The sequence below is a fragment of the Saimiri boliviensis genome, chromosome 1 (assembly GCF_048565385.1).
Source record: "Saimiri boliviensis isolate mSaiBol1 chromosome 1, mSaiBol1.pri, whole genome shotgun sequence".
Classification (NCBI taxonomy): Eukaryota; Metazoa; Chordata; class Mammalia; order Primates; family Cebidae; genus Saimiri; species Saimiri boliviensis.
The window spans coordinates 144545473-144800303 of NC_133449.1; the positions used below are offsets into that span (position 1 = coordinate 144545473).

At 44.8% G+C, this 254831-nt stretch overlaps 5 protein-coding genes and 1 pseudogene across 25 annotated transcripts; 3 read left to right on the forward strand and 3 right to left on the reverse strand.

Annotated features, from left to right (window-relative positions):
• Positions 1 to 3827: 3827 nt before the first annotated feature.
• DHODH (dihydroorotate dehydrogenase (quinone)) lies at positions 3828 to 31527 on the reverse strand. 4 transcript variants are annotated; one of them, XM_074405693.1, is made up of 9 exons: positions 31170 to 31527; positions 27549 to 27761; positions 25351 to 25550; positions 22619 to 22701; positions 18764 to 18951; positions 17770 to 17883; positions 16947 to 17100; positions 16626 to 16785; positions 3828 to 14268 (listed from the first exon to the last, which is right to left on the reverse strand). In XM_074405693.1, the coding sequence occupies exons 1-9, from the start codon at positions 31188 to 31190 to the stop codon at positions 14028 to 14030; spliced, it is 1374 nt and encodes a 457-aa protein (XP_074261794.1). In that variant the 5' UTR covers positions 31191 to 31527; the 3' UTR covers positions 3828 to 14027. The 4 variants fall into 4 exon arrangements, with proteins under 4 accessions (XP_074261794.1, XP_074261799.1, XP_074261813.1 ...); XM_074405698.1 differs by lacking the exon at positions 31170 to 31527 and adding an exon at positions 29020 to 29700; XM_003939955.4 differs by lacking the exon at positions 3828 to 14268 and adding an exon at positions 14275 to 16154 and having other exon boundaries at positions 31170 to 31519.
• A 3779-nt stretch (positions 31528 to 35306) lies between these two features.
• On the forward strand, positions 35307 to 131179 carry PKD1L3 (polycystin 1 like 3, transient receptor potential channel interacting). Its single transcript, XM_039476673.2, is given in 33 exon segments — positions 35307 to 35601; positions 36878 to 37000; positions 42452 to 42568; positions 49357 to 49406; positions 51811 to 52059; positions 54141 to 54272; positions 55683 to 55859; positions 57907 to 58034; positions 58131 to 58257; positions 59575 to 59703; positions 60473 to 60704; positions 65252 to 65433; positions 68273 to 68503; positions 70668 to 70769; positions 77420 to 77598; positions 83269 to 83415; positions 93626 to 93822; positions 94780 to 94979; positions 95785 to 95962; positions 97210 to 97402; positions 97503 to 97737; positions 100513 to 100612; positions 103762 to 103902; positions 105220 to 105492; positions 105495 to 105518; positions 105521 to 105643; positions 105646 to 105687; positions 122116 to 122261; positions 123069 to 123229; positions 124759 to 124969; positions 126405 to 126506; positions 130196 to 130327; positions 130678 to 131179. Coding segments are annotated over 33 exon segments (5202 nt in total). The 3' UTR covers positions 130822 to 131179.
• A 1256-nt stretch (positions 131180 to 132435) lies between these two features.
• On the reverse strand, positions 132436 to 163839 carry IST1 (IST1 factor associated with ESCRT-III). 4 transcript variants are annotated; one of them, XM_074405755.1, is made up of 11 exons: positions 163728 to 163839; positions 156437 to 156554; positions 144061 to 144163; positions 143152 to 143332; positions 142627 to 142714; positions 139090 to 139173; positions 138477 to 138587; positions 137583 to 137789; positions 136557 to 136649; positions 135126 to 135174; positions 132436 to 132727 (listed from the first exon to the last, which is right to left on the reverse strand). In XM_074405755.1, the coding sequence occupies exons 3-11, from the start codon at positions 144146 to 144148 to the stop codon at positions 132528 to 132530; spliced, it is 1101 nt and encodes a 366-aa protein (XP_074261856.1). In that variant the 5' UTR covers positions 144149 to 144163; positions 156437 to 156554; positions 163728 to 163839; the 3' UTR covers positions 132436 to 132527. The 4 variants fall into 4 exon arrangements, with proteins under 4 accessions (XP_074261856.1, XP_003939998.1, XP_074261844.1 ...); XM_003939949.3 differs by lacking the exon at positions 156437 to 156554 and having other exon boundaries at positions 163728 to 163838; XM_074405743.1 differs by lacking the exons at positions 156437 to 156554; positions 163728 to 163839 and adding an exon at positions 147156 to 148071.
• LOC120366876 (10 kDa heat shock protein, mitochondrial pseudogene) lies at positions 153524 to 154065 on the forward strand (annotated as a pseudogene).
• Positions 163840 to 170827: 6988 nt separating the features above from the next.
• Positions 170828 to 199817, forward strand: ZNF821 (zinc finger protein 821). Of its 14 annotated transcripts, none has more exons than XM_074405810.1 (10): positions 171684 to 171734; positions 173013 to 173075; positions 173643 to 174120; positions 174396 to 174511; positions 175804 to 175920; positions 189763 to 189888; positions 193075 to 193220; positions 193885 to 193989; positions 197905 to 198071; positions 198862 to 199817. In XM_074405810.1, the coding sequence occupies exons 5-10, from the start codon at positions 175881 to 175883 to the stop codon at positions 199514 to 199516; spliced, it is 1239 nt and encodes a 412-aa protein (XP_074261911.1). In that variant the 5' UTR covers positions 171684 to 171734; positions 173013 to 173075; positions 173643 to 174120; positions 174396 to 174511; positions 175804 to 175880; the 3' UTR covers positions 199517 to 199817. The 14 variants fall into 14 exon arrangements, with proteins under 14 accessions (XP_074261905.1, XP_010348976.1, XP_039332593.1 ...); XM_074405816.1 differs by lacking the exon at positions 171684 to 171734 and adding an exon at positions 172747 to 172861; XM_074405804.1 differs by lacking the exon at positions 171684 to 171734 and adding an exon at positions 170828 to 171053 and having other exon boundaries at positions 173013 to 174120.
• A 3092-nt stretch (positions 199818 to 202909) lies between these two features.
• Positions 202910 to 214220, reverse strand: ATXN1L (ataxin 1 like). 2 transcript variants are annotated; one of them, XM_039476602.2, is made up of 3 exons: positions 214101 to 214220; positions 212130 to 212191; positions 202910 to 210581 (listed from the first exon to the last, which is right to left on the reverse strand). In XM_039476602.2, exon 3 carries the CDS (start codon positions 210462 to 210464, stop codon positions 208395 to 208397), a length of 2070 nt encoding a protein of 689 aa, XP_039332536.1. In that variant the 5' UTR covers positions 210465 to 210581; positions 212130 to 212191; positions 214101 to 214220; the 3' UTR covers positions 202910 to 208394. The 2 variants fall into 2 exon arrangements, with proteins under 2 accessions (XP_039332536.1, XP_074261883.1); XM_074405782.1 differs by having other exon boundaries at positions 202910 to 210584.
• Between the last annotated feature and the right edge of the window lie 40611 nt (positions 214221 to 254831).

Here is a 254831-nt window from a genome sequence, read left to right on the forward strand (position 1 = left end):
ACAGCTTGCATCAGGAGGAGATGCTCATACCCTGGGGGGGCTCCAGTTCTATGGAATCCTAGCCTCATGGTTTAGGGAAGTTATTTAATCTCTCGAAGCCCTTGGTTGATCTGTAACCATGGGAATACTAATATCTGTTTTCAGGACCTGTTAGTGATCATCAGAAATAGCAAAAATAATAGCTAACATTTATTAGAAATTTAGAATATGCTAAGCACTTCACATTTAATCCTCACAGTAACCCTCTGAGATCAGTGCTGTCCTTATTCCCATTTTATACATTGGGAAACTGAGGCACACAAAATTTACATGATCGCTCATAGCTAATAAGTACATAATGTGCCCAGCACATTATACGCATCCTTTTTTTTTTGAGACAAAGTCTCATTCTATCACCCAGGCTGGAGTGCAGTGGCCTGATCTCGGCTCACTGACTGCAATCTCTGCCTCCGCGGTTCAGCGATTCTCCTGTCTCAGCCTCCTGAGTAGCTGGAATTACAAGCACGTGCCACCACGTGCAGATAATTTTTGTATATTTTGTAAAGACGGTGTTTCGCCATGTTGCACAGCCTGGTCTTGAACTCCTGAGCTCAAGCAGTCCTCCCACCTCGGCCTCCCAAAGTGCTGAGATTACAGGCTTGCATCACTGCACCCAAACTGCATCTTTTTATTTTATTTTATTCTATTTATTTTTGAGACAGAGTCTTGCTGTGTCACCTAGGCTGGAGTGCAGTGGCGCCATCTTGGCTCACTGCAACCTCCTCTTCCCCAGTTCAAATGATTCTCCTGCCTCCGCCTCCCAAGTAGCTGGGACTACTTGGTGGTATGCACCACCATGCCCAGCTAATTTTTGTATTATTAGTAGAGACGGGTTTCTCCATGTTGCCCCAGCTAGTCTCGAAATCCTGGCCTCAAGTGCTCTGCCCACCTCAGTCTCTCAAAATCCTGGGACTACAGGTGTGAGCCACCACACCTGGCCAATATTCATCTTCTTAGAAGTTGCTGTTAGCATATCATCAATAAAACCACTGTTTTTATAGCTGAGAAAATAGGGCCTCAAGGAGGTTAGGTAATGTGCCTTACAAGGCTGACTCCATGTCTGTACTTGCACCCTACACCTGGTGAGTCTTGGGTCAACAGCACATCCCCAGGTGCCCTCCTGCCCCACCCCTGGCTGGAATGGGCCATTTTCCTGAAGCACCCCTAAGTCCTCTGCTGGTGCTCCTGGCTCATGGACTTAGCTAATCACTACCAAGGATTGCTCTTGTCAGTTTATGCCCCCAGACAAGATCGGCCTGGGAGACACATCTAAATTAAACGATGCACACAATTAGAACAAAGAGGAATCTGGAATCTCAAAGATTTAGTATCGGCATTTTTGAAATTTCCAAACTCAATTGGCAGTCTCTGTAAATTTTTAAAGGAGACTAACCGGAACAATTAACAAATGTCTCTGAAAGCTTGAAAGGCTCTCAGACCCTAAAACAGGGAGCCCAGTATCTCCCTGCTCCCCGACTTGGATTCCACCTCCATCTTTTCCATCTTGCCACCACACTCTTTGTGCCTGGAACATTGCAAGGACCCTGAGGGTACCACCAAAAGCGCTTTGAGCCCCTTCCGCTCCTCCAAGGTTGCAGACAACTGGGTGCCTTTCTCCTGAGCCTCAGACTTCCCACACAATTCCGGCCCTGAGTTCTGTTCTGCTAGATATTCTCACTTCTCAACGAAGTGGTGGGTTTTTCCCTGAGACGATTTGTTTCTCAAGAAGAATCACTCTGGGGCACATGGATAACTCTGTATGCCATTTCTTCTGCTCATCTCCTTTGTGAGGTGATTTTTCAGTGAACTTTCAGAAGGCAAAGGGGAAGCTTTCCCTTGGACCCTGCAGTTTTGGTGCTGTTAGCAGGCTCACCAAAGCCACTCAGCTCTTCTAGAAGGCACAGTGAATGGAACCCGGGCCTGACAAGCAGGCAAAAGGGTAAGAATTCCTCAGCAGTCAGGCTCCCAGTTTGTCTTGCTGTGAAACGCGGTTGCGCAGACAGGAAAAAATAACTGTTTATCTCCTCTACATAATCTTGATTAATGGGAGTGATATGGTTTGGCTGTGTCCCCACCAAAATCTCACCTTGAATTATAATCATCCCATGTGTTACGGGAGGGACCCGGTGGGAGGTAACTGAGTCATGGGGGCAGGTTTTTCCTGTGCTGTTCTCCTGACAGCAAGTCTCACAAGATCTGATGGTTTTATAAAGGGGAGTTCCCCTGCACATGCTTTCTTGCCTGCTGCCATGTAAGACGTCCCTTTGCGCTTCCTTCATCTTCCACCATGACCGTGAGGCCTCCCCAGCCATGTGGAACTGTCAGTCCATTAAACCTCTTTCCTTTATAAATTACCCAGTCTTGGGTATGTCTGTATTAGCAGCATGAGAACTGACTAACACATGGAGAAAATGATTTGTGCGACTGGTTTTGGGTGTAGAGCGCTGGTGTACTTTTTGGTAGTTTTTGATACGAATCTTCTTATTGTTTGATCCCTTTTTTCACTGAAATAGTCTTTTCTTTGTCACCATCTTTCTGTGTCATTCTGTCACAAAAAGAGGTAGAACATGAGTCTAAGCCCCTAGAAGACCTCTTGTTCAAGCCAGCTCTGCAGACTGCTCAGTTTGTGGTTCTGATCAACATTACTTTGAGACAGGGTCTTGCTCTGCTGCCCAGGCTGGAGGGCAGTGGCACAATCATGGCTCACTGTAGCCTCATCCTCCAGGACTCAAGCAATCCTTTCACCTCAGCCTCTTGAGTAATTGGGACTACAGGTGGTTGCCACCACTCCTGGCCAATTTTGAATTTTTTTATAGAGACAAGGTCTCTTTTCTGTCCCAATAAAAACACTTTAAAAAAGGTGACAGGGTCTCACTGTGTTGCCCAGGTTGGTCTCGAACTCCCGGTGTTACCAGTTGAAGGTGTCCAGGTTCTTGGAGTCTTCAACAAAGAACTGGACAAAATGCACAAACAAAGCAAGGAAAGAAGGAAGCAACAAAAGCAGAAATTTGTTAGAAACAAAAATACGCTCCCTAGGATAGGAGTGGGCCTGAACACAGGGGCTCAAGAGCTTCATTACAGAATTTTCTGGGGTTTCAATACCCTCTCGAGGTTTCCATTTGTTACTTGGTATACGCCCTATGTAAATGAAGAGGATGAAGTAGAGTTACAAAGTCATTTACTCAGTGTATGCCCTATGTAAATGGAGAGGATATTTCCTGTCATAGCTGAAGTGTTTCCATTTGATTTAGTTCTAGGATGTCAGCGTGAATTGGCCTTAAGTTCCCTGCCTCCAGACCCTATTATCCTGCCCCCCAGGGCTCAAGCAGTCCTCCTGCCTTGGCCTCCCAAAATGCTGCGATTACAGGTATGAACCACAGTGCACAGTGCCCGGCTTCAACACAGTTTTTGTTCTGAACATGTCAAGCTCTTGGAGGAGTTTGTCTTAAGACGTTGCTGTGGGGACCGGGAGTGGTGGCTCACACCTGTAATCCCAGCACTTTGGGAGGCCAAGGCAAGTGGATCAGGAGGTCAGGAGTTTGAGACCAGCCTGGCCAACATAGTGAAACCCTATCTCTACTAAAATAACAAAAAATTAGCTGGGCATGGTGGCATGTGCCTGTGGTCCCAGCTACTCAGGAGGCTGAGGCAGAAGAACTACTGGAACCTGGGAGGCAGAGGTTGCAGTGAGCTGAGATTGTGCCACTGCACTCCAGCTTGGGTGACAGAGTGAGACTCCATCTCAAAAAAAAAAAAAAAAAAAAAAAAAAAAAAAAAAAAAAGTGGCTATGGGGCTTTTGTTGTCTCAGCCCTTGTTGCTAGGTTACTCCTGGGAAAGTTCAATTCAGGAGAGTCTTCCTGGTGTCATAGATTAACAGATCTGTGACTAGTGACCCCCCCACAAACTTGTAGGTTGCTGGAGGCAGTGTATGCACAAACACCATCATCCTTAACTATCTGTGGCAGCTAGAGTCTTTTGTCAACTTAGCCTATTCCTGGGAGTGAACTTTTTTGCATGGGGAGATATTTGGCATTGCCTCTTCTACACCCTTTCCAGGAAACACCTGTTTCTTAACTCGGAAAAAAAAAAACAACTTTCTATCTGGAAAATTACATCCTGGACTTACCATAAAGAGGCAATTGGAGTGTGCTATTATTGAAATGCATACACCACTGAAAATTCTAAATGTCAATGGCCAGCTGACAGATCCTTTAAATTAGCCTCCTAAATTTTAAAAGTATCTTAGAGATCTCGCATTCAAAACAAATGCCTTCATTTTATTTATGAAAAGATTAAGTTAAACTGTAAAGACACTTAATCGTTTCATGGCTAGCCTTAGAAATTCTCTTGACGAAATTAAAGAGTAAAAACATGACCTAAAACAAAGTTAATGCTATATGTAAATTTTCAGTGCTGTAAAAGTAATAGCTCTCAAATATAATTTTTCTCAGCAAGGCAATTTACTTCTATAGAAGTGTGTGTCTCATGGATGGAGCAATCACGAGCACACACACAAGAACAGGGGAGGGGAAGGGGTTCTTATCCCTGACGCAGGAAGTCCCTACTGCTGTGTCATTCCCCTGTTGGCTAGGGTTGGACTGCACCATCTAAGCTAATTCCAATTGGCTATTTAAAGGGAGCAGGCCTATGAGCCAGAGTGGCGGGGTGAGCAGTTTGGTGGGAAAGACGGTTACAGAACAGTTAACTAAAGGTGACCCAGGTCAGAGCAGGTGACCAGGGGAACAGATGTGAACTACTGATTAGAACTGGTGGGAAAGTTGTTTACTGAAACTAGAGGCAAGGGGGTGAAGAGAGCCAGGAATTTAAACTTTAAAATGGAAAACAAAGAATAAGAGAGCTGAATATACGGACACACTGATTCTTTGAAGAGAAACTTGGAGCTCACTTTATTTAACAGTTAAAATAATTTTTATACTCAAACTGCCTGCTTTTGATCCCCTGTAGATTTTACAAAAAGCACTCCACCCTATGGTCTAGTGCAGGCGTCCCCAAACTACGGCCCGCAGGCTGCATGCGGACCCCCCCAAGGCCATTTATCCGGCCCCCCGCCGCACTTCAGGAAGGGGCATCTCTTTCACAGGTGGTCAGTGAGAGGAGCACCGTATGTGGCGGCCCTCCAACGGTCTGAGGGACAGTGAACTGGCCCCCTGTGTAAAAAGTTTGGGGACACCTGGTCTAGTGGCTGAGATTCTGTGCTTTTGTTGCCGTAGCCCAGGTTCAATTCCAAGTCAGGGAAACAATCCCATTTGTTTTAAATTATTTGTTTGACTCTTGACCTTTTTTGGGTACCCATTTGTTATTGATCCTTTTTCCTTCCATGGACACTGATAGTGACATGGCTAGCTTTAGAAATTCTCTTGACAAAATTAAAGCAAAAACATGATTTGATTTCCCGTCTTCTTCCTTCTATGGGGCATATGGGGCCTTTGGGCCTTTATGCATAGGTGCTCAGCTGAGAAGCTGAGAGCCTAGAAAATATGGCTAGTTAGAATTGTAGGTTGTGTTCCATTTGTGGCTAAAAAGACTTTTTATCTTTGAGCTGACTCGCAGTATTTCTAGATCTTGTGAGGACTGTTTTGCACCTCTTGGAGATGCCTGGTTCATCTTTGACTAGCCAAGTCATAACCTTGGTTAAGGACTATTGCTTTTGGTGAACTACTTGAAGAGGTACCTTTGGTTCAAAAGAAAAACAAGCTAGCTAAGGTGTTTAAAAAGATAGGCCCTCAGGTAAAAAATTGACTTGCTAAGTCCAAGCATGGAAAAGGCTGCCTTTACCCTGTTAAAGGGCTCTGCCCTAAAGTCAATAATCTGATCAAGAAACAACCTAATTTAAAAAGACCAGTCTAACTAGATTGGTTTCCAAAAGACTTTCTGGTATTTCGCTGGCTATTTTGAAATTATTTGTAAAAGAAATTTACATCTATGAAAGAAATCTCCATTTGTAAGGACCCTCTGTATCCCCACACTTAAACCACTAGAAACTTTAGTTTACATAACAAACCTTACATTTGTTTAAGATACTTTTCCTGGAAAGCTTGTCTTGACTGGGCCTTTACCTAACCCTTTTGTGTCGTGGCAGGTAATGGTGTTTAGATCCAAGTTCTGTGTCTTTGAAACGTAAATTTTTACCAAATTAGTCATGTCTTTCAAAGTACAAATTTCAGGTTGCCTAGCTAACAATTGCTTACAGCTTGATAGTCCGTCTGCAGGGAGGAGAAAAACTATTTGAAAACTGACAGCCAGGCACAGTGGCTCAAGCCTGTAATCCCAGCACTTTGGGAGGCTGAGGCGGGTAGATCACAAGGTCAAGAAATCGAGACCATCCTGGTTAACATGGTGAAACCCTGTCTCTACTAAAAATACAAAACATTAGCTGGGCATGGTGGCGTGTGCCTGTAATCCCAGCTACTCAGGAGGCTGAGGCAGGAGAATCGCCTGAACCCAGGAGGCGGAGGTTGCAGTGAGCCGAGATCGCGCCATTGCACTCCAGCCTGGGTAACAAGAGTGAAACTCCGTCTCAAAAAAAAAAAAAAAAAGAAAGAAAGAAAGGAAACTGACAAATGAAGAATCTTGTAAAGCTTAAAATTTCTTCTGGCTGAATGTCTAGATGTGTCATGTGTATGTGATAGTTCACTACCAAAATATATGAAAGAGCCCTAATTAGTTGGCTTAATAAAAAATTAAGCACTTAAATCAAAATATGCTATCAGAAAAATAGAAACTAACTCGAATGCCTTTTAGCTTATGTGACTCTAGTAAGCTCTGTAAATAAAACTAGTTTAAATTGTTGGCAAAATAAAATTAAATGTCTTCAGAATTATCAGTATTAAATTTGACTGAGACTTCTTGCCTGAATGTATTGATTAGACGGGTTTAGATGGTTTCTGTCAATGTTTTAAGGTCAGAAACCTGTTGCTTATTTAAAGCTGTGAAGGCTGGCTGTTGGGCTCCCCAAAGCCTTGCACATATCTTACTGTCAGCCTCTTTTCAGTTTTGAGCATCTGGATTCTAGAGTCTGGACAGGCTGGCCATGGTGGGATCTGGGGACATGTCCTCAGTTCCTTGACCACCAACTGTAAGTCAAAACCAAGCCCAATATGGCCCCATCCTCCCTGGCCCAGCTTTGCCTCCTTGCTGTTAGAAACAAATGCTTGGTGCTGCAAAGAAGAACTCTCACTTAGGCAAAAAGTTTTCTCAGCAAGGTAATTTACTTCTGCAGAAGGGTGCTGCCTACATCAGTCACGCTCACAAGAGCACAACAAAGAAGAGATGGGGTTTTTATCCCTAACGCACGCAGCTCCTGACCCTGTGTCCTTCCCCTCTTGGCTAGGGTGGACCACACAAACTAAGCCAGTCTCAGTTGGCTAAGACTTAAACTTTTCTAAATATGGTTAGCACGCAATTTGTAAGAGAAGGAGGGGGTGGGACTGGTGTGTCTGTTATAGTACGAGACATGTCTAGACATGTCTGGGCGTGTCAGCATAACTAGAGTAGGAGGGTGGTTTGCAGGCTGGAAATAAGAGAGTACAAGGAGGTTGGGCTTTTGAACAAAGGTTAAGAACATTACACAATTAAACCTTTTGAAGAGGAACTTTTTATTCCTAACATTTCTATGCTGGGATGGGTTGGATTCTCCAGGCATTATCTTCACAACTCTGTCCTGTCCTGAGCTCTATATCTGGTATGTAAATTTGGGACGCCAACAGGGTCTGCCCTTCATAGCTGTCCTTGGGTACCACGTGGGCACTTGAGACCCAAGACAACTGAAAAAAACATTAGGAAGAGTACCTGTGTCATCATTTCAAATTATTAATTTAAAATCTTAAAATCATGCTATGTTAAATCATAGGTAATCATAGAATGTCTAAGTCGTATGTTTAGAAAACAATAGATCTGTTAATAAATTGAGGAAACATATCTTTCTAAAAACTTACGAAGTGGTTTTCATCTACAAATATTGATATAAAGTAATTCAGAAGCACTTACTTCCTAAGTTTTCCACTAGAAATTAGGGCTACTAAGAATTAAAATTATAGTTAATATATATAATTAAAACTACTAGATGTGCCTGTAATCCCAGGACTTTGGGAGGCCAAGGTGGGTGGATCAAGAGGTCAAGAGTTCAAGACTAGCCTGGCCAACATGGTTAAACCCCGTCCCTACTGTAAATGAGCCAGGCATGGTGGCACGTGCTTGTAGTCCCAGCTACTCGGGAGTCTGAGGCAGGAGAATTGCTTGACCCTGGGAGGCGGAGGTTGCAGTGAGCAAAGATGGCGCCACTGCACTCCAGCCTGGATGACAGAGCGAGACTCTAAATAAAATAAAATAAAATAGATATAAGAGAAACAATTCTATATAGAGAGTGTATAAAGAAAGTAAAATGTTTTTTATTTTTTAAAAAGCATAATTTTGTTCTTTTACATGAAAAAGGACTAATGACGAGAGAAAGAAAAGTAAATTTTTTTTTTTGAGATGGAGTTTCGCTCTTGTTGCCCAGGCTGGAGTGCAATGACACGATCTTGGCTCATTGCAACCTCCGCCTCCTGGGTTCAAGTGATTCTCCTGCCTCAGCCTCCCAAGTAGCTGGGATTACAGGCATGCACCACCACACTCAGATTTTTTAGTAGAGACAGGGTTTCTCCATGTTGGTCAGACTGGTCTTGAATTCCTGACCTCAGGTGGTCTGCCCACCTCAGCCTTCCCAAGTGCTGGGATTACAGGCGTGAGCCACCACACCCGGCAGAAAAGTGAATTTTTGACCTAAGGTCGAATGCCAAAAAAAAAGGAAAAGTATAGAACAAAACTGAAGATTTAAACAAGTTATAGATGGTTTGTAGAAGATTAAGCTGTGAAAGAAACTTCATGTATGATCAAATTGGCTAAAATTAAAAGAAATTTATATATTTTTCCAAAAATTGAACACTAATATCAAAAGAACACTGATACAAGGACAGAGTCTGGGCCCCTGTGTTGGACCAGTGGTTTTCTCAGAGCACTGATTTGCTCTTTAATGAAAAAAAAAATCATAAAAGAATTTTCTATACCTCTTAGGGAATTGGCCTAGGAAACAGAGTCCATTCCATGTTTCCTCAGGAAAATTTCTTATGCTTTATGACTCTGAAATCTTTTGTCATTTTTATTTTATTTCATCATGACCTGTGATCCTATTTTGATCAAATGTTTTAAACCTTCACTATTTGACAGACTTCCCAAAATTAAATTTCAAATTATAAAATCAAGTCTTTTTTGACCTGAACTAAGTTAGACATAAGAGGAACTCCTGTAGGCTGGGCACAGTGGCTCACACCTGTAATCCCAGGGCTTTGGGAGGCCGAGGCAGGTGGATCACGAGGTCAGGTGCTCAAGACCAGCCTGGCCAACATAGTGAAACCCCATCTCTACTAAAATACAAAAGCTTAGCTGGGTGTAGGCCGGACATGGTGGCTCACACCTGTAATCCCAGCACTTTGGGAGGCTGAGGCAGGTGAATCATGAGGTCAGGATATCAAGACCATCCTGGCTAACAAGGTGAAACCATGTTTCTACTAAAAATTAAAAATTTTTAAAAATTAGCCAGGCGTAGTGGCATGTGCCTGTAGTCCCAGCTACTCGGGAGGCTGAGGCAGGAGAATCACTTGCACCTGGGAGGTGGAGGTTGCGGCAAGCTGAGATCACGCCACTGCACTCCAGCCTGGGCAACAAAGCAAGACTCTGTCTCAAAAAAAAGGGGAACTCCTGGAAGTCCAAGAGAGACATATTGGGCTTGTTTTGTTTAGTATGTTTAAAAACCATATAGGAAGCATCGTCAAATAAAAAAAATAATAATGTTTAACTTGCTTTGAGTTATATTTGTAAAAATTATTGACATGTTCCAAAATAGTATGATATTCCTAAATTTTGGTACATCTTGGTATATGTTATCAGTCATCATTATAGTTATGTTAAATTGTTGTATGCCACAGAAATAACCAAATTTCCTTGTCAACTGCATCTTTAACCATGACTATGTTTTTTTTTGTTGTCCAGAGGTATTATCTTGTGTCTTTTGCATAATAGGACTAAACACCTAGCTCTTCTTGAAAATTGTTCTTGTCTGCTTTAGCATGTCTTACCAGTTTTCCAACCCAGATTTTGATCATATCCCACTTCTGGGTCTTATCCATAGCCTTAACCAATATAACTGAACATCAGTAAGAGGCACTGATAAAGATTTAATAGGTGGCTAGGCGTGGTGGCTCACCTAAGGTCAGGAGTCGGAGCCCAGCCTGGCCAACATGTTGAAACCCTATCTCTACTAAAAATAAAATAATTAGCCTGGCATGGTGGCAGGTGTCTGTCGTCCCAGCTACTCTGGAGGCTGAGGCAGGAGAATAGCTTGAACCTGGGAGGCAGAGGTTGTAGTGAGCCGAGATCACGCCATTGTGCTCCAGCCTGTGCAACAAGAGTGACACTCAGTCTCAAAAAATAATAATAATAAAGATCTAACAGGGGTCTCCCCGCCCGCTTTAGACTCTGCATGGCCGAAGTTGTTCAGCTGTCATAAGCTTCTTAGCCACATGAGTCCCACCACCACGGGACTAGATGGACCCAGGGCAGGTAGCCACACCACACGGGCAGCAATATGTGATAGAGCGTATACTGGTCATCAGTGCTGCCTACAGCAAGTTTCTACCAAAGAGAAATGACGAATTATACCCCCAGTGGACAGACAAGATGGACTCCCTGAGACCCAAGAGTTAAAAGCAGAACCAAGAGGTCATGGCAGGATGAGGGTAGTGGTAACACTGTGTCCTTGGAAAGTGTTGCAAAGTCTGTTTTTTGTGACCAAGTCAAAGAACAGTGCCTGAAAACAACTGTACCTGGAAATTCCCCACCTGACCACCAGGTACCAACTGACCGACAACCTGGAACCAGCCAATTAAGAGACTGGTGATTTGGGGCTTAAAAGTCATCCAGTCAAGACTGCTCCTGGCCAGGCACAATGGCTCACACCTGTAATCACAGCACTTTTGGAGGCTGAAGCGGGAGGACCACTCGAGCTCAGGAGTTTGAGACCGGTCTGGACAACATAGTGAGAATCCATGTCTACAAAAAAATTTTTTTAATAGCCAAGTATGTGCACACTTGAGAGGCTGAGGTGGGAGGACTCTGAGCTCAAGAGGTCAAGGCTGCAGTGAGCTGTGATTATGCCATTGCACTCTAGAGTAGGTGACAAAGACACTGTAAGACTGTTCCTTACTCCTTTTCTGTGGGTTTTTGCCTTTATAATGTCCTACTCTCTGACATGTTCTCAGAGCACACTTTCATTTTACACCAAAGGCTGTGTCTCCCCGATCTCTCGCTTTTGCCTCCATAAATCTCATAGTCTTTTGTTAACAGTATGGACCTAAATTAGAAGCCCTAATTCACATATGGCAGACAAACCAGGTTTAATGGACTGGCACGATATCAGGTCATGTCTTAAAAACTGAAGATGGCCGGGCGCGGTGGCTCAAGCCTGTAATCCCAGCACTTTGGGAGGCCGAGGCGGGTGGATCACGAGGTCGAGAGATCGAGACCATCCTGGTCAACATGGTGAAACCCCATCTCTACTAAAAGTGCAAAAAATTAGCTGGGCATGGTGGCACGTGCCTGTAATCCCAGCTACTCAGGAGGCTGAGGCAGGAGAATTGCCTGACCCCAGGAGGCGGAGGTTGCAGTGAGCCGAGATCGGGCCATTGCCCTCCAGCCTGGGTAACAAGGGCGAAACTCCGTCTCAAAAAAAAAAAAAAAAAACACTGAAGATGATTCACAAAACATGCAGATTTCTGCCTTCTCTTATTTTTGTTTATTTATGTTTTATTTATTTTTTGTTGTTATTGTTGCTGTTGTTGTTGTTTTTTGAGACTGAGTCTCACTTTGTCACCAGGCTAGAGTGCAGTGGCACAATCTCGGCTCACTGAAGCCTCTGCCTCCCAGGTTCAAGCAATTATCCTGCCTTAGCCTCCCAAATAGGTGGAACTATAGGCACGCACCACCACACCCAGCTAATTTCTGTATTTTTAGTAGAAACGGGGTTTCACAATGTTGGCCAGGATGGTCTTGATCTCTTGACCTCATGACGTGCCCGCCACAGCCTCCCAAAGTGCTGAGATTACAGGCATAAGCCACCACGCCCGGCTGGCTTTCTCTTATTAAAGGCTGGCCAACATTGGCCAGCTGGAGTGCAAGAGCAGGGTCCTCTTCCAGATGGAGCCTGTGACTCCCATCTGCTGCTGAGAGCAGAGCCGAGTCAACCCTCCGTGTCCTGCAAACCTGATTTTCCTACCCAGGGACACTGAGTAAGCACCACCAAGAAGCTACTGAGCTAGCCAAGCTACACCCTCGGCCTCCAAGATGGAAGTGAGCAAATTGTTCCCCACTTGTCCTGGAGACTGCCATTCTGACTGGATCTTTTCCAAGTGGGGTCTTCATGGATAACCAGATTAAAAAGTATTGGCTACAGAACTTGACCCAGAAGCAGCCTATCAGAAAGTCAGTGGGGAAATGAATTCTTTCAAAACACAGAGTATATATGACCCGACGTACCTGCCCCCTTGAAGAAAGCTGCTGCATGTAGGAACCTCAGCCATTTCTGATACAGAGCTGAGCCCATTGTAGGAGACAGAGGAGAGAAAAAGAGAGATGCACGTGGCAGTCACTCTGGCTGCAGCCCAAAGTAACTTGCTAAACCCTCCATTTCTTTATTTTTTTTCTTTTTCTTTTTTTAAACCAAGGGAGAGCCATCATGCAAGCTATTCCTAGTTGAAAAGTTGAGAAGAAAGAACAGCTTATTCCAGACCGGTGAAGTTGAAATTCCCATGTGGAACAACATAAGGGGAAAGGGGCCTCCCTTACAAAGTTGGACAGCCCTCTTTCATGGCAATTTGGCAATAACTATCAACATGTTCAGTGTGTATAACCTTTGCCCAAGCAATACCACTTCTGGGAATCTATTCTACCACGAAGATATGTAAGACTACAAAGATACATAAACCCTGAGCACTGAAGCACTGTCTGATGTGAAAAACTGAAAATATCCTTTGTGTTTACCCATAAGCAAATGCTGAATGAAGCATTTATGCTGTGGAAAGGGCTGTTAGAGCAGGGCCAATCTGAGGGATGAATATTGAAGTATATCATTATGATGACATGTGAAAAGAGTAAGTCACAGAATAGGATTAACCTAGGGCTTTTATTTAACTGATATGAAATTGGCAACCAAAGACAATTATGCACTCCACAGAAAACACAAACGTGAGTAACGTAAATAGCATTTGGAATTCTGCGCACTCTTCTACCATCCTCGGTCCCAAAAGAAGACGCAGGCCTCACCAATCTCCCAGGTCCCCCAGCACTGACAGCTGCTCTGGGTCGGAATGTGGCTTCCAGCATTAAGAAAAATAGGTATCCTCGGGCCGGGCGTGTTGGCTCACACCTGTAATCCTATCTCTTTGGGAGGCCAAGGCAGGCAGATTGCCTGAGGTCAGGAGTTCGAGACCAGCCTGGCCAACATGATGAAACCCCGTCTCTGCTAAAAATATAAAAATTAGCCAGGCATGGTGGCGGGCACCAGTAATCCCAGCTACTCAGGAGGCTGAGGCAGGAGAATTGTTTGAACCCAGGACATGGAGTTTGCAGTGAGCCGAGATTGCACCACTATCCTCCAGCCTGGGTGACAGTGAGACTCTGTCAAAGGAAGAGAAGGGGGAGGGGAGGGGAAAGAAGGGGAGGGATGGAGGGGAGGGGAGGGAAGAAAAATAGGTATCCTTACACCATATGGCCCCTGAATGCAAGACAGCTCCTTACTCTGGTGGTCAAGCAGCCTGTTCCAGCCGTGCTGAGACAGAATGTCAGTCTCCCATGGAGAACCTACCAAGGGCCTACTCCTCCCCCTTCTCCTCCACCCCTTCCCTCCCCTTTCCGAAATCGTTCAGTCCTGAAGCTATTAAGTGGGACAGAGTAGGTAGATGCCTGTAACATGGGGAAGGGAGAGCAGGTGGCTCAAAGAGAGCATCGAAGCCCAGACAGAACAAGAAGGGTGTCCAGAGTATGTGGACAAGTACCCCATGTGGCATGTTGGAGCCCAAGCAGGTGAGGAAAGCGACCCACAGGGGACTGGCCAGCACGCAGCTCCTTTTTCTTCTCCTTCTGCGCATTCCTTTCTCTCCTTCAGGGCACTGCTCTTCCTGGAGTAAGGAACAAATATGGAGAAGCAGAAGGCAATGAGCTGGCTTTGACAGCAGCCCAGGCTTGGCCCATTCGGCACAACATGCGCTGTGACCACCCCACCAGGCTCGAGCCCAGCCAAGCAGCCTCCACACACGGGGACTGGACTATCAGCCGCCTCTCTGCCCCCATCTCCTCATCTGTAAAGCAGACATGTCAAGCCCTTGGCGCAGCATCCGGCCCACAGTCAGTGTTCAGTGGACGGGAGACACCTTCCCAGCAGCTCCTTTCTTCAGGCCTCAGAGGGTAGCTTTGAACAGGCAAAGCCGGAGGAGCTAGGATGTCCCCTCTGTTGCTGTCTCCACAATGGTAAAGGGGCAGCTTGAAAACCTGATGGGGGCAGCTTGACTCTATCTATCAGAATGTGAAACACACCAACCCCTCAGCTCAGCTGTGACACCTCTTGGACTCTGCTCTGCACTGTTGCCCGAATGAAGGCACATTCACATGGTGTTCACTGAGGCACCAACAGTGATAGGACAATGCCAGAAGTCAGCAATGTGATCACCAACAGGGGACTGAGGCCCAGTGTGAACTGGCGCACATGTGAAGATGAAGAAAGTTGACGCAGAATCGTATTTGAGGGATGAAGCCATTTGTGTGAAAACGTAAAATAACTATACAGAAAACAGTGTGCATTCCATCCATAAATAGGTATTCCAAAAATACACACAGCCACATGATATCTGAGTGTGTATGTAGAAAATGAACATTTTTGTGCAGGGGAAAAAGTCCGGAAGATAAATACCAAGCAGAAGGCATGTCTGCAGAGTGGCGTGAGGAGGGACAGGAAGGTTTACACTTCAAGAGTGCGGTACTGTTTGAATTGCTGGTGAAGAATTCAGGCCAGTTTTCTCATCAAAAACCTAATGTCAGGAATGCTTAGGAGAAACAGACTGAAGCACTTCAGGGTAAGGCACAATGACTCAGCAATAATAAATACATAATACACATGAATATTTTATCCAGGTTATAGAGAGTGGGAGGGGGAGAAATGGGAAAACATTTTTTGTTTTGGTTTTGTGTGTGTGTGTGACGGAGTCTCGCTCTGTCACCCAAGCGGGAGTGCAGTGGTGCGATCTCAGCTCACTGCAACCTCCGCCTCATGGGTTCAAGGGATTCTCCTGCTTCAGCCTCCTGAGTAGTTGGGATTAAAAGTGACTGCCACCATGCCTGGCTAATTTTTGTATTTTTGGTACAGACAGGGCTTTGCCATGTTGGCCAGGCTGGTCTCAAACTCCTGACCTCAGGTGATATGCCTGCCTTGGCCCTTCAAAGTGCTGGGATTACAGGCATGAGCCACCCCACCCCACCCTTATGTTTGAATTTTTTTTTTTTTTTAAGTTTAAAATATTAAATAAATAAAGATCAAATGAAACACAGGTTCCTGGGAAGCCCACTGCAGATGCAGGTGGAAGATCCTGGAAGGCCCTACAGCATCTGGGCAAGGCCTGTACAGGCAAAGCAGAAAGGGCTAGGGTTTAAATCCAGGTTCTAAATGGCTTTATTTTTTCCATGACTTTTTTCCCCTAATATTCAATGTCCTTGCAATACTGACGGATCCTAGGGTTTGACTCCACAAAGAATCACAAATGCAGTTGATGGTCTGACCACAGGACTGAAGAAAGCCCGCAGTTGAGCCCGGTGACCCCGATTGGCTTTTACGGTGCAGCCATGCCACGGCTTGGGGACATGGCTCAAGACAGAGTCCCTCCTCTCACGATCCAGCCACAGAGGCTTGCCTGAGTCCTTGGGAAGATTCCAGATCAGGTTTCCCGACAGATGCCATCCTCACCTCCGATGATCTGCTCCAATGGCATCTGTGACTCTGCCAAAGCCCTGCTCTCTGGAAAGAGCAAACAGTGAAGGATGGGCCCTGCTCTTACAGGAAGCCCATGTTCACCCATAAACGCATCATCCCACCCAGGCACGTCTTCATTCGTTTTCTCTATACTCTTCACCCAGGGACCTAGGGATAGTTCCACCAAGGTAGGAACAGAGCAGGAAGGAAATTGCTTTTAAGCATTGACAGCTCCCAGCATTGAGCCAGTGTTGCTTAATTAATGGGAATGCTGCTAGGATTCCTCAGGCTCCTCTGCCTCGAGCAAATGGACAACTCCGCTTTAGAAACACCATTGCCTTGGAGGTTAATCCTCAGTTCTGCTTGGAACTGTTTGTCCTTCATCAAAAGAGTAACCAGAATAATTTCTCCCCACTTCAGAGTGTACCCCTCAACTCCTTTTTGAATGAACAAGAAAGTGAATCTGAATTAACCGCTGCCTAACTTCTGTTTCAAGCCACACATGGCTTCACTCACTTCAGAAGGGCCTCCAGTTCCCGCTTGATTCTTCCCACCACGGGTGGCCCCCAGAAGGTGAGGGCCGTGTACAGCTGCACCAGGGAGGCCCCTGCCCGGATCTTCTCCAGCGCGTCCTGCCCGCTGCTCACACCACCAACCCCAATTATGGGAACTCGGCCTATAGAAAAGCACACGGCAACACCATAAAGAAGAATGTGGCTTCAGCCCCCCAGTCCCCCAGGCCCCCACAATCACAGCAGATTAGGGAATTATGATTCCCATCACAACCCAAGAGCCCAAACCACATGCAGATCTGAAGACAGACACCGGAAGCCTTGCCTTGGGTGAGTGCGTACATCTCCCGAATGGTCTGAGTTGATAAATCCCGGAGGGGCTTCCCACTCAGCCCTCCTGTTTCAGAGCGCAGGGCACCCTGGAGGCCAGCAGGGCGACTCACAGTGGTGTTTGTGACAATTAGCCCATCGATGCCCAACTGCAGTGCAAGACAGAGAAAAAGCCGAGTCATGGCACTGCAGGACTCAGAGGCGCTTCTCTGGAGGTCAAAAGCAGCAGCTGGGCTACACTTACAGCCCCCAAAGCAAGAGCTACACCAGACCCCACTACTCATCTTTTCCTCAACAAGTAAAATGAGCCATAACGTGACCACGCTGACCACCCGTAACATTCCGCTAGGACAGGGTCCAGTTCTTACAACAACCTAATTACAGTGTCTTGTCTGAGGCCCCCAGGTAGTAAGTGGTGGAACCAGGATTTGAACCCATGACGACCGGGCTCAATCAGTTTCCACTACTCACCTATGCCACAGAGACCTGCTGTTCAGACAGGCTGGCAAGAGGAGTGAGATAAGGAATTTCCAGTCCCATCTGAGACTGGCCAAGGACCCAACCAAGCTCAAGCCTTAACCTTGCTGGATGGAGATGAGGAGAGACAGGAAAAGGCATGAGAAGAAGACTCCTTCAAGCATTTATTCCAGTGTTCGCTTTTGACTACAGGGTGAGTTACGCCATGACAGGCACCAACCCAGCCTTCAATATCAAGGAGAGGAAATCACAAAGGCTGCTGTTCTGGGCTAGCCCAGCTGGCCAAATGGCCTCTGCAGACCACTGTGGGGTACACCCTGGCCCCAGACCCCCACTCGAACCTCTTTGACCACACTGGCAATGTCCTCCTTGTCCTGGGTGGTGAGGTCAGGAGCAATCTTCACCAGCACTGCCGGCCTGTGCACTCCCTGCAAGGCATCCCTCTCCTGCAGCACCTAGGGTGACACACAGCCAGAGCTAGGGACCCTGCAGACCCACAGCACAGCCGTGACCTACAACGCAGGTCAGGGTTTCCACAAAAGTGATCAGACTAAAGCAGGAACAAATCTCCTTTTCAGGAAACCTAGCCCTCAGACATGTGAGCTGCACCATCAAGATGGATTTGATTCCATTTTTTTAGGCCAAGGGATCCCCATGGGCATTGGCTAATAGCTTAAGGGTTTTTCAGACGTTTTTTGAGACAAGGTCTCACTCTGCCACCCATGCTGGAGTGTAGTAGCATTATCACGGCTCACTGTAGCCTGCACCTCCCTGAGCTCAGGCAATCCTTCCACTTCAGCCTCCAGAGTGTCCTGGGACTACAGGTGTGTGCCACCATGCCCAGCTAATTTCTGTATTTTTTGTAAGATAGGGTTTTGCCAGGTTGCCCAGACTGGTCTCAAACTTCTGGGCTGTAAGTAATCCACCTGCCTCGGCCTCCCATGGGGCTGGGATTACAGGCATGAGCCCCTGTGCCCAGCCTCTTTTAGACTTTTATTCCTAAAACATAACCAGGAAATATTACCACAAGTACTAGGTGATGAAGTCCTTCGGTTCAGTCAGAGCTCTGGGTGCTAGGGTCAGAGAGACAAATGAGAGAGACATGGTCTCTGCTCTCAGCAGCAGCAGGGACACATAATTTGTCACCATCGTGTATAATCATTTGTCATGACAGGGGATCAGAGGGAGCTCCGGGAAGGCATAGCCAGGGGTCTTACTGGTCCAGGTGCTAAGGATAGCTTCTGAGGGCGATGCTGAAACTGCCCTAGAGAATGAAGGGTAGCAGGTGGGACAGGCTGGTGGGACCGGGCCTGGAGAAGAGGTGCAGTTGCCCACCTTGGTCAGCAGGCGGCGCAGCTGGGCCTTTCCCTGAAGGCTCCGCAGCCCGGTAGTGTTGGGGCTGGACACATTCACCACCAGGTAGTCGGCCAGTGGACCCAGCACGCGCACCCCTTCTGCGTAGTCTGCCGCGGCGTCCGCTGAGGTCTTGTTCTTCCCCAGGTTGACCCCCAGCGGCAGTCCATCTGCAAACACCGCTGGTCAGGTCTGCGCCCCGCACGTCATTTCCTGTGCCACCTTCTGAGGCTGTCCTTGACCAAACCACCCGTGGACAGCTGTGTGGGAATTGCCCCCAAACCTGACCTGCCCCACACCGGCTGACAGGTGCTCCACTGGCCTGGGCCTGCCTACCAAAAACCACTTGCTGGCTGTCTGGCAAAGTCTGGGCAGCTACCACGATGTCTTGCTACATTAAATTAATTAATTAATTAATTAATAAAAATTTAAAAATTTATTTTTAAAATTTTCATGGAAAATGGACAAATAAATGCAAATACTTATGGTACAGAAGATAGGCCTCATAAATTGAATAAAACTGAGAACAGACAGAACTCAGTAGGACGTCAGGCCGGAGACGCTCACCTCAAGGGATGCTTGTTGGTCTTGGCTTAGCTGACTGGATGTGCAGTTGCGAAGAAAAAAAAATGAAAGAGTATGTATACAATACTGAAAACCAGGCCGGGCATGGTGGCTCACGCCTGTAATCACAGCACTTTGGGTGGCCAAGGTAGGAGGATTGCTCGAGCCCAGGAATTCAAGACCAGTCTGGGCAACATGGCGAAACCCCGTCTACAATTAAAAAATCAGCCGGTGCAGTGATGCACTCCTGTAGTCCCAGCTACTCCGGATGCTGAAGTAGGATTGAGGCTGCAGTGAACTGTGATCACTCCACTGCACTCCAGCCTGAGCAGCAGAGCCAGGCGCTGTCTCAAAAATATATATATACTGGAATTTTTTTTTTTTTTTTTTTTTTTTTTGAAATGGAGCCTCCTCACTCTATTGCCCAGATTGGAATGCTGTGGCATGATCCTGGGTCACTGCAACCTCCGCCTCCCGAGTTCAAGCAATTCTCCTGCCTCAGCCTCCCAAGTAGCTGGGATCACAGGTGTGCGCCACCACACCCAGCTAATTTTTTTATTTTTAGTAGAGACAGGGCTTCACCATGTTGGCCAGGATGGTCTCGATCTGACATCATGATCCACCTGCTTCGCCTCCCAAAGTGCTGGGATTACAGGCATGAGCCCCGGCACCCGGCCTTATTTTTGTATTTTTAGTAGAGATGGAGTTTCACCATGTTGGCCAGGCTGGTCTCAAACCCCTGACCTCAAGTGATGTGCCTGTCTCAGCCTCCCAGAGTGTTGGAATTACTGGTGTGAGCCACCGCACCCGGCCAAATATTTTCAATTATCATGTCTAAAATGTGGAGGTGTAATTGTTTCTAACTTCTTTTACTTCTCTGAGAAAAGGGATTCTCCCTCATGTGACAACTGAGGGAACTCCGTATCTTCTGTGCTCCCAGGACAGCCTGATCACTCCCCTAGCCTGGGCATCATTTTTAACATCTGCCCCTTTTTACTCTCAGGAGGGTCTCAGTTTGCATGTAAGCCACAAGGTCAGCTCACTGAAAAGTCCACAGGACTCACTATCAATGGACTTGCATTTTGGACTTCCAGAAAAACACATTTTGAGAAACACATTATGTGTAAAAGCAAAGGGTTGTCTGTACTTGATTTCTCCTAAGATACTCTCATATCTGCACAGGGAGTGGTACGTCAATGGTACAGGCTGTTTTTTTCCATCTGAAGGTTGGGGAAAGACCTAGAACAAGTAGCTCACAGGAACACAAATGTGTTCCCAGGCCAGAGAGGATCAAACATCTGCTGTACTGCTAACCACCTTCTCACGCCCCAGCACACCCTCTCATCTCAGCTAGAAAGTAAATGAGATTAGTGTAGCTACCTTCCAGGGTGGGGACTGGAGGAAGGGATCAGAGCCCAGAAGCCAGGCACAGTGGCTCATGCCTGTAATCCCAGCACTTTGGGAGGCTGAGGCAGGCGATCACTTGAGGTCACGAGTTCAAGACCAGACTGGCCAACAAGGTGAAATCCTGTCTCTACTAAAAATATGAAAATTAGTTGGGTATGGTGGCAGGCCCCTATAATCCCAGCTACTCCAGAGGCTGAGAAAGGAGAATTGCTTGAACCTGGGAGGCGGAGGTTGCAGTGAGCTGAAATCACGTCACTGCACTCCAGCCTGTGCAACAGAGCCAGACTCTGTCTCAAGAAAAAAAAAAAAAAAATTCAATTAGAGAAAATGGTTATCATAAGGTCTCCAAGCTTCCCATCAAGCCAAGACCATTTGTAAGCTTGAATTCTTTTCCACGAAAGTAAACTGGCTTGAAGGAGACTATCACTTCCATGTAGCTAATGGATTAGAAGTCATCTGCCCAAACTGACAAGGTTTGGGAGTTAGACAGAAATTGCAGGATTACTCTGTCCCCAAAGGGCACCAAAGCTTTTATCAACGCATGTTCCTTGGCATGGTGCTAACAAGAAGCTGTCATCAAGGCCCCTACGCTGCTGGCAGACACATCCACGCAGAGCACTGCTGCAGCTGTGCTTCATCTGCTGACCGGGAGGACTGGGTGGGAAAGAACAGGGGATGAAGCCAGGACACAGCACTGCAGACACCGCGAAAAAAAAGCAAGCACGAAGGCAGGTGAGCATCACAAACCATGCAGGTCCTGTGGTGACCTCCAAAGCTCCCCACGTGGGCGGCTCTGCAGTGTAGCAGGGTTCCACCCGAGCCAGGGGTTCCCAAAAGATCACTTCCTGTTCCCCAAATCCGACACTGCTCAGTGCCCTTGCCACCTCACTTCCTGAAATGAATCCCGTGCGGTTTCTTCATCCTGCTACCAGCACTATCTGGGACCAAGACACCCTGGAAGGAGTTTCAGAGGGACCCAAGTAAGAAAACAGTCACTACTGAGCCACAGCCCCACACAGTTCCAGAGCATACCAGGGGCATTAGGGTCGGGGCAACACAGGGCTACGACCACTAAGTACATCCGGAGAGAGAGGAGGCAGAGGCCACAGAGAACACCCGTGTGGCTGAAGGCACCTTCCAGAATGTATGCTGTTTTTGTTTTTGTTTTTCTTAGCGAAATGGGATCTCACCATGTTGCCCAGGCTGGTTTTAAACTCCTGAGCTCAAGTGATCCTCCCACCTTGGCCACCCAAAGTATTGAGATCACAGGTGTGAGCCACCACACTGAGCCAAAGATGAGCACTGTTTCCAAAACAAGTCATGAAGAATATTTTCCCAAAGGCTAATATTAGTTATCCTTGAGTAGGGAGGAGTATCTGTTTCTTGGAACTTTCTGTCTTTACATTTCTCTGTATTTACTAAGTCTTCTATAATTAATGAACAATATTTACACAACAGACAAAAAAAAAAGGGGGAAGCCAGAGGGGACCAGAGGAAGATGACGCTCAAGTCCTGCTCATGCCGTCACTGCCAGTGAGATCGCAGCCCAGCCGCTTTGCTTCGTTTGCTTTCAGGCCTCCCTAGTTAGGGTAACAGGTTACATAAGGAGGCGGAAGCAAAGCGAGTATTTGCTAAATTGTGAAATCCAGTTAAACTCTTGGAGGCTGTGTCGGACCAGGAAGATCCCTCTAGAAGGCATTTTGGTGGTTCCCTAGTGGTTTTTGGTATTGAGCTCAGGTAACCACCGAGTTCCTTAGTGGTTTTTGCTATATTGCTCAATCATGTTTATTTCACTAGAAATGTTCCCAGTGTTTCTCCCATGTTTCCTCCTAATCAATAAGGCCCGCTGACGCAGCCCCACTTTACCTTCTGTGAGCTTGGCCTGCTTCTGCTGTCTGGCCCGTAACCTGTGTTCTACCACTGAAAGCCCGTGACTGTTAAATCCATACCTGCGGAGAACAAGCCGTTGGGAGGGGCACAGTGAAAGGGCAGAGGATTTAGAGAGACCGCTCCATGGCCACTTCCTGCATACTTAAGACTTTTAAACACAAGAGAAAAAAATCACAGTCAGTTCTACACTTCCAGGGTCTAAACACCCCTGGGGCTCCTAGAGAACTTGCCAGAACACAATCCAATACCCAAGGAAAGATTAAAATTTGCAAACGCTCAGCCAACTGGCATTGGAAACAGCCCAGGCTCAGCAGCAGCTGCCCCAGACCTGCTGGATTGCCACTCCTTACCCAGCCACTGAGAACTGCACATGCACTTGCCACCTGCTGCGGGGCTCCCCAACAGCCTCCTGAGAAGGCCCCTGCAGCCACCTCCATCTCCCTATGCTTTCTGCCTGTGAAAATCACATCTCTTCCTAGCTAAGAGCAAACGCTCCCTCTCCTCCTGCACAGAGCTCCCAGCTACAAAGGACCCCTCATCCCCCGGCCTTCCTACCTCTCTCCTGGCTCAGGATAGATGCATACATATATGCTCAAGGTCTCGTATTAGGTTACGATCTTCTTGAGGGTGAGCAACATCTCATATCCCTCTCATTCCTCTGTCACTGTCACTAGACACTCCCCGAAGGCAGGGGCCTCATCTCTCATCCCTGTGTCCCCAGCCCCACCATGCGTGTTGACCCAGTAGCCAGTCCCCTTCCTCTTCCTTCTAGTCAGTAAAGCCCACCTTCACTGATACAGGGTAAAAATGCTAATGACTCCTTTCCCAGCCTTGCTGGCAAGTGAAGCACAACTGTGTGCCCAGATGTGGACACGGAGACACTAGTGAGGCCTACTGGGAGCCTCTGAGAGCAGCCCTCTGCTCTTCCCTTCTGCTCTTGGGCGTCTGTATAAGAACATACTTGGCTGGGCATGGTGGCTCACACCTGTAATCCCAGCACTTTGGGAGGCCAAGGCAGGCAGATCATGAGGTCAGGAGACCGAGACCATCCTGACCATGGTGAAACCCCATCTCTACTAAAAAAAAATTAGCCAGGTGTGGTGGCACGCACCTGTAGTCCCAGCTACTCAGCAGGCTGAGGCAGGGGAATTGCTCGAATCTGGGAGACAGATGAGTGAGCTGAGATCCTGCCAATGCACTCCAGCCTGGCAAAAGAACGAGACTCCATCTCAAAAAAAGAAAAAAAAAAAAAAAAAAAAAAAACTTGCAGCTGAGGTCACTCTCTGACAAGCTAAAAGGGAAGGCCCAGAGAAGTTGGACCAGAGTCTTAGCGTTGCCCTGGGGCTCAACCAACCCAGGATCTGCCCATCACACCTGTTATGAGAAGAAAATAATATCAAATGCCTGTTATTTAAGCCACTTTGTTAACGCCAAAAGCATCTATAATAACAGATACAGTGGCACACATATTTGATGACTTCATAAATTCACCCATTCATTCAGCAACTGTTTACTGCACACCCGCCATGTGCCGCACAGCCAGCAGGCTGCACACACAGTGCTCGGAACATGATCTCACACTCCTGGCTCACCTACAGGATTCACCAAGTACCATCATCCCAGCACCTGCAGTAGCAGCTGAATGATATGCAAATACATTTTGCCTGGCCAATTCTGAAGATACTGATCTCCACCTGCAATGCAGCAGAAAGATCAATAACTTGATCTCTAATGCTAGAGAATTTCCCTGAAACAAGCACAATAAAGCAGGAAGCACAGCCAAGTAAACATCCTACAGGTCTGTCTCCCAGGAGGCTACCAGCGGCCCCAAAGATGCCCTTCAAAATCTCCCCAAGGAAGCTCTTCAAAATCCTCTTCCAAAAAGTAGGTACTCCTTCACTTTTTGGGTTTGCTGTAGTAAAAATTGCCCAGGGATGACAAAGGGAGGGGCTTTCTACAGTCTAGAAGGATCTCTCCTACTAAGAGCAGCTGTGCATGTTGAATATCACTTTCTCCTGTTTGCTCAAGGCTGGGGCCACGCTGTCCAATACAAGCCTGCTGGCCACGTGCGGCTACTGGCAGCTGGGAATGCAGCTGGTCCAAAGGGAGAAGTGCTGACAGGAAAGTACACACTGGCTCTTGCAGACTTGGGACAAGCAAAAGAAGGTAAAAATAGCCCATTAATAACTTTGATGTTGTTTTAAATGTATGTTTTTTAAATACTTGTAACATACTAAATATAACTAAATTGTAATTTTAAGTAATTAAGTATTAATTTCACTTATTTCTGTTTACTGTTTTAATGTGGTCACTAGAATACTTTAAATCACATACAGGCTCATATTACATTTCTCTTGCACAGTGTGGAGTAAGAGCATTGGAGAAACAACATGGGCAGAGCAGAGACTCTAAAGTCCACTAAGCCCAGGCCATGCCCAAGCTCTCTGCTTACAGTCTCCGTGACTGAAGCTGAGTTATTTGGCTCCATGAGCCTCCACATACACAACTGTTAAATGGACATAACAAAGCCCGCTTTTCAAGACAGATGCCCGGGGCACATAGTAGACGCTCAGCAGGGTTCCTGAACATTCCAAATGACAGAAGAACGTCCACATTCTATGACAGAAAACAACAGACGCAGATCTTACATCTCTGAAAGCCCGGCTGGAAAGAGGGCATCCTCCGTGAACTCTGGGCCACTCACCTACCTGTTAATGACAGCTTGGTCCTCAGGGAGGCGGAAGACTCTGGGTCTGGGGTTTCCTTCCTGAGGTTTTGGAGTCACACTTCCTATCTCAACAAAACCAAAGCCCATCTTATAAAGTCCGTCCACGGCTTCTCCATGCTTGTCAAATCCTGCAGCAATTCCTACTGGATTTCGGAATTTATGGCCCAGAACTCTCACTTCCTGGGAAGATGGAGACAAAGTGAGAGGCACACAAGGCTACCCCGGCGTGTCTCAAAGTGTGCTTCCTGGCATGGCTACATCAGAACAACCTGGGAAGCTTGTGAAACCTCAGATCTCAGGGTCCACCCCCAAGGTCAAAATCCTTAGCAGGGGAATGGAGCACTGGGGGAGCCCATTTTTAACAGTGCCAGCTCTCCAGGGGACTGTGACGCCTGACAGAGTTTGAAAGCCAAGAGGATTTATTATTAGCAAGCCTGGGGGAAGAAAGGTGTTTCTACTGTGTGTTGAATGAACAGAAGACAAGCACTGTCTTTTCCAGTTGTGGTTCAGGTTCATACCTTGTTGTCAACTAGCCTTGATGGGAGAGAGTAGCTCGCTGGTGTCAGGCCCTAGGTAGTGCTTCCCCGAAACCACGGCATGTCAAGCAGCAAAACCCTTTCATCAGCTTAATAAACATCCGCTCCAGCTGTGTCCCTCTTCATCCAGGCCGGTAAGAAGCCCCAGCCACATGCCTCAGCCTCCCATGGGGAACCACAGGAAGGAAGGTGAGGTGTTCAGCTGGGCAGAGCTGACGGACGGGTTTCGTGACCTTTCAGGAGACTAGCCAGGGCCTCCCAGGGTGAGCACCAAAGGATCCTGGAAGCAAGGGGTTAAGAGAGACGCTCCAAGAAGGAAGAATAACAACAAATGAAGGTGAGAATGTTCGTGGCACCTCGAGACTGGGAGGAGACTGGGGGCTGGACTAGACCAGGCCCCGCTCTCAGATGTGGCGGTGAAACTGGCCTGGCACCGGGCCAGGGCATCTGACTATTCCAAATGTACCCCCAGGGGATTCTAACACGCCTGACAGAGGCAAAGCATGGAGAGCTAAACCAGGAAAGTTGGGGTGAAATCATCAAGAGTCCTGGCTACCAGTTAAAAAGTCTGAGTCACATTCTAAATGAGCTGCTGTAAGAGTGGGCCCACACCCCGGTGTTTAGGGCAATAGTTCAGGCATCTGTGTTCACACAGACACAGCTTTCGCCCTCAAGCACACTGCACTTCCTTCTAAATTCACCCCATCTCTGTATCCCACTCATTATTCACTCACATTTTCACTGGTTCCAGGGCTCTCAAACTAGCAGTCTGGGGTGAGGATGGCTTAAAGGAGTGCTCTTTCTGAGCCTACAGTGCCTGTTAGTGTGTGAGCACGGCGAGTCAGGGAAAATGACATATCTGCTCAACACCATACAATCAGAAAATGAAAAGGAGTTTAAGGTAGGAAGGCGAAACGCGGTGAAGGCCCCTCTAGTTTGTAACAGTGACCCTCCCCACCAGAGTTCTGAGTGCTCCTTGTTTGCGTTTTCACACACAGATCTTTCTGATGTCCTTCCATTTGGTAAGAAGCCTCTCAAAAGGAAACTGCGGAGGCTTCCATGAGGATGTAGCTTCCACAAGGACAGAGATTCTTCAATTCTGTGTGCCGCACTAAGCCGAGAACACGGCCCACATCAGCATGTGGAGAGCGCCCGTATGCTGGACATGCAGCTGGGTGAGGGAGAGGCTGAGACTAGACCCTCCTGCCTCGCACCTGCGCTTATTGATTCTGGCAGCTTCCCCATGTAGCCGAGGGGAGGACTGAACTACCTGAACTTCAGCAAGGCAGGACAGCGGCCAAGAGGCAGGAAGCCCGCAGGGGTTTGAATCCTGGTTCTGCTACCTGCTAGCTATGTGACTTGGGTTACCTTTTGTTACGACTGTGTTCCTCCGTTTCCTGATCCCTGTCGGGGCACGGTAACGGGACCCAGCTCACGGAGCAGTTGGGAGGATCACACAGGAATACCACCTAACACCATCCCATGTACGCAACATGACATAAAATAATAATGCTCAGACTGAATTCCAAATCTCCACTGCCCACTTGGGGTTCTCGTTTTCAAAAAGATCAGTCCCAGCTAAGTTTAGGAGACTTCAGCCTTCACCTTTGCATTTAATGCACAGAGGTCCCGGAACACCTACCAGCATGTCAGAGTCTTGAAACTTGGCCCGTGGAAGGAGCCCCAGGGAGGTGAAGCGAATGGCCAGTCTGTGGGCTGACTCTGGGTCCAGCAGGCCCTGCAGAGCCGGCATCAGGTGTTCAGCATAGAAACGCTCATCCCCCGTGGCCATCAGGTAGGAGGCGAAGAGAAACCCTCCACCCCCTAGGATGACCACAGCATCCTGGGCCCGCTTCTGCAAAAAAAAAAAGAGCCTATTAGGGGGGCCCCCAGGCCAGGCTGCAACACCCTCCCTGAGCCCTATTACACCCAGGCACACAGAGGGCATATGGCAGGCCACATGAAACAGACGCCCTTAGCCTTCTGCTGACACTAGTCTCTACAGTCAGAGGCTCTATCTGCACTTCTGCATGCATACCCTTTTCCGGCCCTAAAGGCTTTCCTGGGACTCAAGGCCAGAGGTTTCAGGAGGGACAGTACCATCCCCTAGGGGGATTGTGGTGGATACCGTTACTGGTTACAGTGACAGGGAAATGCTAATAGACGTGGTGGGCAGGAATCCATAAAGTCAGACATCCTTCTGAGCCTGAGACTATCTGACATGAACTGCGCCACTTCCTGTGTGACTTCTGAACGTCCTACTGACATTTGTGTGAGGAAAAGTTATCTGTTCATATTATCTGAACCAAACTACATTTTACCACATCAACACAAACTGTCTTCCTTGACCTCCTGGTTTCAAGCAATCCTCCCACCTCAGCATCCCCAAATAACTGGGACCACAGGTACATGCCACCAAGCCCAGCCAATTTTTTGAAGTCTTGCTATGTTGCCCAGGCTGGTCTTGGACTCTAGGGCTCAAGCAGTACTGCCTTGGCCTCCCAAAGTGCTGAGATTACAGGCGTGGGCCACCATGCCCGGCCCCCACATGGTTTTCACATACAGTACAAGTATCTTATAAATTGAGGGGCAACTGTCCAGTTTTGCACAGAACATTCCCAAGAATTGTTCACCATTTCAGAAAATCTCATTGGGAATGGTACAGTGCTTTGCTGGGGTGTTTGATGATGTCAGGCCCCTCTGCACTCACATTTCTAAATAGAGGCTTAAACAGAAATATCTCACTAGGGGAATCATATAGAATATTTACATACTGAAGTACATGTGATTTTATTATTAATATAAACTACTTTTAAAATTTCTCCTTTATATTCCAGTTGGGGTATTAATTATGCGGGCTTTTTTAAACTGTACATAGCTGGACTTGGTGGCTCATGCTTGTAATCCCAGCACTTTGGGAGGCTGAAGTGGGAGGACTGCTTGAACTCAGGAGTCTGAGACCAGCCTGGGCAACATGAAGAGACCCCGTCTCTACAAAATATAAAAAATTAGCCAGGCATGGTGGTGCACCTGTGATCTCAGCGACTTGGGAGGCTGAAGTGGGTGGATCCCTTGAGCCCAGGAGGTCCAGGATGCAGTGAGTCAGGACTCACTTTCAGGTGTCTCCACGCTATGCTCCTTCTGTCAAAAGTGGTTCACAATGCTTTTCTTTAATTATCACTGCCAGATGCTGAATGAAAATTCACGAGTCCAGACATTCATCAAATACTGATGAGCAAAAATGGCAAAATAGATGTTGCCCCTGCCCTAGTGGAGAATGTGATCTTATGAAGAGATGGACAGAAATCAATGATCATGCAAATATGTAGTTATGGTAACTGTGATGAAGGATAAAAAGTATAAGGTAAGGAAAGAATTCAACCCAATCTTAGAGGTAAGGAAAGCCTTCCTTAAGGAAATAACTTAAAGCTAATGTTCAAGGGATAAACGAGTTGATGGGAGTCTCTCTGAACTTACTCTGGTTCAATTATTTTAAAAAATAGTTAACTAGAAGGCAGTAGGGAGAGGAAAAAACATAAAGGCTCTCACAGTAGCAGAAGAGAATGAGAAAGGGCAAAAGTGTGGAACAGCGAGTGAGGGAAAGTAAGGCTTAAGACAAGGCGGGAGAAACGAGCAGCAGTCTGGATCAAAATAAAGATTTGGGTTTTGTTCCCTAAGCCAGGAAACGACACGATCAGCTTTGTTTTTTAAGGATCTTTCCAAACTGCTAAAGAGATGTAGATTCATTGGCTGGGTGCAGTGGCCCACGCCTGTAATCCCACCACTTTGGGGAGGCTGAGGCGGGAAAATCCCTTGAGGCCAACACTTCTAGATCAGCCTGGGCAACACGGTGAGACCCCATCTCTCTCCCTATATTTATTTGTTTTTAATTTTCTATTTTTGAGACGGTGTCTTGCTCTGTCGCCAGGCTGGAGTGCAGTGGCACGATATCGGCTCACTGCAACCTCTGCCTCCCAGGTTGAAATGATTCACCCTCCCTCCCGAATAGCTGGGACTACAGGCGCCTGCCGCCACGCCCAGCTAATTTTTTTTTTTTTTTTTTTTTTTTTTTGTATTTTTAGTGGAGACGGGGTTTCATCAAGTTGGCCAGGATGGTCTCGATCTCTTGATCTCATGGTCCGCCTGCCTCGGCTGGCTGCCCAAAGTGCTGGGGTTTCAGGGGTGAGCCACTGTGCCCGGCCTCATATATTTATTTTAAAAAGACTCAGGCCTGGCGACCAACATGGTGAAACCCCGTCTCTACTGAAAATACAAAAATTGGCCGGGCGCGGTGGCTCAAGCCTATAATCCCAGCACTTTGGGAGGCCGAGGCGGGTGGATCACGAGGGCGAGAGATCGAAACCATCCTGGTCAACATGGTGAAACCCCGTCTCTACTAAAAATACAAAGAAATTAGCTGGGCATGGTGGTGCGTGCCTGTAATCCCAGCTACTCAGGAGGCTGAGGCAGGAGAATTGCCTGAACCCAGGAGGCGGAGGTTGCAGTGAGCCGAGATCGCGCCATTGCACTCCAGCCTGAGTAACAAGAGCGAAACTCCGTCTCAAAAAAAAAAAAAAAAAAAATTAACAGGGCGTGGTAGCGCGCACCTGTAATCCCAGCTACTTGGGAGGCTGAGGCAGGAGAATCGCTTGAACCCGGGAGGCGGAGGTTGCAGTGGGCCGGGATCACGCCATCACACTTCAGCCCGAGCGACAGAGCGAGACTCCGTCTGATAAATAAGTAAAAGAGAGACTCAAGGTATTCTTTGTCTCCCTTGGAGACTCTACGACCCCCTCATGCCAATCAACAAACATTTGGATACCTACTACATACGGGGATACAACTAAGAACGCTTCACATAGAGCCTCCCCACAACAAAACTTAACCTAAAAGGGTTTGGGAGCCATGTCCTATTCTAGATTCATTCCGAATTGGATCCTGCATACAACGCTAGGTCATGTGTTCACTAAGCAGCCCTGTGCCAGGCTCAAAAACACGGCCCAGGCGCAGTCACTCAGCTCAGCACCCTCCCAGACCTGCAGGCGCTGTCTGCACACGCCCGACCGAGTCCACGTGCAAATGCACACGTACGAGTATTTGCAGGCGCCCCCGGAAACACGCACACGTCCCGGGGGGGTGGGCACACTCCCATAGCCGCCTTCGGTCCAAGCCTCACCCGGCCTGGCTCCCCGTTCCCCCCTCGCCCGCCCTGGTCCCGTCCGGAAGCACCCTCGCGGCCCCAGGCATCGCTCGCGGGACTCACTTTCAGGTGTCTCCACGCCATGCTTTTTCCGTCATTAAGCCCGCCCCTGTCTCCCTTCCATTGAAGGATATGGCGGCGGCCCCTCCTATTTCCAGCCAGAACACCAATCCCCGGGCAGTAGGGTTGAGCTTTTGAGCGGGCGCCACCGCCGCTGGGAAGGCCGGGTTCTGGTTGGGTGCGCTTGCGCAGTAGCGGCGGTCAAGCGTCTTATACCCGCCCTCCTGCTGGTGGTCCTGCGTGGTCGCCGGCGGTTGGCCGAGGATCGGCAGCGCGGGCTTCGTCGCTAGTCCCGTAGTCCCGCAGTCTCGAATCCGAGAGTCCGCGAGGAGTCGGGGTTCTGTTAGGAAGACAGGTGTTGAGGTCGTGCCACACACCGCTGTCTTTCTGCCGGGGTCGCGTTGCGAGTTTCGTGAGCCCCCTGCTGGTTATTTTAGTGTGGCCGTCAGAACACTGTGTTTCACACCAGAAGTATCTGTGCAGTTTTTATTACTTTAAAAAATAAATTGGCCGGGCATGGTGGCTCACGCCTGTAATCCAAACACTCTGGAGGCCAAGGCGGGAGGATCACCTGAGGTCGGGACTTCAAGACCAGCCTGACCAATGTGGTGAAACCCCGTCTTTATTTAAAAATAAATAAAATAATAAATTTTACTCCTGTGTTGATATAAAATGAATGTTAACATATAAATGTTTTTCTACGTAAAAGTTGATTTTTCTTCAGGTTTTTAAAGAAATTAAAACATTTTCTTGAGGCCGGGCACGGTGGCTCACGCTTGTAATCCCAGCACTTTGGGAGGTCCCGGCAGATGGATCACTTGGGGTCAAGAGTTCAAGACCAGCCTGGCTAAGATGGAGGAACCCCCCTCCCCCACGTCCCTCCTGAAAAAAAAAAAAAAAGAAAGAAAGATAAAATAACCGGATGTAGTAGCGGGCACGACTTGGGAGACTGAGGCAGGAGAATCGCTTGAACCCCTTAGGCAGAAGTTATAGTGAACCAAGACTGTGCTACTGCACTCCAGCCTGGGCAACAGAGCCAGACTCCATCTCAAAAAAAAAAAAAAAAAAAAAGGTACTTTACCCTTTCTGAAAAGGACTGAAATGAAATTACCTGACTTGACTTTCAGAGATTTCATCAACATCAGGTTTTATTTTAAAGTGCTTGAAACATATGTGTGGATGTGTGGTGTATTTATTTGTGTATGTATATGAAGATGTTTAGAAGTTGAGGCTCTGTGAACTTTGAAAACAAAAAAGCATCCTGTATCCAGATGAGTCCATTGCCACACTCTTGTAAGGATGGACTACTCTGCTCAGAAACCTTCCAAATAAACTGCAAACCTTTTATCCTGGCACTTGAAACACTCCCATTTTCTGGTTACGGTTCCCACTGCAGTCCCACCGAGTACCCCCTATGTGCGCACACACACAAGTATTTCTTTCTTTTTATCAGTACCTTCCACTTTCCCACCTCTGTGTATTTATTCACATCGACTTCTCTGCCAAGATGTCCGTTTCATCTGTCTAAATATTGCCAGCTTTATATGTTTGTTTCAAAGGCCGAAAGTAATTTCTTCCTTATCTGAACCTTCACAGCAGCACTTAAGCTGTCCCTGTAGGCTGGTACTTTTCATTGTCTTTGTTAGTTATAATTATTATGCCTTTTCTTCCCTTACTGGACTTTTTGAAAGTGGTGATTGTGCTGTATTTATCTTTCATTTGATTACTGCAGTGTTTTTGGTATTTTTGTTTGGGCGGGGGGCTTTTCGAGACAGAGTCTCACTCTGTTGCCCAGGCTAGAGTGCAGTGACACAATCTCAGCTCACTGCAACCTCCACCAACTGATTCAAGTGATCCTCCTGCCTCACCCTCCCAAGTAGCTGGGATTACAGGCACGCGCCACCGTGTCTGGCTGATTTTTGTATTTTTAGTAGAGACAGGGTTTCACCATGTTGGCCAGGCTAATCTTGAGCTCCTCAACTCAAGTGATCCACCCACCTCAGCTTCCCAAAGTGCTAGGAGTAGAGGCCTGAGCCACCACAACCACCTGATTACTGCAGTGTTTTTCAAACAGGGTGTATTCTTGGAGTCTGTGTTTTAGAGAATCCCATAATTTTGGTGGCCACTTCTGTACTGATTTTTAGAGTAATTTAAGCATCATTTGGACTATCTGAATAACCATCTTAACCCTGAAACCTGTCAGCTGGTCCAGTGCCCACATCTGTTTGCGTTTATCATCACTTTTTGGCACCAAGACAGAACCAGCTGTTAATACATGTGATGGGTACGCAACAGTTGGAGACCAAAGGACTTGCTGTGTTTGAACAAAGGTTTTTTTTTCTTTTAGTTAGTCAAATAAAGAAATGTGGTAACAGAATTGAATCTTCCCCATATCATAAAATAGTAGGCATGCCAGATTCAAAGGAACCCGTGCAGTCATAGGCCAGAGAACCCTGTTTATCTGCTATTTCGCTTGGCAAAATTTGGATCTCATTCGTTTTCAGTTTTGTTTGTATTTAATTTGTATTCATTTTTCCATTTAATAATGTTTGGTTTTTATGACTGTGTAAGAGTTTTAAGATAAAGTTAATGGACCTGGGATGGTGGCTCACACCTGGACTTTGGGAGACCAAGGTGAGAGGATCATTTGAGTCCAGGAGTTCAAGACTGCACTGAGCTGTGATCATGCTACTGCCCTCCAGCCTGGGCAGCATAGCGAGACCCCATGTCAAAAAACATAGAGTTTATGCTTAGTTCTGTTTGCATGTACTTAAAAGACAGAATACAGTAATTTAAATCAGTCCTGGGGGTAGCAGAGATGTAAGATGAACAAGTCGAGAGATTTAATGTACAACCTGAGGACTACAGGTAACAAAACTGGATAGTAGACAGGATTCATGCTAGATGAGATTTTAGCTACTTTTGCCACAAAACCAAAAAAAAAAAGTGGGTAACTAATGTTAGATGATGGGTATGTTTGTTTTACTATAATAGCCTTTTAAATATCTATATGCATCCCATAACATCATGCTATGTACCTTAAATATTCACAATAAAATTCCTTCTTTAAAAAATTAGGCCAGGTGCAGTGGCTCACACCTGTAATCCCAAAACTTTGGGAGGCCAAGGTGGGTGGATCACCGAAGGTTAAGAGTTTGAGAACAGTCTGGCAAACAGGGCAAAACTCCGTCTCTATTAAAAATACAAAATTAGCCAGGTGTGGTGGCACATGCCTGTAATTCAAGCTACTCGGGAGGCTGAGGCAGGAGAACCGCTTGAACCCAGGAGGTGGAGGTTGCAATGAGACGAGATCACACCATTGCACTCCAGCCTGGGCAGCAAGAGCAAAACTACATCTCAAAGAAAAAAAAAAAAAAATCAGTCCTAGGGATCTGCAAGAATGACTTTCTTTAAAAAAAAAAAAAAAACGTGGCTGAGTCTAGTGACTCACACCTGTAATCCCAGGACTTTGAGAGGCCAAGGCAAACAGATGGCTTGAGTGCAGCAATTTGAGACCACCCCAAGAAACACGGCAAGACTCTACCTACCTACCTACCTACACACACACACGCAAACACACACACACAAACACACACACACACACACACAAAATTAGCTGGGCATGGTGGTGCGCTCCTGTAGTCCCATTTGCTTGGGAGGCTGAGCGGGGAGGATTGATCACTTGAGCCTCAGAGGTCAAGGCTGCAGTGAGCTGATATCATGCCACTGTACTCCAGCCTGGGCAACAGAATAAGACCCTGTCTCAAAAAAGGAAAAGCTACACTTATTAATTTTTAGCAACACTAACTTAGATGTTAGATATTCATCATCCTCTGCCCCACACAGCTTAGACTCAGCTTTATAATCCATCTGTATTTGCTATAGGCATATATGGTAGGTAGACACAGATGGTGGGGCCACAGATACAAAGGCTCATTGCTTTATTGATCTCTGCTATTTGTTTTCAGCTTGTAGGATAGGAACTGCACCTGGGTCCTCAAAATAAAACCTTTTGTATCCTTGGTAAATTGTTCCCAATTCATGAAAGAATAATACTAAGACAAGGCCACTAATATATATATTTAAAGGACCAGGCAGCTACTGAACCTACACACTTTTTCTTGCTACAATTCAGAGAAAATGTTCTTCAAAGGAAGAAGCTGGCTTTGGTTATATGTGAGAACAAGTATCATTCTAGGAAGTGAGCTAAACAGCCCAGAGCGAGGTGGGCAAAATAATTGTTATCAGCTTAACAGCTTTCACTGCAGCTTTGAGGAAGCAGAGCACTACTGCCATGCCCAGGGAGGATTCCTAGCTCATATTAGGAACCAGGAAGTTCCAGATCGCATCCGGGACTTTCTGGAAGAAGGAAAGAAGTGGTGGATTGGGCGAAATGTAATGCCACTGAAAAAACATCAAGACGAAAAATACCCAGGTAAGACTGCGGGCTTTAGTGCTGATGAAGGAAACTTCCTTATATTTTATTGCGGGGCAGAAAAAAAGGAAAATCTTAATCTTTCTGCTTTCGTATACAGAAAAACCAGTCACTTTACTTCATTGCCATCTTTCCTCTGAAATGTTTCCGTTTTCTGCTACAGCCTTTGATTCATCTGTGTAGCAAGGTGATGCGATCTTTCCTAGAACCCATCTAAAGTTAACTTACCTAACCTTTCACTAGAAGAATTGTGCTAGATTTGAAAGACAGCAACCTTTGACGGTCATTTTTTCCCCTAATAAACATCTCTTCATTATTCTGAGCTCCAAATTTCCTAACACAGAAACAAAGAGGAAATTATCTATTGTACTTCTTACAAAGTGTTTTCAAAGTTACGCACCATCATCTTGAAGTTTTAGAGACAAATCCAAGGCATTATTATATCATTCTCGTCATCTTCATTAATGCATAAGTAAAGCAATACTAAGCCTTGTGATAAGGAATACATATGAAAAAATAAACTATGATGTATGGGAGGAAATTCTAAATTGCTATCTATTGGAAGCCAGCCAAATTTGGCTTTCGTATTTACTTTTAAAAAATGTCTGGCAGCCGGCCGGGCGCGGTGGCTCACACCTGTAATCCCAGCACTTTGGGAGGCCGAGGCGGGTGGATCACGAGGTCAAGAGATCGAGACCATCCTGGTCAACATGGTGAAACCCCATCTCTACTAAAAATACAAAAAATCAGCTGGGCATAGTGGTGTGTGCCTGTAATTCCAGCTACTCAGGAGGCTGAGGCAGGAGAATTGCCTGAACCCAGGAGGCGGAGGTTGCGGTGAGCCGAGATGGTGCCATTGCACTCCAGCCTGGGTAACAAGAGCGAAACTCCGTCTCAAAAATAAATAAATAAATAAAAAATGTTTGGGCACAGTGGCTCATGCCTGTAATCCCAGCACTTTGGGAGGCAAAGGCGGGTGGATCAGCTGATTTCAGGAGTTCAAGACCAGCCTGGCCAATAATAAAACCCCATCTCTACTAAAAATACAAAAATTAGCCGGGCACGGTGGTGGGCACCTGTAATTCCAGCTACTTGGGAGGCTGAGGCAAAAGAATTGCTTGAACCCAGGAGGCGGAGGTTGTAGTGAGCTGAGATCATGCCACTGCACTCCAGCCTGGGCAACAGTGTGAGACTCTGTCTCAAAAACAATAATAAAAAGTAAATTAAAAGCCTGGCTTTCGAGTATGAGGCTCATCTGGGTCTGATCTCCCCTCAGCAGACACTGCTGCCTATGGGGACACAAAGCCCTCCAGCTGCACCTACCTGTCCAGAAACTTCAGTCAGATCTCATTCAAAGGGGACAAGTGCTCACTGGGACACTATTTCATTTGCCAGACTGGTAAGTGATAAAGCTACATACTGCCAAACACCCAAATTTTGAAAACTGACTAAATAAGGAGTGCATGTGAGAGTATTGGTTAAATAGTCTGTGAATGATAGACCATGGGATGATACAGGGCTTTTGATTTTCATGAAATGATTAGCATGAGAAACTGTTATCTGGAATGACTTCCTCTGGGAGTTGGAAGAGTTGTGCCTCTATGTTCCCTCATGTTTTGACTTGGGTCGAGTGTCAGAGAAACTGTATTGCTGACATCGTTTTCCACATGCACACTTGTAATTCAGTCAGCATTCAGGCTTCAGAGGGAAGGTTGGGAAAGAGGAGAAGAAGAGAATATGGCAGAGGAAGATGAGAAGACTAAGGGTGAGGGTGCTGTTATCCAAGGTTCACTTCCATAGAAGTAGATCAGGATTAAGCTATGTATGTATGCATTTGTGTGTGTGTAGTTGTTGTTGTTGTTGTTGTTGTTATTTATTTATTTATTTCCAAGCAGGAGTTTCGCTCTTGTTGCCCAGGATGGAGTGCAACAGTGTGATCTTGGCTCACTGCAACCTCTGCCTCCTGGATTCTAGTGATTCTCCTGCCTCGGCCTCCCAATTAGCTAGGATTACAGGCATCTGCCACCATGCCCAGCTAATTTTGTATTTTTAGTAGAGGTGGGGTTTCTCCATGTTAGTCAGGCTGGTCTCGAACTCCTAACCTCAAGTGATCTGCCTGCCTTGGCCTCCCAAAGTGCTGGGATTATAGGCGTGAGCCACTGCTCCTGGCTTATTTATTTGTTTATTTTTGTGGAGATGTGTTCTTGTTATGTTACCCAGGCTGATCTCGAACTCCCGGCTTCAAGCAATCCTCCCACCTCCCAAAGTGCTGGGATTACAGGAATGAGCCACCGTGCCTGGCCTTGGTGATTTCTTTAAAAAAAAAAAAAAAAAGGCTGGGCGCGGTGGCTCAAGCCTGTAATCCCAGCACTTTGGGAGGCCGAGGCGGGTGGATCACGAGGTTGAGAGATCGAGACCATCCTGGTCAACATGGTGAAACCCCGTCTCTACTAAAGGTGCAAAAAATTAGCTGGGCATGGTGGCGTGTGCCTGTAATCCCAGCTACTTAGGAGGCTGAGACAGGAGAATTGCCTGAGCCCAGGAGGTGGAGGTTGCGGTGAGCCGAGATCGCGCCATTGCACTCCAGCCTGGGTAACAAGAGCGAAACTCCGTCTCAAAAAAAAAAAAAAAAACTACTATACAACCCAGAAATTGCTTGGCATTTATTGCAGAAAGAGAAAACCTGTGGTCACGTAAAAATATGTATATGGATGCTTATAGCAGCTTTATTCACAATAGAGCAAAATTAGAAACAATTCAGACATCTGTCAGTAGGTGAATGGTTAAACCACTGTGGTCCAGCCATGACAGTCATACCGTTTCTACTCTCCCGGGTGACTTTCCCACTTCCCGCTCTCTACTCAATCTCCAGCACCTGAGGGCCCCCCTCCATCTCATTCTCAGGTCAGGTGATCACTTTGCTTTCTAACTTAAGGAGAAAATCAAAGCAATGTAGAGTCCTTCCACGACTCTGACCGTCAAACCTAGCCATCTACCATCACCTGTACCTGCAGAGACAATGCCTTCTCTCATGCTCTACACATTGTCATACTCCTACCCAAATTTAATCACTCTAGTTGTTGAATTGGACTCTACGGAGTCCAATTCAGTTAAAAAGAAACAAACTATTGATACAGCAATTTCGAGAGAACTCTGCTGAGCAAACAAAGCCAATCTCAAATGTGACATACTCTATGGTGCCATTTACTGAGCATCCTTGAAATGACAACGTGATAGGAATGGAGAACAGATTAGTGGTTGTCAGGGTCTAAGAAGGGCATGGGGGCAGGATGGAAGCAGGCATGGCTATAAAAGGGCGATGTGAGGGATTCTTGTAGCAATTGAAGAAAATTTTTGACATGACTGTATCAGTGTCAATATCCTGTTGTTGCTCTTGCAAGATGTGTTACCCTTGGAAACTGAATACAGGCATCTCTCTGCATTTTCTCTTTCATCTGCATGTGAATACATAATTATCTCAAAATAATAAGTTACATTTTAAAAAAAAGAAAAAGAAAATGTGGCCAGGCGCAGTGGCTCATGCCTGTAATCGCAGCACTTTGGGAGGCTCAGACAGGATCACAAGGTCAGGAAATCTAGACCATCTGGCTAACACGGTGAAACCCCATCTCTACTAAAAATACAAAAAATTAGCCAGGCATTGTGGCACGCACCTGTAGTCCCAGCTAATCTGGAGGGAGGCTGAGGCAGGAAAATCATTTGAACCTGGAAGGCAGAGGTTGCAGTTAGCCAAGATCACGCCACTGCACTCCAGCCTGGGCGACAGAGCGAGACTCGGACTCAAAAAGAAAGAAAAATGCCTTGATGTAAGTATACACATGACTTATACAGTATTCTTGCCAAAAAAAAAAAAAAAAAAAATAGAATAACGCAAATTAAAAATAAACGGAAATATCCTTTTACACCTATAAGATTGGCATAAATTCACAAACTTAACAACATATGCTGTTGGCAAGGCTGTAAGAAAATATGTACTCTCGTAAGTCGCTAGTGAGAATGCAGGGAGATATAATCTCTATATATCTTGTAAATAAAGGGGAATTCAACAATATCTAGCAAAATAACATATACATCTACCCTTGACCCCGCCTCCACTGCTAGGACTCTATCCCAAAGTCAAAACAGCAAAAATATAAAAAGATGAACGCACAAGGCTATTCATGTTGCTCTCCGTAAGAGCAAAAAGTAGGAATAATCCCATCAAAAGGGAACTGGTTGTAAAAAGCAAATAGCAACAATCTCCATGTACTGCAATGGGGTTAGCTCTGTGATTTTTTTTAGTGGAAAATAAAGGTACAGAACATATATATATTTGCTTATATACATACACATATGCATAAATGTAATGGAGAAAAAAACTAATGAAAATGGTTATGTCTGGGGGAGAGAGAAAATGGGGCAGAAAGGATGAAGATGGAAATAAGACCTTTCGAAAAGTACCAGTTTGTTTTGGCATGGAAACTCTTTAAATGTTTTCCATAATTATTGCTATGGTTTGAACCTGACCCCTTCCAAAACAGGTGTCGCCAATGTGATCTTATTAAGAGGTGGGGCTTTAACAGGTGGGCTGGACCACAGGGCTCCTCCCCTGTGACGAGGACGCGGCGTCCTTATAAAAGGGTTCGGCAGAGGGAGATATGCTCTCGCCCTTTCTCCTTACGAGGGTGCGGGTCTCGTCCGACTCGAGATGGCAGTGCTTTGATCTTGGGCTTGCAGCCTCGGAACTGTAAGAATTAGATTTCTGTTCTTTATAGATTACCCTGTTAGTGGTATTCTGTTATAGCGCACAAAACAGTCTAAAGCAATTATAAAGTAAATTTATGTCAACATTTTTTTTGAGACAGTTTCACTCCTGTTGTTCAGGGTGGAATGCAATGGCGCCGACTCGGCTCACAGCAACTTCCGCCTCCCAGGTTCAAGTGATTCTCCTGCCTCAGCCTCACGAGTAGCTGGGATTACAGGCATTCGCCACTATGTCTGGCTAATTTTTATGTTTTCAGTAGAGACAGAGGTTTCACCATGTTGGCCAGGCTGGTCTTGAACTCCTGACCTCAGGCGATATACCCTCTTCAGCCTCCCAAAGTGTTGGGATTACTGGTGTGAGCCACCATGCCCAGCCTGTCAACATTTTTAAAAACAATCTGTAAAAGTAGGGAAATGGAGGAGAAGAATTGGAGCTGACAAGTTAGGACTATTTTTAAGGTAATTTTGCTCAAGAGCAGGAAACAACTGGGGCAGTAGTTCATGAGGGCAATATAAGTTGCTGGGGTTTTTTGAGACAGGAAAAATAGCATTTGGGGATGATGCACTGGATTTGAACTACTGAACAACTAGAGGGATTCACTTTGGGTAGGAGTATGACGATATGTAGAGCATGAGAGAAGGCATTGTCTCTCTGCAGATACAGGGGCTGGTAAGTGGCTAGGTTTGACGGTCGGAGTCATGAAAGGACTCTACATTGCTTTTTCTCCTTGAGTTAGAAAGCAAGGTGATCACCTGACCTGGAAATGAGACGCAGGGAGGCTCCCAGGTGTTGGTAGTTGAGTAGAGGGAAGTGGGGGTCACCTGGGAGAGTGGAAACAGTGAGGCTGCCAGGCAGCGTGAAGGCAGGCCACTCAAGCTTCATGACCACAAATTTAAGCTGAGCCACAGTCAAGTGGTTATATGATTTTTCTCTCGCCATGTCCAACAGCATGTGTGAAAAACTCCTTTTTCATGTGTACAAGGAGGCATGTCCAAGAATGTTATTGCTGGCTGGGTGCGGTGGCTCACACCTGTAATCCCAACACTTTGGGAGGCCAAGGCAGGCAGATCACTTGAGTTCGGGGGGTCAAGACCAGCCTGGACATGGTGAAATCTTATCTCTACTAAAAATATAAAACTTACCTGGGTGTGGTGGCATGCACCTATAATCCCAGCTACTCAGGAGGCTGAGGCAGAAGAATTGCTTGAACCCAGGAGATTCAAGCAATAAGGTTGCATTGCTTGCAGTGAACCAAGTTCACACCATTCCACGCCAGCTTAGGCAACAGAGCAAAAACTACCTCTAGAAAAAATAATGTTATCACCCACCTTCGGAAGTCTTTTATCTCTACCAATGAGAGTTATAGAACACAGAGGAGAATATTACACTTAGTAGAATATTTCCCATTTATGCTGGAGGTTGCAAACATTTTTAATGAAGTCAGACCCTGACGATGACCTTAAGCAGCAGGATATAATTCCAAGCTTAGCGTTCCAATAATGGAACACTAGGCATATAGGGTTGATAAACTTCTCAGTGTTGATCCAATTAGTGTACTTAATTTGAAATGTAGAACACCATAATTTGATGTGACCAGGCTGCAGAGCAAAAGGGCTACTGCAGAATTCTTATTGTCTTTTAAAAAAACTGGATAGCCGGGCGCGGCGGCTCACGCCTATAATCCCAGCACTTTGGGAGGCCAAGGCGGGTGGATCACGAGGTCAAGAGATCGAGACCATTCTGGTCAACATGGTGAAACCCCGTCTCTACTAAAAATACAAAAATTAGCTGGGCATGGTGGCGCACGCCTGTAGTCCCGGCTACTCGGGAGGCTGAGGCAGGAGAATTGCTTGAACCCAGGAGGAGGAGGTTGCAGTCAGCCGAGATCGCGCCATTGCACTCCAGCCTGGGTAACAAGAGCAAAACTCCGTCTCAAAAAACAAACAAACAAACAAAAAAAAAACTGGATAGTAATTTTTAATTTGTGTTTTCCTGATTATCACATATGCGCATGTAATGATGATTTTATAGACTTGTAGCTATAGCTATAACCTATAAATTAATCGTGTACTGCCCTCCAAGTAGATGCCTTTTTGGATGGAGATGCCCGTTATGAAAGAAATGGAAATAATTCTCATTTGCCGTGGAGACCCAAGAAGACAAAAAGAGAAGTTGAAATACCAAGAAACAAAATGCCCCCAGGTAATATGTTACTACCTCAAGTAACCTTAAAAATCAGTGAAATCAATTGCTGTTCAAAGGCTGCACAAGACTGAATTAATGCTGAAATGTGGTATACATGCCCAATATTCATTGTGTTCTATTCTGTCTGATCTTAATAGGACAGTGTTTGCCTTAGTTTTATATTTGTGTTTGCTTGCCATCTTCTTTTCAGATATTCCCAAGTACAAGGCAAGGTTTTATTCCCACAGAATTTTTCATCAACAAAGAGAAAGTTGTCTTAAAGTTCTTACAAAGTCTTTGAAATCATGGTGTTATCTCTTGTTTATTTTTTAATTTTGAAAAACAAGTACTGTTTGGGAAGGATGCATTAGCCTGAAATGACGTCAGTGTTGGTGGATGTGGTTATAGAGGTCAGCTGAAAGAAAGGAGCACAGCAGAGATCAATTTAAAGTAGATCTTGTGATTACTCGTCAGGGTATGACCTCACTGCTGCAAGTGTTAGGTGTCCTAATCAACAAACCATTTAAATATCCCTTGAAAAAAAACAATTTAAGGCCGGGCGCGGTGGCTCAAGCCTGTAATCCCAGCACTTTGGGAGGCCGAGGCGGGTGGATCACGAGGTCAAGAGATCGAGACCATCCTAGTCAACATGGTGAAACCCCGTCTCTACTAAAAATACAAAAATGAGCTGGGCATGGTGGCGCGTGCCTGTAGTCCCAGCTACTAGGGAGGCTGAGGCAGGAGAATTGCTTGAACCCAGGAGGCAGAGGTTGCGGTGAGCCGAGATCGCACCATTGCACTCCAGCTTGGGTAACAAGAGCGAAACCCCGTCTCAAAAAAAAAAAAAAAAAAAAAAAATTTAGTATTATTTAGAGACATGAATATGTATTTAAAGAACAAATGGGAAAACCAGCTTTTCTCAAGGCTTTGTAAATGGGGACTTGTGAGTTGTAGGAACATGTTTAGTGATCGCATTAGGTGGAAGTAAAGACATATTTTGGAGAACTGCTAAATCCAGAAGTTCTGATGATAAAGCCGTGATGTTAAAGATGCATTTGAAGTGTTTGAATTAAACTGTCATGAAATGGGAGTTTCATGAGCGTAATGCTTCTAATATTACTTCACATGACATGTGACTTTAAATATGTAGTAGTAGAACTAAATTACTGAATTAAATAGACATTTGACTGTTTCACCTATATCCTTTAAGTTTATATTGTCAAGCTTGCCCCAGAAATACTTTATAAAAACTCCTCATTGGGAAAAATGTAGATCACGTTATTGTGAGGCAATTTACCTAACAGGGAATATGCCTAGTATTTATGTATGAGGGTCCTTTAAAATGCTTGCAGGCTGGATCTCCCCTCAGCAGACTTTGGCTCACACCTGTAATCCCAGGTGTGACTTGGGTGTAATATAGTGACTCACCTATAATCCCAGCACTTTGGGAGGCTGAGATGGAAGGATTGCTTGAGGCCAGGAGTACAAGTCCAACCTGGGCAACCTACTGGGACTCTGTACAGAAACTTTAAAAATTTAAAAAATTAGGTAGGTGTGGTGGTGCATACCTTTGTAGTCTCAGCTACTCAGGAAGCTGAGGCAGGATAATAGTTTAAACCCAGGAGTTACAGGGTGTAATAAACCATGATCAAGCTACTGTATTCCAGACAGCCTTTTTTTCCTTTATCAGACTGCTTGTAAAATTTTTTTGTAATTCAGAAATATTCTTAGTGTGTATCTAGGTTATTTTTCACTAATTGTGCCTAGAACATGATGCTACATATACACATCTTTCTTGAATCAAAAATATCCTATGTTTGTATCACTTCTATTTCATTTATTCTGGTTTTGTCCTTAAGAAATACCAGGTATCTATGTGCTATATTGTTGCTTCCTATCTTCTGCCTTTCCTGCACTCCCTTAAAATAATGGTTTTGTATTTATCACCCTTTCTGTTAGAGGAGAGCACCTTACATTTATCTTCCATATCAGGGACTAATTTTTCCACATTGCTCAGTATTCCCTACCATGTGTATTTTAATTTTTCTGCAGTATTTTTTTCATCATCTGGAAATCCTCTTATAGAATTTTTCTTTTTCTTTTTTCTTTTTTTTTTTTTTTTTTGACAGAGTCTCAGTCTTTCTCCCAAGCTGGAGTGCAGTGGTGCGATCTTGGCTCACTGCAACCTGTGCCTCCCAGGTTCAAGCGATTCTGCTGTCTTGGCCTCCCAAGTAGCTAGGATTGAAGGCACCTGCCACCATGACGGGCTAATTTTTGTATTTTTAGTAGAGATGGAGTTTCACCATCTTGGCCAGGCTGGTCTTGAACTCCTGACCTCGTGATCCACCTGCCTTGGCCTCCCATAGTGCTAGGATTATAGACATGAGCCACCGTGCCTGGCCTATTTGTGTGTCTGTGTGTGTGTGTGTGCGTGTGTGTGTGTGTGTGTGTGTGTCTGTGTGTGTGTGTGAGAGAGAGAGATCTCACTCTGTCTCCCAAGCAACAGAATTATAAGCACCTAGCAACCACGCCCAGCTAATTTTGTATTTTTAGTACAGACGGGGTTTTACCATGTTGGCCAGACTGGTCTCAAACTCCTGACCTCAAGTGATCCTCCCGCCTTGACCTCCCAAGGTGCTGACATTACAGGCATGAGCCACTGCGTCCAGACTTCCTTCTCCTTTAAGGCGAGATCTATCTACACAAAATATGTGTCAGTTAACCAAGAAATTGAATGGCCATAATGCAGCAGCCTGTCAGCTCATCCAGTGGCCGTAACCCCTCCCAGATCTACAACTGATGTGCAGGGTCCTTCCCCGTTCCCAGCACACCACCTACCTCATGACCCTACTCTGAGGCGATGATTTCTCTCATTTCTGCAGCCTGGTTTTCTGGTGCTCTGAACCAGCGCATGTGAAGAACTTCAGCACCCCGCGTTTGCATTACTGTTCTTTCTGTCTCCCCATGACTCCTCTCAATCCCATTCCCTGGTGCTGTCTTTGGGGGCAATGCTGGCAGGGTCTACACATCACAGAACCCACCATGCCCACCCTGGTTCCTTCCTCCTTGCCTGCCTCATTGAGGTCTATCATGACCTGGGGCTTCCCAGATTGAGGAAAATGGCATGAGCTGGAAAAGCCGCTGAGAACCACGACAGTGGCACTGTGCTCATCTCAAAGGGTAAGTGTAGGGCAGAAGGGAAGGTACTGACCATGTTTGTTTCTCTTTTTCTTTTTTTTTTTTTTTGAAACAGGATCTTCCTCTGTCACCCGGGCTGGAGTATAGTGGCATGCTCCTGTCTCATTTCACCCTTGACCTCCTGGGATCAAGTGATCTTCCTGCCTCAGCCTCCTGAGTAGCTGGGACTACAGGCATGTACCACCATGCCTGGCTAATTTTTATATTTTTGGTAGAGAGAGGGTTTCATGATGTTGCCCAGGCTGGTCTCGAACTCCTGGGCTCCAGGGATCTGCCTGCCTGGGCCTCCCAGAGTGCTGGGATTACAGGCATGAGCCCCCACGCCTGGCCTTTCACTTTTCTAACCAGCAAAGGCCTTGGGTGTCTCAGTCAAGGTACAGTGTAAAGGGGATGCAAAGTTCCTTACCCCCCAAAATGGTCAGGCTATCTTTGACAAAATGAAACTGACATACTCCTTGAGGACAGTGATCTCTATAGAGGCTTACAGCCCATTTCATCTGCATTTTAATTTGTATCCATTCTTCCTATTAAAGGAAAAAATTATTCTGATACTTATTAAAACAGTAAGGAAGACCTGTTTCAGGACTGTCACAATAGTGGAGAAGGATCAAACTCAACTCCATAGAGAACAAGTGGGGATTTATAGCCAAGGAGAAGGAGTAGGAGTTGGGAGTAGATGGAAAATTACTAAGAGGAGACATCAAGCATAGAGAATTCTTGCTGAGGGCAGGCCAGGGTGATCAGATAGCAAGGGCAAAAGAAGGGATTCTTTCTAAATTGACTTAGCAGGATTCTTGTTAAAACTAGGCTAGGCATGGTGGCTCATACCTGTAATCCCAGCACTTTGGGAAGCCAAGGCAAGCAGATCATGAGGTCAGGAGTTCAAGACCAGCCTGGCCAACATGGGGAAACCCTGTCTCTACTGAAAAATAAAATAATCAGCTAGGCATGGTAACACGTGCCTGTGATCTAATCCACTCAGGAGACTGAGGCAGGAGAATTGCCTGAACCTGGGAGGCAGAGGTTGCAGTGAGCTAAGATTGTGCCACTGCACACCAGCCTGGGTGGCAGAGGAAGACTCCATTTGGAAAAAAAAAAAATAGATTATGCAGATCTGGCAAGGATGGGGCCTAGTTGGGAAGTAGGTTTAGAGGAACTTAGCTAAAGTTTGCTTAGAGTCTATAATCACTTTGGGAGTCTGAGGTAGGCAGATCACTTGAGGTCAGGACTTCTAGACCAGCCTGGACAACATGGTGAAACCCCATCTCTGCTAAAAATACAAAAAAATGGCCAGGCACAGTGGCTCATGGCTGTAATCCCAACACTTCGGGAGGCCGGGGCGGGTTAATGACAAGGTCAAGAGACCAACACCATCCTGACCAACATGATGAAACCCCATCTCTACTTAAAATACAAACATTAGCTGGATGTGTGGCACACGCCTGTAGTTCCAGCTACTCGGGAGGCAGAAGCAGGAGAATTGCTTGAACCCAGGAGGCAGAAGTTGCAGTGAGCCAAGATCATGCCACTGCACTCCAGCCTGGTGACGGAGCAAGACTCCATCTCAAAAAAAAAAAAAGCAAACACACACACACACACACACACACACACACACACACACAAGCTGGGCATGGTAGCACACACCTGTAATCCCAGATACTTGGGAGGCTGAGGCAGGAGAATCGCTTGAACTCGGGGGGTGGAGGTTGCAGTGAGCCGAGATCGTGCCACTATACTCCAGCCTGGCGACAGAGACTCTGTCTCAAAAAAAAAAAAAAAAAAGTTGGGCATGGTGGTGCATGCCTGTAATCCCAGCTACTCGGAAGGCTGAGGCAGAACAATCACTTGAATCCGGGAGGTGAAGTTTGCAGTGAGCCAAGATTGCACCATTGCATTCCAGCCTGGGTGACAGAGTTAAGACTCTGTCAAATAAATGAATGAATGATTGAATGTATTACTCCCAAGTTCTAGAATTCGCCGATTAGTCATGTTTATAGTAAAGTGACTTTTCATTTTTATAAATATTTTAGAAAAAAGCAGGGAGATGGTTTACAGAAGCTGTTGTCATAAGTTATTTGGAGCTAACAGTTACAATTGGAAATCCTGCTCTCAGTGCATTGCTTTAAAGTTCACATTTTTAGGTATCATTACAGCCATTTGCCAGACAAGAAAACTAAAGGGTCATGTTCTCAAGGCTTCGTAGTTGCAGTAAAAGGCCAAAGTGGCTCTGAAACCCAGGTCTTTGGACACAGAATGCATTTTTTCTTCTACCCTCTGTCATCTTTGCCTTGATGGAAAGACATGACATCTGATCGGAAGAGCATCTCAGAATTCTGCCCTCCTCCAGCAGGAGTAACTGCATGTATCAGCCCTGTGAACACCAGAGGAAATGTTCCAAGAGGGCAGAGAAGGCTTGCCACAGCCAGGTACTTGTTAGTAGGTCTAGAAGCTCGTGTTTTGAAAGAGGTCAGCCTAAGCTAATAGTAAGTAGACATATTAATGCACTGATAGTATCTTCAGGTCATAGTTTCCTACTGGAAAATGGGGTTGAGGGGAAGCAGTAACGGCCATCTGGCATAATTTTATAAATGATCATTTTCCAATGATTGTTTGGGGGGCTGGGGGTGGGGGAGAGAAGACAGTTCTTACTTTCTTGCCCAGACTGGAGTGCATGGTTTCATCTCAGTTCACTGTAACCTCTGCCCCCCAGGTTGAAGCAATTCTCCTGCCTCAGCCTCCCGAGTAGCTGGGATTATAGGCATACACCACCATGCCTGGCTAATTATTGTGTTTTTAGTAGAGATGGGGGTTTCACCACGTTGGCCAAGCTGGTCTCAAACTCCTGACCTCAAGTGATCCACCTGGCTGGGCCTCCCAGAGTACTGGGATTACAGATAGGAGCCACCGTGCCTAGCTCCAAATTATTTCAATTAGTTAATAAGCTCCTCTTTCTGGTAAAATGATGAAGCAAATATTTCTATAGTAATATTTATATACTGGGTACTTTATGATTAATGTGATTTTTTTGTGTTTTTTTTTTTTTTTTGAGACAGAGTCTGGCTCTGTTATTCAGGCCGGAATGCAGTGGTATGATCATTGGCTCCCTGCAACCTCTGCCTCCCAGGTTCAAGCAATTCTCCTTCCTCAGCCTCCCAAGTAGCTGGGTTACAGGCATGTGCCACCACACCCAGCTAATTTTTGTATTTTTAGTGGAGACAGGGTTTCGCCATGTTGGCCAGGTTGCTCTTGAACTCCTGACCTCAGGTGATCCACCTCCCTCAGTCTCCCAAAGTGCTAGGATTATAGGCGTGAGCCAGTGTACCCAGCCTAATTTGATTTAAAATTTATTTTTTGTACAGAGTGTTTCAACGGCAAACAAAGAAATTAGACATTTAGAGCAGAATTCCAGTTTGTCTACAGACTTACCTATAATGGCAAATCATCACTTGGTTTTCCTTTTTTTTTTTTTTTTTTTTTTTGAGATGGAGTCTCACTGTGTCTCCCAGGTGGAGTGCAAGGACGAAATCTCAGCTCTGCAACCTCTGCCTCCTGGGTTCCAGTGATTCTCCTGCCTCAGTGTCTCAAGTATTGGTTTCTTTTTTCTATAGGAGCTGCTCATCTTTCAACCACATGTCACCATCCTCCTCATGCTCATCTTGTAAGTACTCCCCTTGACATCTTGGAACGTTTATCCCTTTGTCATACCTAGTAGATCCGGTCAGAGCTCTGTCTTACAGTGTTCTGAATACAGTTTTCTAATAAGGAAAAGAAAGTATTTACATGCAGGAGAAAATGGTCTTTAATAGGTGCTTCGTTAAAGGAATTTTTTTTTTTTTTTTTTTTTTTGAGACAGCGTCTCGCTCTGTCACCCAGGCTGGACTGTGGTCCCTCAGTCTTGGCTCACTGCAACCTCTGCCTCCCGGGTTCAAGCAATTCTCCTGCTTCAGCCTCCCAAGTAGTTGGGATTACAGGCCTGCACCACCACACCTGGCTAATTTTTGTATTTTTAATAGAGATAGGGTTTCACTATGTTGGCCAGGCTGGTCTCTAACTCTTGACCTCAGGCAATCCTCCTGCCTCAGGCTCCCAAAGTGCTGGGATTACAGGTGTGAGCCAGCATGCCCAGACTTGTTACAAGAATTTTTAAAGCCTATCTTTCTGACTTTCTTGCTGATGTAATTATCATTTATTTGTTGGTTGCGTGTGTTCCCTTCTTCATTGCAAAAGGGACTTGTGGCATCTTACAAAAATACAATGCAATAAAACGTAAACCTCAAATAGAAAGGAAAAGGAAAATAAAAGTAGAAACTGTCCACATAGTCTGTAAAATGTCACCTTCAAAAAAATCTGTCAGCATTCTTGTCTTTGTGTCCTATGTAGAAACCCTTTAGTTGATGCCTAAACACGGATGTGTATTTCTTGGACTCGATGCTCCGTGCAAAAATAAATGTTTCTAACAGTATAAAAGAATGGGGGGCTGGGATTGGTGGCGGGCGCCTGAATCTCAGCTACCCAGGGGGCTGAGACAGGAGAATTGCTTGACCCTGGGAGGTGGAGGTTGCAGTGAGCCCAGACCACACCATTGCACTCCAGCCTGGGTGACAGAGGGAGACCCATCTCAAAAAACAAAATGAATGAAACAATGAACTTTCATACTTGCCTCATGCTGATCTGCTTCTACTCTTGCCGCTTTTCCTCTCTTCTCAACGGAGTGGTTGATTGTTTAAAACACAGAGTGATGCTTTAAAACAGAAGTCAGCTCATGCCACTGTTCTGCAAAGCCCTTTAATTTATCCAAAATAATATCTGCATTCCTTTCAACTGCCTGACAGATGACACTCTGCCAGCCCTGGGATCTTATTGATCCCCCTCCTGCCACCAGTGCTCCTCTAGCTTCCTTGGCCTCCCAGACAGAGCCAGCTGGCTGTGAGCTTGGGGGCCTTTGCACTCCTGACATGCCTTCGCTAACACATGGGCAGAGTGTGCTCTCTCTCCCTTTATTCAACTCTCAGCAAAAATGTCCTTTTCATCGGTCATAGTGCTTCATGCCTCATGCCTTGTGCCTCGTGCCTGTAATCCCGGCACTCTGGGACACCAAGGCAGGAGGATCACTTAAGCTAGGAGTTCTAGATCAGCTTGGGCAACATAGCAAAATCCTGTCTCTATAAAAAAGTGAAAAAAGGCTGGGTGCAGTGACTCATACCTGTAATCCCACCATTTTGGGAGGCTGAGGTGGCAGATCACTTGAGGTCAGGAGTTTGAGACCAGAATGGGGCAACGTGGTGAAGTCCCATCTCTACTAAAAAATACAAAAATGAGCTGGGTGTAGTGGTGTGCTCCTGTAGTCCCAGCTACTCAGGAGGCTGAGCCAGGAGAATTGCTTGAACCCAGGAGGAGGATACAGTGAGCCAAGGTGGCACCACTGCACTGGAGCCAGGGTGACAGAGTGAGACTCCATCTCAAAAAAAAGAAAAAGCAGCCAGGCATGGTGGTATGCGCCTGTAGTCCCAGCTACTTGGGAGGCTGAAGCAGGAGGATCACTTGAACCCAGGAGGTCAAGGCTGCAGGGAGCTATGATTATGCCACTGTACTGCAGCCCAGGTGACAGAGTGACTCCTCATCTCAAAAAATCCTCCCCTTACCACTGAATACCATCCATGATAGGCACTTTCTATCTGCTTAGCCTCATTTTTTCTTCATAGCACTTATTTAATGCATGACATAATTTATCCACCTCCACCAACACAGAGGCTCGACAAGGCCCGGAACTTGGCTTCTTTTGCTCCTTGCTGTATTCGGTTCTCCAGAGCATTCTTAGCACCTTATAGATGTTTAACAATTTATTGAATCACGGATATCAATACACTAATGTAAATCCTGAATCTCAGTAATATAATATGCAGCTTTCATGAAGCTGTTTGAGCACAGAATTTTTGAACAGAAATGCCTGTTATCTCATAGGACATGAGAGTTTCAGAGCAATTTTGGAAACACTGCCTTAATTATTCCTTAAATGGTAAAATGAGATTGTGCCTTTTCCTTTACGTATTTTTATCTTTTAGTCCAAGACGCTGTGTCATCCCATCAGCCCATTCTCTTCAGTACTACCAAAAATCACAGCACAGGCCACGCCAGTCACATCTGAACCCAGCAGCCAGCCTCTCCCTGCGAGAACAGAGCCCACCAGTCCTGCGTCCGTCACATATGCTGGTCAGTCTCGGACAGAAACGGCTTCAAGCTCAGAGGAAGACGCTCATCCAAATAGCTTCACCTCTCATCACCCAGCATCACTGCAGAATGCATCTGGTCAGGTAAACATGGGAAATGCAAGTACAACTAGGTAGCTCTGTGACCGTGAAAAAGCAGTTGGTTTCCCATCTTCCTCCCTGCAGAACTGCTCCTAAGAGAGCCCGACAGACCAGCATGTACGCCAGTCCAAAGCCAAAACTAAACAAGGCCGTGGAAACAGCCTACAATTTCGTGGCACACGTACAGCCCAGCATTTCATTAAATACTGAAATATTCTCATTTCACTGTTTAATATTATTTAATGCTATTGTATTTAATGCTTCAGATGGACAAGAAGTTTTGTTCACCTGCCCTGCTTTTTCAGCCGCAGCAAACTTCTAGAGAATTCCTCCTACTCACCATCCTCACTCTCTCTTCACCTTGTTTCCTTCCTCCCAAAAACACGGACAACAAGGTAGCCCGACGCAGTGAGTCACACCTGTCGTCCCAGCATTTGGGAGGCCAAGGTGCAGGGATCACTTGAGCCCAGGAGTTTTGAGACCAGCCTGGGCAACATAGCGAGACCTTGTCTCTACTAAAGTTAAAAAAAATTAGCTGGGCACAGTGGCTTATGCCTATAATTCCGCACTTTGGGAGGTCGAGGTAGAGGATCACTTGAGCCCAGAAGTTTGAGACCAGTCTGGGCAATGTAGTAAGACCTTATCTCTACTAAAATTCAAAAAAAAATTATCCAGGCGTGGTGGCATGCACCTGTAGTCCCAGCTACTTGGGAGGTGGAGGTGGGAGGGTCACTTGAGCCTGGGAGATCCAGGCTGCAGCAAGCTGTGATTGTACCACTGTACTCTAGGCTGGGCGTCGAAGCAAAACTGTCTCAAAAAAAAAAAAAAAAATCCCCTTTGACAGTATTGACTGAAGGAAAGAATCCTGCTTCACCTACCCTTTTTTCCTCCGCAAACTCGAAAGAGCCCTGTTTACATGCAGGCAAACATTTCCCTGCTGAAACATAATCCTGTTGACCCTGGATCTGCCTGCAATGGTGATGGAAATTAGGGGTTCTGCTGGGGGGAGAAACTGACCTACAGGAGTTTAAACAGAGAGGGATTTTTTTTTTCCTAAATAGAAATCTGAAGTATAGGGTAGCCAAAGGAATCTATGACTATTAGAAATATTAAGAGAATTTAGCAGTATTCAGCATTTAATCAGGTTTGATTGACGATGTGATTGATTTAAGCTGGGAGTGACCTGTTCTCCAGAACTGGAACACGTAGTTGGCATTAACGGTGATGGTCTCAGGGCCAGGCTTCCAGCTCAAATGCAGTGGCCACTTAGCTTTGGGATAGCGGCTAGTTTGCTCAGTTTGTTTTTTCAGGAGGTTTTCTGCTTCCCCCACCTCCTGCTATGAGGCATTGTAGGTCATTCCCTCTTGGATATGAACTCTTGTTTTCTGGGACAGATTCTTGCTCTGTTACTCAGGCTGAAGTGCAGTGTCACAGTCTCGGCTCACTGCAACCTCCGCTTCCCAGGTTCAAGTGGTTCTCCTGCCTCAGCCTCCCGAGTAGCTGAGACTACAGGCATACACCACCATGCCCGGTTAATTTCTGTATTTTTAGCAGAAATAGGGTTTCATCATGTTGGCCGGGCTGGTGTTGAACTCTTAACCTTAAGTGATCTACCTGCCTTGGCCTCCCAGAGCGCTGGCATTACAGGTGTGAGCCACTGTGCCTGCCTTAAATAGGAACACTTGAATGGAGGGGAAACACGCACAGAGGGAAGCCTGAGAGGAAAACATATTTCTGAATAGAAAAGTTTGGTTTTAGCTTTTTGATGTCCATGTTTCCCTCATCTTTGCTCACGGCCTTAAAACTTAAAGTTACTGCTATAAATCTCATTTCCAGACTCATTCGCCCTTGGAGCAACGATTGTATAACCTCATTTTTCATTTTCTCTGTCATATGGAAAATGTAGAAATAAACTGTGTCCACTTGCAGAAAAGCTTCTGAAAGTAATCACTGTTTTAGAGAGCTGTGATTCGTAGAGTTTATAATGTTATTGACTGTCAACTTTGGTTAAAACAATCTTACTGACTACTACAGTACAGTAATTTTATATAAGGAATTTTGGCAAAATTCTTTGTTCTCTATAGGTCATAGATGAGATAGTAGGAAACTTCAGCAGAGCAGTGGATGGTTTGCAAGCTCATAACAAACTGCAGGAAGCTTGTGAGTTACTCCAGAAACTAACAGCCTTGACCCTGAGATTTTCTAAGCCGGCTCAGGTAAGCAGAGGGTGACTGGGAGGGGAGAAGATAGGAAAGAGAGAAACGTGAAAAACAGAAAAAGAGAATCTAAAGCTGCATGTGGTGGCTCACGCCTATAATCCCAGCACTTTGGGAGGCCAAGGCAGGAGGATCACATGAGGCCAGGAGTTAGAGAACTGACTGGGCAACATGGCAAAACTCATCTCTACTGAAAAAGAAAAATTCAAAAATTAGCTGGGCTTGGTGGCGGGCACCTGTAATCCCAGCTACTCAGGAGGCTGAGGCACAAGAATTGCTTGGACCCAGGAGGCGGAGGCAGTGAGCCATTATCACACCACTGCACTCCAGCCTGGGTGGCAGTCAGAGACTCTGTCTCAAAAAAGAAAAAGAGAATCTGGAGATTGTACCCTGTGCCAAGCTTAACATTATAAAGACTGTTTAAATTTTAGCAAGGAAATTTTTACCTTTAAATCTGGAAAGTTAAGAATTAAATTGGTCAGTAGTGACATTCTTGGATATACTGTGTTTATGTTCATTTGTTCATTAATCAGGTTACTGCCTTGCTGTTGCCTTTGTTAGAAGTGTGCCGGCATTCAGCCAGGCACGGTGGCTCATGCCTGTAATCCCAACATTTTGGGAGGCCAAAGCAGGCAGATAGCTTTAGCCCAGGAATTCAAGACCAGCCTGGGCAACATGGTGAAACCCCATCACTATCAAAAATTCAACAATTAACTGAGCGTGGTGGCATGCGCCTGTGGTTGCAGCTGTTCAGGAGGCTGAGATGGGAGGGTGGCTGGAACTCGGAAGGTGGAGGTTGCAGTGGGCCAAGACTGCACCACTGCACTGCAGCCTGGGCAGCAGAGCCACACCCTGTCTGAAAAAGACAAACTCAGCATTGCTCTTTTCTTCAGCATTTCTTTTTTCAGTCAGGTGTTGTCAATTGGATATTTGGTCTACTTACCACTCAAAAAGAATTGTCAGTTCATCAGAATAATATGAAATATGAATCCTCCCTTATAGGTCATATGAAGTAATATATTCTCCTTCCGTGTCAAATTGTAACATTGTTTTTTATAAAATGCAAATTTAAAATAGTCAGGTGCTAGGTGTGTGGCTCGTGCCTGTAATCTAAACACTTTGGGAGACCAAGACAGGGAGATGTCTTGAGGCCATTGTGGGCAACATAGCCCCCGCCTCTACAATTTTTTTTTAATTAGGTGTGATGGTGTACACCTGAAGTCCTAGCTACTGGGGAGGCTGAGGCAGGAGGATTGCTTGAATCCAGGAGTTTGAGACTGCAGTGAGTCGTGATTGTTCCACTGCACTCTAGCCTGGGCAACAGAGCAAGACCCCATCTCTTAAAAGTAAAATTTTCAAAAGCAATCATAAACAGTTCAGGGATGTATGTTTGCTTTCTGATACTCCCAGGTTCATCTCATCAATTCCCTTATTTACCTGAGTGAACAGTTCCTGAGGATCCCATTTCAGAACAATAGCAGTCTGGGCTTCAAAGTTCCTGTGACTGTCTGCCTCTTTGATTCTTTCAACAATGTCATCAAAGCTGAAGAAGGAAGTTGGCAGGGATCCAAGCATGACCCTCAGCAGGTAGGTGCCAGGTATGCAGGTGGCCAAATCTGCTTAGAAGCATTTTAATATTGGCAGTTCCAGGTATCACAGCCTCTCCCCAGACCCTTAAAGAGAACCTTGCAGAAGAAACCACCTGCCACGCCTTCTCTGGGGTCTCCCTCCCCACCCCACCAGTAAGCCAAGACTCCCTAGTGCTACAATCAAGTGAAAAGGAGTTAGGGGCTGGGACCCCGTGGCTCATGCCTGTAATTCCAGCACTTTGGGAGGCCAAGGAAGGTAGATCACCTGAGGTCAGGAGTTCAAGACCAGCCTGGCCAACATGGCAAAACCGCATCTCTACTAAAAAAAAAAAGTTAGCCAGGTGTGGTGGCAGGTGCCTGTAATCCCAGCTACTCAGGAGACTGAGGCAAGAGAATCAATTGAATAAGGGAGGCAGAGGTTGCAGAGAACTAAGATCATGCATTCTAGCCCAGGCGACAGAGTGAGACGTCACTGGGGGGGAAATGACTTTGGAAAGGGTTGGCATACAGCAAACACTCAATAACTCACGTTTGCTATTCACATGAAAAGACATTCAACATCATTGGTCATTAGGGAAATGCAAATCAAAACCAAAGTGAGAGACTACTTCACACTCAAAAAGACAGAAAATAACAAGTACTTGCAAGGACGCTGAGAACTTGCAACCCCATCCATTGTTAGATTGTAAAATGATGCAGCCACTTTGGAAAACAGTTTGGCAGTTACTTAAAACGTAAAAAATAGGCCGAGCATAGTGGCTCATGCATGGTGGCGTGCACCTGTAGTCCCAGCTACTCAGGAGGCTGAGGCAGGAGAATCGCTTGAACCCAGGAGGCGGGGGTTGCAGTGAGCCTAGACCTTGCCAGACCACTCTAGTCTGGGCAACAGAACGAGACTTCCTCTCAAAAAAAAAGTAAAAAATAAAATCTCCATGTAATCTAGCAATTCTCCTAGTGTCTACCCCAGAGAATTGAAAACATGTCCATACAAAAACTTGTACACTCATGTTTGTAGCAGCATGGTTTAATAGCTAAGTAGCCAAAAAGTGGTAACTACTCATATCTGTGATCTGATGGATGGCTAAATGGAACCTGGTCTATTCATACAATGGAATATTATTCAGCAACAAAAGGGAATGAAGTCTTGGTACATGCTCCAACATGAGCCTTGAAAACATGATGCCAAGTAAGAGAAGCCAAAACAAAAGACTGTTGTGAGGCGTTTATGTGAAATGTCCCAAAGAGGCAAATCTATAGACACAAAGTAGATTCTTGGATGCCTAGAGATAGAGGGACTAGGGATGTGGGAATGAAGAGTTACTGCTAATGGGTACCAGGTTTATTTTATTTTATGAGACAGAGTCTCATTCTGTCTCCCAGGCTAGAGTGCAGTGGCACAATCTTGGCTCAATGCAACCTCCATCTCCCAGGTTAAAGCTATTCTTCCGCCTCAGCCTCTCAAGTAGCTGAAACTACAGGTATGTGTCACCATGCCCAGCTAATTTTTTGTATTTTCAGTAGAGACAGGGTTTCACCATGTCAATCAGGTTGGTCTCAAACTTCTGACCTCAAGTGATCGAACGGCCTCGGCCTCCCAAAGTCCTGGGACTACCGGTATGAGCCACCACACCCAGTTACCAAGTTTCTTTTAGGGAGGTTGAATCCTAAAATTAGATTGTGGTGATGGTTGCATAACCCTGTGAATATACTAAAAAACATTGTTATATACTCTCAGCGGATGAATTGTATATAGGAAAGTCATCTCAATAAAGCTGTCATTTAAAAAAACTATCATGAGCCGGTCTAGGCTGATTATCTGACGGGGCAAAGGCATATTTCTTTGGTTAGCCCTCTTAGTTGTGTTCAAAGGATGGTAAGTCTTTAGCCAGGTTGCAGGTACTTTCTGCTGGGTTCCAAGGCCTTCTCTAAGGAATACCAGCCTTATTACACCACTGAAAATTCCCCTTCCAGTCCTCTCCAAAACATTTTACTGATACAAGACACTAAGGTTTTACAAGTCACATGCCGTTTTCCTCTCCATGCAGGTAGAAGACATGCTGGAAATGTCCTTGGTGGTGCTTGGGAATATTGGGGAAGCGTTTCTAGAGCAGAAGCAGCCTCCTGAGTCTTCCGTGACTTTGACCTCTTCCATTGCTTCTCTGCTACTGAGCAGGTTAACAGGGGAGGAGGGAAAGGGATGAGTTTCACTGTTTTTCACTCTCAGAGGCCATAGAAAAATTGACTTCCCTTTTAATTTGTTTCTCATTAGACAAAACCTATCAACTTTACCTCTGAGCTCTTACATGCTGGGTCACCCGGCCCCTGTGAGACTAGGCTTTCCATCGGCTTCAGCTTTGAAGGAGCTCTTGAATAAACACCCCGGAGTTAATGTCCAAGTGAGTGTGAAATTGATTGTGATCAGAATGAAAATGGGATCTTATGGCCACGTAGGCATTGGGGTGAAAGTAATGTACCATGAAATGTAAGCTGAACAGGGCAGATCAGATGAGAGAGTTTATGTGGCATTTGTTTTTATTTCATACTGGCAGGGATAGAGACCTCTTAAAAAATGATCCACTGTAGAAGTTGGGAGCATTAAGCAGATTTCTGGATTTAATTACATTTCTAGGTTCCGATTTGAATTGATCTCAACTCTGCAGTTTGTTTTTTGTTGTTGTTGTTTTGAGTCTCAATCTGTCACCCAGGCTGGCGTGCAGTGGCATGATCTCAGCTCACTGCAGTCTGCCTTCTGAGTTTAAGTGCTTCTCCTGCCCTAGCCTCCTGAGTAGCTGGGATTACAGGCGTGGCCTACCATACCCAGCTAATTTTTGTATTTTTAGTAGAGATGTGGTTTCACCATGTTGGCCAGGCTGGTCTCAAACTCCTGACCTCGGATGATCCACCTGCCTCAGCCTCCCATAGTGCTGGGATTACAGGTGTGAGCCACTGTACCCAGCCTCTGCACTATTTAAAAAAAAAAAATCTGGGACTATCTAAGTAATTATTGACTAAGTATACCAACCTACTCACAACAACGTATTTCTTTCAGCAATTATCTGACAAATACAGGTAGCATCGTTTCCTTATCCTGAAGAGCAAAATAGCTACTTCCTAGTAAAATAGAATCCTCCAGATACAAAGAAGAAAAGTAGTAATTCTGGGGGCTCCAGAATTTTTAATCTTTAATTAAATCTTTTTTTTAATCTTTAACTATTTCTCATAAAGGTTATAATATAGAATGTTGTTTATTAGTAGGGGCAACATTCCAACATTTACTTTAATACATGATATCCAGCTGGGCATGATGGCTCACGCCTGTAATCCCAACACTTTGGGAGGCTGAAGCAGGAGGATCCTTCAAGGCCAGGAGTTTGAGACCAGCCTGACCAGCATAAGGAAACCCCATCTCTACTAAAAATACAAACATTAGCCAGGCATGGTGGCACATGCCTGTAGTCCCAGCTACTTGCAAGGCTGAGGCAGGAGACTCACTTGAACCTGGGAGGCAGAGGTTGCAGTGAGCTGTGATCATGCCACTGTATTCCAGCCTGGTTGACAGAGTATGACTCTTTCTCTAAAAAAAAAAAAATTAGACATATACACACATATAAGTTTATATATACATATATATGATAGCTGATATCTTTCTACTTATTGGGGTCATATATAAACATTTCAGCAGTGGATAAAACTGGACTTTTCTTTGTCTCTAGGTAACAGGACTAGCTTTCAATCCCTTCAAGGATTTAGACAACAGAAATATTGTTGGAAGCATTGGAAGTGTGTTACTAAGCGCCAATCATAAATTGCTCCAAGTCCATGATTTAATGGAGGACATTGAGGTAACAACAGATTCTTAGGGAATAAAATAGAGAATGGGATATTCTAGAACAGGGTGGGAGGATGCAACAACTTAAAAAGAGTTATGTTAGAATGATGGCAGTGCCATTGTTTTGTTATTAACATCTTAGGAACTTTTACAGGGAGACATACCTTACCCTTAGAAAAAGTGTTTTAGAGAGCCGGACACAGTGGCTCATGCCTGTAATCCCAGCACTTTGGGAGGCTGAGGTGGGAAGATCACTTGAGGTCAGGAGTTTGAGACCAGCCTGGCAAACATGATGAAACCCTGTCTCTACTAAAAATACAAAAAATTAGCTGGGTGTGGTGGTGGGCACCTGTAATCCCAGCTACTCTGGAGGCTGAGGCGGGAGAATAGCTTGAATCTGGGAGGCAGAGGTTACGGTGAGCTTAGATCACGCCACTGCACTCTAGCCTGGGCAACAGAGTGACCCTTGATGTCAAAAATAATAACTGTTTTGGGTCTTGGTCTATGGACTTTTTAACCTCAGCGGTATCAGCTACTAACATCCAATGAGGAAGCCTTGGCTGAGACAGTGGCTCATGCCTATAATCCTAGCATTTGGGGAGGCTGGGGCAGTAGGATTGCTTGAGACCAGGAGTTCAAGATGAACCTGGCCAACGTAGCAAGACCCCATTTCAGGGGGAAAAAAAAAAAAAAGACCTAGGAAGTTTCCTTACTTTATCAATATAATGGATTTTGAAAGGCATCAATGAATGGACCATTGTAATGATTGTCTCTTATTCTAGATCATGCTCTGGAGAAATGTTAGCCTGGAAACCCATCCCACCAGCGTCAACATGAGCACAGATCACTTTACAATCACAGTGAATGTCACATCCTTGGAGAAATCCCTGATAGTGAGCATAGATCCTGACAGTCCCCTTTTAATGACGCTCTACCTGGGGTTCCAGTATCAGCCTAACTGCACTCACTTTCACCTGAACATCACTCTTCCAAAGGATAAGGTGTGGCAAAAAGGTAAAACCCAATCAGCTGTTAGAAACTTACCTTGTTTTTTGTTTTTTTGTTTTTGTTTTTTTTTTGCCTAGGTTGGAGTAGAGTGGCACCATCACTGTTCACTGCAGCCTCAAACTGTCCAAACTGTCAGGCTCAAGGGATCCTCCTGCCTTAGCCTCTTGAGTAGCTGGGACTACAAGTGCACACCACCACATTTAGCTAATTTTTTTAAAAGAACTTATGTAGAGATAGGATCTTGCCATGTTGCCTAAGCTGGTCTTGAACTCCTGGCTTCAAGCGGTCTTCCCGTCTCAGCCTCTCAGAGTGCTGGGATTACAAGCATGAGCTACTGTGCCTGGCCAGTAGCTCATGCCTGAGCTAGAATTTTTTTCTTGTTTTAAAAAATTTTTATTTTGAGATAATTGTAGATTCGCATGCAGTTGCAAGAAATAACAGAGACGGGCCAGGCCCAGTGGTTGACACGTGTAATCCTAGCACTTTGGGAGGCTGAGGTGGGTGGATCTCCTGAGGTTAGGAGTTCGAAGTTAGCCTGGTCAACAGGGTGAAAACCCCATCTCTGTTAAAAATACAAAAAATTAGCCGGGCCGTGGTGGCGGGCACCTGTAATACAGGCTACTTGAGGGCTAAGGCAGAAGAATTGCTTAAACCAGGTGTCCCCAAACTTTTTACACAGGGGGCCAGTTCACTGTCCCTCAGACTGTTGGAGGGCCACCACATACTGTGCTCCTCTCACTGACCACCAGTGAAAGAGGTGCCCCTTCCTGAAGTGCGGCGGAGGGGGGGGGGGGGCGGGGAGATAAATGGCCTCAGGGGGCTGTAGTTTGGGGATGCCTGGCTTAAACCCTGGAGGTGAAGGTTGTAGTGAGCCAAGATTGTGCCATTGTACTCCAGTGTGGGTGACAGAAGAAAAAAAACTGGACAGGCTGGGCGCGCCTTGGCTTAATGCCTGAAATCCTAGCACTTTGGGAGGGAGGGCCCAGTGGATCACCTGAGGTCAGGAGTTTGAGATTAGCCTGGCCAACATGGTAAAACCTCGTTTCTACTAAAAATACAAAAATAAGCTGGTGATGGTGGTGGATACCTGTAATCCTAGCTACTCGGGAGGCTGAGGCCCAAGAATCACTTGAACCTGGGAGGCAGAGTTTGCATTGAGCTGAGATGATGCTACTCCAGACCAGCCTGGGTGACAGAGACTCTGCCTCAAAAAGAAAAGAACAGCAGCAACGGCTTGTATACCTTTCATCCACCTCTGAATGGCAGCATCTTGCATAACTATAGTAAATCACAACCAGAAAATCATATTAATACACTGCACTGATTTTATGCAGATTTCAGCAGGTTTACAAGCACATTTCTGTATGTGTGTGTATTGAGTTCTGTGTGATTTTACCACATGTGTAGATACATGTGACCATGAAATGCATTTTTTTAAAAGATTATTGGATGGATGAGGATATATATGTGAGGAAGCAGATTTAGTAAGATGTTAATTGTAGAATCTAGTTGGTGTTTATATGATTATTCCCTGTAAAGTTCTTTCTGTATGGTTGAAGATTTTCATAATAAGTTGAGACCCACAGCAGAAGTAAGGTTCACAGCACCGTGGGTTACACGTACTTCACATTTATATATTGTAGATGAGTATATACAAAATACATCATACATATTTCAACTTTATTATTATTATTATTTTTGAGACAGAGTTTTGCTCTTGTTACCCAGGCTGGAGTGCAATGGCGTGATCTCAGCTCACCGCAACCTCTGCCTCCTGGGTTCAGGCAATTCTCCTGCCTCAGCCTCCTGAGTAGCTGGGATTACAGGTACGTGCCACCATGCCCAGCTAATTTTTTGTAATTTTAGTAGAGACGGGGTTTCACCGTGTTGTCCAGGATGGTCTCGATCTCTCGACCTTGTGATCCACCCGCCTCAGCCTCCCAAAGTGCAGGGATTACAGGCTTGAGCCACTGCGCCCAGCCTATTATTATTTTTTTAAAGATGGGGTTTCACCACATTGGTCAGGCTGGTCTTGAACTCCCGACCTCAGGTGATCAACCCGCCTTGGCCTCCAAAGTGCTTGGATTACAGGTGTGAGCCACCACACCGGGCCTATTTTTTTAATGCCTACAGCACCCAGTATTCCCAGGCAGTCTCCCATCCAAGTAATAAGCAGACCCGTCCCTGCTTAGCTTCCAGGATCAGGCACATTCAGGGTGGTACAGTCATAGACTTCAACTTTGTTTCTTATCTTAGATTTGAGGAAGAAAGGCCTGATGATACCTCAGTGAATGACTATACTGTAGTTTTTAAAAGTTACGAATTTCTGAGATATAACATTACAGTTAAAAATGTCTGGCCTGAGGCCGGGCGTGGTGGCTCAAGCCTGTAATCCCAGCACTTTGGGAGGCCGAGGCGGGTGGATCACGAGGTCGAGAGATCGAGACCATCCTGGTCAACATGGTGAAACCCCGTCTCTACTAAAAATACAAAAATTAGCTGGGCATGGTGGCGCATGCCTGTAATCCCAGCTACTCAGGAGGCTGAGGCAGGAGAATTGCCTGAACCCAGGAGGCGGAGGTTGCGGTGAGCCGAGATGGTGCCATTGCACTCCAGCCTGGGTAACAAGAGCGAAACTCCGTCTCAAAAAAAAAAAAAAATGTCTGGCCTGGTGTAGTGGCTCATGCCTATAATGCCAGCACTCTGAGAGGCCACAGCAGGAGGATCACTTAAAGCCAGGAGGTTGAGACCAGCCTGGGCAACGTAGCAAGACTGTCTCTACAAAAAAAAAATAAAAAAATAAAAAATAAATAAATAAATAAAATTTTTCAAAAAAAGCTGGGTGTAGGGATGTGCACCTGTAGACCCTAGCTACTTGGGAGGTTGAGGCAAGAGGATTGCTTGAGGCAAGGAGTGGAAAACTGCAGTGAATTTGGATCATACCACTGCACTCCAGCCTTGGTAACAGCAAGAAACTGTCTTGAAAATAAAAAATAAAAATTCCTGATATATATAAAAAGTGCTTAGATATATTTGATCAAAAACATGCTCTGTGGGTATCTACTTTAAATGTAATAGTGAAAAGTCTTAATGAGAGCTACACTTTTGTGTTTATTTTTACATTGGGAAAATTCCAAGTGGAGAAAGCATGCTACAGTCTCCCATCAGGACCACTTTTCTGTGTTGGAACAACTTTCTCTGGTTCGTACATGGGCCCCTCTCACACAGGAACAATCACTTTTCTTTCTTTTAGGCAAAGCCCCTGAGGCAGCAATGCTCACTACCAGGCTGCCCACTGCGGGGTTTGTGTGACTTTCCAACAGGCCCTTTCCCGATTCCAAAGGTGCGTTCGGTTTTGCTTTTGGTTTTGGTTTTGTTTTGAGATGGAGTCTCACTCTGTCCCCCAGGCAGGAGTGCAGTTGCATGGTCTCAGCTCCCTGCAGCCTGAGCCTCCCAGGTTCAAGTGATTCTCATGCCTCAGCCTCCCCAGCAGCTGGGACTGCAGGTGTATATGCCACCACACCTGGCTGATTTTCTGTGTTATTAGTAGAGACAGGGTTTTGCCATGTTGGCCACGCTGGTCTCCTGAGCTCAAGAGATCCTCCTGCCTTAGCCTCCCAAAGTCCTTGGATGACAAGTGTGAGCCACTGCGCCTGGCCATGCCCTCAGTTTTTCTTGCTGATCTTGGCAATGATATCTTGTCATTCAGAGTGGAAAGGGGCCTTTGAGAGCCTTTGTTTGAGAAATAGGACTCTTTGAAAGATGAGAAAGCTGAGGCCCAGAGAGACCAGGTGACTGGCCTTATCCCCTACCAGCCAGCTGGTGACAGAGCCAGGCCTGACCTCAGGTCCCTGGCGTGCCAACCTGGGCTTTGTTCCTGGAGCCACCCTATCCCTGCCTTTGCTTCACCCTGGGGTTTCTCTTGTTACATTAGTCTTCCATCTGCTAACAGGTGTGTGATCATTTCATTTTTGTAAACCTCATAATACATTCTAAATCATTAGACCTAAATGATCACATACCAAAAGAATGTCTTTTTTTTTTTTTTTTTTTTTGGAGACAAAATCTGTTGCCCAGGCTGAAGTAAAGTGGTGTGATTTCAACTCACTGCAACTTCTCCAAGTTCAAGCAATTTTCTTGGCTCAGCCTCCAGAGTAGCTGGGATTACAGGCCCAGGTCACCACACCCCACTAATTTTTGTATTTTTAGTGGATGTGGGGTTTTGCCACATTCACCAGGCTGGTCTCGAACTCCTGATCTCAAGTGATCCACCCACCTCGGCTTTCTGAAGTGCTGGGATTATAGGCGTGAGCCACGGTGCCTGGCCCAAGACGTAGCTCTTGAGCCTTGTCATGCCAGTGATTCCTTAGGAGCAAAGCAGTGACCCAGAGCCTGGGATTGTATCACTGGTCATTTTCATTCCAATCGCTTGTGACTCTAGGTTTATGATGGTCTCATTTGTAAAATATTAACAGTAGATCCTTTGGAAGAGAGGTTCTACTGGTGCTTTTGTCCTGTTTGATACACAAGTAAGTACTCTTCTTTGTTCTAAGATGAGGAGTACACGTGGGTGCTGACTCCAGAGCATCTACAGCACGGGATTGGCACCTACTATATAACAGCTGTGCTGAGCGAGAGCCAGGAGGGTGCTCAGCAGGTCTCGGTCGTCACAGCCGTCACTCAGTGTTATTACTGGGACAGCCACAACCGGACATGGAGCAGCAATGGATGCCAAGTAAGAAACTGAGCTGCTTCTGGGGCCTCTCTTCTGTGGCGGCCTTTAAACCCAATGCATCTGTTATCTCATTTGGGGCAGCCCAGCAAGAAAAATAATCAGGAGGTGTGAAGTGACTGCTTGGGCCTTGGGCAAGAGGAGGGTTGTGTGTGGTGGGCAGGGCAAGTGTGGCTTTTCTGAGCAGGAGCAGCTTTGTGCTTTATCTTTGTAGTTTCTTTCTCAAACAGTTCAGGGTAGACCTGACCATTGTGGTTAAAATAAAACAGTGTGTGGAAGCTGTAAAATTCTACAAGTCCTAAATAGGTCTGTGGGTGGGTAAAATGAAGCCTCTTGCTAAACAAAAGAGAACCTTCATAGCTCGAGAAAGAACTATGTTCTCAGATTCTTGTGCAATCCAGGCCAAATGAGGACAGGTTGTCACTTTTGTAATTAATCACCTTGTTCCTGGTGTCCAGCTGGTTTAAAACACCACTATTACGTTTGCACACTCGTGATTCTGTGAGATTATGCCTGATAAGGTCCTGGTTCGGTAGCTCAAAGAACGTGATGAAGGTCTTGCAAAGCATGAAGCTGTCCTAAAAAGAGCTGAGAAAGTGCCATCTAGATTGGGAAGAGAAGGAAAGAGATTTTTTTTTTTTTTTTTTTTTTTTTAGATAGGGTCTCACTGTGTTGCTCAAGCTGGAGTGCAGTGGCATGATCACGCCTTACTGCAGCCTCAACTTCCTGGGCTCAAAAGATCCTCCTGCCTCAGCCTCTCAAGTAGTGGGGATGAAAGGCATATGCTACCACACCTGGCTAATTTTTTGGACAGACAGGGTCTCAACATGTTGCCTACACTGGTCTTGAACATCTGGGCTCAGGCAATCCTCCCACCAGCACTTTGGGTGGCCAGAAAGAGGATATTTAGGAAGGAGTCTGTACCATTCATAGACTCAGGCAGTCATAGCTGGACAATGGCTATCAAGCAAATGTATAAACAGGGCTTGTTAAAAAGGAGATTCTGATACAGTAGCTCTGGTCAGGCCCTGAGTCTTTCTAACAAGCTCCCAGCTGATGCCAGTGTTGGTTGTTAGGGAAACCATACTTTGAGAAGCTTGAGAGCTTTTCCCCTCCCACAGCACAGACCCATTGATTGCAGAAGGCATCAGGTATTTCCCACCTCCTTGAAGCACTCTGAAGTGCTTGGACCCCATGAAAGGAATTGAGCTGCCCCAAGAGTTTTTTTTCTTTTTTGAGACGGAGTTTGGTTCTTGTTTCCCAGATCCTGGAGAACATTGGCAGGATCTCACAGGTTCAAGGAATTGTGCTGCCTCAGCCTCCCAAGTAGCAACAATTACAGGCACCTGCCACCACATCCAGCTAATTTTTTGTATTTTTAGCAAAGACAGGGTTTCACCATGTCGGCCAGGGTGATCTCAAACTGCTGACCTCAGGTGATCTGCCCGCTTCAGCCTCCCAAAGTGCTGGGCTTAAAGGCAGCAGCCACCACGCCTGGCCAAGAGTTCTAAGGGCCGACTATATTGGGCCTCCAGGACTTAACTGTGTGCACTGGAAATAAATACGTAGTCATGACAGTACTTTAGGTTTTTCATCCATGAAACCAAACATAGAATTGGTAACTTCCATGTAATCACCTTCTGACATTTTTTTTAAATATTAGGAAGTAATGTTCCAACATACGGAAAGTCATAAATAATATAAAAAACATTGAATGCACATTCAACTTTATTAAAGTTCGTATTTTCCGCAGCTTCAGATTATCTTTAAAAATTTCAGGAATAATTGAAGCCCTTTGTGTAGCCCTCTCTAATCTCCAACCTTCCTTCCCTTCCACCAAAGTGTAACTACTGGCCTGAATTTGTGTGGGTGTTCATTCTTTCAGCAAGCATTTATTGCATATCTTCTACATGTCATGCCCAAGTCTAGGAACTAGAGATAAAGCAGTGAACAAGACAATATCCTCATGAACTTATGATTCTAAAGAGGGAAACAGACAATGAATAGATAAGTCTTTTGCATGCTTCTTAGGCTTTGCGTAAATAGCACTATACTGTACATATCTCTTTAATGTGTTTTATTTACTCAGCATTTATCTGTGTTGATATATCTTTTCATTCATTTTTTACATTTTTATTTATTTTTGAAGATGGAGTTTTGCTCTGTCACCCAGGCTGGAATGCAGTGGTATGATCTCAGCTCACTGCAAACTCTGCCTCCTGGATTCAAGTAATTCTCCTGCCTCAGCCTCCCAAATAGCTAGGACTACAGGCATGCACCACCACACCTGGCTAATTTTTATATTTTAGGTAGACATAGGGTTTTGCCATGTTGTCCAGGCTGGTCTCGAACTCAGCCTCAGGGAATCCACCTGCCTCAGCCTCCCAAAGTGCTGAGATTACAGGTATGAGCCACCACACCTGGCTAATTCATTCATTTTTAACTGCTGTATAGAATTCTATTAGTTTGCGTTTGCCTATTTACGTATTTATTAATTTGTATGTCCTGTTATTGAACATGTTAGTTTCTTCCTGTTTTTGGTAATTAAAAACAAGGGTGACAAAACATTTCTTTTAGTAGATCTTTATACACATGTGCAAAGTTCCCCTAGAACATATATACATTCAGAACTGGAATTGCAGGATTCAAAGGGTTGGTGCTTCTTCAGCTGTACTAGGTGTTGCTGAATTGCTTTCCACATTGGTTATACCAGTTTACGCCATGACCAGCAGTGAGTGAGAGATCCAAGCATCTCTTTCCATTTCTAAATTGCCAGTGTTTGTGTCTGGCTCATCCTTAGCACTCTATCCGACTACAGTCAACATCTTGATTCTAATTCCAGGTTGGGCCACAGAGCACAATTCTGAGGACACAGTGTCTCTGTAACCACCTGACCTTCTTTGCCAGCGATTTCCTCGTGGTGCCCAGGACTGTGAATGTTGAAGACACTATCATACTCTTCCTTCGTGTGACCAGCAATCCTGTTGGGGTGTCGCTGCTGGCCAGCCTTTTAGGATTCTACATGATCACAGTTGTGTGGGCCTGGAGAAAGGATCAAGCAGATATGCAGAAGGTAATGAGACGTGGAGTCCAACAGTTTCACCATGATACTGAGTATGTTAAATAATACGGGGAAAAAACATACCTTTGTCAAAAGAAGCCAGTGGTGCAATACTGAGAGCCATAGAAATTCAAGTGAAACTTTTCTTAAATTTACCTTCATGTCCACTGTCTCAAGACCTAAGAACTTTTTCTCTTTTTTTTTTTTTTTTTTTCTGGATCCAAGATTGGACCGTTGTGGGACTCATTTTAGACTAGGAATGAGCCAAAAGAAAACACCAGCTGGGTGCAGTGGCTCATGCCTGTAATCCCAGCAGTTTGGGAGGCCAGGGCAGGAGGATCACTTGAGCTCAGGAGTTCACGACCAGCCTGGGCACCATAGCAAGACTTTGTCTCTACTGAAAATTTGGAAAAAAAAAAATTAGCCTGGCATGGTGGTGCATCCTTGTAGTCTCAGCTACCTGGGTAGCTGAGGTGGGAAGATCACTTGAGCCCAGGATCTTGAGGCTGCAGTGAGCTATTGTTGTGCCACTTTACTCTAGCCTGGACAATAGAGACCCTGTCTCCAAAAAAACAAAAAAAGGAAAAGGAAACACCTAAAGAGCTTAACTACAGTCAAATGCAACTTTATCCTACTTTATACATTGGATATGAAAGTTATATGTAAGTTGGCAGGGCACACTGGCTCAACGACAGTAATCCCGGCACTTTGGGAGGCCACCTCAGGTAGATCACCTGAGGTCAGGAGTTGAAGACCAGCGTGGCCAACTTGGTGAAACCCTGTCATTACTAAAAATAGAAAAATTAGCCGGGTGTGGTGGAACATGCCTGTAATCCCAACTACTTGGAAGGCTGAGGCAGCAGAATTGCTTGAGCCCAGGAGAAGGAGGTTGCAGTGAGCCAAGATCGTGCCACTGCACTCCAGCCTGGCCAACAGAATGAGACTATGTCTCAAAAAAAGAAAGTAAGTTATATGTAAGTCAAATTATAACTTAATGTAACTGGCCAGGTAAAGTGGCTCACGCCTGTAATCCCAACACTTTGGGAGGTCAAGGCTGGTGGATCACTTGAGGTCAAGAGTTAAAGACCAGCCTGGCCAACATGGTGAAACCCCATCTTTACTAAAACTATAAAAATTAGCCAGACGTGATGGTGGGCACCTGTAATCCCAGCTACTTAGGAGGCTGAGGTCGGGGGATCACTTGTACCAGAGAGGTAAATGTTGCAGTGAACGAAGAACACAACACTTGACTCCAGCCTGGTCAACATAGCAAGACTGTCTAAAAAAAAAAAAAAGTAAAAATGTAACGATAATATACAAGAAACCTATATGGAATCTTTATAAAAACAAAAACCTTTGCCGGGCACAGTGGCTCACGCCTGTAATCCCAGCACTTTGAGAGGCCGAGGTGGGCAGATCATCATGAGGTCAAGAAATTGAGACCATCCTGGCCAACATGGTGAAACCCCATCTCTACTAAAAATATAAAAATTAGCTGAGCTTGGTGGTGGGCACCTGTAATCCCAGCTACTCAGGAGGCTGAGGCAGAGAACCACTTGAACCCAGGAGTCGGAGGTTGCAGTGGCACAATCTTGGTTCACTTGCGCCACTGCACTCCAGCCTGGGCGACCAAGCAAGACTCCATCTAAAAATACCTTCTTTCCATGTGTATGTTCTTCCTATGTTTTCTTGCACTTGGAAATTCTAGAATACGCCAGGTGTTCATTTCTTGTTGCCTTGAGTTCAGGGTTGTCAGTGTCAGTAAACAAAAATTCAGACTACCTAGTTAAATTTGCATTTTAAACAAATAGTGTGTTTTTAGTGTAAGTATGTCCCAAATCATTGATAGTTTATCTGAAATGCAAATTTAGCTGGGCTTTCTCTGTTATGTGGTGACTGTACCTGAGTGGGAGGGAGGTGGGAGGATTTAGAGGCCCAAGACATGATCAGGTGATTGATTCTGTGACTATTTCACTTGAGAGGTGCAGGCCCGGAGGTTCAGGCCTCATCCCCACTTTAGTGGCTTAGGTCTGCTGGTGTCTGTCTGCTGACCACATGTCCGCCCTGCTTTCTCTAGGGCTGCCACACCTGTGGGCTGCCTCCTCTTGCTCCTCAGCTGGAGGCAGCTATACTAAGTGGAGGCCTCATAAGTTGCTTAGTTCTGCTTTTCTTGCAGGTGAAGGTTACTGTCCTGGCTGATAATGACCCCAGCGCTCAGTTTCACTACCTGATTCAGGTCTACACCGGATATAGAAGAAGGGCTGCTACAACAGCTAAGGTTAATGAGATAAATGTTCTTCCCTCATTGCGTCCTGTCTTCTGCCACAGGAGATACACTCTGAGTTGGTGATATCCTGGAAACCAATAGCACTTTAAGAGAGATCAGAGGCTGGGCATGATGGCTCATGCCTGTAATCCAAGAACTTTGAGAGGCCAAGGCAAGCAGAGTGTGAGGTCAGAAGTTCGAGACGAACCTGATGAACATGGTGAAACCTCATCTCTACTGAAAATACAAAAATTATCCAGGCATGGGAGTGAGCACTTGTAATCTCACCTACTCAGGAGGCTGAGGCAGGAGAATAGCTTGAACTCGGTAGGCAGAGCTCACAGTAAGCAGAGCTAGCTAGCAGTGAGCTGAGATAGGGCCACTGCATTCCAGCCTGAGTGACATAGCGAGACTCCATCTCAAAAAAAAAAAAAAAGATCAGAGATTGGTATTTTATAGTTCTTTTTTTTTTTCTTCTTTTTTATTGCATTTTAGGTTTGGGGGTACATTCGAAGAACATGCAAGATAGTTGCATAGGTACACACATGGCAGTGTGATTTGCTGCCTTCCTCTCCTTCACCTATATCTGGCATTTCTCCCCATGCTCTCTCTCCCCAACTCCCCACCCCCGACTGTCCCTCCCCCATTTCCCTCCAACAGACCCCGGTGGGTAGTGCTCCCCTCCCTGTGTCCATGTGTTCTCATTGTTCACCACCCGCCTATGAGTGAGAACATGTGGTGGTTGATTTTCTGCTCTTGTGTCAGTTTGCTGAGAATGATGGTTTCCAGGTTCATCCATGTCCCTACAAAGGACACAAACTCATCATTTTTGATGGCTGCATAATATTCCATGGTGTATATGTGCCCCATTTTCCCTGTCCAGTCTATCATCGATGGGCATTTGGGTTGGTTCCAGGTCCTTGCTATTGTAAACAGTGCTGCAATGAACATTCATGTGCATGTGTCCTTGTAGTAGAATGATTTATAATCCTTTGGACATATACCCAGTAATGGGATTGCTGGGTCAAATGGAATTTCTATTTCTAGGTTCTTAAGGAATTGTAACACTGTCTTCCACAATGGTTGAACTAATTTACACTCCCACCAACAGTGTAAAAGTGTTCCTATTTCTCTACATCCTCTTCAGCATCTGTCGTCTCTAGATGTTTTTAATGATCGCCATTCTAACTGGTGTGAGATGGTATCTCAATGTGGTTTTGATATGCATTTCTCTAATGACCAGTGATGATGAGCATTTTTTCATATGTTTGTTGGCCTCATGTATGTCTTCTTTTGTAAAGTATCTGCTCATATCCTTTGCCCACTTTTGAATAGGCTTGTTTGTTTTTTTTCTTGTAAATCTGTTTTAGTTCTTTATAAATTCTGGACCAGCCATTTGTCAGATGGTTAGACTGCAAAAATTTTTTTCCATTCTGTTGGTTGCCGATTGACTCTAATGACTGTTTCTTTTGCTGTGCAGAAGCTGTGGAGTTTGATTAGGTCCCATTTGTCTATTTTGGCTTTTGTTGCCAATGCTTTTGGTGTTTTGGTCATGAAGTCCTTGCCTATGCCTATGTCCTGAATGGCTTTGCCTAGATTTTCTTCTAGGGTTTTTATGGTGTTAGGTCTTATGTTTAAGTCTTTAATCCATCTGGAGTTAATTTTAGTGTAAGGTGTCAGGAAGGAATCCAGTTTCTGCTTTCTGCACATGGCTAGCCAGTTTTCCCAACACCATTTATGAAACAGGGAATCCTTTCCCCATTGCTTGTTTTTGTCAGGTTTGTCAAAGATCGGATGGTTGTAGATATGTTGTGTTGCCTCTGAGGCCTCTGTTCTGTTCCATTGGTCTATGTCTCTGTTTTGGTACCAGTACCATGCTGCTTTGATTACTGTAGCCTTGTAGTATAGTTTGAAGTCCGGTAGTGTGATGCCTCCCACTTTGTTCCTTTTGCTTAGAATCGACTTGGTTATGTGGGCTCTCTTTTGGTTCCATATGAAGTTTAAGGTGTGTTTTTCCAGTTCTTTGAAGAAGGTCATTGGTAGCTTGATGGGGATAGGGTTGAATCTGTAAATTACTTTGGGCAATATGGCCATTTTCACGATACTGATTCTTCCTAACCATCAACATGGAATGTTTCTCCATCTGTTTGTGTCCTCTCTTATTTCGTTGAGCAGTGGTTTGTAGTTCCCCTTGAAGAGGTCCTTTATGTTAGTTGTTAATTGTATTCCTGGGTATTTTATTCTCTTTGTAGCAATTGTGAATGGAAGTTCATTCTTGATTTGGCTCTCTTTAAGTCTGTTATTGGTGTATAGCAATGCTTGTGATTTTTGCGCATTGATTTTGTATCCTGAGACTTTGCTGAAGTTGCTTATCAGTTTCAGGAGATTTTGGGCTGAGACAATGGGGTCTTCTAGATGTAAAATCATGTCATCTGCAAAGAGAGACAATTTGACTTCCTCCTTTCCTATTTGAATACCCTGTATTTCTTTTTCTTGCCTGATTGCTCTGGCTAGAACTTCCAGTACTATATTCAATAGGAGTGGTGAGAGGGGCATCCTTGTCTAGTACCAGATTTCAAAGGGAATGCTTCCAGTTTTTGCCCAATCAGTATGATATTGGCTGTTGGTTTGTCATAAATAGCTTTTATTATTTTGAGATACGTTCTGTCAATACCTAGTTTATTGAGGGTTTTTAGCATAAAAGGCTGTTGAATTTTGTCAAAGACCTTCTCTGCATCAGTTGAGATAATCATGTGGTTTTTGTCTTTGGTTCTGTTTATGTGGTGAATTACGTTTATGGACTTGCGTATGTTGAACCAGCCTTGCATCCCCGGGATGAATCCTACTTGATCATGGTGGATAAGCTTTTTGATGTGCTGTTGCAATTGGCTTGCCAGTATTTTATTGAAGATTTTTGCATCTATGTTCATCATGGATATTGGCCTGAAGTTTTCTTTTCTTGTTAAGTCTCTGCCAGGTTTTGGTATCAGGATGATGTTGGTCTCATAAATGATTTGGGAAGGATTCCCTCTTTTTGGATTATTTGGAATAGTTTCAGAAGGAGTGGTACCAGCTCCTCTTTGTATGTCTGGTAGAATTTGGCTGTGAACCCATCTGGACCTGGGCTTTTTTTGGGTGGTAAGCTCTTATTTTGCTGCCTCAACTTCAGACCTTGTATTGGTCTATTCAGGGTTTTGACTTCTTCCTGGTTTAGGCTTTGGAGGAGGCAAGTGTCCAGGAATTGATCCATTTCTTCCAGGTTTACTAGTTGATGTGCATAGAGTTGTTTGTAATAATCTCTGATGATGGTTTGGATTTCTGTGGAATCTGTGGTGATATCCCCTTTATCGTTTTTTTATTGCATCTATTTGGTTATTCTCTCTTTTCTTTATTCATCTGGCTAGTGCTCTATTTTGTTGATCTTTTTGAAAAACCAGCTCCTGAATTTACTGATTTTTTTGAAGGTTTTTTTTGTGTCTATCTCCTTCAGTTCTGCTCTGATCTTAGTTATTTCTTGTCTTCTGTTAGGTTTTGAGGTTTTTTTATCTTTCTCCTCTAGCTCTTTCAATTTTGATGATAGGGTGTCAATTTTCAATCTCTCCTTGCTTCTCATGTGGGCACTTATTGCTATATATTTTCCTCTAGAGACTGCTTTAAATGTGTCCCAGAGATTCTGGTATGTTATTGTCTTCATTCTCTTTGGTTTTGAAGAACATCTTTATTTCTGCCTTCATTTCATTGTTTATCCAGTCAACATTCAAGAGCCAGTTGTTCAGTTTCCATGAAGCTGTGCAGTTCTGAGGTAGTTTCTGCATTCTGAGTTCTAACTTGATTGCATTGTGGTCTGAGAGACTGTTATGATTTCCATTCTTTTGCATTTATTTGCTGAGGAGTGATTTGCTTCCAATTACATGGTCAGTTTTAGAGTAGATGTGATGTGGTGCTGAGAAGAATGTATATTCTGTGGATTTGGGGTGGAGAGTTCTGTAAATGCCTATTAGGTGTGCTTGTTTCAGGTCTCAGTTCAAGTCCTGGATATCCTTGTTAATTTTCTGTCTTGTTGATCTGTCTAATACTGACAATGGGGTGTTAAAGTCTCCCACTATTATTGGGTGGAAGTCTAAGTCTCTTTGTAAGTCATTAAGAACTTGCCTTATGTATCTGGGTGCTCCTGTATTGGGTGCATATATATTTAGGATCATTAGCTCTTCTTGTTACATTGATCCTTTTACCATTGTGTAACGTCCTTTGTCTCTTTTGATCTTTGTTGCTTTAAAGTCTATTTTATCAGAGATGAGAATTGCAACTCCTGCTTTTTTTGCTCTCCATTTGCTTGGTAAATCTTCCTCCATTCCTTTATTTTGAGCCTTTGTGTATCCTTGCATGTGAAATGGGTTTCCTGGATACAGCACACTGATGGGTTTTGGCTTTTTATCCAATTTGCCAGTCTGTGTCTTTTGATTGGGGCTTTTAGTCCATTTACATTTAGGGTTAATATTGTTATGTGTGAATTTGATCCTGCCATTTTGATGCTAGCTGGCTGTTTTGCCCATTAGTTGATGCAGATTCTTGATTGTGTTGATGCTCTTTACCATTTGCTATGTTTTTGGAGTGGCTGATACTAGTTGTTCCTTTATATGTGTAGAGCCTCTTTCAGGAGCTCTTGTAAAGCAGGCCTGGTGGTGATGAAATCTCTGAATACTTGCTTGTTCACAAAGGATTTTATTTTTCCTTCACTTATGAAGCTTAGTTTGGCTGGATATGTGATTCTGGGTTGAAAGTTCTTTTCTTTAAGGATGTTGAATATTGGCCCCCACTCTCTTCTGGCTTATAGGGTTTCTGCTGAGAGATCTGCTGTGAGTCTGATGGGCTTCCCTTTGTGGGTAACCCGACCTTTCTCTCTGGCTGCCCTTAGCATTTTCTCCTTCATTTCAACCCTGGTGAATTTGATGATTATGTGCCTTGGGGTTGCTCTTCTTGAGAAATATCTTTGTGGTGTTCCCTGTGTTTCTTGGACTTGAATATTGGCCTGCCTTGCTAGGTTGGGGAAGTTTTCCTGGATAATATCCTGAAGAGTATTTTCCAGCTTGGATTCATTCTCTTCAGCACATTCAGGTACACCTATCAAACATAGATTAGGTCTTTTCACATAGTCCCACATTTCTTGGAGATTTTGTTCATTCCTTTTTACCCTTTTTTCTCTATTCTTGCCTTCTCGTTTTATTTCATTGAGTTGATCTTCAACCTCTGATATCCTTTCTTCTGCTTGGTCTATTCAGCTGTTGAAACTTGTGCATGCTTTGTGTAGTTCTCGTGTTGTGTTTTTCAGCTCCATCAATTCACTTATATTCCTCTCTATGTTGTCCATTCTCGTTAGCATTTCGTCAGATCTTTTTTCAAGGTTCTTAGTTTCTTTGCATTGGGTTAGAACATGTTCTTTTAGCTCACAGAAGTTTCTTATTACCCACCTTCTGAAGTCTGATTTTGTCATTTCATCACACTCCTTCTCCATCCAGCCTTGTTCCCTTGCTGGTGAGGAGTTGTGATCTCTTGTAGGAGGAGAGGTGTTCTGGTTTCGGGTGTTTTCATCCTTTTTGTGCTGGTTTCTTCCCATCTTTGTGGATTTATCCACCTGTTGTCTTTGTAGTTGCTGACTTTCAGATTGGGTCTCTGGGTGAACTTCCAGTTTGTGGATGATGAAGTTATTTGTTTCTTAGTTTTCCTTCTAATAATCTGGCCCCTCTGCTGTAGGACTGCTGACGTCCACTCCAGGCCCTGCTTGCCTGGGGATCACTTGCAGCAGCTGCAGAACAGTAAGGGTTGCTACCAGTTTCTTCTTCTGCTATCTTTGTCCCAGAAGGATACCCGCCAAATGTCAGTGTGTTCTCTCCTTTATGAGGTGATTCTTTGGACATAGGGGGTCAGGGAGCTGCTTGAGGAGACAGTCTGTCCTTTATTGGAGCTCAAATGCTGAGCTGTGAGCTCCGTTGTTCATTCAGAGTTGCTGGGCAGGTATGTTTAGGTCTGCTGCAGCAGAACTCATAAACTCCTTTTTCTTTTTTCCCAGGTGCTCTGTCCCCGGAGTTTAGGGCTTTATTTATGAGTTTCCATTGTGCTGCTGCCTTTTTTTTTTTTTTTCAGGACTGCCGTGCACAGTGAGGAGGCACCCTAGTCACTGTCTGCCTGCAGAGGCTTTGCTATAGTTGTATACTGTACATGTGGGCCAGGCACGGAAACTCCTGCCTGTAATTTCAACACTTTGGGATGCCAAGGCAGGCATGTCCCCAGAGGTCAGGAGTTTGAAACAAGCCTGGCCAACATGGCAAAACCCCTTCTCTACTAAAACTGCAGAAGTTAACTGAGGGTAATGGCCCATGCCTGTAATCCCAGCCACACAGGATGTTGAGGCATAAGGATGCCTTCAACTCTGGAGGTGGAGGTTGCAGTGAGGCAAGACTGCGCCACTGCACTCCAGTCTGGGTGACAGAGCAATATTTCGTCTCAGAAAAAAAAGACTGTACGTATGAAGAGCTCTCTGTGTTTAAGATCTGAAAGACTTAGTCTAAATACAGTTTTCTATGTCTTCATCTTTCTTCTTAGGGATAAACCCAAAGAATGATGTTAAAACTCGCTGTATTTTACCTTTCCCTGTCTCATTATAGGTTGTCATCACCCTCTACGGATCAGAAGGACGGAGTGAGCCCCATCACCTTTGTGACCCCCAGAAGACAGTCTTTGAACGAGGGGGCCTGGATGTCTTCCTTCTCACCACTCATTCCTCTCTAGGGGAACTGCACAGCCTTCGGCTCTGGCATGACAATTCTGGCCTCAGTCCTTCCTGGTGAGCACATGTATCATGTTGACTGTTGCTGTTTCTTTGTCCATCTAAAAGAGAAGAAAGCTTATCACCACAATAAATAACAGTAAATCTTTGAGCCAAATAGTAACAAATGACTGTTAGATTTATGTTCTCAAGCTGTCTACAAAGAATAAGCCCTGGAATGAAGCATGAGAAATTAACGATACAATTTCTTTGGAAGGTAGAATAATAGATGCTTTGTTTTCTCTAATTTTATTTGTTAAATGCCATGATTGTATGCAGCAAATAACACCAACGAAATATTGCCTGAAAGCGCCACAAATTAAAACCATTTCTAAATATGAAACACATCCTTAAAGACTAACTTTAGTCAACAGCTATCTACTGATAGGCAAACTTAAGAGCTTAAGGGCAGGGTGCAGCAATTCACACCTGTAATCCAATACTTTGGGAGGCTGAGGGAGGAAGATCACTTGAGGCCAGGAGTTTGAGAACAGCCTGAGCAACATAGGAAGACCCTGCCTCTACCGAAAAAAAAAAAAAAAAAAAAAAAAAAAATCAAAAAAATTCACCAGGCATGGTGGTATGCACCTATAGTCTCAGCTACTCAGGAGCCTGAAGTGGGAGGATCACTTGAGCCTAGGTGCATGTGAGCCAGTGGTGCATGTCTGCACCACTGCACACCAGCCTGGACAACAGCAAGACCCTGTCTTGGGGTGGGGGAAAAATGTCAAGATCTTAAAGAGAAAGAATAGAATTACCATGTGAGATGTGCCTGGGGAATTAGAGAAGTAAACAGATGACGATAAAGTCCTTGAACCTAACATGTGTTAGGTTTGAATGATTCAGCATCTTCCTTCAGCAGCACTCAGAATGAGGAGAGGTGTTAGAGAAAGTAGATGATACAGTTATTTAAGAATGAAGAGCCGGGCACGGTGGCTCAAGCCTGTAATCCTAGCACTTTGGGAGACCGAGGCGGGCGGATCACAAGGTCAAGAGATCGAGACCATCCTGGTCAACATGGTGAAACCCCGTCTCTACTAAAAATGCAAAAAAATTAGCTGGGCATGGTGGCGCGTGCCTGTAATCCCAGCTACTCAGGAGGCTGAGGCAGGAGAATTGCCTGAACCCAGGAGGCGGAGGTTGCGGTGAGCCGAGATCGCGCCATTGCACTCCAGCCTGGGTAACAAGAGCGAAATTCCGTCTCAAAAAAAAAAAAGAATGAAGATTACTGATTCCTTGGAGTTGGGGGAAAAAAAGAAAAATGGAGTGGAAGTCTTAAGGCTCAGGTCTTCAAAAGAATCTGTTGCTAAATGTTGCCCACCTGTAAAGAGCATACAGTCTGCTTACATTTATTAGCGAAATAAGTTTTTTTCCACTAGGCCAGTTAGACCAGCCACTGGGCCAGTAGAACCTAATAACTTCCTTGCTGCTTCCATTCTGTTCCAGTACGCACAAATCAGCTAGTAAACCATCCTTCCAGTTTTATTTGTAAAGGCGAATAATGTGTAGCAAGCACTTGAAAAGATGTGCAACATGGTTAGTCATCAGGAAATGAAAATGACAGAGCACAAGCCACCCATCAGAATGGCTTAAATTTAAAATGCTCACAAAAGGCCAGGTGCGGTGGCTCACATTTGTAATCCCAACAGTTTGGGAGGCCGAGGTGGGCAGATCACTTGAGGTCAGGAGTTCAAGACCAGGCTGATCAACATAGTGAAACACTGTCTCTACTAAAAATACAAAGATTAGCCTAGTGTGGTTGCACGGGCCTGTAATCCCAGCTACTTGGGAGGAAGAGGCATGAGAATTGCTTGAACCCAGGAGCCTGGAGGTAGCAGTGAGCAGAGACCATGCCAGTGCACTCCAGCCTGGGGAACAGGGTGAGACTCCATCTCAAAAAAAAAAAAAGGTATGCAGGCCAGGCACAGTGGCACATGCCTGTAATTCCAGCGCTTTGGGAGACTGAGGAGGACAGATTACCTGAGCCCAGGAGTTCAAGACCAGCCTGGGCAACATGGCGAAATCCCATTTCTGGAAAAAATACAAAAAAATATATATAGCCAGGCATGGTGTCACATGCCTGCAGGCCAAGATACCTGGGAGGCTGAGGTGGGAGGATCGCTGAGCCCAGTGGTGGAGGCTGCAGTGCAACACGATCACACTGCTGCTCTCCAGCCTGGGCAACAGTCTGAGACTCTGTCTTGAAAAAATAAAATAAGCCAGGTGCAGTGGCCTATGCCTGTAATCCCAGCACTTTGGGAGGCTGAGGAGGGTGGATCACAAGGTCAGGAGATCAAGACTACCCTGGCCAACATGGTGAAACCCCATCTCTACTAAAAATATAAAAATTAGCTGGGCATGGGGCCCACACCTGCAGTCCCAGCTACTCAGGAGGCTGAGGCAGGAGAATTGCTTGAACCCAGGAGACGGAGGTTGCATTCAGCCAGTATTGTACCACTGTACTCCAGCCTGGCAACAGAGCAAGACTCTGTCTCAGAAAAAATAAAAAAGTAAAAAATAAAGTATGTGTATAGGAGAAGGTCTAGAGTATATATAATAAATTATTATAGTTATCTCCAGGTAGTAGGATTATAAATTTTTAAAATTTTCTTCAGTGTACTTTTAGGTATATTGAAAAATTTTAATGATAGATGTTATTTCATAATCATAGCAAAATAATTTTGAAATTTAACTCTTTTAGAGAAAGCACCCCAAGAAATTTATACTGATGTAATATTTTCTACTTTTCTTGCAATTTCTTACCACTGTTTTATATCAATCCTAATTCTATATGTAGTATTTAACTATAATACTATTATTTTTTAGCTCACAGTGATTTCATGCCCCTCAAGGATAAAGATAATGTCTTATTAGTATTCTATTCTCAGCTAGTACAATGCCAGGATTATAGAGGGACTGAATAAACACTTGTTAGAATTAATAATTACAATTAATATTGTAACAATAAATATTTGTTACAGTTAAATTGTCAGGATTATGTGTCTCCTCTAGAGCTTCCTGTCAGGTATCATGGCTCTTTTTGTTTTGTTTTGTTTGAGACGGAGTCTTGTACTGTCACTCAGGCTGGGGTGCAGTGGTGCAATCTCAGCTCACTGCAACCTCTACCTCCCAAGTTGAAGCAATTCTCATGCCTCAGCCTCCCCAGTACCTGAGACTACAAGTGTGTGCCACCACACCCAGCTATTCGTTGTGTTTTAGTAGAGGTGAGGTTTTACCATGTTGGCCAGGCTGGTCTCAAACTCCTGTCCTCAAGCAACCCACCCACCTCAGTCTCCTGGAGTGCTGGGATTACAGGCATGAGTCATTGTGCCCAGCCCTTAAAGCTCTTTCGAAGGCATTCTCTAGGGTCCATTTGATTTTCTTTTCTTGTTTTTGTTTATTTTTTGAGGAAGGGTCTTCCCCTGTTGTCTAGACTGCAGTGAAGTGACATGATCATGGCTCGCTGCAGCTTCAACCTCCTGGGTTCAAATGATCCTCCCACATCAGCTCCCCAGTGAGCTGGGACTGCAGATGCCTGCCACGACACCTGGCTAATTTTTTTTTATATAGAGATGGAGTCTCTCTGTGTTTTCCAGGCCAGTCTCAAATTCATGGGCTCTAGCAATCCTATTTCTGCCTCCCAAAGTGCTGGGATTGCAGGTGTGAACCATTGCACCTGGCCTGTTTTTATTTTTTAGTGGCAAAAGTAACATCTGTGCTTTAATGCAGACAACTTGGAAAGCACAGAAAAGGGAAAGACTTTTTGTTTTTTTTTTTTTTTTAAGCAAAAGACAGCTTTTTTCCATAATCTTTCTGGTAATCATAGTGACTTTCCTAACACTCACATTAGACTCTCTACTTTTTCTTACATTTTAAAGAATATAAGAGTAAAAGTTAAAATTGATGCATAAAAAGCCTGGGACTAGAAAACGAATATTTTCTTCTGTATTGTGTTTTATTCTACTTTTATTATACTTAGCTTTTTTTTTTTTTTTTTTTTTCTTGTTTTCTGAGACAAGGTCTGGCTGCGTCACCCAGGATGGAGTGCAGTGGCACGATCACAGCTCACTGCAACCTCTGTCTCCCGGACTCAAGTGATCCTCCCACCTCAGCCTCCTAAGTAGCTGGGCCCATAGGTATGCACCACCATGCCTGGCTGATTTTTTTATTTTATAGAAATGAGGTTTTACCACATTGTCCAGGCTAGTCTCAAATTCCTTAGCACGAGCAATCCACTCATCTTGGCCCCCAAAATGCTGGGATTGCAGGCACAGGTCACCAACTCTGGCCCATACTTTGCTTTTAAACGACAGCTTTAAATATATGAAATGCACTGTCTAGTTGAATCGAATGCAGCTTAGTCACCTGTTGTTTCATAAACTGCTTCAATGAGACAGTCCCCAGAAATACCTTAGGTTTAAAGGAGTCTGTATTCCCAACACAGAAAATAACATTCAACTAAAATGAAGATTTTCACGAGAGCAATTTAAGCAGTTTCATGCCATTAAACACAGACCCTTGGAGAAAATAGCATCATTACAGTGAAGCAGGAGGTTTGCTGACTAGCTGTGAGATGAAGTCAGTAGGTTGAACAGTCAAGTGTCCGAGAGGACAAGTGTATGAGTGGGTGAAGTTAGCAGACAGGTTAGTGATAAAACACTGTGGCTGGGAAAGGGATGAAATCTCAGGGCCTTTGCCTAAGTGAAGTGGAAATGAGGCCAGACTAACTAGAGTGAGAAGTCATTGATGTAAACGTTAAAGACTGTGCCCCATTTGTACCCCAGATGATTAAAGAGAGGCAGATAGGAAATTTGAAAAGGTGGCAAGCCAGTGTCACATACAGGACAGAGAAAGGTTATAAAAAGTATACATACACTGGGCACAGTGGCTCTCACCTATCATCCCAGCACTTTGGAAGGCCAAGGCGGGTGGATAACGAGGTCAAGAGATCAAGATCCTCCTGGCTAACATGGTGAAACCCCATGTCTACCAAAATAAAAAATTAGCCGGGTGTAGTGACATGTGCCTGTACTGTAGGCAGGAGAATCGCTTGAACCCAGGAGGCAGAGGTTGCAGTGAGCCCAGATTGTACCACTACACTCCAGCCTGGGACACAGGGTGAGACTCTCTCAAAAAAAAAAAAAAAAAAAAAAAGTATATAGGTGAGAAATGTTTGAAGTCTGGTGTCTGATACATGAACTTCCTTAGAAGTTGGGAAGGAAAAGATAATATCTACTCTCATTTCTTTCTTTCTTTTTTTTTTTTTTTTTGAGTGAGGGTCTCACTGTCACTCAAGCTGGAATGCAGTGTTCCAATCTCAGCTCAATGCAGCCTTGACCTCCTGAGCTCAAATAATCCTTCCACCTTAGCCTCCCAAGTAGCTTAGGACTACGGGTGAACACTACCATGCCCAGCTAATTTTTGTATTTTTTTAGAGACGGGATTTTGCAATGTTGCCCAAGCTGGGCTCACACTGCTGAGCTCAAGCAATTCACCTGCCTCAGCTTCCCAAGGTACTGGGGTTATAGACGCACACCACGTCTGGCTTCTACTCTCCTTTCTTTCCTTAGTTCTTGCTTTGCAATGAAACAGTTCATTTACTTGGATAGTTACTAACGGTGCGATATTACACTACAAACAACTGATTCGAGCCCACCTCCCTAACATGACTGTCTTCATTTACTATAGGTATGTCACCCAGGTAATTGTCTGTGACATGGCAGTTAAGAGGAAATGGCATTTCCTGTGCAATTGCTGGCTGGCTGTGGACCTCGGAGACTGTGAGCTTGATCGGGTCTTCATACCAGTTTCACAGAGAGAGCTCTCTTCCTTTAGGTACTGTTGGAAAGTTACTATTAACAGTGAATGTTGATGTTCACTATTAATTGAATTGTTCACTATTAATTGAAATGTTCACTATTAATTGAAATGTTTTTAATACAAATTATTAATATATTATTTCAAACATACATTAGCATTTCTATTGTGTTTGTAAATGGTGCAACCATTATCTTAAAAATCAGAAGCATGACAAGTATAAAACTTAAAAATGTTGCCACTATTTTCTGAAACTGCTTACCTAGAGAATCATTTGTAAATAATTTACTAAGATATCTAGGAATAAAACCATCGCCCAATGGAATGTAAAAACGATACCACTACTTCCATGATGCAAATACGAGGACAAAACGTAAACATAGGGAAAGTGAGAGAGCTGCAGTCTTCAACTGATTTTCAGAGATACCAGTAAACTGGCCAGGCACTATGGCTCACACCTGCAATCCCAGCACGTTGGGAGACCGAGGCAGGTGATACACTTGAGGTCAGGAGTTCAAGACTAGCCTACCCAACATGGCAAGATCCTGTGTCTACTAAAAATTTAAAAAATTAGCCAGGCGGGGCTGGGCATGGCGGCTCAAGCCTGTAATCCCAGCACTTTGGGAGGCCGGGGTGGGTGGATCATGAGGTCAAGAGATCGAGACCATCCTGGTCAACATGGTGAAACCCCATCTCTACTAAAAATACAAAAAAATTAGCTGGGCATGGTGGCACGTGCCTGTAATCCCAGCTACTCAGGAGGCTGAGGCAGGAGAATTGCCTGAACCCAGGAGGCGGAGGTTGCGGTGAGCCGAGATCGCGCCATTGCACTCCAGCCTGGGTAACAAGAGTGAAACTCCGTCTCAAAAAAAAAGAAAATATTAGCCAGGGATGGAGGTGCACGCCTGTAATCCCAGCTACTCGGGAGACTGAGGCATGAGAATCACTTGAATCTGGGAGGCAGAAGTTGCAGTGAGGCAAGATTGTGCCACTGCACTCCAGCCTGGGAAACAGAGCAAAACCCCGTCTCAAAAAATACAAAGATGCTAGTAAACCAAAATAATTAAAGCAATGTGATATACTGGTAAATTCACAGACAGACCAGGAGAACAGTATAATGTGTGTATCTACTTCTGTATCTTTCTAGGTATCCATGTATCTTTCTGTGTCTCCTGAATGCTAAAGATGAGAATATGCCTAGGAGAATATACCTCTGCTACCTGATACACTTCTTCCCTTCAGTTTTCTGGTTCAATATTAGGGCTGTTGGCTTTTTCCTTATGAGAACAAGATAATTGCAAGAGGCCCAAACACCGTGTCCTGGCCAGGCATGGTGGCTCACACCTGTAATCCCAGCATTTTGGGAGGCTGAGGCAGGCGAATCACTTGAGGCCAGGAGTTTGAGACCAGCCTGGCCAACATAGCAAAACCCCATCTCCACCAAAAGTACAAAAATTAGCCAGACATGGTGGTGTGCACCTGTACTGCTTGGGAGGCTGAGTCAGAAGGAAGGCTTGAACTGGGGAAGTGGAAGTCGCAGTGAGCCAAGATCGAGCCATTGTGCTCCAGCCTCAGCAATAAGAGAGAGACCCTGTCTCAAAAAAAAAAAAAAAAAAAAAAAAAAAAAAAAAAAGGCAACCAAACACCGTGTCCTTACATTAAAATGCCTAAAGGCGAAAACATGAAGCTGTTTGTTCTGGGATTTGGCTCCCATCACACAGATGGGGATCTGCATGATTGAGTAGTGAGGATGTCCAGAACAGCAAGAAATGTGTGTTTCTTTATCAAGATCTGCTCCAATCACAATTGCTGTGTAACAAATTACTCCCCAAACTGAGTGGATTGAAACAACCATTTTACTTTTCTCCTGGTTTTGTGGGTCAGAAATTGGGTGAAGCCATGGCGGGGCTTTTTCATCCGGACTGGGTCTACTCATCTGCAGGCTTCTCTGCTAGATTTCCAAAAATGATTTGCTCACAAGGCCAGCAGGTGGCGCTGGCTGTCCGCAAAGCACCTATGCATGGCACCTGCAGCAACCTGTCATTTTTCACAGGGTGGCTGTCTCTTTCCAGAATGGGCAGTTCAACAGAATTAAGTGGGGGCTTTGGCCTTTTACATACTAACTTTGGAAATAAGATTTAAGGAGAAGGGCCATGTACGGTGCCTCATACCTATAAGCCCAGCACTTTGGGAGGTTGAGATGGGTGGATCACCTGAGGTCAGGAGTTAGAGACCACCCTGGCCAACATGGTGAAACCCCCTCTCTATTAAAATGACACAAATTAGCCTGGTGCTATGGTGTTCTCCTGTAGTCCCAGCTACTGGGGAGGCTGAGGCAGGAAAATCACTTGAACCCGGGAGGTGGAGGCTGCAGTGAGCTGAGATCGTGTCACTGTACTCCAGCCTGTGCAAAGGAGCAAAGACTTGAAAAAAGACTTTGAAACTAAAAAACATGGATGTTCATCAAGCAGGAAGTAGGAAAAAAATACAGAACAAGACCCTATCTCCAAAACAAAAGCAAACAAAAAAATACATATTTTAAATTGGGTGTTGCTCGTGTCTGGGAATAAACTGGTAGAAGTTTTCTCTCATTTTTGAAAACTTAGGTCGTGAATACAGTTTGTTTCTCTTCCATATGCCTGTTACAGTTCTAGGTTTGTTTTGTTTCAGTTTCTGAGATAGGATCTCACTGTGTTGCCCAAGCTGATCTTAAACCTCTGGGCTCAAGCAGTCCTCCCAGCTCAGCTTCTTGCATAGCTGGGATTACAGGCATACACCTTTGCATCCAACTAGTTCTAGTATTTTTAAAACATATATAGGTATGTTTATTAATTCAAATATATTCATTTTTGTTGTTGAAATGTGATTTTTTTTATCCTTTAATTTCTGTGTTTCCAGTAGAGGTATGACACCATCACTCTGGGCTTTTTTCTTATTGTTGAAGTAGCTCTTTTAATAGTTCTAATGAGAGGTGTGCGCGTCCATCTTTACTCTCGACTCTTGTTTAGCTATTTAGTTTAGCTGTTTAGCCGGATAGAAATGTTTTGCTATCCTTCCCTTAACACTTCTTTAAAAAAAAAAAAAGAAGAAGAAGAAAAAAAGAATAATAAAATAAAAAAACTTTAAAAAAAGGAGAGGAAGAAAGAGGAAGAGGGAGAGAGAACAGGGGTGTTGCTTTATTGCCCGGGCTGGAATGCAGCCTAAAAATGGGTCTGCCTATAATTGTGCTTAATAATAGAGACATGAAAAAAAACGAGGGAAGAAAAAAACAAGCAGCCAACCAATATTTCATTTAAACCTGTAAGTAGGTGTGATGTGGTGCTGATAAGAGTGTATATTTTGTGTATTTAAAATGGAGAGTTCTATAAATGTTTATTAAGTTTACTTGTTCCAGATCTGAGTTCACATCCTGGATATCGTTGTTAATTTTCTGTCTCATTGATCTGTCTAATATTGATGTTGAAATCTCCCACTATTATTGTGTGGGAGTCTAAGTCTCTTTATAAGTCTTACATATCTGGGTGTTCCTGTATTGGGTGCGTATATATTTAGGATCTTTAGCTCTTCTTGTTGTATTGATGCTTTTGTCATTATGTAATATCCTTCTTTGCTTCTTTTGATCTTTGTTGCTTTAAAGTCTGTTTTTATCAGAGGCAAAAATTGCAACTCCTGCTTCTTATTTATTTATTTTTGCTCTCCATTTGGTTGGCAAATCTTTCTCCATCCCTTTGTTTTGAGTCTTTGTGTATCCTTGGATTTGAGATGGGTCTGGATGAAGCATACCGATGGATTTTGGCTTTTTATCCTATTTACCTGTCTGTGTCTTTGGATTGGGGGATTTAGTCGATTTAAATTTAGAATTAATAATAATATATGTGAGTTTAATACTACCATTTAATGTTAGCTGGCTGTTTTGCCCATTAGTTGAAGTAAATTCTTGATTATGTTGATGTTCTTTACTTTTTGGTATTTTTTAGAAAGGCTGATACTGTTTGTTCCTTTCTATGTGTAGTGGTTCTTTCAGAAGCTCTTGTAAAGTAGGCCTGGTGGTGATGAAATCTGAGTGCTTGCTTGTTCACAAAAGATTTTATTTTTCCTTCATTTATGAAGCTTAGTTTGGCTGGATGTTAAATTCTGGGTTGAAAGTTCTTTTCTTTAAGGATCTTGAATATTGGCCCCCACCCTTCCCTTAACACGTTGTCTTAATACATTGTCTTCTTGTCAAGCAGTTCCTAAGCAGAAACGCTGTGACAGCTAGTTGGCTGGCTAGCAACACTTCCATTTGGCTTGTAAGATGACAATGAGCACAGGTGAATTTATCTTCTTAATAGATTGACCCCTTAATAAAATATCCTTTGTCTCTAGGAATAATTCTTGTCTGCAGGTATATTTTATCTTAGTATAGCCACTCCAGTTCTCTTTTGATTGCTGTTTGCACGGAATATCTTTTTCCATCCTTTTAGTGCGGTGGTGTAGTCTTGGCTCACTGCCACCTCCTGGGTTCAAGCAATTCTCATGCCTTAACCTCCCAACTAGCTAAGACCATAGGCATATGCCATCATGCCTGGCTAGATTTTGTATTTTTAGTAGACATGGGGTTTCACCAAGTTGGCCAGGCTGGCCTCGAACTCTTGACCTCAAATGATCGTCCCACCTCAGCCTCCCAAAGTCCTGAGATAATAGGTGGGAGCCTTCACTACCGGCCCATCCTTTTAATTTCAATTCATTTGTGCTTCGTATCTAAATTACGTCTGTTGTAGACATAATACAGTTGGATTAGGGTTTTTTTGGTTGATTCTACCAATCGCTATCTTTTAATTTGTGAGTTTAACCTATTTACATTTGATATAATTACTAATAACATGAGGTTTATATCTGTCATTTTACTATTTGTTTTCTATATGTATTTTCTATTCTATCGTTTTTTTTTTCCTATATTTTTTATCACTACCTTTTTTAGCTTCATCACAAATGGGGTTCAACGGTTACCCACAGCTACTGGCATAGAATCTACAAATGAACATCACTGCCTTCTTTGTGTTACATAGATATTTTCTAGTCTACTGTATTCTTTTGTCATATCTTTTACTATATGTTTTTAAATTATTTTCTCCATGCTTTCCTGGGCAATTATAAATCCTAATTTATGACAACTTAGCTGGATTAATATCAACTTAATTTCAATGGTATACAAGAACTTCACTCCTATAGCTCAGTTCCCTTCCCACTCCTTTGTGCTATTGTCATACCAATTACAACTTCATGCACTGTGTGTCTATCACATAGATTCATAGTCACTGCTGCATGTAGCTATTTTTTAAGGCAGACGAAAAAGTTGCAAGCTATATATCTATGTTGATGCTTTTTTTTGAGACACAGTCTCTCTCTTTCACCTAGAGTGGAGTGCGTGGCCTGATCTTGGCTCACTCACTGCAGCCTCTGCCTCCAAGGTTCAACAGATTCTCCTGCCCTCCTCCCATTCCAAGTAGCTGAGATTACAAGCGCATGCCCCCATGCCAGGCTAATTTTTCTATTTTTAACAGAGACAGGGTTTCACCGTGTTAACCTGGCTTGTCTGGAACTCCTGACCTCAGGTGATCCGTCTGCTTCGGCCTCCCAAAGTACTGGGATTACAGGCATGAGCCACCACACCTGGCCTGTTTATGCTATTTTTTAAAAAGTTTTAAATGATGGTAAAAGCACATAAATTTTACGATCTTAACCATTTTTAAGTCTTCAGTTCAGTAGTAGTATATATATTCACACCGTTGTGCAGCAGAGCTCCAGAACTTTTCCACCTTGCAAAACCGAAACTCTGCACCCATTAAACAACTTCCTGTTTCTTCCTCCTTCCAACCCTTGGCAACTATTCTATTTCTGTGAATTTTATTACTTCAGATTCCTCATGTAAGTGGAACCACACAGTATTTGTCTTTTTGTGGCTGGCTTATTTTATTTATCATTGTCCTCAAGTTTCGTTAATGTTGCAGCATGTGAAAGAATTTCCTTCCTTTTGGGGTTGGGTGCAGTGGCTCACACTTGTAATTTCAGCACTTTGGGAGGCCAAGGCAGATGGATCACCAGCTTGGCCAATGTTGTGAAACCCTGTTTCTACTAAAAATACAAAAATTAGGTGTGGTTTGGATGCCTGTAATCCCAGCTACGTGGGTGGCTGAGACAGGAGGATTCCTTGAACTTGGGAGGCGAAAGTTTCAGTGAGTCAAGATTGTGCCATTGCACTTCAGCCTAAGCAACAAGAGCAAAACTCCATGTCAAAAAAAAAAAAATCATTCCTTTTTAAAGCCAAATGACGGGCCAGGTGCAGTGGCTCACACCTGGAATCTGAGCACTTTGAGAGGCTGAGGCAGGTGGATCACTTCAGCTCAGGAATTCAAGACCAGCCTGGCCAGCATAGCAAAACCCCGTCTCTACAAAAAATTAGCCAGGTGTTATATTTAGTCCATTCTCATGCTGCTACGGAGACATATCCAACACTGGGTAATTTGTAAAGGAAAGATGTTTAATTGACTCACAATTCAGCATGGCTTGGGAGGTCTCAGGAAACTTACACTCATGGTGGAAGGGGAAGCAAACACATCTTTATTCACATGGCAGCAGGAAGGAGAATGAGTGCCCAGTGAAGGGGGAAGTGCCTTATAAAACCATCAAGTCTTCTGAGAACTCACTATCGCAAGAACAGGATGGGGGAAACCAACCCTATGATTCAATTATCTCTACCTGATTCCTCCCATGACAGGGGAGGATTATGGAAACTACAATTTAGGATGAGATTTGGGCAAAGATACAGCCAAACCATATCAGCTGTGGTGGTGTGCACCTGTGGTCCTAGCTACTCGGGAGACTGAGGTGGGAAGATGGGATGGAGCTTCCAGTGAGCTGAGATCTCAACTCTGTACTCCTCTCCAACCTGGGTGACAGAGCAAGACCCTGTCTCAAAAACAAAAAAAACTAAACTAAATGATACTCCATTGTGTGTGAGTGTTCATATACACCACATTTTGTTTATTATCTTTACCTATGTGGTTACCTTTACTGGTATTTATTTCTTGCTGTTTTGAGTTACTGTGTAGTATGTAGGGCAGGATTATTAGAGACAGTTTTTTGTTTTATTTCTCTTGAAGTGTCTTAATTTCTCCTTGATACTAATGCACATATACATATACATGTATACATATACATATATGTATCTATAAAGAAAAATGAATAGAAAAATAAGGATGCTTATTTCTCCATTTTTGAAGAATAGTTCTGCTGTATATATAATTTTGGGCTGACAACCTTTTTCTTCCTATACTTCAAGTGTATCATCCCATTGCTTCCTATTCACCATGACTTCTGATGAGAAGTCAGCTGTTAATCTTATTGAGGAGCCTTGTACATGATGAGTTGCATCTCTTGCTGCTTTCAAGATTCTCTCTCTGTTTCTGGCTTGCACCAGTTATATTATGAAGTGTACAAGCAGATCTCTTGAGTTTATTCTACTCGAAGTTCTTTGAGCTTTTTAGATACATGATAATCTTTCATCAAATTTTGGAAGTTTTCAACGATTCCTTTAAATCTCATGCCTCTTTATCCTCTTCTGGGACTCCTAAGGTGGTTCACTTGGTGGTATTCTACAGCAGTCTGAGACTCTGTACATTTTTCTTTATTTTTTATTTCTGTTTTTCAGAATAAATCATTTCACCTTACCTATCAGGTAATCAGGTTTGCTGATTCTTTTTTGTGCCTGCTCAGGTCTCTCTAGTGAAATTTTCATTTCATTTGTATTCTTCAACTCGAGAGTTTTTATTTGATTTTTAAAAATTTTCTCTTCATTGATATTCTGTATTTGGTGAAACATTCTCATTTAATTTTTCAAAATGGTTTACTTTAGTTCTCTGAATATATTTTAAATAGCTGATTTAAGGCCTTTGTCTAGTAAGTCTGGTGTCTCTGCTTCCTTAAGGATTATCTGTTAACTGCTGTTTTTTGTTTTCTGTATGTGAGGGCCATACTTTCTTGTGTCTTTGCATATCTTGTGATTTTTGTTGTTGGTGTTGAAAACTGGACATTTTAAATAACAAAATCTAGCAACTCTGGAAGACAGATTTTCTTCCCCTCCTCTAGGATTCATTGTTTTTAATGTTTGTTGCTGTTTGCTGGTTTGCTTAGGGATTTTTCTGAATGAATTCTGTAGTCTGTATCCCTTGTTTGTGGAAACTGAAGTTTCTGATCAGGTAGCTTAGTGTTTCGCTAATTACTGAACAGAGATTTCCTGAAACGCCTAGAACTAATAAGTCACTGACTATTTACCAAGGGACTCTGTATGCATGTTGGGTCATGCCTTCAACATTCAGAAAGGCGATTGACAATTCTGCGTTGGCTTTCACTTCCTCCTTGCTGAGAGTCCACGTTTTTTAGTTTCAAGACTTTTGTTTCCTTTTTTTTCTTTCTTTCTTTCTTTTTTTTTTTTTCTTTCTTTTTTTTTTTTTTTCCTTTGAGACAGTCTCACTCTTTGCCCAGGCTGGGGTGCAGTGGCATGATCTCAGCTCACTGCAACCTTCGCATCACATCCTGGGTTCAAGTGATTGTCGTGCCTTGGTTTTCTGAGTAGCTGGGATTACAGACATGCACCACCATGCCCAGCTAATTTTTATATTTTTTGTAGAGACAGGGTTTCGCCATGTTGGCCAGGCTGGTCTCAAATTCCTGGCCTCATGTGACCCATCCACCTTAGCCTCCTAAAGAGCTGAGATTACAGGTATGAGCTGCCATGCCCAGCCAAGATTTTTAATTTATTTGATGTCTGTTTTTTCATGATATTTTAGACTTAAGTCAACATTATTCCTTTTCTATTTTTTTCAGACAGTGTCTCTGTCACTCAGGCTGGTGTGCAATGGCATAAGCACAGCTCACTGCAGCCTTAATCTCCTTGAACTACAGGTGTGTGCCACTATACTGGGTGAGTTTTTTAATATTTAAAAATTTTTTTAAAGTAGTGACAGGGTCTTCCTGTGTTGCCTAGGCTTGTCTGAAACTCCTGACCTCAAGCAATCCTCCTGCTTTAGCCTTCCAGAGCACTAGGATTACAGGGGCCAGACAGTATACCTGGCCTATTCCTTCACTTAAAGCATCCTGAAATACTTACTTTGAAGTTTTTGTCACACTGTCCCATTAAATTAATTTCTTTTGAGCTGGATTGTTGTTTTCCCTCTCCCTCCCACTCCTCTCCCTACCACTGCACCTCCAGGTACACATACACCATCCCGTCCATCCCTCCCACAACAAACACCATCTCTCACTGGTTTTGCTACTGTTTTCATTCTAACCCTTCGCATCTCTAGTTTAGAACTAGGCCTTACATATTATATGGCATTTTGGAGCTCCTATTGTTCAATGAAATTTATGAAACTAGGAATATTGCAGATCTTGGCATAAGCCAGTGGATCTCTTGACTCAGTTTCTGGTCGTCAGACTGTTCTTTTTTTCTCACCTTATTACTACCAATGTGTAGCCCTACAGAGGTTTTTTTGTTCTCAAGTATTCTTTCATGAGCTCCAGGCTCAACCCTGGCTTCTAGCAATGAAGTTGGCTTTGTCTCTCCCTCTCCTGCACCCAATGAAACATTTTTAGTTTCAGTTACCCTACAAAAGTCAAACTCACACCTTTGTACTACCTCTTCCAGATCTAGAGCTCAGTAATCCTGCGGCTTCTACCTCCCTCTCACCATCTTGTTTTCTTATTCTACATGTCTTTCTCAGATGTTTATTTTGTGTTTAAGCCCAGCGAAGTCATTTTGAAGAAGAAGCCTCTCTTTTTATATGTTATTTATAGTTCCTCCAAATTTTGAATACAGAAAGTGCTCAGAGTATGAATTCACCAAACTATTTTGAATAGAAGTTTAATATAAACTTTTGAAGAGTAAAATATTTATTAAAACTCATAAAGCTAAAACATTTTTAATTTTAAACTTGCATACCATAAAAATTATCCTAAACTTTTTGTCCTAAAATAACAAAAGAATCTTACATGGACACATTAGTGTGATGGTAAAAGAATTGAACATAAATAAATGAAAGAACTATATTATCTGAAAGCTTATTCATAGAGGTGTTGAATAGAAGCTTGTGAGTTGCTGTGTCACTTGTTGCTTGGCAAATCACATCTTAAACTGGGGTACTTTTAGAATAAAATCTCATGTATGTCCTCTTCTAATTTCTCTTTTCAGACATCTGTTTTCCTCCATGATTGTAGAAAAGTTCACCCAGGATTATCTGTGGCTTTCAGTTGCAACTCGGCATCCCTGGAACCTGTTTACAAGAGTCCAGCGGCTGTCTTGCTGCATGACACTGCTCCTCTGCAACATGGTCATCAGCATTATGTTCTGGAAGATAAATGGCACCACTGGCAAGAGAGATGAGCAAAGTATGGATGTGCCCTGATATGGGTAGTAAGCAAAAGCAATCCTTTTTTTTTTTTTTTTTTTTTTTTTTTGAAATGGTCTCTCTCTGTTACCCAGGCTGGTCTAGAGCTCCTGGCTTCAAGTGATCCTCCTGCTTCAGTCTCCTGAAATGCTTGAATTACAAGCATGAGTCACCATGTCCAGCCTACTATGCAATACTTTTACTATACTCCACTCTCGTTACTTTCAGGATTAGAAACAGAATCATGTTGTGTGATATGGTTTGGCTCTGTGTCCCCACTCAAATCTCATATCCAACTGTAATCCCCCCAGTGTTGGGGGAGGGACTTGCTGGGAGGTGGCTGGATCATGGGGGCAGTTTCTCCCATACTTTTCTCATGATAGTGAGTTCTCATGATATCTGATGGTTTAATTGCTTGAACCCAGGGGGCAGACGTTGCAGTGAGCCAAGATTGTACCACTGCACTCCAGCCTCTGTCACGGGGAAAAAAAAGTGTGTGGCAGTTGCCCTGTCACTGTTTCTCCTGTACCATGTAAGATGCCTTGCTTTGTACAGCATGTGAGGTGTAATGCCATGTAAGGTGCCTTGCTTCCCCTTCACCTTCCACCATGATAGTAAGTCTCCTGAGGCTCCCCCAGCCATGCAGAACTGTAAGTCAATTAAACCTCTTTTCTTTATAAATTACCCAGTCTCAGGTAATTCTTTATAGCCGTGTAAAAACAGACTCATACATTGTGCCTTTTCTTACACTGCCCTAGCATTAGAACATTCTAAAAGATTTTCTCAGTGTTCTCATTCGTTAACAAATGAATACAATATAATCTTTACTGCCATGATAATTTTATTCCTAGATAAACATAGTTAGCTTCCTCAGTAAATAGTTAAACCTAGGAGGGGAACAACTTTGAGATTATTTTAATAGTTGAAGATAAAAGTTGATGTCATGCTTTTCTTTCAGTGGGTACGTTTGCTGTGGCCTGGTCTGAACTGCTCATCAGCATCCACACTGCTCTCATCCTCTTCCCAATCAATCTTGTCATTGGGCAGCTCTTCCCGTTGATTCAGCCACGGGAGACTGTGCCCCTCTTTCCTCCCATCCAGGTCTCCTGCCTCTTAGATGCTTCTGTTGAGTCTCTCTCTGTCACAATGGTAGTTGAGGTAAGTTTGGTATCAAATTTTATTTTATTTTTATTGCTTGCTTGTTTGTTTTGAGATAGGGTCTGGCTCTGTTGCATAGGCTTGAGTGCAGTGGTGCAATCTCAGCTCACTGCAGCCTCAGATTCCCAGGCTCAAGCAATCCTTCCAGCTCAGCCTCCCAAGCAGTGGAGACTACAGGCATGTGACACTACATCTGGGTAAATTTTGTATTTTTTTGTAGAAACAGGGTTTCACCACGTTGTCCAGGCTAATCTCAAACTCATGGGCTCAAGCCATCCTCCCACTTAGGCCTCCTAAAGTGCCAGGATTACAAGCGTGAGCCACCTTGCCCAGCTAGTATCAAATTTTACAGATGAATTACATGCTCTCCTTCCCCACACAGTGAAAGAGAGCAGTGGAAAGAATCTCATGAAAGGCCGTCTGGGTCCTTTTACCTGTAACGTATTTTTCCCAGTTCTTGTCCCCTGAGCTGTGATTAACCACATCTTTAGCTTTTACTCTTGGTTGTGAAGTATTCTGAGGACTAAGTGGGAGTGCATAGGTACCACTCTGGCCTGTTTTAGTCTTTGATGTTTGATCAAATTGTCTCTTTTTTCATTCCGCATTCTCTCATAAAACTGGTATTGCAGCTACTGTGAGCTGTGAGGTGACTGCTTTCTAAAAAATTCGAACATGAAAAATTGAGGTTCTTCATGCTAAGCAGATCCCCTTTTGACTAAAGAAACAGCCTTACCACCTGTAATTGCTACAAATCCCGAGTTAATGAAAAACAGGCTGATTTTTCTCATCTTGGTTCTATATTCAGGAATTAAGGGAAACTGTACAATTCCTGCTCAGGAGACATACATACCTACTCTCAGAGTGTGAACAACTGTCATGGAGTTCTTGCAACATTACTAAGCTGGTGGAACTTTTATCCAGCCTTCTGTCTTCTCACTTGGAGGGTCAAGGCTGTCATCAGGCAGAGCACCACTGGGCAAACGGTAAACTTGAGTAGATTTGAGTAATGAATGTTCCATCTGCCTCCCACTCCCTTGCCTGTTTCTTTCTTTCTTATTCATAATGCTGATACAACCTTCTGCTTGTTTTAATTGCCTTAACCTTCTAATATAGAGCTGATGGCTTTGTTCTCCTTGATGGCGTAGACAATCTATCTGGTAATACAAAGTATGGGTTTAAAAAAAAAACACACACAGGCCAGGCATGGTGGCTTACACCTGTAATCTAAGCACTTCGAGAGGCTGAGGTGGGTGGATCACCTGAGGTCAGGAGTTCAAAACCAGCCTGGCCAACATGACAAAACCCTGTCTCTACTAAAAATACCAAAGTTAGCTGGATGTGGTGACACATGCCTGTAATCCCAGCTACTATGGAAGCTAAGGCAGGAGAATCCTTGAACCTGGGAAGCGGAGATTGCAGTGAGCTAAGATTGCACCATTACACTCAGCATGGGTGACAGAGCAAGACTCCGTCTCAGGAAAAAAAAAAAAAAAAAAAAAATACAGGAAAAATGTTCTCTGGGCCAGATGCAGTGGCTCATGCCTGTAAGTCCCAGCACTTTGGGAGGTCAAGGCGGGTGGATCATGAGGTCAAGAGATCGAGATCATCCTGGCCAACATGGTGAGACCCTGTTTCTACTAAAAATACAAAAAGTAGCTGGGTGTAATGGCACGCACCTGTAGTCCCAGCTACTTGGGAGGCTGAGGCAGGAGAATCGCTTCAACATGGGAGGCAGAGATTGCAGTGAGCCGAGATCATGCCACTGTACTCCAGCGTGGGCGACAGAATAAGACTCCATCTCAAAAAGAAAAAGAAAAGAAAAAAGAAAAAAAATATTCTCTGTATTAGACTCACCTATCCCATCTGCTTTGTTGAAGGCTGTGGAAACTTGTCATCCTTTTTCTTTCATGAGATGGTGAGATGATGCAACCTATAGATAACAGTTGGAGTCTCGTGGGCACTAGTATAGGTCACATGTACTGCCATTCTGGCGAAGAAGTCAGTAAGGTTTTGAAAGTCTTCAGATCAAAGCTTAGAATTTTACAGTTGTTAAAATTCACCAGTATCCTCAGAGAAGATGGTAATACTGCAAGTGTTGGGTACAGTCCAATCTCTGCTAGTAGTGGGAAAATTTAGCCACCTCATCAACTAATGAATTGCTCATCTCTACGGCTAATTGCTACTTACTGAAATCCACTTGTGAAAGTGTCAACTTGAAATATATTTTCAGTTGTTCCTGAAAACCACCATCATTTCTGCTGTTACCTGTGTAGAGTTCTGCAGAGGCTAAAATCGCACTTAGGCACTCTGGGTCTCACCCAGGGTCACCAGACTTGTGACCTCCTAGCTGCAGCCAGCCATCTTCAAAAACTTCAGGAACTCTTGGAAACACACATGCTTCCCACGGAGCAAGAGCCATTCAGGTAATGCACCACACCAAGCCTTCTTTATCCCCTGTAAGCTTCCTCATCCTCTCTCTCAGCTGATGGGTACGAGATTATTCCTTCAACTTTTGTTCTTAAGGGAAGTCACCAGTTTCGCCATCCTGAGCTCAGAAGAAGGAAAAAGGCCCATCTCTAATGGCCTGTCCAAATGGTTGAGTTCATTCTGCTGGCTCCTCCTGGGTCTCACTAGCTTGGCTTCAGCCTTCTTTACAGCACTTTATAGCTTGGAATTGAACAAAGACCAAGCCACCAGCTGGATGATTTCAATTATTTTATCAGTGCTTCAAAATATCCTCATCAGCCAGCCAGTAAAGGTATGTGAGGAATGGGAAGAACCACTGGAGTTGCACAAGTTTGGGAAACTGAGGTCCCTTGGTGTCAATCCAAGGTGCCTAGTGGTTTTGACAATGTAACATAAACATCAAAAACCAAATAGGCAAACCAGGCTGGGCGCAGTGGCTCACACATGTAATCCCAGCACTTTGGGAGGCCAAGACGGGCAGATTGCTGGAGTCCAGGTATTCAAGACCAGCCTGGGCAACATTATGAAACTCCATCCCTACAAAAATTACAAAAACTTAGCCAGGCATGGTGGTGTGCTCCTGTATTCCAGCTACTTGGGAGGCTGAGGTGGGATCGGTTGGCCTAGGAGGTTGAGGCTTCAGTGAGCTGTGATTACACCACTGTACTCCAGCCTGGGTGACAGAACGAGACCTTGTCTCCAAAAAAAAAAAAATGGCAAACTGACATTTGTTATGGATATGTGTAATTCATCACAGAAAAAACTAAGAAGTATGGCAGAAACGGACTGGGAGCGAAGAGGACAGTAACCAGTAACAAATCAACAGCCTAAACCACTTCGAAAAAAACAACCAACAAAAAACTTAAATTTTTTATATTTAAGGAAAATGTCAAACCCACGCAAAAATGTAGAGATTAGTATACTGCATCCTAAAGTCCTATCACCCAGCTTCAATAATAACCAACTCATGGTCAATCTTATTTTGTCTGTTATGTTGAGGGAAAAATATCAGACTTCGTATCATTTTTTTCCATTTCACACATGTTAGTCTTTATATTTCTAAAAGTTATGGACTCTTCCTTTTAAAACGATTATAAATACAAAGAGACAGCTTGTGAGAATTTTGGGAGTGATGAAACTACTGGGGATCTTTTTTATTTTTTTAAGATAGAGTCTCATTCTGTCACCCAGGCTGGAGTGCAGTGGTGTGATCTCGGCTCACTGCAATCTCTGCCTCCCGGGTTCAAGCCATTCTCCTGCCTCAGCCTCCCAAGTAGCTGGAATTACAGGTACCCACCACTATGCCCAGCTAATTTTTTGTATTTTTCGTAGAGACGGGGTTTCACCATGTTGATCAGGCTGGTCTCAAACACCTGACCTCAGGTGATCCATCTGCCTCGGCCTCCCAAAGTGCTGTGATTACAGGCATGAGCCACTGCACCCAGCCAACTACTTGGTATCTCAAACCCCCCGTCTAGATACAAAGCCTGGCCCTGGCCCAAGCCCACCGGCCCAACCCTGGGAAGTCCAGTCAGGGCTGAGCAGACCACACTGCAGGCAGGCAGGTCCCAGAGAGAGAGGAATCACTGGCAGATTCTTCCTAGTGAAATAAGGTGGAGTAAGGGGAGTGTGGCCCCAGGCTGAGAATATCACCCCTCTTCATTCTCCTGAGGATTGGAATGGAACTTTCTTGCCCTCCATGGAAATCTAAGGGATGGAGGAATACTTGTTTACTCTAACAGATGCTTAAGGTCTTACTCGATTCTAAGATTCCTTAACTTCTTTTGCTAACCTGAGATTTCATCCTGGGACTTGTAAAAAACTGACTCTTCGCCAGGTGCAGTGGCTCATGCCTCTAATCCCAGCACTTTGGAAGGCCAAGGCAGGCAGATCACTTGAAGTTGGGAGTTCAAGACAACCCAGGTCAACATGGTGAAACCCCGTCTCTATTAAAAATATAAAAATTAGTTGGGGCCGGGCGCGGTGGCTCAAGCCTGTAATCCCAGCACTTTGGGAGGCCGAGGCGGGTGGATCACAAGGTCAAGAGATCGAGACCATCCCGGTCAACATGGTGAAACCCCGTCTCTACTAAAAATACAAAAAATTAGCTGGGCATTGTGGCGCGTGCCTGTAGTCCCAGCTACTCAGGAGGCTGAGGCAGGAGAATTGCTTGAACCCAGGAGGCGGAGGTTGCGGTGAGCCGAGATCGCGCCATTGCACTCCAGCCTGGGTAACAAGAGCGAAACTCCGTCTCAAAAAAAAAAAAAAAAATTGGCTGGGCATGGTATGCATCTACAGTCCCAGCTACTTGGGAGGCTGAGGCAAGAGAATCACTTGAACCCAGGAGGCAGAGGTTGCAGTGAGCTGAGATTGTGCCACTGCATTCAAGCCTGGGTGACAGAGTGAGACTTCGTCTCCAAAAAAAAAAAAAAAAAAAAAAGTCTGGATCTTCATGAGAGGTCTTCCAAAGACAGCGATATTACTGAATATCACAAATCGTTTGACAGTGTAAACTTCTCCAGCCAACCAGATTAAGAACTATAAGCAAAAAAGAGGAATATTAACAGTATTTAGAGTCTGCTGGCCCTTCTCCAGGTCCCCATCATTGTACAAAAATGACTGAAATTAGTTTAGTTTTCCATTGAAATAAAGGGCCGAAGCCAGGCACAGTGGCTCATGCCTGTAATCCCAGCACTTTGGGAGGCCAAGGTGGGAGGATCACAAGGTCAGGAGTTCAAGACCAGCCTGGCCAACATGGTGAAACCCTGTCTCTACTAAAAATGCAAAAATTAGCCAGGCATGGTGGCATGCACCTATAATTCTGCTACTGGGGAGGCTGAGGCAAAGAATTGCATGAACCCAGGAGGCAGAGGTTAGAGTGAGCCAAAATCATACCACTGCCTTTCAGCCTGGGCAACAGAGCAAGACTGCATCTCAAAAATAAAAATAAAAAATAAATGGCCAAATAATTGAAGTTTTTCAATTATGCCCACCTCTTTACATAAGGTATCATCTTCTGGGTCTGTAATTCCTGCTCACAGTGTTCTCCTGTGGTTTTCCTGCGCAGGTGGTCGTCTTCACATTCGTCCACTCACTGATGATGAGCAGGGTGCCACGGCTTCACAAGGAGAAGGAACAACAGACCAAGAGGATCTTGGCACTCTCGGGTAACGCAAGTAGTTCTAACAACTACCTAATTTTTCAAAAAGCAAATTAGATCAGATCAGTGGTACTCTGGCCACCTTGCTGACTCAGATAAATTAACCCATTCAAAGGACTTGTCTCTAACCAACTGGTTATTTCTCTTCTGCCCAAGACTAATGCACTTCCAGGCGAGGATCCTCACCTAGATCATCGCATTCTCCCTCCTAGTGCTTCATCTCTCCCCTGCAGTTTATTTTTACGTTTTTGAGATGAAGTTTTGCTCTTGCCGCTCAGGCTGGAGTATAATGGCGCGATCTCGGCTCACTACAAGCTCCATCTCCTGGGTTCAAGTGACTCTCCTGCGTCAGCCTCCCGAGTAGCTGGGATTACAGGCCTCTGTCACCACACCCAGCTAATTTTTTTGTATTATTAGTAGAGATGAGGTTTCCCCATGTTGGCCAGGCTGGTCTTGAACTCCTGACAGATGATCCACCCTCCTCGGCCTCCCAAAGTTGTGGGATTACCAGTGTGAGCCACTGCACCCAGCCTCCCTGCATTTTAGATCTCCTTTTCATCTGTCTGTCTCCCTCCTTTCTCCTCTCTCTCTCCTCCCTTCCCTCCCTCCCCTCCCTCCCTCCCATGAGCTGGAGGTGCCATTTTCCACGGCTCCCTATCTGGAGCTTCATGCCTCCAAGTGTGACTGAATCATTTGCCTCCCCACAAATCCACTTCTTTACTATATCTTCTCATTCTCATCAAGTGCATTAGCATTCTCTAAAAAAGTCAGAATACATAATCCTAAATTCCTCTCGTAGTTTCAACATTTAGTGACCAAGCCTGAGAAAGCCTACTCTCTAAATAACTGGCTAGGGCTAACTTATCACCTGGGTGAACCTCAGAAACACAATCTTGGGCAAAAAGGAGCTTGCAGAAAAATTGGCACAATATTTTAATAACGTAAAAACGATGCGTATCTTGATTGGAGGATACACATGTATCTCTTCTATGCATTTATAGATAAAGTATAAAGAAATGCATAGAAATGACGAACTCCAAAATTCAGGAAAGAACTGCCTCTGAGGGAAAGCAGGGGAAAATGCCATCACAGAGGGGTACGCAATAGACTTGATGTTGCCAGTCACTTCTTTTTTTTTTTTTTTTTTTTTCTTTTTTGAGACGGACTCTCATTCTTGTTGCCCAGGCTGGAGTGCAGTGGTGCAATCTTGGCTCACTACAACCTCTACCTCCAGGATTGCAGCGATTTTCCTGCCTCAGCCACCCAAGTAGCTGGGATTACTAGCATATGCCACCATACCTGGCTAATTTTTGTATTTTTAGTAGAGATGGGGTTTCACCATGTTGGCCAGGCTGGTCTTGACCTCCTGACCTCAGGTGATCCAACTGCCTTGGCCTCCCAAAATGCTGAGATTACAGGCATGAGCCACGTCACCTGGCCTCCTAACAGTCACTTATTTTTTAAGCGGTGATCTACTGCTAAGCAGTAGGCACTCCATTCCTTGTGAGATGAAAAAACTTAATCTGACTTGAAACTGCCTCCTGTCCATGACCAGCCGGCCAACATAGTGAAACTCTCTCTACAAAAAAATACAAAATTAGCTGGGTATGGTGGTACCCGCCTATAATCCCAGCCTCTTGGGAGGCTGAGGCAGAAGAATCCCTTGAACCTGGGAGGGGGAGGTTGCAGTGAGCTGAGATCGCACCATTGCACTCCAGTCTGGGTGACAAGAGCGAAACTCCATCTCAAAAATAATAATATTCTGACTTCCCTGCACGCACTTTAATTCTCTATGCATTCTGAACTGTTGGTCTCTCTGCCTAAAAAAGAGGTTTTTTTTCCCCCTTATCCTCACCCTTGTTCATCTGGAGAGCTCTGATTAATCCTTCAAAATAAATGTCAAATGTCACTTCCTCTGTGAAGCCTTCTCTGACTTTCTTGGAGAGATTTATTTGCTGACTCTTCACTGATCCCATGGTACTTGGCACATACATGCTGCAACTTTCATGCCTTCCTCTATTTTTTTTTATTTTAATTTTTTTTAGGTGGAGTCTTGCTCTGTCACCCAGGCTGGGGTCCAGTGGCATGATCTCGGCTCACTGCAACCTCTGCCTCCCAGGTTTAAGCAATTCTCCTGCCTCAGCCTCTAGAGCAGCTGGGATTACAGGTGTACACCACGATGCCCAGCTAATGTTTTATATTTTTAGTAGGGACAGAGTTTCGCCATGTTGGCCAGGCTGGTCTCGAACTCCTGAGCTCAGGTGATCGGCCCGCCTTGGCCTCCCAAAGTGCTGGGATTACAGGCATGAGCCACCACACCTGGCCTCATGTCCTCCTCTAATTCACTGGCTTTCTCTCACTCTTAATCCGTCTCTAGATTCTTCTATTCATGGCGTTGTGTGCAGACCAGCAGCACTGTCATCTCCTGGAATTGTCAGAAATGCAGAATCATTTTAGCAGTTATCCATGGGGTGGAAAAATTAAAAGTAAAAAAATTAAAAATAAAAACATAGAAATGTAGACTCTTAGGCCCCACCCCAGAATCTTTATTTTAACAATATTCCCAGATGATTCCTATGCACATTAACATGTGAGAAATGCCACTATAGAACAGTGTTATCAAAGTGTGGCTCACAGACTAGAACTGTTTGTTTCTAGTCTAAGATAAGTACAGGAATCAAGAATAAGCATTTGAAAACTTGAGCAATTTGACAGCCTAACTTTATACCTATTAAATCTAATTTTCAAAAACAGGCTTTGTATTTTACCTGCTTTTGCTTAATTTTTTTCTTTTTTTATATATGTTTTAATTTTTTTTTTTTAAAGACAGGGTCTCAGGTGGATCACCTGAAGTCAGGGTTCGAGATCAGCTTGGGCAACATAGCAAACCCCCTCCCAAAGTGCTGGAATTACAGGCATGAGCCGCTGTCCTCAGCCTGGTGACTATTGCATAGAAGTAATCAGTCTCCAGTTGACTGGAATTTTTTAAAAAACAGGTCCCTTATAATAGAGAGTTTAAGAAGCACTGCATAGGTAGTTTTACTCCTTGTTTCTTCAGGATTTAAATGGAGGTGCTCACATAGATGCTCAATGAATGGTGAGTGACCGCTTAATGAAATATAACATTTCTTTGGTCTACATTTGAATTTTTGACAGCAAAATGTTCTTCATCGGTACCAGGTTCAAGAGATAAGAACAACCCCATCTACGTAGCCCCAACTATGAATAGTCCAACTAAGCACCCAGAAAGAACCCTGAAAAAGAAGACACTCTTCAAGCTGACTGGAGATATTTTGGGTATGGAGAGGAAATGGCAACATATTGGTAATACAACACTTTTTTCAGAAGGGAAAGGAAGAGAGAGAATAAAATGGAAAATAAAGAAGGGTTCAAAAGCTATCTTTTAAGATCTTCAGCTTGTGAGATTTGGGATTCCAGCAAAGCAGGTGGGATGGTAACTGGACAGACCCCTGACCTTGGAGTCTAGAGATTTCTTTTTTTTTTTTTTTTTTTGAGACGGAGTTTCACTCTTGTTACCCAGGCTGGAGTGCAATGGCGCGATCTCGGCTCACCGCAACCTCCGCCTCCTGGGTTCAGGCAATTCTCCTGCCTCAGCCTCCTGAGTAGCTGGGATTACAGGCACGTGCCACCATGCCCAGCTAATTTTTTGTATTTTTAGTAGAGACGGGGTTTCACCATGTTGACCAGGATGGTCTCGATCTCTCGACCTCGTGATCCACCCGCCTCGGCCTCCCAAAGTGCTGGGATTACAGGCTTGAGCCACCGCGCCTGGCCTAAGTCTAGAGATTTCATTGTGTGCTTGAGTATGTCACTTTTTCCACCTGCAAAATGTAGTAACACTTGATCTACGGAGGGAAAATGAAAATGATTTGGCAAAAGCCTATTCTGGAGGTGCTAGCTGACTGGCTTCAACACATCTGGTTCATTATTGTATTCTCGAATCCAAAGAAGACAAATTCTGTTTATATCATGGCTTCGCTTCTAGTGAACACAGTCAGATAAGTGAGATGGGGTGCACGCTTAGTCCTTAGAGCTAAACACAACATTTCTTGTGTGGGCTTTTATGTATCTTTGTCTTTTTTTTTAATGGAGTCTCACTCTGTCGCCCAGGCTGGAGTGCAGTGGTGCAGTCTCAGCTTACTGCAACCTCTGCTTCTGAGGTTCCAGCGATTCTTCTGCCTCAGCCTCCCGGCTAGCTGGGGTTACAGGCATGCACAACCACACCCAGCTAATTTTAATATTTTTAGTAGAGAGGAGGTTTCACTGTGTTGGCCAGGTTTGTCTCAAACTCCTGACCTCAGGTGATCTGCCTGTCTCGGCCTCCCAAAGTGTGAGGATTATAAGTGTGAGCCACTGCACCTGGCCTGTGTATCTTATTTTAAGTAAAATGTATGATTAGTGGCAGAATAATTCTGGGAAGAAAATGTGTATGTGTGTATTTATAATTATTAGATTGAACCATATGAAATTGCCATTTTTTTTACTGGCTTTGACCTACATATGTCTATAGACTTAGGAAAAATGAAGAAAAAGGCATAGACAATTGCTCAGTCAACCACTCAACTATGACATTTTTTTCCTCTTCTAAACTAGTACAAATCTTCTTCCTTACCCTGTTGATGACTACAATCTACTCTGCAAAGAACTCCAATAGGTTTTACCTCCACCAAGCTATCCGGAGGACCTTTGCTCACCGTTTCTCAGAAATCAAGCTTCTTCAGGATTTCTATCCCTGGGCCAATCACATCCTCCTTCCTAACCTGTATGGGGATTACAGAGGTAAGAATGCAGTCCTGGAGCTCAGTCATTGCAAATGTGGGATACAATTAATTTTCCAAATACCCGCTACCAAGACCCATGAGAAAGTGAGGAAGGTCAGCTGGCTTTTATTGATACGGCCATACCTGTGGGTGTCCCAAGGGCCTATTCCCTGAACATCATCTAAGCGGGTTCAGTTATATCTGTTCACCCAGGCCTAAGGGGCTGATTTCCACTGATGAGCTTCACAAAAAGCTGACAGGAATGAGAATGGTTTCAGTGACATCATGAGAAGGAACTGGAGTGACCCCTGGGACTCAACCACACGTAGCAAAGAAGGCTGTTAGATAAGTGCAAAACCAGGAATGTGGTTTCGCTGGAAAGATCTCCGCATGAGATGCTATTCTGGCCTGAGCCATCTTCCCCAGTCTGAGTGTGTCTCTGTAACTTTACCTTTGTTTGGATGGGTACCCAGTTCAGCCCCCACAAACATGCATGGGACTCCTGTAATAAGCTGGGAACTGTCCTAGAAGCTAATGATAAAAAGATGGACCTGATAGGGTTTGCATCTTCAAGGAACATCACCATGCAGAGGAGTTAGTACGCTTTGCTGTGGACAGTGATGAAGAAATGCTAAAGAATGACTTTCTTAAGGAATGCATCTTTTTTTTTTTTTTTTTTTTTTGGTCTGTTTTTTGTTTTTGAGATAGTCTCAGTCTGTCATGCAGGTTGGAGTGCAGTGGCATGATCATAGCTCAGTGAAACCTCTGCCTCCTGGGTTCAAGCAATTCTCCTGCCTCAGCCTCTCTGCTAGCTGGGGTTGCAGACATGCATCACCACACCTGGCTAATTTTTTTTTTTTTTTAAGACGGAGTTTTGCGTTTATCACCAAGACTGGAGTGCAGTGGTGTGATCTAGGCTCACTGCAGTCTTCACCTCCTCGGTTCCAATGATTCTCCTGCCTCAGCCTCCCGAGTAGCTGGGATTACCGGCATATGCCACCACACCTGGCTGATTTTTGTATTTTTGGTAGAGATGGGGCTTCATCATGTTGGCCAGGCTGGTCTCAAACTCCTGACCTCAAGTGATCCACCCGCCTCAACCTCCCAAAGCACCAGGATTACAGGAATGAGCCACCACGTCTGCCAGGAACATTTCTTGATCAGTATTTTTCCACCAGTTACCAACTCTGTCATTATATAACTGTAGATCGTGTTAAGTAAAGCTGCATTCTGAAAATTGTTACATTGATTTATCTCAGGATTGGTGGCTTCCTGATGAGATTTGGATCATCTAGGTTCCTGAAAAAGAATGTAAAATACATTTTTATCTCAGCAAACATTTACAGTCTTTTCTTAAAGGTGTGGTTGGTGTATTTGGGTGAGTTTTTATAGATGACAGCTCCTGTTTATTGCATGTTGAATCTATTTAGTTCAATTTTTTAAAAAAATTTTACTATTAGAGTCAGGATCTCTCTCTCACCCAGGCAAGAAGACAGTGACAGGATCTCATCACACTACGGCCTTGAACGCGTGGGCTCAAGCAATTCTCCTGCCTCAGCCTCCTGAGTAGCTGTGACTACAGGAGTGTGCCACCATGCCCGGTTAATTTTTCTTTTTTTTACAGACAGTGTCTCGCTATGTTGCCCAGACTGGTGATGTTAGTTCAGTTTTAGGTGGTAACAGTTCTGGATTCAGGGTATGTTCTTCCCCGCCCCCCCCCCGCCCCCGCCAAGAAACTGTTTTACTCTGTTGTCCAGGCTGGAGTGCAGTGGTGTGATCTCAGCTCAGCTCACTGCAACCTCCACCCATCAGGTTCAAGCAATTCTCCTGCCTCAGCATCCTGAGTAGCTGGGATTATAGGCGCCCGTTACCATGCCTGGCTAATTTTTATATTTTAGTAGCAGTAAGGCTTCACCGTGTTGGCCAGGCTGGTTTTGAACTTCTGACCTGAGGTGATTCAGCTGCCTCGGGCTCCCGAAGTGCTAGAATTAAAGGCATAACTCATCATGTCCTGTCCAGGGCACATTACTTGCAGTCTGTAAATCTACCTTGTGCTGAACAAAATAATGAATCAAAATAACTGGACCAGGCCCAGTAGCTTATGCCTGTGATGCTAATGCTTTGGGAGGCTATAGCAGGGGGATCTGTTGAAACCAGTAGTTCAAGACCCAGCCTGGGCAACATGGCAAGATCCCATCTCTACAAATATTACATAAATTAGCCAGGCATGGTTGCACATGACTATAGGACCAGCTACTTGGGAGCTTGAGGTAGGAGGATGATTTGAGCCCAGGAGTTCAAGGCTACAGTGAGCCATGATTGCACCACTACACTCTATTCTGAGCAGAACCAGACCCCATCTCAAAAACAGTGGGCCAGGTGTAATCCTCACATCTGTAATCCCAGCACTTTGGGATGCTGAGGTGGGTGGATCATGAGGTCAAGAGATCGAGACCATCCTGGCCAATATGGTGAAACCGCGTCTCTACTAGAAATTTTTTTAAAATTAGCTGGGTGTGGTGGCACACGCCTGTAGGCCCAGCTACTCAGGAGGCTGAGGCAGGAGAATTGCTTAAACCGGGGAAGCGGAGGTTGCAGTGAGCCGAGATCACACCACTGCACTCCAGTCTGGTGACTGAGCGAGACTCCATCTCAAAAAAGAAAAAAACAAAAATAGTGACTGGATCTCTGGCTGTGGTCTGCACCATCATGGTAGGCATAGTCTCTCTTGTACTCGTTGACTATAGTATGTAGTGTCTTGGCCGGGCACAGTGGCCAGGCCTGTAATCCTTGAGCCCAGGAGTTAACGACCAGCCTGGACAACATAGTGAGACATTGATCTGTTTTTTAAAAATCGAAAAATTTGAAAAAGAATCATTTTGCAAATCAGTAAAATATGAATCTGGAGAAAATCTAGCCAGGCACAGTGGCTCATGCCTATAATCACAGCACTTTGGGAGGCCAAGGAGGGAGGATCACTTGAGCCCAGGAATTTAAGACTCAGCCTAGGCAACATGGTGAAAACCCCATCTCTACAAAAAATATGCAAACTAGCTGGGCATGGTAACACACACCTGTGGTCCCAGCTATTTGGGAGGCTGGGGTGGGAGAATTGCTTGAGCCTGGGAGGCGGAGTAAGACCATGCCTCCAAAAAAAAAAAAATCCAAGTGGACAACAAGGGTATATTGTGCAACTCTTCCTCGTCCCCTAGTCCCGCTTCTCTCAAGAAGCAGCTGCATTTCCAGTTTATTATATATTCTTTCAGAGGTAATGGCCACATGTGGTGACTCACTTTGTGAGTATAATCCTAGCACTTTGGAAACAAGGCAGGCATATCACGAGGTCATGAGTTCAAGAGCAGCCTGACCAACATGGTGAAACCCCGTCTCTACTAAAAATAAATTAGCTGGGCATAGTAGTGGGTACCTGTAATCCCAGCTACTCAGGAGGCTGAGGCAGGAGAACTGCTTGAACCCAGGAGGCGGAGGTTGTGGTGAGTCAAGATGGCACCACGGTACTCCAGCCCAAGTGACAGAGTGAGAGTCCGTCTCAAAAAAACAAAACAAAACAAAAAAACACCGAGGTAATGTATGCATTTGCAAATACATTTGACGATGAATGATAGCATGCTATAAAAATTGCCATGTGGCCAAGGGCAGTGGCTCACACCTGTAATCTCAACACTTTGGGAGGCTGAGGCGGGCAGATCACCTGAGGTCAGGAGTTAGAGACCAGCATGGCCAACAGGGTGAAACCACATCTCTACTAAAAATACAAAAAATGAGCCGTGCATGGTAGCACGTGCCTGTATTCCCAGCTACTTGGTAAGCTGAGGCAGGAAACGCACTTGAACTGGGGAGGTGGAAGTTGCTATGAGCTGAGATTGTGCTACTGCATTCCAGCCTGGGCAACAGAGTAAGACTGTCTCAAAAAGAAAAAAATTGTCATGCATTTTGCTTTTTTCCATTAACAATTTATCTGGGGCTTGTTCTATCGGAAAATATGAAGCTGCCCCTATTATGTTTTATTCACATACTGTATAGTATTCCATTGCATAGATATACCATAATTTATATATCTAGCTCCCTTTGGATAGATATTTAGATCATTTCCAGTCTTACTGTTAGCAAGAATATCATTAATATCCTTGTACATACTTAATTCCACAAAGGTGCAAATATATCAAAAGATAAATACCTTGAAAAGGACTTGCTAGGTCTAAGTATATACACATTTTTAATTTAGAAAGACATTGCCAGATTGTCTTAGTGTACCAATAAACACTCCTATTAGCAATATATGGCTGGGTATGGTGGGTTACATCTGTAATCCCAGCACTTTGGGAAGGCAAGGCAGGTGGATCACTTGAGGTCAGAAGTTCGAGACCAGCCTGATCAACATGGTGAAACTCCATCTGTACTTAAAATATATATAAATTAGCTTGACCTGGTAGTGCATGCCTGTAGTCCTAGCTGCTCAGGAGGTTGAGGCAGGAGAATTGCTTGAACCTGGGAGGCAGAGGTTCCAGTGAATCAAGATCATGCCACTGCACTCCAGCCTCGGTGACAGAGCAAGACTCTGTGTCCAAAAAAAAAAAAAAAAAAAAAAAAAAAAAAAAAAAAAAAACAAGAAGCAGTGTATGACAGCGCCTGCCCACATCCCCAGCAGACAACCTGGTAAAAATTGGTGTTTCTAAACAATTCAGGTGTCCCTGAAATACATGAAAGACTTTGCAGCTGCACTCAGAGAAATCCAAGTTCAAACTAAACTAAGATACCCTTTTCCCCTTCTCATAGGGGCAAGACTTGCCCATATGCTTTTGCCTTTTTTCATTCAATCCTTCCCGTATTCTATTTTTAAGACATACATCTGTGTTACTTCACTGTTCAAAACCTCCCAGTAGATTCCCATCAAACTTAAAGTCCCAAGTCCTTCCAAAGCTTACAAGGGCCTGCCTAGTTTGGCCCCTGGTTGTACCTGTTACGTCATCTCTTACTCCTCTGACCAATCACAGTACTGCAGCCACTCAGGCGTCTGTGTTTTCCTTAAATATGTCAAGCTTGCTCTCACTCAGGGCCTCGGAACTTGCTGTTCTCCTGGCGGCTGATATTTACACTGTGTGCCCCTGACTGTATTAGGGCCTCTCCTACACCACCTTCCCAGAGAAAGCTGCTCTAATGCATGGCTCCTCCCCAGAGCACTCTTCATCCCCTTACTCTGCTTAATTTTTCTTCATAGCTCTTATTATTACCTTAATGTTATTTGGTTATTGCCTGTCTCTCTCGCTTCTCAAATACGGGCTCTCTGTGGCCTAAACTCTCTTACGTCCACTGGTATTTCCGGGTACCTAGGCGGGACATGGTGCCTTTGAGCACTCAAGACATACCGATTGAAAAAATGAATGAATAAGCGTCTGCTCATATTCTTTGCCTATTTTTCAACAGGCTGTGTGGTTCTGTTTACCCATTTTGATTTGTAGGCGCTTTTTATGTATTAAGAACATATATAAAGATCTAGATCTTTACAGAGATACAGACTAAGAACCTATAAATATTAATTTAGGGAATTGATATTTTTATTACATTCTTCCTACCTGAGGGCATGGTATGCTTCTATGTCTGTTTTCATCTTCATTTGTAGCTCTCAGTAATATTCAGAGTTGTTCCCCATATAGTTTGTGTATGTCTCTTGTTAGGCTTATTTTTCCTTTTGTGTTACTGTTATAAGTAAAATGTGTTAGGCCAGGTGTGGCAGCTCATGCATTTTGGGAGGCCAAGGTGGGCTGATCACGTGAGGTCAGAACTTTTGAGACTAGCCTGGCCGACATGGTGAAACCTTGTCTCTGCTAAAAATAAATAAAATAAATAAATAAATAAAAATAGCTGGGTGTGGTGACAGGCACCTGTAAAACATGCTACTTAGGAGGCTGAGGCAAGAGAATCACTTGAACTCAGGGCAGAAGTCACAGTGAGCAAAGATCATGCCACTGCATTTCAGCCTGGGCAACAGAGGGAGACTCTGTCTCGAAAAAAATGGTTTAGGTCTGTATACCATCTAAGTAAATACTGTGTGACCATATGAACACTATTTTTTTTTGTTTTTTTTTTTTTTTCTTTTTGAGACGGAGTTTCGCTCCGTCACCCAGGCTGGAGTGCAATGGCGCGATCTCGGCTCACCGCAACCTCCGCCTCCTGGGTTCAGGCAATTCTCCTGCCTCAGCCTCCTGAGTAGCTGAGATTACAGGCACGCGCCACCATGCCCAGCTATTTTTTTGTATTTTTAGTAGAGACGTGGTTTCACCATGTTGACCAGGATGGTCTCGATCTCTTGATCTTGTGATCCACCCGCCTCGGCCTCCCAAAGTGCTGGGATTACAGGCTTGAGCCACCGCGCCCGGCCATATGAACACTATTGATTTTTTTGTGTTTATTTCGTATCCAGCCACCTTGCTGAATTCTTTTTGTAAGTACAGTTGGCCCTTGAACAACACAGGGCTTGGGGTACTGGCCCCACTGCAGACGAAAATTTATGTATATATATATATATATTTATTTATTTATTTTATTTTTTTTTTTTGAGAAGTCTCACTCTGTCGCCAGGCTGGAGTGCAGTGGTGTGATCTCAGCTCACTGTGGCCTCCCCCTCCCGGGTTCAAACAACTCTCCTGCCTTAGCCTCCTGAGTAGCTGGGATTGCAGCCACACGCCACCACGCCCAATTAATTTTTATATTTTTAGTAGAGACAGGGTTTCACCATGTTGGTCAAGCTGGTCTCAAACTCCTGACTGTATAATCCACCCATGGTGGCCTCCCAAAATTCTGGGATTATAGGCGTGAGCCACCATGCCCAGCCCGTGTGTAACTTTGGACTCCTCAAAAGCTTATCTACTAGTAGCCTACTACTGACTGAAAGCCTTACTGATAGCAGTTGGTTAACATATGTTTTGTATGTTATATGTATTATATACTGTATTCTTACAATAAGTTAGAGAAAAGAAAATATTAAGAAAATCATAAGGAAGATAAAACAATTTACTGTTCGTTAAGTGGAAGTGTATCATCGTAAAGGTCTATATCCTCATCGTCTTCACATGGAGCAGGCTGAGGGCGAAACAGGGGTTGGTCTTGGTGTCTCGGGGTAGCAGAGATGGAAGAAAATACAGGAGGACCCCTGTAGATCAAACATGTATTGTTTAAAGGTCAGTTTTTCAGTTGATTCTCTTAACATCTAGATAGACGTATCATTTACAAATTGTGACAATTTCACTTTATTATATGTCTCATTATTATTAATTTTTTTTTGAGACAGAGTCTTGCTCTGTTGCCCAGGCTGAAGTGCAGTGGTACAATCTTGGCTCACTGCAAACTCCACCTTCCAGGTTCAAGCAGTTCTCTGCCTCAGCCTCCCAAGTAGCTGGGATTACAGGGGCCCGTCACCATGCTCAGCTAATTTTTGTATTTTTAGTGGAGATGGAGTTTCACCATCTTGGCCAGGTTGGTCTTGAACTCCTGGCTTCAAGCCATCTTCCTGCCTTGGCCTCCCAAAGTGCTGGGATTACAGGTGTGAGCCACCACAGCCTGCAAAAAAAAAATTTTTTTATAAAGACCAGATCCCCCTTTGATGCCCAGGCTGGTCTTGAACTCCTGGCTTCAAGCCATCTTCCTGCCTTGGCCTCCTAAAGTGCTGGGATTACAGGTGTGATGTACTGTATCCACCCTTATTTCTTTTTCTTGCCTAATAGCATTATTTAGAACCTGCAAAAATGTCTTCAAACCTAATGGTGAAAGTGTACGTTTTTTCTAATTACTAACTTAATGTGGCACTTTTTACATCGTTTCTTTTTTCTGCATTCTGGATGTGCTGGAAAAAAGATTTTAAAAACACGTAAACTAAAGTGTTTCTTTTACTTTCTCATTAGGATTTATTGCTGATGGGAACTCCTTTCTTTTGGGCAATGTTCTGCTTCGTCAGATTCGTATTCCTGATGCTGGACGCTTCCCAGCTGAAGTATCTCCCCAGAAGCAAGTGAAGCCGTCTCACCAACATCAGGAGGACACACAGAACCATGGGGCTAATTGGGGTGCCCTCGATACAAACATCACCAAATCAGATAGCATTTGGCATTATCAGAATCAAGAGACCCTGGGTGGCTATCCTATTCAAGGGGAATTTGCCACTTACTCAGGAGGAGGATATGCTGTCAAACTTGGAAGAAACTTCAGTACTGCAACCCGGTGAGTAGCCCCAGCCCTGAACGAGAGGACCAGAATATTTGCTTTTGCCCATTCATAGGACAGTTAGGAATTTCAGACCCATTTGAGTAGTTTTGACAGCTACGCTACTGTGTATAAAACTTAACGGACACTTTTTTAAAATTTTAGTGTTTTTTTTTTTTGAGATGGAGTTTCACTATTGTTGCCCAGGCTGGAGTGCAGTGGCACCATGTCGGCTCCACCTCCCAGGTTCAGGTGATTGTCCTGCCTCAGCCTCCCAAGTAGCTGGTATTACAGGCGTGCGCCACCACACTCAGCTAATTTTGTTATTTTTAGTAGAGACGGGGTTTCTCCATGTTGGTCAGGCTGGTCTCGAACTCCCAACCTCAATTGATTCACCCACTGTGGCCTCCCAAAGTGCTGAGATTATAGCCGGGAGCCACCGTGCCCAGCCTTTATTTTAGACTTCTAAAGAAATATACCCTTTAGTTTAAAAATTCCTTGCTCAAGTTCAAACTACAGGTATGTTTTGGTTTGGCAGTTTGCCAACATTCATTTTGTAGCTGGGAAAATACCTGTCAGTTTCAATCCTAGCTGGAGTTAAACTCAAGTAACCATAGCTTGGACAAACTGTCATCTTCACATATAAAGGAAACATTGCTGGTCATGAGCCAAAATACAGAAACCCCAAATTCAAACGCCAAAATTAAGTTTCCTGAGATTTGGCTGTGCACAGTGGCTCAGGCCGGGCGCGGTGGCTCAAGGCTGTAATCCCAGCACTTTGGGAGGCCAAGGCGGGTGGATCACGAGGTCGAGAGATCGAGACCATCCTGGTCAACATGGTGAAACCCCGTCTCTACTAAAAATACAAAAAACTAGCTGGGTGTGGTGGCGTGTGCCTGTAATCCCAGCTACTTAGGAGGCTGAGGCAGGAGAATTGCCTGAGCTCAGGAGGCAGAGGTTGCGGTGAGCCGAGATCGCACCACTGCACTCCAGCCTGGGTAGCAAGATCGAAACTCCGTCTCAAAAAAAAAAAAAAAAGTTTCCTGAGACTTTCAGAGTGGTTTACTATTCTCAGAGTCTCTGTCTTTACATGAGAAAAAAAAGTCTAAATAAAAATAATTACCTCTTCATTTAAATGTACAGGAAGGAATTCGTTATTCAGAAACAACAGTGCCAACCAAAGAGTGACATGTATACTCCTCCTACCTCCCAAAACTGAATATCTGTAAAGAGTAGCTTTTAATACTTCAAGTAGAAATAGTTATCATAGCATATGAAATTCTACTTCACACCTGAAATGCCAAATATGTTTTCCTGAATGGTTAACCTTGTTGTGAACATCATTATAAAAACTTTCATTGTTATGATGTACTAAATTTATATTAATACCAGTGAAAGTCTGGGCTTTAGTAATCATAAAATATTTCATAGAAGAAGTAGATTGGGAAACGTAACTTCTTACCTGGTATATGACAGTGTTGTTGGAAACATCAGGATATTCCCCTCCTTTGCATTATTGGAGAAAGCAGCTGACCCTGTCCTCTGTTTACCCAGAGTTCTAGAGCATCTTGAACAGAGGCATTGGCTAGACCAACGCACAAAAGGCCTCTTTGTGGAATTCGTGGTCTTCAATGCTAATGTGAACCTGTTCTGCGTTGTGACCCTGATGCTGGAGTCGAGTGATGTGGGTATGAAGGCCTCTTCTCTCCTCTGTCTGGTTTGTGCTATGGCCTGGATGTTTGTCCCCTCTAAACCTCATGTTGAAATTCCATCCCCAGCATTGGAAGTGAAGCCTGGTGGGAGGTGTTTGGGTCCTGGGGAGGCAGATCTTTCATGGAGAGATTGATGCCCTCCCTTAGGGGTAAGTGAGTTGTCTATCAATTCCCAAGAAAGCTGGTTGTTTAAAAAGAGCCTGGCATTTTGGTTCCTCTCTTGGTTCCTCTTGTTCCCTATGATCTCTGTATAGGCTGTCTCCCCTTCACCTTTTGCCATAAGTGGCAGCAGCCTGAGGCCCTCACCACATGCAGATGCCCAATTTTGAACTTGCCAGCCATCAGAATTGTGAGCCAAAGAAACCTTTTTTCATTACAAATTACCCAAGGCTTGGATACTCCTTTATAGCAAAACAAAATGTACTAAGACACTTGGGTAGTTCAGGAGAAGGCCCAGGTTCTTTCTCCATCTCATACCGTTAAGTTAAGTATTTTTTAAATTATACTTATTATATATAAATATAACTTTAAGAGTCAGATAGTTCAAGGGAAAAACAGGAGTCCTCAGTTCATCCCTCCCTCCTTCCTACTCCCCAGAGGAGGCTACTTTCAGTTTTTTTAGACTAGATCTTTCAGATTTTAAAAATTATTAACATGGTTATTATCTATTTTATAAATTTTCAGTCTTAGATATTATCTATTTCTTTGTTAGGATTAGGATTTAGCTAGCTTGTTTGCTTTTTTTTTTTTTTTTTTTAGTCAGAGTCTCACTCAGTCACCCACTCTGGAGTGCAGTGGTATAATCTTGGCTCACTGCAACCTCTGCCTCCTGGGCTCAGGCCATTCTCCTGCCTCAGCCTCCTGAGTTGCTGGGATTACAGGCAGGCACCACCATACCTGGCTAATGTTTATATTTTAGTAGAGATGGGGGTTTCATCATGTTAGCCAGGCTGGTCTTGAACTCCTGACCTCAGGTGATCCACCTCCCTCAGCCTCCCAAAGTACTGGGATTACAGGAAGGAGCCGCCATACCCAGACTTGGAATTTGAGATTTAGAATCTAGCTTTCTTACACCCACATATATGTTGAACACATACACTTCTTTTTTCTTTCCTCATTCTCACAGTATAGTAATAAAATTTATTTAGTTTAATATTGAGTATTTCCATTATGTGTTTCAGTGATGAGACAGTATATTATGATTAAATTTCATTTCTTATACAACCTTCTGTTTTCTCTAGAATTTATAATTTTTTAAAACTTTGTTAGGTTTTCTATGTATCTGTCATTGATTCATCTCTAATTCTTCGTAAAAGTAGAAACGCTCCTGGAGTATCATGTAAACTCTCATTTTATCTTCTTGGAGACATTTCCGTGGAGCCTGCCCTCTGTCGTATAGTCTGGGTTACTCTCTAGGCTGCTTCACAGCTCTCACCCAGGACTCTCCCTTCACCACCGCCCTGGGATTATCTTCACCCCTCTCCTCTACTGGATCCCCTTTCTTCCGGATTCCGTGTCTTCCTTTCTTGGCTCACTTGTTCTTTTTGCTGGAGCACACCCTCCACTAACTTCCTGGAAGAGGGCAAGGGAGGTAAATTTGTTGGATAAGTACATATCCAAAAATGTTTTATTCTGCCATCACATTAGATTGCTAATTTATCTGTATATAATTTCTTTATTGCAGAATTTTGGTGTTTTGTTGTTTGTTTTGAGATGGAGTCTTGCTCTGTCGCCCAGGCTGGAGTGCAGTGGAGCGATCTCAGCTCACTGCAAACTCTACCTCCCGGGTTCAAGCAGTTCTCCCTGCCACACCCTCCCGAGTAGCTGGGATTACAGGCACCCACGACCATGCCTGGCTAATTTTTGTATTTTTACAATTTACGTATCTACCTGTTTTACAGAGTTTCGCCATGTTGGCCAGGCTGGTCTTTAACTCCTGACTTCGCGTGATCCACCCATCTTGGTCCCCCAAAGTGCTGGGATTAAAGCTGTGAGCCACCACACCCAGCCAGAATTTTGAAAAGTATAGGTCTTTTGCTTTCCAGCTTTTCAGGGTACTGTTAAAAACTATTACGCTGTCATTCTGATTCCCAGTCCCCAACCCCAAAAATTTTTAGATTTTTTTTTTCTTTGTCCTCTGGGTTAGGAAAGAATATCATAGCAAGCCCTATTATCTGGAAGCTTGTGTCCTTAAGTTCTGACAAATTTTCTTGCATTTTTCTTTAATTTCTTCTTCATTTTCTCTCATCACTTTTTCTGATTTTCTAGCATTTTGAAGTTCGAACTCCTGGAGTGATGTCATTTTCTTATATTTTTGCTTCTGTTTTCCATCTTTTTCATCTAATATCCACAGTATTGCTTTAATTTTTATCTTGTAAACTATTTGTTTTTTCTTTAATATTTCCAAAATTGTTGTTCTCATTTTTTTTCCCATAGTCTCTTATTCTTTTATAGATCCAATAGCCTCTCTTAACTCGGAGGATATTACGGTGGTTTTTTTCTTTCTTCTCCTTTACTGACTCTAATTCCTCTGAACTTCTTTTTTTTTTTTTTTTTTTTTTTGAGACGGGGTTTTGCTCTTGTTACCCAGGCTGGAGTGCAATGGCACGATCTCGGCTCACCGCAACCTCCGCCTCCTGGGTTCAAGCAAGTCTCCTGCCTCAGCCTCCCTAGTAGCTGGGACGACAGGCACGTGCCACCATGCCCAGCTAATTTTTGCATTTTTAGTAGAGATGGGGTTTCACCATGTTGACCAGGATGGTCTCGATCTCTTGACCTCGTGATCCACCCGCCTCAGCCTCCCAAAGTGCTGGGATTACAGGCGTGAGCCACCGCGCCCGGCCTTGAACTTCTTTTTTGATTTGTTGTTTTCATCTACAGTTTTCAGCATCGGAAGTTCAATTACCTGGTTGTGCTTTTGAATAAAGGGAGGCTGGGTGTGGTGGTTCACACGTATAATCCCAGAACCTTGGGAGGCCATGGAAGGAAGATCACTTGAGCCCAGGAGTTTGAGATCAGCTTGGGCAACATGGTGAAACCTGTCTCTATCAAAAATACAAAAATTAGCCTGGCATGGTAGTGTGCACCTGTAGTCCCAGCTACTTGGGAGGCTGAGGTGGGAGGATGGTTTGAGCCTATGAGGCAGAGGTTGTAGCGAGCCAAGATCGTACCAGTGCATGCCAGCCGGGGTGAGAGTCACACTCTGTATTTAAAAAAAAAAAAAAAGGAAGGCAATAAAAAGAAAATAAATGCTAATTATAAACTCTCTGCCCAGCTGGGCTCGGTGGCTCATACCTATAATCCCAGCACTTTGGGAGGCTGAGGCAGGCAGATCACCTGAAGTCAGGAGTTGGAGAACAGCCTGGCCAACATGGCAAAACTCCATCTCTACTAAAAATACGAAATTTAGCCAGGCATGGTGGCATACACGTGTAATCCCAGCTCCTCAGGAGGCTGAGACAGGAGAATCGCTTGAACTCAGGAGGAAGAGGTTGCAGCGAGCTGAGATCATGCCACTGCACTCCAGCCTGGAGGACAGAGTGAGACTCTGTCTCAAAAAAAAAAAAAAAAAAAAAACTTTTGCCGGGCACGGTGGCTCAAGCCTGTAATCCCAGCACTTTGGGAGGCCAAGGCGGGTGGATCACAAGGTCGAGAGATCGAGACCAACCTGGTCAACATGGTGAAACCCCGTCTCTACTAAAAACACAAAAAATTAGCCTGGCATGGTGGCACGTGCCTGTAATCCCAGCTACTCAGGAGGCTGAGGCAGGAGAATAGCCCGAACCCAGGAGGCGGAGGTTGCGGTGAGCCGAGATCGCGCCATTGCACTCCAGCCTGGGTAACAAGAGCGAAACTCTGTCTCAAAAAAAAAAAAAAAAAAAAAAAAACAACTGTTATCTATGTCTCTCTTTTTGGGCAGTCAGTTTTTAGAGACCCTCCAAACTCCTACCTTGAGGATATGAGCCTACTATAGTTTTCAGAGTGGGTTGAGGGAAGGGAGCTGGGAAGCATCTCACCATGCAGTATGTAAACTTTCCCTTAACCCCCTTTTCCAGTAAACTGTTACTCTCACGTGTAGCTTGTGTCCCCAAGTCCAGATTCTCTCATTCAGCATCACGTGAAAACAAACTTTTAGTCATGGGAGTGGTGGAAGGCAAGATGGGCAGCAAATCCCTAGTTGTAAATGGTGAGGGAGGAAATTTGGAATCTGATTGTTTTATATATATATATATGGACTTTCATATATATATATATGTTTTATATGTATATATGGACTTTCAGTTGATGCTCTTTTCAGTTCCAACTGAACGTCTACCTTCAGAAATAGCGGATGCCTGTAATGTCTGAGGCTTTCCAGGGTTTCGTGGTTAGAACTGGTTGCTTCCGGTTTCCTGTACCGCTGCTTAGGTTTCAGCTTTCTCGAACTTGCTAAGTCAGTGTGATTCCTCTACTGTTCAGCTTCTAACAATTTGTTGCCCTCATCTGCCCTCCTTTTCTTCATCTTTTGAAGTTTTGACTTTATTCTTTCACTCTCATTATAGCGGCATTTTGTCAGGGATTGGAAGTAAACTGGTCCATTCAGTCTCCCTCCCTTTAACAGGAAGTCTGTTCTAATCCAACTTCTTTCTCCTCTTTCTTCTTTCTCCCAGAATTGGTTCACAAGTATCCTTCCATTTTCTGGCACATCTTTCTCCTAATCAGGAATTTTTCTCCTCTCAGACCTGCAGAGTAGACTACTTCTCTTATACTTGTTTCTAATGAACCATAAAGGTTTCCTGAGGGTCTTCACGGGGTTTTTATTGTTAGTTACTATCAAAAAAGAGACAGGGATTAAAATGGGAAAAGCTCTCAAAGTCTTGAGAGCTAGCTAGGTGAAATAGGAATTCCTTTTGTTCTTAAATGTCTTTTCTACCTATAAGAGGTACATCTGAGTTTTAATATCATGGCATCCTTAGGGTGTGGCTTTGCCAGCCAGAAACCTCTGTGGCCAACAGCACCTTCTGCCTGAGTATTGCTTGCACCCGCTGGGCTCCTTCTGCCCACTTGGCCTGGCAGGCTGCACTTGGCTCATGCTACTGGCCTGGATCCCACACCTGCCAAGGGAGAGCCAGGCACGGAGCAGCAAAGGGATATATGGGTGAGCAATCATGGGGTCCAGCCACTGCACACAGTCCTGCATGCTGGCTGCTGCAGTGAGATGGGCATCTCTATGCACTGGCCCAAGTGCTGGCTCCCTGTGAGGCTACAGTTGGACCATGTGTGCTGCACGTGGTTTCCGCTGTGGGTACCCGCCTCTGAATGAGAGAAACACCATGGTGGCCAGAAGTTTGGAGATGCCAGGAACCACAGAGGCCCAGAGGGTGTCACAGCCCTGGCTCAGGGAGCCCATGGGTCTGGGCTTCCCCAAAGGGCCGCAGCTCTTCTCTCCTCCTCATTGCCTGCAACATGGCCCGCGAGGGGGTGTGTTTCAGCCCTGTTGGTGCTATGCTTTTTCAGTCTCACCACTTGGCGGGTCCCTAGTTTCTGTCCTGCATCCAGGAAGAATGAGGTACACAGACATCTGGAGGATGAGAGAAGTGAAGAGGAGCTTCACTGAGTGGCAAAGCCGTTTTCAGGAGACCTGGAGTGGGTAGCTCCTACCTGCCGTCTGCCCAAGTCTGACTGAGTCTGGAATCTTTATGGGCTTCAGAAGGGAGTCTGTGCAGCCATGAGTAGACCCAGAAAAAGTTCTCACTCCAGTTGGTGAAAGTGCCAGGTTCCTGAACTGGCAGCCAGGCCCCCTGGCTTGAAGGTGGGGCTGTACTGGGGACCTACCCCTTTCCACTCAGGAGCCTGTCTGCTTCCTGCCAGCATCCATGTCACCCATGGTGCCCAGGCTATCGGTGCCAAGGGGCCCCTACAGGACCATGCAAAGCTACCCTTCGCCCGCCACCTTGCCCGCCCTCCCTCTCATGCTTGTCAGTGCCCAAAGTTCAGAGAGGGCTAAGACAGTTAGGGGGCTGCGTGTCCCCACTGCCACAAGCGCGCACACACCCCTCTGGGTCTTGGCAATGCCGAGGCTCGGCCAAAATTTTGCTCCAAAATCAGAGCAGATGAGGGGCGTGAGGAGGGGCCGTGCAGTGGGAGCAGGGATGGTCAGTCTGCAGCCATGGCTGGGCAGCTACAGCTGCACCCAAGAGGGTGGGGTTCCCAACCCTCTAGCTCAGAAGGGGGCAGGTCTCCCACCAGTTACTGGCTCCTGCGGCTCAGTGGAGCACACAGCCCCGGCCACTGCACAGCTGTCATGGCAGTGCCACTCCAGACAGCCTGCTGCTGCCATTACTAATATTTTGAAGCTTTATGAAAGGTTCACATTCATAAGACCTTTCATGATTTTATCAATTTGCATCTTTTCACTGTCCTTCCACGTGGAGGCTGAAGCCTTTTAGTCCATCCTTAAGTAAATGACTGAGTATCCATGGGATACTATCCGTAGTCAAGGGGTATCTCTGTGCTTTAGACTTCTCTCTACAGCCATTCCGATGGGGTTAGGGTGACATCTATAACAGGTGTTAAGCCACTAACACCACCCCTGCAAGGCAGGATCAACAGCATATCCTCTCTCCCTACTGACTTTTGTGAAACCAGTATTCTCCAGTAGTTTTGCATATATGATCTCATTTAATGTTCATAACAGCTCTAAAGGAAATACTAAGTGAAGCACTGAACTCAAACATTTGAATTGATATAGGAAGAGTTGGGGTTTTTCAAAGACAAAGTGTAACGACAAGAGGGCAAAAGTTTTAGAGGCTTGACTCCAGGTGTTCTGTTATTCTCAGGTGCTTTCTTCACCTCTGTGAGACTGGAAAGCTTCACTTCCCTTCAGATGTCAAAGAAGGGCTTCGTCTGGTCTGTCATCTCACAAGTCATGTACTATCTACTGATCTGTTACTATGCCTTCATACAGGTGAGTCAGTAATGTTAGATGTCAGCTTGGGCAATGTGACCAAACCTCATCTTTACCAAACTACAAAAATTACCCAGGTGTGATGGTATACACCTGTGGTCCCAGAGCTTAGGAGGCAGAGGTTGCAGTGAGCCAAGATCACGTCACTGCACCTTAGCCTGATTTATATCTTAAGCCAAACATAGTTATTTCTTCTTCAGTCTCAGGCTTAATAACTAGTTTAGAAATTTTTGCTGGCCATGGTGGCTCATGCCTATAATCCCAGCACTTTGGGAGGCTGAAGTGGGCAGATCTTTTCAAACTAGGAGTTCGAGACTAGCCTGGGCAAAATGTCAAAACACTGTCTCTACAAAAAAATACAAAACTTGGCTGGGCATGGTGGCATGCGCCTGTGGGCCCAGCTACTCAGGAGGCTGAGGTGGGAGGATTGCTTGAGCCTGAGCCTGAGAGGTTGAGCCTGCAGTGAGCTATGATCACACCACTGCACTCCAGCCTGGGCCACAAAGCAAGACCCTGTCTCAAAAAAAGAAACTTGTATTATTTATTTTTAAGTGACAGGCTTATGATCTCCAAGAAAAAGAATAAATGTAATCAGTGGAAATTGTATTAGAAGCCAACTTTTCTGTAAGTGGCATTTCTGAATGACTACAGAGCTCAACTAAGACTATAACTCGTTTGTCTAAGTGAGAGCTGATAAATGCCTCACAGTGTGCTTTGCCCATAGCCATCAGCTGCGCTTGTCACACTTGAGCAGGGAGCAACCTAGCTAATCTCAGACCAGCAGTGGTGACCTTGATCTGTGTTTAGGGTTGTCGGCTAAAACGGCAAAAGTGGAGGTTCTTCACCAGGAAAACAAACATTCTGGACACAAGTATAATCCTCATTAGCTTCATCATCCTGGGACTTGACATGAAGAGTATTTCTCTACATAAGAAAAACATGGCACGGTACCACCATGACCGGGACAGGTGAGAGGAAGCCTGAGGGGCACAGGATACTCCTACCTCATGTCTAAAGTTTCCTGGTTATACGCAAGTATTCTTTCAAACTCCCCTGCCTTCACTGGTCTACCAGATCTGTATTTGTATGGTATCAGAGTTAAAACAGAACTTGGATTCATGTCCACAGCAGGGAAAACAATGAACTAGGCTGGGCATAGTGGCTCGCACCTGTAATCCCAGCACTTTGGGAGGCCAAGGCGGGTAAATCACCCGAGGTCGGGAGTTGGACCAGCCTGACCGACGTGGAGAAACCCCATCTCTATGCCAGGCATGGTGGCGGATGCCTGTAGTCCCAGCTACTCGGGAGGCTGAGGCAGGAGAATCACTTGAACCTGGGAGGCACAGGTTGCAGTGAGCCAGGATCATACCACCGTACTCCAGCTTGGGCAACAAGAGCAAAACTGTCTGAAAAAACCCACAATGAACTAGGAACCATTTAACTGCTAGTCACATTGAAGAGCTCTTCTGCCTTCATTAGTGCTCAGGTATGTGCTTAAGGATAATGAATTTAAGTTTCATAAAGGCCTGGAATTGGTCATTATTTTGCACTCTGGCAAAGGCATAAAGCCTGATGCATGACAAATAATGCCTTAAATGAAAGCACAACACATAGTCCACCCTTTAAATTCAAAGGGAGTTGCTTTCTGGGTAGGGATTTCATCCATTCACTCATCCATAGCAAGAGATGTTTGGCACCCCATTGGGTGCCTTCTCTGGTTTTTCCTGCGGAAAGGAACATCGGTCTGTTTCCCACAGCAAGTGTTGCCAAGTGATGCTTTGCTAAGCTTTTCATCAGTGGCCAACGGCCTGGGCAATGATCTGTGTGACTTTTCCTGAGGCATTGTTTCAAGCAGGCCTTATGGAGAGTAGTTTATGTAGGGACTGTGTCTGTGCAGAGCACCGCTTCCTAATGTCTGTGGGGGTCCTTACAAGTCACCTGGTTGCTGCAACCTAAAATTATGAATGTATGTCTCATAAAATAAAACTTAATTGTTGAGCAACACCCCTCGCCTCTAGTCTGCCAGCCATCATTTTGTTCTAAGTATTATTAAACCTATTACATCAATCCTGTACTGCCAGAGAACAACACAGGATTAGCATGCCGCAGAAAACAGACCAGCAGAATGGCTCTTCTCTCTGGGTTAAGTTAATCTCCTTTTGAGAGGAGAGATTTGGCTCAGAGCAGTGCAGGAGGCTGGTTTTTTCTTCCCAGGATGAATTTAAAGAAATCAGCTGGAGGTCACATTTTAAAGTTTCTTCAGCACAGCTCCCAGTGCCATCTGCAGCAGGCAGATCATTTGAATAATACATGGCCTTTTGTTTATTCCCATATCCACAACTCACAGGAGACCACACTAGAAAGCAGTTCTCATATCAACCAGCATTCGATCTCATAAGACTCAGCGCTGCTGCGCTCAGCAGGAGGGGCGCTGGGGAAACCGTGGTACAGACGCATAGTCTTCTTGCTCAGTAACTGTCAGCTTTCTTTGGTGCAGGTTCATCAGCTTCTATGAGGCAGTAAAAGTGAACTCTGCTACAACCCATCTCGTGGGCTTCCTGGTTCTGCTGGCAACTGTTCAGTTATGGAACTTGCTGCGTCATAGCCCCAGGCTGTGGGTCATCAGCAGGACACTGAGCCAAGCCTGGGACGAGGTGGTGGGCTTTCTGCTGATCATCCTCATCCTGCTGACAGGCTATGCCATTGCCGTAAGTCCCCACATTGCTGTCTCTCCTTCCACGTGAACTGTGGTCTTTTTTTTTTTTTTTTTTTTTTTTTTTTTTTTTTTTTTTGAGATAGTCTTGCTCTGTTGCCCAGGCTGGAGTGCAGTGGCGCGATCTTGGCTCACTGAAACCTTCACCTCCTGAGTTCCAGCGATTCTCTTGCCTCAGCCTCCACAGTAGCTGGGACCACAGGCGTGTGCCACCACACCCAGCTTCTATTTTTTTTTTTTTTTTTTGTAGAGACGGGGTTTCACCATGTTGGCCACGCTGATCTCGATCCACCCGCCTCAGCCTCCCAAAGTGCTGGGATTACAGGTGTGAGCCACCTCGCCAGGCCCACTGTGGTTGTTTTATCACTTCCCATAGAAACGGTTATGACACAGAAATCTGAGGTGGCAGAGTAAGAAAGCCGAGTTTAGTTCTAGTTCCATATTTAACTAGTATAATTTAAACCCACAGGTTTGTCTCTAAAATGGGGATAAAACTTAGCTCACAAAGTAATATAAAGGTCAAATAAATTTATATGAAACCACTATGTTAGGCCCGGCGTGGTGGCTCAAGCCTGTAATCCCAGCACTTTGGGAGGCTGAGGTTGGTGGATCACAAGGTCAGGAAATGAAGACCATCCTGGCCAACACGGTGAAACCTCGTCTCTACTAAAAATACAAAAATTAGCTGGGTGTGGTAGCGCCAGCCTATAGTCCCAGCTACACAGGAGGCTGAGGCAGGGGAATCGCTTAAACCTGGGAGGCAGAGGTTGCAGTGAGCCAAGATCAGACCACTGCAATCCAGGCTGGCGACAGGGCAAGACTCCATCTCAAAAAAAAAAAAAAAACCACTGTGTTATTACAAAGAAAGAAAGTTTATGTATTCTTCGGGGTTTAATTTGGCCACAAGGAATTTCTTTCTGTTCCTTTGGTTAAATACCAGCTACATCGCCAAGCACCTCAGGACAGAAAGATGGGTGCTCCCTCACACTAACCTCAGGACAGAAAGATGGGTGCTCCCTCACACTAACCTCAGGACAGAAAGATGGGTGCTCCCTCACACTAACCTCAGGACAGAAAGATGGGTGCTCCCTCACACTAACCTCAGGACAGAAAGATGGGTGCTCCCTCACACTAACACACCTCAGGACAGAAAGATGGGTGCTCCCTCACACTAACACACCTCAGGACAGAAAGATGGGTGCTCCCTCACACTAACACACCTCAGGACAGAAAGATGGGTGCTCCCTCACACTAACCTCAGGACAGAAAGATGGGTGCTCCCTCACACTAACACCCCTCAGGACAGAAAGATGGGTGCTCCCTCACACTAACACCCCTCAGGACAGAAAGATGGGTGCTCCCTCACACTAACATCAGGACAGAAAGATGGGTGCTCCCTCACACTAACAGTCCTTTCGCCTTCTGTTCAGTTTAACCTGCTGTTTGGATGCAGTGTCTCTGACTACCGGACATTTTTCAGCTCAGCAGTGACTGTTGTTGGTCTCCTGATGGGAATTTCTCACCAAGAGGAGGTAAAAAAAAAAAAAAAGTTTCTCCACAGAATTCTATTTAATATATTGAACAAGGAGAGTTGGGGGAGGTGCTTCTTATGAAAACAGCCCCCTACTGTGCACTGCACACTGGAAAGGTGGGAAATTTCAGTCCTTTGCTCTTTTGCTTCATGGTACTGCCTACACATACAGTGTATACATGGCTGTTGCTTTCAGAAATGCCTCTTGCTAAGCACTTAGTCCCTCCTTCCTCACTTCTTGTGTCCTTTATATTATTATTAGCAAAAAACACTGGGCCGAACCTTGTGCTGTTGTGCTTGGCCAGATCAACATGATTCTCAATGGCCCTTTTAAAGTGCATTAACAGGGCAGGGTGAGTTAGCTCAAGCTGTGAGAGGCCAAGAGAGGACTGCATAAGGCCAAGAATTTGAGACCAGCCTGGGCAACATAGTGAGACCTTCGTCTCTACAAAAAATAAAAATTAGCCAAGTGTGGTGACACAGTTTATAGTCTTAGCCACTCAGGAGGCTAAGGCAGGAGGATCCTCTGAGCCCAGGAGTTGAAGGCTGCAGTGAGCCATGATCATGCCACTGCACTCCAGACCCTGTGTTTTTTTTTTTTTTTTTTTTTTTTTTTTTTTTTTTTTTTTTTTTTTTTTTGAGACGGAGTTTCACTCTTGTTACCCAGGCTGGAGTGCAATGGCGCGATCTCGGCTGACCGCAACCTCCGCCTCCTGGGTTCAGGCAATTCTCCTGCCTCAGCCTCCTGAGTAGCTGGGATTACAGGCAGGTGCCACCATGCCCAGCTAATTTTTTGTATTTTTAGTAGAGACGGGGTTTCACCATGTTGACCAGGATGGTCTCGATCTCTTGACCTCGTGATCCACCCGCCTCGGCCTCCCAAAGTGCTGGGATTACAGGCTTGAGCCACCGCGCCCGGCTTTTTTTTTTTTTTTTTTAATAGCCAGGTGCAATGGCTCATACCTGTAATCCCAACACTTCAGGAGGCCAAGGCTGGCGGATCACTTTGCGGTCATGAGTTAGAGACCAGCCTGGCCAACATGGTGAAACCCTTTCTCTACTAAAAATACAAACATTAGCCGGGCATGGTAGTGCATCCCTGTAATCCCAGCTGCTGGAGAGGCTGAGGCAGAACTGCCTGAACCTGGGAGGTGGAGACTGCAATAAGCCGAGATTGTATCACTGCACTCCAGCCTGGACAAGAGAGACTCTGTCTCAAAGCAACATAATGGAAGTGACAAAGAATTTTGAAGGTACAGTTCCAAGAGGAACTGCATTATTTCTGTTCAGTTAATAAATACTTCAGAGAGCCTATTATTTCCTCCCAGGAACTACCAATAAATAGAAATCCCTGCCTTCCTACTCATATAAAGTAGGAAACCCAAATGAGGCATTGGGCTCCAAACACTAGTATGAAGGGTAGACACGTTCAGGCAAGGAAATATCTGCCATTTAAGCAGTGAAACTGGCAAGATTTTGATAATGGTTGACCATTCTGATGATCTACAATTTCAAAATTACTAATTAAAATCGGTGGTAGATTCAGTTTTTAATGTTGTATCCAGAGGTTCTACATCCACAGATTCAACTAACCCCAGAATGAAAATATTTGAAGATAACAAAAAATAACACATCTTTATAAAATACAGTAGAAGAGTCGGGCATGGTAGCATGTACCTGTAGTTCCACTTACTTAGGAGGCTGAAGTGAAGATTGCTCAAACCCAGTAGTGAGGCTGCAGTGAGCTATGATGGTGCTACTGCTCTGAGCGGGACTCTTCCACACACACACAAATCACAAACCGGTGTTAACTATTTTACGTAGCATTTACACTGCATTAGGTACTAGAGGTAATCTGAAGATTAAAGTACAGGAGAGATGTATATAGGGTTTATGCAAATACTGTGCCATTTTTAAAAAAGGACTTTCTAAGCCAGGCACAGTGGCTTATACCTGTAATCCCAGCACTTTGGGAGGCCAAGACAGGGCAGATCACTTCAGGTCTGGAGTTCAAGACCAACCTGGCCAAAATGGTGAAACCCCATCTCTACTAAAACACAAAAATTAGCCAGGCATGGTGGTGTGGGAACCTGTAATCCCAGCCACTCAAGAGGCTGAGGTAGGAGGTGGAGGTTGCAGTAAGCCGAGATCACCCCACTGTACTCCAGCCTGGGTGACAGAGGGATACTCTGCCTCTAAAAAACTTTTTAAAAGGGTTGAGTGAGGGGAACACTTTCTTAACCTTTAGGGAAGCCTGCAATAAATAAAAAATAAGGGATTTAAGCACCCTCAAATTTTGGTAACTGTGGAGACCCTGGAGCCAATGTCTCAGATACTGAGAGACAACTGTAACTGCTATTTTCACTGACTGGGCTGTTCTGCTGTGGTCCTAGTTCCAATAACTAGGGGATGAGCCTTCACCACTGGAGCACTTTGTATCCAAAGCAGTGAAGGAAGTCACAACCAGAATAACTTTTGCTGAAACCTGCTTTTTGATTGGGGGGAAAAAAATTTTTCTGCTTTTGATGTAATTGTACACCATAAAAAGAGTAAACTTATTGGAAAAAAGTCTTGTATCACAAACTCAAGAGACTGCCTACATTATCTGGTTGACCTGAAATTTTTATGATAAGCATTTTTAAGTGGGTAACAGTTTGGTGCTTGAAAATATTTTGTCATAAAGATTTCCATCAGGATAGTGTTTAAAAATATCCTGAAAGGGGATGATTATCATAAACAGTGCCCTAGTGGCAACAATGAATGGGCCAGTACCAAGGGAAAATACATACCATTTGTTGAAAAAGAACACCTGAATTTTAAAAAATTTTGTTATGACAACCATTCTAGTAAGCCCAGAACTTGATATTTATTTATGCAGAAAACTAAAGAATGACAGAACTCAATACTTACACCTTCAAAAATGACAATGGGAAAAACGAGCACCAAAAAGCCAGTTTTCCGTGGCCAACTTAACTTTTATTGGAATGCTCCTGTTAAGAGTTGTGGTTTTTTGATATGGCAGAGACAGTTTGCATTCTCACTTCTGGTATGCATTTATTCTTTCAGTGCGCGTGACCCCTTTTAGCTTCAATGATTAGATGTATTTTCTGGAATTGCCAAAACTGATGTGACATTTGAATCATTTCCAATCCCACTGCAACTCACCTGTTTTCTTCTTGTGAAAGCCCTGAAGTCAAAATTATCTTACCTCCTTAAAATCAGTCATTCCTGCTCCTCTGTTCGTTTGTAAGTATTTTCTCCCAGGTGTGGTGGCTCATGCCGGTAATCTCAGCACTTTGGGAGCTGAGGCAGGCGGATCATGAGGTCAGGAGTTTGAGACTAGTCTAATGTGGTAAAACCCCGTCTCTACTAAAAATACAAAAATCACACGGGTGTGGTGGCACGCACCTGTAATCTCAGCCTCCAAAAGGCTGAGGCAGGAGAATCTCTTGAACCCAGGAGGCGGAGGTTGCAGTGAGCTGAGATCACACCACTCCAACCTGGGCAACAGAGACTCCATCTCAAAAAAAACAAAAAACAAGTATTTCCTTCTGAGTATCTTTTTGCCTCTCTCCCTGTTTTCATCAGATAAGCTTTTCTTCTGAAAAGACCCCACACTTTAGCATATAGCTTATGTTTGTAAAGTTGAAACTAAACAGTCAGTCACTGCAAGTGTTACTGCCTTCCCAGGTTATCGCTTTAGACCCAGTCCTGGGCACCTTCCTGATCCTCACCAGTGTCATCTTGATGGTACTTGTGGTAATTAATCTTTTTGTTTCCGCCATTCTAATGGCCTTTGGAAAAGAAAGAAAGTCACTTAAGGTAGGTAACCAAAAGATAAACTAGCATGCTATTATGTCACTGGGAAAACTCCACTGTAATTGCCCCTAAGACTTTATTTATAATGCACAGAATCATATTTTATTTCAGAAGCTCTGCCGGCTATCTTCCTAGGAAACCCAATTTATAAGACTGTTCCAGAGCCACTGTCTTATAAATAGCTGGGTCTCAGCCATTAATTAGATAGTGGAAGCACTCCAATGCCCGACTGTAAATTATTAAAACAGTATCTTTACTATACATTAATTTTTTAAAAATTTTGGGTACATTTTTACTCCAGTATTAGTAATTTCAGTTTTCTCACATTTCTCTTTTTGTCTGCAAATACTCAGAGACAAGTTGCACTAATAGATACGCTGCTACTGAAGCTCTCAAATTTGTTAGGAATCCGTCAGCCCCAAAAAACGTCATCTGAGCAAGCAGCTACGACATCAATGGGCATTGACAGTGAAGTTTTAGAAGACGAACTACCTTAATCCTGTTTTCTCCTTCTTGGCTTAGTATTTCTTAGCATATTACTACTTATCTTTGCATGGCATGACTTTACAATAGTAATATACTTTGTTTTTGATTCTGCAAGTTAGTGAGAAATTGGAATCCCCTTGGTCCCAAGTTCTTAGGGATCTTGGCACCGTCAAGATGGGATTAACACCGCAAGAATACTACCAGACAAACCAGCTTGGCTGCCAAGCACCAAATAACGGAACACTCACCACCCATGGCCCAGGATGGCTTGGGAAACGGAGGAGTAAGAAGTGAGCTCACTGCAACTTACTAAAAATAAATATACAAGGATGAGGCATAGCAGATGCAGAGCCCTGCCACTGAGGAGGACCAAATTCACAGATGCTATCTGGGCTATCTAAATACAGAAATCAAAATGAGCCCTGCACTGCTGCAGGAATCCTGAAGTTAAGGGCTGGTTGACATGCATCGCTTGGTTAAAATATTCTCCACTGAACTCCAACTTTCTACTTCATCATCTGAGCAAACAGAGAAAGCAGGACACAGGATCTTTAACTTTATTAGCTACTGAGCTACAGAATACAAACCAACTGAAAATATTAAAGAAAGTCTGCTTGAAACAGGTATGTACAGGTATACTACACAGAAGCGAAAGCCATATCCAATCCCAAAGCCACCCCTGTGGGGAAGAATGGCCTTAGCTATGAGCCAAAGGAGTACAGAAGTTACAACATGAGAGTCCCATCCATCCAGAAAGCAGTGAACAACTACAGCTGCATGGGCACCAAAAATTTATCTGACATTAGTTTTAAAGGTTCCATGAATCGGTTTTGAAATGAAAACAGGTACCCCTCTTTTCCTGTAGGCTTTCCAGCTCACTACCCAAAAGACTTGAGTACTTCTATTAAGGCAGCTGGAAGCCCACCCTAGACTTGAATGACAGCCTGTCCTTTCTTTACCAGTAATGCAATCCAACAGAATATGCTATGGGAAAAACAGGAATTTCCACAGTGCTGCCCTCTGGTAAAAGGGAAATACAGCACTCAAAGCAAAGGCCACAGAGGGCTCCCTGAGAATCCAGTACAACTAAGCGAGGCCTTCAATTGTTGAGACAAACTTTGCAACTGGATCCTGGTGGGACAGTGCCCTGTGGCGAGGAGTAGTGTATATGCCAATGAGAGGGCCCAGCTTCCAGGAACCGTTACAATGGCGTCCTGAGTCATTTTCTCTCTCCCAGTCGCATTAGAGTGTGAGAAAACACACACCATGGCCTTGATTCTCAATCACCACAGTCCCCTGTACAGAGGGGTTTGTTTCTAAGTCTGGAACCTCAACACGAGGCTGGGGCATTTCATGAGGTGCTCTCTCTCCCACTGTCCAGCCATCTTTGGTGGTCTCTCCCCGGTGCTTACCATCCTCTCATGCTCCCGTGGAGGGACCGTGGGACGAGCCAGGAGGAAACCTGGGATCACTCTGACGGGAAACCTACAAGCACAGCTGCCAGGAACCAGCTGCTCCGGCCTCAGTCTCCAGTTGTTAAGATCAACAGAGCACTGGAAAGCAGCAGAATCTGGAGGAGCAGGAAGAGAACCCAGAGGAGGAGTGCTGTGCTCAGTGATGGTTAACAGATGAAACAGAATTTCATGGAGATTCTTTGTTACAAGGAGATTGCTCAGTCTCAACTCCCAAAATGTGAAAGTTGCCTGGTTTAAGAGACCTATGTTTTCTTTTTCAGCTCTTCAAACCTCCGGGAAAGATCATCAAAGTCAATGTCTTCAGAGGCTGAGGTGCTGGCACCAGCAGACGCAGTTGGTAGCGTATCTGGCACAGACGGCAATTCCGGTAGGACAAAGTTGTCATAGTGATCCACAGGTCTGGAAGGAAGCTTTGCAGAGGCTTCTGGCTTGGGTCCAGGACCTGATTCAATTAAGGCAGGGAGCACAATGTTACAAATGCCAAAGAAATGTCCTGGATCCCCTTTCGCAGTAAAAACAAAATGATCAAAATACAGGAGAAAACCCTAGTTAAAAAAAAATTTTTTTTAGTGAGTCTCTGTTGCCCAGGCTGGAGTGCAGTGGCATGATAACGGCTCACGGCAACCTCCGCCTCCCGGGTTAAGAAGCTGGAACTAAAGGCAGACACTGCCACGCCTGGCTAATTTTTGGATTTTTAATAGAGATGGTGTTTCACCATGTTGGCCAGGCTGGTCTTCAACTCCTCATCTTAAATGATCCACAAACCTCAGCCTCCCAAAGTGCTGGGATTACAGGTGTGAACCACCACACCTGGCTACCAAAAATTCTAATTCTGAAGGCTAATAATTATCTACATTTTCTAATTAGGGTTGAATCCTATCTGTTTTACTTTCCTGTGGTGAGAAAAAAAAGTGGGACACATGGGGCCATATCCACAGAGCAATCACCTAAAGACAGTGGCCCTTTCATAAGGTCTGCTACTTTACCAACAAAGTCCAAGGAGTGGAAAAGGATTCTGCTAGAACACTGCTTCCTTAAGAACCAACATTCTTTAGGGATTAGGGGCAAAGTTTTTTTAAAGGAATAAATGTCCAGGTTATTTGATACGATGGTCCGATCTGTATTTCCAGTCTTCCATTTAGTAGTTTGTTAAAAACACACCCCAACACACACCTACTGTATGTTTTCATCAGTTCTAGAATGAGGAAAACTAAACTAAATAACAAAAAAATCCTAATAGTGCTCTGACTCTGGAGGAAAGGGCAGAGTTGACTGGAAATAAGGGAACTTTGAGGTAAGAATAACATTGTATACCTTGATCACAGAGTCAGATTCTATGTGTGTGTATTTATATACATACACATACTTAAAATCTATGGGTTTTTTTTTTGAGACGGAGTTTCGCTCTTGTTACCCAGGCTGGAGTGCAATGGCACGATCTCGGCTCACCGCAACCTCCGCCTCCTGGGTTCAGGCAATTCTCCTGTCTCAGCCTCCTGAGTAGCTGGGATTACAGGCACACGCCACCATGCCCAGCTAATTTTTGTATTTTTAGTAGAGACGGGGTTTCACCTTGTTGACCAGGATGGTCTCGATCTCTTGACCTCGTGATCCACCCGCCTCGGCCTCCCAAAGTGCTGGGATTACAGGCTTGAGCCACCGCGCCCGGCCCATCTATGGGTTTTTTAATATAAATTATATCTCCATAAAGCAACTGTCTCTAATTTTAAAAGTATTCTTCTGACCAGGTGTGGTAGATCACCTGAGGTCAGGAGTTTAAGACCAGCCTGGCCAACATGGTAAAACCACATCTCTACTAAAAATACAATAATTAGCCAGGTATGGTGGTGTGTACTTGCAGTCCCAGCTACCTGGGAGGCTGAGTCAGGAGAATCACTTGAACCCAGAAGGCAGAACCCTCTGGGTTCCTGGTATTTTTTTTTTTTTTTTTTTTGAGATGGAGTTTCGCTCTTGTTACCCAGGCTGGAGTGCAATAGCTCGATCTCGGCTCACCGCAACCTTCGCCTCCTGGGTTCAGGCAATTCTCCTGCCTCAGCTTCCTGAGTGGCTGGGATTACAGGCACGCGCCACCATGCCCAGCTAATTTTTTTGTATTTTTAGTAGAGACGGGGTTTCACCATGTTGACCAGGATGGTCTCAATCTCTTGACCTCGTGATCCACCCGCCTCGGCCTCCCAAAGTGCTGGGATTACAGGCGTGAGCCACCGCGCCCAGTCGGGTTCCTGGTATTTTAAGACAGGGCTTCACTTTGTCATCCAGGCTGGCATACAAGTGATAGCTCACTGTAACCCTGAATTCCTCAGTAGCTGTGACCACAGGTCTGTACCACCAAGCCCAGCTATGGTTTTTTTTTTTAGTATTTTGTGGAAACAGGATCTTGCTATGTTGCCCAGGCTGGTCTCAAACTCCTGGCCTCAAGTGGTCCTTCTGCCTCTGCTTCCCCAAGTACTCAGATTACAAATGTGAGTCACCACACCTGGCCAGTATTTAATTGATAGCTACATGAACAGGTTTGCTTTGTAAAATTCACTGAGCTATTTGAGGCACAATGTAAGCTGAAGCAGCAATAATATAGCATGACTGAAAAAGAATAATGATAACACTGACAGGAAGAGGGAACTTGGGAGCTTCTTCTGGGCCAGGGAAAATCTTTAATTATTGGAAGCAGGATATCCTGAGTTGTATTTTAGCACGTGGGATGAGAACAGAGCATGCAGATAGAATGCCACAGGCATGGAAACGGTCTCTAAGGGAGGAACAATAATGAGAAAACAGAGGATTCAGCACTAAGCCTTGAAGTTCTGATTGATACTACTCACCAACAATCTGTGCAGAAGAGATATTCTTATCAGGATTAATGTCATCAACCTGAAACACAAAGATTGTTACTAGAGGAAACAGCAATGGCATCACTGAAGAAAGAACTGATATAAGCCCCTGTGTTTCCAAAAGCTGAGTTGCACACTAAGTGCAACAGAGCCTGCTTCAAAGAACTGCCCCTGCATTTCTTCCAATCAGGTAGATAATGTTAAACTCCTTTGTTTTTAATTGAGAGAGGGTCTCCTCCTGTCACCCAGGCTGGAGTGCAGTGGCACAATCATGACTCACTGCAGCATCTACTTCCTGGGCTCCAGTCATTACCCTACCTCAGCCTTTCACATAGGTAGGACTGTAGGCATGCAGCACCATGCCTGGCCAATTTTTGTATTTTGGGTAGGGACAGGGTTTCACTATGTTGCCCATGCTGGCCTTGAACTCCTGACCTCAGGTGATCTGCCCGCCTTAGCCTCCCACAGTGCTGGGATTACAAGCGTGAGCCACCGGGCCCAGCCTCATGTTGAGCTCTTAACTGCAAAACAGAAAAAATCCTTACCACACTGACACCTTTCGGCAAAGAGAAAGTATTCCTGAATATATTCTGTAAGAACCAAGTCCTCAAATACTGATGAAGGTTTTTGACCTCATTCCTACAACCAGCTGTGGGTTATGCTCTGACACATGCAAAAGCAAAGCATTAGAAAAACTCAGGCCCAAGGTAGAACACATCAGCTAGAGATGGAAACCAAATGAAAGAACAGAAAGCAAGCTCAGGAACAGGAAGAACTTCCTAGATGACTAATTTACATAGCAAATGCCATACCAATTTCTTTCTCAGTAAAAAACTAGATGGAGACAGGTCTTAAAAGGCATACAGTAACTGAGGAAACAAGGTTGGTCAAAAACAAGCACTAAACCACCTCCAGTTCAAGGTATCATTATTATATTAGCTGTTCATTAGTAAGTTTTGACTAGAATACTAAAATGTGAAATCAATACTACTGCTAGTCATCTATTAACTAGATAATTCTGGTCAATATTCCTTTACATATGTTGAGAACATGTAAGATGAATATTTTAATAATTATGATACTCTAGCACCACGACTTTATCAGCTCAATGTGATCCTTTGCCTAGTTAGTCCAAACAACCAGTTAAGTGCCCTCACAGAGTACTCCAACTTTCTAAAAAATCTGCAGTTCCTTCCTGATGCCTGGCTTAATTGCGGACAAAGCACTGCCACCAACGATACTGCCATCACCACCACTCCCCACATCCAGGGTAATGTTATAAAGCAAAACAAGAATCCCGAAGCAAGAATGATGATGGTACTAGGAGTTGATCAAAACTCTGCCTTTCCTGTGGTCATTATTTTGCTTGCTCTTCATGGAATTCACTCTCCTGTTGCTTATAAAAGAGGCTCAGGCACTTACAGATTCATACGATGGGGGAGTTGCTGGTATTTGAGGTGGATGAATATTGGGAAAGGCCTGGTAAGTCCCCATTGGCAATCCATTGAAATCCGACTGTAAGAGGAGAAAGGCGACATCAGAGACACTGCCCCTAGTTTGCAGTTTCCGAGATTTGGGTATGGGAAGGGAGAAATAAATACATACATATTCTCATACTGAATATATACAAATATTCAAGATCCTTAAAACAAAAATGCCCAAAGGGGCCAGGATTCCAGATTTTTAAAGATCTATAGCCAAAGGCTATTCTTCACATACTCAAGTGCTTCAATGTTTACAAGAGAAAATTCTAATCAGGCTTTCTTACTAGCAACGACCATATTATCTACAAAGGCTTTTCTGCATAGTAATAAAGTGGTGGTGGAAAATAAATAAATAAATAAAAATAGTAGTGGAAAAAACTACTAGTATGACTATAACAGATCCTAGATACTGAGGAAACCTTTATGAAAGTGTTTTTCTGGCACCATCTCTATAGATTTTCCTACAGCTGAACTAAAAGACCTCTGAATCCAATGATCTTTTCCCCCACAAGATGACTGCCAGCTAATACCAAATGTTCTTACTGCTGATGGCTCCTGACAACCGACGACTCCTCTGTGTATTCACAGAGCCAACTTGTCATTGTCTATAACATTTCCTTTTTTTTTTTTTTTTGAGACGGAGTTTCGCTCTTGTTACCCAGGCTGGAGTGCAATGGCGCGATCTTGGCTCACTGCAACCTCCGCCTCCTGGGTTCAGGCAATTCTCCAGCCTCAGCCTCCTGAGTAGCTGGGATTACAGGCACGTGCCACCATGCCCAGCAAATTTTTTGTATTTTTTAGTAGAGACGGGGTTTCACCATGTTGACCAGGATGGTCTCGATCTCTCGACCTCGTGATCCACCCGCCTCGGCCTCCCAAAGTGCTGGGATTACAGGCTTGAGCCACCGCGCCCGGCCGTCTATAACATTTTCTAAAGCTTACATCCACACTTATGTATACTTACTGGTCCCTTTGGCAGTGGATATGAGAAAGGCGTATTTGCAGATGGCATGGGCATAGGCATGGGCATTGGCACTGTTCCATCAGGTCCACCAACTGGTACTGTGAAGCCACCACCCCCTCCTCCTCCTCTTCCAGGGCCTCCTTTCTTCACATCATCTGTGAATCCCACATCAATAAGATCTGTCTCTACCCCAGGTGGAGCTTCTGCCTGAGAGAGAGAGAGAAACCCTTGTCATTAACCCATGTCCAAGGCCAGATTCCCCAGAAAGCAGACTCTCAGATGGAGATTAGCATAAAGCAAGTTTACTGGAGTGCTTCTAGGATCAACACCCGTGGGGAATGAAAAGGAGGCAGAGGTGGGTGGAAGAAGTTGGGCTGCAACACAATCACAACAAAGGCCTCAGCCAATTCCCCAATGACTTATGCAGCTGGAATGGACCTGATGGTGTTCCTAACTGTGAGTAATGGGGATGTCTGAGCAGCAAACCAAAGCATCCACCATATCCCACCAACCTTAACTGCTGATGATTTTTTTTCCCCTGTATTCTCAGCTTTCTGTGCACCATCTGACACATGGTGGATACCCAATAAACATTTTGGGAACTGTTTGGGTCTTGGGGCATTCCTTGCTATCAACAGATTTCTCAATTCCTGAAGTTCACCAAAAAGTAGCAATAATGGTGCCATTTTACATTTGTATCAAGGTTTGGACCTTCTCAAAGTGTTGTCAGTCAGTCATCTAATGATCCTTAAGAACCCTCAGATACACAGGCACATTTTTGCCGGTCAAAAAGGTACTACCTGGACAAAGGCTTAAACTCACACAAATTTAAGTTAGTGCAAAGAAGGCTATACCTACAAACTTATTTTTCTTTGTGTTCTGAAATAAACTTACCATGACCACAGAGTCAGGCTCATAGGGTACATTGTAATTCTTCGCAATTTCAATCAGGTATCTCTCCACCAGGATTTTGGGTGGGGCTTCCACACTCAGTTTGTGCATTAGCTGTTAAGTAAAAAGACCCAGGTCTAAGATATATCTATAACAACCAGCCTAGTCCTAACTTCACTATGCAAAGTTAGCTCCTCTCATTTTACTAGTTAACACTGTGGGAAAAAAAAGGTTCAGAGCAGTTAAATGATTTTTCAGAGTCAAAAGACATATCAGAGGCCCAACATCTCTCTTTCACATTCTCATTACACGTGACCCAGATGCTGGTAAAAGACAATACTGCTACCTTCCAGAGTTCAATTCATCCACCCTTCTCCCTGCCTCACTTCCCACCTTCACAAATGACATGAGGTGTATGAATGACAGCTATGGGAGGAACTGGGCAGGTGTAAAGACTGGATCACAACGCCAGCCACACAGCTGTCCTTCTCACCCCACTATGAAATGTGAAACCCTATACTGAGCCACACAATGGTACCCACTAGAATTGCTACAGGCAATACAATAAACTGCTCCCACCCCAACACTGCTTTATGTTACCAAGCATATTCATTACCCTGTCATTCACAGTTCCAATCTGGTTGGTCCTACATAACTTGCCATATTCCTTGCTATACTTGGCACAGAGCTGATCAGCAACCTAAAGAGAAAAAGGACAGTAAATAAAAATAGAGACCACGCCAACAGAATGGTTTAAGCTTCTTACTGGCAACAGCAAACATGTGTCTATTACAAGATTTCCAAAACATGGGAATCTGCAACACCTTAAGGGGTACATATTAATCCACTATTTCATCCTTCCAATAAGCAACACTCAAGTGCTACTATCATGAGTGTTATGATATACAATATAAAAAAAAGATGAACAAACCAGATACTGTTCCTATTGAGTCTTACAGTCATTAATCAAATAATCACACAGATAAAGGTACAACTGCAGCTACGGTAAGTGATACCAAGGGAAGATGTACCATGTTATCACCAGCTTCTAACAGCAGAATCAGATGTAATAAAGTCAGATAAGGCTTCCTGAAGGAACTGATGCTTTGCTGACATTTAAAGGATGACTAAAGCCAGGCATGGTGGCTCAAGCCTGTAATCCCAACACTTTGTAAGGCTGAGGTGGGCAGATCACTTGAGCTCAGGTGTTCAAAACCAGCCTGGGCATCATAGCAAAACCCTCATCTCTCTTTTTTAAAGTACAAAAACTAGCTGGGCATGGTGGTGCACACATGTGGTCTCAGCTACTCAGTTAAGTGGGAGGATGATCATTTGAGCCTGGGAAGCCGAGGCTGCTGTAAGCCGAGACCGTGCCACTGTACTCCAGCATGGGTGACAGAGCAAGACCCTGTCTCAAATAATTAATAAATAAAGGATGACTAGGAGTTAACTAAATGCGGAAGGAAGAGCATTCCAGGAAAAGAAAACAGCAGTGCAAAGGCCACCGGTGGAAAAAAACAAGGTCATTCCTCAAGCCTGAAATCAAGTCAGTGAACTTCTAGTGCAGAGTCCAAGGAGTGTGGTAGGAAACAAAGAAAGGGAGGTGGGAGCCAGACAACACAGGACCATGTAAGGCCATATTAGGGAGTTTGGTTTCTACCACAAGAGCAACAGAAAGCTACTAAAGGGCTTTAAAGCAAGATGTAGTGACAGGATCAGAGCTGTGTTTTGGACAAAACCCTCAAGTGGTTCTGATAGAATGGTGAAAAGATTAAAGGAAACCGAAATAGGAATAAGAATATTCAAGAAGCTACTCATTTCCAGACAGGAAATGATAGTAGCATTGGACCAGAGTGGTCCCAACATTCCAGAAGCCCAGTAGGAGAGTTCTCACTATTCACTATGAAGACTTTCAGGGGTACCTGGCACCTGTAACATAAATGGCATGTGTCTTTCAAGGCTTTTGTTTTGCTTTATACTACACAGATTTTTATTTATACTAATTTATCACTCTCTTTTATGGTTTTAAAGTTTTGTGACATATTTAAGCCTTTTCCACTATGAGATGAATTTTAAAGGAGTATACAAGGGACCAAAAATGGCTGGGTATGGTGGCCGACACCTGTAATCCCAGCACTTTGGGAGGCTGAGGCAGGCAGATCACAAGGTCAGGAGTTCGAAACTAGCCTGGTCAACATGATGAAACCCCATCTCTACTAAAAATAGAAAAAATTAGCCTGCCATGGTGACAGGCACCTGTAATTACAGCTACTCCGGAGGCTGAGGCAGGAGAATGCCTTGAACCCAGGAGGCGGAGGTTGCAATGAACCGAAATCAAGCCATTGCACTCCAGCCTGGGCAAGAGTGTGAGACTCCACCTTAAAAAAAAAAGTCTACATAAGAATCAGTTGCCTCAGGCCAGGCACGGTGGCTCAAGCCTGTAATCCCAGCACTTTGGGAGGCCGAGGCGGGTGGATCACGAGGTCAACAGATCGAGACCATCCTGGTCAACATGGTGAAACCCCGTCTCTACTAAAAATACAAAAAATTAGCTGGGCATGGTGGCACATGCCTGTAATCCCAGCCACTCAGGAGGCTGAGGCAGGAGAATTGCCTGAACCCAGGAGGCGGAGGTTGCAGTGAGCCGAGATTCCGCCATTGCACTCCAGCCTGGGTAACAAGAGCGAAACTCCATCTCAAAAAAAAAAAAAAAAAAAAAAAATCAGTTGCCTCTATTGTCCCTCTTCTCTGCCCCCAAAACTCAATGACTGCCACCGGTACCCTATTGTCAGAGGTTTATTCTCTGGGGTGAGCAAACTAAAGGGACTCTGGAGTCTATACACAGGAGACAGCAGTGATACTTACAACAGAAGAATTAAGTGTAAGTCTTCTATACATCAAATACATTTTTGGCTTCCTTCTCCACTGGGCTCTCAGAAATGCTGGCAGCCAGCTTATACACTCTAGACAGAAGGTGGGAGGATTCTGGAGAAAACGACCAACCCAAGGAAAGACAACTAGTTTCTGACAGTCTGGAATTCCTCCAAACAAGAGCTTAGTCAGACCACTCAACAATCTGGCAGTAAAAACCCACCCATGCACACAAGGTTCCAATCTGCTTTATAGTGCCTCGCTCTTAAATGTAAACCGACAGCCAAGGACCACTAAATCTTCAGAAAAGTCTCTACTATAAAACTAAGAAATAGGAAAAATGAACTTGAGAGAAACAAACATGACAGAAGTTTTAAAATAAACTATAATAGCCAGGCACGGTGGCTCACACCTGTACTCCTAGCACTTTGGGAGACTGAGGTGGGTGGATCACCTGAGGACAAGAGTTCAAGACCAGCCTGGCCATCATGGTAAAACCCCATCTTAAATAAACAAACAAACAAATTATAGTATCCTCAGAGACTAAGAAAACATTGTGGCCATGAAACAAAAACAGACTATAAAATATATTCAAAGAAAAACAGTTCTTCAAAAAAAACCTAGAAAATAAGGAAATCTCAGTAGATGGTTTGGTAGACAAGAATGAGACAATCTCAGGTTGGGAGATATAGAATGAGACAATCTCCTAAGAAATAGAAAGGTAAAGATGTAGAAAACAGAAAACAACACAAGTGAATTTGTATCCGAGCAGTCAGTACCATATCCATGTTGTGATGTGCAATTTTCTGGTTAATGTCTGTCTCTTCTGCTAGACTCTAAGCTATAGGAGTATGGCAGGTGCCATATTTTGCTCACCACAGCACTCACATAAGCTCATACAATTTACTTAATAAATATTTGTGGAATTAATAAAGCAAAAACATCTATCACCTTAAATTAATGTTATTTTAACTTTACGGGTTTACAGTTGCATAAAAACTTCTCTATTTGCATTGAGTTAAATAACATTAAGACACAATTAGAGATACACAAAGCTGTGCTCCTTAAAAAAACTACTCAAGTTTACAAAAACACTGTTCTGTAAGTCTGAAAAGGAGAAACAAATAAATTTACAAAACCTATTTCAAAAGCAACCGAAGAAGGGTACAAAATACCTGGTCAAATCAGCAGAGGTAACTTATATTAACCCACCTTCCTATATTAACCCACCTTCCTAACAATATGAAAAGCAACAAACATCACTGAAACTACTTGTACTCACTATTTTCAACTCAGCCACTTCTGACTGGAGTCGAGGAGCAGCCCAGATCAGTGTAGACACAGATTCAGCCAGACCAGAATCTAGCTCCCTAATCGAGGGAAAAATTAACATAACATTCTTTAAAATAAACCGAAAAAATCGTAGCTTTTTTTTCATATACTTTATAGTCTCCAAAGCTATTTTATGAATCTCACTGGATTCTCACAGTAACTCTAGGCTTCTAGCCATTTTCGTGATCTTATATTATCTTCTGGAGAAACTCAAAACTACCAAAGGCGGCCAAGGCCATGAAGTCGGATAATGGTTGAGCCAAGATTCAAATTTAGGCTTCTCAGTTTCAGATCCTACATTTTCATTTTAACAGTTATCTACATTGAGATGAGGCCTTTAAGCAACTGTTAGGAAGAAGATCCTTGGGCATGTGAAACAGTCCCCTAATGCTAGCCCCCTGATGCAGAAAGAGACCACATTACTCCTTTTTCAAATTCCAGAAATGATTTAGATCTTTTAATCACAGTATCTTACTTCATAGACTGGATAAGGCCAAACCGAGCCAGCAGCAGGTCACAGTACAGCTCCAGGATCTCCATGGCCTCCACAAGGTAGTCTTCCCGGATAATGTGCTCCACACGGATCCGAGCTCGTTCATCTTTTCCAGCAGCCAGATAGTCAGCAATCTCCTTCCTTGCTTTCTGGGCCAGTTCCGCTACGACACAGATCCCACTCCAATCTCACAGCAGTAGAGCACTGGCATCTGACCTACAGGCCAATCTCCCCTCAACAGGAAGAACTGGGTGTTTCTACTATAGCCTAGCTCCTCTCCCTTAACAAACCTAGTCCCATCCCATCTACTGTAGAAAATATAGCTCATGTGGCTTGACAGTTCCAACTCAGGAGTCCAGTTACCTAATTCCATAACAAAAGAGCATGTCCCTTTCTCTGCAACCAAGGGACTCAGTCTGACTAGTCACAAAGGGCAGAAATGCATCCAAAGATTAAAAGATAAGATCCGCAGCCAGACACAGTGCCTCACGCCTGTAATCCTAGCACTTTGGAAGGCTGAGGCAGGTGGATGGCTTTGAGGTCACGAGTTCAAGACCAGCCTGGCCAACATGGTGAAATCCCATCTCTACTAAAAATATGAAAATTAGCCAGGTGTGGCGGCACACGCCTGTAATCCCAGCTACTTGGGAGACTGAGGCAAAAGAACTGCTTGAACCCAGGAGGTGTGGAGGCTACAGTAAGCCAAGATCACACCACCTTCACTCCAGCCTGGGTGACAGAGTAAGACCCCATCTCAACAAAAGCAACAACAAAAAAAGATATGATTCCTAAGACTTCATAGAACTACACTGAAAGATCCCGTACTGGAGTGCTAGCATCCAGTGATGTATTTTGGGGGGAAAAAAGGTAAGGCAATCATGCACTACTCACTTTTTTTTTTCTCCAAAAGTTTAAGGCGATTTATGACTAATCTCAAATTGACTCTTAAGCGCTCAGCTTTAAATCCAGAGCCCAGCATGCTGTGCTGTTTTTCCTAGAAACGGAAGAAGCACAATGACTATTTTCAAGTCAGAATTAGTTCAGGAACTAACACCTCTCAGGGGTGAATTACTTGCAACAATAAACCAGAGTGTTTTTCTAATACAGGAAAACGACATGAGCTAATTCACATTTTTTACAGATCATTTTGGCTGTTGTATAGAAAACTGATTGGGGAAAGATAATACTGGAAGCAAGAAGACCAACAGGAAGGCTATTATTACCATCCAGACAAGAGATGGTAATAGCTCAGACCAGGGTGGTTAGCAGTGTCAGCAACTGGATTTGAAATCTACTTTGAAAGCACAGCTTAAAGAATTTGGTGACAGATGAAATAAATACCTAGATATTGGCATGGGGGAAGAGTGATAAAAAGATAAAAAAGCAGAAGGGTTCCCTGCTTTTCCAAAAAACAATCTCAAAAAATAATGGGGAAAGATGATCAAATTCAGACACATAATTGAAAATATTAGCCGGGCGCGGTGGCTCAAGCCTGTAATCCCAGCACTTTGGGAGGCTGAGGCGGGTGGATCACGAGGTCAAGAGATCGAGACCATCCTGGTCAACATGGTGAAACCCCGTCTCTACTAAAAATACAAAAAACTAGCTGGACATGGTGGCGCGTGCCTGTAATCCCAGCTACTTAGGAGGCTGAGGCAGGAGAATTGCCTGAGCCCAGGAGGTGGAGGTTGCGGTGAGCCGAGATCGCGCCATTGCACTCCAGCCTGGGTAACAAGAGCGAAACTCCATCTCAAAAAAAAGAAAATATTATCGGCCAGGCGCAGTGGCTCACACCTGTAATCCCAGCAATATGGGAGGCGAAGATGGACAATCACATCAGGAGGTAAAGACCAGCCTGACCAATATGGTGAAACCCTGTCTCTATTAAAAATACAAAAAAAAAAAAAAAAAATTACCTAAGTATGGTGGCACATGCCTGTAATCCCAGCTACTCCACAGGCTGAGGCAGGAGAATTGCTTGAAATGGGGAGGCGGAAGTTGCAGTGAGCCAAGATCACCATTGCACTCTAGCCTGGGTGAGAGTGAAACTTTGTCTCAAAAAAAAACAATTCATCTTAACTCCCCAAATATTGCCACTAAGTCTCAGTCTTTGGGGAAAAGCTAATGCACTAGAGTACAGAAATATCATTAACATCTACTCACCTACAAGTTAAACAAAGGGGTGAAAAGAGGAAGAAAAAAACTGCTCTACAAAATTCTACAACAGAAAGCTCTTTACCAGGAACTTCACTGAATAGCAGAGTTTCAGTCAACAAAACCACCCCTCCTCTACCCGCAAGACTTTAGGGTATACCATTGTGCATTGACTACTGTGCATTCTAGTTCAAAACAGCACAATTTCTATTTCTCTAAATTTAAATTCTGGACTCAAAAACATAGTATCCAAACAAAAGCTAGGTCAAACAAAGTAACTGAAGGACAGACAAATCAAAAGAACGCCAAAGAAAAAACACTAAGAATCGTATTTGTCTACTAGTGAATTAACCACTAGTTAAAAAAAAAAAAAAAAAAAAAAAAAAAAAAAAAAATCAGTGGGTTTTCCTTTTGTAAAATTGCCCCCAAAAGCCTTTACCTAGGAATTAACCCAGGTCCCAGGTTAAAACGGGGCTTTTATGTCATGAAGTATCTGTAATCCATTAATTAAATTATGTTCAATCCACACAACAAGTATTTACTGATTATGTATGTGTCAGACATTGGCTAGATGCTGGAAATTAAAAGTGTAAATTAAGGTACAGTCCCTGTCCTCAAAGGAACACATATTCTACTGGGAAAACCACAAACAACAATAAAAATAAAAATAAAAAAAAAAATAAAAAAAACTGGCCTGGGGCAGTGGCCCACAACTGTAATCCCAGCACTTTGGGAGGCCTAGGTGGGTGGATCACCTAAGGTCGGAAGTTCAAGACCAGCTTGACCAACATGGAGAAACCCATCTCTACTAAAAATACAAAATTAGCCGGCCCTGGTGGCACATGTCTGTAATCCCAGCCATTCAGGAGGCTGAGGCAGGAGAATCCAGAAGAATCACTTTAACCCAGGAGGTGAAGGCTGCGGTGAGCCAAGATCGTGCCATTGCACTCCAGCCTGGGCAACAAAAGAGAAACTCTGTCTCAAAAAACAATAAACAAAAAGAACTCCACAGCTGAGAAAATCCAGCAACAATACTGTTGGATAAAAGCTTTAATTCTAGGTCAGGAGCAGTGACTCACGCCTGTAATCCCAGCACTTTGGGAGGCCGAGGCAGGTGGATCACCTGAGGTCAAGGGTCCAAGACGAGTCTGGCCAACATGGTGAAACCCCGTCTCTACTAAAAACACAAAAATTAGCCGGGTGTGGTGGTGGGCACCTGTAATCCCAGCTACTCAGAAGGCTGAGACAGGAGAATCACTTCACCCTAGGAGGCAGAGGCTGCAGTGAGCCAAGACCATGCCACTGCACTCGAGCCTAGGCAAAACAGCAAGACACTGTCTTAAAAAAAAAAAAAAAAGAAAGAGAAAAGAAAAGAAAAAAAATCTTTTTTTTTTTTTTTTTTTTTTTGAGACAGTCTTGGTCTCTCTCCAGGCTGGAGTGCAGTAGCACAATCTCGGCTCACTGCAACCTCTGCCTCCTGGGTTCAAGCGATTCTTGTGCCTCAGCTTCCTGACTAGCTGGGACCACAGGTGCGTGCTACCATGACCAGCTAATTTTTCTATTTTTAGTAGAGACAGGGCTTCACCATGTTGGCCAGGATGGTCTCGATCTCTTGACCTCATGATCCGCCCACCTTGGCCTCCCAAAGTGCTGGGATTACAGGCGTGAGCCACCTCACCCAGCCACAAAAAAAAGATTTTTTTTAAAAAATCACTGAATGTATATATTAAATGTGGTATATACATACATTACAGCATTATTCAGCCTATCACACTCACAGAAAAACAATTTTCAGATTAAAAAAAGAGCTGGCCAAGCATAGTGGCTCATACCTGTAATCCCAGCACTTTCAGAGGCCAAGGGAGGTGGGTCACCTGAGGTAGCGAATTCAATACCACCCTGACCAACATGGAGAAACCCCATTTCCACTAAAAATACAAAATTAGCTGAGTGTGGTGATGCATGCCTCTAATCCCAGCTACTCGGAAGGCAGAGGCAGGAGAATCGCTTGAACTCAGGAGACAGAGATTGTAGTGAGCCGAGATCACACCAATGCACTCCAGCCGGCGCAACAAGAGCTAAACTCTGTCTGGGGAAAAAAAAAAAAAAAAAGCTAAATAGCAGGGTGCAGTGGCTCATGTCTGTAATCTCAGCACTTTGGGAGGCAAGGTGAGAGGACTGCTTGAGCCCATGAGTTCAAGACCAGTCTGGATAACGTGGCAAACTCCCATCTCTATAAAAAATACAAAATTTGTCTGGGCGCAGTGGCTTATACTTGTAATCCCAGCACTTTGGGAGGCAAAGGTGGGTGGACCACAAGGTCAGGAATTCAAGACAAGCCTGGCCAACATAGTGAAACCCCACCTCTACTAAAACTATAAAAATTATCCAGGCATGGTGGTGTGCATCTGTAGTCTCAGCTGCTTAGGAGACAGAAGCAGGAGAATCACCTGAACCCGTGAAGCAGAGGTTGTGGTGAGGCTAGATTGCACCACTGCACTACAGCCTGGGCAACAGACAGATAATCTAAAACAATTTTTCAAAAACTTCAAAATACAAAAGTTAGCCAGGCGCAGTGGCAGGGTACCTGTGGTCCCAGCTACTCAGGAGGCTGAGGCAGGATTGCTTGAGCCCCAGAAGCAGAGGCTGCAGTGAGCGGAGAACCTACCACAGAACTCCAGCCTGAGTGAGAGAGCAAGACTCTGTCTCAAAAACAAGCAAAAACACAGAGCTAATACACACAAAGGACTCCTATAATTCAATAACAACAATGTGTTTAGAAATTAAGCAAAAGCCGGGTGCGGTGGCTCACGCCTGTAATCCCAGCACTTTGGGAGGCCAAGGCGGGTGTGGATCACGAGGTCAAGAGATCGAGACCATCCTGGTCAACATGGTGAAACCCCGTCTCTACTAAAAATACAAAAATTAGCTGGGCATGGTGGCGCACGCCTGTAGTCCCAGCTACTTGGGAGGCTGAGGCAGGAAAATCGCTTGAACCCAAGAGGTGGAGGTTGCGGTGAGCCGAGATCGCGCCACTGCACTCCAGCCTGGGTAACAAGAGTGAAACTCCGTCTCAAAAAAAAAAAAAAAAAAAGAAATTGAGCAAAAAACTTGAATAGACATTTCTCCAAAGATGATATACAAATGATCAATAAGCATAACAAAAGTGCCAATATCATTAATCTTTAGAGAAAAGGAAAATGAAATCACAGTGAGATACTACCTTACACCCATTAGGATGGCTACTATCAAAAAAAAAAAAAAAAGGAAAATTTCAAGTACTAAGGATGCTGTGGAGAAAATAGAACCCTTGTGCACTGTTGGTGGGATTGTAAAATGGTACAACCATTACAGAAAAACAGTATGGCAGTTCCTAAAAAAATTAAAATTAAAAATGGAACTACCATATGCTCTAGAAATCCCACTTCTGATACATAACCAAAAGAACTGAAAGTGGAACTTTAAAGAGTTACTTGCATACCTATGTTCCCAGTAGCATTATTCACAATGGCCAAGAGGTAGAGGCAACCCAAACAGCCATGGAGGGATATATGGAATAAACAAAATTATGGTCTATACACACAACAGAGTACTAATCAGCCTTAGAAAGGAAGGAAAATCCTATCACATGTGACAATGTGGATGAACGTTAAGGACATCACAGTAAGTGAAATAAGCCAGTCACAAAAAACAAATACTGTAAGATTCTACTTGCGTGGGGTATCTAAAATTCAGAGAAACAGAAAGAAGAATGGTGGTTACCAGGGTCTGGAAGTAGGGGAAATAGGGAATTGTTTAATGGGTACCAAGTTTCAGTTATGAAACGTGAAAAGGTAATGGAGATCTGTTGCACAAAGATGTGAGTACACATTACTGAACTCGACACTTAAAAATAGGTAAGTTGGGCCGGGTGCAGTAGCTCAAGCCTGTAATTCCAGCACTTCGGGAGGCTGAGGCGGGTGGATCACGAGGTCAAGTGATCGAGACCATCCTGATCAACATGGTGAAACCCTGTTTCTACTAAAAATACAAAAAATTAGCTGGGCATGGTGGCACGCGCCTGTAATCCCAGCTACTCAGGAGGCTGAGGCAGGAGAATTGCTTGAACCCAGGAGGCGGAGGTTGCAGTGAGCCAAGATCGTACCATTGCACTCCAGCCTCAGTAACAAGAGTGAAACTCCATCTCAAAAAAAAAAAAAGAGGATAAGTTGGTAAATTCTGTCATGTTGCCATGTGTTTTTGACCATGGCTAAATTTTTTTAATTCTTAAGAGCTAAAACAAAACTATTAACATATAACTGCATTATATATAATAATAATTGTTAATAATTAACATATTAGGAGAAACATAAAAGAATAGTTTTATGTTTAGGAGAAACATAAAAGAGTATTTTAGGCCAGGCGAGGTGGCTCACGCCTGTAATCCCAGCACTTTGGGAGGCCAAGGTGGGTGGATCACGAGGTCAAGAGATTGAGACCATCCTGACCAACATGGTGAAACCCCATCTCTACTAAAAATACAAAAAAATTAGCTGGGCATTGTGGCACGGGCCTGTAGTCCCAGCTACTCAGGAGGCTGAGGCAGGAGAATTGCCTGAACCTGGGGGGTGGAGGTTGCAGTGAGCCAAGATTGTGCCACTGCACTCCAGCCTGGGAGACAGAGTGAGACTTCGTCTCAAAAAAAAAAAAAAATAATACTGTATAATGGAGATAGAACAGGCCTTTTAAAAAAGAGATACAAAAATTATTTTATATGACAAAAACTTAAACTATAACACTAAAAGGTAAGCAATATTTGGGGGAAAATCTGCTACAGAGATTATTATACACTTGATCATGATGATGAGTGAGAAAACTGGTGCATTCTCAAACTCCTACTGGAAATGTAAATTGGCAACACCTCTCAAGGTCACTCTTTTAAATTTCCAAGTTTAGCCAGGAGCAGTAGCTCATACCTGTAATCCCAACATTCTAGGAGGCAGAGACTTGAGCTCAGGAGTGAGACCAGCCTGGGCAACATGGTGAAACTACAACTGTACCAAAACTACAAATACTGGCCAAGTGTGATGGTGCATGCCTAGAGTCCCAGCTAATTGGGAGGAGAAGGAGGCAAGAGGATTACTAGAGCCTGGGAAGCTGAGGCTACAGTGAGCTGTGACTGCACCACTGCACTCCAGCCTGGGCCACAGAGCAAGACCCTGTCTCAAAAAAAAAAAAAAAAAAACACCTCTTAAGTTTAAATGCCTATTCTGAAGAACAATTCACATTCACATGTATACGGAGGGGAATGTAGAATGACATCATCATCTAAATTCCAACAATTAGAAACTGATTAAATTAAGATACATCCATTTTATGCAACACATGGCAGTAGTTTGTTTTGGGTATTTTTTTTTTATTTGTTTTTGAGAAAGAGTCTTTACTGGCTGGGTGTCGTGGCTCAAGCCTGTAATCCCAGCACTTTGGGAGGCCGAAGCGGGTGGATCACGAGGTCAAGAGATCGAGACCATCCTGGTCAACATGGTGAAACCCCGTCTCTACTAAAAATACTAAAAATTAGCTGGGCATGGTGGCGTGTGCCTGTAATCCCAGCTACTCAGGAGGCTGAGGCAGGAGAATTGCTTGAACCCAGGAGGCGGAGGTTGCGGTGAGCCGAGATCGCGCCATTGCACTCCAGCCTGGGCAACAGGAGCGAAACTCCGTCTCAAAAAAAAAAAAAAAAAAAAGTTGAAGTGGAGCCTATTTTTTCTTATATACTCCAAATTAATGAATATTTACAAAAATGTATTTACATATATTTGAGTAAGATGATTTCTATTAATACATAACCACCCTTGCCATTATGAAGTATAGTAGTATCCCCTTATCGAAGGGGGAGTATGTTCCAAGACTCTAGTGGATGCCTGAAATTGCAGATCATACCGAATCCTATACATAGTACCATGTTTTTCTACCTGATATCCCAGGGCCCTAAGTGACTAATGGGCAGGTAGCATACATAGAAGGGATACACTGGACAAAGAAGCAATTCACATCCCAGGTGGGATGAACAGGATGGTACAATATTTCATCGTACTACTAAGAATGAAATTTATGAACTGTTTATTTCTGCAATTTTCTATTTAATACTGTCAGACCACACTTAACCAAAGAAGCTAAAGCCCCAGACAGTGAAAACATGGATAAGGGAGGACTGCTGTACCTCAAGGCCTTTATTATAGAATCATGATAACAAATCAACTTCCACACTTATTTATCAGCAGTGACTGAAATTAGAAGACATTAACCTAAGGAGTATTATCCAACTTGCTGTTAAATTACTCAATATACACATAATTATTAAGGTAATTAGGTTTAGAAAGGCACAAAAAATATACCTCTATCGTGAGTCCTACAAAGATCTTGCCCTTAGCAGACAATTACTCCAGCTTAACATGGATACACCAAACTTGTCAAGTGAACAGTGGCATTTCTAGGAGAAGAATAACCTAAAAAGTTATTCTTCAAGTTTTCATATACTATTTTGTATAATCCTGGAAGTAAATGTGTTAACAAAGATAAAATTATACCTGTCAGACTTTAGAAGTACGATTTCAAATATTGGGCAATATAAATAAATTGATATGACCATTTTAGACACTAATTTGGCAGTATTTAAAGAAAAGTATGTTTTAATGAAAGCTATCCATATACTTTAAGACACAGCAATCGCATTCCTGGACATACATCACCAAAGAAATTTGTACATAGCACCATGAAGACACAAGTATGCATTTTGTGGTAGTAAGGAGGTGGAAGAATGCTCAGTGTCTATTTCAAAAGGACATGAGGCCAAGTACAGTGGTCCTTGCCTATAATCCCACCAGTTTGGGAGGTCCAGCCAGGAGGATCATTTGAGGCCAGGAGTTCGAGACAAGCCTAGGCAACATGGCAAGATCCTGTCTCTACAAAGTATTTATAAATTAGCCAGGCATGGTGGTGCATGCCAGTGGTCCTAGCTATTCGGGACGGTAAGGTGGGAGGCTCAATGTGGCAGGCTCAATGTGGCCAGGAAGTCAGTGAGGCAGCAGAGAGCTGTGTTCACACCACTGCACTCCAGCCTGGGTGACAGAGTAAGACTCTGTCTCAAAAAAAAAAAAAAGGGACCAATAAAAGGTGACAAAAACATGACAGAATACTATGCAGCAGACAGAATTAAACAGCTGTACTTAGTGCAACATGGGTAGTCCTTAAAAACAGAAGTAAAAGGCTGGGCACGGTGGCTCAAGCCTATAGTCCCAGCACTTTGGGAGGCCGAGGCGGGTGGATCACGAGGTCGAGAGATCGAGACCATCCTGGTCAACATGGTGAAACCCCATCTCTACTAAAAATACAAAAAATTAGCTGGACATGCTGGCGCGTGCCTGTAATCCCAGCTACTCAGGAGGCTGAGACAGGAGAATTGCTTGAACCCAGGAGGCGGAGGTTGCGGTGAGCCGAGATCGCGCCATTGCACTCCAGCCTGGGTAACAAGAGTGAAACTCCGTCTCAAAAAAAAAAAAAAAAAAAACTGACAAAGACTTTAAAGCAGCTACTATAAAAATGCTGGCTTCGAGGCCGGGCGCGGTGGCTCAAGCCTGTAATCCCAGCACTTTGGGAGGCCGAGGCGGGTGGATCACGAGGTCAAGAGATCGAGACCATCCTGGTCAACATGGTGAAACCCCGTCTCTACTAAAAATACTAAAAATTAGCTGGGCATGGTGGTGTGTGCCTGTAATCCCAGCTACTCAGGAGGCTGAGGCAGGAGAATTGCCTGAACCCAGGAGGCGGAGGTTGTGGTGAGCCGAGAGCACGCCATTGCACTCTAGCCTGGGCAACAAGAGCGAAACTCCATCTCAAAAAAAAAAAAAAAAAAGTGCTGGCTGGGCATGATGGCTCACACCTGTAATCCCAGCACTGTGGGAGGTCAAGGCAGGTGTTATCACCTGAAATCAAGTGTTGGAGACCAACCTGGCCATAATGGTGAAATCCCTCCTCTACTAAAAATACAAAAATTAGCCAAGTGTGGTGGTGCATGCCTGAAGTCCCAGCTACTGAGGGGGCTTAGGCAGGAGAATCGATTGAACTGGGCAGGCAGAAGTTGCAGTGAGCTGAGATCATGCCATTGCACTAGAGCCTGGGCAAAAGAGTGTCTACAAAAAAAAAAAATATATAGACGTGTCGGGAGGGCAGTATCGCGGGTCTCTCTTTGCCGCGGTGCGCCAGAGCAGAGTACGAGTCTGAGGCTGAGGGAGTCATGGCAGGACAGGCGTTTAGAAAGTTTCTCCCACTCTTTGACCGAGTATTGGTTGAAAGGAGTGCTGCTGAAACTGTAACCAAAGGAGGCATTATGCTTCCAGAAAAATCTCAAGGAAAAGTATTGCAAGCAACTGTAGTCGCTGTTGGATCGGGTTCTAAAGGAAAGGGTGGAGAGATTCAACCAGTTAGCGTGAAAGTTGGAGATAAAGTTCTTCTCCCAGAATATGGAGGCACCAAAGTAGTTCTAGATGACAAGGATTATTTCCTATTTAGAGATGGTGACATTCTTGGAAAGTACATAGACTGAAATAAGTCTCTATTGAAATGGCATCAATGTGAAGCTGCCCATTCCACTGAAGTTCTGAAATCTTTCATCATGTAAATAATTTCCATATCTCTCTTTTATAATAAACTAATGATAACTGATGACATTTAGTGTTTCCAAAATTGTTTCCTTGTACTGATATAAACATTTCCAAATAAAAATATATAAACAAAAAAATATATATATATATATATACACACACACACACACACACACACACGTATATATATATTTATATACATATATGCTGCAACAACAAAGGCAAATTTCTTTTGAATGGAAAGATAAAAAAGTAAAGACATAAAGAGGAAACAAATCTTAGAACTAACTATTGCTATTCAGGAGGCTGAGGCAGGACTGCTTTAGCTGACTAGCCTGAGCAATATGGTAAGCTTTTGTCTCAAAATAGAAAAAAAAAAAAAAAACACCACCACCGGGTGTGGTGGCGCACACCTGTAATCCCAGCACTTTGGGAGGCCGAGGCGGGTAGATCATGAGGTCAGAAGTTCAAGACCAGCCTGGCCAACACGGTGAAACCCTGTCTTTAAACAAAACAAAAATATAAACAACAACAACAAAAAATATTGAAAACAGTGAACAAAGACTTATAGATCTGTACGTCAAGAGCAAGGAGTCTTAATGTCTTTATGACAGTTGGGTCATTAAATCCCTTAAGGATAGGAGAAACAATTTTTTTTTTTTTTTGGAGACAGAGTCTCGCTCTGTCACACAGGCTGGAGTGTAGTGGCAAGATCTTGGCTCACTACAACTTCCGCCTCCTGGGTTCAAGCAATTCTCCTGCCTCAGCCTCCTGAGTAGCTGGGACTACAGGCATGCACCACCACACCCAGCTAATTTTTTATTTTTAGTAGAGACAGGGTTTCACCATGTTGGTCAAACTGGTCTCGAACTCCTGACCTCGTGATCCACCTGCCTCAGCCTCCCAAAGTGCCAGGATTACAGGCATGAGCCACCACACCTGGCCAACAATTTTTTAAAATAATGAAAGCAGCCAGGGAAAAACAATGCATTACCTACAAGGGACATATTAGATGACTGTAGATTTCGCTTCAGAAATCAGGGAGACTAAAAGGAAGTGAAACAACATTTTTAAAGTGCTGAAAGAAAAGAACTGTCAGCTTAAAGTTATATATCTGGGGCCAGGTACAGCGGCTCACGCCTGTAATTCCAGCACTTTGGGAAGCTGAAGTGGGTGGATTACGGGGTCAGGAGATGGAGATCAACCTGGCCAACACGGTGAAGCCCCATCTCTACTAAAAATAAAAAAATTAGCTGGGCGTGATGGCGCATGCCTGTAATCCCAGCTACTTGGGAGGCTGAGGCAGGAGAATCACTTGAACTAGGGAACAGAAGGTTGCAGTGAGCCGAGATCACACCACTGCACTCCAGCCTAGTGACAGAGCGAGATTCTGTCTCAAAAAAAGAAAAACAAACAAACAAACAAAATATATATCCAATGAAAATATCCCTCAGAAATCAAAGTCTTCTCAGATGAGGAAAAACCAGTAAGAGAATTTGTCAACAGTACACCTGCTCTAAAAGAATTGCTGGCTGGGCATAGTGGCTCACACCTGGTTATCCCAGCATTTTGGGATGCCAAGGCAGGCAGCTCACCTGAGGTCAGAAGTTCGAAACCAGCCTGGCCAACGTGATGAAACCCTGTCCCTCCAAAAAAAAAAAATTAGCTGGGCAAGGTGGTGGGCACCTGTAATCCCAGCTACTTGGGAGGCTGAGGCAGAAGAACTGCTTGAAAGGAGGGTGGACGTTGCAGTGACCCGAGATCACGCCACTGCATTCCAGCCTGGGCAACAAGAGGAAAACTGCATTTCAAAAAAAAAAAAAAATTGCAAAGGTTTTAAAGCAAGCTGGGTGCAGTGGTTCACGCCTGTCATCCCAGCACTTTGGGAGGCCAAGGCTGCTGAATCACAAGGTCAGGAGTTCAAGACCAGCCTGGCCAACATCGTGAAACCCTGTCTCTTCTAAAAATACAAAAATTCCCCAGGTATGGTTGCACATACCTGTAATCCCAGCTATTTGGGAGACTGAAGTGAGAGGATCACTTGAACCCAGGAGGCGGAGGTTGTAGTGAGCCAAGACCTCGACATTACACTCCAGCCTCGGTGACAGAGTGATACTCCATCTCCCTCGCCTCCAAAAAAAAAAAAAACGATCCAAAAAAACCCAAAAAACCAGATTTTAAACTGGAATTTAAAATGTGTTCATGGAGCCCAAAAAGCAGTAAAACAGAAACAAAAATGAGAGAAAAGAACAAATAAAATGCAGACCTAAACTCAGACATTCAAAAATTACATAACTAAATGAAAATGGTATAAGCATCGCTGAGTGAAGTGGCTCACACCTGTAATCCCAGCACTTTGGGAGCCTGAGGCAGGTAGATCACGAGGTCGGGAGATTGAGACCATCCGGGCCAACATGGTGAAACCCCATCTACTACAAATACAAAAATTAGCTGGGCATGGTAGCACGCACCTGTAGTCCCAGCTACTCAGGAGACTGAGGCAGGAGAACTTCTGGAACCCAGGAAGTGGAGGCCGCAGTAAGCCAAGACTACACCACTACACTCCAACCTGGGTGACAGATCAAGACTCTGTCTCAAAAAAAAAGAAAGAAATTAGCATATTGTGTTACATGTACACAACAAGCACCATATAAACATGTTAAACAAATTCCAGTCAACATATCCATATTTTAAAAAGTCTTAGCTCTTCATCTAAAGATTAGCTAGCCTTTTTTTGTGTGTTTTATGTTAAAGTAAAATGTTTAAGGTATGCTTTGTATCTTCCCACCCCCAACACCTTTAATAATTTTGATTAATCTGTTTCAATCTCACTGCAGGACAGCAACTGTTTCTTTGTTTTCTTTTTTTTTTGAAACAGAATTTCACTTTTGTTAACCAGGCTGGAGTGCAATGGCCCATCTGGACTCACCACAACCTCCACCTCCCGGGTTCAAGTGATTCTCCTGCCTCAGCCTTCCCAAATAGCTGGGATTACAGGCATGCGCCACCATATCCAGCTAATTTTTGTATTTTCAGTAGAGATGGGGTTTTTCCATGTTGGTCAGGCTGGTCTCAAACCCAACCTCAGGTGATCCTCTCGCCTCAGCCTCCCAAAGTGCTGGAATTACAGGCATGAGCCACCTTACCCAGCCTTTCAACTTTTTCTTACATGTCACTGTCATTCCCACATTGCCCAGCACAGTGTATTGTACAAAGCTATTACTCATGTATTATGTTAATTAGTAGAAATTTTAATTAAAAGTTACAAGGCTTTTTAAAAAATTCTATGAATTTACCTAATCTTGTTTTAGATTTAAGGAAAGAAAAACAATTTGCTAAACTATTTTGTCAAGTACTGATTTCAACTCCTCTTCAACAGATTCTTATTTTACAAAGAAACTAATCATTAGACAATGAAAGGTTTACTGTCTTAGTTATTAGATAGCTAAGATGTAGTTATTACTTTTGTGGTTTACTGTCATTGTCTTTAATGATTAGTTTCTTTGTAAAATAAGAATATGATTACCAGTACATTAAATAAATCATTAGACTAAAAATGAATTTAAAACAAAAGACTGACTTAATTACTATCTCAAAATTTGAACCTGTTTCCAAAGCTAAACATAATACAAACTTTGTTATCTTGTATGATTAGGAACATTACATTTGGAGACAATAACCTAAAAGTTAATAAAAAATATTGTAGTCAACAGTTACTTTTACATATACATTAACAAACATGAACAAATTTTCATACATATGTGATTATATACACATCACATACTAACACTGTCCAGTAAGTAATTTAAAATTATTTTTGTGATTCATAGGTTACTCTAAAACCACTCTGTGCTTCAACATCTTTACTGTCATTCACTCACGCACCAAATATTTGTTGAGTGCTATTCTATCACTGTGCTAAGCCACTGTCTACAAAAGACATTTAAATGACAGCTTCCCTAGCTTTCAAGGGGCTCACAATCAAATGGGTATAGCTGACATAAAAACAGTAAGACAAGTAAGCAATTATAACATAAACCCTAAAAAATGGTTATGAACTAGTGACCACAATACTAGTTCTTGGTATTCTATTCTGTTTATATACGTAAATATTAGTGTAACACCATTATTTTTATTAGTGTCACACATGAATCGGCAGCCTCACGTGCCATTCTTGCATCTTCCAATCCTTCACTTTACTCCAATTCTTAACACTGGTACAACAAACCCATCCAGTCTCTCTCTTATCACTCAGCTAGCTGAGACTTTGGGAGCTAGATAGCCTCCTCATCTTAAATAAGCAAAGTAAAACCATGGAATGAGTCCTTCCTCTTAGGATATTTGGGGGAGTAAATGAATCAGAGTTGCTGCCCAAAAGAGTAAAGCTGCCCAGAGGTAGTGACCCTGAAAGCCTATTCAAAGTAGCAGTAGTTAAAAGAAGCCAAAAAAGCCGGGCGCGGTGGCTTAAGCCTGTAATCCCAGCACTTTGGGAGGCCGAGGCGGGTGGATCACGAGGTCGAGAGATCGAGACCATCCTGGTCAACAAGGTGAAACCCCGTCTCTACTAAAAATACAAAAAGTTAGCTGGGCATGGTGGTGCGTGCCTGTAATCCCAGCTACTTAGGAGGCTGAGGCAGGAGAATTGCCTGAGCCCAGGAGGCGGAGGTTGCGGTGAGCCGAGATCGCGCCATTGCACTCCAGCCTGGGTAACAAGAGCGAAACTCCGTCTCAAAAAAAAAAAAAAAAAAAAAAAAAAAAAGAAGCCAAAAAAAAAAAAAAGACTTTAGTGTTTGTAGCTCTAAAAGTACGAAGTGAGGAGGGGAGAGAGTAGAGTCAAGAGTGGCTACAGACACTGCAATATGTACAAAAACTTTTGGTTTTGAAATGTATTATTTTATTCTCATCTTTTTTTCTTTTTCTTTGAGACCAAGTTTCACTCTCCTTGTCCAGGCTGGAGTGCAATGGTGCAATCTAGACTCACTGCAACCTCCAACTCCCAGGTTCAAGTGATTCTCCTGCCTCAGCCTCCTAAGTAGCTGGGATTACAGGCAACTGCCACCACACCCAGTTAATTTCTTCTAGTAGAGATGGAATTTCACCACTTTGGCCAGGCTGGTCTCTAACTCCTGACTCAGATGATCCACTGGCCTCAGCCTCCTAGAGGACCAGGATTACAGGACGCTGCGCCCAGCATCTGATCTCTTTTTCTTAGAATACAAACAGATTTGGGTATGACCACTGTATTGCAGTAATGAAGATGTGACATTAGAGTACAAAGAGACACAATGGGGTGTCAGTACACATTTCCAAGATAATATAGCCCAAATCCTTTTATCTTTTATAGAACTGTTATTAATAAAGATGGGGCCTTGCTATGTTGCCCAGGCTGGTCTCCAACTCTTGGGCTCCGCTATCCTTGCACCTCATCCTCCCAACATCCTAGAATTACAGGCATGAGCCGCCATGCCTGGTGCTCAATTCCTTCAGAAGCATTTCATGCACAAGTGGTACAAAGTTTACTGTGTATTTTCCCACTATAATCAAATCTTCACTGGCCAAACTAATTAAGACTGAAAATTTAATTTAAAAAGAAGACTGGGACATGCGCAGTGGCTCATGCCTGTTAATCCCAGTACTTTGGGAGGCAGAAGCAGGTGGATCACAAGATCTTTTTTTTTTTTTTTTTTTTGAGACAGAGTTTCGCTCTTGTTACCCAGGCTGGAGTGCAATGGCGCGATCTCGGCTCACCGCAACCTCCGCCTCCTGGGTTCAGGCAATTCTCCTGCCTCAGCCTCCTGAGTAGCTCGGATTACAGGCATGTACCACCATGCCCAGCTACTTTTTTTTGTATTTTTAGTAGAGACGGGGTTTCACCATATTGACTAGGACGGTCTCGATCTCTTGACCTCGTGATCCACCCGCCTCGGCCTCCCAAAGTGCTGGGATTACAGGCTTGAGCCACCACGCCCGGCACACAAGATCTTAAGTTCAAGACCAGCATGACCAATACGGTGCCCATCTCTACTAAAAATACAATAGGCCGGGCATAGTGGCGCACGCCTGTAGTCCCAACAACTCAGGAGGCTGAGGCAGGAGAATCACTTGAACCCAGGAGGCAGAGGCTACAGTAAGCCGAGATCGTGCCACTACACTCCAGCCTAGGCAACAGAGCAAGACTCTGTCTCCAAAAAAAAAAAAAAAAAAAAAAAAAAAAAGAAGACTGTAAGACCACCAGCATCATGTGTTATTCATAAGAAAATAAGCCTTCAGAATTCAGAGACCATCAAAATTTTCTTGAAGGAGCTATAAATACTGAAATGTACAGGCATTATTAAAGTATCTTTGTTTCTCAATACAATTGATATAAAAACATTATAGAAAATACGCTGGGTCTTTTACCAAGAGTGTTTCTTTTCCCTCTTGAAATGGAGTCTCACTCTGTTACCCAGGCTGGAGTGCCGCAGCAAGATCTCAGCTCACTGCAATCTCTGCCTCCCAAGTTCAAGCGATTCTCCTGCCTCAGCCTCCTGAGTACCTAGGATTACAGGTGCCCGTCACTACGCTTAGCTAATATTTTGTCTTTTTAGTAGAGACGGGGTTTTGCCATGTTGAATGCCTGACCTCATGATCTGCCCACTTCAGCCTCCCAAAACGCTGGGGTTACAGGCCTGAGACACCGTACCCGGCCTGTTTCTTTTTTTTAAGACGGAGTCTCACTTCAGACTGGAGCGCAGTGGCGCAATCTCGGCTCACTGCAGTCTCTGCCTCCTGAGTTCAAGTGATTCTCCTGCTTCAGCCTCTCATGTAGCTAGAATTACAGGTGCCTGCCACCATGCCCAACTAATTTGTTTTAGTAGAAATGGGGTTTCACCACGTTGGCCAAGCTGGTCTTAAACTCCTGACCTCATATGATCCACCCATCTCAGCCTCTCAAATTGCTGGGATTACAGGCATGAGCCACAGTGCCCGTCCCCAGAAGTGTTTTTCTTTCTTTCTTTCTTTTTTTGAGATGGAGATTAGCTCTGTCGTCCAGGCTAGAGTACGGTGGCATGATCTTGACTCACTCCAACCTCTGGCTCCAGGGTTCAAGAAATACTCCTGGCCGGGCGCGGTGGCTCAAGCCTCTAATCCCAGCACTTTGGGAGGTCGAGGCGGGTGGATCACAAGGTCAAAAGATCGAGACCATCCTGGTCAACATGGTGAAACCCCGTCTCTACTAAAAATACAAAAAATTAGCTGGGCATGGTGGCGCATGCCTGCAATCCCAGCTACTCAGGAGGCTGAGGCAGGAGAATTGCCTGAACCCAGGAGGCGGAGGTTGCGGTGAGCCGAGATCGCGCCATTGCACTCCAGCCTGGGTAACAAGAGCCAAACTCCGTCTCAAAAAAAAAAAAAAAAAAAAAAAAAAGAAATACTCCTACCTAAGCCTCCCAAGTAGTTGGGGTTACACGTGCACGACACCACACCTGGCTAATTTTTTTGCATTTTTAGTAGAGGTGGGGTTTCACCATATTGGCCAGGCTGGTCTTGAACTTCTGACCTCAAGTGATCTGCCCACCTAAGCCTTCCAAAGTGCTGGGATTATAGGCATGAGTCATGGCACAAGTCAAGAGTGTTTCTTAAGGCATATTTTTGCAAAGCTGTACTCATGGACTCAGCAATATAGAATCTTTCTCATCATATCATGTTACAGTCTAAAACTTTGTATAGTCAACACTGTCCAATATTCCACTCAGTAATAATTTTCTTATCAATTCCCCAAACTTTTGACATGTGTACCATATAAATAATGCTGACATAAGTATTCATGAGCATATTACTTTTCCTGCATTTGGAATGATTATCCCACACTTCGTTTTCCAGTTTTATTGTAAAATCCTGGAACTTGATTCTGATTATTTTACAAGATTAGAGCTTAAATCAAATAAACTAGATATAGAAATTCTGGAGCTCCTGATAATTTAGAACCCAGAGATACAGGAACAAAGAGGGAGAATGAAATATTATTTGGACAAAATAATTACACTATTTAAAAAATAAGTTATACGAAACTGGATGACTTTAAAATGTAACACTAACACTGGGAATTTAAAATACTTCTAATCCTAGCACTTTGGAAGGATCACTTGAGCCCAGGAGTTCAAGACCAGCCTGGGCAACATGAAGAAACTCCATCTCTCCCCTCCATACCCTTACCTTGCCAAACCCCACCAAAAAAAAAAAAAAAGCCAGGTGTGGGCCTGTAGTTTCAGCTACTCCTGAGGCGCAGGAAGGCAAGGCTGCAGGGAGAAGTCATTGCACCACTATACTCCAGCCTGGGAAAGAGAACCACCCCCTCCACCGCCTTTTTTTTTGTTTTTGTTTTTTAAAAAAAAAGACAGGGTCTCTCTCGGTCCTCCAGAGTGGAGGGCAGTGGCTCAACTACCAACTCAGCTTCGACCTCCCAGGCTTAAACAATCCTCCTACCTCAGTCTCCCGGACTATAATAGATGAGCGCCTCCACATCTGGCTAATTTTTTATTTTTGTAGAGCGCGAGAGCGGGGTTTTGCTATGTTGCCCAGGCTGGTCTCCAACTCCTGGGCTTAAGTGATCCTCCCACCTAGCTCTCCCAAAGTGCTGGAATTACAGGGGTGAGCCACCACATCTGGCCACTTTTATCATCTAATGACTATTACCAAGTCTATCCCAGAAGTTCTGAGGAAGCTAAAAAAACAAAATTTCCCACGAAAGCCAAAAGGCGTCTACTTGGAAAGGAGAAGGAAATATATATACATGTATTTCAACTATTAGTTTATTAACTTAGAAAACTACAGACATAGGAGAGGTACAGGTAAAACAAGATTAGGCATTAAGCGATTGTGTTTGAAACTGGATGAGAGGATTCATCGTACTCCTGTCTGCTTGACATTTTCCATAATAAAAAATAAAAAGTTAAAATATTACACATGGTTTTAAAGTTCAAGTTTCCCCTAAAGATCTGTTTCCGACCAGATTTTAAGTTTACTACTACAGAGTGAAGCTGCTGTGTCTTTCGTAATTAACCTACAGTTCCTGGGTCCCGACCCTCCTCAAAGTTTATGCTGGTGAATTCCAAGTGGTCACCTCCAGCACCCCGGAGGAGAAGCGCCGAGATAACAAAGAGCAGAGGCGCAAGGATCCTCCCAAGACCTCTCACCACACACGCAGGGATGCGAGAAAGCGAGCAGAGGCGGCTGCTTGCTTCAGCGAAAGAAAATGTCATTTTCTCCGACCAAAGTGGACCCAAGTCGGCCCCTTAACCCAGGAACAAGCCCAGGAGGCTATCCCGCCCGGCGGAAGTGGGCCCGGCTCGGGGACAACGGTCTCTCGCGACACTGGAGAGCCCGACCTCCCCGAAGTCTCTCTGGGCCAGAAGAGACGGGGTAGGGGTGTCGCCGAGAAGCCCTTGCCGAGGCCGCGGCGTTTCCGCCCCAGGGAAAGCACGCCTCGGGGCAAGAAGACTACGGGAAAGTTAAGCGGCTCGGAGTATCAAGGACCAGCGGCCCCCGAGCTGCTCGCGACCCTGCGACGCCCCCCACCCCGGCCCGGGCAACCTCCCCAGCAACGGGCCCTGGACGACCTGACCTCCGGTCTGACCCCCACTTCCATGATCCTTTCTCCTCAGCTGCCCCCTCCGAAGTCGTTTGAAGCCCGGGATGTAGCGCTAGCTAGAGACAGCTAAATCCGGAGCGCAGAGGAGACAGGAAGACGGAGACCTCTGACGCCGAGGATGCCACACTCACCTGACCGTATCCAGGCGTGAACACTGCAGACTCCGACTTCAGAATCAGGGTTCAGCGTCCAAAATGGCGGCTCCCGAGGCCTCAGCACAGCAACCACAGGCGGAGGGATCCACGGGTTAGGAGCTAGCCACGCCCTCCTTTCCAGGGATTGGCTGCGCGATCGCCGCTGCCGGGACCCACACGCTGACTCGGGGCTACCTCCCTGGGTTTCCTTTGGAGCCGGCGCGGCCGGGAACTACTTCTCGCGGCGGAGGCATGGAAGGCGGTGGGCGACGCGACACGCCGACTGAGTCAGCTGCTGGGGGCGCGCCCGGAATTTTGTTCTGGGCGGGGTGAGGCCAGGAACGGCTGCTGGTTCTTGGACTCTGCGCCCACGGCCTTACCGCGCCCAGTGCCCTGGCCCCGGATTCTTCCATAACCGGCTCCCAGTACTGCCTCTCTGACGCCAGGAGTTGCTCCTTGAGATTTGCTGCTGTCCCTCGCTGGACTTTCCCCCTGGGTGGAGCGGCCAAGCCGGTTTCGAAGCCTGCTATCTCTAACTCTTCACCTAGCGTCTTGGTGTCGCTCTACGGACCCGTGTTCCGCCGCCCCGCTTTTAAGCCGACGCGTTGCCCTTTCAGCCAGAATTGCTGAGGTCTGCGTGGTGTCATTCCGTAGTGTGACCTCAGCACCACATTCTCTGGCGATTTCCCTAATTTATCTCGGTATTCAGAGGAAACTTTTTCCTTGGTTACTTTCGTTTTTAACTTGGAAAACATTCTCTGCTTATCCTTGGAAGGGGCCTTCCCAGCACTTCGGGAGGTCAAGGCGGGAGGATCGCTTGAGCCCAGGAATTGGGGACCAGCCTGGCGTAGGAAGACCCCATCGCTACAAAAAAAGTTAAAAATTAGGCGAGCAGGCCAGGCGCGGTGGCTTACGCCTGTAATCCCCCCAACACTTTGGGAGGGTACGGCGGGTGGATCACCTGAGATCAGCAATACGAAACCAGCCTGGCCAACGTGGTGAAACCCCGTTTCTACCAAAATTACAACAAATTAGCCAGGCGTGGTAACGCATGCTTTTAATCGCAGCTACTCGGGAGGCTGAGGCAGAATTGCTTGAACCTGGGAGGCAGAGGTTGGCGGTGAGCTGAGATCGCCCCACTGCACTCTAGCCTAGGCAGCAAGAGTGAAACTTCGTCTCAAAAAAAAAAAAAAAAAAAAAAAAAGGCGAGCGGCAGTGCGCGTGTGTGGGCCACAGAAAAAAAGTGAAAGGGCTAGTTGCGAAGGCTCACACCTGTAATCCCAGCCCTTTGGGAGGCCGACGCGGGCGGATCACCTGAGGTTGGGAGTTCAAGACCAGCCTGACCAACTTGGAGAAACCCTCTCTCTACCAGACAAACAAACAAACAAACAAACAAAAACAAAAATTAGCCGGGCGGGATGGCACATTCCTATAATCCCAGCTACTCGGGAGGCTGAGGCAGAATTGCTTAAATCCAGGAAGCGGAGGTTGCCGTGAGCAGAGATCGTGCCATTGCACTCCAGCCTGGGCAACAAGAGCAGGGGGAGAAAAATAAAAAAAGGGGGAGGCCTCCAGAAGGAAGTCATCTGATCCCTGCTTGCACCAGGGCACTTATATGACAAGTAGAAGCTAGCCAATATAGTAAGATGTTGATGCCATTTGCAACATTTCAAGATAAAACCAAGTTCCAAGCCAGCACAGTGACTCAATGCCTGTAATCCCAGCACTTTGGAAGGCCTAGGCCAGTGGAAAACCTGAGGTCAGGAGTTCAAGACTAGCCTGGCCAACATGGTGAAACTCCGTCTCTACTGAAAAAAAAAAAAATACAAATAATAATAATAAATTAGCTGGGTGCAGTGGCACACACCTGTAAGGTCAGGTGTTGGAGACTAGCCTGGCCAACATTGTGAAACCCCCATCTCTACTAAAAATACAAAAATCAGCCAGGCGTGGTTGTGGGGACCTGTAATCCCAGCTATTCCAGACGCTGAGGCAAGAGAATCACTTTAACCCAGGAGGCAGAGGTTACAGTGAGCGGAGATCGTGCCACTCCACTCTAGCCTGAGCAGCAGAGCAAGACTCTGTCTCAAAAAAAAAAAAAAAAAAAAAAAAGTGGATTTTTTTTTTTTTTTTTTTTTTTTTTTTGGCTGGTGGTGGCTTATGCCTGTAATCTCAGCACTTTTTGGGGCCAGGGTGGGTGGATCACCTGACATAAGAAATTCAAGATCAGCCTGGCCAACATAGTGAAATCATCTCTACTAAAAATACAAAAATTAGCCAGGTGTGGTGACAACACACCTGTAATCCCAGCTACTTGGGAGGCTGAAGCAGGAGAATCGCCTGAGCCTGAGAGGCAGAGGTTACAGTGAACTGAGATTGCTCCACTGCACTCAAGCCTGGGCAACAGAGTGAGATCCCCTCTCAAAAAAAAAAAAAAAAAAAAGGCTGGGGGGCCAGGTGCAGTGGCTCACGCCTGTAATCCCAGCACTTTGTGAGGCCGAGGTGGGCGGATCACGAAGTCAAGAGATCGAGACCATCCTGACCAACATAGTGAAACCCCGTCTCTACTAAAATACAAAAATTAGCTGGGCATGGTGGTGTGCACCTGTAGTCCCAGCTACTCGGGAGGCTGAGGCAGGAGAATTGCTTGAAGCCAGGAGCCAGAGGTTGCAATGAGCCGAGATTGCGCCATTGCACTCCAGCCTGGGTAACAAGAGCGAAACTCCATCTCAAAAAAAAAAAAAAAAAAGGCATGAGGATTAAATGTTTTAATTTCTGATAATCTCTTAGAACAATGTCTGACGGATGGTTAATGGTGTCAGTATTTTTCCAGTGATATTTACATGTAAAACTGTGTGTCTTTTTTTTTCTTTAGATGGAGTCTCACTCTGTCGCCCAGGCTGGAGTACAGTGGCACAATCTCGGCTCACTGCAGCCTCCACCTCACGGGTTCCAGCAATTCTCCTGCCTCAGCCTCCCGAGTAGCTGGGACTACAGGCACCTGCCACCATGCAGGGCTAATTTTTGTATTTTTAGTAGAGATGGGTTTTCACCATGTTATCCAGGATGGTCTCAATCTCCTGACTTCATGATCTGCCAACCATGGCCTCCCAAGGTGCTAGGATTACCAGGTGTGAACCACCGTGCCCCACCCATGTGTCTTTTTTACACATATTGTAGCATACTAAAGTAATTTACTTTAAAATACCTATCTTAGCCAGGTGCAGTGGCTCACCCCGTAATCCCAGCACTTTGGGAAGACAAAGTGGGCAGATCTCTTGAGCCTGAGCAACACATCAGAACCCCATCTCTACAAAATACACAAAGAAAAATTCAGCCAGGCTTGGTGTCATGCACCTGTAGTCCCAACCACTCAGTAAACTGAGGTGGGTGGATAACTTGAACCTGGGGAGGTCAAGGCTTCAGTAAGCCATGATTGTGCCACTGCACCCCAGCCTGTCTCAAAAGTGAGACCCTGTCTCAAAAACAAAAACAAGCTATATGTATTGGAGATTGTCACACATCAATAACTCTCTTACTTTTTTTTCTTTTTTTGAGATAGAATCTTGCTCTGTCTCCAGGGTGGAGTACAGTGTCGCGATCTCAGGCACTGCAACCTTCACCTCGCAGATTCAAGCTTTTCCCCTGCCTCAGCCTCGTGAGTAGCTGGGACTACAGGTGCATGCCACCACGCCCAGCTAATTGTTGTGTTTTTAGTAGAGACAGGGTTTAACAAAGTTCGCTAGGATGGTCTCGATCCCTTGACCTCGTGATCCACCCCCCCCCCGGCCTCCCAAAGTGCTGGTATTACAAGCGACTACATAATATTCCACTGTATATGTATACCATAATTATATATATATATATTTAAGATGGGGTTTCACCCTGATGGCCAGGCTGGTCTTGAACTCCTGACCCCAGGTGATCCACCCACCTCAGTCTCCCAAAGTGCTAAGATTACAGGCATGAGCTGCCGTGCCTGGTCTTTTTCTTTTTTTCTTTTTTTTGAGATGAGGTCTCACTTGGTCACCAGGTTGGAGTGCAGTGGCATGATCTTTGCTGACTGCAACCTCCACCTCCCAGGCTCAAGCAATCGCCCCTTCTAAACCTTCCAAGTAGCTGGGACTATAAGCATGTGCCCCCACACCCGGCTAATTTTTTTGTGTTTTTAGTAGACAGGATTTTGTCATGTTGCTCATGCTGGTCTCGAACTCCTGAGCTCAGGAGATCCACTGGCCACAGCCTCCCAAAGGTGCTGGGGTTACAGGCATGAGACACTACACCTGGCAATTTTTAAGCAGTTATGTTATTTCCAATATTTTGTCTCTACGAACAATGATGAGATGACTAGGCATTTGCCTGCATGAATTGTACTTACTGGGTAAATTCCCAGAAGCAGAATTCTAGATCGAAGTGTTTTATTTTACATTTTCTATTTTAATAGGTATTTCCAAATCACGCTTCAGAGAGAAAGTATTAATTTTCACCACTACCATCAATGTAGAAAAGTTTCTATTTCCCCATGCCCTCAGTAGCACAGGTCTTAATTTGGGGGATTATTGACATTATTGCAATCTTGTTCAAACCATGAGGTTCAGTAAAGATAAGCTAAAAGGCTGTGTGCAGTGGCTCACACCTGTAATCCCAGCACTTTGGGAGGCCAAGACACGTGGATTACTTGAGGTCAGGAGTTTGAAACCAGCCTAGCCAATGTGGTGAAACCCTGTCTCTATAAAAAATACAATTGCCAGGTGTGGTGGCTCATGCCTGTAATCCTAGCACTTTGGAAGGCTGAGGCAGGTGGATCACCTGAGTTCAAGACCAGCCAGATCAGGAGTTCAAGACCAACCTGACCAACACGGTGAACCCCATCTCTACTAAAATATAAAAATTAGCCAAGCATGATGGCACCTGGCCAAAACGATGCATTTCCTGCTTTAGAAAATTGCTTTTTACTCAGGAGTTGTGAAGATTGAGCAATCATCACCTGGTGTCCTGGGCTTTAACAAAACCTACCTGTCTATTTAGATCCTGTAATATATCAACTGTGAATTGTACCCCAACCAGCCAGTTATTCAAAACAGTATATTTGAGGGAATAAAAAAACACAACAGTATCTCTGTCCCTGGCTGAACAGACCAGTTTCATTCAGAAGCTAACCATACTCAGAAACAAACTCACACTGTTTCCCTTGAAACATTTGCTATGGGACAAATGTTCACACATACCCTTTCTTTGGTAACTAACCAGGTACTCTTTTTGTGTGTGTGTAAATGACTGTAACTTGCAGCTGTAACTAACTAGATGCAGTGTTTGAGCCCAATAAAATAAAAATCTGTAATAGGCCTGCAAGGCTTAATCAGCCAACCTGTTTTTTTATAAACCGTCTCCCGCTGAAAATGGGTTTTATATTGTTAAAAGGTTAAAAAGTAGGAAGGGGAGGAGCATGAATGTGTGACAGTGACTTTATATTGTCCACAGATCTCAAAATATTTGCTATCTGGTCCTTTACAGAACAAGTTTGCTCACCTGTAATCCCAGCACTTTGGGAGGCCAAGACAGGGGAATCACTTGAGGTCAAAAGCTCGAGACCAACTTGGCCCACATGGCAAAACCCTATCTCTATTAAAAATGCAAAAATTAGCCAGGCATGGTGGTGCACTGTAAGCCCAGCTACTCAGGAGGCTGAGGCTTGAACCTGGGAGGCAGAGGAGGTTGCTGTGAGCTGAGATCGAGCCACTGCACTCCAGCTGGGGTGACAGAGTGAGACACTGTCTGAAAAAAAAAAAAAAGCAAAAAAAAGTTTTCTGACTTCTGCAATAAAACTACTACACATTGTGTAAGAGAAAGAAGGGAAAGATGATGAGCGTAGAGTTATTTCCCTTGTTTTCACTATTAACATTTAGAAAGAGGAACATCTCAGACAGCTTTTAGACTAAAGAATATACAATGAAAGAAAAAGAAAAAAACAATGATAAAAGAATATACAATGAAAGAGGAACTGCTCTGGACATCTCAAAGCCTAGGGAAAAGAAAAATCAAGATCACTTTGTAGAGAACCTATGAAGCAAGCTTTCAGAGAACTTATCAATATCACTGATTAGGGCTATATACAAATATTAAACTTATCTTTGTGGCATTTTACAGTTTACAAAGCATTTATAACCACATTACCTCAATTTGAGGCTGACATTTCTATGAAGCAGGTGCAGGTCAAAAATCATTATCAGGTTTTTTGTTTGTTTTGTTTTTGTTTTTGTTTTTGTTTTGCCTAAGACAGGGTCGTGCACTGGAGTGCACTCTGTCGTGCAGGCTGGAGCGCACTGGTGCATTCATGACTCACTGCAGCCATGATCTTGGGCTCAGGTGATCCTCCCACATCAGCCTCCTAAGTAGCTGGGACTACAGGCACATGCCCCATACCTGGTTAATTTATTGTATTTTTTTTTTTGGTAGAGATGGGGTTTCACCGTGCTGCCTAGGCTGGCATTATCAGGTCAGGTGTTTGTTTGTTTGTTTGTTTGTTTGTTTGTTTGTTTTGAGACATTGTCTTGCTCTGTCTTCTAGGCTGGAGTGTTAGCTAATTTTCTGGTGAAAATGTCAACTAAGTAGACTTTAAAGTGACATAATAAAGCCATACTTGTATCCCTCAGTCTAAACTGATCAACAATTACTGTTAAATATAAAAGTGTGTATTCTAGTTGCATTCCTGTACAAAATACTATAAAAACTTGCTCGTTGGATGATATTCCATTTTCTGTCTACTTAGAAACTAAGTTTTTAAATGAAATTAAAATGTTTCCTTGACTGAAGGGAAACAATGTTAATTACTATTTAAGTATCCCAATCACAATAAACAAATGAGTGAGTGAATGATGAACGAGCTATTTATCACAGAATTGTGAAGGACCAAGATCCCTCAATGTAGCCATTCTATTAAGCTGAACACAAGATGCAGACAATGAGATCATCTCACAAAATATTTGGGGGAAAGACAATTTGCAAGAATGTCCTATGCAAATACCAGGACTTGTCACTTCATCAGCAAATGTCAGCATCGTCTGTGGGGCCAGTAATCACAAGAAACAATTGTATGATGCTTTTAGCCATTTGTTTTACTTAACCGGCACAACAACCCACTGAGAGTAGAGGCTAGAACTTATTGCATCATTATCCATTTGACATCTTAGGAAGCAGAGGCTCAGAACCGGGAAGTGACTTGCCCGAAGTCAACAGGCTGGTTGGTGGCAGAACTGGGGCTCAAAGCAGGATCTTCTAATACCAGATTTCATCTTCTTTCCTCTGCATTCCATACTTCTCCAGGTAAGCATGTCAGGGCAGGCTTAGGCGTTCTAGAAGACAGAGAGGAAGAAAAGAAGGCAACGGGAACTAGGAGAGAGAAGGATGAGGATGGGAGGAGGTGTTTGACTAGAAGTGCGTCCAACCAGGCCGGGCACAGTGGCTCAGGCCTGTAATCCGAACACTTTGAGAGGCTGAGGCGGGCGGATCACCTGAGGTCAGGAGTTCCGGACCAGCCTGGCCAACATGGTGAAATCCCATCTCTACTAAAAGTACAAAAATTAGCTGGGCATGGTGGTGCACGCCTGTAGTCCCAGCTACTCAGGATGCTGAGGTAGGAGAATCGCTTGAACCCGAGGGGCGGAAGTTGCAGTGAGTCGAGATCACGCCATTGCACTCTAGCCTGGATGACAGAGCGAGACTCTGTCTGAAAAAAAAAAAAAAGTGCAACGGCTCTCGATTGTCCCCAAACACGCCTCACGTGGCGACAGTGCCACAAGTTTCCCTGCCTCTGGGTTGGCAGCGAATGTTATTTTATCAGTTGAAAATCATGTCAGAAAATTAAATGCTCAAAAGAAATCTCAAGATTTCCCTGCTCTGTGGTTCTGACAGCTGAACTTGGCTCCTCCCACCAAGGCCAGTGGTCACATTCAAAGCCTCTGGAGCCGAAGCCACCGCGACGCGTAGGGGAATGAGGCGAAGAGGGTTTGTGAAGGTGGTGGGGATCCAGGCTAAGGTCGGGCTAAGGAGAGGGGGAGCCTGCGGCAGAGCTGTGGTTGGGGGATGTGGGTTTTGTGGCTGAACTCGATGGTGGGGTAGGAAACCAGGATCGGGGTTGGGTGGTGTGGTGTTTACACGTCCAGGAAGGTTTGGGGAGCTGAGCGGCCGAGATAGCCAAAGACCTGGGGGCGGGCGAGGCCTGGGGGGTCCCGGAGCCCTGGGACGCAAGCGATCCCCTCTCGAGCGCCCGAGATTGGGCGCTCCGGGGAGCCTGTCTCCTCAGGCCCCGCCCACAGCGCCGGGCCGCGGGGAGGGGGACCGGGCTGGCTTGGGGAAGGGGGAGAGGGAGGCTCGTGCACGCGCTCCACTGGCTGCGGGTGCGCGAACCGCGCGCTCCCGCCGCCCGCGTCGCCATCTTTTCCCCCTCCGTCTGTCTGTCTGCCGTTGGCTTTGTCCGTCTTCAGCGCCGTCCCTCGGCTCCCCGCCATCGGCTCGGCCCGGAGCCCCTTCTGCCGGCCGGGCCCAGTCCCGGAGTGCCCTGGTCCGGCTGGCCTGAGCTGCGGTCCCGGGCCCATTGTCCGGCGGTCCGTCTGTCCGGAGGCGGGGCCCAGGGACCCGAAGCGCAGCGCTGCGCCGAGGCGCCGGGTAAAAAGACCCCCGAGCCCTCCCTCCGGGGCCGGGCTAGGGATACGGGCTCCTCGCCCCCTCGCGGCCGCCGGCTGTCTGTCCTTTTGTCTGTCTGCGCCGGGGAGAGGGCCGGGGGCCAGCTCCGGCCTGGGGGAAGCCCGGGCTCACCCTCCCCGCGCCCACCCCCGATCCGTCCCCGGCCGCTCCTCCTGCTGCCCCTTGGCGCTCTCGGGCGCGGGGCCGGGGGGCGTTTGCGCGGGCCGCGGGCACCCCGCCTACTCGGGCTCTGGCGGGGACGGCCGCGGCGTCTGACAGCCTTGGGTGGAGCTGGGGGAGGGGAGGATGGGCGTGGGCGTGCAGACTTGGGGGGTATCGGTCCCAGCGTCTGGGTCTCGCAGAAAAGCTTCTAAATTTAGATTTCAGAGAAGATTGTGTTGTCTAAGGGTTTGTCTGAGCCGCCTCGGAAGACCTCCGGCTCTTGTCTGGTAATTCCTGGGAATTTACCTGGGCTCGTGCTTGAAGGAGAAGGGGGACCATCTCGGCTGATTAGACACACGCCCCAGACCCAACCCCGGGGGACAGGTGAACAGCCAGGCGGCTAGGTGACCAGCTTTCTTGTCCTCTCCTTTTTGGCAGGTACAGATCACTTGGATTCAGGCGAGTTTGCTTTGCTCCGTGGGAACTGCACCAGAGCTGGAGGTGGGAACGCTCTCTCTTTTCTTCAAGCTGGAATTTCGTCCGTTTTTTTCTTGCCAAAGTCAGTGGTGTGCCCTAGAAGCTGCAACCTGACACCTGTGGGAGAGCAGAGACAGTGTTCGGGGGAGACGTTGCATCTTCCCAAGGACTCTTACCCTCGCTCTAAAGACGGACAGTGCTGCCTTCTTTTTACAATAGAATCCCTTTAGACCTGAATGTCACCGTTTACCCATCTTCCCAGCCCATGTTCAGGCAGCTATCTATTTACATTTTTGGTTTGGTTTCAGATTTGGGCTTGGAAATTGAGGCAGTGCTAAAGTAAAATGGAATGAGTGACCTTTAGGGCTGTGTGTCTCTGGGTTTTATCAGCTTTAATGCCTATAAAACAGGTATCTTCGAGATCTTGCTTTGTGGTCAAGAACGTCCTTTCAGCGCCATTAACGTATTTACTTATTTATTTTCAACAGCCCATGACCCTACAGGCCTATTTTTGTGGGTGTTTTTGTTATTATTTTCATTTTGTTGTGTGGGAGAGGACGGTAATAGCTTATTTTTCTCTTGATCACTCAGGTGTGAAGTCCCGTTGGGTACCATCTGGTCAGTTCCCCATTTGACCACTAGGAGGATTATGAGATGCAGCGGCCACTGCTGATTTAAATATGCAGATACTCATCACTGTCTTCTGACTTGAAGCTTTAGCATTGAAATGTTGCCTGATTCAAATTATCTGGCTTTCCTTCAGAAGAGACTTTATCTTTATCTTACAGTTTCAATTTCTGATCTCGAAGGGAGAAAATATAAAAATTAAGAGAAGATTCTGGTGTTTTCTTCTATAATAGAGAAGTATACATATTTTTAGTCTCAATATATTATCACGTTAAAGGAGTATATTTTATTTTTTGTTTTTATTTATCTATTTTTCGCGATGGAGTCTTGCTTTATCACCCAGGCTGGAGTGTAGTGGCTCAATCTCAGCTCACTGCAACATCCGCTCCCCAGGTTCAAGTGATTCTCGTGCCTCAGCTTCCCAAGTAGCTGAGATTTACAGGTGTGTGCCACCACGCCAAAGTAATTTTTGTACTTTTAATAGAGACAGGGTTTCACCATATTGGCCAGGCTGGTGAAACTTCTGGCCTCAAGTGATCCACCTGCCTTGGCCTCCCAAAGTGCTGGGATTACAGGCGTGAGCCACTGCACCTGACCATATTTTTAAAAATATTAATAGAGTCTGCATTAATCAGTACTTAGTTTATTGCCTTCTAGTTAAAGTCGATTTTTATTGTATACATTTAGAGTTTTGTTTTGTTTTGTTTTTAATTAAAGGTCTGAAAAAGAACTGTTTGATATGCAGATATGCTAGAAGACTGCCTGAAAGCTGCTTCCTTTGCCACTTCCTGTGGAGGCCTGTCTTTGCCATTTGCGGTTTCTTTCTTCTTTTGGTAAGGGGAGGCAGGATCTGATTATAGGTTTGAGGTCCTTCTAGCTACGTAGAGGAGTTAGTTGGCATAACAGGAGGTGAGTCTTCATTAGCAGGAGTACAAAGTATAGCTAGCAGTAGTCTCCCATAATTCCTCTAAGGCAATAAACTATAATTTTATATTTGCTTATTCAGTGTGAGTGTAACTCAAGAAGGCAGGAAGGAACTAAAAGAAAACTTACAGAGTGACCAGATCCATATTCCTGTCTTTGGTAGGAAATCCAATCCCTTTTTATTCTATGTGTGTTTATTCACTCTGTCTTTCTAAGAAAATGTCACAGCTATCGATACTAATCCATCTCAGACTCTCTAACAATGCTTAAGTCTGGGACACTCTTTCTGTAGTTAATCAGGAACCTCCAGGCTTACCTATATATCCCCTTCTCTTTGAGGTGGGGAGCAGATGCATGTCTTGGCAGCATTTTTCGTTTGGGGAGCTTTTCTCTTTGTTCCTCCCAGTGATCTCTTTGCTACACAGAGGCTTGATTGAGAAGAGTCTCTAAAATTATTAACTTTGACTACCACTCTGGAACATGTGAGGAGGGCCGGGTGGTATTCCATACTGGAGTGTTGTATTAGTACTCATCAATGTGGATGGCATCTGTCCCTTCTGGTCAGAGCCCATTTTCAACATTAGAAGTTTGATTTGCTTAGTGCCATGTCATCCACAGTGCATGGCATTGAGCCTCTATCACCAGATAGAGGCTTTATTTCCTATGCTGTTCTCATTAACAGATGGCTATTTGAGACATTTTCTGTCTCACAGAATGTGATGCCTTTGCTACCTGTAAGCAAGATAATGTCACAAAAAATCCACTGGTGTAGATTGCAGGGCTTGACTTCCAGTGGGCATGTGACATTCGAGCTGCCACCCTCTTTGGCTTCCTTTTGCTTCCTTTTGCAATTCATGAGGGTTATCTCCTTGAGCCCTCAATACTTCTAACCCTGGTTGCCTGAGTTTTGCTTCCTCTTTTATCCTGTGACCTCGATCGTGATCACTTAACAGTATTCTGGATTCCAAAGATGGATTTAGAGTATAATTCTCTAAATCCTCTGAAGAAGTCCCCTCTTAAACTTTCTGGGACCTTGACATTAGGCTAGAGATTTATTCATTTCTTTCTTTCATTAGTTCAGTTGTTTATAATTGGTGAGTTTTGTATGCTCAGGAGCTGTTTTTTAAAGACATTTTATCTTTAAATTTTATATAACTGCTGGGGAAAAATGACATGCTAACAATAACCTTTCTTATTGTAGGTTAGCATCTTGCAAGGAGGTAGTAATATATCCAGTCGTGAAACTGGGAAAGACCAGAGCTCTTGGATCAAGGAAACATGTCCCGTCGGAAACAGACAAATCCAAATAAAGTTCACTGTGAGTATTGGGCTTTGTCTTGTGGAACCTGGGAATGCTGAGGGGTGGAATGGAAGAGTAACCTGAATTTATGGGGGAGGCTTAGCTTACACTGATTTATGAAGAAAAAAAGGTTAAATTTCAAACACAGTTTGCTGAGCAGAAGGAAGAAAAGGAAAAAAGAAAAAGGGTTAAAGATGTTGGATATGATGGATTTAAAGTGTGTCTGGTTGCTGGGGGAGGTGTTAAAAACTGACCTTAGGGGTATGTACACTTGATTTATCTTTAATATCACATCAACAAACAGTTATAAGATGCCTATCCTGTGCAGATCCGTGTGCTAGATGTTAGGGCTGTAAAACAATAAAAAATCTTTAAGACTGTAATATAGCCTTAGATATATAAATATGAATGATAGTATACGTTAAGTGCCAAACAGATGCTGCAGATTGTACGTACCAGAGAAGTTAGGAGGAAGGAAGTTAAGAGAGCTCTGTGGACTGAAGTAGCAAGGGGAATGCTTAATGAAAAAGCCTCTAGACCGTGCACTTGAGCTGGGCCTTAGAGGGTAGAATGTGGATTTGAAAAAAAAAAAAAAAAAGTTAAAAAACAAGAGGCAGGGAGAGGGAAAATCAGGTAGGGAAACTAACATGAGCAAAGATAGAGGCAGGAATACAAACATGTTCAGAGGATGAGGAGGCTTGATATGAAGCAGAAGTTTCATTTGTTCACAAGTTATAAGATGTGAAGTTAGAGATGTTTCACTCTACATTGTGGAAGCCTGATTGCCAGCCAAGTTCAAAGTTCATTCTATAGTCTGTAGGGAACTACTGAAGGTTTTATGGGTGTTTTTTTGTTTTGTTTTGTTTTGTTTTTTGAGACAGAGTTGCCGGGCGCGGTGGCTCTAGCCTGTAATCCCAGCACTTTGGGAGGCCGAGGCGGGTGAATCACGAGGTCAAGAGATCGAGACCATCCTGGTCAACAAGGTGAAACACCATCTCTACTAAAAATACAAAACATTAGCTGGGCATGGTGGCGTGTGCCTGTAATCCCAGCTTCTAAGAAGGCTGAGGCAGGAGAATTGCCTGAACCCAGGAGGCGGAGGTTGCAGTGAGCCAAGGTCGCACCATTGCACTCCAGCCTGGGTAACAAGAGCGAAACTCTGTCTCAAAAAAAAAAAAAAAAAGAGACAGTTTTGCTCTTGTTGCCCAGGCTGGAGTGCAATGGCATAATCTCAGCTCACCACAACCTCTGCCTACCAGGTTCAAGTGATTCTCCTGCTTCAGCCTCCCAAGTAGCTGGGATTACAGGCATGCACCACCATGCCTGGCTAATTTTGTATTTTTTTTTTTTAGCAGAGACAGGATTTCTCCATGTTGATTAGGCTTGTCTTAAACTCCCGACCTCAGGTGATCCGCCCACCTCAGCCTCCCAAAGTGTCGGGATTACAGGCGTGAGCTACCACGCCTGGCCACTACTGAAGGTTTTTAAGCAGGGAGAGGGGAGTGACATTTAGAATGCAGCATTTTGAGGGCCGGGCGTGGTGGCTCAAGCCTGTAATCCCAGCACTTTGGGAGGCCGAGGCGGGTGGATCACGAGGTCAACAGATCGAGACCATCCTGGTCAACATGGTGAAACCCCGTCTCTACTAAAAAAATACAAAAAATTAGCTGGGCATGGTGGCGTGTGCCTGTAATCCCAGCTACTCAGGAGGCTGAGGCAGGAGAACTGCCTGAACCCAGGAGGCGGAGGTTGCGGTGAGCCGAGATCGCGCCATTGCACTCCACCCTGGGTAACAAGAGTGAAACTCCGCCTCAAAAAAAAAAAAAAAAAAAAAAAGAATGCAGCATTTTGGTACTATGAAGCAATTTGTGGGATGGATGACAAGAGGGAGAGGCTAGAAACCAGAAGACCAGGTATACACTGTTACCTTGTATTGTTTTCAGCAGTTTCATATGCATATTTTTCTTTCTTTCTTTTTTTTTTTTTTCGAGACAGAGTCTTGCTCTGTCACCAAGGCTGCAGTGGAACAGTGCAATCTTGGCTCACCACAACCTCCACCTCCCGGGTTCAAGTGATTCTCCTGACGCAGCCTCCTGAGCAGCTGGGATTAAGGTGTGAGCTACCATGTCGGGCTACTTTTTTTTTTTTTTTTTTTGAGATGAAGTCTCGCTCTGTCTCCCAGGCTAGAGTGCAGCAGTGCTATCTTGGCTCACTGCAGCCTCCACCTCCCAGGTTGAAGCGATTCTCTTGCCTCAGCCTTCTGGGTAGCTGGGACTACAGGTGTGTGCCACAATGCCTGGCTAATTTTTGCTATTTCTTTTTTAGTAGAGACAGGGTTTCACTGTGTTAGCCAGGATGGACTCAACTTCCTGACCTTGTGATTCACCTACCTCGGCCTCCCAAAGTGCTGGGATTACAGGTGTCAGCCACCGTGCTTGGCCTTTCTTTTTTCTTTTTTATTTTTAGTAGAGACGGTGTTTCACCATGTTGGCCAGGCTGGTCTTGAACTCCTGACCTCAGGTGATCCATCCACCTCTGCCTTCCAAAATGCTGGGATTATAGGCATAAGCCACCATCCCCAGCACATATTTTATTTCAGTAATTGCATGGTAAACTTCTAGAAGGCAGAGAATATGTGCCATATGCATTTCCTTATATATCCTCTCTACTTCTAGCACTACTCATGGAGGGTGTTCAAAAAGTGCCTTCTTAAATTGACATTAATATCTATGCAGATTTGAAAAATTAACCATTTTCCTATGATCTGGGAAGGTAAGCATTCCCACCCAAATGTTCATTAAAAAATCAAATAAATAGTGGCTGGGCGCAGTGGCTCATGCCTATAATCCCAGCACTTTGGGAGGCCCAGGTGGGCTAGATCATCTGAGGTCAGGAGTTCAAGACCAGCCTGGCCAACATGGCGAAAACCTATCTCTACTAAAAACACACAAAAAATTAGCTGGGCATGGTGGCAAGCGCCTGTAATCCCAGCCACTCTACTCAGGAGGCTGAGGCAGGAGAATTGCTTGAACCCAGGAGGTGGAGGTTGCAGTGAGCTGAGATCATGGCACTGCACTCCAACCTGGGCAAAAAGAGTGAGATTCCATCAAAAAAAAAAAAAAAAAGACAAATAGTTCCCTATTATTATGGACTGATTGAATAAAGTGCAGCAACATTTGAAGAGAATTCAGAGACGAAAAAACAAAAAAAAAACCTAGGGGTGTGTGTGTGTGTGTATGTGTGTGTATGTGTATGATCTCAGCTGACTACAACCTCTATCTCCCAGGCTCAGCCTTCTGATTGGTTGGGACTATAGATGCATGCCACCACGCCCAGATAAATATTTGTATTTTTTGTAGAGATGGAGTTTCACCATGTTGCCCAGGATTGTCTTGAACTCCTGAGCTCAAGCGGTCTACCCACTTCAGCCTCTCAAAGTGCTGGGATTATAGGCATGATCCACTGCAGCTGGCCAAAACCCTTCATTGGATAGGATAGATTAGTCAAGTAGTTGACAAGAGAACTAAAATTTATTAAAAACATATAGGCTGGGTGTGGTGGCTCACCCCTGTAATCCCAGTACTTTGGGAGGCCAATGCAGAAGGATATCGTTAGCCCAAGGGTTCAAGACCAGCCTGGGCAACATGGTGAAACCCCGTTTCCACAGAAAAAATACTAGATGTGGTGGCATACACATGTAGTCCCAGCTACTCAGGAGGCTGAGGTGGGAGGATGGCTAGAGCCTGGGAGGTCAAGTCTGCAGTGAGCCAAGATTATGCCACTGCACTCCTGCCTGGGTGACAGAGTGAGACCCTGTCTCAAACAAACAAACAAAAAACTATATCCCAGGTACTATGCACTTGGGTTATTTCAAGAGTAGAAGATTGGCCAGGTGCAGTGGCTCACGCCTGTAATCCCAGCACTTTAGGAGGCTGAGGCAGATGAATCACCTGAGGTCAGGAGCTCAAGACCAGCCTGCCCAACATAGTGAAACCCCATCTCTATAAAAATACAAAAATTAGCCCGGCATGGTGGCGTGCGCCTGTCATCCCAGCTACTCAGGAACCTGAGGTAGAAGAATTGCTTGAACCTGAAAGGCAGAGGTTCCAGTGAGCCGAGATCGTGCCATTGTACTCCAGCCTGGGCAACGGAGTGAGACTCCATTAAAAAAAAAAAAAAGATAAGAGTAGAAGAATAGTGTGACAGAGGAATTAAGAGAGTTTTGACATTTTATACATTACTGAGATTATGATAGCAAACCTCCATATACAATTCTTTCTTCTATTTAAGTCCTGGAAAAGTTGTATAAAACGGAACCAGTTGGATGCTTCTAGGAGTGTATTCTGGAACAGGGGGACGTGCAAGGCTACTTAATGTACAGGTGAGTGGTTAAGGGAGGATTTAGAAATTGCTGCTAAAGGCCTGGTGCTGTGTCTCACGCCTGTAATCCCAGCACTTTGGGAGGCTGAGGTGGGCTGAACACGAGGTCAAGAGATCAAGACCATCCTGGCCAACATGGTGAAATCCCATCTCTACTAAAAATACAAAAATTAGCTGGGCGTGGTGGCACACATCTGTAGTCCCAGCTGTTCGGGAGGTTGAGGCAGAAGAATCGCTTGAACCTGGGAGTCAGAGGTTGCAGTGAACCAAAATTGTGCCACTGCACTCTGGCCTGGGTGACAGAGTGAGACTCCGTCTCAAAAAGAAAAGAAAAGAAAAGAAAAGAAATTGTTGTGAAAACAGCAAAATGTAGTGGGCTTGCATGTGAGGATTGTCAAGAAAGATAAAATGAAATATCTTTGGCGGAGTGCAGGGGCTCATGCTATAATCTCGACACTTTGGGAAGCCAATGCAGGATATCTTGAGCCTAGGAGTTCGAGTGCAGCTAGGCAACAAGGCAAAACTCTGTGGTGGCGCGCACCTGTAGTGCCAACTACTTGGGAGACGGAAGTGGGAGGATCACTTGAACTCAAAAGGTCAAGGCTTCAGTGAGCTGAGATCACACCACTGCACTCCAGCCTGGGTGTTGGAGTGAAATCCTGTCTCTAAGAAAAGAAAAAGAGAAAGAAAAAAATGAAGTATTTTAGCACAGGCCATCTAACATAGGGGTTTGGGATTGTTTCTCCTCTCTGGTTGATAAAAGACACAAGTGTGACCCCAAGAAGGCAGGGCAGGAAAGGTACTCTAAGTAGAAATGATAGATTCACAAACAAGGCAATTATAGGAGTTGGGTATTCACCTACGAAAGCCACCTGTCCAAGATCCTGGTTAGATTTGAGGAAAGTAGCTGTTGGGGTGATGGCATGATTGTAGTAAGGTCAGGGGAGTCACTTCAGGTTTGTGTGGCCGATGGCTATGCCCATGTGGCATGTATTTATCAGCTCCATCTCCCTGCCCCATAGTCAAAGCCAAGATGAGCTGGTAGTGTAGTCAATAAACAGATGGCTCAAGCCTGTAATCCCAGCACTTTGGGAGGCCGAGGCGGGTGGATCACGAGGTCAAGAGATCGAGACCATTCTGGTCAACATAGTGAAACCCCGTCTCTACTAAAAATACAAAAATTAGCTGGGCATGGTGGCATGTGCCTGTAATCCCAGCTACTCAGGAGGCTGAGGCAGGAGAATTGCCTGAACCCGGGAGGCGGAGGTTGCGGTGAGCCGAGATCGCGCCATTGCACTCCAGCCTGGGTAACAAGAGCGAAACTCCGTCTCAAAAAATAAATAAATAAATAAATAAACAGATGGATGCCGGGTGCAGTAGCTCATACCTGTAATCCCAGCACTTTGGAAGGCCCAGGTGGGCAGATCACCTGAGGTCAGGGGTTTGAGACCACCCTGGCCAACATGGTGAAACCCCGTCTCTACTACAAATACAAATATTAGCTGGGTATTGTGGCACAAATCTGTAATTCCAGCTACTCAAGAGGCTGAGGCAGGAAAATCACTTGAGCCTGGGAAGTGGAGGTTGCAATGAGCCAAGATCTCACTACTGCACTCCAGCCCGGGCAACAGAGTGAAACTCCATCTAAAAAAAATAAAAATGAAAAACAGATGACCAAACAGGGCATGGCAGTGCAGAGAATATCACACATCCACAGTTGGCAGAAATGCAGTTACCAGAGTCAAGGCAAAGGACATTGTTTTGAGGTGGACTAGATGGGACTTTGCAGGCTCTTCAGAGGTGGCCATTATAAGTGCCTTTACTGTGGGGCTATGAGCACAGATGTTCAGCTACAACTAAAGAACAGACCCCCAGGGAAGGGCTGTTTTTAGTGACGCATTTGATCAGGGAGCCACAGAGCCTTCTCAGGTGATACACTAAGCTTGGCTAAGGAAGAAAAAGACACAGATTTGCTAGCTTCAGATGACCTTCTTTTCATTTTTTAATTGTTATTTGGGGACTAAAGCTGACCCTACCCTTTTCAAAAGGTCATCTTTTTATCGCCTATGACAATAGTGGCTAGTAGAAATAGGTAATTTCATTTTCTGACCATGTGAGTCTCTTATCACCTTGCAGTGAAATTGAACCAACTAAATGTATTGAATTGAATGCTGCTTGTCTATTAAAGTAAATGAAATGGGGCCTAGCGTTGGTGGCTCATACCTGTAATCCCAGAACTTTGGGAGGTTGAGGTGGGCAGATCGCTTGAGGTCAGGAATTCAAGACCAGCCTGGCCAACATGGCAAAACCCCATATCCACTAAAAAAAAAAAAAAAAAAAAAAATAGCCGGGCGTGGTGGCTCAAGCCTGTAATCCCAGCACTTTGGGAGGCCGAGGCGGGTGGATCACGAGGTCAAGAGATCGAGACCATCCTGGTCAACAAGGTGAAACCCCGTCTCTACTAAAAATACAAAAAGTTAGCTGGGCATGGTGGTGCGTGCCTGTAATCCCAGCTACTCAGGAGGCTGAGACAGGAGAATTGCCTGAACCCAGGAGGCGGAGGTTGCGGTGAGCCGAGATCGCGCCATTGCACTCCAGCCAGGGTAACAAGAGCGAAACTCCGTCTCAAAAAAAAAAAAAAAAAATAGCTAGGCATGGTGGCACATGTCTGTAATCCCAGCTACTTGGGAGGCTGAGGCAGGAGGATTGAACCCAGGAGGTAGAGGTTGCAGTGAGATGAGATCACAACACTGGACTCCAGCCTGGGTGACAGAGCGAGACTTGGTCTCAAAAAATAAAAAAAATAAAGTAAATGAAATGGACTCAAGTTCTTGGAGGCAGGAAAGTCTGCATTAAGCTTTGCTTAACTATCAAAGCCAGTTGACACTTGAGCAGAGTAATGGCTCAGCTTTATTAGATATGCCTTCTAGGAAGAAGATTGTGTGGCATGAAACTAATAGACCACCTAAAGGGATATATTAAGAATTGCAGCTGGGCATGGTGGCTCACACCTGTAATCCCAGCACTTTGGGAGTCTGAAACAGGACAACTGCTTGAGGCCAGGAGTTTGAGACCAACCTGGGCAACATAATGGTATCTGATTTCTAAAAAAAATATTTAAAAATTAGCTAGGCACAGTGCTCATGCCTGTAATCCCAATACTTGAGGAGGTTCAGGTGGGAGGATTATTTGAGTCTGGAAGTCCAAGGCTGCAGTAAGCTATAAATGCACCACTGCTCTCTCCAGCCAGAGTAACAAAGCAAAACCCTGTCATAAAATATATATATATTTTAAAAAAACCTCACTGCTGTAATCCAGCAGCGTTTGATGGATCCATATTAGAAGCCAGTGGGCAGCTGCTTTGGCAGTTGCTGGGTTTTCATCAGGACTGTTTATATGTCTAAATCACTGGCATGATCCTTTCCTTAGAAATAATCTGGACAGACTCTTGTATTTTGCCCACTTCATTAATAGACTTGATAACAGAGCTTTTGGAATAAAAGCCCAAAATTGTGATTAGTTACTGAGAAACTGCTGATGGGCTGAAATCTGTTTTAGACATTCTCCCTGCCTCCTTCCCCATTTCACCCCTTCTGAGTACACTTTTTTTTTTTTTTTTGAGACAAAGTCTTGCTCAGTCACCCAGGCTGGAGTACAGGGACATGATCTCAGCTCATTGCAACCTCTACCTCCCAGGTTCAAGCAATTCTCCTGCCTCAGCCTCCCAAGTAGCAGGGATTACTTGCACTCACCACCATGCCTGGCTAATTTTTGTATTTTTAGTAGAGATGGGGTTTCACCATGTCAGCCAGGGTGGTCTCAAACTCCTGACCTCAAGGGATCACCCACCTCAGCCTCCCAAAGTGCCGGGATTACAGGTGTGAGCACCTTACCTAGCCCTGAGTACACATTTCTGTCAATATTTGTAGAAAGGTTGAAAATACAGTCCCTTGCACACTTTCATTTAGTGTGTTTGAACTAACCAAACCACTAAGAAAAGGCATTCTTTTACTTTAGAGACTTTTGCTTTCAGATTGCAAAATACACATGTGACTTAAAACTTACAACTTTAGGCCGGGTGCGGTGGCTCAAGCCTGTAATCCCAGCACTTTTTAGTCTCTACTAAAAATACAAAAAAGTAGCTGGGCGTGGTGGCACATGCCTGTAATCCCAGCTACTCAGGAGGCTGAGGCAGGAGAATTGCCTGAACCCAGGAGGCGGAGGTTGTGGTGAGCCAAGATCGCGCCATTGCACTCCAGCCTGGGTAACAAGAGCGAAACTCCGTCTCAAAAAAAAAAAAAACTTGCAACTTTAGCTGGGTGTGGTGGCTCACACCTGTAATCCCAGCACTTTGGGAGGCCAAGGTGGGTGGATCACCTGAGGTCAGGAGTTTGAGACCAGCCTGACCAACATGGAGAAACTCCGTCTCTACTAAAAATACAAAATTAGCTAAGTGTGGTGGCACATGCCTGTAATCCCAGCTAATCGGGAGGCTGAGGCAGCAGAATTGCTTGAACCTAGGAAGCAGAGGTTATGGTGAGCCAAGATCGCACCACTGCATTCCAGCCCGGGCCGCAAGAGCGAAACTCTGTCTCAAAAAAAAAAAAAAAAAGAAAGAAAGAAACTTTCAACTTCAACTAAAAGCTTTACAAAGAGGAGAAATAAAAGCCTTCAAAGTCCTTTCTCTTTTAAAAAGCACAATTTACTTTGTTTTTATTCATTCTGTTAGCCTCGTTGTGAAGTAAATGGCTGTGTTTCCAGCACCTTGGGTTACAAAGACTCAGTTAGAAATGGAATCCTAAGCACCTCACTCCTAATACTAGCTCATTTTTCCTGAACTGGACATTTGCTCTCTTAAAGAATATTTCAGGCCGGGCGCAGTGGCTCAAGCCTGTAATCCCAGCACTTTGGGAGGCCGAGGCGGGTGGATCACGAGGTCGAGAGATCGAGACCATCCTGGTCAACATGGTGAAACCCTGTCTCTACTAAAAATACAAAAAAATTAGCTGGGCATGGTGGCACGTGCCTGTAATCCCAGCTACTCAGGAGGCAGAGGCAGGAGAATTGCCTGAGCCCAGGAGGCGGAGGTTGCGGTGAGCCGAGATCGTGCCATTGCACTCCAGCCTGGGTAACAAGAGCGAAACTCCGTCTCAAAAAAAAAAAAAAAAAAAAAAAAAAAGAATGTTTCAGCTACTTTACTTAATTGTAGTCAGCTTGAAATTACATTTGTTTCACTGCACCAAGGACCCGAGAGAGAATTGTAAAATTTTTGTCTTTCTAATAATTTTCATCTCAGTCTTCTCATCTGTTCTCCAAACTTGCTTGCATGGCCTTGTTCTTATCTGGTCTGAAAAACCTTTACCAAATCACACACAAACAGTATTTTCTTGATTTTGTATCCAAAAAAAAAAAGGAGAGAAAGTATCTTGGTTTTTATTATAGAATGTAGCTAATTCTCAGCTATTAATAGACAAATACCCATATTAAATAAGATGGTTGCCCTACATTAATATCTAGGGACCAGAGGATTTTTAAAAACCTACTCCAAAGATCTCAAGACAGAATGGAATAATTCTAACATTATTAAAATAGGCAGTTCTGTAACACTTCTTAATCACTAGTATCTCCATAGATCACATTCTATTGCAGTTAATATGATATGCTTTTAGCAAGTCTCACTACCTTATGAAAGGATAATTCTGGACAATTTGATTTGGAGATTAGGTAAATAGTAACTACTGGAAGATCATTCACATATCTTAGGAAGTCTGCTAAAATAGCCTTTTTTTTTTTTTTTTTTTTTTTTTTTGAGACAGAGTCTTGCTCCATTGCCCAGGCTGGAGTGCAGTAGCGTGACCTTCACTCACTGCAGCCTCCGCCTCCTAGGTTCAGGCACTTCTCCTGCCTTAACCTCCTCAGTAGCTGGGATTACAGGCATGCACCAACATGCCCAGCTAATTTTTGTATTTTTAGTAGAGACAGGGTTTCACCATGTTGGTCAGGCTGGTCTTGAACTCCTGACATCAGGTGATCCGCCCACCTCGGCCTCTATGGGCGTGAGCCACCACACCAAGCAAAATAGCTCCTTTTTTATGGTTTTTATATATTTTGCTTTGTGGTGATGCTTAAAATAGGAATAGTCCTGAGGAATAAAGTTCACCTTACCTTTTTTCCCAAGTTAGGAATAGACTAAAATATAAACACAGCTTTTCTTTCCAAACTGCCAAAAAGGAATGACAAAATTAACTTATCCAGGTTACGCCAGGTGAGATTGCCTAGGAGTCCCAGATAGGCAAGTTGTATTGAACAGATTGCTCTCTGTTCCTTGAAAGCCTACATATTCAGACAAAATCAATAGAAAAAAATAAATCTTGAGCTCATGTTGGAGACAAAACTGAATTACTGACTCATCTGGAAAGGGACATATCCTTTTAGATGTCTTTTTTTTTTTTTTTTTTTGAGACGGAGTTTCACTCGTTACCCAGGCTGGAGTACAATGGTGTGATCTCGGCTCACCGCAACCTCCGCCTCCTGGGTTCAGGCAATTCTCCTGCCTCAGCCTCCTGAGTAGCTGGGACTACAGGCATGTGCCACAATGCCCAGCTAATTTTTTGTATTTTTAGTAGAGACGGGGTTTCACCGTGTTGACCAGGATGGTCTCGATCTCTTGACCTCGTGATCCACCCGCCTCGGCCTCCCAAAGTGCTGGGATTACAGGCTTGAGCCACCGCACTCGGCCTTAGATGTCTTTTTATTAATCCATTGGTGAATCCAAGAAAGAAGATATAATGTTTATTCTTAGTATGTTCTAAACCTAGCTGGTTTCTGGCTAAGTTTCTTTGAAGACCAGAAGGGTCACTGATGAGAATGGTCTGCCCCTTGTTAATTATATGCTAGTACATAACTTGTTCCTTAGTGCTATGTCTGCCCATGGCTCCTAGGTCTGAAAACATGCACCTACCCCAAAGAATTCAGTAACGAATAGTAGACCCTTGGCCAAAACAGTAGCTCACACTTGTAATCCCAGCACTTTGGGAGGCTGAGGTGGGTGAATCACCTGAGGTCAAGAGTTCAAGACCAGCCAGGCCAACATGGTGAAACCTCATCTCTACTAAAAAAAATTAGCTTGGCGTGGTGGTGGGTGCTTGTAATCCCAGTTACTCGGGACGCTGAGGCAGGAGAATTGCTTGAACCCAGGAGGCAGAAGCTGCAGTGAGCAGAAATCAAGCCCCTGCACTCCAGCGTGAAAGTCTGTCTCATTAAAAAAAAAAAAAAAGGTACCAGTTGGCCCTGGTCTTGTTGTTGCAGTGTAACCAACACAGAGAAATTAAGTATTTCACTTCTGCAAAAGGAACGAGGAAACACTCTAACACTGAATTCATTTTTTTTTTTTTTTTTGCTTTCTCTACCCAGTAATTTATATCCAATGTATCATCTTGGATATTGTGAAGATGGACTTAAAGCAGCTTATTTTTCCTTTCCTTGAGGGATATGTAGCTGGGAATACACTTGAACATGAACCACCTGTATTCCCAATCACAGTATGAGTCATAATAGCCATAATGTTACTTACTGTAATTCAGGCATGATAACTCATGATGTGTTATCAGAACCATCATTTTTCCTTTGGTCATACACTAGCCCTGATAACATAATTTTGCTGTTTGAGTTGTATGTATCAGTTTCTCATGGTATGAAGGAAACACTAACACTAGGATCAGAACCATATTCACACAGAGATAAGTGTTTGTTTTCAGCAAAACCATCTGAAGAAGCTTCTAACCTTCTAATTACATCTCTACTAGAAGGCGGTTAAGGAATATAGACATTAAGCCGGGGGCAGTGGCTCATGCCTGTAATACCAACACTAGGAGGTCGAGGTAGGGGGATCCCTTGAGAGCAGGAGTTGCAGACCAGCCTGGGCAACACAGTGAGACCCTGTCTACACAGAAAAGAAAAATATTAGCCAGGCGTGATGGTGCACGCCTATAGTCCCAGCTACTCTGGAAGCTGAGGTTGGAGGATTGCTTGAGCCTGCGAAGTTGAGACTGGAGTAAGCTGTGATCAGACCACTGCACTCTAGCTTGGGGGAGAGACTGAGACCCTGTCTCAAAAAGAAAAAGGGCATTAGAGTTAGACAGATCTTGGTTCTACCATTAACCTTAGTTTTCTCCTAAGTAAAGTATAGGTAGTAATACCTACCACATAGAGTTTTGCAGATAATTAAGGTAAGGTGATAACTATAAAACACTTAACTTAGAGCCTGGAACTTGCAAGTGTCAAACTATTATTAGTGTTTGGTAATTGGCATATAATAGATGCTCAATAAATATTTGCTGAACAAATGACTAAAGGGATCACATGAAGCCTACTCCACATCAAGTCTTTCACTGCCCAAGATCTAGGAGTGCAGATCAGCTCACCATTTGGTTCCTCCCACATCACTGTATCCTGGCTCAGAACCTGTGTACTTTTCTTTCCTTCTTTGGTAAGAAAGGGCCTGGCTATTGTCAGACATTTCACTGGGGCTTTTTATTATTCTCTCTTGCTGGCTGGTGAATGGGGACTGTAGTTTCTACTCTGACTGAGATAATAGAAACCTCAAGAAACCCAACTCTCTTTTCTTCTTATGCCCGGTCTCCTGGAAATAAAAGGGCACTTAAACATTAACTCTTCAGTAGCCACATGGATCCCAAGCAGTGTTCGTGAGAAGTAAATGCAAAATCAAGGATTGGTCCAGGGCTTTGGGATACTGCATTAAAAAAAAAATGGACTAAGAAAACTACATGAATATTATTTGTTGTAAATCAGCAGTGTGTTTCAGGAAGTTTGTTCTTCTGTAGAAGTGAATTCATATCTATTCTTCTAGTCTATTATTCAATCAGTTATTAATTTTCTCATGGCTAATTATGATAAACATTAGAAAGAAAGTCAAGGAAGAACTTCCAGAGCATGTTTTGGAAGGAGAGTAGATAAAAGATGGAATGAGAGAGATTGTTATTTAGAAGGATGATTTGAAGTAGTTATTTATAGTCAGAGATAGACACTGAGTCAATACCATGTTAGTACATTATGGTGCATAATGTTAGTACATTAAGACAGAGCCCAGATTTGTTGCCCTGTCTTCATCCCATCACTTGGCCCCTTCTTGCCCGTCTTCTCAGTCCTGATGGAAGGTTGTAAATGGATTTGAGAGTCTGCAGTGAAATCTGTGAAGTAGCAGTTGGTCACCTTTTGAAAGGAGTCAAGACTAGGAGGATTTAAGAGGAGAAAGTGATGCTTTCTAGAGCATCTGGCTTACTGCCCAGGAAGAGCAGCTGCACCCAGAAACTTGGAGGCAGCAAGCTGAGCTGGAGATGAGTGACCCCGCCACAGGGTACCAACTGTCTCCTACCTTTGAATGATCTGACCTTCCAGCCAGCTTGCCTGGGGATGTGCTGCCCAGCTGGTGGCCTGACTATTTTTCCTTGTGACCACCAGGGGATCAAGTATTTGCTGGGCTAGAAGAGCAAGCCCGCCAGGCGATGATGAAAACTGATTTTCCTGGAGACCTTGGCAGTCAGCGACAAGCTATCCAACAACTAAGAGATCAGGACTCCAGTAGCAGTGAGTTCTGCACCTTCTGGTAATGACTCAGGGCAATGGGAGAAGAATTATCAGAGTGTGTGTGCTCTGGGGATTGTGCATGGGGGTTGGGAGAAAGACATGAAAAAGGAGTTATGTGGATCCTCAGCATCCCTAAAGGTGGTCTAAGGTGTATAGGCATGTTTATCCAGAAAAAGAGGACAGGTTATATATATATGTAATTTTATTTGAGATGGAGTTTTGTTCTTGTTGCCCAGGCTGGAGTGCAATGACATGATCTCGGCTTACCTCAACCTCCGCCTCCCGGGTTCAAGCAATTCTCCTGCCTCAGCCTCCCAAGTAGCTGGGATTGCAGGCATGTGCCACCATGCCTGGCTAATTTTGTATTTTTAGTAGAGATGGGGTTTCTCCATGTTGGTCAGGCTGGTCTTGAACTCCAGACCTCAGGTGATCCACCCGCCTTGGCCTTCCAAAGTGTTGGGATTACAGGTGTAAACCACCACACCCGGCCTATACGTGTGTGTGTGTGTGTGTGTGTGTGTGTGTGTGTGTGTGTGTATATTTTTTAAACTTATGGACTACAGTACTTGGCACAGTGCCATATACAAATAGGTTTGTTGGTGTGACAGACAAAGATATAGGAATAAATAGTGCTCAGGCAGTCCCTGGGCTAGGTCAAATGAAAAAAAAAATTCCTGTCTCCTAGGATCTATGTATTTGTAATCAATAAAATATAAGGGTGGCATTAATGAAATCTTGCTTGAAGGCCCAGTTTTAATGTTACACAAGAAGATTTGCTTACTAATGAGATTATGCAGTGTATAAAATGCTAATGTCAAGGTCTTCCCATACCAATTCTCTAAGAAGATCCCTGTGGTTAAGACAGTGGCTGTTACAAGTTGAGCCTCATGGATTGTCTGTCTGTCCTGTGACCTGCCTGAACAAACAGGTCTTGAGACGTGTATTCCTAGATTTGAGCACTCTCGCCACCTCATCCACTTGATACCGGTTATTATTAGGATGAATTCAGAATCACTTTTCCAATTTTTCACTATATTTGAGGCTGGGTTGGGTGAAAACAGGGAGAGAGGACTCTGCAACCTTCTAGGAACATGTTTCCACCCAAGCTAATAATAAAGCAATATCAACAACAAATAATAATTTAGCAATTAATTCCTCAGGCACTAAAAAATGAACCCAAACATGTCTGGAAAACCTACGGAGGCCACTACTTTCTTGAGTAGCAGGTTGGAATTACAATATCTGCAAAAGTCTAGTAGGTTTCCATTCGGGAAAAGATGTGCTCTCCCTCTAGACAGCACATGTTTTTTTTGTTGTTGTTTTGTTTTTTCATTTTTATTTTTTGAGAGAGTCTTGCTCTATTGCCAGGCTGGAGTGCAGTGGGACAATCTCAGCCAACTGCAACCTCTGCCTCCTGGGTTCAAGCGATTCACCTGCCTCAGCCTCTCAAGTAGCTGGGCTTACAGGTGTGCACCACCACGCCCAGCTAAGTTTTTATATTTTGGTAGAGATGGGTTTCACCACGTTGGCCAGGATGGTCTTGATCTCCTGATGTCATGATCTGCCCACCTTGGCTTCCCAAAGTGTTGGGATTATAGGCATGAACCACTGCACCTGGCCTTTTTTATTTTTCTAGTAGCAACATATATTTGGATTATTGCAAAATTACAAATATATGTTTGATACATCAGTTTATATTAAATTTACAAATATTTCAAATAAGCTGGTGAGAAGACATGGTATGATCTAATCTGTACCAATCCTTCGTTATTGAGATGGATTCAAATGAAAGGAGCTTTGGGCTGGGGAATATGACACATAAACCATAGCTCTTTCCAGGCCCCAAATCCGGTCCACCTGTCGCCTGGAGTACCTAATAAGGACACATGTAACTACTAGCAGATTTGCTTAGACCTTCTCATGAAGGAAGGGAATGTAACCAGTTTTGCCCAGGAAGAAGTAAAATATAATGGCTGTTGCTCACATTCTGGTGGATTTAGATACTATGCAAGGAGTAGTAGAGAAGGCAAGCAGCACTGTTAGCTAGGAAATGTGAGTCTCATGCGGACAGCCTGGTGAGACCCAGCCCTGTATTTCTTGCTTGCTCACATCAGGCCCAGACATCCAGGGTCCAGGGGTTGGGAGAGGGCTGGAGTGTCACAGCTTCCCTAGGCTTGGCTACCTCTTGAGATCTTCAAGGTACTAGCACTTTTTTCCCTTTCAGAAAAAACTACCCTTATTATTTGTTTTTCTGATCCTTTTTCATTTTCTATTTTATAAGGAATAGAGAAGAAAAATCAGTTCACATAAACCTTGCAGATTCCCCAGCCACAGGAAGACCTCCCCATAGCTACATCCTACCCCCCAAACTAAAACAAACTCAATTTATATTTTAGTCACAAGAAGGTACATTTCATCCTAAAGAATGGCCTGTTCCTTCCACTTAATACATTCAGTTACCCATCAGATAATCCAAAGAATCAACAGAAACAGTGGACTTACTTAGCTTAGAATGCCATGTTCCAATGTAGAGTAAGAACAGAGTGAGTTGGATACCACTGCAAAGTGCCTGAGGTTGGTTGCTGTGCTAATTTTTCCACTGTAATGAACAATCCTTTCCCTATAAAGTGACATCATTTCAAACTTATTTACTACTGTTTCCTTTGCTGGTAAGAGGGAAGAAAAACTTGCTGATGTTTCTCTAAGTGTGCCTTGCGGTTTGCTGGGAAAGGAGATTAGTGGGGTTCAGAAGAGAATAGAATAGTGACACCACAGATGACTTGTGTAGGGGGCTCATGGTGAAATCAGTGGGAAGTGTCGGTAAGTAAGAGGTGGTATGCTGTGGGAATAAGCTCAGTGTAAGGTACTCAGGGAGGTGTGATTTGAAGTGTGAGGTATTTGAAAACCGTGAGTCAGAAAGATTATTTTTATGATCACGCAGAGGGCACAGTAACCATTTCTGATGCAGTTTTGCCTCACTTCTTCCCTTTACGTGTATATGGGATAATAAATGACAGCTATAGCTGATTTCCACTCGACATAGTATGTACCCAACTAAACTATATAAACTATATAATGGAAGATCTGAAAATGTTTTCTATTATAACTGCCAACTCCAGGGTGGAGAGCAGCTCAGGATGTATTCATGCAAAAAATCAGAACAAGTGACCAGTTTGTGTGTTCCAGGTGACAGTGAGGGTGATGAAGAGGAGACCACACAAGATGAAGTCTCTTCCCACACATCAGAGGAAGATGGAGGGGTGGTCAAAGTGGAGAAAGAGTTAGAAAATACAGAACAGCCTGTTGGTGGGAACGAAGTGGTAGAGCACGAGGCAAGTTGACAATGGCCCCTGGGTCCAGACATCCAGCAATGCCCTACCCTTCTGCCTGTCCTGATGCTGCTCACCCCTGTGGCACAGTCTTGCCTCTGATGGTTTCTTGGTCCTGCATAGGAGGCCTCTTCGTTCGTGGCACCAGAACCCACACCTCAGATTCTCAGTTCTCGCCACATTCAGCTATGCTTTTCTATCCACACATCACTGCGCCCGTGCACAGCTTTCTTTCATACAGCTCCCCATGTCTTTCCAGACAGAAGAGCCACTTTAGTGAAGTGGAAAGCTGACTTCCCAAGGTGGACTCTTGAACGTGCTTGCAAATCTAAGTCAAGGTGTCACCTGGAGTGCCACCTTCTCACTAACTTTGTTCCTGAGGACTCCTGCAAGGAACATGACAGGAAAAATGCTACCCCTGTCTCTGCAGAGTTTATCTTCAGGGAAAAAAATAGATCGGCTCTCTCTGAAGCAATCCTGTGTCCTCGTGGCTGAAAGCCGTACTTCCCTTTCAACTATTACTTTTTCTTCAGCCCACAATGGGAAGCTAAGAGTAACATGTGCCATCAGTCTGGGTTCCTTTTAACAGGGTACTCTGTTTAAAAAGCTGGGGCAGCGAAGAGACGAGTGAAGAGTCCTAATGAGTTGCCTATTTGTTGAATCACAGGTCACAGAGAATTTGAATTCTGACCCCTTGCTTGAACTCTGCCAGTGTCCCCTGTGCCAGCTAGACTGCAGGAGCCGGGAGCAGCTGATTGCTCACGTGTACCAGGTATGGATTGGGGAGCTGTGTGCTCTGAAACATGAGTGTGGGCACCTTGTTTGTAGCCCAGATCTTGCTTTGGCCTTTCTCTCTCTCTGACTCCTGAAGGAGTCTTGGGTTGTCGCTTCCATTAAGATTTGGCTTAAAGAGGCTGCGTGCGGTGGCTCACACCTGTAATCCCAGCACTTTGGGAGGCTGAGGCAGGTAGATCACTTGAAGTCAGAATTTCAAGACTAGCCTGGCCAACAGGTGAAACCCCATCTCTACCAAAAATAAAAAAATTAGCCAGGTGTGGTGGTGTGCACCTATAGTCCCAGCTACTGGAGAGGCTGAGGCAGGAGAATTGCTTGAACCCAGTAGGCAGAGGTTGCTGTGAGTCAAGATCACACCATTGCACTCCAACCCGGGCAACAGAGTTAAGACTCTGTCTCAAAAGAAAAAAAAAAAATTTGGCCCAAAGCCAGGCATGGTGGCTCACACCCAGAATCCCAGCTGAGAGGCTGAGGTGGGAGGATTGCTTAAGCCCAAGAGTTTAAGACCAGCCTGGGCAACATAGCAAGACCCCAGCTCTACAAAACATTTTTAAAAAAATTAGTTGGTTGCAGCCCATTTAGTGAACTCACTGGTGCAGATATTTTTGAGTCTTTTATCTCTGTCAAAGAAGGCCGGGCGCGGTGGCTCAAGCCTGTAATCCCAGCACTTTGGGAGGCCGAGGCAGGTGGATCACGAGGTCAAGAAAGCGAGACCATCCTGGTCAACATGGTGAAACCCCGTCTCTACTAAAAATACAAAAAATTAGCTGGGCATGGTGGCGCGTGCCTGTAATCCCACCTACTCAGGAGGCTGAGGCAGAACTGCCTGAACCCGGGAGGCGGAGGTTGCGGTGAGCCGAGATCGCGCCATTGCACTCCAGCCTGGGTAACAAGAGCGAAACTCTGTCTCAAAAAAAATAAAATTAAATTAAATTTAAAAATAATAATAAAATAAATATCTGTCAAAGAAAACAGTCGGCTAGATATGAAAAACACAGATTCTATCACAAAGAAGGGTGCTCTAGCTATGTTAAGTCGAGTCTAGATTTATTGTAATTTTTTTTTTTTTCTTTTTTTGAGACGGAGTTTTGCTCTTGTTACCCAGGCTGGAGTGCAATGGCACGATCTCAGCTCACCGCAACCTCCGCCTCCTGGGTTCAGGCAATTCTCCTGCCTCAGCCTCCTTAGAGGCTGGGATTACAGGCACATGCCACCATGCCCAGCTAATTTTTTTTTACATTTTTAGTAGAGATGGGGTTTCACCATGTTGACCAGGATGGTCTTGATCTCTTGACCTTGTGATCCACCCGCCTCGGCCTCCCAAAGTGCTGGGATTACAGGCTTGGGCCACCGCGCCCGGCCTGATTTATTGTAATTTTAAAGCAATAAACTGATATTTTTTTTATTACTTTTTTGCTTTTATGCATATTAAAGATATTTGTGCTCAGTTTTCTAAACCGTGTCAGGATTCAGTTGTTAAATATATATGCAAATGCTATGAATCATCAGCTTGTGGAACTGTAGAAAGACATAAAAGAAAATAAATGTAATGATCTTGTGCCTTTTTCCAATGTTCATTGGTTGAGTAGTGGAGGGATCTTTACAAAGGATTAATGTGCTGTTAATTCTCATTTAAAATTTTCTCTTGAAACAGAAGAAATGCTTTCCAAATATTTGATAATAAGAGACCAAAAACAAAAAACAAAATTAGTTGGGTGTGGTGGTGTGTGCCTGTGGTACCAGTTACTTGGAAGACTGAGGTGGGAGGATAGCTTGAGACCAAGAGGTTGAAGTTGCAGTGATCACATTTCAGCCAGGGTGACAAGAGAGAGACTGTTTCAAAAAGAAAAAAAAAAAATTCTGCTCTAAGCTTCCAACATTTTAGAAAATAAATGAGGTATGCTGGAAAAACATGTCTGGGTTTCCAGGCAGACACACTTTGAAAATTAAATGACTTTTTCTAAATTATTTAATGCATATTTTAAATAGTGAAATAGAAACTAATGTCTACTAATAATGAGGGCTTTGTGTTAAAGAAAAAAAAATTAGTTGCTGGGCACGGTGGCTCAAGCCTGTAATCCCAGCACTTTGGGAGGCCGAGACGGGTGGATCACGAGGTCAAGAGATCGAGACCATCCCAGTCAACATAGTGAAACCCCGTCTCTACTAAAAAAAAAAAAAAAATACAAAAAATTAGCTGGGCATGATGGCACATGCCTGTAATCCCAGCTACTCAGGAAGCTGAGGCAGGAGAATTGCCTGAACCCAGGAGGCGGAGGTTGCGGTGAGCCGAGATCGCGCCATTGCACTCCAGCCTGGGTAACAAGAGCGAAACTCTGTCTCAAAAAAAAAAAAAAAAAACCGGGCGCGGTGGCTCAAGCCTGTAATCCCAGCACTTTGGGAGGCCGACGCGGGTGGATTACGAGGTCGAGAGTTCGAGACCATCCTGGTCGACATGGTGAAACCCCATCTCTACTAAAAATACAAAAAATTAGCTAGGCATGGTGGCTCGTGCCTGTAATCCCAGCTACTCAGGAGGCTGAGGCAGGAGAATTGCCTGAACCCAGGAGGCGGAGGTTGCGGTGAGCCAAGATCGCGCCATTGCACTCCAGCCTGGGTAACAAGAGCGAGCGAAACTCCGTCTCAAAAAAAAAAAAAAAATTAGTTAACATGGGTGGGCACAGTGGCTCACACCTGTAATTCCAGCACTTTGGGAGGCCAAGGTGGGAGGATCACTTGAGGTCAGGAATTTGAGACCATCCTGGCCAACATGGTGAAACCCTGTCTCTACTAAAATACAAAAAAATTAGCAGGGTGTGGTGGCATGTACCTATAATCCCAGTACTTGGGAGGCTGAGGCAGGAGAATGGCTTGAACCTGGGTGGCAGAGGCAGCATTTTGTCTCATTTAGACAAAATGAGACTCTGTCTAAAAAACAAACAAACAAACAAAAAATTAACACAAATGTTTCTGAAATACCAGTGAAAATTAGCGTAAACCAGGGGATCCGAATACCAGACTTTTGTGTTCTTTTTACCATGATCCAATCACAGGGCACCTGTGCCTCCTGACAAGGCATCAGCACACATGGCAGCCTGGGCTGTACCATAAAGATAGTTGGTTCATGAGGACAAGTGTTACTTCAGAAGACTGTCTTGAAAATATTGAGAAAGCCAGTATAAATACCTGTTGCATACCAGTATTCCATGCCAGCTTCTAGATTTGGCCTTCATTGTTTCCTTAACATGTATTTGTACCTGCACAGTGTAAGCCAGGGAGACAGAGATAAATTATCCAAGACATGAATTCTTCTCAGGCTCTGAAGAGGGCTCTGGCACCCCACTGTTTCTTAAGCCATCACATGTCCCAGAATGTAGGCAGAACTCAAGCTAATGAAATCTAAGCAGTGGTCTAAATGGCTAGAGCCACTAATACAAGAGACTGACTTTTCTAGGGGCTAAACAGAATACTTGTAAATTCCTTATTCTGAGACTAATGAAAGGAAACATTTCCCAGAAAATTGATTTTTTTTTTTTGAGATAGATTCTCACTCTGTCACCCAGGATAGAATACAATGACACAATCTCAGCTCACTGCAACCTCCACCTTCTAGGTTCAAGTGATTCTCCTGCCTCAGCCTCCTGAGTAGCTGGGGTTACAGGCATGCGCCACCACACCTGGCTAATTTTTGTATTTGTAGTAGGGACAGCGTTTCACCTTGTTGGTCAGACTCGTCTCGAACTCCTCACCTCATGATCCACCCACCTTGGCCTCCCAAAGTGCTGGGATTACAGGTGTGAGCCACCGTGCCTGGCCAGAAAGTTGTTTCTAAATGGGTGCGGATTATCTTGGAGGTAGCGCCAGACTGACAGATCAAGGCTCTGTTTTACAGCACACTGCAGCAGTGGTGAGCGCCAAGAGCTACATGTGTCCTGTCTGTGGCCGGGCACTTAGCTCCCCAGGGTCATTGGGTCGCCACCTCTTAATCCACTCGGAGGACCAGCGATCTAACTGTGCTGTGTGTGGAGCCCGGTTCACCAGCCATGCCACTTTTAACAGGTCAGCTGGGCAACTATCCCTATTGTGCTGGGAGTACATTACTGGGTATGAGTTCTGCTTTCCAAGGTTAAAGCGAAGGCTAGAGATAGGTAACGCAAAGGCAACTGATGCATGACTACCTGGAAGTACAAGTAAGAAGGCTAGGAAATATGCCTATTCCATTACATAGCCCCAAGGGAAATGAATTCCCATTTCTTTTCCCGTCAGAATATCTTCAACTAGAAAGAGATGCAGGCAAGTCCAAGAACACTCATGAGAAAGCATGGAGAAAGAAGTTATAGGGTGCAGAGGGCCCTGGCGTGAGGACGCAGTCTCCACTGTGTCCTGGGAAGACTGGAACGTTGTATCCTTGTCCCGTTTGTCTAGTGTACGGTGCAGTCTGCCTTTGCATGCAGGCAGTGTGAGGGAAGGAGGTGAGTTGGTGGTCTGCACTTTGCCTGAAGGAGCTCCACCTCCAGGAGCCTCCATTCCCACAGCAGGATTGCCCCGGCAAAGCTCTAACCAAAACCATCATTCTGGCTTGAGTGAAAACGCCAAGGGTATGTCTGATTTCTGGTGCGCTACTGTGGCAGGTGGCTCAGTCATTAACTCCAGGTGGGCTTTAAGACTTGATAGACACCCTTGCTCGAAGAGAAGGGGTGGAGCAGTAGAAGAGGTCCATCAAGCATTCAAAGTGACCCCTTGTGGTGAGCGTGGAGCCCCTGGCATCATAGGAAAAGAATAAGGCAGGGCTGGAGTCCTGACCCTTGCTAGAAGGAAATACTAACCATCCAAAATGTTTGCTTTCCAGTGAGAAACTTCCTGAAGTACTCAATATGGAATCCCTACCCACAGCCCACAGTGAGGGTCCCTCCAGTGCTGAGGGGAAGGACATTGCCTTTAGTCCTCCAGTGTATCCTGCTGGAATTCTGCTCGTGTGCAACAACTGTGCTGCCTACCGTAAACTACTAGAAGCCCAGACTCCCAGTGTACGCAAGTGGGCCCTTCGTCGACAGAATGAGCCTTTGGAAGTAAGGCTGCAGCGGCTGGAACGAGAGCGCACAGCCAAGAAGAGCCGGCGGGACAATGAGACCCCCGAGGAGCGGGAGGTGAGGCGCATGAGGGACCGTGAAGCCAAGCGCTTGCAGCGCATGCAGGAGACAGATGAGCAACGGGCACGCCGGCTGCAGCGGGATCGGGAGGCCATGAGGCTGAAGCGAGCCAACGAAACACCAGAAAAGCGGCAGGCCCGGCTCATCCGAGAGCGAGAGGCCAAGCGGCTCAAGAGGAGGCTGGAGAAAATGGACATGATGTTGCGAGCTCAGTTTGGCCAGGACCCTTCTGCCATGGCAGCCTTAGCAGCTGAAATGAACTTCTTCCAGCTACCTGTAAGTGGGGTGGAGTTGGACAGCCAGCTTCTGGGCAAGATGGCCTTTGAAGAGCAGAACAGCAGCTCTCTGCACTGAACCACACCTTCCTGCCTGCCATCCTACCCACCCACCTACCCACCCACTCACATGCACGAGGCCCTGTCCTTGTTGCCAGAGGCAGGCCCGGGTTCGTTGCAGGTGGACCCGTGCGGCCCTTGCATGTGGGAGCAGGATGATGGGGTCAGGAGGGACCTGGCTCAAGGCAGCTCTGGACAAGGGAGCAGGCACTCCAGAGAACTGGACTCCCCAGCCCACTGCCACAGGCCTGCTTCTAGGACTGTGGGGCCCCTGTGTGGCCCATGAAGTTGTAAGGTCAAATAAATTAATTTTATCTTTACTGATCCTTTCCTGCTTTTCTCTCAATGTCATTCTAGCAAATGACATTGGATGGAAATTTTCGGACAGTGGCTTCTGGTGGCTTGCCCTTTTCTTAGGGAAGGTGGTCCTCAGCTTAGGCTGTCCAAGCAGTGGCCCTTATTTGAGCCTTTACAAGTTGCCAAGAAATAAGCACGACACTGAAGAAAGAACCAAGGTTGACTGTGATGATTATTCCCACAACCATAATGAAGATACCTATGGTCCCAAGGGCTATTTAAACCTAGCTTACCTTTTCTAAACTTAGAAGCCTCGCCTCATAACTGGTGTTTCCTCAAGACTATGCAATACCTTCAACTAGGTGTGCCACTTTTCCCAGCAATATTGTTTGTCGAAAGTTTACAATTCTATCTCAGACAGTAGTCAGCTGCATCTAGGAATAGGCTCAGAGAAAAATAGCTACAATATTAAGGTCCACAGCACCAAGAAACTCATGTTTGCGTTTTATGTATGTTTTATTCATTCACCAGAGGCAAGGATAATAAACTCACTGAAGAAAATCCAGAATTAAGGTGGTTAAGAACGTTCGGGTCAATAGTGGTTAAGGCTAGGCCAAAATGATTACTCTGGCAGGTTGTATGGCTGCCAAACCATGGAGGAGACAAGAGCTGAGGTCATTTCTAAAAAGTTTCTGTGATGGTACAGAACAGGCACAGAACCTTCCTAGCCTGCACCAAAGGTTGTGTTCAGTTTAGATAATTATAGATCTTGAGGTCCAGAAGGAAGTGCCCTAGTTAAATTGTAGCCAGAAAAATAACTATGCCAGGAATGTGGACTTCTTCCAGTATCTTCACAGGGAAACTTGGATTCCTCTCTGACCTCCACAGGTCCAAGGCTGTTTAACAGTGTCAACTGACCCCCACCAAACTAGGGTTTTCTTTTGTTGTTTTGTTTTTGAGATGAAATCTCACTCCAATGCCCAGGCTGGAGTGCAATAACGCAATCTCGGCTCACTGCAACCTCTGCCTCTGGGGTTCAAGTGATTCTCCTGCCACAGCCTCCCAAGTAGCTGGGATTACAGGTGTGTACCACCACACCTGGCTAATTTTTAGTAGAGACGGTTTCACCACGTTGGCCAGGTTGGTCTCGAACTACTGACCTTAGGTGATCTGCCTGCCTCGGCCTCCCAAAGTAAGGGGAATACAGGCATAAGCCACGATGCCCAGCCTAGGGTTTGTTTTTTTGAGAAAGGATATCACTCTGTCACCCAAGCTGGAGTACAGCAGCACAATCATAGTTCATTGTAACCTCTAACTCCTGGGCTCAAGTGATTCTCCTGCCTCAGCCTCCCAAGCAGCTGGGACCATAGGTGTGTGCCACCACACCCAGCTAATAAACTAAGGTTACTTCTACCAGGCAGGCTAAAATAATTGTTTTGAAAAATACATTTAAAAGAAAATACTTACTTGGCGTGCCTGTAATCAACTCCAGCTACCTGGGAGGCTGAGGGTGAGAATCACTTGAACCCAGGAGGCAGAGTGAGCTGAGATTGTGCCAATGTACTCCAGCCTGGACAACAGAGTAAGACTCTGTCTCAAAAAAAAAAAAAAAAAAAAAAAAAAAAGCTGGGCATGGTGGCTCATGTCTATAATCCTAGCACTTTGGGAGGCTGAGGTGAGCAGATCATAAGGTCAGGAGTTCAAGACCAGCCTGGCCAACATGGTGAAATCCCCATCTCTACTAAAAATCCAAAAATTGACCGGGCGCGGTGGCTCAAGCCTGTAATCCCAGCACTTTGGGAGGCCGAGGTGGGTGGATCACGAGGTCGAGAGATCGAGACCATCCTGGTCAACATGGTGAAACCCCGTCTCTACTAAAAATACAAAAAAAAACTAACTGGGCGTGGTGGCGCGTGCCTGTAATCCCAGCTACTTAGGAGGCTGAGGCAGGAGAATTGCCTGAGCCCAGGAGGCGGAGGTTGCAGTGAGCCGAGATCGTACCATTGCACTCCAGCCTGGGTAACAAGAGCGAAACTCCGTCTCAAAAAAAAAAAAAAAAAAAATTCCAAAAATTAGTCAGGTGTGATAGCAGATGCCTGTAGTTCCAGCTACTAGGAAAGCTGAGGCAGGAGAATCACTTGAACCTGGGAGGCAGAGGTTGCAATGAGCAGAGATCATGCCACTGCACTCCAGCCTGGGCAATAGAGACTGTCTCAAAAGACAAAGAAAAAATTGAACCAAATGCCTTTCTCTCAGAGCTCCATACTGGAGTCCTACTTGGATGCTTCAAAATGACAGTCCTCACTATGTGCCAAAGATGATTCTGAGCACTTTACATGGATGATCTCAATCTTCACAAGAAGCTGAAATAATACAAACTCAGGGGTTGCATCTCTGGGTTCAAAAGTGCCCTGCCACTTACTAGCTGTGTGACTTTGGGGAAGTTAGTTAACCTCTGTCTTTGCTTCCCCATCCACAAAATGGAAATAATACTAGCAACAAATGCTTGTTCCTATATATAAAGCACTTAGGATATCTTATAGCACATAATAAGTGTTCCATAAAGGCCACTTATTGGTGGCAAGCTTTCTAAATTTTAGGCAGTAGCTATGATTGGGGTTGACTTACTCTAGCATGTTACTGGCGGTATTCCTGAGTAAAGAATTGGGGAGGAGGCCAGCAGTAAAGGTAATGACAGATCCTTCTGAGTCCACTAGAATCTAAGTCTTCAGGTAGACTTCCAGGTCTCTGAAATCCACACCAACCAAGGGGAGAGACCATGCCAGGACAAGCTCATGCCATCTGCCTTGTGCTCACCACACAAAGATAGGCCCCATATAACTGCTCCCACAAAGGTTTCTATCCCCCACCCCGTGGCCACCGTCTAAGGCTGGGATAGGAAGAAGGCGCAAACACCAAAAAGAAAAGCTAGTAGTTTATATAGATAGATATATAGATATATAGATATTGATAGATATTGTGTTTACATAGTCCACAAGTTAAATGCAGGTATCCATAAGAAGAGCATTAACAATAAAAATACAATCTGTGTGTAGCCAAGTACAGAGACTTAAAATGGTAAAACAGCAAAAAGGATCTCACAAAAGTACAAATATACAGTACAAATTGATTTATTTAAAACAGTTACAAAAAAGCACAACAAAATAGAGATTATCCTTAGAATTATTAATGCTTTGTTAAAGATCAGGTAGGATTAGAGGGTAAGAAATGGTATTGGGTGGAGGGAGCACCTGACTAGTTCTAAGGCTTTAGATACAATGCAGTTGATTACATATTAATTCAGCCATTACATACTGGGGATAGTAGATGGGGGATCAGTAATTTATCTACAGGGAACTCCTACCAGATCCGTCCAGACCTCCCCAGTGCCATCCTCCTCCACTCCTTAGGACCCTAAAGCCACCTGGATGACAACATTCTCATCCTTCTTTCTCCACCCCATTCCCTATCCATATATTCTTCCCTCACCTAAGGTGCTGTGCAAGCTGAGAGCGGTCTGCTCTCTGCAGCTGGATCATATACTGTTTTGGCTACAGGGATCCTGTGTGACTAAGAAGGTTGTAGGGGACAGCCTTATTTTAATACTTCAAGTTAGCCATGAGTACAGTCAGTCCCTTCCCCAACACAATCTAGATTCTCTTGAATGCAAGTTGCAAGTATCAAGCAAGTGAGGGATTAACCCTGCCTTCGGCAATACCAGCAATGCACTAACCACTCATAGCTCACAACTACGTGCAAACTCCCTGTCCGGGGGTGGGTGTAAAACCACTGTGTCATCAGTTCACTCTCTCTTCTCTCTCTCTCTCTCTCTCTCTCTCTCTCTGAAGAACCTCAGTCCCCATGACAGTCATAAAGACAAATAAATGCTTGCAAGTTTGACAATAGGTAAAGGCACATGGGCTGCTGCCACACACACTGCAGGCAGGAACCCAATTTGAGGCCATCTTCACTGCTGGGCATTTGCAGTGGAATGGCTTTGGGATCACAAAGACTTTGAGTTTGCAATCTACCAGGGAGGGATCTAGGTTTAACAGGAGAACTAATAAAGAAACCTTTAGTGTGAAAAGTGCATTTATGACTATTGTTCCTGCTGGGGAGGCAGCAGGGCAAACCGCGACACCTCTCCTCCTTCCGCCCCAGGCACTGTGCATAGTCTGCAGCTAAGGAGAGAGTGCAGTCGACTCTAGCATCTCTGGGGCCAGTGTCATCCTAGGCCCAGACCAGGCTCCTGGTCCAAAGATGGATCCTAGAGTTGAAAGAGCAACTGACAGCTCCAAAGACCCAGATGCTTGTTTTATTATTGCATAATGTGGGAGACCTTCCCTACCCCAGGGAAGCTGGAGCGTGAAGGCTTCCCAGCAAAGGGCAAACAGGTTCCTGATCAACATCCAACCTAATAAGGTTCAGCTCCTCAACTGTAGTGTACACTTTTTCCCAACTGGAAGGTACTGTAGCTTCACTGTTGTTTAGTAAACTTAGCCTAGGAGGCCAAGATGTCTCCCTAAAACTTAGTTGCTGTCCTATTTACTTTTTTTGATAAGACTGTGACCTAACCTCCCATGGCCAATTCAATAAATCAGATTATCTTTACTCCAATGGACCCAGGCCTTTTCCCAGTCAATCCATGTCCACCGTTCATCTCCAGAGGGCTCACTCAACCCCAGTATGCCTGCTTGCTACAGGTTCAAATCACACCAGCATCCTGTACTTCCCTCTAAATCACCCATGATGCCCACTGGTAAAAAGAAAACTAAACCCCACTTGTGGGGCTATTTCAGCCAAACTTTAAACCCTCTCCAAACTCCACAATCCACCTAACTGGAGCTGGAGGAACTACAATGGGATGCTCGCATGGGCCCTAATGTGGTTCCCTTCATTTTGTTTTTAAAACAAGATACAAGACACCACAGAGGAAAGAAGTTAATACAACAGAAGACACCCACTAGTAGAAACCTGCTTGTTTCTCCCTCAAGATAGTCAGACATTTGGAGCCAAAGGGCTCCCAACAGCACTGAAGCCATATCCCTTTGGATTCACCAGCCCACCAGCAGCATTTCACACCATCCCTATTCAACATGACTTTGCAATAAAATAAGATGGCAGAACACAGGTAAGAATGAAACAGACACCTGGACTTAATCTACATGGCCAAAGACATGGAAGGACAGGAGCTGTAGAGGGCAGAAGACAGGACAGTGAGCAGACAGCAGCAGTGGCAAAGCAGCGCAGAGCAAAGCCCTTGGTGTTATGACCAACTGGGACCAAGAATGCAGAAGGATCAGCCCAGATCCACTGGGGCCCCTCCCCTCAGGTAGAAGCACTCAGCTTTGAACTCCCAGAGCCCCTTTCCCCCATGCCACCTCTCTTCCAAATATACACTAATTCTTGATAGGAATGATTCAAGACTTGGCTTATTATCCATCCATTACTGGGTTCCCCTATTCCCGTACAGTGCCAGACAGTCAGCAGTTCTCCTTTCTATTCCTAAGCTCTGGGAACATCCTACTGCTGACAAGGGACAGGCTCTGGCCCTTGTCAACTGCTCATTCCTAAAAAGTTGACAACTTCCCACTAAAATGCTCACTCTCTAGGCCGGCCGTGGTGGCTCATGCCTGTAATTCAAGCACTTTGGAGGTCAAGGCAGGCGATCACCTGAGGTCGGGAGTTCAATACCAGCCTGACCAACATGGTGAAACCCCGTCTTAAAAAAAAAAAAAAAAAAAAAGCTCACTCTCTAAAAACCACTCTCGTGTCTCCTGCAAACTCAGGAAATTCCTATAAGGAAGAATGGACACGCCACAGGTTAGTCTTACTTTTCATGCCTGGAGGAAAAGACTAAACTGCAAGGGGAAGGTCATAGCTCTGACTGAGATTTAGGGCATAGACCTTCTTTTCCTGGGGACCGTATTTTATGAAAGATACCTTTGCAGCTCAGCCAGATCAAGTATTAATATGTTACATATGCATGGCACGATATTGTGGTATTACAGGAGCTGCTGGTATTGCTTCACCAGCAAGAGACAAGAGAAGCAACAACAGAAAGGTCAGGGCACAGCTTGCCAGGGTCCTCAGGAATTTCTCTTTCCAGAATTCAATGGAAGTGACCAGTTTGTAAAGTCACAGCTAGCCCAAATGGAGGGTGATTTGACTTAAACTAGTCTATATCTAGTTAGACATAGGTTTGCCCCATAAAGAGAGAGCTCAGCTTGTATCCTTGCGGTCATTTCTTGAGCAACTACTGTGTACATGTTACTGAATTCAGTTGACGAGCCTTCCCATGAGGAAGGATGTTTGTGAGAAACCTGTGCAAACAATGAACTCTAGGAATAAGCTGCTCATGAAACAGCCAGAGATGAAGCCTTCTCCCAAGGCTCTCATTTGAAGGGATTCCACAAGACTCAACCCCACAGGCCCCCACTGTAGGAGACAAGCCAGAGAAAGCAGCATTCAGAGAATGGGGGACAGAGGAAAGATATGATCCCAAATGCAATACAAAGTTGGTGTCTGGTTCTGACACAAACCAGATACTGAAGCACTTGCAGTCAGGTCAGCAGCTTCCTTTGATGGACCCCTAAAAGCTGACTGACCAGGCAACTGCTTTCAAGGAATCAAACAGTGGAGTGTAGGGCTTGTCGCAAACAAGCCAGAGTCAGTCACTCTGTTCCCCCAGGAGAACAACCTTTAGCACCTGAACACTAAGAATGACTCCATTCTCAGAACTTCCCCTCCCCCCAGGAGGTAGGTAAGATTATTTATCCCCATTTGGCAGGTGGGGAGGAAGTGAAAGAGCCAGAGGTCACAAGATTTGCCGAAAGTCCTTGACAGAGCAGAGATCAGACCTCAGAGGTTTGGACTCCTGATGCCAGGCCAGGTCTCAGCCAATCCAAGTATACCTTATAAAGGAAATGCCAGGATCATAGCCTGGGAGAAGTCTAACCAGAGAGCTGGGCGGACAATACCCTGAGTTGCCTTCAAGAGTCTAAAGACCCCCAAAAAACAAACAAAAAACTCACCCACCTGAAAGCTAGTGGGGGAGCCTAATTCCCAATACCCAATGGAACCCCACGGTCTGAGCTGATGCTAAAAGTTGTGAAGAAAATGTGGGATTAAGACATTGGTGGGGAGCGGGAGGGGGGTGCAAATGTAACTAAGATTGAAAATACTTTTTGCAGAGGAATATACCACCACAAAATAACATCTACCTCAGGTATTGAAATGTTATCAAGACTATCCTAGAATCTTAGAGCTAGTGGTGGGAGGGGATAGCTTGGAGATGCCAGAATGCTGGGAGAAGCAGTGGAATAAGACGGGAGGGGACATATGGGACATCTGAAAATGCCATGATGGGCACTGCCCGGCCACAAATTCGCCCTGGCCCAGGGCACAGTTCCCTTCTTGTTTCTCCACCTAGCTGTTTGGCAGTGGAAGTGGAGGGGACATGATTTTGAGATTTTTTTAAATAGAGATTATAGCTGATGGGGAAACCCGAGACACCCCTTACCCACCAAAAACTAGAGGTCTTGGTCAGAGTGGACAAAACCAACTTTGCAGACAAGGAAAGGCAGTGCAGCTACAAATGAGGCCCAGGTCACGACACCATGCAGAGGTCAGGGCAGCACGAGGGTGGGGGCGGCGCAGGCACTTAGGCAGAACACAGACAAAGGTGGGGGGTTGGTGCCTGGGGAAGAGTCTACTAGCTCTTTCTAAAGTCACCATTACCAACGAGATTCTGTGAGATTTCGAAGTGGGTCTGGCATGCTGAGTTGGAGGAGCTTTCTTAGGTGAGCTACCTTTCCAGAAGCCCTGCCTAGAACCCAGTCAGCCTGGCTATCAAGTCTTTCTCCCAAAGTCCCCTGACTGAGTCCCTGTCAAGGTAGTACTTCACTCTGCACCCTGCAGGGGCTCTTTCTCTGGGCCCGGGTGCTGCTAAAAGCCTTGTAGGCGGAATGGTGAGGAGAGATGGGGAAGGGCTATGAAGCAGAGGATCAAGCAGAGTCCTGTCGGTAAGAGTGCTCCTCCCCCACACACCCAGCCATAGACATCTGGAACAAAATCACCCTTTAAAGTGCACATCTCTCACAAGAAGGGTTCTGGGTGGGAACCCTCTTATTTCCAACCTTGGGGCCTCCTGCCCTTCCACCACAAAAAAGGAAAAAAACTTCTGACAGTTTAACTGCTACTATAAGCTGTGGATCATCATTTTTGGCTCTTTCTTTACTCCCTCCCTCTGCCATCTGCTCCCAAAGCCTGGACTTTCCTTTGCAGGAGCTAGGGATGGGAAGGAAAGAACAGGGAGGCCCTGATTTTGGAATGTTTCTTCTCCTGTGTGCACCCCCTTCCTTCCTTGCCCCAGGCCTGCTGCTCCCCATCACAATACCCTCTGGGGTTGTCCTGAAAGGACGCCATAGGGTAATGAGCAACAGATCCTGCCTTGGGAGGCTGACTTCATGCCTCCCCTTTCCCCCAAATCTCACTGCCAAGAAAGCCATTCCCTGCTCGGCATGTGCAAATCCTCTGCCTGCTCACGGCGGCGAGGCTCAGCTCTGGGGTAAAGCCCAGTCCTGGTCTGGGAAAGAGTTTCATTTTCCTGCATTGGAACGCCCTTCAATGGACAGCTTTACCTCCTGTGGAATGAAAGAGGGACGGAGCAGTGCGGCCCGTGCCTCCTCCCCGTGCATGCTGTATCTTTGGAAGCTTGGGGCTGGCCAGCAGGCCTGAGCACCAGGCTCAGGCTGGGAAGGCTCTACCACACGGGAGCCCTCTCCTGCCAGCTGGCTCTTCCCCTCACTGTCACATAGCTCTCTGGGTCCCAAGACCGTCCTCTCAGGCCTTTCTCGGGGGGGACCCAGCTGGCCTGGGGGAGCACAGCTGGCCTGAGAAACTGAGTTACTGTTCAAGCTCTGTAAACTGATAGAGATGCAGACATCTCCCACCTGTAGACGATGGCAGGGCAGAGAGAAGAGTTGTGTTGTCCGCCCAGGGTTGCAGGAGGACCAACCCTGGCCATATACAAAGAAGGGGTGCTCAGGGGGCACCTCGATGCTCACTTTGCTCTGCTGCTCACCAACCACAAAGTGCAGCATGACAAATCCAGGCCATTGGCTCTCCTGAATGTCCACGACCGTGCTAGAGTCAATCTTCAGCCCCCCGCTCACTTCGGCACTGCGCACAAAATCCTGGGTCTGGAGGTCCTCCACCCGCTTCAGCTCTCCTGTAGCCAGCTGGATGATGGCGCCTTTCATGAAATGGGAAGGCAAGTGGGAGGAGGTAATGGGGGGCGGTGTTGGCTCCTTGTCTGGGAAGGTGGCTCTGGCCTGCACGTCCAGACTTGATGCTACCAGGATCTCCGAGCCCACAGGCAGCAGGCCTGAGTCAGTTCCAGTGGGCACCAGGTTGCCATTGGCTACAACCATTGCTTTGGGTAAAGGTCTATGTTTTACTGGTTCCTGATGGGACTGAGGGTAGAACCCACGGACCTGATTTTTCTCTGCCAGCTCTGCAGGGTTCCTGGCTGACCCCTGTCCCTCACCCTGATGGTCGGGGGTATGATGGGATAGGTTGAGGGGGCTGTGTTCCTCCTTCCTCTGAGCTGCCACCACACGATAGTCCTGAGAAGCTAAAGCGCCAACCACCCGCTGGACCTCGAGGTCAGTGTCCGGGGTCCCTCGGTGTGCCAGGGCCGCTACCTCCACCCGTGGAGTCTGAGAACCTGAAAACAACTGTCCATCCACCACACATTCTACCACGGGCACTAGTCCCTGGCCTTCACCCTTGCTGTTGGGGGAGTCAAGGGCTTCGCTTTCCCGTCTTACAATATTTCGCTCTCGCTGTCTCTGTCCTCCATTTGCAGCAGCTGCTTCCAGAGCAGACTGGCTCTCCTGAGGGGTAAGAACTGGGCTGGCACCTGCTGGAGGGGTTTCATGCAAAGTATACCCAGCAGGTAGCCTGGACATCTGATAATAAATGGGCATCCGGCCTGGAGCAAGGTCCAGTGGCTGAGTACTTGAATGATGCGGCAATTGCCCAGGTGGGGAGGTGGCAGGCGGGGCTTTGTTAAATGAGTGTGCCGGGGAGGGAGCCTGCGGAGGAGGAGTGGCTCCTTCTGCCAGAAGTGAGGCATATGGCACAAAGTGTGGAAGGTGAGAGGTGGCAAGATTGGCAGAAGGAGATAGGAGGGGACTTGGTAGGAAATTAGGTGGCACAGCATAGGGAAGGCTATAAGGAGACCCAATGAACTGCAGCGAGGTGGATGGGAGCTGAGCATAGTGGATTGGGGGATAGTGGATGCCTGGATGTTGAATCAGTGAAGACGCTACATTAAACGTGGGGGGCAAGGGGCTCATATTCACCACAGATGGGAGGCCAGTTGGTGAGAAGGTGGCAGGCGGCACAGCCACCTTATACAGCATGCCATACTGGTCCACTGTCAGACCGGTGATAGCCTCAGCTCCATCACCCCCCAGGCTGACTCTAGCTCCTGCCTGGCTCTGCCCGGCCACCACAACCCCTCGGGACCATTCAGAGGCATCACTGGAGGGTGTGTGGTTAGTGGAGCAGCTGGTAGTTCTCCCCATATTCTCGCTGGTCACGGGGAGGTCTCGTTTCTTTGGTGGAAGGCATTCCTGACTCCTCTCATGAACAGGTTTCATATTGCTTTGTGGTGTTCCTGGAGCCTGGAAGGAGTCGGCTTGCTCCCTGGGGCATCAGAAGGGGCTTCGCTGTGGCTTCCCTGTACCCCTCTCTGCTTCTGGCTGGGGTGCCCACATCTGCTAGGGAACAAATCAGAGGCAAAGAAAAGTACTGTAACCTAGGGATGAGCCAAGACAAAGGAAATAGGAGGAATTGTGCCACAGAGAAAGATGTAACAAAGGGGATTGTTAGAAAAAAGGAGGTAAAAGAAGGGGGCAGACAAGGAGACTTCCCCCAACTCATCCAGACTGGAACATGAGAGAAACAATGGGGGAAGCCACAAGGCACCAAGAGCTACAGGGATGACTATTCACCAATGTGCAAATAACCTGTGGGCTCCCCAAGTCCAGAGAGACCAACAGCTTCACGGTTAGTCTTGCGTCTCATGAGCATCCTGAGTCTTTTCAGCCTTCTTCCCAAAGGGGGCTCTGAACACCAGGTCTTTCCTGTTGGCTTGCTTTCCTTTTATTTTTAAGATGGAGTTTTGCTCTTGTCACCCAGGCTGAAGTGTAGCAGCACAATCTTCGGCTCACCAGAACCTCTGCCAGCTGGGTTCAAGCAATTCTCCTGCCTCAGCCTCCTGAGTAACTGGAATGGAACTACAGGCACGCACCACCATGCCTGGCTAACTTTTGTAATTTTAGTAGAGATGGGATTTTACCATGTTGGCCAGGCTAGACTCAAACTCCTGACCTAGGGTGGTCCGTCCGCCTCAGGCTCCCAAAGTCCTGGGACCACAGACATAAGCCATCATGCCCAGCCTCCTGCTGGCTCTTTTCCTTAAATTTCTCCTTTTGTATCAAATATGAATGTGCCACCTTCTTTCCTGAACATATGACCTCATCCTTGCTTCCTTTCTGTAGCCTAATTTGGGTTATGATCTCACCTACCACCATCCCAAGCCTGGCTAAAAAACTCTCTTCCATCTTTGCCTTGTATCATCAGTATCTCAAGGACCTAGGTGTCAAATCCTCAGGTCTGCTTGTGTCTTTTTCTTTTTTTTAAACTTTGCTACCTAACCAGGTTATGAAAATAAACATTTTTGTCCCATGAAATACTACACTTTAACTCAGATTCTCTATAGCGAGAGTGAGTAAACTAGTTTGCTGTCAACTTGTTTCTCCTCCCCACAAAAGAAAAACAATATTCTTCTGAACTTACATAGACTTCCAGTTCCCTAGTCTCAAAAGGCTTCTTTTCTTCTCAATGACCACCTTCAATTTGCCTTCTCTATTCATTCCCTTTCTTTTTCCGTTGTGCTTTCTTTTGCCAATAGCTCCTTCTCCATTGCAGGTCTGCTCCAGCCACCACTCTATAAAATTCTGGTTCCATTCCTCTAAACATGCCTGTCCTTTCCCCCCATTATCTGTATAATTCATAAGAAAGCTCTCTTTTCCCTTTCTCTTATTGTCACCTTTCACAAATGCTTTTGTCCATTGTGATAAAGCAACTTTTTGGTTTGAACAAACCAAAAAGTTGCACATGAACTTTGCTGCCTATTCCTTCCAACCAGGTTCTAGTTCTTTGGATCTGAAAAGAGCTTCCTATGTTATATTCTGTTCTGTTTTTCCACTGTGACATCCCAGATATTTTCCTGAAACAAGGATTCAAATTGCCAGTATTACCTGAGCTTCCAGTGGTGCTTCTGAGCAGCTGTAGTAAGTGTCCTCCCGGCTGGCTCGGGAGCCTAGAAGATAGAAACAGGAATGGAGTGAGCAGCTGCCAGACCTCTGATTTTACCCAGGGTTATCATGAAAGGTAATTCCAAGGCATTAGAGTATACACATCCTTGCCTCATCTTCTTCTCCACAGGTAAACGGTACATTTACCCAGAGTACCTAGGCAGTAGAACAGAGGGGAAAAGAAATCTCTAATGCTCTCACTTGTAAGAAGGCATCCCTGGAATAAAATTTCCATGCATTAAATTTCATTGGTTTTTCTTAACATTGTTTCCTTAACATCTACCTATGCCTGTTCCCCAAAGGTTAAATTTGTTTCCAATCCAAATTTCAGTTAAATGCACAAATAAAAATGTAAGATTTAATACTGTTCCCATATGACCAATGGGAAGCAGGAAAAATCAACTCCATGGAACTCCCCTTTATACAGGGCCTGTGAAAACATAAATGTGGAGGTTATTTAAATGAAAAAGGCAGCACTAAATGAAAAAGAACAATTATTTATGTTTCTGGGGCAGAAAAAGAGGTCAAGGGGGAGTCACTCAAGGGGAAGACTTATTAAGAGATTTTCAGGGTAAAAAAAAAAAAAGAGTGTGTGTATGTGTGTATGTTCACGTAAAATATTCTGAGTGACAACTTTACACCAAGAGCTAAATCAAGTGTGAAAGAAACTGAAAATATTGCCTTGGTCCTCAGGTGGCTAACACTAGCGAAACAAAACTACCACTAAACCATCAATATCTGAATCTACACTTGCCAGAAACCCGAAGCACAAAAGAATGGAGCCTTAACCTCTGAAAACGGAGAAGGCAGTAGAGATGAGTGCTCTGAGAAACTACTGACTATCCTGTCCAAGTCCTGTAGAACACTGCAAGCCTCAACCCAAACTGAACGCAACATTTCTCTGTTATGATTGGCAAGATGCAGGTGTACATAAAAGGTAATAGGATAGGAAAGCACAGTGGAAAGACAAATTCCTCATTCCACAAACATATACTACACAGTGGCATAAATGATGCCTCTGTTCTCCACCAGCAGTTTTAGTAACTGAAAAGCAGTTTGCTTTCTTCTTCATTTCCAGTGGAAAGTGGGGTCACATCTTCAATCCCAAAATGATCCTTGCTTTCTGTAACGAAAACGTTAGAGAAAACCTGCCCTCAGGTCACCCAGAGGTTAGCAAACACAGGCTAGGAAAAGCACCGAAAGAGGCAAAAGGTCTGCAGAAAGGACAACAAAGAGCCAAGCTTGTGCGCCAGGTTCCCACAACGCAAAACACACTTAAAGATCCGAAACCTCGGCCTCTCCAGAACCTCACTGAGGATCTCAAAGGGAAGACGCAGCTTGTGACCCCCAACCGAGTTAACAGGAGAGCTGCCAACGCTGCTAGCAGAACCCAGAACCAAGCTCCTCAACACGCTTGGGTCGGAATCAAGGGGGTGAACCCAGCTGGAGACCCCAATTCTCTGCGGGTGAGAAGTGCACCCGACAAAAAAGGAGAAGCTTGTCAGAGACTAGGGTTATGGCTCCCAGTGGTCCCACAATCCTTGCTACAATCAGGGTAGGGCTCGAAATCGGGAATTCTGCGTTTAGAGAGTAGAGGGTCGACCCTTCACCAACGGGGCAGGGACGAGGGCCTGCAAGCAACGCTTCCTTGTTTGGAGGCCATTCCCGCCCCGCAGACTCGGACACCTGGGCCCGCAGGGATACACCCTCCAGGGCGCCGGGGTCTGAGGCCGCCTTGCATGCCAGGGCAGAAAGAAGGGTGCAGGGGTCTAGGTGCGGCCTCTTCCCTTCCCTCTGTCCGCGGTTCATGGGCTCCGGCCCGGCGGAGCAACGGGCTCCTGGGGGCCACTTCCTCCGGAGCACCAAGCCTGGGCCTGCCTGGCCCCGGCGGCCACGACTTCCAGGGACACTTACCGGCCCATTTCACAGCGCTTCCCGGTATCCACCCGCTCGTCCCGGAGCCACCGCAACAGCGGCCGCCGCCATCCCCGGCCCCGGAGCCGCCCCACACCCAGCGCCCCCCCCCCAGCCGGGCGCCCGGAGATGGCGTCAAACGCACCCCGCCCCCGGCGCGGGGAGATTGCGTCACCACTGGGGCGAGAGAGCAACGCCCAGGACTACACGGGAAGGAAGGGCGTCACACTCCCCTTGCGTCCAGCGTTCCCTCTGGTGGGAAAACAAACTCTTTTCCCTGGGACCGGGTCCCCTCACCCTAACCCCACAATGACCTGTAATTTTTCCACCTTAGTAAATTTTGGGGGTTCCCAAACAGAGTCGCGGGGCGTGGTCATTGGCGACCTCCCCATTTCCTGGACTTCCTCTCCTGACTTGTGCAGCCTCTGCTGGGGCACCTCGGGTAATCCCGAGGTGACCTAGGCCCAGGAGAAGAAGGAGATCCGTCTTAGAGACACAGGTGGAGATGGAAGCTCTTTAAGTGTTGAGAAGCGGCCCCCGAGGGAGATAAGAGAGTAAACCCCACTCAGGATCTAGGGGAAGATGACAAGGAGTTGGCCACCTGAAAGTTTGGAGAATGAGAGGCAGGGGTTTAGTACAGCGAGAAGCAGCTTCTTTTAGTGGAAAGAGGGATTGACTACTCAGTGAAATATTAGGTCACCATTCATTACAAATTAACTTGTCAACTCCATGGTAACATGAACGTGTGATTAACTTAAGTGAAAACAAAAGTGAGCACCAGTTGAATTTAGGTTTGAATAACAACGGTTTTTATTTATTTTTATTTTTTATTTTTGTTGTTTTTTATAACTGTTTTTTAAAAAATTGTTAGGTTGGTACAAAAGTAATTGCGGTTTTGGTCACTGAATTGGAGACCTCCAGTTTCTGCAAACTCTGTTCAATAAATAACAATTGATTTTTGTTTGACTAGAAACTACTGGCTGGTCTCTGGTCCCTATTGTGTAGCTGCCCGACTTAGGAAAGTCATTGTATGACTTTATGCGTGATTTTCTGCTACTGCAAAATAAGAAGCTTGATCTAGATGAAGAGGTGGGAGTAAGATGTAAACAGAAGAGATCTCCAAACATTTTGCTAAAGGAGAAAATAAACAAACCTGTGTAGAGTTATTCCATGTTAAAAGATAAGTTGGCTCGGCACAGTGGCTCACGCCTGTAATCCCAACACTTTGGGAGACCGAGGCAGGCAGATCACGAGGTCAAAAGTTCGAGACCACCCGGAACAACATGGTGAAACCCCATCTCTACCAAAAATACAAAAATTAGCCGGGTGTGGTGGTGGGCACGTGTAATCCCAGCTACTCGGGAGGCTGAGGCAAGAGAATTGCTTGAACCCGGGAGGCAGAGGTTGCAGTGAGCCAACATCGCGCCATTACACTCCAGCCTGGGTAACGAGCGAAACTCCGTCTCAAAAAAAAAAAAAAAAAAAAAAAGATACAAAATTCGCCGGGCATGATGATGACCGCGTATAATCCCAGCTACTCGGGAGGCTAAGGCAGGAGAATCGCTCTATCTCCAGCCTGGGAGCTAGAGTGAAACTCCGTCTCAAAAAAAAAAAAAAAATCTCTCTCTCTCTCTCTTTCTGTGTGTGTGTGTGTGTGTGTGTGTACATATAATTTTTTTTAAGAGCTCTGTCACCCAGGTTAGAGTGCAGTGGTGCCATCTTAGTTCACTACAGCCTCAAACTCCTGGGCTCAAGCAGTCTTCCCACCTCAGCCTCCAGAGTAGGTTCGATGATAGGCATGTGCCACCATGCCCGGTTAATTTTTTTCAAATTCCTTGTAGAGACTATGTCTTGCTATGTTGCCCAGGCTGGTCTCAGACTCCTGTGCTCAAGTAATCTTTCCTTCTTGGCCTCCCAAAATACTGAAATTTCAGGTGTGAGCCAACCACACCCAGCCTCGGTTGCATATGTTTGTGTGTATCTGTACAGAAAAGGAGTAGAATACATAACTAATTAACACTGGGTATTTCTGGGGAGGAAAATGGAATTGAGTGGCGGTCAAAAGGCAAAGAAGCAACTTATTGTTTGAATATTTAGGAGAATATTATCTTAGAAATTAAAAAAAGTAAATTAAGATACAGATACAATGTGTGATCTCTAAGATTCTTTCTAGGGAATCCTTAGACCTCAATTATTATATTTTCTCACCTGGATGGGTACATAGGGCCATAAAAAAAATTTTTTTTTTTTAGACAAAGTCTCGCTGTGTCACCCAGGCTGGAGTACAGTGGCACAATCTTGGATCACTGCAAACTCTTCCTCCCGAGTTCAAGCAATTATAGTGCCTCAGCCTCCCGAGTAGCTGGGATTACAGGTGCCTGTCACCACACCTGGCTAATTTTTGTAGTTTTAGTAGAGACAGTTTTCATCATGTTGGCCAGGCTGGTCCTGAACTCCTGACCTCAAGTGATCCGTCCGCCTCAGCCTCCCAAAGTGCTGGGATTGCAGGCGTGAGTCACCGCACCTGGTGTAAAAGATTATTAGGCAACACGCACACATACACAGACACACACGCACACACGCACACACACACACACACACACACACAGCACAAAGAGTAAAAACAGTGAAGTTACTGCTGTCATCTAAATCATGAGTGCTTTGCTTCATTAATATTAATATTATTCATGACAGTCTCATCTTCTCTCAGTTTGGCCAAGAAGGAATTTCTGTGGTCACTCAGTGAGTCCGTTTTAGCACTAACTGGCATTCTGATTTCTAGTTCGTTTCTTAGCTCTAAACTGGCATTAAAACTGTCAAGATAGAAACCCTCAGCCTATACAAGCATATTCAAGGATAGCTAGTCTCTCCCAGATCAAGATATTCACTCAGAGCTGGGTTTTCTGTACAAATCTGAAAGAGTAAGCAAAAAAAAAAAAAGTTTTATGGCTACCAGCCATTCACATAATGACAAGATACAAGGGCATGTCTATTAAAAAATAAAAAACAGAATGTTCTGATTGGTTAAACAGGTGATTTCCTAGTTTGGCACTGCAGTCCCAAAAGGGTGGGTCATATCTCCGCAGTATCTCATTCCAGAACTCTTTTTTTTTTTTTTTTTTTTTTTTTTGAGACGGAGTTTCGCTCGTTACCCAGGCTGGAGTGCAATGGCGCGATCTCGGCTCGGCTCACTGCAACCTCCGCCTCCTGGGTTCAGGCAATTCTCCTGCCTCAGCCTCCTGAGTAGCTGGGATTACAGGCATGCGCCACCATGCCCAGCTGATTTTTTGTATTTTTAGTAGAGACGGGGTTTCACCATATTGACCTGGATGGTCTCGATCTCTTGACCTCGTGATCCACCCCAGAACTCTTTACTATTGGTTGTATATCTTATCTTTTTTTTTTTTTTTTTTTTTTTTTTTTTTTTTTTTTTTTTTTGAGATGGGAGTTTCGCTTTTTTTACCCAGGCTGGAGTGCAATGGCGGGGTCTCAGCTCACCGCAACCTCTGCCTCCTGGGTTCAGGCAATTCTCCTGTCTCAGCCTCCTGAGTAGCTGGGATTACAGGCACGCGCCACCATGCCCAGATAATTTTTTGTATTTTTAGTAGAGACAGGGTTTCACCATGTTTACCAGGATGGTCTCGATCTCTTGACCTCGTGATCCACCCGCCTCAGCCTCGCAAAGTGCTGGGATTGCAGGCGTGAGCCACCGTGCCCAGCCTGGTTGTATATCTTGATGGTAGAAAGCTCTATAGCAACAGTTTGACAGGTATATTAGTGATAAGTAAACTAACAAAGTTTTTAGATTCATGGTGCAAAAAGAACCAAAAGTTACCTAATTTATACAAAAATCTGTTTTATTTTCTGGAATCTGGATAACCCCCTATTTAAGCTATTTATAGTCAGTAAACCAGGCCACCTGTGGTGGCTCATGCCTGTAATCCCAGCAGTTTGGGGGCCAAGGTGGGTGGATCACCCGAGGTCAGGAATTCGAGACCAGCCTGGCTAACATGGTGAAAACCCATCTCTACTAAAAATACAAAAATTAGTTGGGCATGGTGGCATATGCCTATAATCTCAGCTACTTGAGAGGCTGAGGCAGGAGAATTGCTTGAACCCAGGAGGCAGAGGTTGCAGTGAGCTGAGATTGTGTCACTACACTCCAGCGTGGGCAACAGAGCAAGACTCCATCTCAAAAAAAAAAAAAAAGTATGTGTATAAAAAAATATATGCATGTAAATAGTTTAATAAATAGCCAGGTGTGGTGGCTCATGCCTGTAATCCCAGCACTTGGGGAGTTCAAGGCGGCTGGATCATGCGGTCAGGAGTTTGAGACCTGTCTGGTCAACATAGTGAAACCCCATCTCTACTAAAAATACAAAAAATTATCTGTGTGTGGTGGTATGCACCTGCAGTCCCAGCTACTCAGGAGGGTGAGGCAGGAGAATCGCGTGAACCTGGGAGGTGGAGGTAGCAGTGAGCCAAGATCACACCATTGCACTCCAGCCCTTCAGCCTGGGAGACTCTGTGACACTTTGTCTCAAAAAAAAAAAAAAAAAAAAAAAAAAGTTTAATAAATAGGCATTAAATAACATTTCACAAAAATATCCCAATTTACCCCAAACTGGAACAATTTCCTTGCAAGTTCTTTTTTTTCTTTTTGTTTTTTCAAAACAGAGTCTCACTCTGTCACCAAGCTGGTGTGCAATGGCGCCATCTTGGCTCACTGCAACCTCTGCCTTCTGGTTCAAGCTATTCTCCTGCCTCAGTCTACTGAGTAACTGGTATTACAGGCACGCACCACCATGCCAGGCTAATTATTGTATTTTTAGTAGAGATGGGTTTTCACCATGTTGGTCAGTATAGTCTCAAACCCTTGACCTGGTGATCTGCCTGCCTTAGCCTTCCAAAGTGTTGGGACTACAGGCGTAAGCCACCATACCCAGCCTCCTTGCAAATTCTTTTGCTCCCTTTACTACTGTTTTTTTTTGTTTGGTTGGTTGGTTGGTTGGTTTTTTTGAGACAGAGTCTCACTCTGTCGCCCAGGCTGGGGCCACAATGGTGCAACACAGCTCACTGTAGCCTTGGCCTCCCGAGCTCAGGTGTTCCACCTGCCTCAGCCTCCAGAGTAGTTGGGACTACAGGTACATGTCACCATGTCCAGCTAATTTTTAAATTTTTTGTAGAGATAGGAATTTGCTATGTTGCCAGGCTAGTCTCAATCTCCTGAGCTCAAGTAATCTGCCTACCTCGGCCTCCCAAAGTGTTGGAATTACAGGTGTGAGTCACTGAGCCTATCCTCTTTTCTACTCTTACTGTTTTGCCTATTTGATAACTGTTTTCAGTTTCTCTCATCTGAAAGCCCTTAATTTCCTTTCACTGAGTTTTTAATTTCCACTAAGTTTTAAAAACTGATGAAGGACGCCAGGCACAGTGGCTCAGGCCTGGAATCCCAGGACTTTGGGAGGCCAAGGTGGGTGGATTATTGAGGTCTGGAGTTCGTGATCAGCCTGGCAAACATGGTGAAACCCCGTCTCTACTAAAAATACAAAAATTAGCCGGGTATGGTGGCACATGCCTGTAATCCCAGCTACTCAGGAGGCTGAGGCAGGAGAATTGCTTGAACCCAGGAGGCAGAGGTTGCAGTGAGCAGAGATCGCACCACTGCACTCCAGCCTGGGCAACAGAGTGAGACTTTGTCTCCAAAAAAAAAAAAATTATAAAGGAAAGGATTTTTTATTTTTGTTTTATTTTAGATATTTGGGGTATTTGGAGAATGAAAAGTTAAACTTCAATCTGTTTTGTCCACTTCTTCCCTTTCCTTGGATTCCTGTTGAATTCCACTGTTATGTGTAGATTGATTGAATTTTTGTAATGGGAGAGCTTGAGCTACTCTGTTGGAAGGAAAACAAAAATAAAATCCTGTTTTGCTGGTTATTTTTATCACTGAGCAGTCAGGAGTTGCAGACCAGCTCTCTGTGTTACCTGGTTCTCACCGGTGATATTTCTTGTCCTGTAGAACAGGGAGGGGAAGCTCAGGAAACTATCCCAACTCTTTTTGACAATGCAGATCAAACCAGAGAGAAGCACTGGTAACTTAGGAAATCATACCTGTCATGCCAAGAGGAGTAGGTGGTGTCTTTCATACTGTCATGTCTCCCTTTTTGTATACTTGAGCATGCCAAGGTGTCATTTTAGGAAAGGAACTTTATCTTTGGGTGCCAATGGCAACAACAACAAACCAGCCAGGCATGGTGGCACTTTGGGAGGCCAAGGCAGACAGATCACTCGAGGTCAGGAGCTCAAGACCAGCCTGGCCAACATGGTGAAACCCTGTCTCTACTAAAAATACAAGATTAGCCAGGCATGGTGGCATATGCCTGTAATCCCAGCTACTTGGGGGGCTGAGGCAGGAGAATGGCTTGAACCTGGGAGGCGCAGGTTGTAGCGAGCCAAGATCGTGCCACTCCACTTCAACCTGGGTAACAGAGCAAGGCTCTGTCGCAAAACAACAACAACAACAACAACAACAACAACAACAACAACAACAAAATCCCAATTATACCAATACTCTAGAAACTTCTTTAAAAAAATTTACCCCGCCCCCTTCTCTCTAGAAACTTATTGATGTCTAGTATTAGCTTACTTTTCTTTTTATTTTGGGAGGAGTCTCACTCTGTCCTCAGGGTGGAATGCAGTGGCTCAATCTTGGCTCACTGCAACCTCTGCCTCCCAGGTTCAATTGACTCTCCTGTCTCAGCTTCCGTAGTAGCTGGGATTACAGGTACCTGGCACCATGCCCAGATAAATTTTGCATTCTTAGTAGAGACAGGGTTTCGCCATGTTGGTCAGGCTGGTCTGGAAATCCTGACCTCAGGTGATCCCCGCCTCAGTCTCCAAAAGAGCTGGGATTACAGGGGTGAGCTACCATGTCTGACCTTAGATTACTTTTCAAAAACTTTTCTAGATATCCAAATGTGGAGATAGGTAATTCTCAAGTTTCTGTTTTAGTTACTTCTCTGAACAATTCTGTGTCCTCATTTCCACATGCTTTTAATGTTATATGACCTTGCAATATTCCAAAGGGGATTTTCCTTAAAAATTCATTAATATTTTATTTAGAAGGAGGTCTTATAATTTCTCTGTGACTACCATTTTCTTTGAGAAGGAGGATCTCTGTCTCCTGTAAATTTCCTCAGACACTTGCCAGTGACTTTTGTTTTTGTCAGAAACTGCCTGCAGAACTCTTTTTTTTTTTAATTCTATTTTTTTTTCATGCTGCTGATAAAGCTGCAGAACTCTTTTTTTTTTTTCTTTAAAGACGGGGTTTCACCATATTGGTCAGGCTGGTCTTGAACTCCTGATGTCAGGTGATCCGCCTGGCTCAGCCTCCCAAAGTGCTAGGATTACAGGTGTGAGCCACCTCACCTGGCAAAGCTGCAGAACTCTTAAAGGTTGCAGTAGAAACACTGACCATTAGAATAAACTGAAGGAGAGCTAACCCTTATTTGAACTGTAAAAGTCATATCTGGGGAACTGGTCCACAGAAAAGCAAGTGCATTCAGGCCATTGCTGAGTGGCCAGGAGTTCATTATAGGAGGCTTGTTGAATGAATAAATAGGGTGTGGAAAAACTGGAGCTGTTAATAATGTTAATAGCTGTCCCTGGGAAGCTTGCTCAGCAAGGTGACTTGTAAGCTGTTGTATGAAACAACATTCAGTTCTATCTGCAAAGCCAACTTTGTAGTTAATTTGCAACTGGTTATAAATCGCCTGTAACTCCTGAGAAAACGGTGAATAAATATTCCAGACAGCATGGCAAGCTGCCTCTGAGATCATTGTACAATCCTCAAGGCAGTATGTCGCCTAAGACCTCACTTAGAAATTCTGGAATTTAAAGGAATGTTTCAGACTTGTGGGAATGTGGTAATCATTATGATAGTGATCAACACATTTTAAATGTTTCCAAAAATGGGTGTGGTGGCTCACGCCTATAATCCCAGCATTTTGGGAGGCCAAGGTGGGTGGGTCACTCAAGGCCGGGAGTTCGAGACCAGCCTAGCCAACATGGTGAAACCCTGTCTACTAAAAGTACAAAAATTAGCTGAGTATGGTGGTGGCCACCTGTAATCCCAGCTACTCAGGAGGCTGAGGCAGGAGAATTGCCTCAACCTGGGAGGCGGAGTTTGCAGTGAGCTGAGATTACACCACATGTTTTTTTTATTTTTTTTATTATTTTTATTTTTATTTTTTTGAGATGGAGTTTCGCTCTTGTTACCCAGGCTGGAGTGCAATGGCGCGATCTCGGCTCACCGCAACCTCTGCCTCCTGGGTTCAGGCAATTCTCCTGCCTCAGCCTCTTGAGTAGCTGGGATTACAGGCACGTGCCACCATGCCCAGCTAATTTTTTGTATTTTTAGTAGATACGGGGTTTCATCATGTTGACCAGGATGGTCTCGATCTCTTGACCTCGTGATCCACCCGCCTCGGCCTCCCAAAGTGCTGGGATTACAGGCTTGAGCCACCGCGCCCGGCCTTTATTCCTTTTTTGAAAGGAGATAATAATCTTGATCTTCTATCTTTCCAGAGTTCTATCTGTAACACAGTTCTATTACCTGAGCACACAGTAAATGTGTGCTGATACTATTGGTGATAGTAATGACTCAGCATTTATCAGAAACAAATCTGGTATTACCATGATTTCTTTTCCCCGAGCTGTCCAGCACAAAGAACATTTTTCTACTTTGGACTTAGCTACACCCCCTTTCAAGCACTGAGCCTTGTGTTTATCTCAGATCCAAATGCAGTCTCATGTCAACATGTTTTACAGTGACAGGGTAACTGTCTATTCATGATAATGTGGTAAACATGACTTCCTAGGGTATAGCGGACAGACAGCATATATAATTTGGAGGCTCACAGGTTTTCCTGGCTTGTGAAAAGACTATTTCTTCAGGCCTAAGTCATCAATTGATAACACAAAGTAGAAAGACTTTATTTATCCTAGTGGATTGGCCTGAGAGAGGTTACATTTGTTACCTCTCCAGCATGACTCTGCTTGTTCAATGTGTGGAATAATGTGGTAAAAAAAATCATAAGAGTTTGCAGTTCGAAAATTTGGCCTTGAATTCAACCAATTACTCCTAATCATGTGAACATGTGCAAGCCATTTAATCCACAAGAATCTCAATCCTCTCATCTATAAAATGCAATAATAATACAAAACACACAGGTGTTGCTGGGATCAAATGGAACTGTATATATACAAACATGTTTTTTATTTTCTTCTTAATATAATTTATTTCTTTTATTATTTTTTTTTTTTTTTTTTTTTTTTTTTTTTGAGACGGAGTTTTGCTCTTGTTACTCAGGCTGGAGTGCAATGGCGCGATCTCGGCTCACCGCAACCTCCGCCTCCTGGGTTCAGGCAATTCTCCTGCCTCAGCCTCCTGAGTAGCTGGGATTACAGGCACACGCCACTATGCCCAGCTAATCTTTTGTATTTTTAGTAGAGACGGGGTTTCACCATGTTGACCATGGTTGGTCTCGATCTCTCGACCTCGTGATCCACCCGCCTCGGCCTCCCAAAGTGCTGGGATTACAGGCTTGAGCCACCGCGCCCGGCCTCTTTTATTATTTGTTTGAGACAGAGTTTTGGTTTGTTGTGTGACTGGAATGGAGTGGTGTGATCATGGCTTACTGCAGCCTCGACCTCCCGGGCTCAGACAATCCTCCTGCCTCAGTCTGCTGAAGCAGCTGGGACCACAGGTGTGCACCACCATGCCAGACTAATTTTTACATCATCTGTAGATGGCCAGGTGCGATGGTTCACGCCTGTAATCCCAGCACTTTCCGAGGCCGAGACAGGTGGATTGCTTGAGCCCAGGAGTTCAAGACCAGCCTGGCCAACATGGTAAAACCCTATCTCTACTAAAAACACAAAAACTAGCTGGTGTGGTAGTACACACCTGTAGTTGCAGCTAGATGGGAGGCTGAGGCAGGAGAAATGTCTGAACCAAGGAGGCAGATTCTCAAAACTTTGAGAATGAAGCTCAAAAAATAAATAAATAGGCCAAGCATGGTGGCCCATGTCTGTGATCCCAGCTACTCTGGAGGGTGAGGGAGGAGAATTGCTTGAACACAGGAGTTGCACTGCAGCCAAGATTGTGCCAAAAAAAAAAAAAAAAAAAAAAAGATGAGGAAGAAAATAAATAAATAAATACTTTAATCAGTAACTTGCTAGTCTTCAAGGTATTCAAGTGAGAAAGAACATCTCCTCAACGCCAGGTCTCAAAACTGTAGAAGAGGGATTCAAAGGCATAAACATTTCTTTCTTCTTTTTTTTTTGAGACGGAGTTTCATTCTTGTCACCAAAGCTGGAGTGCAATGGCACAAACTCAGCTCACTGCAACCTCCACCTCCCAGGTTCAAGCAATTCTCCTGCCTCAGCCTCCTGAGTAGCTGGAATTACACGCATGCGCCACTACACGAGGCTAATTTTGTGGTTTTTTTTTTTTTTTTTTTTTTTTTGAGATGGAGTTTCGCTCGTTACCCAGGCTGGAGTGCAATGGCGCGATCTCGGCTCACCGCAACCTCCGCCTCCTGGGTTCAGGCAATTCTCCTGTCTCAGCCTCCTGAGTAGCTGGGATTACAGGCACGAGCCACCATGCCCAGCTAATTTTTTGTATTTTTAGTAGAGACGGGGTTTCACCATGTTGACCGGGATGGTCTCGATCTCTTGACCTCATGATCCACCCGCCTTGGCCTCCCAAAGTGCTGGGATTATAGGCTTGAGCCACCGCGCCCGGCCCCCTTAATTTTGTATTTTTAGTAGAGACGGGGTTTCTCCATGTTGGTGAGGCTAGTCTCAAACTCTCAACCTTCGGTGATCATCCGCCTTGACCTCCCAAAGTGCTGGGATTACAGGCGTGAGCCACCACGTTCAGCAGGCATAAGCATTTCTTTCCTGAGCATAAACTTCTTCAATAGAACAGAAGACAATGCTTGGTGTGGTCACCACCAGAAGCACAGATTCCACAGATTAGCTGTTTATCAGTTAAGCAGAGAATGCTGAGAGGTACTCTAGATGTCCTTTGCACACTGGTATTTTATTTTAGAAGAGATCTTGATCTTGTTCTATTTTCTTCAAACTCTTCAGGGAGTAATTAACCTGCAGGCTATTGACTTCAGTTGCTGAAGTTTCCTTACAGCACCCCAGGGCACTTGAATGAATGGAGACAGTCTCCACGGTGAATTCTATGCATTCTCCTCTAACATACCTTGTATTAGAGTTATCTTAGAGGGGCAGAACTAATAGAATATATATATATGGGAGTTTATTAAGTATTAACTTACATGATCACAAGGTACCACAATAGACTCTGCACAAGCTGAGGAGCAAGGAGAGCCAGTCTGAGTCCCAAAACTGAAGAACTTAAGAGTCATGTTCAAGGGCAGGAAGCATCCAACAGGGGAGAAAGATGTAGCCTGGGAAGCTAGGCCAGTCTCTCCTTTTCACGTTTTTCTGCCTGCTTTGTATTCGCTGGCAGATGACAGTGCCCATCAGATCAAGGGTGGATCTGCCTTCCCCAGCCTACAGACTCAAATGTTAATCTCTTTTGGCAACACCCTCACAGACACACCCAGGATCAATACTTTGTAATATTCAATCCAGTCAAGTTGACTCTCAGTATTAACTATCACATGCCCTCTAAGCATTTTTTTTTTTTTTTGGAAGTTGTACAAGTAAGGCAAAACTCAATGATCATCAAACAGACTGTAACAAATTGGGCATATGAGATCTTTCAGCACCTCCATCACATACTTTGTCCTTTGCCAACAGATGTATTCAGCAGAGTCACCATCTCCAAGGGCAAAGCAATCACATTTATCTCCAGATCTAGAGATAAGAATTGTGGTATCTTTCCTTTGAGTCCCTATATATACATATCTATGTGTAACATACACAAGTGTGTAGACACAGGGATAATAATATACAGGTTTATGATTCAATTTTAGATTTTAAAATTGATTTAGGCTGGGCATGGTGGCTCACGCCTGTAATCCAAGCACTTTGGAGGCCAAGGCGGGCGGATCACCTGAGGTCGGGAGTTCAAGACCAGCCTGACCAACATGGTGAAACCCCGTCTTAAAAAAATAAAAAAAATAATAATAATTGATTTTAACATTACATTGTAAACATTGTCCCTGTGCTACTCTTGGAGCAGGGAAAAGAGGGAAACACAAAGCCCTGAATTTCATAATATTCTGTTTTCCTTAGGCAACTAGATTCTTGTCTGACTGAATTGGTATCTATATGAATCTGGGTAGTTGTCAACTGCATGTAGGGTTGCCTGAGTTGAAATGAGTTTGACCAGTTCTAACTGCCTGTGCCATAATTGTTTTTTGTTTGTTTTTAAGCAGGGTCTTGCTCTATCCCCCAGGTTGGAGTACAGTGGTGCGATCTCAGCTCACTGCAACCTCCACCTCCTGGACTCAAGTGATCCACCTCAGCCTTCCAAGTAGCTAGAACCACAGGTGTGTGCCACCACGCCCTGCTAATTTTTGTATTTTTTGTAGAGACAGGGTTTCGCCATGTTGTCCAGGCTGGTTTCAAACTCCTGAGCTCAAGCAATCTGCCCACCTTGGCCTCCCAAAGACTTGGGATGCCAGGTGTGAGCCACTGTGCCTGGTGTGTGTGTGCCATCATTGTACGTGAGGGTATTCCTACTGTTACTTGCTTGGAATTGTAGGATTATTTGGGGAATAATTTTTTTTCTCTTAAGGGATAACCAAAAAGTATTTCCTTTTACTAGTCTTTTTAAAAAGTGAAAAATAGGGGCCAGGCGTAGTGGCTCACGCCTGTAATCCCAGCACCTTGGGAGGCGAAGGTGGGTGGATCACCTGAGGTCAGGAGTTTGAAACCAGCCTGGCCAACATCATGAAACCCCATCTCTACTAAAAATACAAAAATTAGCCGGGCACAGTGGTGGGCACCTGTAATCGCAGCTACTGGGGAGGCTGAGGAAGGAGAAATGCTTGAACCCAGGAAGTGGAGTTTGCAGTGAGCCAAGATTGCACCACTATACTCCAGCCTGGGCAACAGAGTGAGACTCTGTTTCAAAATATAAGAAGAAGAAAATAAAAAGTGAAAAATATTATGGCAACAGTATAAAAAATAAATAAGCTTTAACTAAAAACAAAACATAACTTAAAAACTGAGTTTGTTTAAAATTAAAGATTTTTTTTTTTTTAGACAAGTCTTGCTCTGTTGACCAGGCTGGAGTGCAGTGGCATGATCTCGACTCACTGCAACTTCTACCTCCTGGGTTCAAGCGATCCTCCCACCTCAGCCTCTGAAGTAGCTGGGATTACAGGCACAGGCCACCACACTGGGCTAATTTTTTGTATTTTTTGTAGACACAGAGTTTTGCCATGTTGCCCAGGCTGATCTTGAACTGGGCTAAAGCAATTCACCCACCTCAGCCCCCCACAGTTCTGGGATTATAGGTATGAGCCACTGCACCTGGCCCAGTTCTTCATCTAAAGCAAATTCATCATAACTTGATGAATCTTGCCTTTCTTTCTTGGTGATGGTTTGCTGCAAGTATCTAATCAGCTGTGTGCCAATTATGGCCAAGAATACCACCAATGAGATTGGAATTGTCAGCTCTCAAGTAGTACCATTTCTGGAGACACATATTTTTTCTTTTCTTTCTTTTTTATTTTTATTTTTTTGAGATGGAGTCTCACTCTGTTGCCCTGGCTGGAGTGCAATGGCGTGATCTTAGCTCACTGCAACATCTGTCTCCCAGGTTAAAGCGATTCTCCTGCCTCAGCCTCCCAAGTAGCTGGGATTACAGGCACTCCCTACCATGCCTGGCTAATTGTTTTGTATTTTTAGTAGAGACAGGGTTTATACCATGTTGGCCATGCTAGTCTTGAACTCCTGACCTCAGATGATCCACCTGTCTTGGCCTCCCAAAGTGCTGGGATTATGGGCATGAGCCACCGCCGTGCTGGTGACACATATTTTTCTTTCTTTCTTTTTTTTCTTCTTCAGAATTTCACTCTTATTGCCCAGGCAGGAGTGCAATGGCACTATCTTGGCTCACCCCAACCTCCGCCTACTGGGTTCAATTGATTCTTTTGCCTCAGGCTCCTGAGTAGCTGGGATTATAGGCATGTACCACAATGCCCGGCTGATTTTGTATTTTTAGTGGGATGGGGTTTCACCATGTTGGCCAGGCTGGGGTCTGGCTGGTCAAGTTGGTCTGGAACTTCCTATCTCAGGCTGGTCTGGAACTCCCTACCTCAGCCTGTGTTGGTCAGGCTGGTCTGGAACTCCTTGCCTCAGGTGATCTGCCTGCCTCGGCCTCCCAAAGTGCTAGGATTACAGGCATGAGCCACTGTGCCTGGCACATATCCTTTTGCTAAATGTAGAAGTCTGGGAAAAGCTGAGCAAACTTAGAACACATACTTTGGTGTAGACTGAAAGATGTTTAGAAATAAGTTTTGCATTGGAGGCAAAGCAACTTGGATAAAGGTCTCAGACTAGGAAATTGAACATTATAAAAAAGCTAAAACCAGCTGGGCATGGTGGCTCATGCCTATAATCCCAGCACTTCGGGAGGCAGAGGTGGGAGGATCACTTGAGGCCAGGAGTTCAAGACCAGCCTGGCCAACATGATGAAACCTTTTCTCTATTAAAAATACAAAAAATTAGCTGGGCATGGTGGCGGGTGCCTAGAAGCCCAGATACTCGGGAGGCTCAGGCAGGAGAATTGCTTGAACCTGGGAGGCGGAGGTTGAAATGAGCCAAGATCACACCATTACACTCCAGCCTGGCTGACAGAGCAAGATTCCATCTCAGCAAAAAAGAGAAAAAAGAAAAGAAAATACACATTGTCCCAAATGTAACTGGCTTAGTAATACAAAGGAAGCTAATGAAATTTAGAAGTTTCAACTTTTGGCCGGGCGCAGTGGCTCAAGCCTGTAATCCCAGCACTTTGGGAGGCTGAGGCGGGTGGATCACGAGGTCAAGAGATCGAGACCATCCTGGTCAACATGGTGAAACCCCGTCTTTACTAAAAATACAAAAAATTAGCTGGGCATGGTGGTGCGTGCCTGTAATCCCAGCTACTCAGGAGGCTGAGGCAGGAGAATTGCCTGAACCTAGGAGGCAGAGGTTGCGGTGAACCGAGATCACACCATTGCACTCCAGCCTGGGCAACAAGAGCCAAACTCCATCTCAAAAAAAAAAAAAAAAAAAAAAAGAAGTTTCAACTTTTGAACATCTGACATCATGACCACACTTACATAATTCAGGACTGATATTCAGTGAACACAGAAATCTGGCCACAGTAGTTGCTTCAGGCTGATGGACAATTTTTGTCATTCAGGGTGTCCATTCTGATTGGCTAGTGCCATGTTGCACTGGTTCTTGAATATGTTGACTATCACCCTTGACATAATTCAAATACTCGTCACAAGATCAGAACTCTTGATTCAAAGTTTCATTTTGTTTTTTTGAGACAGTCTTGCTCTGTCACCCAGGCAGGAATGCAGTGGTGCGATCTCAGCTCACTGTTGTATTTTTAGTAGAGACAAAGTCTCACCATGTTGGCCAGACTGGTCTTGAAATCCTGGCCTCAGGTGATCCACAAACCTTGGCCTCCCAGAGTGCTTGGATTACAGGCGTGAGCCACTGTGCTTGACCTTGTTTTATATTCACGTTCTTCCTCATATTCTGCTTGGTTTTAAGTTCTTTAACTCTGGAATAGGGCTGTCTTATACATTCACAGGCAATGCCCCTTTTTGTTGATAAATTATACTTCTTCTAAAAAAATTATTCAGTAGTCCCTGCTTATCCGTGGGGAATACTACCAAGATCCCCAGTGGATGCCTGAAACTGCAGATAGTACCGAACGTCAATAAATTTCTGTTCATGTCTTCCCACCCCCAAATTTAAGGCTTTTTCCATCCTAAATAAGCATTTATCACACTCTACGGCCAAAAGTTGTGCGGTGTGTTTGAGCGGTGACAGCCAAACTAGCATGAATTTTTTCTTCTTCACAATTTCACAGATAGATGATTCATTCTTGGCTGGGCACAGTGACTGACACCTGTAATCCTAGCTTTTCTTTTTTTTTTTTGAGGTGGAGTCTGTCGCCTAGGCTTGTATGCCGTGGTGTAATCTCAGCTCACGGCTGCCTCCGCCTCCCGGGTTCAAGCAATTCTCCTGCCTCAGCCTCCTGAGTAGCTGGGACTACAGGCGCCTGCCACCACACCTGGCTAATTCTTGTATTTTTAGTAGAGACTGGGTTTCACCATATTGGCCAGGCTGGTCTGGATCTCCTGACCTTGTGATCTGCCCACCTTGGCCTCCCAGCTTGCTGGGATTACAGGCATGAGCCATTGCACCTGGCCAATCCTAGCATTTTAGGAGGCCTGGCGGGTGGATCACTTGAGCCTGGGAGTTAAAGACTAGCCTCGGCAACATGGTAAAAATCTAAACCCTGTCTCTACCAAAAAATAATTTTTAAAAAATTAGCCAGCTGTGGTAGCACACAACTATAGTCCCAGCTACTCAGGAGGCTGAGGTGGAAGGACACCTTAACCCTGGGAGGCAGAGGTTGCAGAAAGCCAAGATCTTGCCACTGAACTTCATTCAGGCTGGGTGACAGCGAGACCCTGTCTCAAAAAAAGAAAAAAAAGAAAAATAATTCTACCCATAGATCTTTGAAATCTTAGCATATGATTTTTTTTCTTAAATATAAACTTTCACCTTTTTTTTTTTTTTTGAGATGGTATTTTGCTTGTCACCCAGGCTGAAGTGCAATGGCGTGATCTTGGCTCACTGCAACCTCCGCCTACCAGGTTCAAGCATTCCTCCTGCCTCAGACTCCCAAGTAGCTGGAACAGGTGCCCACCACCATATCTGGCTGATTTTTGTATTTTTGATAAACATGAGGTTTCACCATGTTGGCCAGGTAGGTCTTGAACTCCTGACCTTGGGCGATCTGCCCACCTAGGCCTCCCAAAGCGCTGGGATTACAGGCATGAGCCACCACGCCTGGCCCATCTTTTCAGTTAGAGGAAGCAAGTTTTGGTTTCTCTTTGGCATATCCAAATTGCAGTATCACTACTCTTGCACTTTCGGGGCATTCTTATGTAAAACAAGGGTTACTTGAACTCAGGCACTGCGATGCCCCGTAAGTTGATCTGCTAACCGAGAAGAGATGGCTACTAAGAGATATGCGAGACAAGGGAGTGATTCATGTCCCAGGTGGGAAAAAGCAAGATGGCTTGAAATTTCATGACTACTCAGAATGGGCACAATTTAAATTTATGAATTGTTTTTGGAATCTTCCACTTAATATATTTGGACCATGATTAATTGCAGGTGATTGACACCTCGGATAAGGGGGAACTATTGTACATCATAGATAACAGAGAATACAAAGATGAAGAACAACGATGACTCGGGGTTGAAAGGCCACTAAAACTCTTTTTGTTTCTTAATTTGTAGGTTTGTGTGTGACCAAATCTATTCTTTATTTTGCAGCTAATGTGTAAATATTCTAGTGGAATAGTACCTGATAGAAATTGCTAGGATCTATATAATGTGTTCTATAAATACAAGGCAATCGTGGTGAGTACTTTTTTTTTTTTTGAGATGAATTCTCGTTCTGTCGACAGGCTGGAGTGCAGTGGGGCAATCTTGACTCACTGCAACCTCCAACTCCCTGGTTCAAGGGATTCTCCTGCCTCAGCCTCCTGAGTAGCTGGGATTATAGGCATGCACCACCATGCCCAGCTAATTTTTGTAGTTTTAGTAGAGACAGGGTTTCACCATGTTGGCCAGGATTCCTGACCCACTTGCCTTGGCCTCCCAAGGTACTGGGATTACAGGCGTGAGCCACCATGCCCGGCCCATAGTGACAACTTTCAAGATGAGAAAATTGACTTAAAACTGAGATTTTTATTGTGCACTGAAATATATTTTTCTACTTAGTGATGTGGCTTCCAGAGTAGCTCTGGAAGAATTGTAAAGCAGGCAAAATTTGTACTTTTTCTCTGCCCACATACTATTTCTAACAGACCCTTTTAAGTGGTTAACAATAGAGTAGAAAACAAAAAAACGAAGGTACCTAAAAGTATTATATTCAGAAGTGTGTGAAACATTTTTAGTTCTTTTCTTTCTTTCATTAATTTTTTTTGAGACAGCCCAGGCTGGAGTACAGTGGCTTAATCTTGGCTCACTGCAGCCTCGAACTCTCAAGCTCAGGCAATCCTCCCACCTCAGCCTCGTCAGTAGCTAGGACCACAGGCTCACACCACTACACCCAGCTAATTTTTTGTAGAGACAAGGTCTCACTATGTTGCCTGAGCTCAGGTGATGCTCCCACCTCACCCTTCTAAAGTGCTGAGATTGAGGCATGAGCCACTATGCCTGGCTCATTTTTAGTTCTTAAGATTTCAACTTTGTCCTGGAAACATTTTGCCTTTTAATAAAGAGATCCTGGAATAAAAGCACAAAGATCCAAAGACACAAATCAATATCATTTAGTTTTGGTTAAGACTGTGGGTTCAGGCCAGGATGGGTGGCTCATGTCAGTAATTCTAACTCTTTGGGAGGCTGTGGCAGGAGGATCACGAGCCCAGTAAGACCAGCTTGGACAACATGAGACCTTGTCTCTACAAATAATTAAAAAATTAGCCAGGGCCAGGCACGGTGGGTCACACCTGTAATCCCAGCACTTTGGGAGCCCGAGGCAGGCAGATCACCTGAGGTCAGAAGTTTGAGATCAGCCTGGCCAACATGGTGAAACCCCATCTCTACTAAAAATACAAAAATTAGCCAGGTGTGATGGCAGGTGCCTGTAATTCCAGCTACTCAGGAGGCTGAGGCAGGAGAATCGTTGAGATGGAGGTTACGGAAAGCCAAGATCGCACCACAGTACTCCAGCTTGGGCAACAAGAGCGAAACTCCATCTCAAAAAATTAATTAATTACATAATAAAAATAAAAATAAAAAATTATCCAGGCAGGTTGGGCACAGTTGCTCATGTCTGTAATCCCAGCACTTTGGGAGGATGAGGCGGGTGGATCACTTGAGGTCAGGAGTTCAAGACCAGCCTGGCCAACATGGTGAAACCCCATTTCTACCAAAATTATAAAAACTTAGCCAGGTGTGGTGGTGCATGCCTGTAATCCCAGCAACATTGGAGGCTGGAAGCAGGAGAATTGCTTGAATCCGGGAGGCAGAGATTGCAGTGAGTCGAGATCCCACCACTGCACTCCAGTCTGAGCAACAAAGTGAGACTTCATCTCAAAAAAACAAAAACAAAAACAAAAACAAAAACAAAAATCAGGCATGGGTGCACCTCTGGTCCCAGCTACTTGGGAGACTGAGGCAGGAGGATTCCCTGAACCTGAGGAGGTTGAGGCTTTAGTGAGCCGTAATTGTGCCTCCACAATCCAGCCCAAGCAACAGAACAAGACTGTGATTCAATTAAAAAAGAAAAGGAGTATGGGTTCAGGAATGAAACAATCCATATTCAAATCCTTGTTCCACCATTTGTTAACCATGAGACCTCAGGCAAATATCAAAAACTCAGTTCTCTGTGGTGGGGGAATAATAGTATTTCCTAACTCATATGTTTGTTGAGATGACTCACTTAGCTAATACACATAAGGAACTTAAACGCAATGCCTGGAACATAATAAATGTAATCAAATTTTGCTTTTTTTCATTGTCATCATTATCATAGGGGTTGAACTAAGCCTCCAGAAGATGATCATGAACTGTCTTAGGGCAAGAGAGATTTCCCCTAATGCATCTCAAATCATTTCAGGCGGACAGCTACTTGTTTTTGTGATTAAGCTGTCTCTGGTGACTTCTTTCTTTGTTTCTTTTTTTTTTTTAAGAGACAGAGTCTTGCTATGTTGCCCAGGCTGGAGTGCAATGGCTGTTCACAGGCGCGATCCCACTACTGATCAGCATGGGAGTTTTAACCTGCTCTGTTTCCGACCTGGGCCGGTTCACCCCTCCTTAGGCAACCTGGTGGTCCCCTGCTCCTGGGAGGTCACCATATTGATGCCGAACTTAGCATAGACACCTGATCGGCACAGCGCACTACAGCCCAGAAGTCCTGGGCTCAAGAGATCCTCCAGCCTCAGCCTCCAGAGTAGCTGGAACTACAGGCACATGCCACCGCGCCCGGCTCTGGTGGCTTCTTTATTAAGGATGGCTTCATACTTGGGTGCCAAAGTTCTGTTCAGTGCTGGCATAAAGTAAAAAGGGGAGTTTCTTCCATCTCTTGCATTCCCACTGCTCTGCTTTTGGATTGCTGGATGCACTATGTTGGATTCCAGAGAAGTGGGCACATTTATTTTTGCCAATGATGGTTTCCTGTTAGGGATTCTTCTACTCTTGTTCTCTTCCAGAGTTATATAGCGCCGGGTGTGGTGGCTCAAGCCTACAATCCCAGCACTTTGGGGGGCTGAGAGGGGCAAATCACCTGAGGTCCGGAGTTCAAGACCAGCCTGGCCAACACGGAGAAACCCCGTCTCTACTAAAAATACAAAATTAGCCGGGCGTGATGGCGCATGCCTGTAATCCAGCTACTTGGGAGGCTGAGGCAGGAGAATCGCTTGAACCCAGGAGGAAGAGATTTTGGTGAGCCGATATCGTGCCATTGCACATCAGCCTGGGCAACAAGAGCAAAACTCTCAAAAAAAAAAAAAAAAAGAATTATATAGCTTGTTGAAAAATGACACACTGAGCCGGGCGCGGTGGCTCAAGCCTGTAATCCCAGCACTTTGGGAGGCTGAGGCGGGTGGATCACGAGGTTGAGAGATCGAGACCATCTGGTCAACATGGTGAAACCCCGTCTCTACTAAAAATACAAAAAAAACTAGCTGGGCGTGGTGGTGCGTGCCTGTAATCCCAGCTACTCAGGAGGCTGAGGCAGGAGAATTGCCTGAACCCAGGAGGCGGAGGTTGCGGTGAGCCGACTTCGCTCCATTGCACTCCAGCCTGGGTAACAAGAGTGAAACTCCGTCTTAAAAAAAAAAAAAGAAAAAAGAAAAAAAGAAAAATGACACACTGTACACATTTAAACAACACAGAAAGGCATTTTAAAGAAGTAAAAGATGCTGGATACGGTGACTCACACCTGTAATCCCAGCACTTTGGGAGGCTGAGGAGAGTGGATCACCTGAGGTCAGGAGTTCCAGACCAGCCTGACCAACATGGAGAAAGCCCGTCTCTGCTAAAAATATAAAAATTAGCCAGGTGTTGTGGTGCATGCCTGTAATCCCAACAACTCTGGAGGCTGACGCAGGAGAATCGCTTGAACCTAGGAAGTGGAAGTTTTGGTGAGCTGAGATTGCACCATTACACTCCAGCCTGGGCAATAAGAGCAAAACTCTGTCCCCCATGACAAAAAAAGTAAAAGACATGAAATGCCACGGTTTTCACCATGTTGGCCAGGCAGTCTTCAACTCCTGACTTAAAGCGTTCCACCTGTCTCAGTCTCCCAAATGCTGGGATTACAGGCATGAGCCACAGCACCCAGCCGTCAATGCTTCTTTCTCTTCTTTCTTTCTTTTCTTTTTTCCTTTTGTTCTTTCGTTTTCTTTCTTTTTTTTTTTTTTCTTTGCAATGGAGTCTTGCTCTGTTGCCCACTCTAGAGTGCAGTGGCTCAATTTCAGCTCACTGCAACCTTTGCCTCCTGGGTTCAAGCAATTCTCCTACTTCAGCCTCTTGAGTAGCTGGGACTACAGGTGCCTGGCCAATTTTTTATATTTTTGGTAGAGACAAGGTTTCACCATGTTGGTCAGGCTGGTCTTGAACTCCTGACCTCAAATGACCCACCCGCCTCCACCTCCTAAAGTGCTGGGATTACAGATATGAGCCAACGTGCCCTGTCACATTTCACTTAGAATAATAGGCAAAGTCAAGGCCGGGTGCGGTGGCTCAAGCCTGTAATCCCAGCACTTTGAGAGGCCGAGGCGGGTGGATCACGAGGCCAAGAGATCGAGACCATCCTGGTCAACATGGTGAAACCCCGTCTCTACTAAAAATACAAAAATTAGCTGGGCATGGTGGCGCGTGCCTGTAGTCCCAGCTACTCAGGAGGCTGAGGCAGGAGAATTGCCTGAACCCAGGAGGCGGAGGTTGCAGTGAGCCGAGATCGCGCCATTGCACTCCAGCCTGGGTAACAAGAGCGAAACTCCGTCACAAAAAAAAAAAAAAAAAAAAAAGAATAATAGGCAAAGTCTTTCCCACAACCCATACCTTCCCTCCCCATTGCTCTGACTTAATTCCCCGCAACTCTCCTCCTTGCTTACTCAGCCTTAGCTACACTGGCCACTTTATGCTTCTTTAAATGCCCAAACACATTCCAACCTCAGGGCCTTTGTATCTCCTTCCGGTATTCTGTGTTCTCTAGATAGCTGCCTGGTGCCTCCCTTACTTCCTGAAATTCTGTACTTAAATGCTCTCTTCTCTGTGAGACCCTTTCTGGCTATCTTTTCTAAAATGTCAACCTCCTCCCCCTTCTCTGCTATTTTTTTTCCTCTCTAGCACTTATCTCTATCTCACATCCTGCATAGTTCACTTAGTGATCTTATTTATTATTCATCTCCTTAACTAAATGTCAGCTCCATGAAGGCAGGGACTTTTTTCACACTTGTATCCCCAGCCCTGTTCCTGCCTGTACATTTTGTCAAATTAATGAATAAATCTGGAGTTAACCACTGCTAAAGTTTAATAAACTTTTTTGTAGACCTATCCATGCATATTTACATTTAGCTCTTTTTTTAAAAAAAATATGGAGTTTCACCATAATGGTCAGGCTGGTCTTGAATTCCTGACCTCAGGTGATCAACTTGGGGTATTGACAATATCTGCACCAGGACACTAACCTGCCACCCCCAGCCCTTTATTTCTCTGTCCTTCCTCCCAAAAGACAGATGAATATGGATAGAGAAACAAAGTCTGTGAGATTACAGCTAGTGCCAAAATACCATTTTTTTTTTTTTTTTGAGATGGAGTCTTGCTCTGTTGCCCAGGCTGGAGTGCAGTGATGTGATCTCAGCTCACTACAACCTCTGTCTGCCAGGTTCAAGTGATCCTTCCCACCTCAGCCTCCCAAGTAGCTGGGATTACAGGTGCAGTACACCACACCCAGCTAATTATTGTTTTTTTTTTTTTTTTTTTTTTTTTTTTTTTGAGACGGAGTTTCCCTCTTGTTACCCAGGCTGGAGTGCAATGGTACGATCTCAGCTCACCACAACCTCTGACTCCTGGGTTCGAGCAATTCTCCTGTCTCAGCCTCCCGAGTAGCTGGGACTATAGGCACATGCCACCGTGCCCGGCCCCTGTAATGTTTTTAAGGATGGAGGGATATTTGCAATTATTTAGCTGATATGTGATGTATTTTTATGCTTAAATCATAAGAAAAGATGGCTACAGTCTCTCATCAACCTCTTGACAATAAAACAGAATAGACTGCAGATACTACACACACACACACACACACACACACACACACACACACACGCACATATATTTTTGAGATGGAGTCTTGCTCTGTGGCCCAGGCTGGAGTGCAGCGGTTGGATCTTGGCTCACTTCAACCTCCACCTCCAGGATTCAAGATGTTTTCCTGTCTCAGTCTTCCGAGTAGCTGGAATTACAGGAGCCTGCCACCACGTCCGGCTAATTTTTGTATTTTTGGTAGAGACGAGTTTTCACCATGTTGGCCAGGCTGGTCTCAAACTCCTGACCTCAAGTGATTCACCCACCTCAGCCTCCCAAAGTGCTAGGATTACAGGCATGAGCCACCACGCCAGGCTGAGAACATTTTTATGAGCCAGACATATTTGAAAGTTGTTGATGTACAGTGATTTAGACTTATGTTTTAGATTAGATATATTCAACTAATGTAATACTGAAAATAATTTACTTTTATGTTAAAAACAGTATTAAAACCTTGGCTGGGGCCGGGCATGGTGGCTCAAGCCTGTAATCCCAGCACTTTGGGAGGCCGAGGTGGGTGGATCACAAGGTCAAGAGATCGAGACCATCGTGGTCAACATGGTGAAACCCTGTCTCCACTAAAAAAATGCAAAAACAGGCCGGGCGCGGTGGCTCAAGCCTGTAATCCCAGCACTTTGGGAGGCCGAGACGGGTGGATCACAAGGTCAAGAGATCGAGACCATCCTGGTCAACATGGTGAAACCCCGTCTCTACTAAAAATACAAAAAATTAGCTGGGCATGGTGGCGCGTGCCTGTAATCCCAGCTACTCAGGAGGCTGAGGCAGGAGAATTGCCTGAACCCAGGAGGCGGAGGTTGCGGTGAGCCGAGATCGCGCCATTGCACTCCAGTCTGGGTAACGAGAGCGAAACTCCGTCTCAAAAAAAAAAAAAAAAAAAAAAAAATGCAAAAACATTAGCTGGGCATGGTGGCGTAATCCAGCTACTCAGGAGGCTGAGGCAGGAGAATTGCCTGAACCCAGGAGGCGGAGGTTGCAGTGAGCCGAGATCCCGCCATTGCACTCCAGCCTGGGTAACGAGTGAAACTCCGTCTTAAAAAAAAAAAAAAAAAAAAAAAAAAACCTTGGGTGGGCATGGTGGCTCACGCCTGTAACCTCAGCACTTTGAAAGGCCAAGGCGAGAGAATGACTTGAGCCCAGGAGTTTGAGATCACCCTGGCCAATATGGGGAAACCTCATTTCTCCAAATATAAAAATCAATTAGCTGGGCCTGATGGTGTGTGCCTGTGGTCTCAGCTACCCAGGAGTCTGAGATGGGAGGATCCCTTGAACCCAAGGAGTCGAGGCTGCAGTGAGCCATTTGCACCAGGACACTTACCCACTGCACTCTAGCCTGGGTGACAGAGCAGGACCTTGTCTCAAAAGAATAATGATAAAAAAGAAAACCTCACCGGGTGCGGTGGCTCACGCCTGTAATCCCAGCACTTTGGGAGGCCGAGGCGGGTGGATCACAAGGTCAAGAGATCGAGACCATCCTGGTCAACATGGTGAAACCCCGTCTCTACTAAAAATACAAAAAATTAGCTGGGCATGGTGGCGCGTGCCTGTAATCCCAGCTACTCAGGAGGCTGAGGCAGGAGAATTGCCTGAACCCAGGAGGCAGAGGTTGCGGTGAGCCGAGATCGCGCCATTGCACTCCAGCCTGGGTAACAAGAGCGAAACTCCGTCTCAAAAAAAAAAAAAGAAAACCTCACAAATTTGTATATATAAATCTGAAGAGGTCAAATAAGTAAAAACTGCAGTGCTGTAGGCACTAATTTTCTTCATTTTTTATTCATTCAGCATAAAGAGAACTTCTTTGAATACTTCTTTAGGCATTTCTTTTGGTTTTTACTTCAAAATTGTCCTCATTACTTGCTAGGCATTTCTGAGCCTGAAGCTCTTTTTCTGAGACTTTATATTTCAGGCATAATCTAAGTCTGATTTTCTTGTTGAAATTATTTGTCTCAACCACACCTTGCATATTGCTCAGCTTCTATTCTTGGAATTTGAGTCCTCTGATTTAAAAATAAAACAAATAAAACTTTATTATGGAAAATTTCAGATACTGCATTTACAAAATTAGAGAGAATTACATAGTGAACTCCTGTGTACCTATCATTCAGTTTCAATAGTTATCAATATTCTGCTGCTCTTATTTCATCTATTGATAACTTTTCTGGGGGCAGGGGGAGGGGAAGCAGAGGAAGAATTTAAAGTAAACATCAGAAATAATATAATTTCAACTGTAAATACTTCATTACATATCTCTAACACATACCCTCCGTTTGACATAAAACAATGCCATTGTTCTCATTATAATGGAAATAAGTCCTGGCTGGGCATGGTGGCTCATGCCTGTAATCCCAGCACTTTGGGAGGTTGAGTTGGGCAGATTACCTGGGGTCAGGTGTTTGAGACCAGCCTGGCCAACATGGTGAAAACTCGACTCTACCAAATATACAAAAAATTAGCAGGGTGTGGTGATGCATACCTGTAATCCCAGCTACTCGGGAGGCTGAGGCAAGAGAATCACTTGAACCTGGGAGGTGGAGGTTACAGTGAGCTGAGATTGCACTCTGTAAAATTATAGAGAATTTTCAATAGAGACGGGGTTTTACCATGTTGGTCAGGCTGGTCTTGAACTCCTGGCCTCAAGTGATCACCCACCTTAGCTGGGCAACAGATTATGACTCTGTCTCAAAAAAAAAATAATAAAATACAATAAATAAATAATAAAAGAAGTCATTAATACGATGTAATAGTCAATCCATATTAAATTTATCTAGTTATGCGATTATTTCATTGAAATCAAGATCCAAAAAGATCCACATACTGTATTTCGTTGATATGTGTCTGAAGTCTTTTAATCTCTGACACTTCCTTTTCTCCCCATTACTCCTTTTACTCTCTCTATTTATTTATTTATTGGAAAAAGCATCCTCTGATTTTATTAAACAAACATCTTTCACAAATAGCATCTCCAGGCTCAAAGATAAAACATTTCCTGGCCGGGCACGGTGGCTCATGCCTATAATCCCAGCACTTTGGGAGGCTGAGGCGGGTAGATCATGAGGTCAAGAGAGCAAGACCATCCTGGTCAACATGGTGAAACCCCGTCTCTACTAAAAATACAAAAATTAGCTGGCCATGGTGGTGTATGCCTGTAGTCCCAGCTACTTGGGAGGCTGAGGCAGGAGAATTGCTTGAACCCAGGAGGCTGAGGTTGCGGTGAGCCGAGATTGAGCCAGCCTGTCACTCCAGCCTGGGTAACAAGAGTGAAACTCTGTCTCAAACAAAACAAAACAAAACAAAAAAAACAAAAAACCAAAAACCATTTCCAGGGTTCTTATATGAAGCCATAGTGACAGAAGCAGGAAGACTTAACGGTCACTCTAAGGCTAATTGTCAGAAAGTATTAAAAAAAAATTCATCTGGTCAAGCTCGGTGGCTCACGCCTGTAATCCCAGCACTTTGGGAGGCCAAGGAGGGGGTGGATCATGAGGTCAAGTGATCAAGACCATCTTGGCCAACAGGGTGAAACCCCATCTCTACTAAAAAATACAAAAATTAGCCGGGTGCGGTGGCTCAAGCCTGTAATCTCAGCACTTTGGGAGGCCGAGGTGGGTGGATCACGAGGTCGAGAGATCGAGACCATCCTGGTCAACATGGTGAAACCCCATCTCTACTAAAAATACAAAAAATTAGCTGGGCATGGTGGCGTGTGCCTGTAATCCCAGCTACTCAGGAGGCTGAGGCAGGAGAATTGCCTGAACCCAGGAGGCGGAGGTTGCAGTGAGCCGAGATCGCGCCATTGCACCCCAGCCTGGGTAACAAGAGCGAAATTCCATCTCAAAAAAAAAAAAAAAAAAAAAAAAATTAGCTGGGCACAATGACATGCTTCTGTAGTCCCAGCTACTCGGAAGGCTGAGGCAGGAGAATCTCTTGAATCCGAGAGGCGGAGGTTGCAGTGAGCCAAGGTTGCGCCATTGCACTCCAGCCCAGGCAACAGGAGTGAAACTTCGTCTCAAAAAAATAAAAACAAAAACAAAAAACAAACAAACAAAAAACTTCATTCCACACCCCTAAACAAGAAAGAAGCTTGACTGTGATAAAGGGTAACTAATTTCTTTTACTTAGTTTTTTTTGACAGGGAGTCTAGCTCTATCACCAGGCTGGAGTGCAGTGGCACGATCTTGGCTCACTGCAACCTCCACCTCCTGGGTTCAAGTGATTCTCCTGCCTCAGCCTCCCAAAGTAGCTGCGACTACAGGTGTGCACCACCAAGCCCAGCTAATTTTTGTATTTTTAGTAGAGATGGGGTTTCATCATGTTGACCAGGATGGTCTCGATCACTTGACCTCATGATCCATCTGCCTCTGCCTCTACCTCACAAAGTGCTGAGATTATAGGTGTTAGCCACCGCGCCTGGCCTAAGGGTAACCACATTTCCATTCATTTTAAGAGATATTTATTGAAGGCCTACTATGTGCAAAATATGCATCTGCAACTCAAACCAATTTCTTCCCAGTGATCTTTTTCCTTTTTTTTTTTTTTTTCTTTTTTTTTTTTTTTTTGAGACAGGGTCTCACTCTGTCACCCAGGCTGAAGTGCAGTGGCACAATCTTGGCTTGCTGCACCCTCTGCCTCCCAGGTTGAAGTGATTCTCATGCCTCAGCCTCCCGAGTAGCTAGGATTACAGGTGTATGCCACCATGTCCAGTTAGTTTTGTATTTATTTATTTATTTATTTATTTTTGAGACAGAGTCTCACTCCATCACCAGGCTCTAGGCAGGAGTGCAGTGGCACAATCGTGGCTCACTGTAATCTCTGCCTCCCGGGTTCAAGCAATTCTCCTGCCTCAGCCTCCTGAGTAGCTGGAACTACAGGTGCACGCCACGACGCCCAGCTAATTTTTGTATTTTTAGTAGAGATGGGGTTTCACCATGTTGGCCAGGATGGTCTCAATCTCTTGACCTCGTGATCTGCCCGTGTTGGCCTCCCAAAGTGCTGGGATTACAGCCTTGAGCCACTGCGCCTGGCCTAGTTTTGTTGTTGTTGTTTTGTTGTTGTTGTTGTTGTTGTTGTTGTTTTTTTGAGACGGAGTTTCACTCTTGTTACCCAGGCTAGAGTGCAATGGTGTGATCTCGGCCCACCGCAACCTCCAACTCCTGGGTTCAGGCAATTCTCCTGCCTCAGCCTCCTGAGTAGCTGGGATTACAGGCACGCGCCACCATGCCCAGCTAATGTTTTGTATTTTTAGTAGAGATGGGGTTTCACCATGTTGACCAGGATGGTCTCGATCTCTTGACCTCATGATCCACCGGCCTCGGCCTCCCAAAGTGCTGGGTTTACAGGCTTGAGCCACCGCGCCCGGCCCTAGTTTTTTTTTTTTTTTTTTTTTTTTTTTTTTTTGAGACGGAGTTTCGCTCTTGTTACCCAGGCTGAAGTGCAATGGCACAATCTCGGCTCACTGCAACCTCCGCCTCCTGGGTTCAGGCAGTTCTCCTGCCTCAGCCTCCTGAGTAGCTGGGATTATAGGCACGCGCCACCATGCCCAGCTAATTTTTTGTATTTTTAGTAGAGACGGGGTTTCACCATGTTGACCAGGTTGGTGTCAATCTCTCGACCTTGTGATCCACCCGCCTTGGCCTCCCAAAGTGCTGGGATTACAGGCTTGAGCCACCGCGCCCGGCCCTAGTTTTGTATTTTTAATGGAGACAGGGTTTCACATGTTGGCCAGGCTGGTCTGGGACTCCTGACCTCAGATGATCTGCCTGCGTTGAACTCCCACCAGTGGTGATCTTTTTTTCTCTCAGAATGATGACTAGAAGAATGATTTCCTTCCTACATTGGTTTCTGGTAATTATAGAGAATACTGGTAGAAGTTGGAGTTGGTTAATATGCATTGAAGATATACATATATAGATATAATTTTTTTCTTGAGACAGAGTCTTGCTCTGTCGCCCAGTCTGCAGTGCAGTGGCATGATCTTGGCTCACTACAACCTTTGCTTCCTAGGTTCAAGAGATTCTCCTGCCTCAGCCTCCCAAGTAGCTGGGATTACAGGTGTGTGCCACAAACCCCAGATAATTTTTGTATTTTTAGTAGAGACAGGGTTTCACCATGTTGGCCAAGCTGGTCTTGAACTCCTGGTCTCAAGTGATCCACCCACGTTGGCTTCCCAAAGTGCTGGGATTACAGGTGTGAGCCACGGCACCTGGCCTCTTTTTTTTTCTTTTTTTTGAGACGGAGTTTCACTCTTGTTACCCAGGCTGGAATACAATGGCGCGATCTCGGCTCACCGCAACCTCCACCTCCTGGGTTCAGGCAATTCTCCTGCCTCAGCCTCCTGAGTAGCTGGGATTACAGGCACGCGCCACGATGCCCAGCTAATTTTTTTTGTAATTTTAGTAGAGACGGGGTTTCACCATGTTGACCAGGATGGTCTCGATCTCTTGACCTCGTGATCCGCCCGCCTCAGCCTCCCAAAGTGCTGAGATTACAGGCTTGAGCCACCATGCCCGGCTAGCACCTGGCCTCTTTGAAGATATTTGAGGTTTTTTTTTTTTTTTTTTTTTTTTTTGAGACGGAGTTTCGCCCTTGTTACCCAGGCTGGAGTGCAATGGCGCGATCTTGGCTCACCGCAACCTCCGCCTCCTGGGTTCAGGCAATTCTCCTGCCTCAGCCTCCTGAGTAGCTGGGATTACAGGCACGCGCCACGATGCCCAGCTAATTTTTTTTGTAATTTTAGTAGAGACGGGGTTTCACCATGTTGACCAGGATGGTCTCGATCTCTTGACCTCGTGATCCGCCCGCCTCAGCCTCCCAAAGTGCTGAGATTACAGGCTTGAGCCACCATGCCCGGCTAGCACCTGGCCTCTTTGAAGATATTTGAGTTTTTTTTTTTTTTTTTTTTTTTTTTGAGACGGAGTTTCGCCCTTGTTACCCAGGCTGGAGTGCAATGGCGCGATCTTGGCTCACCGCAACCTCCGCCTCCTGGGTTCAGGCAATTCTCCTGCCTCAGCCTCCCGAGTAGCTGGGATTACAGGCACGTGCCACCATGCCCAGCTAATTTTTTGCACTTTTAGTAGAGACGGGGTTTCACCATGTTGACCAGGATGGTCTCGATCTCTTGACCTCGTGATCCACCCGCCTTGGCCTCCCAAAGTGCTGGGATTACAGGCTTGAGCCACCGCGCCCGGTGCGATATTTGAGTTTTTATAAGACTATTTATTTTGTCCAGGTGCTGTTTCTCATGCCTATAATCCCTGCACTTTGGGAGGTTGAGGCAAGATAATTGCTTGAGTCCAGGAGTTCATAACCAGGTGGGCAACATGGTGAGACCTCATCTCTACAAAAAAATTAAAAAACAAAAATAGCTGGGCATGGTGGTACATGTCTTTAGTCCCAGCTACTTGGGAGACTAAGATGGGAGGATGGCTTGATCCCAGGAGGTTGAGGCTTCAGTGAGCCATGATTATGGCGTTGCATTCCAGTCTGGGCAATGAAGTGAGATTCCCTCTCAAAAAAATAAGAAAAGAAAAAATAAATAACGTATGTAGATTTCTTTAGCACTTAGTATGTGCTCAACAAACATTAGTTTCCATTATTTCCTATCTTCTAGTGTACTAAATGTTAGTGATTCTGTGAGACTGAAGAGGCTAGAAAAGAAGGCCAAATTATTATTACTTTTTTTTGTTTCTTGCTAACTAGCTTTCATTTGTTTTTATTATTATTATTATTGTTATTATTTTGAGACAGGGTCTCACTCTGTTGCCCAGGCTGGAGTGCAGTGGCTCAATCATTGCTCACTGCAGCCTCGACCTCCCCCAGCTCAGGTCACCCTCCCATCTGTCTCCTGAGTAGCTGGGACTACAGACATGCATCACCACACCGGACTAATTGCTTTTTTTGTTTGTTTGCTTGTTTGTTTTTTTGAGACGGAGTTTCACTCTTGTTGCCCAGGCTGGAGTGCAATGGCATGATTTTGGCTCACTGCAACCTCCACCTCCCAGGTTCAAGCAATTCTCCTGCCTCAGCCTCACAAGTAGCTGGGATTACAGGCTCCTGCCGCCACATGGTGGCTAATTTTTGTATTTTTAGTAGAGACGGGGTTTCACCATGTTGGCCAGTCTGGTCTGAAACTCCTGACCTCAGGTGATCTGCCCGCCTCAGCCTCCCAAAGTGCTGGGATTACAGGCGTAAGCCACTGCACATGACTTCTTTTGTATTTTTTGTAGAGACAGAGTTTTGTCATGTTGCCCTGACTGGTCTTGAGCTCCTGGGCTCAAGAAATCCTCCCACCTCAGCCTCCCAAAGTGTTAGGATTACTGGCGTGAGCCGCCACAGCTAGCCCATTTTTCTTTCTTTCTTTCTTTTTTTTTTTAAAGGCAGGGTTTCACCATGTTGGTCAGGCTGGTCTTGAACTCCTGACCTCAGGTGATCCGCCCGCCTTGGCCTCCAAAGTGCTTGGATTACACGTGTGAGCCACCATGCCCAGCCAGCTGGCCCATTTTTCTTTTCAATATACTTTATTTTTAAGATTAATTTTAGGCTCATACCCAAAAGCCAAATTAATTTTTTGATGCAATTATTGGTTATGCAAAATTTTTAGTTCAAAATTCTATTTTATATGTCCTGGGGAGTTTATATTCCTCCTTTTGCATGTGAGGAGGTGATACCTATAAACCAATGACTCTTCTAAAGATCAGTTTGGTCTCAAATGCTTCATTCTAAAATTTTCCACTCCTCATAAAAAACAAGTTTATTGATCGGCTGCAGTGGCTCATGCCTGTAATCTCAACACTTTGGGAGGCCGAGGCAGGTGGATCACTTGAGGTCAGGAGTTTGAGACCAGCCTGGCCAACATGGTGAAACTCCTGTCTCTACTAAGAATACAAAAATTAGCCGGGCATGGTGGCAGGCACCTGTAATCCCAGTTACTCAGGAGGCTGAGGAAGGAGGATAGCTTAAAACAGGGAGGCAGAGGTTGCACTGAGCCAAGATTGAGCCATTGCATTCCAGCCTGGGCAACAAGAGCAAAACTCTGTCTCGAAAAAAAAAAAAAGAAAGTTTATTTAAAGAATATGGAGTTAGGGCCGGGCGCGGTGGCTCGCGCCTGTAATCCCAGCACTCTGGGAGGCCGAGGCAGGTGGATCACGAGGTCAAGAGATCGAGACCATCCTCGTCAACATGGTGAAACCCCGTCTCTACTAAAAATACAAAAAATTAGCTGGGTATGGTGGCACGTGCCTGTAATCCCAGCTACTCAGGAGGCTGAGGCAGGAGAATTGCCTGAACCCAGGAGGCGGAGGTTGCGGTGAGCCGAGATCGCGCCATTGCACTCCAGCCTGGGTAACAAGAGCGAAACTCCATCTCAAAAAAACAAAACAAAACAAAACAAAGAAGAATATGGAGTTAGAGAGATCTTTAGGTCCATGGCCAGGGACCCACTTGCATAGCAAACTGGTCGCCTCTCCTTAGAAGTAAGACACCCTACTCTTGGAACCTGCTTGGGTCCTAGACCATCAGCTGTCATGTGTGGACATCTTGGCCAACAAGTTTGTTCCCTGAGCTGGGCACCCGGGACTGGCTGTCGCAGTTACTGCAGATATCCCAACACTTCTTGGATGTCCCAGGCTAATTTTAAAGCAAATCATAGAACTGATTTTGGAAGAACAAGCATGAGACCATGCAACTAAAGGAAAACAAAAACAATGTAAAATAGATTTTTCTAGACACATGATGGTGCCCATATTTATAGATATTTTCAAGATGAGGTCTCACTATGCTGTCCAGGCTGGTCTCAAACTCCTGGACTCAAGCTTTTTTCCTGCCTCCTTCTCCTGAATAGCTGGTACTACAATGTATGAACCACTGCTCCTGGCTCGATGGTGTTCATATTAAGGAAATAAAATTACTTGAGTGGAAAACAATGGGTCTGAAGTCCTGCTTTGTTTTTAGACGGTGCATTCTCTTCTAGTGACCTTAGTTTTGTCATTCCTAACAGGAGAATGGCATCATTTCCTCAATTTGAAATTTAAGTTGATTGCAGTCTCATACCTGGTAAGGTTTTTCTCTCCAAAGGAGCCAAGATAATACAGAATCAGCTGGGTGTGGTGGCTCACACCTGTAATCCCAGCACTTTAGGAGGCTGAGGCAAGTGGATCACCTGAGGTCACGAGTTCGAGACCAGCTTGACCAACACGGAGAAACCCTGTCTGTACTGAAAGTACAAAATTAGCCAGGTGTGGTGGTGCATGCCTGTAATCCCAGCTACTGGGGAGGCTAGGGCAGGAGAATTGCTAGAGCCCAGGAGGTGGGGGTTGCAGTGAGCCAAGATCTTGCCATTGCACTGCAGCCTGGGCAACAAGAGTGAAACTCTGTCTCAAAAAAAAAAAAAAAAAAAAAAAAAATACAGACTCATTTAGAAGCCAAGAAAAACTACTCTACAGAAAAGAAAACATTGTGACATAAAGCATCTCAGGTGGCACTTTGGGCTGCCTTTTTTTTTTTTTTTTTTTTTTTTTTTAACCTCAAACTCCTGACCTCAGGTGATCCACCTGCCTGGGCTTCCCAAATTTCTGGGATTACAGGTGTGAGCCTCCGTGCCCAGTCCAGGGCTGCCTCTTTTAAAAAATTTCTGAAACAAGAAGGTTGGCAGAAGCTAATGTCCTCTGGGCTTTCGTCATCACTCTTCTACACATAGTAGAATTCCTAATGCTATTGGTAAGAGATCAATGAGCGTGTGGAGTTGGCTGTTGGAATGTTAATTTTTGCATCATTTCTGGCTTTTGCCATAAGTGAAAGATGAATTCCTAAACTCTTGTCTCAGGGCGGCAAACATTGTGATTAGGGACTGTACTTTAAAAGAACTGTGAAAATGCCTTTTGTGAAAACATTACATAAACAGCAGAGACTAATTTCTCTCTGACTTTCAGTCTTATTTATAGATTCATGTGACTCAAAGGATAACAAAACAGGCCAGTGGAGCCACCTCTTCGACTCACGTCACTGTATTTCCTACACGGTTGTGCTCCTCTTCACTCTCCGTTCTCGGCTGAGATCACTGGCACAAGAAGAGGCAGGAAGGGTTCCTTGTGAAAGATGCTGACCGAATTTCATCACAGAGAGCTTTCCCCATCTGCACGAAAGGTCATATGGGCTTCAGCTGCTGATACTGACCGAATCATTTAAGAAACTCACTGCACTGGATGCAGTGGCTCACAGCTGTAATCCCAGCACTTTGGGAGGCTGAGGAAGGCAGATCATGAGGTCAGCAGTTTGAGATCAGCCTGGCCAACATGGTGAAACCTCATGTCTACTAAAAGTACAAAAATTAGCTGGGAGCAATGGCCCACCCCTGCAGTCCCAGCTACTTGGGAGGCTGAGGCAGGAGACCTGCTTAAATCTGGGAGGCAGAGGTTGCAATGAGCCAAGATCATGCCACTGCACTCCAGCCTGGGCAACAGAGCAAGACCCTGTCTCAAAAAAAAAAAAAAAAAAAAAAAAGAAGAAGAAGAGAAAAGAAGAAGAAAAAATAATAAACAACAACAACAAAAAAAAGAAAATAAAATAAAGAAAAAAAGAAGAAAACAAAAACAAAAGAAGAGAAAAATAAACTCACTGTATCTCTAAACCCAAACAATATGGTTTCCCTCTAGTACTCCAGATTCCACCAGATACCATATATTCCAGAAACCCTCTTTCACTGTTCTGGCTCCCAGTGACCTCTCCTTTTTCTACTCCTTCTGAACTACGACTTCAGTGACCTCTCTGTTTTCTGCTCTTTCTGAACTAGGGCTTATCTGCTGAATGATATCATGGGCATATATATATATATATACATATATATATATATATATATATATATATATATTTGGGGATTTTAAAAAAATCTTGTTTTTCTCAGTGAGATTGTAATTATTTGGAGGATAGGGGCAGTCTCTTTTGTTATGTCTATTACAGATTTTGGTGGACCCAGGACAGTGTGGCATAGGGGAAAGAATCAGGTAGCCTGTTTGAATGATTACTATATGGGCTAGAAGATGAATCCAGAGTTATGAGGACTAGATTTGAGTCTGGTCTCTGCTGTATGAAAGTGTGACCGATCATTTAATCTCTCTCTCCCCTCCCTTCCCCTTCCCTCCCCTCCCCTCTCCTTTCTCTTCCTCTCTTCTCTTCTTTCTCTTCTCCTCTCTCCCTCCCTTCCTTCCTCTCTTTCTTTTTTTTAGTTTAGTTTAGTTTAGTTCAGTTTAGTTTTGTTTTTGAGACAGAGTCTCCCTCTGTCACTCAGGCTCAGGCTGGAGTGCAGTGGTGCAATCACGGCTCACTGCAGCCTTGACCTCCTGGGCTCAAAAAATCATTCCTTAGCTTCCTGAGTAGCTGGGACTACAGGCACATACCACAATGTCCAGCCAATTAAAAAAATTTTTTTTTTTTTGAGACAGAGTCTGTCACCCAGGATAGAGTGCAGTGATGCAATCTCAGCTCACTGCAACCGCTGTCTCCCAGGTTAAAGCAATTCTCCTGCCTCAGCCTCCTGAGTGGCTGGGATTATAGGTGCATGCCACCATACCCAGCTAATTTTTGTATTTTTGGTAGAGACGAGGTTTCACCATATGGGCCAGGCTGGTCTCAAACTATTGGCCTCCCAAAGTGCTGGGATTACAAGTGTGAACCACTGTACCTGGCTTAATTAAAAAAAATTTTTTTCTTTTGTAGAGACAGTCTCACTATGTTACCCAGGCTGGTCTCAAACTCCCAGGTTCAGGTTATCCTCCTGCCTCGGCCTCCCAAAGTGCTGAGATTACAGGTAGCCTCTATTTTCTTATTTCTAAAATGGGGATGATAATATATATGCTGAAGAGAGCAAATATTTACTGTGTCTTTACTATGTGCCAGGTGCTTTTCTAAGTGCTTTAAGTGTGTCACTCATTTAATTATCACACTACCTCTAAGATGCTACTGCTATTATAAGCCTCATTTTTCAGATGGGAACACTGGGTTCTGAAGTGTCCAGAGATGTTAAGTAACTTGTCGTAGGTCACGTAGTAAAGAAAGAAAGGCCAGGCGCGGTGGCTCAAGCCTGTAATCCCAGCACTTTGGGAGGCCGAGGCGGGTGGATCACGAGGTCGAGAGATCAAGACCATCCTGGTCAACATGGTGAAACCCCGTCTCTACTAAAAATACAAAAAACTAGCTGGGCGTGGTGGCGCGTGCCTGTAATCCCAGCTACTCAGGAGGCTGAGGCAGGAGAATTGCCTGAGCCCAGGAGGCGGAGGTTGCGGTGAGCCGAGATCGCGCCATTGCACTCCAGCCTGGGTAACAAGAGCGAAAACTCCGTCTCAAAAAAAAAAAAAAAAAAAGAAAGAACAAGGTTTTAAGCCCAGGTAGTCTAGCCCCAGAAACCTATGCTCTTACCTGCTATGCTATAATGGCTGTGTGGTTTACAAATTCATAGTGTATGAGGAGCAAATTAATTGATGTGTATGAAAGTAATTTTTTTTTAAGACGGAATTTCGCTCTTGTTGCCCAGGCTGGAGTACAATGGCACGATCTCGGCTCACCACAACCTTCACCTCCTGGGTTCAAAGGATTCTCCTGCCTTAGCCTCCCTAGTAGCTGGGATTACAGGCATGTGCAGCCACGCCTGGCTGATTTTTGTATTTTTAGTAGAGACAGGGTTTCTCCATGTTAGTGAGGCTGGTCTCAAACTCTCAACTTCAGATGAGCCACCCACTTCGGCCTCCCAAAGTGCTGGAATTACAGGCTTGAACCACCATGCCCGGCCACTTATTATTATTATTTTTTGAGACCAAGTCTTACTCTGTTGCCCAGGCTGGAGTGTAGTGGTACAACCTTGGCTCACTGCAACCTCTGCCTCCCAGGTTCAAGCAATTCTCCTGCCTCAGCCTCCTGAGTAGGTGGGATTACAGGTGCGTGTCACCATGGCTGGCTAATTTTTGTATTTTTAGTAGAGACAAGGTTTCACCATGTTGGCCTGGCTGTTCTTGAACTGCTGACCTCAGGTGATCCACACGCGTTGGCCTCCCAAAGTGCTGCGATTACAGACGTGAGCTACTGTGCCCAGCTGAAAATACTTTTGTAAATGTAAGACACACTATACTACTGTTACTTATAAAGGACAGTCAGTAAATGCTTTAGTTGAATTATGAGGCGGCACAAAAATTTTAACATTTACATTCTTATGATACTTTAGGCTTTTCAAAGTACTTTCACGTATCTGATCCCTTCTGGATAACAAGCCACTCTAAATCCATTTTGGAAAAGGCAAGACATAAATACACATTGGAAAGCTGAGTAAAGAGGCTCAGAGATGTTTACAGCCTGGGCAACAGAGCAACACCTTGTCTCCAAAAAATCCAAAACTTTTCTCCTAGCTGTTATCTCTCACTAAGTTTGTTTAACCCTTTCAGGCTATTGCTGTTTCAAAAGCAAAAATTCGTTGGATGAGGTGGTTCATGCCTGTAATCCCAGCACTTTAGGAGGCAGAGGTGGGCAGATCACCTGAGGTCAGGAGTTTTGAGACCAGCCTGGCCAACATGGTGAAACCCGTTCTCTACTAAAAATATAAAAATTAGCTGGGCATGGTTGTGGGCACCTTTAATCCCATCTACTCAAGAGGCTGAGACATGAGAATCTCTTGAACCTGGAAGGTGAAGTTTGCAGTAAGCCGAGATCGTGCCACTGCACTCCAGCCTGGGCAATAAAGCAAGACTGTCTCAAAATAGTAAATAAATAAATGAAGTAAAAAATAAAAATAAAAACAAAAATTAATAAAACTGTATTTTCTTGTAACAATTTTCTTTTCAAATAAGAGTATGCTCATTGCAAAAACAAAATAAAGTAAAAATTCTCTGTAATCCCATCATCCAGAAAAGCCATTTTTACTTTTCAGTTTTGTCCTGCAATTTTTTTCTATACATGTAAGTTATTAATAGTAAACAAACCCATAAAAATAATAATCTCTGGCCAAGCACAGTGGCTCACACCTGTAATTCCAGCACTTTGAGAGGGTGAAATGGAAGGATCATATGAGCCCAGGAGTTCCAGACCAGCTTGGGTAACATGGCAAAACCCTGTCTCTACGATTTTTTTTTTTTTTTTTTTTTAAGACAGGGTTTCACCATATTGGTCAGGCTGGTCTAGAACTCCTGGCCTCAGGTGATCCGCTCACCTTGACCTCCAAAGTGCTTGGATTACAGGCGTGAGCCACCAAGCTTGGCCCAAAAATTTTTTAAAAATTTAGCTGGGCATGGTAGTATGCAACTGTAGTCCCAGTTACTCAGGAGTCTGAGGTGGCTCAATATACACTTTTGCAAGGTCATTTTATAACATTGTTTTATAATATTTCCTTTTAAAGTCTGCCATACTATAATAAAAACGTTCTCATTTTACTGGTAGCATAGTCTCCCCTTTTATAGACGTGCTGTAATTTATTCATCTGGAATTATGGATTGTGTTTGAGAAGATGGGGAATAAGCCTTCCTAAACTTAAATAACTAGCCCTGGAAACCAAAGATCTGAAGATAATGTGACTATGCCACATATTGGGGCAATTGCTTTTATTTATTTATTTTAAAAATGGGATCTCACTACGTTACCTGGGCTGTTCTCAAACTCCTGGGATCAAGTGATCCTCTTGCCTTGGCCTCCCAAAGTGCTAGGATTACAGGCGTGAGCCAATGCCCCGAGCCAGGGCAATTGCTTTTAATTTTAGTTGCATGGAAGAAAGGTTTGGTAATCATAAATAAAGAGAAATGTAAGGTAAAAAATACTGGGAGAGAGTTTAGTTTTTAATTTTTAAAACTCTTTAATGCTCTGCACTTGGTGTGGTAGAAAAAAAGCTCTTTCCTCCTTAGGTAGCTGGCTTAATTTTTCTTTTGTGGTTCGCAATGATAAACGTTTAAATTTGACCTCTAAGCATTTTTTGCGGTATTCCAAACGAAACACTTTAGCTAACTCTGCTTTGCAACCTGCAAACTTCTTACTTATGTGGAAACCCCAAACTAAGTTTGGCCTGCGTTCCCTGCATAGCTATACCTCAGAGGAAGTTGTGTTTTGGCATTATTCCACTATTTACCAGCCTAGTACTCCAGGGCTGCACTGTACAGTAGTATCGTGGCAGAGGATCTGAATTCCGTAAACATTCTGTTCTTCAGACCACTTGTTGGGGGTTGACTACATCCTGAGGGTGTAGGTGTGTGTGTAGTAGGTGGTTAGGTGGGTGGATAGGTAGGGGTAGTAGGTAGGTAGGCAGGTAAGTAGGTAGGTAGGTGGAAGACAGTAGTAACCCATGCTAATTTATAAGATGCCACTGTGGCCAGGCGCGGTGGGTCACACCTGTAATTCCAGCACTTTGGGAGGCCGAGGCGGGCGGATCACCTGAGGTCAGGAGTTCAAGACCAGCCTGGCTAACACGGAAAAACCCCGTTTCTACTAAAAAATAACAAAAAATTAGCTAGGCATGGTGGTGTGCATCTGTAATCCCAGCCACTCAGAAGGCTGAGGCAGGAGAATCGCTTGAACCCAGGAGGCAGGGATTGTAGTGAGCCAAGATCCACCACTGCAGTCTAGCTTGGTCAACAAGAGCAAAACTCCATCTCAAAAAAAAAAAAAAAAAAAAAAAGGGAGTCGATAGCAGAACCCCAGTGAAGGAGGGGAGTGGATGTGTCTTTCAGCCAAGTTGGTTTCTTGGAGCCTCTTTTTTCTTATCTATGAAACTAAGTTACTTATATCAATATTTAATAATAAAAATGATAATTATTATCATACCCATGGCCTCCTTTCTTTCCAGTCACTTGGCATGCCCCAGTAGTTCAAGGACGAAATTGTACAGATGGGCCTACTTAGTTCGATTTTTTTTTTTTTTTTGAGAGAGTGTCTCACTCTGTCGCTCAAGCTGGAGTGCAATGAAGCTATCTCAGTTCACTGTAACACTCACCTCCTGGGTAGCTGGGATTACCGGTGCCCACCATCGTGCCCAGCTAATTTTGTATTTTTAGTAGAGATGGGGGTTTCACCATGCTGGCCAGGCTTGTCTGGAGCTCCTGACCTCAGGTGATCTGCCTGCCTAGGCCTCCCAAAGTGCAAGGATTAAAGGCATGAGCTACCACACCTGGCTTACTTAATTCAATTTTTGTAAAGTGTTTTGAAATC

Excerpts from the sequence above, each read along its gene's own strand:
- ATXN1L (XM_039476602.2), bottom strand. The coding sequence starts at position 210,464 with ATGAAACCTGTTCATGAGAGGAGTCAGGAATGCCTTCCACCAAAGAAA.
- IST1 (XM_074405743.1), bottom strand. The coding sequence starts at position 147,233 with ATGTTGGTCAGGGTGGTATTGAATTCGCTACCTCAGGTGACCCACCTC. Across the intron at positions 144,164-147,155 it reads TGAAAGTGCTGGGATTACAG|GAAAAACAGCACAGCATGCT; the intron begins GTATGAGCCACT and ends TTCCGTTTCTAG. Across the intron at positions 137,790-138,476 it reads AGCCTGACTCTGTGGTCATG|GCAGAAGCTCCACCTGGGGT; the intron begins GTAAGTTTATTT and ends TCTCTCTCTCAG.
- ZNF821 (XM_074405804.1), top strand. The coding sequence starts at position 175,881 with ATGTCCCGTCGGAAACAGACAAATCCAAATAAAGTTCACT. Across the intron at positions 193,221-193,884 it reads ACGAAGTGGTAGAGCACGAG|GTCACAGAGAATTTGAATTC; the intron begins GCAAGTTGACAA and ends GTTGAATCACAG. Across the intron at positions 193,990-197,904 it reads TGATTGCTCACGTGTACCAG|CACACTGCAGCAGTGGTGAG; the intron begins GTATGGATTGGG and ends TCTGTTTTACAG.
- DHODH (XM_074405693.1), bottom strand. The coding sequence starts at position 31,190 with ATGGCGTGGAGACACCTGAAA. Across the intron at positions 27,762-31,169 it reads TGGCGTGGAGACACCTGAAA|AAGCGGGCCCAGGATGCTGT; the intron begins GTGAGTCCCGCG and ends TTTTTTTTGCAG. Across the intron at positions 14,269-16,625 it reads GAACTGGAGGCCCTTCTGAA|GAAGAGCAGTGCCCTGAAGG; the intron begins GTGAGTGAAGCC and ends TCCTTACTCCAG.